Source organism: Argentina silus (genome assembly GCF_951799395.1).
Source record: "Argentina silus genome assembly, chromosome: Y".
NCBI classification, from domain to species: Eukaryota; Metazoa; Chordata; class Actinopteri; order Argentiniformes; family Argentinidae; genus Argentina; species Argentina silus.
This window is the reverse complement of record NC_139654.1, coordinates 10,068,630-10,356,987: the sequence shown is the minus strand read 5'-3', so window position 1 is coordinate 10,356,987 and position 288,358 is coordinate 10,068,630. Positions and strand designations below refer to the sequence as shown.

Here is a 288,358-nt window from a genome sequence, read left to right as displayed (position 1 = left end):
ACAGACGGGATGTGAAAGGGCACGCTTCAACATCCAGGGCCAATGGCTCGAGGTCGTAGAATAAACTTTAAGAGCAGCATTTTTAGATGGTTGTAGGCCAACTGTGTGTGTCGTGAACGTATGGGACCAGGTTGTGTGAATAGGTAAAGCATTGAAGCTGAGGGAGGTGAGAGCGCTTGGAGAGTAATTGTGTTTGAAGGTAAAAGAAAGTGACATACTGATGAAAACATGTTCATTATAAAAATTGTGCGAGCGTTCGCTCTACTGTTGGTTGTTCAGTAAGTGGGAGGCCGGCCCCACCCTGAAAAGTTTTCTTTTTCTCGTTACTTCCTTAAAACAGAGCAACTAGTGTTTTGGCTCCATTTAATGTTTATGTTCAGCAATTACTGATTAGCTCCATATAGTGTTCAAGTTTTGGAACTACTGCTTGACCCCATCTATACAGGCCGCTGATTGACACTAATTTGATTAAAATCAAAATTCATCCACACATGACCAGCATGGTGGAAAACTATGTGACAGAATGTGACACATGCAATGACCACGACTCAAAGATGGTCTACAAGTGTCCCATGGGAAAGTTCCCAGTACCAGACGCACCATTCAAGGATATCAGATATGGGTGCAGACAACAGAGTGAAAGGCTACAGATACCTACTAGTAATGGTGGATAGGCTCACTAAGTGGGTGGAAGCCACTCCCTGTAAAAAAGAGACAGCCAGCACTGAAGTAAAATGGCTAAGGAATGAACTCATTCCCAACCAGTATGCCACGACACCAGATTGACATGGCTAGATGCACTTCCCCTAGCACTGATGTCGATGAGGAACTCACCAAACAGCAAAACACATCTAAAGCCCCATGAGTTGTTGACAGGTCGCTCAATGCCAGGTCCTCCAAGAGATGGAGGCCACCTGCCGTCCTTAGACATTTGGCACATAAATTGCAATGACTACATGAATGCATTGACTAACTTGTCTCGAGTTTTGTCTAACCAGGTACGGCAGGTGGAGGCAGAGCCTGAGACCGCAACACCCAAGACTCCTGTGGTAAAGATTTAGTTCACACCTTAAAAGGTGTGAAAGGAGGGTTTTGTTAGAAATTATTTTTATAAAAACAGTTGCATTATAATGCTCAATAGCAGACAAGTAAATAAAGCTATTCAGTTCTTTATTTAGGGTGATTAAATGTACTAATTGTATTTGATATTCCATATGCAAATCAATTGAATTAATATGTTTTTTAATCATCTGAAATTTACTAATGTGATGGCCTGTTGATAAATGAGAGATGAATCAAGCATTAGTTCCATGGTACATTGGATTAATACATGAAGAGGTAAGGGTCAGGTCATCAAGATAGATGTTGCAACACACAAATAACATAAGAATGATGTAATGGAAAAATACTAGGATAGGAAAGGACAAATCAGAGTAGGTGTATGTTTTCTTCAGCAGGTCAACTCGTTGCCCAGAGGGAACGGACTGGCGATATCTCTACCTGGAACGGATCGTGTGTCAGGGGCTGGGACCAGCCTAAAACACCAACGAGAGCCAAGTCTAAACCGCGGCTCCTCCCCAACCAAATAGCCAATCAGAATAATTTTGTTTACTGTAAAATGCTTTGTTTGTTTAACAGCTTGCTGACTGTGATTTTCTTCTCCAAAGGTGGTCGTTGTACAAGTCTAGAATTTTGACATATAAATAAATAGCTAAAAGTAAGAAGTAGTTTATCTTGTCCTTCAAATAAAGAACACGTTCTCTCACAGTCGTCACAAATAATTGGTTCGAACAAAAACAACTTTAAAGCGATGTACAAAACGAGTGCTATTGCGCGTGGACGGGAAGGTGTAAATGAACGCCGCCAATGCGGATTTGAATAACAGAACACAAAAAACACGGACAATGTCATCACTTGTATGTGCAAGCCAACTCATATGAGGAGGATGGCGGATGAAAATTTGCAATCCACAACCTTCCGCTTGCTCAGTTCCGTTGCGTGAGCCACGTGCCAATGTGTCTCAGCGCAAAATGATTACGCAAAACTGTAATATAAAACGCATAATAGCTTGTCTGTTCCATTGGTAGGCTATTCTCACAAGAGAAGCGACACAGTAGGTATCTTTATTAAATAGATGAACACAACCATACAAACTCATAAACACGGATTACCCCCTCCCCTTTCAACTATCATCCCCCTATCAAAGTTGCCCTACATTTTCTCGTCGTATGATTGAAAGCAGTCCGCATGAACGGCCAACATCGACGAATGTTGGAAAAATTGTCTGATTAATTTAATTCGGATCTTATTAGTGTTGTACGCTCCAAATGTGTCTACAATTACTCATCGACGTGGTAGAATAAAGTCAGTACTTTGCCTGCGGTCGCTGGTGGTTGATAACAACAATTGAACTATGATCATCGCATGGCGGTAAAAGGTTCCATAAGGAAACATTTTCCAAACATTTCAGCACGCGCATACAATTTGACCAGTTAAAATGATGGGAGAACGTGTGAGGCCATGAAAGCTGGATACAACATACATACACTGCAGCATACATTAATATGTAACGATGCTAATCACTCACGTTCGATGGCAAATGACAACACATTTAAATGACACAGGCAATATCTAACGTTAGCTTGTAAGTGCTCGACCACAAAGGTTTGCTACACAGCTAGCTCGACAGCTAAGCACACTAGATATCTAAAATGTATTGACACATACATACACACACACACATATATATGTGTGTGTGTGATACACATATATATGTATCATATATCAAATAGAGGCTTGAGAATTAAAAATGTTCGATGAGCCGAGACTGTCTATTAACATTGAACAATGAAAACCTAAGCACAATCTCAGGGAACAAATGGGGGAAGAAGCTGCTTATGTGCTTGTCCGCTGAGATCTGCCATGCTGCTGTACACTATCTGTCACTGACTAGTTCGATCTTTGACGGAAAACAGACCAAAGCATTGAGAAATATTTTACATAATAATTGTCAATAAAGACACGTTCAAGTACTTACATTCATGCACGCGGTGCCTTAATGCAGTGTGGCAGGGATTATGTTCAGATGTCTGTCTCGCACAGTGTCAGAGATCAGATCAGCAGCTGCTTTCTCCATACACGCAGCGCGCAGATCACGCTGCACAGCAACGCTACCAAACCCTTTGCTGTCGCCAAGGCAACAAACCCTCTTCAGCCAATCATAACTCCTCTCCTTCCATATCCCCTTGGCAACTGCCGCAGCACAGAGATCGCGTAGTCTCGCACGGCACGCCATTTATTTTCATTTTTCACATGAGCGTTCGGTTTAGTTGCGCTTCAAGAACAATTGTACTGTGTGCCCTTGCTGTCTCCAAGGTCTAACATCTCGCGATTGGTTTCAAACTATTTGATAAAAAAAGAAAACTGAACAGCATGTGGTGAAAGTATAGGCGGCAGGGATTAGAAAGCATAACTTTGGCGGAGGACTCAGCCAATAGTCATGATACCCCAGTTTATAAAATGCGGCTTTTATCTAAAAACTGTCAAACTGTTGGTTGGTATATCATTTCAAGAATGCAAAATACATTCTACATTTAGCTCACCACACAGTGTGATACAGTGCATTCGGAAAGTATTCAGACCCCTTCACGTTTCCACATTTTGTTGTGTTACAGCCTTATTCTAAAATTGATTAAATTCATTTTTCCCCTCATCAATCAACACACAATATCCCATAATGACAAAGCGAAAACAGGTTTTTAGAAATGTTTGCTAATTTATTAAAAATAAAAAACTGAAATATTACAGACCCTTTACTCAGTACTTTGTTGAAGCACCTTTGGCAGCGACTACAGCCTCAAGTCTTCTTGGGTATGACGCTACAAGCTTGGCACACCTGTATTTGGGGAGTTTCTCCCATTCTTCTCTGCAGATCCTCTTAAGCTCTGTCAGGTTGGATGGGGAGTGTTACGGTTCCCCCTCCCAACCAAGCCCCTGGCACCACCTCGAGGCCGCAGCGGTCATCACTGGAGCGTCTTCCCAGTCGACAGCGCACCTGCAACCCATCCCCAATCAACAACCTACTTAAACCCGCCTGATCGTACTGTGTCTATGATACCTCGTCCTCCCTGGTTTTCACCTCGTCGACCCTTCCACGGACCTAGCTCCCTTACCTATTACTGGACCTCCCGACCATCTGCCTGTCCGACTACCCGTCTACCTGCCCGACCCCCTGCCTGTTTGACTGCCCACTCTCCTGCCGACCCCTGGACCGAACCTCGACTATTCTCATTTGGATTATCCTTCTCTCCCCTACCCTTTTCCCTTTTATTATTAAATACGCCTTCGGGCTTCATCTACCCTCTCTGTGTGCCGCCGTTTGGTTCCTCAGACCTTCTGTGTAACAGAACGATCTGGCCACCAAAATGTCGGAACCAGACAGCTCAAAGAACCCGGGTCTGGAGGAGGCAGGGGCCGCTGCCATCGACCATCCCTTGCTCGCCATCGTTCACCACCATGGCACCCTCCTTAACCCATTTGTGCCGACTGCCGCGCAACATCTACCGCCGGTTGCTGCGTTGCGCACATTTGAATTTACCGCCATTTTTGATTTGTCGTAATTTTCATGAGTGCAGCATATAAAAAAATAAAAATCAACAAGACCCGCCTCATGTGTATTTGAACCAATGACAGTGCATTATATGCTGCACTCATGAAAATTACGACAAATCAAAAATGCTGCGCTGCGCAGCAACTGGCGGCAAATTCAAATGTGCGTAACGCAGCAACCGGCGGTAGATGCAATGCTGCGTAGCGCAGCATCCGGCACAAATGGGTTAACAGGGTCACAGACCAATTAGACGCTGCTTTTCGGCAAATGGATGAACGGCTCCGTAGGCTCGAGCTCAACCCCTCCAATCAACCCCAGACCATAACACCGGCCCCGTCGTCTCCCGATACGAGTTTAGCCCCTGGACCCAGTACCCAGATTCCTCCCAGTTTCAGAGAGCCTCACCTTGCGCTGCCTTGTCCCTTTGGATGCGAGTTCGATCTCTGCCGTGGCTTCTTGGCCCAATGTGAGCTCACTTTCCTTTACCAGCCCAGCAGGTTTCAATCCGGAGGGGACAATGTGGCTTTCATCATCGCTCTTCTGACCGGACGGGCGCTGAAGTGGGCCATCGCTGCTTTGGGCAGCGATTCTGCCTTGTCGTACGATTATGAGGGTTTCAAGGCGGAGTTTCGGTTTATATTTGATCACCCCCAGGAGGGCGCCGACACAGCTGCGCGCCTCCACGTCATCCGCCAGGGGAATCGATCGGTGGCAGACAACACGGTGGAGTTCCGCACCCTCGCTGCAGAGAGCGGCTGGGGGGAAAAAGCGCTCCTCAGTGCATACAAGCGGGGCCTCGCCAATAACATCAAGGACTGGCTCCTGAAGAACTGCCCCTCGTCCTATCAGGAGCTGGTTACCCTCGCACTGGAGATGGACGACTGCCTGCGGGAGAGGCGTTTTGAACGCGGATAGGAGAGGACTCCATCTCCAGGGTTGACAACCTCCCTCGGCCGTTCTCTCCCCAGTTCCCTTCCCGAGCCCCAATCTCCACGACGCCCAGTCTGACCACCTCCACCCCCAGAGCAGCCATCCCCGGAGCAGAAGAGAAGCCAATGCAGGTGGGCAGGTCCCGTCTGTCCGCAGCAGAACGCGAGCAACGGTTCCGGGACCAGCGTTGTCTCTACTGCAGGCAGACCGGTCACTACATCCGGGCCTGTCCAACCCGCCCTCGACCTCCCGTAGCAAAAGACATGGCTTACCAGAGAGAGAGGTCCTGGTAAGCCATACCACCTTCACCCACTCTGGCACCTCTCAAACTCGGCTCATTCCTACCACCCTCACCTGGAACCAGGAGTCTTACAGCCTGGGCGCCCTCCTGGATTCCGGGGCCGACGACAGCCTCATTGACGCCACCCTGGCTAAAGAGGCCAGGATTCCCCTGCTTCTCCTGGAAACACTAATTCAGGCTCAGGCTCTGGACGGTCGACCCCTGGGCACCATAACCCATAGCACCATCTCCCTCACTCTCGCCCTATCGGGAAACCACTGTGAATCCCTCAGGCTCCTCGTAATCCCTGCATCGACGACCCCCCTTGTGTTGGGTAGACCCTGGCTGGAGAGACACGATCCCCACATATGCTGGACCACTGGGAGGATCCTGGGATGGAGCGTGGGGTGTCATGCCAACTGCCTCCGCTCCACCCGGTCCTCCCAGACCGGTCGCCCCGTCCCCAGACTTGTCCGGTGTGCCTCCTCTCTACCACCACCTAGCCGAGGTCTTCAGCAAGGAACGTGCCCTATCCCTTCCTCCTCACCGCCCCTACGACTGTTCGATTGACCTCGTCCCTGGTGCCGCCCTCCCATCCGGTCGACTGTACAACCTCTCTCTCCCGGAGAAGCAGTCCATGAGGGAGTATACAGTGGGGGAAATAATTATTTGATCCCCTGCTGATTTTGTTAGTTTGCCCGATTACAAAGAAATGAGCGGTCTATAATTTTTATGGTACTTTTATTTTAACAAATAGAGACAGAATATCCAGAAAAAAAGTCCAGAAAAAACACATTATATAAAGTTATAAATTCATTTGCATTTGATCGAAGGAAATAAGTATTTGATCCCCAAGCAAAACATGACTTAGTTCTTGGTGGAGAAACCCTTGTTGGCAAGCACAGAAGTCAGACGTTTCTTGTAGTTGGTCACCAGGTTTGCACACATCTCAGGAGGAATTTTGGTCCACTCCTCTTTACAGATCCTCTCCAAATCCTGAAGGTTTCAAGGCTTTTGCTTGGCAACTCGAAGCTTCAGCTCCCTCCACAAATGTTCTATAGGATTAAGGTCTGGAGACTAGCTAGGCCACTCCATGACCTTAGTGTGCTTCTTCTTGAGCCACTCCTTTGTTGCCTTGGCCGTATGTTTTGGGTCATTGTCATGCTGGAAGACCCATCCACGACCCATCCTCAGTGCTCTGGCTGAGGGAAGGAGGTTCTCGTCCAAGATCTTACGGTACATGGCCCCGTCCATTGGCCCCTCAATGCAGTGAAGTCGTCCTGTACCCTTAGCAGAGAAACAACCCCAAAGCATAATGTTTCCACCTCCGTGTTTGACGGTGGGGATGGTGTTCTTGGGATTGTAGCATTCAGCATTTCTCTCCCTCCAAACACGAAGAGTCGAATTTATGCCAAAGAGTTTTGGTCTCATCTGACCACATCACCTTCTCCTAAGCCTTCTCTGAATCATTTAAGTGTTCATTGGCAAACTTCAGATGGGCCTGTACATGTGCCTTCTTGAGCAGGGGGACCTTGCGGGCACTGCAGGATTTCAATCCGTTACGGTGTAGTGTGTTACCAATGGTTTTCTTGGTGACTGTGGTCCCAGCTGCCTTGAGATCATTACCAAGCTCCTCCTGTGTAGTTCTGGGCTGATCCCTCACCCTTCTCATGATCATCCTTACCCCACGAGGTGAGATCTTGCATGGAGCTCCAGGCCGAGGGCTATTGATGGTTATTTTGTATTTCTTCCATTTTCTAATAATTGCACCAACAGTTGTCTCCTTCTCACCAAGCTTCTTGCTGATGGTCTTGTAGCCCATTCCAGCCTTGTGCAGGTCTACAACTCTTACCCTGATGTCCTTTGAATGTTCTTTGGTCTTGCCCATGGTGGTGGAGAGGATGGAATGGAAGAGATTGATTCTATTGACAGGTGTCTTTTATACCCATAACAAGCAGAGATTAGGAGTACTTTCTTAAAGTGACAGGAGTAATCTGTGTGCCTCATGGGCATATAACCGGTCTGTATGAGCCAGAATTCTTGCTGGTTTGTAGGGGATCAAATACTTATTTCCTTCGATCAAATGCAAATGAATTTATAACTTTATATAATGTGTTTTTTCTGGACTTCTTTGTTGATATTCTGTCTCTATTTGTTAAAATAAAAGTACCATAAAAATTATAGACCGCTCATTTCTTTGTAATCGGGCAAACTAACAAAATCAGCAGGGGATCAAATAATTATTTCCCCCACTGTATCTCTGAGTCTCTAGCCTCAGGCGTCATCCTGTCAACCTCTTCCTCCCCGGTGGCAGTGGGGTTCTTCTTTGTTAAGAAGAAGGGAGGAGACCTCCGGCCCTGTATTGATTATCGGAGTTTGAATAACATCATCGTCAAGAATAAGTACCCGTTACCCCTCATCAGCTCTACCTTCGAGCCTCTCAGTCACGCAGCCGTATTCACCAAGCTAGACCTCCGGAGTGCGTACCATCTGGTGCGCATAAAGGAGGGGGATGAATGGAAGACGGCCTTTAACACTCACGTGGGGCATTTTGCCTTCGGGCTCACTAATGCCCCGGCCTTCTTACAGGCTTTGGTGAATGACGTGCTGCGTGATATGTTGAATGTCTTCGTGGTGGTATACCTCGACGACATCCTGGTGTTCTCCAGGACTGAGGAGGAGCACCACCAGCATGTCTGTCTGGTCCTCCAGCGACTCCTGGAGAACAGACTCTTTGTGAAGGCCGAGAAGTGCCAATTCCACACCGCCTCCGTGGAGTACTTGGGCCACATTGTGGAGAGGGGTCACCTACGGGCGGACGGGAGGAAGATCCAGGCGGTGGTGGAGTGGCCCCAACACCTGAACCCAACACCTGAACTAAGACACTTTCTGGGCTTCGCAGGATTCTACCGCTGGTTCATCACTCCGCCCGTACTCTTGGACCACGGAGGCAGAGGCCGCCTTCTCGACCCTGAAGAGTCTGTTCACGGCGGCCTCGGTGCTCATCCACCCCGACCCTACCCGTCAGTTCTTTGTGGAGGTGGATGCATCTGACACCGGCCTCGGGGCCATCCTGTCCCAGATGCAGAGGACCAGAGACTCCACCCCTGTGCGTACTTCTCCCAGCGGCTGACACCGGCAGAGAGGAATTATGACGTGAGCAACCGGGAGCTGCTGGCAGTGTATGCAGCCTTGGTGGAGTGGAGACACTGGCTCGAGGGGGCCCAGCAGCCTTTTGTGGTCTGGTCTGACCATAAGAACCTGACCTACATCCGGTCGGCCAAGAGGCTCAACTCCCGCCAGGCACACTGGGCCCTCTTCCATCACCTACAAGCCGGGCTCCACTAACACCAAGGCCGACGCACTCTCCCGCCTGGCCCTGGAGGAGGTCGCTCTGTCAACCCCCGGCACCATCCTTCCCCCCTCCCGAGTGGTTGCCGTTGTCACCTGGGCCATCGACTCCGTGGTCCGGGCGGGCCAGCTTACTCACCCTAGCCCTGGAGGCGGACCCCCCAGACGTGTCTTAGTTCCCCCGTCAGCTCCATCCCGAGTCCTGGAGTGGGGGCATGGTAGCAAGTTCGCGTGTCACCCAGGGGTGAGCCGGACGCAAGCATTTATCCGGAGACGATTCTGGTGGCCCGCCATGGAGACGGACACCCGGGAGTACGTGGCCGCATGCACCATCTGCGCCCGGAGTAAGGCGTCCCGGCCGGACTACTACAACCCCTCCCTATCCCCAGCCGCCCTTGGTCTCACATAGCCCTGGACTTCGTAACCGGTCTTCCTCACCATCGTTGACCGGTTTTCGAAGTCGACCCACTTCATCGCCCTTCCCAAACTCCCCTCCTCTGCTGAGACTGCCGACCTCCTGGTGCTCCACGTTGTCCGTCTCCATGGCATTCCCCAGGACATCGTGTCTGACCGTGGTCCCCAATTCACTTCCCGGGTGTGGCAGGCCTTCTGCAAGGGCATTGGGGCCACGGTCAGCCTCTCCTCCGGGTACCACCCCCAGACCAATGGCCAGGCGGAGCGAGCCAATCAGTTCCTGGAGACGGCTCTCCGTTGTGTCTCCTCCCGTCATCCTTCCACCTGGAGCCGACATCTGCCCTGGGTGGAGTACGCACACAATTCTATGACCAGCAACGCCACCGGGATGTCCCCCTTCGAGTGTTCCCTGGGTTAACAACCCCCCATGTTCCCCAGCCAGGAGGTAGAGGTTGGGATCCCGTCCACCAGGGCCCACCTCCGTCTGTCGGCGGATCTGGAGGACCGCTCGATCCGCTTTGGAGAGAGCCACCGAGCGGTCCAGACGCACCGCCAGACGCAGACCCGCCCCCACCTACCGTCCTGGTCAACGGGTTTGGCTACAGGCCAAGGACCTCAACCTCCCCTCCACCTCCCTGAAGCTCGCCCCACGCTATGTGGGCCCCTTCACTATCGACCGGATCATCAACCCTACACTAGTACGTCTCACCCTTCCAACCTCCATGTCCATTCACCCTGTCTTCCACGTATCCCAGCTCAAGCCTACAGTCTCCAGCCCCCTGTCGAAGCCCCCCCTCCACCCAGAGTGCTGGACGACAGCGACCCCGTGTGGACCGTGAAGGAGGTCCTGGCGGTCCGCCACAGGGGTCGCGGGTTCCAGTACCTCATCGACTGGGAGGGCTACGGACCCGAGGACTGGAGCTGGGTTCCGGCCTCCTACTTTGCCGACCCCACCCTGCTGTCCGACTTCTACCGGTCCCACCCAGACGCTCCAGGACGGTTGCCCAGTGTCTCCCGTAGGGAGGGGGGTACTGTTACGGTTCCCCCTCCCAACCAACCCTCTGGCACCACCTCCAGGCCGCGGCGGTCATCACTGGAGCGTATTCCCAGTCGACAGCGCACCTGGACCCGATCCCCAATCAACGCACCTGCAACCCATCCCCAATCAACGACCTACTTAAACCCTGCCTGATCTTCACTCCAGTGCCAGATCGTACTGTGTCTATGATACTTCGTCCTCCCTGGTTTTCCCCTCGTCGACCCTTCCACGGACCTAGCTCCCTTACCTATTACTGGACCTCCCTGCCTCCTGACCATCTGCCTGTCCGACTACCTGTCTACCTGCCCGACCCCCTGCCTGTTTGACTGCCCGCTCTCCTGCCGGCCCCTGGACCGAACCTCGACTACTCTTATTTGGATTATCCTTCTCTCCCCTACCCTTTTCCCTTTTATTATTAAATACGCCTTCGGGGTTCATCTACACTCTCTGTGTGCCGTCGTTTGGTTCCTCAGACCTTCTGTGTAACAGGGAGTGTCGGTGCCCAGCTATTTTCAGGTTTCTCGAGAGATGTTCGATCGGGTTCAAGTCCGGGCTCTGGCTGGGCCACTCAAGGACATTCAGAGACTTGTCCCGAAGCCACTCCTGCGTTGTCTTGGCTGCATGCTTAGGGTCGTTGTCCTGTTGGAAGGTGAACCTTCGCCCCAGTCTGAGGTCCTAACCTGCTCCAGAACCTTTTTCATCAAGGATCTCTCTGTACATCTTTAACTCGATCCTGACTAGTCTTCCAGTTCCTACCGCTGAAAAACATCCCCACAGCATGATGCTGCCACCACCATGCTTCACGGTAGGGATGGTATTGGCCAGGTGATGAGCGGTGCCTGGCTTCCTCCAGACGTGACGCTTGGCATTCAGGCCAAAGAGTTCAATCTTGGTTTCATCAGACCGGAGAATATTGTTTCTCATGGTCTGAGAGTCCTTTAGGTGCCTTTTGGCAAACTCCAAGCAGGCTGTCATGTGCTTTTTACTGAGGAGTGGCTTCCGTCTGGCCACTCCACCATAAAGGCCTGATTGGTGGAGTGCTGCAGAGATGGTTGTCCTTCTGGAAGGTTCTCCCATCTCCACAGAGGAACTCTGGAGCTCTGTCAGAGTGACCATTGGGTTTTTGGTCACCTCCCTGACGATAGCCCTTCTCCCCCTATTGCTTAGTTTGGCCGGGTGGCTAGCTCTAGGAAGAGTCTTGGTGGTTCCAAACTTCTTCCATTTAAGAATGATGGAGGCTACTGTGTTCTTCGGGACCTTCAATACTGCAGAATTTTTTTTGTACCCTTGCCCAGATCTGTGCCTCGACACAATACTGTCTCGGAGGTCTACGGACAATTCCTTTGACCTCACGGCCTGGTTTTTGCTCTGACATGCACTGTCAAGTGTGGGACCTTATATAGACAGGTGTGTGCCGTTCCAAATCTTAATCAAATCATTTAATAAATTAGCAAGCATTTCTAAAAACCTGTTTTCGCTTTGTCATTATGGGGTATTGTGTGTAGATTGATGAGGGAAAAAAAATATTGAATCCATTTTAGAATAAGGCTGTAACATAACATAACAAAATGTGGAAAAAGTGAAGGGGTTTGAATACTTTCCGAATGCACTGTATGTCGCAAAAGCTAGTGGCCACTTGTGGTACCGAGTAAATTTTAATTTGTAGTTCTGCCCAAAAAGACACTTCCAATGGTGGAGTCTGTATTGTTCCTGGCCAAATGAGGTCGATTCCAGGGTGACTGATGTTCTACAATTACTTAAGCACTGAGAATGAGCATGGAAACTTTATGGTCCATGCTAGACTTCAGCGCGTTTCATCCAGAAATGTTGCAACACTAACACTAAAGTACATCACATTTTGTGTTCAGTATAGGCCAGCACATGCATTATTATTTTGTACATGCTCAATAATAGTTGTAACATGTAGCTGCTATACAGCACGATCATGAATGTAAGATGACAATATAGGAGCCCAATAAAAATAAATTTTAATGATGACTATGATGCATAATAAATCGTTTATTATGACAATAAAGACACTGATGTTGAAAATGATGAGACTGTATGTGATATAAATTATGAATTTGAAAAGGGCATCATTTGATCCATTACTTGCCTAAGATGATGGCGAAGTTAAAGGATAATGAAATTTAAATCACTATTATGATTTGGCCTACTAAAGAGTTAAAAAAAAGAGTAGGTGTGTGTTATGCTTCGTAGCCTTGCAGCTGCAAGTATTCTATCAAACAAACCAACAAATCTAAGCTTTATTGGCTATATTTAACTGGTGATTTCTTTGTTGAAAAGTCCACTCTTTTTTGTGTTAGAGGCACGCAAATTGGGCATTTGTGTTTTTTCAGTAGCCCAAAGCTCAGCTTAGTGAGTGCACCTGAGCTCACCTACACCGACAAACATCTCCACCCCCGGGCAGTTCTGTGAGAACTGGCAGCCTATTGACACGGATTTCCGGGGCATCATTCTGTGGATCTACAGGTAGTTTCGCTTCCATTAAGGTTGATTGGACCTGGTGTGTTTCGGTCATCATACCACCAAAAAATGATTGCGATGAGGACTGCGTTTCTTTATTTGTGGTATGTGAATTACTGGAGCAGCAGAAAGTTTTTTTCATGGAATCAATTCAATGACAAGAGAAAAGTTTCCAGGGCTTTGTGCAGATGATCTTTGACTCTTCCAATAAAAGATTGGATATCATTTTACATTTACATTTATGGCAATTAGCAGACGCCTTTATCCAAAGCGACTTACAACAAATACATGTGTTTAAGTAAGTGAATCATCTATCCATCAGTCATCGTAAGATAAAGTAATCAATGCTCAGACCAGGGGCCATAGGCAGTCGCAATGCTAGAAGAAGGACATTTTCTTTCTTTTTTTTATTGACAGGAGAGAAACTTGTACAGGGGGGTAGTGGGGGTGAAGAGGTTTTTAGGAGGGACCGTTAAGATGTAGCCTGAAGAGATGGGTCTTCAATCTACGGCGGAAGACTAGTAGTGACTTTGCAGTCATGACAGCAGTGGGAAGCTCATTCCACCAGCGGGGCGCCAGGACAGTGAAAAGCTGTGACCGAGTAGTGAGGCTCTACTGTGATGGAGAAGTCTTGGAGAGGGCAGGCTTTCCCTGGGAGGAAGAGCAGCTCAGTCTTGTTATGGTTGAGCTTGAGGTGGTGGGCTGACATCCAAGCAGACATGTCTGTAAGACACGCAGAGACACGTGTTGCCACCTGTGAGTCAGAAGGGGGGGAAAGAGAGAAAGAGTTGGGTGTCATCTGCGTAGCTGTGGTAGGAGAAACCATGTGAGGAAATTACCGAGCCAAGAGATTTGGTATAGAGGGAGAACAGTAAGGGTCCTAGGACAAAGCCCAGGGGGACCCCAGTGGTGAGGGCTCGTGGAGAGGACAGCAATCCTCTCCACATCACCTGGTAAAAGCGATCGGCCAGGTAGGATGCAAATCAGGAGAGTGCAGAGCCAGAGATGCCCAATTCTGAGAGGGTGGAGAGAAGGATCGGGTGGTTTATTGTGTCGAATGCAGCGGACAGGTCCAGAAGAATGAGAACAGAGGAGAGGGAGAAAGCAGTCTCAGTAGAGTGCCCAGCCTTAAAGCCGGATTGGTGAGGAGGTTGTTCTGAAGGAGGTAGTGAGACAGTTGGTTAGAGACAGCACGTTCAAGGGTTTTAAATAAGAATAGAGGACAGTGGATAGAAGGGAGAAGGATTCACAGAGGGTAGGGCGGATAAGACAGAGGAAGAGAGAGCAGTGAGTGAGAGGGTACGCAGGTAATCGTATTAGTGGAGGGGGCCCAAAGTTTTTTTTCATGGAAGATGGGACAAATTGAAGTGTTACTGTCATCTGGTTGGGGTTCTTGTTAGGTAACTTTCGTCATACACTTGTGAAAGTACGCAATCGAACTTGGCTGCATGTTTGCCCTATACTTTTGTTTTCTTGCTAACCGGGTGATCATTATTAGGATTGACCATTTGCAAGATTTCTGCTATTAGATAAGTGCCCACGATCCCATCGGTGAACAGGGAAGTTAAACATTTGTCTTCTCTTTGCTCATTGCAGGTTGAGTTTTGCGTGTTTACATGTAACGCAGTGTGTACTGGTTGGGAAGTACGTAGCTGTAACAAGATCCGTGACACAGAGGCGGACTCGAGGTTGCTGGTGTGGGAAAATCCTGTTTATTTTATAAATGTCTGTCAGGACTTTTCAGTCCCCGCTTTCCAGCCGTCCCCTCCAAAGCAGAGGCACACATATCTTAAACCATTTCGTTAACGAGGCTTCATTCGCAACAGGTGCGCAACAAAGCCTCGTTTCCGTAAACCCCGGCCACGGTCCTGTAACACCCTCTACAGGCCGAACGCTGCATGTCCCCCCAACATACCCCCACCGCCCGACACAGGCCGGGGATACGACGGCCGACAGCCTACTCCCCCCCCCCCCTGCACAGGAGAGGAAGTCTGCCATGACCATCTGCACCCCCGGTCTGTGCACGACCGAAAAGTTGAAGGGCTGCAACGCGAGATACCACCGGGTGATCCTCGCGTTCACATCCTTCATGTGGTGGAGCCACTGGAGGGGAGCATGGTCGGAATAGAGGGTGAAAGCGCGACCCAGCAGGTAGTTACGGAGGGCGCTGACCGCCCACTTGATGGCGAGGCACTCTTCAGTCCCCGCTTTCCAGCCGTCCCCTCCAAAGCAGAGGCACACATATCTTAAACCATTTTGTTAACGAGGCTTCATTCGTTTCCGTAAACCCCGGCCATGGTCCTGTAGCACCCTCTACAGGCCGAACGCTGCATGTCCCCCCACAGTAGAGAATAGTTATAAGGGCTTCATTATGTCTGAGCTCATGTGGGTGTGCGGTATTAGGTCAGTGTTTTGGGGTTCTTCGAGTCAGAAGTGCATGTGGCCGGTGTTTTCGCTTCAACAATGTGGGTTTCGGGTTGCTATTCCGGCCGCAGTGGTAGGAGCTCGCTCCATTAACGAGGAGTGTTTCAGCGGATAGCAGCACGTTTTAATATGTTAGCACAGTGTTCAGTGATCATGGTTACCGCGTCATGTTGTTGGCGTGTGGCTCTTTGTGCTTTAACTAAGTCGGCGACATTGCACATCTCATGCTCTTTTCATGTGTGTTGCAGGTTACTAGGATGGCTTAATTTCCTGTACTTGCAGGAACTGTCTGACTCAGTGCCGAGGACTGTATAGGCTATTTACTTTCAGGACTGTGTTTAACACGTTTTGACATTGGGTCTCAGATTCAGTAGATTTAGTTTTTCACTGGTTGGGTTGTTTGTTTTGGTCCCCACCGATGAAATTGGGGAGGGGAATCATATTTGGTCTCTGTTCGTATGTCACAAGCTTTCTCCACTGGGACTATTTTGATGAAACTTGGGTGTATGATGGTTCTTCCTTACAGGCGGGACATTTACGAACTAGTAAAAGAGGTTCAGAGGAGACTGGTGGTGGAGGGGTTTGAAGATGTTTCGATGGATAGATTTGTTGGGTAGATTTTGGGTAGAAGTTCTGGGAGTGTGTTCTGCCGGTCTCCTGTTGTTTTTGGGAGTTGTGAAAGTTCCATGGCGGTGCAGTGGCAGTGGGGCTCTCAGAATGTTGGCCAAAATCAACATTCTACCATGTTAAAAAATAGGAGTTTTTATGGTAAATTTCTATAGCAAATAAAGGGAGAACATAACAAGTAAGACAGGACAAAGAGGCCAAGAGTGAGGTATGGGAAATTGAGAAAAACAATTATAAACATTCCACATCGGACAGGACAAATAGGCCAAAAGTGAATCAGAAGAATCAGAATCAGAATTCTTTTATTTGGCCAAGTATATTTGCACATACAGGAAATTTACTTCGTGTGGTTGGTGCATGGGACATAAAAAACAATCGCAAATATTGACAAGAAATTTACAAAATAGCAAAATATTACCAAAAAGCAATAACAAAAAAAAGAACAGCAATACATTTTGTAGGTTGTGCGAGGCTAAGTGGCAATGAGGCTAGAGGCTGTGAAATGGGTATGGGGCATGTACACTATAAATTAGAATAAATTTAAATAATTATAAATTACACTGTCAGTGCATTGTGTGTGACAGGGTGGGGGGGGGGGGTGGAAGTCCCAGAGTCAGTGAGAGGCAGGGAGCTTGTTTGTGAGCCCCACTGCCATGGGGAAGAAACTGTTCAGGTGGTGTGAGGTTTTGGTCTTGATTGACTGGAACCTTTTGGAAGAGGTGGTGGCCAGGATGGGAAGGATCAGCTATGATCTTTCCTGCTCTCTTACTGGTCCAGGTTCTGGTCCCCAGGGTTGCAGCCGATGACCTTCTCGGCTGACCGAATGGTCCGCTGCAGTCTGCCTTTGTCCTTGGCAGTAGAGGCAGCGAACCAGACTGTGATTGATGAGCTGAGGATGGGCTCAGTGATGGCCGTGTAGAACTCAACCGTCACTTTCTGCGGCATGTTGAATTTCTTCAGCTGCTGGGCCTTCTTGATGGTGGAGGTTCTCCGCCCACCTGAGGTCCTTTGAAATTATTGTCCCCAGGAATCTGAATGTCACATGATGAGGGGGGCAGTTGGGGCTGGGCTTCTCCTAAAGTTTACTGCCATCTCTACAGTTTTTAGGGCATTCAGCTTCAAGTTGTTCTGGCTGCACCAGGAAGCCAGGCTGTCAACTTCCTCTCTGTAGGCGGACTCATCCCTATTGGAGATTAATCCAATGAGGGTTGTGTCATCCGCGAACTTCAGGAGTTTGACAGAAGGGTGGCTAGAGGTGCAGCTGTTGGTGTAGAGGAGAGAGCACACAGCCTTGTGGGGCTCCAGTGCTGATGGTCAGGGGCTCAGAGACAAGCTTGCCCAGCCGCACATGCTGCTTCCTGTCTGTCAGGAAGTCAGTGATCCACCTGCAGGTGGGCTCAGGCACGCTCAGCTGGGATAGCTTGTCCTGGAGGAGAGCTGGGGCGATAGTGTTGAATGCAGAGCTGAAGTCCACAAACAGGATCCTGGCGTAGGTGCCGGGGGAGTCTAGGTGCTGGAGGAAGTGGAGTCCCATGTTGACTGCGTCGTCTACAGACCTGTTGGCTCTGTAGGCAAACTGCAGTGGGTCGAGGAGGGGGTTGGGGATGGCCTTGAGATGGGTGAGCACGAGGCGCTCAAAGGTCTTCATTACTACAGAGGTCAGGGCGACTGGTCTGTAGTCATTAAGGCCTGTGATCCTCTGCTAGGGGGGGTGCGTCGGTGCCCATAGGGAACATGTCCCCGAGTCCTGCCTCCTCTTCTTCCGATGGGGACACTTCCCCTGCTGCGGCCGTGGCGAGGGTCTCCTCCTCTGCCCTTGCGGCGGCAGCGCTGCCCGCGCCGTCCGACAGCGGGACCGTGGAGTCTCCTGACTCCGGCCCTGGGAGCGCGCACAGAGTCGGGGTTTTGGCGGTGGATTTTTTCTTCCCCTTCTTGGGCGGGTTGGCCCGGTCATACCTCCCTCTGGCGTGCCAGAGTTCTAGGAAGAGGGGGTTGTCCCGTCCGATGAAGACCTCTACTGGTAGGTCCGGGACGACGCCGACGGCTCCCTCGAACATGCCCCGTGTGGTCTGTATCCGGAGGTGGGAGGTGGGATAGTGCCTCGTCTCCCCGTGTATACAGGTGACTGGGAGGGAGGCCACGACGTAGGGGATTTGAGCATACTCAGGGCGGGCTAGCGTCACCGCGCTTCTGGAATCTAATAACGCCGTGGCGTCCCGACCATTAATGCTTACGGGGATAATGGGGGGTGGTCCGGCCGGTTGAGCCCAGCAGGCTGCCAGGAGTCCCTCGTGTCCCCGGGAGGTCGACTCGGAGGGGGCGGTTGGCATGGAGGCATCGGGATTTCGGGGGCATGACCACGAGAGGTGGTCTATTCCCCCGCAGGTGTAGCACCTCCGTGGGTCGGCCATCCCCGCCGGCCGGCCCCCTGGGAAGAGGGGAGGGGGTCGTACGGGGTCGAGGGCCTGGGGCGCCGCCCTCTGACCTGTGCTTCCACTTTCACTGGTCGTGGGGGTCTCAATACCCCTTGGGCGGCCTGGTAGCCCTCCACCAGTGTCACCAGCTGCTCTGCATTCTGGGGGTTGCTCTGGCAGGCAAACTTTTTGGCCTCGAATGGCAACGCCCGGATGTATCTGTCCATTACGACTCGCTCGACCGGTCCTAGGGTTTGCGGTTCCGACACCAACCATTTGTTGGCGAGTCGGGTGAGCTCATGCATCTGAGCGCGTGGGGACTCTGAGGGGTCGAAGGACCATTCATACAACTGCTGGACCCGCGAGAGGAGGGTGTGGCCGAGCCTCTTTAATATCTCCTCTTTTAGCTCCCCGTATGGTATGGTGCCGCTGGTGCACATATCCTGGTAGGCACTCTGAGCCACCCCACGCCAGGAACGGTGCCACCATGACCGTCCAAGACTCCAGTGGCCATCCTTTTCTCTGGGCGGTCCGTTCAAAGGTGAGGAGGAACGCCTCCACGTCGTCCGTCTCCGTCTGCTTTACCAGGAAGCGCGTTGGGTTCACCTGGCGTCCCTGATCCTTAGCCATCAGTCCCGCCACTAGCTCCTCATGCCGCTCCTGTTGGGCCTGACTCATGGCTATGAGCTGCGCAATCAGTGCCTGGAAGTCGGGGGCTGTAGCCATGGCGATCTCTGGGCGACTTTCACTGGGTTTGGTTCTAATAGGCAACTGCCTGCATTCTCCACCAACTGTGACACCCTCCGGGGCGTGAGGGAGTGTCACTGAACCAAACACAGTAAAAGACGTGAGTTCCGCACCAGGATCCAAATTAATTAACTTTATTTGGGAGCCGGGGAGGGGAGAAGGAAGGTGATAGGGGAAGGGAGAATCGGGGGTCAATGCATCCGCTGGGCTGTCAATCCGTCGTCGGTGGTCAAGCACAGGATTCGGTACACGGGCTCGGGTAGTCATACGGTCCAGGATGAGGCGGTCGGGAGGGTAGTCGGGCAGGCGAAGTTCGGTACATAGGCGGGCTCTCAGACGGTCAGGGGGTTGGACTTTCCTCGGGGTTCTCCTATACAAATGGGTCATACACAGCGCTTTTAAATCTCTCTTTCTTACTCTTCTTCTCATCACCTACTTCCACCTTCTCTCCTCGCAGTACTTCCTCCCAGTGTTTGTCGGAGTCCCCCTTTTCTCCTGCTTCCACTCGCGCTGATCCGTATCAGCTGCGCTCCGCTGATTGCGTGTTTCCGGCTGCCCTCACGCTGGCCGGCGGAACTCCATATATGGGCATGCCCCATATCTTGCGTGGGGAGAGAGAGATAGGGAGGGAGGCGACAGCAGAGACATAGCGGGGCGGGATATACACCCCATTTATTACTGTCCCACGTTCCCGTGCGACCTCATTCGCACGGCGGGCGTCACACAAGCAAGACTGACTCAATAGTACTACAGGTTCCGGTATATAATATTTGCTTGTGAGTTCTGCATGCAGCTAATTTCTTACCGTACTGGCTATGTCCATACTTGGGTAGCTTTTGCATCTGTAGTTAGATTTTGTGTAAAACATTTTTTTAAATCTGTCTCGTCTAAGCCTCAGGAACACGGCACTCTTTCACAAGTCACAGTATGTCATGTTAAGGTCTGGATAAACATTTTGCTTCATTTACATGTTCTCCTCCTTCGTTATGTTGGATGCAGGGTGTCGTCCGACATGCTCTAGTCCTTCTGTGCAGACGTGCACATCGAGTTCCTCCATTTGTTTTTTGGGGGGTACTTAACTACTTGGTTTAGAGCATGGTGCAAATTATTATCCTGCTCAAGGTGCCTGGATGTGGCCTGCAATGTTTTTCTCCCTTTCAGCTATGGTTAGATTGTAGACTGAAGGAGTTGCGTCCCGTGTGTCCAAGGCTATGTGGTGGAATTCCAAGTTAAAATACTTTGAAATAAAATGCCAAAGACTAGAGCTGATGGTTTATTCAGAGACTTTTATTCACAAGTAACAAAAGCGACCCAGTTCGCGAAGTGGATCCCGTTGTTATTTCAATCCACCATCTTATAGCATTCAAATCTAGGTTACCTCCCTCATATGCAAATCATTCACACTTCCTGTCTGTAGCCACCAATATCATTCGGTTCCTATACCTCGTCACGGCCTGGTTTCCCCTCTCATTCCTAAAGATAGTTCTCGCGTTACTTCACATTGGTGGTGAGCTCATGTATTTTCTAGTGACCTTTTCTTCACCTACCAACTGCACATGATTATTAGAGTCTTCATAAATCCTCTCTCCCTTATCCTGTTTTCTCATGGAATAAGTGTATCTGGTTTCCATAACATACTGTGACGCCCGCCGTGCGAATGAGGGCGCACGGGAACGTGGGACGGTGGGGTGTATATCCCGCCCCGCTATGTCTCTGCTGTCACCTCTCTCCCTATCTCTCTCTCCCCACGCAAGATATGGGGCATGCCCATACATGGAGTTCCGCCGGCCAGCGTGAGGGCAGCCGGAACACGCAATCAGCGGAGCGCAGCTGATATGGATCAGCGTGATTGGAAGCAGGAGAAAAGGGGGACTCTGACAAACACTGGGGAACAGTACTGCGAGGAGAGAAGGGGGAAGTAGGTGAGGAGAAGAAGAGTAAGAAAGAGAGATTTACAAGCGCTGTGTATGACCCATTTGTTTAGGAGAACCCCGACGAAAGTCCGACCCCCTGACCGTCTGAGAGCCCGCCTGTGTACCGAACTTCGCCTGCCCGACTACCCTCCCGACCGCCTCATCCTGGACCGTATGACTACCCTAGCCCGTGTACCGAATCCTGTGCTTGACCACCGACGACGGATTGACAGCCCAGCGGATGCATTGACCCCCGATTCTCCCTTCCCCTATCACCTCCATTCTCCCCTCCCCGGCTCCCAAATAAAGTTAATTAATTTGGATCCTGGTGCGGAACTCATGTCTTTTACTGTGTTTGGTTCAGTGACACTCCCTCTCGCCCCGGAGGGTGTCACAATACTCTTAGCTTCTTTGTCCTGTCCACAACTGGTTATATTTACATCTCCCTTCACTTCTTATTTACTATATCCTGTTTTCTCATGCCCTGGTCATCTGCTTTCTCCAAGCTTTGCTCCCCCCATGTAACCTCTAAGAACCTCTTCACTTCACTCCCCTCACAAATCAACCTCTGGCCATCTTCGTTCTTATTCCCTCTCTACCTCATCCTTTCCTCTGGAATTAGGAATCTTTATTTTCCATAGAAATTCACCATAGCTGCTCTACATGTGAATGGGGCAGCAAAGACTACAGAACTACAGCCTCCTAGGGCTCAGATGGCAGCCTTTTGTCAGCTGCATCTTTAAGTCGCTATGTAGATTCAGTCGCTGAGTAGCTCACGATTGCATGGGCTCTAAGGCGTGATGAATACACTGTTCGTGATTATTCTTCTATCCTTATGATTCTCACACTTTCTGATTTAGAATGGATGACTTTGTTTACTGTGGTGGAAGTCTAGGATTTACCACTTTGTACTTCAGCTCTTTGGAGGTAAGAATCAAGTCCTGAGTAGCCACAATATCTGAGTCCGGTATTTATTGCTTGCAAACAAGAGACAAGAGCGCAACAGCAGCCCAGCGTAGGTCTCTTCAGCGCAAGTCTGAAGAGGCGATTATCAGGGTTGTCTTTTATGCAGTTTAAACATAATGGTAGGCGCCGCCAAGGCTATCGGCTGATGGGCTTGTGCTTACGTGAGAGAGGGCAGGAGAGAATGAACAATGGGGAGACTTTCTTACTGATCAATCGGCGTTCAACATTTCACACCTATCTGCAAGATACGTCCCCCCATTACTGCTCTCCCTCACCACTCCCTCCGAAACCACCGCTGTTCAAATGGTAAATTATACAGTGCTTCTCAGAACAATGACTATAGAACTTTAGAGGTGTGGCAAGAGAAAATGTAATCACAGTATTTACACAAGTTGTATCAGTCATATGAAAGTGTATAACTTGAAAACAGTTCTATCAATGTATTTTCCATAACATTACTCACTCTCATACACTTAGTTGGATAGAGGTAGTAGAGGAATAAGTGCTGGTATCCCTTTCTCTTCCATGTCCTGCTATTTGCAACGCCTACCACGGACGATGCCTACAAACCAACGTTCATCATCAAGGAGGGGAAACCTATGTCCAGTTGCCGGTTCACGCATGTCTCCAGTTCCTCTGGCTCCATGTGGCCTAAATCCGGGAGCATACACACTCACTCACTCACTCCACTTCTGCATCAGCGCTGCAACCTGGCACACACACACACGTACACATCTCTCCACAGCATCATAAGAACGTCAAGTTGGATGGAATCAAAAGACAGTGTCAAGCACAAGTGCTGAGTACATCTAATGTATCACATGGAGATGCGATGGAGTGCAGCAAATAACAGCCTACTTTACAGGGCGATGGGTCGCTGTCCTCAGCAGCATACGAATGTTACATTCGATTGAATTGTGAAGCCCAAAAGGCACTGAGTAATGTATGACAGAGACATGATGGCAATGGTTGCTATAAACAGCGGTATGCTGTTGAATATAAGAGAAAAGTATGTGATGAAACAGTTACTCATAGCAGGTGGCGGCTGGATACTGATTGCGTAGTAAAGAATGACCAGGCAGATCACGATAATCATCCATGGTGGGTCGCAGATGTGCTCTGTGTTCTAGCACAGAACCATGAGGTGGTTTCTTGACATCCCCTGGCCAATCCTGAGACATGTGCAGGATGCGGTGATGGATTCACTGTAAACGCATAGTTCACATAATAGAATATTCCCATTTACCAGATAATATGGTAAATTTCTATAGCAAATAAAGAGAGAACATTCAACATAGGACAGGACAAAGAAGCCAAAAGAGTTATGAAAACCAATTATAAATGTTCCATAAGAAAACAGGTTGATGTAGAAAGGGAGTAAAACCAAGAGATAAATAAACATCTGGTTATGAAGGGAATGATATGAAGAGGCACTTAGAAGTTGCATGAAAGGATGAGAGCCTAGAGGAAGCAGTTAACCAGAGCATAAAAAACAGGAAATAGTAATAAGGAGTACAGGGGGTGATTAATATTAACCAATTATAAACATTCTATATAAGACAGGACAAAGAGGCCAAAAGTGAGTTATGGAAACCAAATGCACATATTCCATGAGAAAAACAGGATAAGGGATAGAGGGAGTGACGATTTATGGAGACACTGATAACAGTGCGGTCGCTATGTGAAAGGAGGTTCATCTGTACCAAAGACGAGAACCACAGTACTAATATTCTTATGATAATTATGATGAACTCACCACCAATATTGTAGCAACCCGAGAACTATCTTTAGAAATGGGAAGGGAAACCAGGCCGTGACGAGGTATAGGAACCGGGTGAATGATATTGTAAATGATTTCCATATGAGGGATGGAACCTAAATTTGAAATGTATAAACATTGTGTTTATTGGTGTATTGGGAGAAAAAAGGGAGATGCTTCCCGAACCACCTCGGCTTTTGTTACTTGTAATAAAAGTCTCTGAATAAACCATCAGCTCTAGTCTTTGACATTTTATTTCAAAGCATTTTAACTTAGAATTCCACCGCAATAACATAGGAAGTTCTGTATATGGGTGCTGGCGAGCTTTGAGATTAGAAGGAAAATGTGTTTCACAAAAGGTTCACAAAGGTTCAGTCAGGCACTTTAAGGAGGACGGCAGTTGGCCGTCAGCTGATCTCACATTATGCAAAACATGTCACACGTTCATGAGACAGGCTTAAAGAGTCGAGTTTGCAGAACTCCAACATAGTTGAGCAGTTGTTCGCCACTGGCTATGCGACTACATTTTGGGCTTCCCACCCACCACCCCAGCTTCCACCTGCAGGTTGCTCTGTGTTACCTACCTACGGGGGGTTAGAAGTTATGGGCTCCACGATGTGTACATTATTTGTATTAAATGTTTATTTAATTTCAAGTGGGGAGCTATATCTTGTATATCGTATACATATATCTTATCATTTTCATTAAACTATTATCATATTAACAACATAAGTGTCCTGACTGAACTTAGCAACATAGCCTATTGATCTATGGCCTGGCTACTTATAATATACAGGTAATTCACCATGTCATTTTCATCTTGATGTTGATGAGCTGTGCTAGCATTTGTCGTCTTACATCTCAAATTGTTGGCATAGGCCTAATTACTAAGTACATTAGCCTCCACATCGTTCAGTACACTGAAGTTAGCAGCATCGTTTCTCTGTGCGGACCATGTTTTCTGTAGGATGGTAATTTACTTCTGTGGGGGGACATGCAGCGTTCGGCCTGTAGAGGGAGCTACAGGACCGTGGCCGGGGTTGTGTCGGCGAGACTTTTGTTGCACACCTGCTGCGAATTAAGTCTCGCCGGCAAATGTTTAAGATGTGTGTGCTTCTGCCATTTCAGAAGGCGAGGTGGGCTGGGAACGACAGGAGTGGCTTCCGGGACAGACGACTGAAAAGTCGCAGGAACTGTGAGACGGGCTGAAAAGCCGCTAGAACTGTGAGACGGGCTGAAAAGCCGCTAGAACTTTGAGACGGGCTGAAAAGCCGATAAAGTGGTTGGTTGTGATAATAAACGGGACAAAATCCCTCACTACGATACTGCGTCTGCCTCTGTGTACAACGGACTTCGTTACATTGGCGCCCAACCTGGGACACAGAGGGAAGGCAGAATGGAGGCGTTAGCAGCGGCAATGTCGAGGATAGCGCTGGTCCTCGAGCAGCAGACGGCCCTGCAGCAGACCCAGCAGACGACGCTGGAGGAACTAACGGCGGCGAGGATCACCGACAGGGCCCTCCTTCAGGACTTCACCAGGGTCGGCGGGCCGGCGCCGGGGACCGGAGCGGCACCAGGTCCCCCCAAGGTCCAGTACCACCGCCCCCAGGACCTCCAGACCGCCGTCGGACAGGCCGAGGACCATCTCTCCCTCCCACCGCGGGGGCCACAACGACCAACCCCGGCCCCGCGGCAAGGGGGGGGGGGCCAACGCCCAGCCGGGGGAGCAGAAGGAGAGAGGCCGGCGCCCGCCCCGAGGACGAGATGGCAGGGGCGCACCCATCCGGAACCGACCCCGGCCCCACAGGGAGCACCTCGAGCGACAGGGGGGGTGTGTTGGCGGTGCGGACGGCCGGGCCACGTGCAGGCCGAGTGTCGGGCGATGGACGTGGGACGGGTCGTCCGCATCGGCGACATACCGGGCCCTCCCCCCGGACCAGGAGCGGCGTATCGTATTCCGGTAAGGATACAACATGATACGCACCAGGCATTCCTGGATTCGGGCTGCATGCAGTCCATGATCCAGGAGCGCCTGGTTCGGCCGGGGGCATTGTTGAAGGCATCGAGGGTGCGGGTGAGGTGTGTGCATGGGGACATTCACGAATATCCGGTGGTCACTATCGAAATTCATATTGAGGGGAAAAACCATAGAGTACAGGCGGCGGTTAGCCCACGCCTCACGCATCCCCTGATTCTAGGTGTGGATTGGGAGGGGTTTCCTCAAGCGGTAAAGAGGGCTACCGGGATGCGTGCACGACAGCTAGGGAGGTGTGTGGCGTGTAATGTGCTCTGTGCCGAGGCGGCGCCTCGCGACACTGCCGGGGAGCCGGAGCCGGCGGGGGCGCCTCACCCCGAGACTTCCTCGCCGAACTATCCGCTGCTAGGCGACTTCCCCCTCGAGCAGTCTCGTGACGAGACCCTCAGATCAGCCTTTGACCAAGTGATAGCAATTGATGGTACTTTGATACGGCCAGACACAGTGCGCGCCCACCCCTATTTTGCGATTATCAGCGACAGGTTATATCGAGTAAGTCGTGACTCACATAGTCAGGAGGAAGTAACCCAGTTGCTGGTTCCCCGCAGCCGCCGCGAAATGGTCTTCCAGGCGGCTCATTTCAACCCCATGGCGGGCCATCTAGGGTATGACAAAACACTGCACCGTATAATGGCTCGATTTTATTGGCCGGGGATTCGGGCAGAGGTGCGTAGGTGGTGCGCTTCCTGTCGGGAATGTCAGTTAGTAAATCCCCCGGCCATTCCCCGGGCCCCCTTGCGGCCCTTACCATTGGTCGAGAACCCGTTCGACCGCATTGCGATGGATATTATCGGGCCATTTGAACGGAGCACACAGGGTTATCGATTTGTGTTGGTCTTGATAGATTACGCCACCCGATACCCCGAGGCAATACCTCTGCGCAATATCTCTGCCAAGAGTGTAGCGCAAGCATTGTTTCAAGTCATCTCCCGCGTGGGAATCCCGAAAGAGATTCTCACCGATCAGGGCACTAATTTTATGTCACGCACCCTCAAGGAACTGTATGGCTTGTTGAATATCAAGGCGATTCGAACCAGTGTTTACCACCCGGCCACTGACGGCCTTTGTGAGCGGTTCAATCGGACCTTGAAGTCAATGATCCGGAAGTTTGTCCACGAGGATAGTCGGAATTGGCATAAATGGCTAGATCCCCTGTTGTTTGCGGTGCGGGAAGTTCCCCAAGCTTCCACCGGGTTTTCCCCGTTTGAATTACTCTACGGGCGTAAGCCCCGGGGTGTCCTAGACCTGTTTAAAGAAAATTGGGAGGAAGGGTCTAGCGACAGTAAGAGTGAGATCCAGTACGTCCTCGACTTGCGCACAAAGCTCCACGCCCTAGGGGCTATCTCACGTGAGCATTTGCTGCAAGCCCAGGAGCGTCAGAAACGCCTGTATGACAGGGGGTCTACCCTACGAGAGTTTACACCGGGAGACAAGGTGCTCGTACTGTTACCCACCTCCAGCACGAAATTACTCGCGAAGTGGCAAGGACCGTTTGTGGTCACACGTCGCATGGGGGACGTGGATTATGAGGTTGTACGCTCGGACCGGGGGGATAGCTTGCAGGTGTATCACGTCAATCTCCTAAAAAAATGGAACGACGTGGTCACGGTTGCTCTGGCTACGGTAATTCCGGAGAGAGAGGAGTTCGGTCCGGAAGTCCCAAAATCGAAAGTTAGCACTCCGGTCGATATTGATAACCATCTCTCTGCTAGCCAGGCCGCGGACGTTGCAGATTTGCAGCTTAAGTTCGCTGACGTGTTCTCTCCCCTGCCCGGTCGGACTACGCTCATCGACCACCATATAGAAACGCAGCCGGGTTTAACGGTGCGCACGCGTCCCTATAGGTTGCCGGTGCACAAACGAAACGTTGTGTGCACGGAGTTGGAAGCCATGCTGGAGCTGGGTGTGGTCGAGGAGTCCCGCAGTGATTGGTGTAGCCCCATCGTGCTTGTCAACAAGCCAGATGGGACTATACGGTTCTGTGTGGATTATAGACGGGTTAATGCGGTCTCCAAGTTCGATGCCTATCCGATGCCCCGGGTCGACGAGCTCTTGGACCGGCTTGGTACGGCCAGGTACTTCACGACATTGGATTGCACGAAGGGATACTGGCAGATTCCACTCTCGCCGGTGTCCCGGGAGAAAACGGCATTCTCCACTCCGCTCGGGTTATTCCAGTTCACCGTGCTCCCTTTCGGGTTGTTCGGAGCCCCAGCCACTTTTCAGCGCCTCATGGACCGTATTCTGCGGCCGCACGCCGCCTATGCTGCGGCCTACCTAGATGACATTGTCATTCACAGTGACACCTGGCCGCAGCATGTGCGGAGTGTGGCTGCTGTTCTGCGGTCCCTGAGGCAGGCGGGGCTGACGGCCAACCCGAAAAAGTGCGTGATCGGGCGGAGGGAGATCCGGTATCTGGGGTACCACTTGGGACGGGGGGAGGTGCGGCCGCAGATTGAAAAGACTGCGGCCATCGCCGCCTCTCCCCGGCCCAAGACAAAGAAGGAGGTGAGGGCCTTCCTGGGGCTGGCGGGATATTACCGCCAGTTCGTACCAGGGTTTTCGGAGCTGGCCAGTCCCTTGACTGACCTCACCCGGAAGGGTGCCCCGGATCCGGTCCAATGGTCGGGCCAGTGCCAGGGGTCGTTCGAGGCCCTTAAGGGGGCTCTTTGTGGAGAAACGGTCCTGTATGCGCCTGATTTTAACCTCCCTTTCTCCCTACAGACGGACGCGTCGGATAGAGGGCTGGGAGCAGTACTGACCCAGCGCGTGGAGGGGGCCGACCGGCCGGTGCTGTACCTGAGCCGCAAGCTGTCGGAGAGGGAGGGCCGGCACAGCACCGTGGAGAAGGAGTGCCTGGCCATCAAGTGGGCGGTCGGCACCCTCGGCTACTACCTGCTGGGTCGCGCCTTCACCCTCTACTCCGACCATGCCCCCCTCCAGTGGCTCCACCGCATGAAGGATGTGAACGCGAGGATCACCCGGTGGTACCTCGCGTTGCAGCCCTTCAACTTTTCCGTCGTGCACAGACCGGGTGCACAGATGGTCGTGGCAGACTTCCTCTCCCGGGCAGGGGGGGGGGAGTAGGTCGTCGGCCGTCGGTTCCCCAGCCTGTGTCGGGCGGTGGGGGTATGTGGGGGGACATGCAGCGTTCGGCCTGTAGAGGGAGCTACAGGACCGTGGCCGGGGTTGTGTCGGCGAGACTTTTGTTGCACACCTGCTGCGAATTAAGTCTCGCCGGCAAATGTTTAAGATGTGTGTGCTTCTGCCATTTCAGAAGGTGAGGTGGGCTGGGAACGACAGGAGTGGCTTCCGGGACAGACGACTGAAAAGTCGCAGGAACTGTGAGACGGGCTGAAAAGCCGATAAAGTGATTGGTTGTGATAATAAACGGGACAAAATCCCTCACTACGATACTGCGTCTGCCTCTGTGTACAACGGACTTCGTTTCAACTTCGGATGATGACATGAAGTGGATAATCACTGTACATGTTGTGGCTGAAGGTAAGGCTTTCTATACTCTATATACTTCTATACACAGTCCTCTCGCGATCGATATGCTTTGGATCAAACAGTTAATTAATTTCTCAGATCATTACCATTTGAGCCAATGCATTCTTGTCTTCTTGTGATTCTTGTCTTGATAACCCAGTGCACATGCACAATCTGCAGAGGCCTGCATGCGGCTGCCCAGGGGTCGCCTTTTGCTTACGCGTTCCTCTCACGTTGTTCTAGACGAGAGTGAATACTGAGCACATTCAGTGGGTGGACAGACCAAAATGGCAACGAGGAAGTACACTGTACGCTGGCAGATTAGCAACACGAGCTATGATTACTGAAATAAATCGGCTGTTGTCAGACTTCAATGTGTCCATTCATGTACAGTCTGTCATGACCACGCCCTTGCTCCAAAGATCCACATCCCTAGCCTACTAATCACCCTCACCTGTCCCTTATTAGTTCCCAATCACCCTTTGTTCTCACTCCCCTGATATTCCCTTCAGTCTCACCTCGGTGTTTCCTGACTTACCTGTTCCCACATGGTCCTGCCCACCTCTGGAGTATGTCATTACACAGTCATTGGATATGTCAGGCTACTTGACCTTGTCAATCATCTAGACCTATAGACCTGATATGACAGGGTACACCTGCAAATGTCTATTACAACATCTCTCATTTCACTGGACCATGGTAACCTGATCGTCAGAGCATTAGTTACACCAAACTGTAACTCTACAACTCTTAGCCTGTGATACATGACTCCTAATGAATCATAGGGTGGGAGGCTGTGCTACTGTTTACCCAGGTGCTGTTAACCCATTTCTTTTTAAAATGTTGATAATGTCTTATTTTGTTGTGAAAAAAACTTTTGCTCTGGTCCTTGATATGTAGGTTCCTCATTCACACTGGGTCCCACTCTCCTTCTTTCTGAGGCTGCTGATTTTTTTACAAGCACTCCTTTTACTGAGTCACATGGCACTTTTCACTAGGAAACGGATGGACATGATGCGGACAGCTGTCTGTCTCTGGTTTGGTGGCTTATGTCTTTTGTGGGAGTGCAACAATTAATTCCATCTTATCAGGGCCTCTATGCCATCCACGCTCAATTACATATTACTGTTAATGTCACAAAGAGATGTTGGTGGTGCCTAATCTAGGGGTTTACAGTATTTAAGTGACACACAGAAGGGGTGCACTGTCTATTGAACATGAATTAGATACGTTGACAGAAATTCACTATTTACTATTTATTTCCAAGTTGTGTTCAGAACCATTCAAACCATTCATGATTTGCGAAGCCCCACGTTGCTCTTAATATATCCTTTGCATTGTACATGGCTTGTGTAGCCAACAATGTTGCTCTCTGAGTGTCACAAGAAGCAGGTTCTTTATCTTTACCAATGCAAATAATGTAGAGATATCTTTAGGTGAGTGTGTGTGTGTGTGTGTGTGTGTGTGTGTGTGTTCTCACACACACAACTACCTGAGATGAAGAGGAAAGAGAAAGATCAGGAATGGTATCCATGGTGTCTTTCATGGCAATCCTGTGCTATTCTTCGCAGATGCCATACAACTACATTTCCATCCCATGGAACCGGTTTAGGTGAGAGTATGAGGAGTGTGCAATGATTTATGACCAGTGTCAGAGAATGCTTGAGTCCATCATAGTCATTCACTTACGTCGCGTTTGCTCAGGTTGCTGTGGCATCATTTCCATGCACCCTGAGCTATTCATAGGGCCAGCCAGCAGCGTAGACTGTGCCCCGTTTTTCCTCCCAGTACCACTCCTAGGGATGATGAAGTTGCAAAGCCAGCAAACAAGAGAGGAGAATGCGATACAGCAATCACCAGGGCAACAGAGCTGTTTGAGGATGCCTTGAGAAGCCATTAGCATGTGTGCCTGCAATGGTGCTAATCTGATTTAAAACCTGTTACTACAATCTACAGCATTATGCCTTAGCGACCACTGACAGTGATGTCCATACCCCTAAATCAAGCAGTATGCCATGGACCAGATAATTGACAGTGCTTAGGTTGCCAAGGATATAGGGAAATGTACAGTTGAGTTGGGGCTGTATCTGTGTTTGCCATCATTTGATAGAGAGTAGTGACATACTGTAAGATAATAGAAGGAAACATACAGTATTTAGATGGGTATAGGTAGGATTCAGAGGTGCAAGAATTGTGGTTATGATTAAAGATAGGCATGAGTGGATGGATTGGTGTGAGATTAAGAATGTAAGGCTATGGTGGAAGAAAGAGAATGTGATGAAGAATGGTTGGATAGATGGATCAGAAGAGTTGAAAATACAGGATGAGTGTTATGAGGAGGTATAGAGAATTGAGGGATGGAGCATGTGAATGGCTATGGTATGGATGGAGAGCGGTGTATGTGAGAGGGTGCAGTGTGTCAGGGGATCAGGCAAGCTGTGTCCAGGAGCCCTGCTGCTTTAATGGTTCATAAATCTGTGTGGCCTGGCTGGCCTGACGCCGCCCCACTGAGACCCTCTCATGATTAAAATTAATCAGTTTTTACAGAGCGCAAGTGTCGAGGCCCCCACCCTCCCCCTCCTGCCAGCTAGCCGATAAGAGCTGCCGCACACGCACAACACTCCATTTCAAGCAGCCCAGAGCTCATAAAACACTGAATGACACTACTCTTCAATCTAGCTCTCTGTTTCCCTAACTCTCCTCCATCCCCTTTCCTCTCATTACACCTTAGTTATCTTTCTTGAGCGTGCACACAGACACACACAAACACATATTTTCTCCACAGTCGCCTATGACCTGTGATTTCCTCACTCACTGTGCTGGAATTATTGAATTAAATAAGCTCATCTTCCATTGACAGGAAGGATGCACCCAAAGAGAGGAGGGATGACATGCAAGATATGTCAGGGGTCGGAATCGAACCAGGAACCTTGCGATTATGTGGTATGCGCATTAGTGTGTTATTATGCCACTAAGTGCCACAGTACAACCCTTTTTATACATCGTCCCCCTATTTCAGGGAACCAGTAGTATTGGAAAATTGGCTTGACAGGTGTTGTTGGTACGTTAGGTGTGTTCTGTCGCATCATTTGTGCATAAGAGAGCTGTCAATGTCTAGTATTGATTTTAGGCTTTGCGTTTGGAGTCTGCTATTGGTGTCTGTCAACATGAAGACCAAAGAGTCAATGAAAGTCAAGGAAGCCATTGTTAGGCTGAAAAATCAACAGTTTGGAACATCATTAAAAAGAAAAATCACTGGTCAGCAATTGCAAACAGGTTGGTAGGCCAAGGAATACTTCTACAGTGGATGACCGAAGAATGCTCACCATAATTATGAAACGCCAAAACAACTGTCCCACAGATCAGGAACACTCTCCGGGAGGTTGGCGTGAATGTGTCAAAGACTACCATCTGCAGAATATGTCATCAGCCAAACTACAGAGGCTTCACTGCAAGGTGCAAACCACTAGTTATCCTCAAAAGGAATGGTCAGGTTACAGTTTGCTAAAAAGTACCTGGAAAAAAGCCTGCCAAGGTCTGGAAAAAGGTATTGTGGACAGATAAGATGGATATTATCATGTACCAGAGTGATTGCAAGTGGATAGTTTGGAGAAAAAAGGATCTGCCCAAGATTTACAGCATACCACCTCATCTGTGAAACATGGTGAAAGGGGGTGTTATGGTTTGGGCATGTATAGCTGCCACTGGAACTGGCTAGCTTGTCTTAATTGATTATGTTACTGCTGATGGCAGCAGCAGAATGTATTCTGAAGTGTACTCAAGCAGACATCTTGTCTGCTTTCGTACAAGCACAAGCAAATGCCTCCAAATTCATTGGATGGCGCTTCATCATACAGTAGGACAATGGTCCAAAACATACTGCCATAGCAACTTGGGAGTTTTTCAGGGCCAAAAAGTGGAAAGTTCTTGACTGGCCAAGTCAATCTTCAGATTTAAATCCAATTGAACATGCATTTCATTTGCTTAAGAGGGAACTTAAGGCAAAAATACCTCAAAACAAACAACTGAAGATGGCTGCAGTACAGGACTGGCAGAGCATCACCAGAGAATATACCCAGCGTCTGGTGGGGTCAACGGGTCGCAGACTTCAGGCAGTTATTGCATGCAAAGGATTGTCAACCTAATACTAAACATGACTGCTTTATTTGGACATAGTATTACTTTTTCCAATACTTTTGGAGCCCTGAAATAGAGGGAGTATGTTGAAAAAATGGTGTACTTTCTAAATGATGAAACCAATCTGAAACATTTAATTAAAGCAGAGAATTTCTACTACATAGTAATTGTTTGATTTCAAATCCAAACTGTTGGAATATAGAGCTAAAACAAGACAGTACTCATGGAGGGCACTGTATATCCCTAGGGGTCTCGCTCCTCCCTGGCCTACAGTGATAGTCTAAACGTCATGGAGTGTGTTTGCTTACAGAAGCTCTGTGTTTGACTGGCCTTTGTGCTAACCAGGCCTTATGAATTGTGTAAACAAGCACTGGTTGTCTCTTATCTGTGAGTTCATCTGTGACCTCCTTCAATGCAGAGGCAATAAAACACTCAACATGCAAGGAAAGGGGAACAAGCTCCAAGAGACAGCCAAACAATTAGCCAGTAATTCTGTATTGTGTGAGAAAACGTATTCTTTATTTGAAGGAGAAGACAAACTACTTCTTACTTTTAGCTATTTATTTATATGTCAGAATTCCAAACTTGTACAAGGACCACTTTTGGCAAAGAAAATCACAGTCAGCAAGCTGTTAATCTGTAACCAACCCTCCAAAAATTGATACATTCAAAATGTCAAACAAAGCATTTACAATATACAAAATGATTGTGATTGGCTATTTGGTTGGGGAGGAGCCGCGGTTTAGACTTGGCTCTCCTCTCGTTGGTGTTTTAGGCTAGTCCTAGCCCCTGACACTCGATCCGTTCCAGGTAGAGATATCGCCGGTTGACCTGCTGAAGAAAACATATACCTACTCTGATTTGTCCTTTCCTAGCCTAGTATTTTTCCATTACATCATTCTTATGTTATGTGTGTGTTGCAGCATCCATCTTGATGACCTGACCCTAACCTCTTCATGTATTAATCCAACGTACCATGGAACTAATGCTTGATTCATCTCTCATTTATCAACAGGCCATCACATTAGTAAATTTAACACACTGCAGTATTGTATTTTTTATAGCAATAATAAACTGTTTCTTATAATAATGATTTCCAACATTTCTCAATCAAGAGTTAATGATTATCAAACAAATGTTCCCTGTATCAGATGATTAAAAACATATTAATTCAATTGATTTGTATATGGAATATCAAATACAATTATTAACAACCTTTCAATCAAAAGTTAATGATTATCAAAGATAAATATTTCCTGAATCAGATGATTAAAAACATATTAAATCAATTGATTTGCACATGAAATATCAAATACAATTATTTTAATCACCTAAATAAAGAACTGAATAGCTTTATTTACTCGTCTGCTATTGAGCATTATAATGCAACTGTTTTCATAAAAATAATTTCTAACAATTGATTCAGCCTATTTATTCAGGTTAGACATGCAAACATTAGTTGGCTTTTATAAGGTGTCGATTTGTTTGAAAGAAGGCTCATAACATGAACAAATGACAATCACACATCGATGTCTTCATAAATAAAAAACTAAAAAAAACTTAACTGTCTTCTAGACAGAAGAGTTAAATCAGGTGCTTTGTAAGTCTGGTTTAAAAACCATGTCCTGCTGCAGTTTGCTTTTACTGGTCGACCTGTTGGAACCAATGACTGTAGATGAATGGACACATTGACAGCTTGTGTCACTAATCCGCCAACGAAATGCGTACTTCCTCGTCGCCATTTTGGTCTGTCCGCCCACTGAACGTGCTCAGTATTCACAACGCGAGAAGAGCGTGTCAGCAAAAGGCGACCCCTGGGCAGTCACCTGCCGATCGAGCACGCACACTGGGTTATGTAGCACTATATTGGATCACTCCAATATGGTATCCTTCCGCGCGGCAGGATACGTTCCGAGTAGAATTTCAGAGAAGTCCCGTGTACCGGGTAGTGCTGCGGCTGCATCACCCCATAAACCGCAGTCCACAGCACTACTTCTTCCTCTTCCTTTTCTCGGCGCGTTCCGTAGAGGTGGATTCTGGAGCAGGTAAGAGCTCTGTGTGCAGAAGTATACTCGCAGCTATTCAATAGCTTGGAGGAGCTAGCTAGCTAGCCTCTCCATTGAGTGCTCTGCTGTCACTTCGCTCGATTTGGCCTGTGCCATCTCGTTCGAAGTTTGTCGTTGTTGTTATTAAGTTAATATTTGTTCGACACCGTGTACCTGGGCGATACACGGTTTGGTCAACCTGTATTGCGGCGCTGAGGGTTTGTCCTTAATTTTAGTTGTCTTGTCTGTCTGTCTGTCTACCGGAACCCTCCCGGTTAGCCTTCGGGCTCAGGGACCGCGCCTACCTCTAGCAAGATCGGGAAAACTGTGTATTGTTGGCTTCACGCCGCCTTGCAGATTTTTCCCCCGAGTTGAAGCAGGGTGACGCGAAGTACTTTGCGCGCTTCTTCTCACAGGGCAGTGCCATCTTGTTTTTACCCTCGTGCGTTCCATGGTGAACGAGCTATGAGATCCCTCTAGCTCAACGAGCGGTGACCACATACGGGACCTCCAGTTACACACATAGTCCTGTTGACCACCACGTATAAAGCTGGGAGCTGATAAACGTGGTGTCAATTTCCCTGCAATATAGGTCTAGTCATTGCTTAAGCAATTCACTAGCCCTATTAACCACCACGTATAAAGCTGAGGATACACTAAGGTTGAGAGCTATCTTGCCTGGTGCACTGTTATCATACACAGTGTCTTCTCCCCTCCACAGTAACCCAAGTATGGTTTTTCACTGTGTGGAGTGCAATGCGCGCATGCACGCTGAGGACGCACACATTACCTGTATGTGCTGTCTTGGGCTGGACCACGCACGCTGGGCAGTGGAAGACCCCCTCAGCTGCATGTCCTGCGAAGTGCTAGGAGAACGGCTGTGTGTGGCTCGCCTAGAGAGAATGAAGGCCTTAACCTCCCAGAGACCTGCGGATGACCGCCTCCCCCCCTGTGGTACGGTGCGTCGTCGGCAGAGTTCCCCTCCAGCCGCTTTGGGCGCCCCCCCTGCCAAGCGGCGCACGGAGGAGGAATTGGACCGCCTCGAACGTAGGGAAACTGACTTGCGCGAGGCAGTGAGCGCTTTGGAAGAGGAAGACGACGACTCTCTCTCTCTTCACGCTCCAGACGACCTGGATGTTGGCGACAGTGCCTCGGTGCTGCTACAGCGCTACAAACGCGCTAGGTTCGCAGCACCATCAACTGGATCTGTAGCGCCCTCAAACGCTGGCAGCGCTGCTTCAGAAGGACCACCGGTGGTTACAGAAGCGACGTGTGCTCTCCTGGCGAAGGTGGCTGTCTCCCTTGGCCTCAAGTGGGAGGAGCCAGCCTCTGACAAGCTGCTCATCCCCACCTGTCCCCAGTTCGCGGTGGCATTCCGTGAATACTGGACCAGGATGCAGGGGCGCTTCCGCCCCTCCAGGGATACCAGGCCATGGACCCTCATTGCGGACCAAGAGCCCTTGGGGATCAACAGATATCCCACAATGGATGACATGGTGGCGGCTATGATCCTCCCTGATAAGGAAATTATCGGCAAGGTGCCGCAGCTTAAGCCAGGACCCGAGAGACTCAGTGACCAGCTCCTGAGTTCTACTTTCAGCGTCCTCTCCTCCATGGCCCGCCTTACGAACGCGGCCATGCTGCTCAGCTCCTACCTGGCCCGCCTAATCCCTACTCTCCCAGGAGGAAGCCAGGGCCTTGTCGACGAGGCAATGGAAGTGTCCAGGTTGCTCGGTCTGCTGCAGACAGACTTGGCGCGAGCTAATGGCCAAGCCATAGCTTCAGTTGTGTCCTCGCGCCGCCACCTTTGGCTGTCTCAGTCCAAGCTGCCGCTGCCGGTCCAGAAGACCTTCATGGGGCTCCCCCTCACACCAGGTGCTACCTTTGGGCCGGGGGTTGATGCTATACTGCAGCAAACGGCGAAGCTACGCAAAGACAGGGAGACTTTGCAGCAGTTCATGACCACGTCGCGCCCCAGACCTGCTCCTCAGACGACCTGGCAGCCGAGGTACACACTCCCGCCTGGGTCCCAGCAGCGCCTCTGGCCTCCTCCCCCGCCGCCAAGCCAGCCTCCGAGGCAGCGGAATGGTAACCAGGGGAATGTAAACCAGCAGCGCCGCCAGCGGCGCGGTGGCCCCCCTCCCGGACGCGGACGACCTGCGGCTAAGAAGGGTGGCCCCCAGCAGTCTTCCTGACATGTTGGCCACCGGCTTCGGCCGCTTCTCCCAGGCCCAAAGGGCAAACTGGGTGGAGCGAGTGGAGTCCCCTTGGGTGCTGAATACAATCCTGAGGGGTTACAAACTCCAATTCCGTCGCCGGCCACCGCCCTACCGGGGCATTCGGATCACTACAGTGTCCAACCGTTCAAAGAAGGAGGTCCTCCGGTTGGAGATAGCCTCACTTCTCAGCAAGAGTGCTGTAAAGAGGTTAGAGCCATCAGAACGGCTCAGTGGATTCTACTCCACGTATTTCATTGTGCCAAAGAAGGATGGCGGCTGCCGTCCTATCCTGGACCTGCGCGCCCTCAATTGTTGCTTGAAAGAGCTGAAGTTCAAAATGCTCTCGCCAGCACGCGTGTTACAGGCCATCTCCAAGGGTCTATGGTTCACCACGCTCGACTTGAAGGATGCATACTTCCATGTTCCCGTTCACCCAATTCACAGGAAGTACCTCCGGTTTGCCTTCGAGGGAGTGGCCTGCGAGTTCCAGGTCCTCCCCTTTGGGCTCTCACTGGCGCCGCGTACCTTCACCAAGTGTATGGACGCAGTTCTGGCGCCTCTGTCGTCCCAGGGACTTCAAGTTCTGAACTACCTGGACAACTGGTTGGTTTGCGCCCCATCGAGAGAGCAAGTTACCAGGGACGCCAGAATCCTGTTGAGCCACATCCAGGATCTGGGTCTCACCTTGAACAGACGGAAAAATCACCTGAACCCCTCTCAGGAGGTGACCTTTGTCGGGATCTCAATGGACTCGTCTCTTATGAGAGCATGCCTCCCTCAAGAGAGGGTCGCAAAAATCCTGTCCTTCCTCGACCGTTTCCAGCTTGGACGAACTGTATCCGTTTTGGAGTGCCAGCGACTGCTCGGCCTACTGACGGCGGCTTCGCTGTTGGTCCCGTTGGGCCTTCTCCGTCTCAGACCACTGCAACGGTGGTTCAACTCCCACAGACTGCATCCAAAGCTACACAAACACCATCGCCAGGTGGTGACAAGGGAATGTTTGTTAGCATTGTCCCGATGGCGCTCCCGTTCCTTCCTGATGGATGGTACGAGGTTGGGCAGAGTGGTACACAGAGAACTAGTGTGCACCGATGCCTCGCTGACGGGCTGGGGTGCAGTGTTCAGGGGCATGGCGGCCAGCGGCCACTGGAGCCCCCCATGGACTGGTCTGCACATCAATGTATTGGAGCTCAGGGCGGTCTGCCTAGCCCTCCAGCAGTTTCTGCCCTATCTGAAAGGACAGCATGTCCTGGTCCGATCAGACAACACTACAGTCGTAGCATATGTCAATCACCAGGGGGGCTTGAGGTCCCGCCGCCTCCACGAGATGACTCGGGAACTCTTGCTATGGGCTCACACCCATCTTGCGTCTCTACGAGCAGCGCATATCCCGGGGATCCTGAACACGGCAGCGGACATGCTCTCGAGGGATGGGCCACGAGAGGGAGACTGGCGTCTGCACCCTCAGGTGGTACACCAGCTCTGGGACAGGTTCGGGAGAGCACAGGTGGACCTGTTTGCCTCTCAGAACAACACTCACTGCCCCAGCTGGTTCTCAATGTCGGACCCCCCGGGGCCTCTAAGTCTGGATGCCCTGGCTCACGATTGGCCGATGACGACGCTCTATGCGTTTCCTCCGTTTCCCCTGATCCCAGCGACGCTGGACAGGGTCGAGATGATGGGCCATCAGGTGCTCCTGATAGCCCCGTATTGGCCGAGACGCCCCTGGTTCAGGCTGTTGCTGTCTCTCCTCTCGGGGACACCATGGAAGCTGCCACAGAGACTCGACTTGCTTTCACAAGCCCAGGGGGCCCTATGGCATCCGGACCCACATCGCCTCCAGTTGTGGGTTTGGCCTCTGAGAGGCGCAAGTGGTCAGACTTAGGCCTCCTGAATGACGTCATGCACACGTTGCAGAGTGCCAGGGCCCCCTCTACCAACGCGGCATATCAGACACGATGGCGTGTATTTTGCTCTTGGTGTGAGAGTCAGAACGCCAATCCAGAGAGCTGCAATGTTCAGACTGTTCTGCAGTTTTTACAGTCTTTGCTCGACGCAGGCCGGGCGGCTTCTACACTGAAGGTGTATCTGGCCGCTATCTCTGCATGCCACGATGACGGGCCAGAGGGACCGATGGGTAGCCACCCTTTACTCTCCCGGTTTCTGAAGGGTGTTCGACGTCTATGTCCGGTAAGGGCCCCTCTGGTGCCCACCTGGGACCTCGACGTGGTGCTGTCAGCGCTTACCCTGCCACCTTTTGAGCCCCTGGGCTCTGTGTCTCTTAAGCACCTTTCCTTGAAAGTGGCGTTCCTGTTGGCCATTACCTCCACAAAGAGGGTTAGTGAACTTCATGCATTTTCTGTGAGTGCTGAGTGTTTCCGGATGGGCCCCGACAAAATGAGCGTCACCCTCCGACCTAACCCCTCTTTTCTACCAAAGGTCCTGTCTACCGGACATGTGAACCGACCTTTGCACCTGTCTGCCTATACCCCTCCCACGAGTGCGAGTGGGATAGGTACTACCTCCAGTGTACTGTGCCCGGTCAGGGCCTTGGACACTTATGTCACGCGGACACGAGCATTCCGAAAGTCTGATCAGCTTTTCGTCTGCTATGGTGAGAGAGTTCTGGGTCAGAGGCTTTCGAAACAGAGACTCTCACATTGGATTGTTGACACCATTACTACCGCATATCAGCTGGCCGGCCGGCCTTTGTCATCTGCTATAGTAGCACATTCTACTAGGGGCGTGGCTGCCTCTTGGGCCCTGCTCAGAGGAGTTCCCCTCGCTGACGTCTGTGCCGCAGCCAGTTGGGCATCGCCTAGCACTTTTGCTAGGTTCTACCAAGTCAATGTGGCCCCCTCTAATGAGGTGGAACGGGCAGTGCTGGGGGTTGCCTCCGCCTCTCTGGGAGCAGACGATGGCCCACTACAATGTTGACTGGCCCAAGCTCAGCCCCGTCTTCTAGGTGAGTGCTGGGCTTCGCTTGTTGACTGGTCATAGATCACCGAGTGATCTGGTATTGTGATACCATATTGGAGTGATCCAATATAGTGCTACATAACGAAGGTTACGTAGGTAACCACGGTTATGTGAGCTAATTGGATCACTCCAATCCTTTTTTCCGGAGATCTATGGCGCCTCGAAAAGGACACGAGGAAGAAGTAGTGCTGTGGACTGCTGTTTATGGGGTGATGCAGCCGCAGCACTACCCGGTACACGGGACTTCTCTGAAATTCTACTCGGAACGTATCCCGCCGCGCGGAAGGATACCATATTGGAGTGATCCAATTAGCTCACATAACCGTGGTTACCTACGTAACCTTCGTTATCAAGACAAGAATCACACGTGAACGCGTAGCCTCTTACAACCGAGCATGCGCACTGTGTTACCAATACGAGAAGCACAAGGGAACGCGCCTCAGCCCTATACCAACGCCGTTACAGCACTATAACTTCTCCGTAACATCAAGCGCAGTTTAACAACTCACAGTGATCAATGAGACATGCTAAACAGCATGTGAAAGCAGCACGTCTGCAAAGTGAGGCTTGCTTGAAGCAGCATAGTTTTATGCTTCGAGTCGTAGAGCCATAGATGCAGAGAAATAAGCACATAATACCAAATAAATTCACAAATAATGTCAATCATCCTAAAACTAAGTAGAAAAATTGCTAAAATCACCCTGCACACATTGAAAGGTTCTTGATGTCATGCAGCAATAGGCTACTTCAAATAATTGAAATTGCAGATTAGTTGTAGAGGTTTCAACAATATAGCCTCCTGTTTTGAAGTGTAGCCACAATTATTTTCATGAAAATATAGCCTATTTTGAGCCTATCAGATCAACGTTTGTGGCAGCGCATCTTGTCTCACTGTTGGTACAGCACCCTGAAAGCTCCGTCAACGTGGTTATGACGGTACGCTCTCGTTTTGGCGTCAGCCAGCAAGCAATGTTGGCAACAAGGGCAATACAGATACAGCACATTATTCATCTGATAACACTGTAGTATCTTGAGTGATGATTCTGGACCACACTATATTTTTCGATGGTATCTTTATTGTCACATTCTTAAAGGTACTAGAACAACGGCACCGGCTAGCTAGGCAGTCTACTTGGCGCACAGTAACACGTTCCACGGCTAGAGCGTGAGTACTAGTACTGACACAATGAAGCAGCGCCCCCTACTGAACTCCCCAGGTAAGTACTAGGTAAGTAGCAATAATAATAGTAAGCTTAGCCAGAAAACCACATTCCCCCCATTTAGGCAAACAACATAACATCCCCTGAAACGTACTGTAGTGGAGTAAGCAGTAGTTATCACGGTAAGTAACAACCTGAAACAGTAACAGTTATAATGTTAAGTACACTGTAACATAACCTGAAGCAACACTATAACAGTTACCATGTTACAATGTTTATTTTTCTTTTAACCTCTTAAACTCTTTTGAAACACAGTCTTTGAGTCTTTTGCCCTTTTTTATTTTTTTTAGGACAGATTCATCTCACAAAGTCCTTGAGATGCTCAGGTGAACGTCTCTCCCTTGTGGAGCGTCGAATGAGTGGTGTAGTTGGTAAGTCCGGTGTAAGTGTGACCTCAGGAATAGTCTCTGGTTCCCATAGTCCATCAGTAGTCAGTTCCGGAGGCTCGGCTGCCTACATGATCCTCTTGTTTATCCATTGCCTGTTCGATGTCTTTCTCAGGCTCCTTTTTCTGAACAGTGTCAGTAAGTCTGGCTCTGATCTGATCCACATGTCTTTTGACTGTTTGTCCACTTCTTACCCAGGCTGTATATAAAACCGGACCTGTGCTGCTCTCAGTGATTGCTGGGATCCACTTAGGACCGTACCTGTAGTTGCGAATAAACACTTCCACTCCTGTTGAGAAAGTTCTCAGCTTCCTGCTTGTCATGGGCCTGTTTCTGTTTCAACTGCTTCTGTTGAACTTTTGCTTTCATATCAGGCATGAGTATTGTGGTGCCCTGGTTGCCTACTGTGACGCCACTGAGCTGGAGAGGCATCAGCTCCATCGTGGTGGGTGGCCATCACAGGCTGGGGTGGAGCGGGGCAGGGTCATCGAGGGACGATACCTGCCCAGCTCCATCCTGGACGGTTTCAGGACCCTGGACAGCGCTGGCCACGGGGCGGTAATCAGCACCCGGGACAGCGCTGCCCTCAAGCAGCTAGGGAAATGCGCACCTGAGGTGCATGAGACTAACAAACTCCCAGGGCTTTATTAGGCAGGAGCAAACGCAGGAAGCGAGAGCCACCCATGCCGTCCAGGAGTGCCAGACCGCGGAAGCTCTCCCCCTACCATACTGACCATCCATGAGAGACGGAACCCCCGGAAGGACCCGGACACCACGACGTCCACCTCCCCCAACCAGAGAAGGGTGGATGGAACCCAGAGAAGCAGCAACCCATGAGCCCCAGCGAGACGAGGGCGGGTGAGACACCCTTAGGGGGGAGTGAGACTGACCTCTGCCTTTTCTGTTTTCTACAGGCCACGAGACCGGGCCAGAGCAAGTGAGATGTTCTTCCCGGATCGGGGTATATGTTATTTTCGCCCCATTCCCCCTGCCCTGTCAAGGATCGACGACAATAAAATCCTTTATTATTTACTGTACCACCGACTCTGTCTGTTCTGTTGCGCTCCGATCTCTGTCAACATAGCCCCTCAGTATGTCGAAGGTTGACCTCAGTCTTCTTGACATGAGCATCACTGATGGTGACACCCCTGTCGTTGCATGAGGAGTGGTGCGATAGCTGAACAAGAGTCTTGACAGCTTGGTTTCGATTGTCTCTCCTTTGATTTTTTTCATTCCCTCCTTGAAGGTCTGGATTGCATGTTCTGCCAACCCTTTGAGGAAGGATGAAAGGGTGCAGACCTGACATGCTGAATGCTGTTCCGTTTCATGAATCTTTCAAAGTCTGCACTTGTGAAACAGGCTCCGTTGTCTGAGACTACCAGACTACCATCCGAATATAATCCACTGAAGCTCTGATGTAGTTTCTCAATTGTAGCTTGTGAAGTGGACAAGTTCATAGGATAAATGTCCATCCACTTAGAGTGGGCATCCATGATTACAAGAAACATCTTCCCAAGGAAGGGCCCCGCATAGTCTGTATGTATCCTGGACACATGGTGCATCTGGCTACTCCCAAGGGTGCAGTGGGTGGTGACTTACGGTGCTTTTGGCAGTCATCACATAGCACCTCCTTTTCCACCTCCTAGTCCATTCCAGGCCACCAGAAGTGTGATCTGGCCAGTCCTTTCATTCTTGACATGCCAGTGTGGGCCCGGGTGTAGTAGCTTGAGCATTGTTTTTCTTCCTTTCTCAGGTATGATTACTCTGGCTCCCCAGAGGACACATCCATTGCGCACACTCAGTGCCAATTTGCGCTGATGATAAGGCCTGAGCTGAGAGTCTTTTTTTTTTTTTTTTTAGGCCAGCCCTTCTGGGACTTGGGACAACGTTACATCTTTGGCTGTCCAACGTTTTATCTGTGCTGTGTCGTCTAGGAGACCTACCTTCAATACTTGTATAATTTATCTGTGTGACCCCAGGGACCGGTAGTCTGATAAGAGTTGGCGTGGCGTTTACCTGGCTTGTAAACAATGTTGTACTCAAAGGCACTCATGGCCACTGCCCATCTATGCACTCTTGGAGAACCCATCTGACGAATGGGTTTCTTCTCATTGAATAGGAAGATCAACGGTTTGTGGTCTGTATATATTGTGAATACTCGTCCATACAAATACTGGAATTTCTGGATTCAAAACATAACTAATCCTTCTTTGTCCAACTGTGAGTCATTTTTCTCAGTGTGCAGGACATGATCCCATCATGGGGATCATCATCCATACGGTGCGACAGCACCGCACCAACCCCATACAGGGAAACATCGCATGAAAGCATCAGTTCTGTCAGCTGAGTAATGCACCAATTATTCAGCTGATTTTGATTTCTGAAAAGCTTCTTCTTGTTTCTTCCATGCCCATTTCTCAAAAGTGGGTGTATGGGTTGGGCAGGAATTTGTTATAATAGTTAAGTAAGCCAAAGTAAGACTTCAGTTCAGTGACATTTGTGGGAGACGGGGCACCACGGCTTTCACTTTATTCTTCTCAGGGTGAAGGCCTTGGGCATCCACCTTGTGCCCCAGGTACTGGACTTCGTCCTGCAGGAATACACACTTTGTTTGTTTTTATCATGTTTCATGTGTTGTAGCTGTATTTCCTCCAGCCAGCCTATGCCAATCAAGCTCGGTCCCTCTCCCATGACTACAATGAGGGGTAATGTTTTTCTTTGCTTTTGGTATTCAATCTTCACATATGCAGCTCCTATTACTTTAACAGAATCACCAGTGTAAGTTTATAGTTTGATTTTGGCTGACTTCACTGTTTGGCTTTCTGCATGTTTTCAAGTCTCTTTGGATGTATTTTCATTCATTACTGTAAAACCACAGCCTGTGTCTCTCAGATGTAAATTTCCATTCAGTTTCATCTTTGCAGTATATTGGTCTATGTAACAGGATCCGTTGTACACAGAGGCAGACGCAGTGTTAGGATAAGGGAATGGTCCCGTTTATTTGTTTGTTCACTCGACTTTCCAGCCTTCCTCCTCGAAAGCAGAGGCACACACATCTTAAACCATTTCGTCAACGAGGCTTCATTCGCAACAGGTGCGCAACGAAGCCTCGCTTTCGTAAACCCCGGCCACGGTCCTGTAGCTCCCTCTACAGGCCGAACGCTGCATGTCCCCCCACATACCCCCACCGCCCGACACAGGCCGGGGACACGCCGGCCGACAGCCTACTCCCCCCCCCCCCCCCTGCACGGGAGAGGAAGTCTGCCACGACCATCTGCGCCCCCGGTCTGTGCACAACCGAAAAGTTGAAGGGCTGCAACGCGAGATACCACCGGGTGATCCTCGCGTTCACATCCTTCATTCGGTGGAGCCACTGGAGGGGAGCATGGTCGGAATAGAGGGTGAAAGCGCGACCCAGCAGGTAGTAGCGGAGGGCGCTGACCGCCCACTTAATGGCGAGGCACTCTGTAACAATGTTCGATGGTCAGAGGCAGACGCAGTGTGTGGGTGAGGGAATAACCCGTTTATTAAAACAATTCTTGTTATTTCAAAACTCGTAATATAACGCTCTGACTTTCCAGTCGTCCTTCTCTGCTGCTTCCTCCTGCTCCGCCGTTCCCAGCCCACCTACTGAACAAACAGAGGCACACACATCTTAAGCCTTTAGTCAACGAGGCTTCATTTGCAACAGGTGTGCAACGGAGCCTCGCCGACATAACCCTGGCATAATCCCCCACACATTCCTTCTCCACCGTGCTGTACCGGCCCTCCCTCTCCGATAGTTTGCGGCTCAGGTACAGCACCGGCCGGTCAGCACTGCTCCCAGGCCTCTATCCGACGCGTCCGTCTGTAGGGAGAAAGGGAGGTTAAAATCAGGCGCATACAGGACCGTTTCTCCAGAAAGACCGCCCTTAAGGGCCTCGAACGACCCCTGGCACTGGCCCGACCATTGGACCGGATCCGGGGCACCCTTCCGGGTGAGGTCCGTCAAGGGACTGGCCAGCTCTGAAAACCCCGGCATGAACTGCCGGTAATAGCCAGCCAGCCCCAGGAACGCCCTCACCTCCTTCTTAGTCCTGGGCCGCGGAGAGGCGGCGATGGCCGCAGTCTTTTCAACCTGCGGCCGCACCTCCCCTCGACCCAAGTGGTACCCCAGATACCGGATCTCCCTCCCCCCGATCACGCACTTTTTTGGGTTGGCCGTCAGCCCCGCCTGCCTCAGGGACCGCAGAACAGCAGCCACACTCTGCACATGCTGCGCCCAGGTGTCACTGTGAATGACAATGTCATCCAGGTAGGCAGCAGCATAGGCAGAGTGCGGCCGCAGAATGCGGTCCATGAGGCGCTGAAAAGTGGCTGGGGCTCTGAACAACCCGAAAGGGAACACCGTGAACTGGTATAGCCCGAGCGGAGTGGAGAATACAGTCTTATCCCGGGATACCAGCGAGAGGGGAATCTGCCAGTATCCCTTCGTGCAATCCAATGTCGTAAAAAACTTGGCCGTGCCAAGCCGGTCCAAGAGCTCGTCAACCCTTCTATAATCCACACAGAACCGTATAGACCCATCCGGCTTGTTGACAAGCACGATGGGGCTACACCAGTCACTGTGGGACTCCTCGACCACACCCAGCTCCAGCATGGCTTCCAATTCCTTGCACACAATGTCTCGTTTGTGTACCGGCAACCTATAGGGACGCGTGCGCACCGTTAAACCTGGCTGCGTTTCTATATGGTGGTCGATAAACGTAGTCCGACCGGGCAGGGGAGAGAACACGTCAGCGAACCTGGCTTGCAAATCTGCAACGTCCGGGGCCTGGCTAGCAGAGAGATGGTTATCAATACCGACCGGAGTGCTAACTTTTGATTTTGGGACTTCCGGTCCAAACTCATCTCTCTCTGGAATTATTGTAGCCAGAGCAACAGTGACCACGTCGTTCCATTTTTTAAGGAGATTTACGTGATACACCTGCAAGCTATCCCCCCGGTCCGAGCGTACTACCTCCTAATCCACGTCCCCCATGCGACGTGTGACCACAAACGGCCCTTGCCACTTTGCGAGTAATTTCGTGGAGTGGCCGGGCAGGAGTGGCCGGGCTCATTGATAATTAGGTTGCTTGGGCTGGGGGAACTCACAGATCAAACAGAGAGTCTATCTGCAGGGCTTTAATTGGAGTTAGTCCTGCCTGGACACGAAGACCTGTGTTAGGAGGAATGGTAGATGACAATTGTCCATTTTAAAGTTGGAAAGCAGCTTCAAATGGCCCCTTGTCCATCTCTCGTTGCATTAATGTAAGGACAGGGAGATGACCAGTAGAATCTCTACTGTGGAATACACAGTTGTCACGCCTGAGGTTGCTGTCTGGTGACTCTGGCGCCGCTAACAGAATCTCCGACCGACATGGACCCAGCGGAGATACTCAGGCTGCGGGAGTAGTCCGCGGCCCAGCGTCAATTTTTGACCCAGCACGAGCAGGGAATGCAGCAGGTGGCCGAGAGCCTCCATCGACTAACAATCATGGTTCGCTCCATGTCGGAGGCTCGGGAGACCGCCGCGGTACCTGTACCGACACCACCTGCTCCAGCTCCCCAGACCCCAGCACGGGAGCCGCGCCTACCACCGCCTGAACGATACGGCGGACGTCCGGAGGGCTGCAGAGAATTTCTCACCCAATGTTCCCTGGTGTTCAGTCTGCAGCCCTCATCCTTTCCCACGGAGCGCTCCAGGGTGGCGTACATCATCACCCTGTTGACGGGCTGGGCTCTGTCTTGGGCTACGGCGAGTGGGAGCGTCAGACGCCGGCATGCTCTGACGTCGCTCTGTTCACCCACGAGATACGCAAGATATTCGACACCTCCGGGGGGCATGAGGCCGGCCGTCGTCTCACAGCCTGTTGGCAGGGTGAGCGCTCCGTGGCGGACTACGCCGTGGAGTTCAGGACCCTGACAAGGGAGGCAGGTTGGGAGGAGAGCGCGCTGGTCGTCCTCTACGCCCAGGGTCTCTCGGAGGTGATGAAGGATGATCTCGCCTTCCGAGAGCTCCCTGAGCAATTGGACGACCTCGTCGACCTCTCTATATGCGTGGACAACCGTCGCCGGAAGAGGTCAAGGGAGCGACGGTTGACACGCGGCGTGCCTCCCCATGTGCCTCCCTATCCAGAACCCTTTCCCCGTTCCCCTATGGAGGTCCCTCAGGAGCAGCCCATGCAGTTGGAGACAGCGCCGCCTGAGCGAGGGGGCGCTGCCTGTACTGCGGCCGGTTGGGTCACCGCTGCGCTGCATGCCCAGAGAAATCGGGAAACGGAGGGCCCCGCTAGTATCTGGGGGGGTGCTGGCGGGACGGGATCCACCCTCCATTCCTGGAGATTCCCCGACCTTTCTCCGGGTCGCAGTGCAGTGGGGCTCCGACCCACAGAGGGTCCTCGCCCTGGTCGACTCTGGAGCAGCGGGGAACCTGATGGACACGAGCCTGGCGGCTGGATGGGGAGTCCCGCTCGTCCAGCTACGGTCGGCCCCTGGGAGCTGGCCTGATTACACAGCGCACTATCCCCGTGCGCCTCCAGGTCGAGGGGGCTCCTTGGGAGGAGGCTAATTTTTTCATCATTGAGGCTCCTGACTGCCCCCTTGTCCTGGGTCACCCCTGACTGGCTTCCAGCAACCCCCAGATTAACTGGGCCACTGGGCAGGTTTTTCTGGGGGTAGGGTCGACCGTCCACGCACGTCCATCCAGTCCCCTTACTCCCATTTCCCGCCCACTGCCACCTACCTCCCCTGTTCCCGACCTGACCGGTGTTCCCCCGGAGTATTGGGACCTGGCGGAGGTCTAAGTTACGGGCCAAGAGCCTGCCACCCCACAGGTCCTACGACTGCGCTATCAACCTCCTGCCAGGTTCCATGCCTCCTAGGGGTCGCTTGTTCTCCCTGTCCCGACCAAAGACATTGGCCATGAAGGAGTACATCGAGGAGGCGCAAAATTGTGAAGTTCATCGATCCCTGGCGAGGGAGGAGCTGCTTTTTGTATTTGAGTCTACATTATTTATAGAAAGCCTAAAAAATGTGTTGGCATCACTAGTTTGTGCACATATTCTTAATAACGTATCTTTTACACCACCTCAGGCACCTCAGGCTTTTTTTTTTCATTCTTTTTTTTTATTACTATTATATTGCACTGCATTGTTGATTGTTTGATTGTTGATTGTTGCATTGAGGAGCTAGCTTGCCCTAAGCATTTCATTGCAATATGAATATCAAAGTGTGCAATATCAATATACAATATCAAAGTGTATTTAATAAATAAACTTTGATTTGATTTTGATCTGATTTGATTTTAAGTATCTGTCTGCTCAGGCATTTTAGTTTTCGTACTTTGTTGAGGGTCCAATCAGAACTCTGGTACTTTACGCCATGGAAAAGGTAGCCAATAGCGTGCCCCAAACCAGAACGAAGAAGTAAACATTTTTCAACGTGGTAGCATGTTATGCTCGTTTGATAAATCTGTTTTTGGGTGCACTTGAATCATGAAATGTCATCGTTGCGATGTAAGTGGCTTTGTGCAAGCCTGTTTATATGTTCAAACATTGTAATTTAAGGAATCTGAATCACAGGAATTGGTGCTGTGAATAGAAGACTGTCTTGACCTCTTATTGAACATCCATTCATACTATTTCTTAAACTTTTTTGTGATTAACAAGGCTCTACTTAATGTGTTATTAAGTAGAGCCCTGTGTGTCGGAAGCCATGTTTTGAGAACATAAGATAGGTGGGGAATGTAGACAACGAAGTTCCATGAAAAACGTATCTGTCCTCTCCATGCACACATTTTAGAAGGTCTTTTCAGTATATGTTAAATGTTAAAGTTTTCGTTAGAGAGCTGTGGCTTCCAGTAAACAACTATTCTATTTTCACCTGGGGTATGTTGTTGCTCTCTTTTTGCAAGTTTTTCTTTCTGTTGGTTATTGATGTTGTATTCTTACTTGAACATTAATTGAGTATTAAATTAATGATAATAAATTATGAATTTGATCCCAATTGGTGTCTGTCTCACGTTCTTTATTTTGTTAAAAGAAGTTTATTCCAACATAATGATCTGAGAAATTGTCTAACGGAGAACCTATGTGCTAAGGGCTGTGGCTATAGTTTCTAAATTATGTGCATAACCTTGACTGTTCAGTGGAATGTTCAACTTCACCTGTTTATTTGTATGTGTCTCGTATCTGTCTTGATTTACTAAACTTTACTTAAACCACACAATGTGCATTCCACTTATATCATTAGGGTTTTCCAACCTATTCAGTCCATGGTGTTCAGGGTTTGACCACCTGTTTTCTTTTTACAACTACATCCCATGATGGGATTATATATCTATTCCAACAGTTTATCCTTTCAAGTACAGCAGCAGTTTATGATAAGAATTAGCCAAGCACCTCAAATCAATCAATTATTGTCCCAGTAGGAAAATGCATTATTCAGCCAGGAGTTGATACAAGACAAGTTGATAGATAACAAGATGCATAATTCAAAGAATATTGAGGCAGCATGTGAGGTGAGGTGTTACCATAGGCTAAGGAACTGGGTTGATTAACTGGTACAGAGGCTTAGGGAGGCAGGGTACAGGCTCAGACATAAGTATTTATTCACATAAGGTTGAATAAAGCATATCATTGATTAATTCAAGCTTTCACAAGCACTTACATCAAACAGTTCAAAATGAAGGCGGCCAAAGAAATAGCCACATGCTAGTGGTAGGAGCAATAACTTTATTATTGTCTAACCAGCCTATTCACCTAAAATGGATGGTCTTGTAGTGTGGGGAGGGTCAGAGGGGGCGATAACCCCTCATGACATCAACATATACATACATTTATACATAGGCCTACACTGACACAGTTCACATTACAAATACACAACTGACAATTGTTTAAATTAGATCTGTACAAGGAGAACATGTATGGCTTGTATTTGTCAGAAAAAAGAGTGAAATTACTGCAGGTTTGTGGTCGGGGTGTTTCCCCTCAGGGTGTTTCCTCTCTGAGACTCCTCTATTCTCTTCTCCCGATGGCGGGGTCCCCCCCCCGTTATTTATTATTGTGAGAACGTCGAGCTCCCCAACCCCCATCGACCAACCATCCTCCTTCTCCGTCGCTGTCTCGACGGAGTGTGATTGGATTAGAGCTGGTTACCCTTTCCCCTCTAACCCCGTGATGTTGGCTGTTTCCTGCTCTCACTGCTCAGGCTTCGGAACGCCGCTCGGATACGGATACAAGACGCTTTAATCAAAGCGAAAGCTATCACATACAACATACAACAATGCGAAGGAAATCGAGGATATTACTATGCTTCGCGGTACTCTGGGTGCTTGGCATTGCATATTACTTCTATTCTGGAACGACGTTGAGTCGAAAGGTAAGAATTTCCTCTGCTCCTTTTCTGGTTATTGATAATTTAGCATATCGGAGCACGCAAGAGAATTCAGTGGGATGCCTTTAAGACAAAGCGAGACTGGATTTGCTGTTATAGGATATAATAAAAATAAGGGAAAATAAAAGGCAGCTATAATATAGCCTGATATAACTGCCGAGAGAGAGAGAGAGAGAGAGAGAGAGAGAGAGAGAGAGAGAGAGAGAGAGAGAGAGAGAGAGAGAGAGAGAGAGAGAGAGAGAGAGAGAGAGAGAGAGAGAGAGAGAGAGAGAGAGAGAGAGAGAGAGAGAGAGAGAGAGAGAGAGAGAGAGAGAGAGAGAGAGAGAGAGAGATGCTTCCAGCGCTACTGTTTCTGCCGTGATTGTCGGTCGGGCTGTTCAGAGCAAACAGCTTCATGTGAAGCCACATGGCTTTTTTTTAGAAATCAAATGCAGAATTGTAGCCTCATGCACCGCGGTGCTCGTTCAATTTATTTAGGAGGACGTCAGCACTCCGCCGCTGCCACAATTAACCCACTCCTTATAGCAAGGACGTCGCCAAGATGTGCATAAATGGATGCAATGTAACACAACATTTTTTTAAAATTTCGCAGAGGGACTTTATGCCCACCTCATGCTTGCTCAAGTGTCGGTCAACCTGCCTTGGATTAAGTCTTTGAACTTTCTTGTAGTAATATGAATCCAATTGAGAAATATGCTATGGGCAAGATACTCTAAACGTACAACTTTCCATCTCTATACACTGTTACCTCCAATGTATTGGAATACAAAGTCAAATAGCCCAACAGCATATTTCTCCTGGCTTAGTTGTAAACTCAGCAGACATCTGAAAACCCCCTTATGATAACACCTGTCCATATTGGGATGGTATTAGCCCTCCACTTGTCATGGTGTGCCCTGTCTTTTAATTTCACATTAGGCTGATTGGTGGCGGTTGAGCCAGTGAGATAAGGGACCCATGGAGGGTTATTTGATTAACAAAGCACTTATCTCCATTAAAGACAGTTATGACTAGAGATTAGTTACCCATTTCCCTGGCGAGCAGCATGCCGCCACACTAGGAGTCCCCAAGGCCAAATCAGAGCACCTCTCTCAGAGAAAATATGCACAGCTGATACGCCAGCTAAGCATTCACACTGGACTAGATGGCCTAAACCCATAGGAGGGATAACAGTAACCTACCGTTGATGTCCCATGCTCAAATAGGCCTTCTGCACTAGTGACCTGACACACTGATGTCCCTTCTGAATATGGGGTCAGAATGTTGTTATGGGGAGGGAAATGGGCCTATAACACAAGATACATTTTATTATCTCTATCCGTATGACTCTGTCAGTCTCTGCTGTAGGCCTACCTGACGGTGTATGTCTGTCTGTCTATCTGTGGTTTGTGAAGGTGTTGTTACGGTGGTGATGCAGGAGACTGCAGTGTTGGTGGGTGACCACTAGCAGGGCTGTGAGAGTGGTAGCACAATGTAATCTGAGTTTATGCATTCTTGACTTTAGCTCAGTGGGCTAACACAGATGAACTGGGTTTGAACTCGGTCGGTCACACAGACATGTTCCTGCTTATGTTATAGCTCCAAATATTGTAGACAGGATACCTTTACGGTTTTTAGAGTTGCTTCTCTGCAGCTCAGCCAGTAACACAGCTACACTTAATCAAGGAATAACAACATCCTTATTACAAATCTAAACATCCACAGTTGAATGAAGCACTCCAATAAGGCCTACATGTTCTCTCTGCCAAAGTCCTCATCCTGGTTTGATAATACCAGCAGGTCAGATAATGAATTGTTTTCCCCAACCTTCTATTGGATTGCTGCTGCAGCCGCTGATTGGACTGGACGAGGTTGCCAGATTGTCATCTTTTATCTTGCTTGAATGTGTGTGATCTGATCTCTCCACTCTGCAACACGATTATTGACAGTTTGATTGTTCCTCTGCAGAGCAGCGCAGTACAGTTCCCAACCAGTGCTGTGACTGTGAAAAGCCATTAGATTAGATTAGATTCAACTTTATTGTCATTGTGCAGAGTACAAGTACAGAGACAACGAAATGCAGTTAGCGTCTAACCAGAAGTGCAAAATAGCAGAAAGTGCAATGAACAGTATTTCCAGGTAGTGCAATATATGAGCAGTAAGTAGTGCAGTATAATATAAGTAGTGCAGTGTAAGCAGTATATGAGTAAGCAGTAGCATTATAGCAGAATAAATAAGTTACAGTATGAACAGTGTAGCAGCATATGAGCTGTGTAGGTAATGCAGTATAGCAGTATATGTGTATTAACAGTAACATAAGGTAGGTAGCAGAATAAATATAAATATGGAATGTCGTATGAACAGTATAAACAGGTATGTGCAGATATGTGCAGTGTATTAACAGTAGTATTAAAGAAAATATAGGGATATGTGCATTATGAACAGTATGGACAGATATGTACAGAAGAGCAGTGGTACTGAGTAAGAGCAGGGGAGGGGAGTAATAGTGCAATTGTCCGGGTGGGGGGGGGGGGGGGGTTGCAGGGGTTGGTAGGTTGTCAGGTAGGTGCAGTGTTCAAGTTCAGTACGGTGACAGCCGCAGGGAAGAAGCTGCCTCTGAACCTGCTGGTTCGGGTGCGGAGAGACCTGTAGCGCCTCCCGGAGGGGAGTGGGGTGAACAGTCTATGGTTGGGGTGAGAAATGTCCTTGACGATGCTGCGTGCCTTACGCAAGCATCGTTTGCCCTGGACAGCCTCAATGGAGGGGAGTGAGGAACCGGTGATGCGTTGGGCAGTTTTCACCACCCTCTGCAGTGCTTTCCGGTCAGATGCCGAGCAGTTGCCATACCATACTGTGACACAGTTGGTGAGGATGCTCTCGATGGTGCAGCGGTAGAAGTTCACCAGGATCTGAGGAGACAGATGGACCTTCTTTAGTCTCCTCAGGAAGAAGAGACGCTGGTGAGCCTTCTTTATCAGGGTGGAGGTGTTGAGGGTCCAGGAGAGGTCCTCAGATATGTGGACACCCAGAAACTTGAAGCTGGTGACTCGCTCCACCTCAGTCCTGTTGATGAGGATGGGGGTGTGTGCGCCAGCTTTAGACTTCCTGAAGTCCACAATGAGCTCTTTGGTCTTCCTGGTGTTGAGAGCCAGGTTATTGTCGTTGCACCACACTGTTAGGTGCTGGACCTCCTCCCTGTAGGCCGACTCATTGTTGTTGCTGATGAGACCAATCACCGTTGTGTCGTCTGCAAACTTAACAATGGTGTTTGAGCCATGTACAGGTGTGCAGTCGTAGGTGAAGAGGGAGTAAAGGAGGGGGCTCAGCACACAGCCTTGTGGAACGCCGGTGTTCAGGGTGAGGGTTGAGGAGGTTTGGTTGTGTAGCCTAACAGACTGCGGCCTGTTGGTTAGGAAGTCCAGAATCCAGTTGCAGAGGGAGGAGTTGATGCCCAGTTGCCTGAGTTTGGAGATCAGTTTGGAGGGGATGATGGTGTTGAATGCTGAACTGAAGTCAATGAACAGCATTCTCACATAAGAGTTAGTCTTGTCGAGGTGGGACAGGGCGGAGTGAAGTGCCGTTGAAATGGCATCCTCTGTACTCCTGTTCTGCCGGTAGGCGAATTGAAAGGGGTCCAGTGTGGGTGGTAGGCAGGTCTTGAGTTGAGCTAAGACCAGCCTCTCGAAGCACTTCATGATGATGGGCGTGAGTGCCACTGGTCTGAAGTCATTTAAGCTTGTTGCAGTGGAGTGTTTTGGCACCGGCACGATGGAGGTGGTTTTGAAGCACGCGGGGACAGCTGCTTAGGCTAGGGACAGGTTGAATATGTCAGTCCAAACCTTAGTCAGCTGCACAGCGCAGGCCCTGAGGACGCGTCCGGGGATCCCATCAGGACCAGCAGCCTTACGTGCATTAGTCCTGCTCAGTGCTGCACACACGTCGGTGGGAGATCCGCAGGGAGCACAGCCTTGATGGCCACCTCCTTGTTGTCCCTGTCAAAGCGGCCATAGAAGTGGTTCAGCTCATCAGGGAGGGAGGCGTCAACGGAGAGGGGTGAGGTGTTAGTTGGTTTGTAGTCTGTGATGGCCTGGATGCCCTGCCACATGCGTCGGGGGTCAGAGTTGTTCCTGAAGTGATCCTCTATCCTCAGCTTGTGGTTGTGCTTGGCCTTTTTGATGCCCCTCTGCAGATTAGCCCTGGATGAGCTATAGGCCCGAGCATCCCCTGATCTGAAGGCAATGTCGCGTGCCTTCAGCAGGAGTCGGACCTCACTGTTCATCCATGGCTTCTGATTAGGGAAAGTGGTGATCCGCTTGAGTGTGGTGACACTGTTGATGTTGGAATTGATGTAGTCCAAAACAGAGGAGGCATATGAATCAATGTCCGTGTGGGAGTCATGGGTGGCCTGTGTGGCAAACACACCCCAGTCAGTGTTTCCAAAACGCTGCTGGAGCGCTGAGTCAGCTCCCTCTGGCCAGACCTTGACTGTCCTCACTGTAGGTTTCACCCGTTTGATGAGTGCTGAGTACTTGGGCAGTAGGAACAATGAGAGGTGGTCTGATTGACCTAGGTGGGGGAGGGGAACGGCTTTGTACGCATCAGCCATGCTGGTGTATACCTGGTCCAATGTCCTGTCTCCTCTGGTGGGACATGAGACATTTCGGTGGAATTTGGGCAGTACAGTCTTTAAATTGGAGTGATTGAAGTCACCCGCGACAATGAAGGCTGCCTCGGGATGCAGAGTCTGTTGTTTGCTAATGGCAGCATGCAGTTCTTTCATAGCAATCTTAGCATTAGCATCCGGGGGGATATAGGCTGCCGTGATAACAGTTGACGTGAACTCTCTGGGCAGATAGAAAGGTCTGTAGTAATGCAACTTACATAATTCACCCTTTGTTATACATGTAAATATGACTGTTCTGGGATCGTGGTCCCTTTAAATAATCTGTGTGTGATGACGTGGTGCCCCGATGCTTGTTTGTTAAAAGGGCAGCGCCATCTTATGTTTCAGTGGTTTTTTGCTAGTCAAATAAACGAGACACGCATTCGTGTGCTCAATTGAGAATTTGTTTCTTGCGATTCCGTGCAATTTCCACACTGGTGACCCCGACGTTTGTTTGCTGGACGTATCCAGAGACACGACACGACCATGACCGCTAACGCTGTTTCCCTCAAACTCCCCGAATTCTGGGAATCGGCAGCGTCGGCGTGGTTTGCCCAGACCGAAGCGCAGTTCGCGTTGCGGGAGATCACCGCGGATACAACACGGTACTACTACGTTGTGTCGGCTCTCGGAAGTTCGACAGCATCCAGAGTGGTGAGCCTCCTTACCAATCCTCCGGCAACTGAGAAGTATGCAACGCTCAAAGCCCACCTGTTGAAAACTTTTGTACTGTCGGACGTTGAGAGGGCCAGCAGGCTTTTCTCCCTTCAAGGGCTAGGCGACAGCAAACCGTCTGAGCTCATGGACCGTATGCTGGATCTCCTGGGCGAGCACAAACCCGATTTTCTTTTCGTTCAGCTTTTTCTGCGTCAGCTGCCTTCCCATGTTAGAGCTGCATTGGCCAACACCACAATCACGGACTGTCGGGGACTGGCTGAAGAGGCTGATAACGTTTTCCTGGCGAGTCAAGGGCACTGTGTCATGGCCGTGCTTTTTCCCGCGCACGTCGCTCCTGCGACACTGGACGACTCCACGCTCATCGCTGCAACCTCTTCTCGTCGGCAGCAGTCTTCAGGCCCCCAGCAGTCTTCAGGCTTGTGTTTTTATCATGCCAAGTTTGGACCGAAGGCTCTTAAATGCCGTTCGCCATGCAGTTTCGGCGGGTTGGGAAACGCCAGGGCCGGCGCTCAGTAGTTGCCATGAGCGTCGGCCGCGTAGGCAGGCTACTTTTCATCCGTGACAGCATCTCCGGACGACATTTCCTGTGTGACACGGGAGCACAGAGGAGCGTCCTGCCTGCATCCCGTTTGGACATGGTGACCGACAGCCACGGCCCCTCTATGGAAGCGGCTAACGGGAGCTCCATCCGCACATATGGAACGAGGTACATCGAGTTGTGTTTCGGAGGGCATCGGTTTGGCTGGGACTTTGTTACAGCAAAAGTTGACGTTCCCCTCCTCGGCGCCGATTTTTTGTGTGCACATGGACTGTTGGTGGATGTTAAGAACCGCCGTTTGATTGACGCCGTCACATTTTGTTCTTATACGTGCACACTTAGCGGGGCTGACTCCATACGACTGTCGAGCATGCTCTCTGCCTCAGATGACTTCCACCGTCTACTTGCTGGTTTCCCAGCCCTCACTCAGCCCACTTTCTCTGCGTCTGCCGTGAAGCATGGTGTGGAGCACCATCTCGCCACTACTGGTCCACCCGTCTACGCCCGTGCTCGGCGCCTCGACCCGACCAAGGCTGAGTTTGCTAACATGGAACGCCTGGGTATAGTCCGCCGATCCGACAGCCCGTGGGCATCACCCCTCCACATTGTCCCCAAACCTGGCGGCGGCTGGCGCCCGTGTGGCGACTACCGGCGGCTTAATGAGGCAACGACACCTGACCGATACCCAGTCCCGAACATACAGGACTTTTCAGCACACCTGGCTGGTATGGTGATTTTTTTCTAAGGTAGACCTCGTCCGGGGATATCATCAGGTGCCTGTACGCTCACTGGACATTCCCAAAACAGCAGTGATCACGCCGTTTGGTCTTTTCGAGTTCTTGAGGATGCCTTTCGGCCTTAAAAACGCTGCCCAATCTTTTCAACGCCTCATGGACTCTGTTTTACGGGACCTGCCTTTTCTTTTTGTGTATTTGGACGACATCCTGGTAGCGAGCACGTCCAAATCTCAGCACCTGGCGCACCTCCGAACACTTTTTGAGCGGCTCAGCCAACACGGGTTAATTGTCAACCCCTCCAAGTGCCAGTTTGGTCTCTCCACCATCGATTTCCTGGGACACAGAGTCACTAGGGACGGTGCAGTCCCTCTCCCATCAAAGGTGGAGGCGGTCGCACAGTTTCCACGCCCGCTCACTGTCAAAGCCCTGCAGGAGTTCCTCGGCATGGTGAATTTTTACCACCGTTTCATCCCTCGAGCCGCCCAGCTCATGCAGCCCTTGCACGAGGCCTTGAAAGGTAAGCCCAAGCACGCTGTGGACTGGACTGAGAGCAGGGACAAGGCCTTTGCTGACACTAAGGCAGCCCTGGCGAACGCCACTATGCTGGCACATCCTTCTGCCACAGCCTCCATCGCCATCACCTCAGACGCCTCGGACTACGCTGTCGGTGCCGTCTACGAGCAGTGGGTAGGCGGGGCCTGGCAGCCGCTTGCCTTCTTCAGCCGTCTGCTGGAAGGTCGACACTTCACTGCTTTTGTCGACCACAAGCCGCTGACTTTCGCCATGGCCAAGGTGGCTGAGCCGTGGTCCGCCCGCCAGCAACGTCATCTGTCCTACATTTCCGAGTTCACCACGGATTTACAGCATGTTGCCGGTAAGGACAACCAGGTGGCGGACTGCCTGTCACGGGCCGTGGCAGGAGCAGTCCATCTTGGTTTGGATTACAGCCGCATGGCAGCGGACCAGACCACAGACCCAGACGTGCAGCTCCTTAGGATCTCGACGACTGGGCTGAAAATAGAAGATGTGGTTTTTGGCGATGCCGGCACCACGCTACTGTGTGACGTCTCCACAGGCAGTCCTCGGCCAATCATTCCTACGGGATGGAGACGACAAGTTTTTGATGCCGTCCATGGTCTCTCCCACCCAGGTTCAAAAGCGTCACAGAGACTGGTTGCAGCTAAATTTGTTTGGCACGGCCTCAAGAAGGACGTTCGGGACTGGGCTAACACCTGTCTTGAGTGCCAACGGGCCAAAGTACACCGCCACACTAAAGCCCCGTTAGAGTTGTTCCCGGTGCCAGAGAGACGGTTTGACCATGTTAACGTGGATCTGGTCGGCCCTCTGCCCTCCTCTCAGGGTTTCACCTACCTGTTGACCATGGTTGACGGGACCACCCGTTGGCCTGAGGCTGTGCCACTGACTACGCTGGCATCTGTCGAGGTGACACGGGCATTTATCGGCACCTGGGTTGCCCGTTTCGGCACTCCTTCGGACATATCCTCTGACCGGGGTGCGCAGTTTACGTCTGAGCTGTGGAACGCTGTCGCCCAGAGCCTCGGAGTGAAACTCCACCGCACGACCGCATATCACCCGCAGGCTAACGGACTCTGTGAGCGATTTCATAGGTCGATGAAGGCTGCTCTTCGTGCCAGCCTCAAAGACAGCAACTGGGTCGACAAGCTCCCGTGGGTAATGCTGGGCATCAGGACTGCACCAAAGGAAGACCTACAGTCCTCATCCGCAGAACTTGTCTACGGCCAGCCGCTGCGGGTTCCAGGGGATTTTGTCCCTAACACCACCGTTCCTTGGTCTGCGACACTCCAGCGGGCCACGCTACTGGACAATGCGAGGCTTTTCGCACCTGTCCCTACTTCCCATCACGGGCTCCCTCAGTCGCACATCCCCGCTGGGCTTCAGACGGCTGACTACGTTTTCATTCGCCACGACGCCCACAAGGGACCGCTACGCCCGCCCTACGAGGGCCCATTCCGCGTGTTGGAGACAGGGGACAAACACTTTGTGGTGGACATGGGCGGCAAACCGGAGCGACTCTCCATTGACCGCCTCAAACCAGCTCATTTGGACGTGGCTAGACCTATTGAATTGGCCCAGCCCCCACGACGCGGGCGACCTCCAGCTCTGCCCCCGCCCCCTGCTCCCCTCCCTCCCAAAACCCCCACACTCCATGCCCCACACCCGTGTCATGGTGGGACACCTGCCGCAGTTGTGTCTCCTCGACCTCCTGTACGATACAGCCGTTATGGCCGGTTAATACGACCACCTCTCCGATGACTGTCTTCTTCTTCTTCTGATGGTGAATTCTGGGGGGACGTGTGTAGTAATGCAACTTACATAATTCACCCTTTGTTATACATGTAAATATGACTGTTCTGGGATCGTGGTCCCTTTAAATAATCTGTGTGTGATGACGTGGTGCCCCGATGCTTGTTTGTTAAAAGGGCAGCGCCATCTTATGTTTCAGTGGTTTTTTGCTAGTCAAATAAACGAGACACGCATTCGTGTGCTCAATTGAGAATTTGTTTCTTGCAATTCCGTGCAATTTCCACAGGTCTACACTTAACCATGAGAAACTCCAGGTTAGCTGAGCAGTGACTCTCGGTGATGGTAGTGTCCGTGCACCACGTCTTGTTCACATAAATGCACAAACCTCCACCTCTGGTCTTACCGGAGTCGCCTGCTGTTCTGTCTGCCCGGAGAACGTACCGCCCTGCAAGCTCGATAGCGTTGTCGGGTACCTCGCTGTTGAGCCAGGTTTCAGTGAAAACCATGATGTTACATTCCTTAATCCATTTGTGGTTGATGATCCGCAGTTCATCCATCTTGTTTGCCAGGGAACGAACATTTGCAAGGAAAAGGCTCGGTAGTGAGAGTCGATGTGGAGTTAGCTTTAGCCTAGCTCTCAGCCCACCTCGGCTCCCTCGCCTGTGTTTTCGTTTCCGAGCCGGTCTGGGGCCTCTTCCGGTCGGTGTAGCGGAGTTAGCTGGTCCCGCTATTTTGGTAATCTCGGGTATATCGTCGATAAAGATGACTGGAGTGCCGGAACCGATGTCCAGAAGTTCTTGTCGGCTGTACGATATGTACGCTAAACTGTTTTTAGCGAGAATACTTAAGATAAACAAGCAAATAACTACTGGTTCGCAAACTCTGGAGAGACACCGAGCGTTGCGATGCATGCGCGCCGCCATCTTGTCAACAATTGGTGTGAACATGCTGTGCTTACTGCTCATCTCTCCTTTTGAATCCCTAATTTGTTAGGGGGGGTGTTATGTAGTGATGGCAGTTTGACACTGAAGCTTCGATACGTGCTTCAAACACTGACCAACAATTTTATCGAAGCACTGCTTCAAAGCTTGCTTTGGTGCGAAAAAAATCACGTGACATATGACTTCCGAAGCAGCAACTGCTTCGTTGCCTGAATGAATCACCTGACTGGTTCGCGGTCCAATCAGGTGATTCACTGGCACTGCCTCGTCTCGATTCTGACAGGTGACAGGTTGCAACAGTTTTGAATATGAGTGCCTCAACACTTTATAACCGCTCTAAACAATGCACAATTTGTGGATTGTCTAGTAGGTGCGTTGTTGCTGTTGAGTTATTGGTATTGCGTTTGTATTCTCTGAGTGTTCTTCTTGTAATCTTTGAGTGTTCCCCATCCCACATAATCACCCCCTGCCATAGTTACACAAACACACCCAACCTATGCCATATTTTCCCCAGCACTCTCTCCTCAATAACACAATACACACATTCATCAATCTTTATTTGTAAATAGAACATGATATTCAGTCTTAGTGTGTGTGTGCATCAAAGAATTTAATCAAAGCAAAGATACTGTATCAACGGCGGGGTAGAGCAGCTTGCCTTAAGCGGGTATCGAACTCGCAATCTTTCGCTTACAAACCGGCCGCGCTAGCCACAACACCAAGAGAGGTAACTCCCTTGGCGGAGTTGCTAACGGGCCTTTCACAGGGTCGTTACAATACTTTAAATCCAAGGGTGATCAATGCAAAGATGCTTCAGAACAAAAGATCTTTTCTACAAAAGTAAAGTAGTTTCTCCAACACTGCTCATTGAGGTGTGTGTGTGTGTGTGTGTGTGTGTGTTCGTGCGTGCGTGCGTGCAATTAAAAGCCTCCTGTCCACCAACTAGCCTGCCTAATTTGACTGCAGCCTTGCACTTCGCCAGGAGAGGTCACTGTAACTGAAGCTTCGAGTAATGAACCCATTTTCGAAACAATTGGCTCAAGTGGTTCAGTGCTTCACAAAAGCTTCATTTGCCCATCACTAGTGTTATGACCTAGCCTGGTACCAGATCTGTATGTGCTTCAGACAACTCCCATGACTATTGTTGTCTTGTGATATAGTCTGGTCCCAGATCGCGTAATTTTAGTGACAGCACGCACTCTCATTGGGAGAGGGGCAGTGCTTTCAGGCCTACCTCCTCCCCTTCCCCACATCTAGCGTGCAAGCTAGTGGGAGCTCCAAAGGGATAGCGCATTTCTTGAGGGAGAGTGAGTGCGCAACCATCTCTTCCTCAAAATACAAAACAGTTTGATAGACAGATTATTGGAGCAAAACTATTGTTAATAATTATAATGTTACACTCATGCTATTAGGTAAAGTATATCTACATGAAAATAAAAATCCACATTTTAAAATTCTAAAACATCTAAAATCAATGTATTTCAACGTTTATGACAGTCATTTTTTTTTCTTGTCCTTGTGGAACCGCCAGTAACCGCCACAGCCCTAGTCTGGGTTGCTTGTGTTCTTTTCGTTAAAACATAATCTGTGCTTCAGATGCCACTCTGATCGACATAAACCATTCAAACAGACCTGGTCTGGTGTAGTGCTGTCTCTCTGTGGTTTTGGACTGTACATGGGGTTGTTGGTCTACACTGTCTTGACATGAGGAACTCTACTGCATTTACATTGACATTTTTGCCATTCAGCAGACGCTTTTATCCAAAGTGACTGATTTGATGTACATATTGGTTTCACCATTCAGAAATTACAGCACAATGCAAAAGTGATGGGACAGTTTTATCAAATGTCCAAATTAAGCACTCATGTTTAATATTTGGAATCCTTTGCATGCAATAACTGCCGGAAGTCTGCGACCCATTGACCCCAACAGACGCTGGGTGTCTTCTGTGGTGATGCTCTCCCAGACCTGTACTGCAGCCATCTTCAGTTGTTTGTTTTAAGATATTTTTGCCTAAAATCTTGTCAGGAAATTAAATGCATGTTAAATTGGATTTAAATCTGAAGATTGACTTGGCCAGTCAAGAACTTTCAACTTTCTTTGGCCATGAAAAACTCCCTAATTCCTATGGCTGTATGTTTTGGGTCATTGTCTTGGTGTATGATGAAGCAGACAAGATGTTTCTGTACACTTCAGAATACATTCTGCTGCTGCCGTCAGCAGTTCCATCATCAATTAAGACAAGTTAGCCAGTTCTAGTGGCAGCTATACATGCCCTAGCATTAACACCCCCTCCACCATGTTTCACAGATGAGGTGGTATGTTGTAAATCTTGTGCAGATCCTTTTTTCTCTAAACTTTCTACTTGCAATCACTCTTGTACATGATGATAGTCATCTTATCTGTCCACAATACCCTTTTCCAGACCCCTGGAGCCTTTTTAGGTACTTTTTAGAAAACTAAGTTATCATCCTTTTTGAGGATAACCAGTGGTTTGCACCTTGCAGTGAAGCCTCTGTAGTTTGGCTAGTGACGTATTACGTGACGTACTACTCTGGTAGTCTCTAGGGTTGGGCGGTATGCATTTTTTCATACCTTTTTATACCGTCCTCAAAGTTTACTGGGGTATATGGTATTACCGCAAAAAAAAAAAAAAACGTTGCGTGGGGCTTCCGGGAGCCGTCTTTGCTCCATAGATTAAATATATGTTGAAAAACTGAATTATTTATGTAGTGACTGTAGAGCATTTAGAATAATATCAGTTTCCACACATACGTTTGGCAGAGACTTTAGGCTAGATTTTGTTAATAGCAAAGCATATCTAATATTGACAATCTGACTCCTATGTAATTATCACTATGTGCAAAGAATTGTTGCGTTTGTGCTGAATTAGTGCAAGAAAGGTCAAATAGAATGAATCAAATGAGGCTTTAATAATACTGTATACTTATACAACTATTAGAAGGCGAATACTTTATATAGAAATGTTACATCCTAATAGAGAGAGAGTAGAGAGAGATGACCACAGGTCATTCAAAACAATGCTACTCACAACATGATGATAACCTCACAACAGGACACAGGAAAGAGAGAGAGCTTTTCCCTGACCTCTGCTTTTTATGTCACTGTGGGGGGACATGCAGCGTTCGACCTGTAGAGGGAGCTACAGGACCGTGGCCGGGGTTTACGGAAGCGAGGCTTCGTTGCGCACCTGTTGCGAATGAAGCCTCGTTGACGAAATGGTTTAAGATATGTGTGCCTCTGCTTTGGGAAGGAGGGCTGGAAAGTCCTAACGAGCATTTATAATAAACACTCTGAATAAACGGGAGATTCCCTATCACCGACATCGAGTCCGCCTCTGTGTTTAGGACCTGTTTACATTGGCGCCCAACCTGGGACACAGAGGAAATGGAGACACTAAGTGCGGCCATTGCCAGGATGACGATGATCCTCGAACAGCAGGCCCACCTGCAGCAGGAGCACCAGGCCGCGGTGGAGGAGATGGCGACGGCGAGGGCTGAGGACCGTACCCTCCTCCGGGAGCTTGTCGGGGCCATCAAGGCGGGGCCGGCAAAAGGTCCCCCCAAGGTCCACCTCCAGAAAATAGGGGACCTGGACGACCTGGAGGCGTTCCTGGCGGTGTTCGAGGGGACGGCGAGGATCTCGGGGTGGCCGGACGGCGAGTGGGCATACCATCTGCTGCTCCTCCTGTCACGGGATTATCCCTCCCTAGCCCGGGCAATTCGAGACCGCCTGGGCCTCACACCGGAGGAACACCGTCGCCGGTTCCGGGCCCTGACGATGGAGGAGCGGAGCCGGCCCTTTGCCCGGAAGGAGCCGTGGGACCGGAAGGAGAGAGGCCAGGGCGTGCATATCGTGAGCCAGCCCTGGCCCCGCAGGAAGCACCCCGAGCGACAGGGGGTGTGTGTTGGCGATGCGGACGGCCGGGCCATGTTCAGGCCGAGTGCCCAGTGATGGAGGTGGGGCAGGTCGTCCGCATCGGCGACATACCGGGCCCTCCCCCCGGACCAGGAGCGGCGTATCGTGTTCTGGTAAGGATACAACACGATACGCACCAGGCGTTCTTGGATTCGGGCTGCATGCAGTCCATGATCCAGGAGCGCCTGGTTCGACCGGGGGCATTGTTAAAGGCATCGAGGGTGTTGGTGAAGTGTGTGCATGGGGACATCCACGAATACCCTGTGGTCGCTATCGAAATTCATTATGAGGGAAAAAAAGATAGTGTACCGGCGGCGGTTAGCCTGCGACTCACGCATCCCCTGATTCTGGGTGTAGATTGGGAGGGGTTTCCTCAAGCGGAAAATCGGGCTACTGGGGTGCGTGCACGACAGAGAGGGAGGTGTGAGGCGTGTAATGTGCTCTGCGCTAAGGCGCTCCCGTGCAGGGGGGGGGGGGGGGGGGGGTGTAGGCTGTCGGCCATCGTATCCCCGGCCTGTGTCGGACGGTGGGCGGACATGCAGCGTTCGGCCTGTAGAGGGTGCTACAGGACCGTGGCCAGGGGGCGGGAGCGAGGCTTTGTCGCACACCTGTTGCGAATGAAGCCTCGTTAACGAATGGCGTAAGATGTGTGTGCCTCTGCTTTTCAGTAGGAGGGGCGGGAGAGAGGAGAAGAGGTTCGGACGGCACGCGGACTGGAAAGTCGGAGAACCAAAAGACCGAACTACACTGAATAAGTAAAGAACAATAAACGGGTTAATTCCAGACCAATACCTCTGTGTGCGGACTCTGTTACATAGATAATGGGCATTTTTTATTTTTTTTGTATGGTAATTTACGTCCATTATGGTATTTGGTATTATTTCTGGTGTACATGCTAAGATATTTTTTATTTTAATTGCTATAGTTCTTGAGATTTATTTTTAATTCCATCCCACCTCTCTCGCTTTACTTCCCTCTCTTGGTTTACTTGTGCCATATATTTTTCAATTGTGCTGTGATGTCTTGCATAGTTCCTGAAGCTTTCAACTCGTAGAGCCTGCACAGATTTTAAGCTAAACATGAATCTTTTTGCTTGGAGTATAATTATATTGATTGCCCGTCAGATGCTAAGTCACCCAATAGTGTTTTCTGCAGGGTTATTTTTAGATGAATATTGTTTTTTGCCAGCCATTCCTGAACCTAGTCAGACACCTGACTGATGATCTATTGCTTCAGTTTCTTACAACGAAATCTGCATAGTGGCGATTGTTCAATGCCCCATATGGTGAGCATTCTTTTGGTTGCAATAATTGTATACAGCAATTCAAATTGAAAAAAGCGAAGTGTTGTGTCGTCGATCATTTCTCCAAGGCAGCCCACGACTGGTTGACGGTCGGCCAGCCTACCAGTGTTTGCTGGATGCTCGTTGGGTCCGTGGGGGTCTTCAATACCTGGTGGACTGGGAGGGTTACGGTCCTGAGGAGCATTCTTGAGTGCCTGTGTGGGATGTCCCGGATTCGGGCCTCATTCGGGACTTCGATCGGCTGCGTGGTGGTCGTCCTGGCTGTGCGGCTGGAGCCGCTCCTTGGGGAGGGGGTACTGTCACGGTTCCATCTGGATACTAGAGGGTGGCAGAGACCTCATGGACTGACAGGCACACAGGTGCATCTTATTATTTAATTATGACCTTTGTATTTAAGTTGTGTGTTTTGTATACTTAGTGTGGTACCTTAACTCTCGTCAGAGGTACAGTCATGAGAAAAAATTAGGACACCCTATGAAAACCTTTGTCTTCTTCAACATATTCAAACATATGGACATTTGATATTCATTTGAACAATATTGAAAAATTGAGGTAATATAACTAAACAAATACAACTGAAACAAATTATTTAAAAAATGATTGGTAAAATGTAATTAATAGAAATGCAATCTTCTTGTGAGGAAAAAGTTAGGACACCCCCACATTTAGTTCCACTTAAAATGCCTAAAATTATAATAAAGAACACCACATCAGGTGCAAATGATTAGAACAGCGTTACAGAGGATTTTGGAGGAGCCTGTCCTATTTAAACCTCAGATATTTAGTTTGGTTTGCTCTTGATTGTTGAAGTGAGTTGCATCACCATGGCGAGATCAAAAGAGCTCTCTGAGGCCTTCAGAAGAAAAATTGTAGATGCATATGAGTCTGGGAAGGGATATAAAAAGATCTCCAAACTATTCGAAATTGGCCATTCCACTGTCCGGAAAATAATTTACAAGTGGAGAACATTTAAAACCACCACCAACATGGCCAGGTCAGGCCGCCCAAGCAAGTTCAGCCTAAGAGCTGACCGAAAGATGCTTAAAGAAGTCTCCAACAATCCCAGAATGTCATCACGAGACCTACAGGTATCTCTTGCCACAATTGATGTCAAAGTACATGCATCCACCATAAGAAAGAGACTGAACAAGTTTGCATTACATGGGAGGTGTGCAAGGAGGAAACCCCTGCTGTCAAAAAAAAACATCAGGGCAAGACTAAAGTTTGCCAGAGAACACCTAGAGAAAGACCAGAACTTCTGGAACAATGTGCTTTGGACAGATGAATCCAAAGTTGAACTATTTGGGCACAGTAAGAGTAGACATGTTTGGCGCAAAACCAAGACAGCATTTGAGAACAAGAACCTCATACCAACTGTGAAGCATGGGGGTGGAAATGTCATGGTTTGGGGCTGCTTTCTGCAGCAGGGCCTGGTCAGCTCACCATCATAGAATCCACTATGAATTTTGTATTGTATCAGAGGGTGCTTGAGGAAAATGTGAGACCATCTGTTCGAAAGTTGAAGCTGAAGCAGATGTGGACCATGCTACATGACAATGACCCAAAACATTCCAGTAAATCTACCAAGGAATGGCTCAAGAAAAATAAATTGAGAGTTCTGGAATGGTCAAGTCAAAGCCCGGATCTTAATCTTATTGAGATGCTGTGGATTGATTTGAAACTGGCTGTGCATGCAAGACACCCCTCGAACATCACACAGCTGAAAGAATTCTGCAAGGAGGAGTGGGAAAAACCTTCTCCCAATTGATGTCAGAGACCTGTAGACAGTTATAAGAAACGTCTAATTGAGGTTATTTCAGCCAAGGGGGGCAATACTAGCTATTAGGGCATAGGGTGTCCTAACTTTTTCCTCAGTAGGAATTGGCATTATTGTTAATTTTTCGTTAAATAAATGATTACAAAGTTACATTTTCATAGTTTTTTGTTCAATTACATCCCCTTTATCTATAGACATTGTTAGAAAGAAGATAACATATTGATATGTCCATATTTTTAAGAGAATAACTTAATATTTTAAGTTTAAGTTAATTTTAAGAAACTTTTTCTCATGACTGTATGTTCTCTAATACGTCCTGGTCTTTTTTTTTGTTGTTGATTTTTTAGATTAGATTCAACTTTATTGTCATTGTGCAGAGTACAAGTACAGAGACAACGAAATGCAGTTAGCGTCTAACCAGAAGTGCAAAAAAGCAGAAAGTGCAATGAACAGTATATACAGGTAGTGCAGTATATGAGCAGTAAGTAGTGCAGTATAGTATAAGTAGTGCAGTGTAAGCAGTATATGAGTAAGCAGTAGCATTATAAGCAGAATAAATAGGTTGCAGTATGAACAGTGTAGCAGCATATGAGCTGTATAGGTAATGCAGTCTAGCAGTATATATGTATTAACAGTAACATTAAGGTAGATAGCAGAATAAATATAAATATGGAATGCCGTATGAACAGTATAAACAGGTATGTACAGTATGTACAGATATGTGCAGTGTATTAACAGTAGTATTAAAGAAAATATAGGGATATGTGCATTATGAACAGTATAGACAGATTATGAACAGTCTAGACAGATACAGTGGGGGAAATAATTATTTGATCCCCTGCTGATTTTGTTAGTTTGCCTGATTACAAATAAATGAGCGGTCTATAATTTTTATGGTACTTTTATTTTAACAAATAGAGACAGAATATCAACAAAGAAGTCCAGAAAAAACACATTATATAAAGTTATAAATTGATTTGCATTTGATCGAAGGAAATAAGTATTTGATCCCCTACAAACCAGCAAGAATTCTGGCTCATACAGACCGGTTATATGCCCATGAGGCACACAGATTACTCCTGTCACTTTAAGAAAGTACTCCTAATCTCTGCTTGTTATGGGTATAAAAGACACCTGTCAATAGAATCAATCTCTTCCATTCCAACCTCTCCACCACCATGGGAAAGACCAAAGAACATTCAAAGGACATCAGGGTAAGAGTTGTAGACCTGCACAAGGCTGGAATGGGCTACAAGACCATCAGCAAGAAGCTTGGTGAGAAGGAGACAACTGTTGGTGCAATTATTAGAAAATGGAAGAAATACAAAATAACCATCAATCGCCCTCGGCCTGGAGCTCCATGCAAGATCTTGCCTCGTGGGGTAAGGATGATCATGAGGGATCAGCCCAGAACTACACGGGAGGAGCTTGGTAATGATCTCAAGGCAGCTGGGACCACAGTCACCAAGAAAACCATTGGTAACACACTACACCGTAACGGATTGAAATCCTGCAGTGCCCGCAAGGTCCGCCTGCTCAAGAAGGCACATGTACAGGCCCATCTGAAGTTTGCCAATGAACACCTAAATGATTCAGAGAAGGCTTGGGAGAAGGTGATGTGGTCAGATGAGACCGAAATTTAACTCTTTGGCATAAATTCGACTCTTCGTGTTTGGAGGGAGAGAAATGCTGAATGCTACAATCCCAAGAACACCAGAGGTGGAAACATTATGCTTTGGGGTTGTTTCTCTGCTAAGGGTACAGGACGACTTCACTGCATTGAGGGGCCAATGGACGGGGCCATGTACCATAAGATCTTCGACGAGAACCTCCTTCCCTCAGCCAGAGCACTGAGGATGGGTCTTCCAGCATGACAATGACCCAAAACATACAGCCAAGGCAACAAAGGAGTGGCTCAAGAAGAAGCACACTAAGGTCATGGAGTGGCCTAGCTAGTCTCCAGACCTTAATCCTATAGAAAATGTGTGGAGGGAGCTGAAGCTTCGAGTTGCCAAGCAAAAGCCTTGAAACCTTCAGGATTTGGAGAGGATCTGTAAAGAGGAGTGGACCAAAATCCCTCCTGAGATGTGTGCAAACCTGGTGACCAACTACAAGAAACGTCTGACTTCTGTGCTTGCCAGCAAGGGTTTCTCCACCAAGTACTAAGTCATGTTTTGCTTGGGGATCAAATACTTATTTCCTTTGACTTTATATAATGTGTTTTTTCTGGACTTCTTTGTTGATATTCTGTCTCTATTTGCTAAACTAAAAGTACCATAAAAATTATAGACCGCTCATTTCTTTGTAATCGGGCAAACTAACAAAATCAGCAGGGGATCAAATAATTATTTCCCCCACTGTATGTACAGAAGAGCAGTGGTATTGAGTAAGAGCAGTGGTACAGTAAGTGTGGATACAGTGTGTACAGTTTATAGGAATACTGTAATAGTGCAATTGTCCGCGCCTCACGCAGAGTTCGAGTTCAGTCGGGTGATAGCCGCAGGGAAGAAGCTACCTCTGAACCTGCTGGTTCGGGTGCGGAGAGACCTGTAGCGCCTCCCGGAGGGGAGTGGAGTGAACAGTCTATGGTTGGGGTGAGAAATGTCCTTGACGATGCTGCGTGCCTTACGCAAGCATCGTTTGCCCTGGACAGCCTCAATGGAGGGGAGTGAGGAACCGGTGATGCGTTGGGCAGTTTTCACCACCCTCTGCAGTGCTTTCCGGTCAGATGCCGAGCAGTTGCCATACCATACTGTGACACAGTTGGTGAGGATGCTCTCGATGGTGCAGCGGTAGAAGTTCACCAGGATCTGAGGAGACAGATGGACCTTCTTTAGTCTCCTCAGGAAGAAGAGACGCTGGTGAGCCTTCTTGATCAGGGTAGAGGTGTTGAGGGTCCAGGAGAGATCCTCAGAGATGTGGACACCCAGAAACTTGAAGCTGGTGACTCGCTCCACCTCAGTCCCGTTGATGAGGATGGGGGTGTGTGTGCCAGCTTTTGACTTCCTGAAGTCCACAATGAGCTCTTTGGTCTTCCTGGTGTTGAGAGCCAGGTTGTTGTCGTTGCACCACATTGTTAGGTGCTGGACCTCCTCCCTGTAGGCCGACTCATCGTTGTTGCTGATGACACCAATCACCGTTGTGTCGTTTGCAAACTTAACAATGGTGTTTGAGCCATGTTCAGGTGTGCAGTCGTAGGTGAAGAGGGAGTAAAGGAGGGGGCTCAGCACACAGCCTTGTGGAACGCCGGTGTTCAGGGTGAGGGTTGAAGAGGTGTGGTTGAGACCTATTGTATATTGTTTTCTGAAGGTCATTGCTGTCTGCCCTGTAGATTATTAAGTAAAGTGGCTTTTTCCTTTCAACTGCATTCTCTCGTCTGGTCTCCTCTCTGCGCCTGGGTCCTACACCACACATTTTAAAATAGAGGATGAGCTTCTCTTACACCCAAACTGGTTCTCCAGCAGATTACAAAAGTATAGTTTTGGAATTATTGAAGCTTTTAGTGAGAGGTTCAATGCTTTGATATTTGATATGTCAGCCCCCATATTCATTATTATATATTATATAGATAGGCACGTTTAAGTTTGTCTGGTTTACCATTCCAAATAAACAAAAAAACAAACAAATCATATTATTTGAAGAACGAATCATCTGGAATTGGTTGTGCCATAACTTGTGCCAAGTAAATATGTGACCTGAGATGGGACTAAGTTAACCGGTGTGATTTTTGCATAAATGGATGGGTTTACCTCTCCAAGGTTGCTTGTCTGTTTTAGTTAACCTTTTATTGAAATGGTAGTAAGTTAATTTATGTCTTTGGGGATATGAATACCAAGTATGTCTACTGCTCCGTCAGCCCATTTTATCGGTAAACTGCATGGTAATGAAAATGTATCTTTCAGCGATCCAATACATAGTATAGTACATTTTTCATAATTAGGTTTTAATCCAGAGAGACTTGTCGCTGAGGGCGAGATTAGTATGGCCTTTTCCCGGCCTAAACACCATTCCCAACGTTACCCAGTTAAGCACAGCAGGAATGGCCTATGGAGGAGAAGTGTCCTTCCTTGATTTGATCTATGAAATGACCCAGTTTGATGTGTAACTGATTAATGATAAGTTGATTCAAAGTAGTGTAACTGATTAATGATAAGTTGAGTCAAATATATATAATTGGTTAATGATAAATGAGTTCAAATATGTGCAAAAGGCAAAACTTAACAAAAGAAATTATAAAGGTAGTGTATGACTCCGGGTCAACATATCTGGTTGGACCTTGTAGTGATAACGGGTTAACTGATACTGAAGTAGGCAACCAAATGCATTAATGTTTGACTGTATAATTCTTACTCAGAAATGATTTCTGAGGTAGGCCATCATATTAATGTTTGACTGTATAATTCCTACACAGAGATGATTGCTGAAGTAGGCCATCATACTAATGTTTTACTGTATAATTCATGTGAGCTAATGATAATTGTATACCATATGTACTAGATGTTAACTTTGAGAAAGGCCTAGATTATTATGTTACGAAAATAGAATAGAATTGCAGAAGTCCACAATAAGAAGTGGCCTTGAGTCCAGTTTGAGCAGGAGAGTGATAAGTATGTCTAGTAGACATAACAACAGGTGCCCTTAGGCCCATGACTAAGCATGAATGCGAATTCAGGATCATGTAATGAATTAGATAGAATTCTATGCTTGACTGAGAACTAGATCGAATTCAATGCCTGACGTAATGAATTAGATAAGAAAGGGTGGGGGTAAAGGAAAGCCCCATTGCAAACTATAAAAAGAGCTCCCTGGAGCAGTACAACGGTCATTCCCCGCTGCAGAGCGTAACACCTGAAGGACCGGAGCAGGACTGAGTGTGTTGAAAACCACCCCGAAGTGAAAACTGGAGCCTTCATACTCTAGCAGATTCTCCTCGTCCGGAGCTCACACTCTGATTGAATTCTGACTGTCGGCCTCGCCACACTAGTACAACGGAGGACCTTGGCGGACCTTTGTTTGTATAACAACAGCTCTGGCGGATAGAAGAACCCTGGGGCACTGGGGCTCCTCTAAATTTCACAGGCAGAGTAGGGACAGACTGACTGGTTTTATTATTTTCTAATTTTTATCATTTTTGAATACTAGCATTTGACCATTTAATCACTCTGCCTGTAATGTTTTAAGCCATCATTAAAGAATTTAACCTGCATTTAAAGGAACAGTTTTCTCAATTTTAATTTTTTTTTTATTTTTTTTTTTTATAATTATTATTTTTTATTTTTTTAATATTTTTAGTCATTCCATCCCTCATAAGCCTTTTACCTCCTCCTGGTAACATAAAATATTATAGATTGCTGTGCATAATACATCTTAGGATCTGAAGGGTTATATCTGACCTCTTATTACCTCCTTTGGGTAAATTATCCTTACCGATAAACCCTTTATCCGCAACCACACCAACTGGCACTCATATCAGATTAGAGCGGTCGTTAACCATAGAGACTACCCACTTCGGTGTACAGTTTTTAGGTTTGTGGAGATTTTTCAGTTCAGCTGAGGTGGGTAGAGGAAGATATGGGAGGAACTATGGGATGTAGACCGTTAACAGCGGAGTGAATCTAATCGACACCAACCTACATAGGACCAGTCAGCATCTGACAGGGTAAGACCCCTCAGGCTGAGGATCCATAACCAGTTATCTGATGGTTGGTCGGGGGTTCTGTATAGAGCCTAAATTCCCGGGAGACAGACTAGAGAAGTTGTCCAAGTCCTTCGTGTGTAATTAAATCCTATGCAAACCAGAGACTATAAAAACAAAAGAGATTCATTCCAAAATCACATGAACTATTATCCTTGCACTCAGATGTACTCAATTCAACTTGTTGAGTGACTTGTTGAAGACATTTCTGCATTTGAGCAAATGTTAAGAGTGCATAGCAAAGGGTCTGAATACTTATGTACATCAGGTATTTCTGTATTTCAATTTTAATAAAATTGCAAAAGAAATCTAAAAATGTGTTTTTGCTTTGTCATTATGGGGTATTGTGTGTGTTGATTGATGGCAAAACAATCCATTTAATCCATTTTAAATCTCTTAACACAACAAATGTGGACAAAGTGAAGGGGTCTGAATACTTTCCAAAGCCACTGTATAACTTTAACCCATTTTATAAGAGGTTTTCCAAAATTAACGAAGTCAAGGCATTTATGAATAAATTCTAAATGCACCATCAAAAGCCTTTTCGAAATCCGCTATGAAGACAGCACCTGGTTTCTCTGATGTTTCATAATGTTCTATTATTTCAAGTAATTGTCGTATATTATCTCCATGCTGAAATTCTGTCTGATCATGATGAATAATATCTGGTAAGACCTTCTTAATTCTGTGCGCTATACACTCACCGGCCACTTTATTAGGTACACCTGTTCAACTGCTCGTTAATGCAAATATCTAATCAGCCAATCACATGGCAGCAACTCAATGCATTTAGGCATGTAGACATGGTCAAGACGACCTGCTGAAGTTCAAACCGAGCATCAGAATGGGGAAGAAAGGTGATTTAAGTGACTTTGAACGTGGCATGGTTGTTGGTGCCAGACGGGCTGGTCTGAGTATTTCAGAAACTGCTGATCTACTGGGATTTTCACGCACAACCATCTCTAGGGTTTACAGAGAATGGTCCGAAAAAGAGAAAATATCCAGTGAGCGGCAGTTCTCTGGGCGAAAATGCCATGTTGATGCCAGAGGTCAGAGGAGAATGGCCAGACTGGTTTGAGATGATAGAAAGGCAACAGTAACTCAAATAACCACTCGTTACAACCAAGGTATGCAGAAGACCATCTCTGAATGCACAACATGTCGAACCTTGAAGCAGATGGGCTACAGCAGCAGAAGACCATACCGGGTGCCACTCCTATCAGCTAAGAACAGGAAACTGAGGCTACAATTCGCATGGGCTCACGAAGATTGGAAAAACGTTGCCTGGTCTGATGAGTTTCAATTTCTGTTGCGACATTCAGATGGTTAGGTCAGAATTTGGCAACAACATGAAAGTATGGATCCATCCTGCCTTGTATCAACGGTTCAGGCTGGTGGTGGTAGTGTAATGGTGTGGGGGATATTTTCTTGGCACACTTTGGGCCCCTTAGTACCAATTGAGCATCGTTTAAACGCCACAGCCTACCTGAGTATTGTTATTGACCATGTCCATCCCTTTATGACCACAGTGTACCCATCTTTTGATGGCTACTTCCAGCAGGATAACGCACCATGTCACAAAGCTCAAATCATCTCAAACTGGTTTCTTGAACATAACAATGAGTTCACTGTACTCCAATGGGCCTCCACAGTCACCAGATCTCAATCCAATAGAGCACCTTTGGGATGTGGTGGAACGGGAGATTCGCATCATGGATGTGCAGCCGACAAATCTGCAGCAACTGCGTGATGCTATCATGTCAATATGGACCAAAATCTCTGAGGAATGTTTCCAGCACCTTGTTGAATCTATGCCACAAAGAATTAAGGCAGTTCTGAAGGCAAAAGGGGGTCCAACCCGGTACTAGCAAGGTGTACCTAATAAAGTGGCCTGTGTGTGTATATATATATACAGTGGGGGAAATAATTATTTGATCCCCTGCTGATTTTGTTAGTTTGCCCGATTACAAAGAAATGAGCGGTCTATAATTTTTATGGTACTTTTATTTTAACAAATAGACACAGAATATCAACAAAGAAAGTCCAGAAAAACATATTATATAAAGTTATAAATTAATTTGCATTTGATCGAAGGAAATAAGTATTTGATCCCCAAGCAAAACATGACTTAGTACTTGGTGGAGAAACCCTTGTTGGCAAGCACAGAAGTCAGACGTTTCTTGTAGTTGGTCACCAGGTTTGCACATATCTCAGGAGGGATTTTGGTCCACTCCTCTTTACAGATCCTCTCCAAATCCTGAAGGTTTCAAGGCTTTTGCTTGGCAACTCGAAGCTTCAGCTCCCTCCACAAATGTTCTATAGGATTAAGATCTGGAGACTAGCTAGGCCACTCCATGACCTTAGTGTGCTTCTTCTTGAGCCATACCTTTGTTGCCTTGGCCGTATGTTTTGGGTCATTGTCATGCTGGAAGACCCATCCACGACCCATCCTCAGTGCTCTGGCTGAGGGAAGGAGGTTCTCGTCCAAGATCTTACGGTACATGGCCCCGTCCATTGGCCCCTCAATGCAGTGAAGTCGTCCTGTACCCTTAGCAGAGAAACAACCCCAAAGCATAATGTTTCCACCTCTGTGTTTGACGGTGGGGATGGTGTTCTTGGGATTGTAGCATTCAGCATTTCTCTCCCTCCAAACACGAAGAGTCGAATTTATGCCAAGTTAAATTTTGGTCTCATCTGACCACATCACCTTCTCCCAAACTCTGAATCATTTAAGTGTTCATTGGCAAACTTCAGATGGGCCTGTAACCCTAACCCTAACCCTTCTTGAGTAGGGGTACCTTGCGGGCACTGCAGGATTTCAATCCGTTACGGTGTAGTGTGTTACCAATGGTTTTCTTGGTGACTGGTCCCAGCTGCCTTGATCATTACCAAGCTCCTCCCGTGTAGTTCTGGGCTGATCCCTCACCCTTCTCATGATCATCCTTACCCCACGAGGCGAGATCTTGCATGGAGCTCCAGGCCGAGGGCGATTGATGGTTATTTTGTATTTCTTCCATTTTCTAATAATTGCACCAACAGTTGTCTCCTTCTCACCAAGCTTCTTGCTGATGGTCTTGTAGCCCATTCCAGCCTTGTGCAGGTCTACAACTCTTACCCTGATGTCCTTTGAATGTTCTTTGGTCTTGCCCATGGTGGTGGAGAGGTTGGAATGGAAGAGATTGATTCTATTGACAGGTGTCTTTTATACCCATAACAAGCAGAGATTAGGAGTACTTTCTTAAAGTGACAGGAGTAATCTGTGTGCCTCATGGGCATATAACCGGTCTGTATGAGCCAGAATTCTTGCTGGTTTGTAGGGGATCAAATACTTATTTCCTTCGATCAAATGCAAATGAATTTATAACTTTATATAATGTGTTTTTCTGGACTTCTTTGTTGATATTCTGTCTCTATTTGTTAAAATAAAAGTACCATAAAAATTATAGATCGCTCATTTCTTTGTAATCGGGCAAACTAACAATCAGCAGGGGATCAAATAATTATTTCCCCCACTGTGTGTGTGTGTGTATATATATATATATATATACACACACACTCACTTAACACTTCATTAGGAACACCTGTACACCTTCTCATGGTGGAGGTGGTGTAATGGTGTGGGGAATGTTTTCTTGGCACACTTTGGGCCCGTTAATGCCAATGTGGGGGGACATGCAGCGTTCGGCCTGTAGAGGGTGCTACAGGACCGTGGCCAAGGTGCGGAAGCGAGGCTTTGTCGCACACCTGTTGGGAATGAAGCCTCGTTAACGAATGGTTTAAGATGTGTGTGCCTCTGCTTTCAGAGAAAGGCTGGAGAGCGTCGACTGAAAAGTCGACGAGGGTGTGGACGGCTGAAAAGTCGAACAGAAACGAATGACAATAAGTGCTAATAAACGGGAATTACCCCTAAACGATCTACTGAGTCTGCCCTTGTGTCAAGGAACCTGTTACAGCCAATCAATCATCGCTTGAATGCCACAGCCTATTTGAGTATTGTTGCTGACCATTGTGCATCCTGGCCACACTTTACCCATCTTCTATTGTCTACTTCCAGCATGATAATGCACCATGTCACAAAGGAAAAGTCGTCTCAAACTGGTTTCATGAACATGACAATGAGTTCCGTGTTCTTCAGTGGCCTTCTCAGTCAACAGATCTGAATCCAATAGAACACCTTTGGGATGTGGTAGAGTAGGAGATTCACAGCTTGAAAGTGCACCTGAAAAATCTGCAGGAATTGCATGATGCAATCATATCATCATGGACCAGAATCTCAAAGGAATGTTTCCAACATCTTGTGGAATCAATGCCACTAAGAATTGAGGCTGTTTCGAGAGCATATATACTAATACCAGTTAGGGATGGGCATGATTAATCGACGATCGATTAATTGATCATTAGAATTTCGTCGATGACATTATTTTTTTAGTCGATGAAACTAGGCTTCGCGTCGTGCCAAACAACTCCCCTTACCTGTTGTAAAATCAGCGAAACCCGCGGCCTCTTGGGGCTTATTGCTTAATTTTACCACACGGGGCAATATTTGAAAAAAACGCCACAGGCCTACTCAGTTACCTGCGAGTTTCCGTGTATTTCAAAAGTAATCATGAAGAGGTCACGGCGAAGTGTGGTGTGGGACCATTTTGTTTTAAAAAATTACTTAGTTAACTGCAAACACTGCGAAGCTGTGTATAAGTATAACTCGGCCACGACTCAAATGATGTACCACTTGAACAACGCGCATCCGACCCTGGTTAGTGGCGGTGCATCCTCCTCTCAGTCTCAACCTAGCATCAACTCGGTGTTAGCACGGAGGAGCTGCGATGCACAACGAGCAGAGAAAATGACCCAAGGGATCTGCAAGTTCATTGAGATGGATATGCTGCCCTTAAGTATTGTTGAGGGAGAAGGTTTTCGAAAACTGATAAACTTATTGGAACCAGCATATCACATTCCGTCACGACGTACTATCACCAGACTGATAGAAACTCACTACGAAGAACGGAAGCAAGAGCAAAACCTGTCTGACCTAAGTATTATATATTTTGGGTTAAGTTATTGTTTAACATGATTGTTTTTTTTTTATATTATTATTATTTTGGAAAAAAAACGAGGGTCAGTTGTGTTTATAAGCACTGGCTTAGCTGCAGGCTCCGCTGCTAGAGCACAGCAGCGCGTATCTTCAATTGAACGGATCCGGTTTAACTGCCACAAGAGTTGTTCATCTTGTAATAAAGATCTCAATGAGGAAAACACGCTGTGTTTTTGTATTTTCATTGCATTTTGAATATAGCCTATAAATAGTGAATTTTAATATAAAAATATTAATGATTAATCGAAAATCGATCGTTAATTCTCCCGACGATCGACTAAGACAATTTAGTCGAATGCCCATCCCTAATACCAGTATAGTGTTCCTAATAAAGTGCTCAGTGAGTGTATATATCTGTCCCATTACGTTTGGTGCCCTGAAATAGGTGGACTATGTATAAACTGTCTGAATGGTGAAGCCAAGATGTACAGAAATATCCTTAAATAGAAGCTAACAATCTATACTTTAACCTCATAGTAATTGTTTGATTTAAAATCCAAACTTTAAGTATAGAACCACAAGAAGAAAAAATGCTTCACTCTCCCATTACTTGTGCAGGGCACTGTATATAGTCAGACACACAATCAACTCCCCCAACTTTGAACTCCTCTCGGTTTCCTTAAGACCCACATACTTGCCATGGGAGTTTGGTCAGATCTATTTGATTTTAGCTGATATTCCCCCTGATGCAAGTTACAACTCGTCCGCCAACGTTATTTACTACCAGCAGTATCTTAAGTGTTTCACCCATGGATTAAAAACGATCTATCTGTTTTATGGGAATATTAAGAATCGTTACAAAGCAATCAATAAACCACCGATAGGCAGATCTGATCACGATGCAGTCCTTCTGTTACCATCCTATCGCCAGAAACTGAAATCTGAGAAACCCAAATCACAATCATTCAGGTTTTAAAGACCACTCGGGTTGTGTGAAGAGAGACTGATATCTAGCTATAGTGCTTTTCTGAGGACCTCTATAACTGACATAGTGTGTAACCTGACCAACTTTCACTTTTTTAGCCAGTGTAAACAAAGGGACAAGTGAGAACTGCGTGTCTGTTTAGGCTAGGTTTAATAACCGCCACAGAGGAAACTAATCAAGCGGAGGCAATAATGATGGGACAAGATCCTCAGCTAATGAATTATTGAACGTTCCGTTGTGCTTTTGTCAGGGTCCTTTGATGTCTTCGATTTATGGCTTCTGTAGGAAATGTCTTTTGTCCTACTCAAAAACTTGTACTTATTTAATTAATACATTGGTGTAAAATTGATAGATTCTGAGTCGCCTGGTTGTCTGGAACAAAGGAACACTGAATACACCGGAATGCAGCAGAGATGATAAGTTTATTGCAAACTCCTCAGAGTACAACAAACTGAGTTAGTTCATGAACAACTGAAAAGGAAAGCAAAGATATATAGTCTTAGGATGTACGCCTTCTTTGTGCATCACAAAACTTGTTTATGGAAATTATTGATAACATAATGCTGAGTCTTTAATCCAAAAAATGGGTCTTTATTACCCACCCTCCATTCAGGGTCTTAGGTCATCCCAATCAAACTGTCACACAGCTGGTGAGTGTGCCTCATGAATTCACTCAACAGTCGTTTGTCTGGATGTAGCTGTCAGCAAAGTTTTCTTTAGCTGAGAAGAGTGTTCTTTTTAGACTGACACTCTAACCAAAACAATTTGCATCAGCCTATCCCAGAGGCGTTCTGGTGGAGACACAGCTTGCTTCGACAGGCCTGCCAGGTGACCTCGGGTGACCCTTCCTGAAACATCCACTCATGATATCTCTCAGCTTTCTGCTGAAAGCATCCTTTCATTACCATCACCAGGCCCGGACCCGTGGAATGAGTGGGCCCCTTTTTTAATGATGTTGGTCTTTTGAACACTTAGGCTTAATTAGCCATATTAGCCAAATTATCAGTAATTATCCTAATTAAGTAATGTTGCTTCTGCGGTCCATTATCTAATTTTACAGTTCAATGAGTCCATTCGGGGTAACTTGAGAATGCTGAAGGGTAGCCATATGGTGCTTATTCATAATTATGTTGTCCCTTAAGGGGATACTGCATTTAATGAGTTTGCGACGGCCGCAAAGTTTACTTCCAACAGTGTGATAAGTTTTAATTACTCACAGCTTGCAGAGGGGTGAGGCACCTCCCCACTACCCTCTGGTCCCAACTTAGCTTCTTCTAACAGTTTATACATGATCAGAAAAGACATGATTAGCATATGACCCCATATAACCCAGCAGTGGAAGAACATCAGGAGGATACAGGTGGTGCAGGACACTAAAGGATGCGGGGATACAGGTGTTGTATTCAACTAGTTGGGACATAAAACTGTGAGCCATGGTTACACAACAACAGTTTCTGCTTACATCAGTATTCAGTACACATATGCTTCCCACACCCTAACTTGAGCTTCCTGGGTTCTACCGGTGTTGTGAGATATGAGGTGTGTTTTAGTATAGGAAAATATCAGGTGACTGTGTATTAATATCAGTGACAGTTTTAGCTGTAACAGTGATGTGTTTGGGTGAGTTGGCCTAAGTTGAACTGAGGTGTATACAGTCATGAGAAAAAGTTAGGACACCCCCCAAAATATTAAGTTATTCTCTTAAAAATATGGACATATCAATATGTTATCTTCTTTCTAACAATGTCTATAGATAAAGGGGATGTAATTGAACAAAAAACTATGAAAATGTAACTTTGTAATCATTTATTTAACGAAAAATTAACAATAATGCCAATTCCTACTGAGGAAAAAGTTAGGACACCCTATGCCCTAATAGCTAGTATTGCCCCCCTTGGCTGAAATAACCTCAATTAGACGTTTCTTATAACTGTCTACAGGTCTCTGACATCAATTGGGAGAAAGTTTTTCCCACTCCTCCTTGCAGAATTCTTTCAGCTGTGTGATGTTCGAGGGGTGTCTTGCATGCACAGCCAGTTTCAAATCAATCCACAGCATCTCAATAAGATTAAGATCCGGGCTTTGACTTGACCATTCCAGAACTCTCAATTTATTTTTCTTGAGCCATTCCTTGGTAGATTTACTGAAATGTTTTGGGTCATTGTCATGTTGCATGGTCCACATCTGCTTCAGCTTCAACTTTCGAACAGATGGTCTCACATTTTCCTCAAGCACCCTCTGATACAATACAAAATTCATAGTGGATTCTATGATGGTGAGCTGACCAGGCCCTGCTGCAGAAAAGCAGCCCCAAACCATGACATTTCCACCCCCATGCTTCACAGTTGGTATGAGGTTCTTGTTCTCAAATGCTGTCTTGGTTTTGCGCCAAACATGTCTACTCTTACTGTGCCCAAATAGTTCAACTTTGGATTCATCTGTCCAAAGCACATTGTTCCAGAAGTTCTGGTCTTTCTCTAGGTGTTCTCTGGCAAACTTTAGTCTTGCCCTGATGTTTTTTTTTGACAGCAGGGGTTTCCTCCTTGCACACCTCCCATGTAATGCAAACTTGTTCAGTCTCTTTCTTATGGTGGATGCATGTACTTTGACATCAATTGTGGCAAGAGATACCTGTAGGTCTCGTGATGACATTCTGGGATTGTTGGAGACTTCTTTAAGCATCTTTCGGTCAGCTCTTAGGCTGAACTTGCTTGGGCGGCCTGACCTGGCCATGTTGGTGGTGGTTTTAAATGTTCTCCACTTGTAAATTATTTTCCGGACAGTGGAATGGCCAATTTCGAATAGTTTGGAGATCTTTTTATATCCCTTCCCAGACTCATATGCATCTACAATTTTTCTTCTGAAGGCCTCAGAGAGCTCTTTTGATCTCGCCATGGTGATGCAACTCACTTCAACAATCAAGAGCAAACCAAACTAAATATCTGAGGCTTAAATAGGACAGGCTCCTCCAAAATCTTCTGTAACGATGTTCTAATCATTTGCACCTGATGTGGTGCTCTTTATTATAATTTTAGGCATTTTAAGTGGAACTAAATGTGGGGGTGTCCTAACTTTTTCCTCACAAGAAGATTGCATTTCTATTAATTACATTTTACCAATCATTTTTTAAATAATTTGTTTAGTTATATTACCTCAATTTTTCAATATTGTTCAAATGAATATCAAATGTCCATATGTTTGAATATGTTGAAGAAGACAAAGGTTTTCATAGGGTGTCCTAATTTTTTCTCATGACTGTATATGGTATGTAATAGTGTCATGTGCGCTGTGTGCCGCTGCACGTGACATCCAACATGTGTGCTCTGCACGTGATACTAAGGCCTAGTAGACTCAATGGTAAGGGATCATCCTTTGTGTCCCTGAATCTAAAACCTCCCATTAAGTGCCTTATTCTCCCAACTTCATTATACAGTATATGGTTATACAGTGTGACCTTACAACACACATGCACACAGTTTCTCAGATGAAGGGATTATTTGTGATTGCTAGTGAAAAGGTTGCAAAACTGTTAGTCTGATCAAATGTTAATTTCCCAATCTGATCCTGTTCATTCAGAGAACCAAACAGATCACAATGAAAAATGCTTACGCAGGGTTTTGTCTTTTACCAAGAAGACTGTACTTGGGCGTGTCCCACCCAATATTGGTCAACATCATTGGTCGTTGGACTCATAGCTTATCTAACCTACTGGTTGGCCTTATTGGAAACAACCTCTTGTATAGTCTCTCAGCATAAGGGCCAGTCATACATTCCACAAAGTCTGTGTCGTACCTAACTACGATATGTAGCCTTCTCTGATTGGTTGATACAGAAACCTGAGAGATACATACACTGTAACTTCCCAAATCTTTTCAAATGTTCAATTCTTTCAAGTTGGAAAGTCAATTGAGGTGTTGTAATAGGGAAGGCTGACACAAAGAACAGGTATAAGAAGGCCTGTAACCTCGTTGAGACCAGGCTTTCTTAGTTCGGAAAGCCTGGGGAAATCCTTTGCAGAAAGTAGCTACAAAAGGTAGGAAACTCATTTCAAATGAGTGAAGCCTCACAACATGTCAAACCAATCAAATACTTTGCTTGGGCAGAATTTGTTGTTTTCCTTCAGGTTTTCTTCCATTTTCTTCAATATTGAAACCTAGCATAGACATCAACTCCATGCAAGAGTCCTACCCAGTCAGAAGACAACGCACATATCAACAAGCAACCATTCTATGGGCATTTCGGGGAGGGCTCTTGAATGTAACATCCAATGAAATTACTCTCCTATTGCTCCGTCCAGTTCAATCCAAGCCAGATCAGCTAATCTAAAATTATCCAGACCTCCAAAGGAGGCGTAAGAACAACGTGATTCGAGCTGCCATGGCTTACCCAGGTCAATATCCAGCAAAGCCACAGATACCTGAAGAAAAAACCCACACCAGCTTGAAATAAGCAGTTTAGTCAACAGTATAGGATATTCAACACTGAATTCCTCCAGACTGACAATCATCACAGATCACACAATATACAGTGCCTTCGGAAAGTATTCAGACCCCTTCACTTTTTCCACATTTTGTTGTGTTATAGACTCAATTTAAAATGGATTAAATTAAAATAATTTGCCATCAATCCACACACAATACCCCAGAATGACAAAGCGAAAACACGTTTTTAGAAATTTCTGTAAATTTATTAAAATTGAAATACAAAAATACCTCATACATAATTATTCAGACCCTTTGCTATGACAACTCTTCAAATTAGCTAAAATGCAAAGATGTCATCAACGAATCACTCAATCAGTTGAATTGAGTCCATCTTAATGCAAGGATAATAGTTCATGTAATTTTGGAATTAATGTCTTTGTTTTTATAGGGTCTCTGATTTGCATAGGAATCAATGTACTCCTCCTCGCGGAGTGCATCAACAATGTTGTCCGTCGTGTTGTTTTCTGGAAAAAAGCTAGTCTGTAGGCGTTTTGAATGTAGTTTCCAGTCAGGTGTGATAAAGTGGACGGTTAACGACATGTACAGTCATGAGAAAAAGTTAGGACACCCCCCAAAATATTAAGTTATTCTCTTAAAAATATGGACATATCAATATGTTATCTTCTTTCTAACAATGTCTATAGATAAAGGGGATGTAATTGAACAAAAAACTATGAAAATGTAACTTTGTAATCATTTATTTAACGAAAAATTAACAATAATGCCAATTCCTACTGAGGAAAAAGTTAGGACACCCTATGCCCTAATAGCTAGTATTGCCCCCCTTGGCTGAAATAACCTCAATTAGACGTTTCTTATAACTGTCTACAGGTCTCTGACATCAATTGGGAGAAAGTTTTTCCCACTCCTCCTTGCAGAATTCTTTCAGCTGTGTGATGTTCGAGGGGTGTCTTGCATGCACAGCCAGTTTCAAATCAATCCACAGCATCTCAATAAGATTAAGATCCGGGCTTTGACTTGACCATTCCAGAACTCTCAATTTATTTTTCTTGAGTCATTCCTTGGTAGATTTACTGGAATGTTTTGGGTCATTGTCATGTTGCATGGTCCACATCTGCTTCAGCTTCAACTTTCGAACAGATGGTCTCACATTTTCCTCAAGCACCCTCTGATACAATACAAAATTCATAGTGGATTCTATGATGGTGAGCTGACCAGGCCCTGCTGCAGAAAAGCAGCCCCAAACCATGACATTTCCACCCCCATGCTTCACAGTTGGTATGAGGTTCTTGTTCTCAAATGCTGTCTTGGTTTTGCGCCAAACATGTCTACTCTTACTGTGCCCAAATAGTTCAACTTTGGATTCATCTGTCCAAAGCACATTGTTCCAGAAGTTCTGGTCTTTCTCTAGGTGTTCTCTGGCAAACTTTAGTCTTGCCCTGATGTTTTTTTTTGACAGCAGGGGTTTCCTCCTTGCACACCTCCCATGTAATGCAAACTTGTTCAGTCTCTTTCTTATGGTGGATGCATGTACTTTGACATCAATTGTGGCAAGAGATGACATTCTGGGATTGTTGGAGACTTCTTTAAGCATCTTTCGGTCAGCTCTTAGGCTGAACTTGCTTGGGCGGCCTGACCTGGCCATGTTGGTGGTGGTTTTAAATGTTCTCCACTTGTAAATTATTTTCCGGACAGTGGAATGGCCAATTTCGAATAGTTTGGAGATCTTTTTATATCCCTTCCCAGACTCATATGCATCTAAAATTTTTCTCCTGAAGGCCTCAGAGAGCTCTTTTGATCTCGCCATGGTGATGCAACTCACTTCAACAATCAAGAGCAAACCAAACTAAATATCTGAGGTTTAAATAGGACAGGCTCCTCCAAAATCCTCTGTAACGATGTTCTAATCATTTGCACCTGATGTGGTGCTCTTTATTATAATTTTAGGCATTTTAAGTGGAACTAAATGTAGGGGTGTCCTAACTTTTTCCTCACAAGAAGATTGCATTTCTATTAATTACATTTTACCAATAATTTTTTAAATAATTTGTTTCAGTTGTATTTGTTTAGTTATATTACCTCAATTTTTCAATATTGTTCAAATGAATATCAAATGTCCATATGTTTGAATATGTTGAAGAAGACAAAGGTTTTCATAGGGTGTCCTAATTTTTTCTCATGACTGTATGGCGTCATGTTAACTGATGACCACATATCCGTTGTCAGGGAATAGCTGTTTGAACCCGACAACGAGCACTTGATACAGATAGATAATCCCATCCGTGCAGCTGTTAATGGGTGTGAGTGTGGATTAGTTCCCGTAAGTGTTCCCATCTCTGGCCGTCTTCTTTTTCATGGAAATCTTGCAAATAACCTCGTCCAAATCTGCAGGCTCTCCTTTATCGTCAGGTCGGAACCCGAAATGCTGCCATATAGCAGCAATGGCATTTTTGGGGGGGACCAAGCCATTAGCGCTAGTCATCTCCCCCCCTCCCCCTCCTTCTCTAACCTACCCCAAAAATTACACTCCTGAAATTATTGTAATACTTTCTCAGACCACGCTGACACCGGCACTGTTACACATTGTGAATTGACAAACAGCGCTTAATTTGGCAGTCTGATAATGGAGCAGAAATTTTATGACGGTATTGAAAAGCATACTGTGGGCATTTTCAAATCCCACGGGATACCGTATTTGCATTATACCGCCCAACCCTAGTTTTGATCACACATTTCTATCTTGAACTTGCCTCCATACTATTCCTGTTAAAGCTCCGTCTTTCTACTGGCTTCTACTACCCAGATAGCAAGCATGCGTGTTGGCGTCCGTCAGAGAGCGGCAGTGAAAAGCCATCGTTTTGCCAACGTTGGTCAGACGTCGTCATCCGTTGTCATCGGAGGCGTGGGCGGCAGCGGAAAGCTATCGTTTTACCAGCGTCGGTAAGATGTTGGCATCAGTTGCATGGACGACAGCGCAAAGCCAAAGTAAAACGTCTCCTTAAGGTGGCATAATCAATGTCAATTGTTGATTTTTATTGTTGATTTATTGTTGATTTTATTTGAAATATTCAATTGAATTTCTCAATAAATGCTATGAATGTGAGCACATGTGAGTTCCCCACGCGTTGTCACTGTCTGCATTCTATTACGACCGTTAGTTTGAAACATTTCCAGTGTCCACCCACTTCCGAAAAACTCAAATGAATTATGACAAATAACAAAAACTATGCAAAGGTTCTCCAGTAAAAACTGTTTATATGATATACATATACTTTTGTGTAATTTCGTCATTGAGAAACCGTTGTTGGATGGGAACAGAAGAACTGGACATGCTAGCTAACAGACGTTAGCTCTGGCTAATCTATGCAGAAAATGGTAAGTAGCTAAATATCAAATATAAATAAGTTTTAAATTCTCACGTGTTAACCAGCTTGCTAACCAACTTATTTAACTGTAAGCTAGAGAGAGAGGCACAACTACAAATTTAATTCACATTGGAAAGTCAACTAAATATGATGCCGGACCACATTTGGACAGGTATGTAGTCCACAAGAACCACACTGATTTCAAGTCTAACATACCAATCTGGTCCAGTAATCCTGGCACGTCCTAGGTTTGCAAATCAGTTTTGGGTGGTGCCCAGTCTGCTTGAGAACAGGAGATCATGTACTGTATGTCATCCTTGCCCTTTGATCAGAAACTGATGAAGACCTAATAATTGCAATCTGTGTCATAAGGTTTCCTTGATGATCCTGGTGATTGGGGACTGAGAGGAGACCCCGGCTTGCCTGTCCCAAAGGTGGGGGTGTGTCCTCATTGTTCTAAGTGATGCAATTTTGTTGATATTGAATCTGTCTGTCCTACTTTAGGGCAACCAAGAAAGACCTGCGTTCCGTTATCCAAGACCAAGGAGACCAATGGTACAAACCATGCACACACAACCTAGATTCAGTTTGACCACTGGTTATTAAAGTTACATGTTTTATCACCCAGATCTATTCCTTTCATGTTTTTTTTTTCCATGAAATTCTTGTTATTTATGATTCATATACAACATTATCTAAGCTTATTGTTCCATTAGAACCATATCGAGCTATAAAATCTGCAATGATTTCATAATGACTATGGTTCATGCAAATCCATGTTTGTCTTTCACATGTTTGAGGAGCTGAAAGAAGAACCAAGATCAAGGTTCATCATCACAGGCATTTTTTCCATGTCGATGTGATGTGATGTCTTGATCAATTGCAAGCAGGTGAAATTATTGAGCTGAGCTATTTTTTATTTTATTTTTTATTTGTGAAGACAGACTTCTTCTGACATGAATGCTCATGCTGTTTATAGTTGAGAGATGCTCATGTGCTCTGTAGAATTGCTATTTTGCATTGTTTTGCATTGTTCAACCTTTTAAAAAAGTGAATGCATATGGGAAACTTCAATTGTTGGTCACCTCACCAGTATTGAACAAGCTGGCATTGTTAGAGTAGATTTTGGCAACAGTCTTGATGCTTTCTAGATGAATATTGTAGCCTATATAACACAGCAGTCATCTTTTTTTTTTTTTAAAGTCTCGGACTATAACAAAGTATAACAAATGACAGAAAATGAATAAAATGATACCAGTTTCCGCTGGCAAAATGCATAAAAGACGATTTCACTAACAGGCTGCAGATCTTGAAATTCGACGGGGATCAGACATATTTGTAGTCATACGAAATACACAGAAGGGGGCTGCAAATAATGTGTGTGAAACTCTGTGTTTGAGGGGATCGATCCCCTTGAACACAGAGAAATGTTTATGTTTGCTGGGGGACTCTTGGAAGGTTCGAGTGCAATGCGTTCAAGGTAAATAAACTTACCCTAAAATGAAATGTTTTTTCATTGTATTGACTGATCACTGACTGCTGTAGCCTATTAAGGAAAACAAAATCCAGACGTTGGCAATCGGTATAAGCCAGCGTCTAGCCAATGGTATTGGTTGTCAGGGTATCCTAATGCCAAGCTGTGCCCACCTCAAATCCGCCATGAACCAACGCACCACCAGCGGCCAAAGATGCGTTGGCCCGGCAGTGTTTGCCATCGTCTTGCCAACTCGTGCGTTGGCTAGATGTACGTATGCTTGCTATCTGGGTAGATTCTCGTCAAACTCTCCATGGCTATCTATAGGATACTAACAGACCTTTGGGGAGTGCAGTCTTTCAAACACATTATTGTTCCAAACATGTTATTTGGCTATGATAAAACGTGAGAACATTTTGACAAGGAGGTGACAGAAAGGGAAGTCTAACATGAGTCTCTACAGGGTGGTGTCTCTAGTCTCTCTACTCAGAGTCCTCCCCTGACCCAGAGTCAACGTGTTCTGGCCTCCAGGCATTAACAGTGCTCTTACTGTCCTGGCTACAGCATGACCATCTCTGGCCAGCTAGGCCACTGTCAGTGCTCTAAGTCAGCGTTTCCCAACTGCTGTGCCGCGGCACACTAGTGTGCCGTGAGAGATCGTTGGGTGTGCCGTGAGAAATTATCCAATTTCACTTTTTTTTAAATTAACATTTATTAATTATTATCTGCAAATAAAATGCCATTGTCGAGTGTCTGTGCTGTAATATAGTGACTAGCAGAGTAATGTAATATTCGTCCGGGTGGCAGCAGGTACCTAATTGCCTCGTTCCTTCTTAGAGACAAGAGAATTAGTGACGCATACGACAGGTTGTGGTGACAGTGATGGAGAAGTTTTTAAAAAGGAAAAATGTAAACTCCGAACTGGGCCCTGGACAAGATTCTGACCCAGGTGAAGGCCCTAGTATGAGTGGTGGTAAAAAGAAAGCAAAGACGGTGAGCTCGAGGCAATACAGCGAAAGTTATCTTCCAACAGCGCCATGGTGCCAAGCAAGCTTAAACGCCATCTCCAAACGAAACACCCGTCGCTTCAAAACAAGCCGATGGACTATTTTGTTTGCCTGCGTGAAAACACAGAGAAACAGGCAACTTTTATGAGAAAAACCACAAAGGTAAATGAGAAAGCCCTCAAAGCTAGTTACCTAGTTGCTGAACTCGTAGCTAAATCAAAAAAGTCCCACTCTGTGGCAGAGACATTAATACTACCTGCCTGCAAAGCCATTGTCAACGAGATGCTCGGCCCTGACGCGGTTAAAGACATAGCTAAAGTCCAGCTCTCAGATAACACAATTGCCAGGCGTATTGATGACATGTCTACAGACATCGAAAGTCATGTTTTGGGAAAGATACGCATCAGTAGGAAATTTGCGTTGCAACTTGATGAGTCTACGGATATTAGTGGACATTCTCAGCTCTTGGCCAATGTGCGTTTTGTGGATGGAGATGCCATTAGAGAAAACTTCCTATTTTGCAAGGCACTGCCAGAAAAAACAACAGGAGAGGAAATTTATATAATATTGTAATTATATATACTGTATCAGGCTACAGAGTGTCATTTTGTAACATTTTTGGTTGGTGGTGTGCCGCAAGATTCTTCCAATGTAAAAAATGTGCCGTGGCTCAAAAAAGGTTGAAAAACACTGCTCTAAGTGTTAGGCCTAGCTGCTGTCCTGTCCTGGCTACAGCCTGGCCAGTAGCTATACTGTAGCATGACCATCTCTGGCCAGCTTGCCCCCTGACAGTGCTGTAACAGTTAGCTACTGTCCAGAAGACTGTCCGTTCATGCCTATACGAACACACCTGCAAAGGCAAGACGTAATACTGTGAGTCTGGTCTCTGGCCAGCTAGCCCACGAACAGCTGAAAGCTCTAATTGTTAGTGTACTGACGGCTGTCTGTCCATGAACACATCTGCCAAGGCAAGACGTAATACTCAGGGGAGGCTGGTGGGGATAGAAATCAGAGGATGGGCTTATTGTCATGCATGGAATGGAATAAGGAATGGTACACTGCTGTAACCAGTGATGTATTGGAGGGTAAACTCAGATTACCCAACCTTTACTTTTGCGAAAAGAGTTGAGCCACCTATTATGCTAGGTAAGATTTAGTTGCATTAGGGATTACCCACCTAGTTGTTTTGCCACAACATCCCTGACTATATCTGAGCACTTTCCTGTAGGCCTCTCCGTCTGACCAGTAGTTGGAGCATGAACACAATAAAACACTGTATTGTATGTCAACAATACTGTTTATCATCATCATGTCTTCATACAACTCAACACCCATTGGCTGCTACAGTACGTAACTCACCACAACCTGAGTGTGTCCTACTCTGTGATGAATGCTTTAGTACGAAGGCCAACTCAAACTCTCCCATGACATGACCACGCTACAGTATATCTATAGACCTGTAGATACATGGGGCTGCTAACCGGAGAAAGAAGACTTTGTGTAGCATGTAGAGCTGGGTAGACCAGTGTTTTTTAACCTAGCAAATAGTTCTACTCTGCAGCTTCTCAGACAGAGATGAGGGGTGCAGATGTCTTGTGAATGGCATCAACGTTCGACTGCAGAGGGGCAATACCCCTGGCCAAGAGACCAAAACCCACAAAGTCGATGGCCGGCGCCGCAAAGCAGCATTTCTCCCCATTCAGTGTCAGGTTGTTCTCCAGGAGGGCCTGGGCCACCGCCTGGAGGCGCTTGTTGTGTGTCTCGAGGTCCAGAGCGTGGACAACAATGTCGTCGAGGAACACTGCCACCCCAGGGATGCCTGCCAGGATGGTGCTCATCACCTTCTGAAAGCAGCTAGGGGCGGAGCTTAAGCCAAACGGCATCCGTGTGTATCGAAACACACCGGCGTGAGTCACGAAGGCTGTGAGGTCCCTGCTGGCTGGGTGAAGTGACACCTGTAGATAGCTCTGGCGCAGGTCGAGCTTGGTGAACACTGTCGAGCCATAGAAGAGCGCGGTGAGCTCCTCGGAGGTAGGTAACGGGTACCTGTCCGGAATCACTGCCTTATTCGCCAGGCGGAGGTCAACGCAGATCCGTGTCCCCCCTGATTTCTTCTTCGCGATGACCAAGTTCGAGATCCAGGGGGCGGCATTGACCTGCTCGATAATCCCCATTTCCAGGAAAGAGCCGAGCTCACAGGTGACATCATCCCTCAAGGCCAGGGGAATCCGGCGCAGGGGCTGGATGACGGGTGACACATCTGGATTCACCAGAGGTCTGTGTGTAAAGGCCATGAAACAGCCCAGGCCGTCAAACAGAGCCGGCCGGGTGGAGTCGACGCTGCCAGGTGGAGTCGACGTGGTGAATAGCAGAGCCGATGCCGTCCCTGAGCGTGAACCCCAGGCCCGTAAACAGGTCCAGACCCATAAGGTTGGCCCCCTTCCTGGCAATGTGAAAAGGGAATGACAGCAGGTGCTTGGAACCGTAGTGGACAGGGACATGGAGCACACCCAGGATATCTATCCTGGAGCTGTCATAGCCACATAGGGGAGTAGCAGGCTGTTCCAATGGCAGGTGGGAGAAGAACCTGTAGTAAGTGCTGGAGTTGAGGAGAGATCCATCACCTGTACATACATCACCTCTATCCATTAATAGAGGAAGAGTCACCTCAGCTAGCTGCACAGTGCATGTTTTGTAAGCCACCTGCCCAGCAGTCACATTCCTGATCTCTGTGTGATTATTGTGAGCAGGTGGGTGTCCCATGGTCTGGGGTAGAGCTGCCGGGGAAGAACGGCACATTTTGGCAAAATGATTTTGTCTCAAACTATTTCTGCATTTTTGTCCCCTGGCAGGGCAATGTTGGGCTCTAGTATGGTGTGATTTTGAACCGCAGACCTCGGAGGTGCGCCTGTTGCTCTGCCTCTGTGCGACCTGCACTGGGAAACTCGCCTCCGAGCAGCACTGGCTGTCGTCTGTGGAGTGAGCGCCGTAGTGCGCGTGATAGGTGGGCTGGAGCTGCTGAGTAGGCGCGCCCGCGAGCACAGTGGTACACTCAACAGCTGTCTCAACTTGCAGCGCTACCGCTACAGTTATACCCAAAGTCAAATTGTCTGATTCAAGCAACAGTCTCTCTCTCGTTTTCTCACACAGTATTCCCTCGATGAACTGGTCTCGAATTATCTGTTCCTGCAGTGCCCCATAGTCACACAGGCGGGCCATGTCTCTCAGGTTAGCCACATAGTTACGAACGGACTCACCAGGTCTTTGTAGCCGCCTTCTGAGCTTGTAGCATCGGAGTAAAATCCTCTGTTGACCGGTGAAGTGATTCGTTAAAAGAGCGACTGTCTCCTCATAAGTGTCAGGCAGACCCAGGGTGCGAAAGATCCTTTGTCCCTCCACGCCGAGACAATGGCGAAGGAGTGCCATCTTCCTCTTGTCGGGTATATCATCATAGCCCAAAGCATCCAGGTACACCGTGAAATTTTCAACCCAATTCCCACGGAGTTGGGGGGTCTCCGGGCACGGCAAGGAAAGGAGCGGGCGGGGGTAAACTAAAGTCAGCCGTCCTCGTCGCCAATATTGTGTTTGAGATAGATGGCAGGAATAATGCAGTTCGAGACGAGAGTAACGTTCAACTTCTTTAGTTAACTGTGCCACTCACACTGACAACACATTCTCACCCCGCCAAAACCCCCAACGGTCCTTACGCTGTCATCTGCAATACCTAGTAGCGTCAGTACTGCGCACTGAGTGCGCATAACATCAAATGCACATATATGACAAGCTTGTCTTGTCTCTGGATAGTAGTAATAGTAGTAACAACCAGCAGTCCTCAGCCTCAGGACTCTCCTATTTCAGCTTGGAATGCCAGCCCAGCATCTCTGACCCTGCTAGCAGTTAGCTTGCTAGTTAGCCTGGGACCAGACTTTCTATGCAGGGAAGTGAAACAAAGTAAATTCTCGTTCTGCTTCCAGTCTTTGGGCGTAACTCCTGTCATACACACTGACAGACAGACCACTCACAAATAGAAAGACAGGCAGGCAGGCAGGTCATTCACAGCCACTCACAGCCACAGATCTGCTCTGTGAACTGCAAACAATGTATTTGGTGGTGTGTAAATAAGCTAGGAAGTGGAGAGAGGCAACAATGAGTGAACGCAAGCCCAGAACCCAAGACTGGAAGATTAATGAAATATTTGGTAATTTAGGACGTTTCTTCTTTGCTCCTAAGACACTACCTGTTGGATAAGCATTACATTAGTACACACACTAAAAGGACAGTGTTCATTTGATCTTGCAAAGGTGAAGCTCTAGCGAACACATGGTTGTTTTATGCCACGCAGACAGATCCCTACTCAAGCTTGCCAGCCAGTCAGCGGGGGGGCACGGATGGCAGGGGCTTGAGTTTAAGCAGGCCGTTATGGAGTGCTGCTACTGTGGGCTCCACACCTGGGCTACATATCAATACTCTAGAGTGGCGTCCTCTATTTGTGTCTTCTTATTCATCTATACCAGGGGAAGCTGGTAGAGGATGGGCTCATTGTAATGCATGGAATGGAATGTGAGGACACGTGAGGAATACTGTCAAACACACGTGTTTGATTTCTGCCTCCACCAGCCTCCCCTGATCTACACCTATCTGAAAACACAAGGATAACACAATATGATGTGTGCCTGCTGGTCTACTTTCACCTGTCCAGTTACAGTGCCTATAGAAAGTCATCATACCCCTTTGAAATAGTTACTATATTTGTCGTACAGCCTGAAATCAAAACCCATTAAAAAAAACTTTTTCCAGCTTTATGTACAAATTTAGCCATACAACATCAAACTAATGAAAAAATTAGTTCTGAAAATTTATAAAAAATTAAAAACAAGAATAACAGGGTTGGAAAAGTCATTAGTCCCCTGATTTAATACTTTGTAGAGCCACCTTTTGCTGCAATTACAGCCATCAATCTGTTTGGATATGTCTCTACTAGCTTTGCACACCTAGATTGGAGAATATTTGCCCATTCTTCCTTGCAGAATTGTTCAACTTCAGTCAAATTCCGTGGTGAGCGGCAATGGACTGCTCTCTTCCATCCACAGACTTTTTATCGGATTTAAGTCAGGGCTCTGACTTGGCCACTCAAGGACATTCACCTTTCTATCCTTAAGCCACTGCGTTGTTCTTTTGCCGGTATGTTTAGGATCGTTGTCGTGTTGGAAGGTGAATGACCTGCCCATCTTCAGCTGTCTAGCAGAGGGACGCAGGTTGTCCTCAAGAATTTGGGTGTACTTGGCAGCATCCATTTTCCCTTCAATCCTGACCAATTGCCCAGTCCCCGCTGAAGAGAAGCATCCCCACAACATAATGTTGCCACCACCATGCTTCACAGTAGGTATGGTGTGTTTTGGGTGATGTGCTGTGTGGTTTTCGCCAAACATAGCGCTTGGAGTTCAGTCCAAAAAGTTCAATCTTAGTCTCGTCTGACCATAAAACCTTTTTCCACATGGCAACAGAATCTTCCAGGTGTGTTTTTGCATAGCACAAACGAGACTGAGTGTGGCACTTTTTCAGAAAAGGCTTCTTTCTTGCTACCCTGCCATACAGGCCAGCTTTGTGTAAAGCTTGTGAGATTGTTGTCACATGCACAGACAGACCAGTCCCAGCCATAAAGACTTGTAAGTCCTTCAAAGTTGCCTTTGGCCTCTTGGTAGCTTCTCTAATGAATGTCCTCCTGGCTCGGTCATCCAGTTTGGACGGGCGGCCTGATCTAGGCAAGGTGTTGGTGGTGCCATACGCCTTCCACTTCTTGATGATGCTCTGAACGGTACTCAGAGGGATAGCTAAAGCCTTCACCTAACTTGTGCCTTCCTACAACTTTATCCCGGAGGCCTTTTGAAAGTACTTTTCCAACCATGGTGAATTCTTTGCAGAACCATGCACTTCTAGTTGTGTAATCCTCAAGAAACAGCTGGTTTTATTCTGAAGTAATCAAAACCACTACAATTGATGTCAGGTGGGGGGCAATTAGCCTGGTGTTTGATCTGGAAGTTGATTGGTTTCACCTGAGCAAGTTTATAATGGTATACTCTAAGGGGCTGATCACTTAAGCAAACCAGGTATTTCACTAATTAATTTTTAATAATTGTCCAGAATTTTACATTTTTTTATTTTCACTTTGATGATGAGGGTTATAATGTGTCCATACAGCTCAAAAAAGTTAGATTTGATTTATTTTAATTTCCAGGGTGTAATGTGACAAAAGGTAAAGATTTCACAGGGTATGATGACTTTCTATAGGCACTGTATATCATATTTGTGCGGATGAAAGAAAGGACTGGAGACGAGGAGAGGAAGCTGCTTTAGAGTATTAAGGTGCACCCCTAGAGAGGGAAGGGCTGTAGTAGTGATGTTTTATGACCCTTCACTGGTTGGTTTACTTTGAAGTAAGCAATTTGAAACACAGTAATAAAAGCTTCCTCCTCCCTAAAATCATGGTGCTCCCTGGACTGCTCGGGAACGTCAAGGCAGGTAGAGCTGTTGTGCTCTTATTGACATTTTTATATTAATGCCATGCCTAATTTAACATTGTATTGGTGCTATCTTGTATCCTAAGCACTTACCATTTTGCTGAATGATGTGTAACTGTTGTGCAACAAGACGCTTGCAGTGTCATCAAGGTGAATAAGCATAGGCCTGGTTTACATTTGAATGCAATGAGATGGTTTGGCATTTTATACGGATGGGGTGACTGTAATACAGTGCCCTCTATAAATATTGGAAAGAAGAAGCGTTTTGTCTTTTAGCTCTATAACAGTTTCGATTTGAAATCCAACAATTACTATGGGGTCAAAGTAGAGATTCTCAGCTTTAATTCAATGTTTTTTTCTTTCAGATTGGTTTCACCGTTTAGAAAGGTCAATTTTTTTTAAACATAGCCTACTTCCCCAATATTTCAGGGCTCCAAAAGTATTGGAAAAAAGCAGATAATGTAATATAAACATAAAGCACTCATGTTTCGGATTTGGTCGACAATCCTTTGTATGCAATAACTGCCTGAAGTCTGCGACCCATTGAACCCACCAGACACTGGGCATATTCTCTGGTGATGCTCTGCAGCCAACTTCAGTTGTTGTTTGTTTTGAGGTCTTTTTACCTCATGCTCCCTCTTCATCAAATGAAATGCATGTTTAATTAGATTTAAATCTGAAGCTTGCCAGTCAAGAACCTTCGACTTTTTGGCCCTGAAAAACTCCCTAGTTGCTATGGTAGTATGTTTTTGGTCATTGTCTTACTATTAATATTCATCTTATCTGTCCACAAGACCTTTTTCCAGACCTCTGCAGGCTTTTTGGGTACGTTTTTAGCAAACTGGAACTTGACCATCCTTTTTGAGGATATCTAGTGGTTTGCACCTTGCAGTGAAGCCTCTGTAGTTCAGCTGGTGATTTTAAATGGTCGTCTCTGACACATTCACCTTCTGAAGAGTGTTCCTGATCTGTGGGACAGTTGTTTTGGGGGTTTTCCTAATTATGGTGAGCATTCTTTGGTCATCCACTGTAGACGTCTTCCTTGGCCTACCAGCCTGTTTGCGATTGCTGAGCTCACCAGTGCTTTTTTTGTCTTTTTTAATGATGTTCCATTGATTTTTGGCAATCCTAAGGTAGTGGCTATGTTTCTGACTTTCATTTACACCTCGTTGGTCCTCATGTTCACAGACACCGATAACAGACTCAAAAGGCAAATGCAAAGCCTAGAATCAATGCTCGACATTGACAGCTCTCTTATGCCTGTACAAATTATGTGACAGAACACACCTGACTTACCAGAAACACCTGTCAAGCCAACTGTCCCATTGTTTTGGTGCCCTGAAATAGGGGACTATGTATAAAAAGTGTTGTCATTTCTGAATGGTGAAACCAACACGTACAAAAATAACAGCTTTAAATAACAGCTGACAATCTGTACTTTAACCTCATAGTAATTGTTTGATTTAAAATCTCGTTTACACAATGTAATAATAATAACGATGCATTTATTTTGTATACTGTCGCGCTTTTTGAGGGATAGTTTGAATGAGGGAGAGCGTGCTGGATAAATTGTCACGCCTTTGTTTGTTAAACGATCAAGAAAAAGATTACCCTCCCCCATCAGTATCCTAAGATTAAACGTTCAACTACTGGCGAGAGAGGCAGAGTCGGATATTGTTGGGGACGAATAGGACACTATTGAGAGGCCGTGTTGGTAATAACAATCTAATAATAATGTAATCTTGTTTTGTGCACCCTTTTTTTTTTTTTTTTTTTTTTATCATAATGCCATTGCCTACTTGGGAGGTGCCGTTCAAGATTAGGGAGGACAATTATTTTTGTTATGCATGGCGTTATTTCTATTACAGCATATTGGATGACTGTCGTTTTCCAGGTATTATGATGCTACAGTAGCCAGGGCTCTCTTGTAAAAGAGATTTCCATCTTAAGGATAATTGATTTGCTTGGTTAAATAAAGGAGAACATTAATTCTTTATCGACATGTCATTGTGGGGGGACATGCAGCGTTCGGCCTGTAGAGGGAGCTACAGGACCGTGGCCGGGGTTGTGTCGGCGAGACTTTTGTTGCACACCTGCTGCGAATTAAGTCTCGTCGGCGAATGTTTAAGATGTGTGTGCTTCTGCCATTTCAGTAGGGGAGCTAAGCTGGAGAAGGCGAGGCGACGAGAGCAGAGCCGAGAACCGAGACAAGAGAGAGAGAGACTTTGAACGAGGCTGGAAAGCCAAACCGTGCCAGCGGAACCCTTTATGAATAAACGGGACCAATTCCCTTATCGATATACTGCGTCTGCCTCTGTGTATAAACGGACTTTGTTACAGTCATACACAATGTACAATAAACTCACAAATAAAAAAACTTTGGTTTACTTACGACACATTTAGCCACGTTACTTGTAGGCCTACTACTGTAGCACACGTCACGAATATCAAATACAAATATTTAATCACCATTTATGTTACGTACCCTGGCCCAGGTCTAGGGAATGGGTGAGGCATGTAACATAGGACACACGCAAACCGTCACAATGGAGCGAGAACAATGACACAGAGGCAAGGAAAATTTATTTGAACAAAGGCTAAGGAGAGGAGGGGGGGGGAATTGTGCCCAAAGAAACAAATATAAATTGAAGTCCCTAATGTAAGGCTAACCTAGGTCTAAGAAGGCCGCTAGACACAGTCTAGCGCCCCCACTCTAAACTGACCAACAACTACAGCAGATGGCACCTGCCCCCAACTAACTAGTGTGTATAGACAAAAGTAACCTATGTGCAGGAATGTATACCCATGAGCTGCTCTCACCTATGCCACTTCTCTCCTGTATCCTGAAGGGAAAACACAACTTAACACACTTAAGGCTGAACAGAGCACTGTAACACCAACACAGGCTCTGAACAGGCGGACAAACAAATGGAAGAAGAGGGAGAGGGGAGGAAGTGCAGGGTTTAAGTATGACCGGGCCGTCCTCTGATTGGCTCTGGAGGTGATTGGGGAATGAGGTGCAGCTGAAACCAATTGATTGCCAGCATACCTGTGGGGAAACACAAGAGAACACAAGACAACCAAAACATACGTAACAGTGTATTTCAACAATCTAGATGAAATACATGTGTTTACGGTTAAAAGATTTATTTTAGAATAATATCTTTTGCCTACTGGTTATTAGGAGATACACATAAAACTATTGTCTTTTAAACATATCTTGAACATTCAATATATCAGAAATATCAGTTGCTCCGCCTGAATAGCAGGCCTAACACTTTGATTTGTGTTAATGTTTGGAATGCTGCACGCAGCTGTACCCACATATTCAAATGTATTGAGCGGAGTGTGCATGCTTAACACTTTGTAGTGTCTGTATTTCAAATGTGTTTAATACAGTACGTGTTAATATTTGGAATGTCACACTTGGCCCAACCTACTGATTTACAAAGCACAATTGTAGATATGAAGACATGATTTATTCTAAATTAAGGTTTATCAGGTTGTGATTGATTCATGAAAGCTGTCATTTCAATCAACATAAATCAACTGAGAGACATTATTTCACGATGAGTTAGTTTAATACTTTGCAATTTCGCGGACACGTATTCCATGAAGACATAATTTGTTCTCAATTATGATTTATCCAAGGATATAATTTCGAATTTCTCCGACCAGACAATAATTTGTCCTTTTCCGAATGTGAGGTGTTCAAATAACTCAAATAAAATGTACTCTGCAAATAAGTCATCTCAACTGTCCTTCTCCAAATGCAAGGTGGTCAAACATATCCATCATGCTCAACAATACCTCTTGGTGGTTGTTTTGACGAGGTGAATGACCTGAAAAAAAAAAACTCACCAGTGGCGTCACAAGCCGTCGCGACATCGTCACACCGGCGGCTCGGCTCTAAAGTTCTGTATCTGCGATGTTGTCAATCAGTTAATCAAATTTATTTGTATAGCACTTTTTACATAGACAAATGTCACAAAGTGCTTCACAACAAAAACAATATAAATAATATGATCTAACACCAAACCATATCAGTGTTTCACCTCACTGAATACGCCCCAGGTTTTTAAAAAAAAAAATGTTCAGGTCATTCACCTCGTCAAAACAACCACCAGGAGGTGTCATTTGAGTGTTTTTCTAGCTGAATATACACTCACCAGCCACTTTATTAGATACACCTGTTCAACTGCTCAGTAACGCAAATATCTAATCAGCATGGCAGCAACTCAATGCATTTAGGCATGTAGACATGGTCAAGACGACCTGCTGAAGTTCAAACCGAGCATCAGAATGGGGATGAAAGGTGATTTAAGTGACTTTGAACGTGGCATAGTTGTTGGTGCCAGACGGGCTGGTCTGAGTATTTCAGAAACTGCTGATCTTTCACACACAACCATCTCTAGGGTTTACAGAGAATGGTCCGAAAAAGAGAAAATATCCAGTGAGAGGCAGTTCTCTGGGCGAAAATGCCTTGTTGATGTCAGAGGAGAATGGCCAGACTGGTTCGAGATGATAGAAAGGCAACAGTAACTCAAATAACCACTCGTTACAACCAAGGTATGCAGAAGACCATCTCTGAATGCACAACACGTCGAACCTTGAAGCAGATGGGCTACAGCAGCAGAAGACCACACCGGGTGCCACTCCTATCAGCTAAGAACAGGAAACTGAGGCTACAATTCGCACGGGCTCATGAAGATTGGACAATAGAAGATTGGAAAAACGTTGCCTGGTCTGATGAGTCTCGATTTCTGTTGCGACATTCAGATGGTAGGGTCAGAATTTGGCGTAAACAACATGAAAGCATGGATCCATCCTGCCTTGTATCAACGGTTCAGGCAGGTGGTGGTGGTGTAATGGTGTGGGGGATATTTTCTTGGCACACTTTGGGCCTCTTAGTACCAATTGAGCATTGTTTCAACGCCACAGCCTACCTGAGTATTGTTGCTGACCATTTCATCCCTTTATGACCACAGTGTATCCATCTTCTGATGGCTACTTCCAGCAGGATAACGTGCCATGTCACAAAGCTCACATCATCTCAAACTGGTTTCTTAAACATGACGATGAAACCAAAATCTCTGAGGAATGTTTCCAGCACCTTGTTGAATCTATGCCACAAAGAATTAAGGCAGGTTCTGAAGGCAAAAGGGGGTCCAACCCAGTACTAGCAAGGTGTACCTAATAAAATGGCCGGTAAGGGAGGGAGGGTGTGGCCTAAAGTGATTAACAACTTAGATTAAGGTGTGCATAATTATTAGGCAGCTTCATTACCTCTGGTAAAATGGGCCAAAAAAGAGATTTAATTGACACTGAAAAGTCCCAAATTGTAAAATGCCTTTCAGACGGATGCAACACTCTTGAAATAGCTAAACTATTGAGGTGTGACCACCGGACTATCAAACATTTTGTTGCGAATAGTCAACAGGGTCGCAAAAAACGCATGGAGAAGAAAAGGCACAAATTAACTGCGAAAGACTTGAGAAGAATTAAACGTGAAGCTACCAGGAACCCATTATCCTCCAGTGCCACCATATTCCAGAACTGCAACCTACCTGGAGTGTCCAGAAGTACAAGGTGTCAAGTGCTCAGAGATATGGCCAAGTTAAAGAAGGCTGAAACACGACCACCACTGAATGAGATTCACAAGTTGAAGCGTCAAGATTGGGCCAAGAAATACCTGAAGACAGATTTTTCAAAGGTTTTATGGACAGATGAAATGAGAGTGACTCTTGATGGACCAGATGGATGGGCCTGGGGCTGGAACACTCATGGACACAGGGCACCACTTCGGGTCAAGCGCCAGCAAGGTGGAGGGAGGGGTACTGGTATGGGCTGTTATCATTAAGGATGAGCTAGTAGACCTTTTTCGGGTTGAAGATACACTGAAAATCAACTCCCAAACCTACTGCCAGTTTCTGGAAGATACTTTCTTCAAGCAGTGGTACAGGAAGAAGTCTGCAGCATTCAAGAAGGTCATGATCTTTATGCAGGACAATGCTCCATCACATGCATCCAAGTACTCCACTGCTTGGCTAGCCAGCAAAGGCCTCAAAGATGACAGAATAATGACCTGGCCCCCTTCCTCACCTGACTTAAATCCTATTGAGAACTTGTGGGCCCTTCTCAAAAGTCAGATTTACAGTGAGGGAAGACAGTACATCTCTTTGAACAGCATTTGGGAGGCTGTGGTTGCTGCTTCAGCAAAAGTTGATCATGAACAGATCAAGAAACTGACAGACTCCATGGATGGAAGGCTCATGGCAGTTATTGAAAAGAAGGGTGGCTATATTGGTCACTGAATATTTTCGAAAGGCCAAAAATGTTATTTAATTGTCATTTTGTGTTTTGTCACGCCTGAGGGTTCTGTTTGGTGACTCTGGCGCCCCCCTCCGGCCACACGGGTCAGTGCCTCCCAATCTGCCGGGATCACCCTCATCCGCTGCACCTGTGTGTTCTGTCCCCAGTGCTATTTAGCCTGTCTGTTCCCTCATGTCCCCGTCCGAGATTCTCTCCGTGTCCTCTCCGTTTGTCTGCAAGTACCAGTCTGTCTGTTCGTTAGCCTTGTCAGTATCGCCTATCCCTGTATTCCCCGTTTAGATTATCTACCGCTTGTTAAGTGTGTACTTTTGTTACGGAGCTTGTTTTCTCCGCCTTTATTTTATCATTGGTCCCAGTGTTTGTTTGTTCCCGTGTCCCTACCCGTTCTTATTAAATATACCTGTTCTCATACTCTTCGCGCTGTGGTCTGAGTATCTCTCCGCGTTTGGGTCCACCACACCACCTCTCAGCCCTAACAGTGTTTAGTTATTTGGTACACTTACTGTAAACATTTAGAATAAACAAGTGAGTTGGAAAAAAATATTTTTGTAATTTAGTTGCCAAATAATTCTGCACACTTATACACTCACCGAGCACTTTTTGGAAAACTATACTAATACTGAGTAGGGCCTCCCTTTGCTCTCAAAACAGCCTCAATTCTTCGTGGCATTGATTCCACAAGTTGGAAACATTTATTTTGGTCCATGATGACATAATTGCATCACACAATTCTTGCTGATTTTTCAGGTGCACTTCCAAGCTGTGAATCTCCCGTTCTACCACATGTTGAAGGTGTTCTATTGGATTCAGATCCGGTGACTGGGAAGGTTCATGAAATCAGTTTGAGACGACTTTTGCTTTGTGACATGGTGCATTATCATGCTGGAAGTAGCCATTAGAAGATGGGTAAATTGTGGCCATGAAGGGATGCACATGGTCAGCAACAATACTCAAATAGGCTGTGGCATTCAAGCGGTGATTGATTGGTATTAACAGGCCCAAAGTCTGCCAAGAAAACATTCCCCACACCATTACACCACCTCTACCATGAGAAGGTGTACAGGTGTTCCTAATAAAGTGTTCAGTGAGTGTATATTCCCCTGAGAAAGACGAAACTCACTTTTCCTTTGTTAAACATTCAGGTTTGAGGTTCAATAACATTTTGGATTGACTGAGAGCATTGTATTTGTTCAATCAAATTAATCCTGAGGAAGACAATTTGCCTAATAATTGTGCACGCAGTGTATGTCATTGTTAGTTTGTTGGCTGACAGGAGATGGATGCTTACAAGAATCTTACAAGATTCTTACAAGATAAAAGTTAGCCTTTTACCAAATAAAGAGTCCAAAACCCTGACTGAAGTTCCAATTGTTTAATCCCAAGATGCATCAGCTGAATACACATAGAATGAGAGTCGCAGCTCTCCTAATGTACTCCCATGAAAACCCCACCCGCCCCAAGCGATAAGACCCTTGAAGGAAAGGTACAATATAGTGAACAGAACACAGTCTCTTTGTCTGATCCAAGCTTTTGGAGTGTAGAGCCAAAAGAAGAAAAATGCTTCACTATCCCATTACTTACGAAGGGCACTGTATAACAAGAAGTAGCAGGTCCATGTTGCAGGTTGTCATAAACAGGCTCAGTGTGAATCCATTCTGTGTTTGACTGACATTTCATTAGCATAGTTACTGTCGCGGGATGACAGGTAATTTTCAGCTGTAGTTCTTAACAGCGTCTCACTGTGGATTCACGCTTCGATGATCTCATTGGCTGAGAGGGATAAAATAGACGAGAAGAGTGGAGGGGACGGGAGGAGACTAACACACAAATAGAAACGGATAGCTTCATTACTCCTTTAAAGTACTTTTTAAATATTAACGTGGAGTGTACTGTTGAGAGATTGCTATCCCTCTTGGAATATTGATATATCTTTAAAAGGATAACAACCACTCAAACAGGATACTATGCATTTTTGTGTTACATTCAACAGTAAATGCAGAGAAGAAGTCACACCAATCTAACTGTGAGAGGGGCTGAATAGTGTGCATTGGAACTCCAGGGAGAGGGGTAGAGGTGGTTTGTTGAAAATGCTAATAAAAATGTAAAAATACATCTGTTGTAAGAAAACGTGTTCTTTATTTGAAGGAGAAGACAAACTACTTCTTACTTTTAGCTATTTATTTATATGTCAAAATTCTAGACTTGTACAAGGACCACTTTTGGCGAAGAAAATCACAGTCAGCAAGCTGTTAATCTGTAACCAACCTTCCAAAAATGGATACATTCAAAATGTCAAACAAAGCATTTTACAGTAAACAAAATGATTGTGATTGGCTATTTGGTTGGGGAGGAGCCGCGGTTTAGACTTGGCTCTCCTCTCGTTGGTGTTTTAGGCTGGTCCCAGCCCCTGACACACGATCCGTTCCAGGTAGAGATATCGCCGGTCCGTTCCCTCTGGGGAACGAGTTGACCTGCTGAAGAAAACATACACCTACTCTGATTTGTCCTTTCCTAGCCTAATATTTTCCATTACATCATTCTTAAGTTATGTGTGTGTTGCAGCATCTATCTTGATGACCTGACCCTTACCTCTTCATGTATTAATCCAAGTACCATGGAACTAATGGTTGATTCATCTCATTTAATGCTTGATTCATCTCAACAGGCCATCACATTAGTAAATTTCAGATGATTAAAAAACATATTAATTCAATTGATTTGCATATGGAATATCAAATACAATTAGTAAATTTAATCACCCTAAATAAAGAACTGAATAGCTTTATTTACTTGTCTGCTACTGAGCATTATAATGCAACTGTTTTTATAAAAAATAATTTCTAACAAAACCCTCCTTTCACACCTTTTAAGGTGTGAACCAAAAATAAACTGTTTTTTATGAAGAAATTCTCAACAAAACCCTCCTTTCACACCCCTTAAGGTGTGAACTAAACCTTTACCACAGGAGTCTTGGGTGTTGCGGTCTCAGGCTCTGCCTCCACCTGCCGTACCTGGTTAGACAAAACTCGAGACAAGTTAGTCAATGCATTCATGTAGTCATTGCAATTTATGTGCCAAATGTCTAAGGACGGCAAGTGGCCTCCATGTCTTGGAGGACCTGGCATTGAGCGACCTGTCAACAACTCATGGGGCGTTAGATGTGTTTTGCTGTGCATCTAGCCATGTCAATCTGGTGTCGTGGCATACTGGTTGGGAATGAGTTCATTCCTTAGCCATTTTACTTCAGTGCTGGCTGTCTCTTTTTACAGGGAGTGGCTTCCACCCACTTAGTGAGCCTATCCACCATTACTAGTAGGTATCTGTAGCCTTTCACTCTGTTGTCTGCACCCATATCTGATATCCTTGAATGGTGCGTCTGGTACTGGGAACTTTCCCATGGGACACTTGTAGACCATCTTTGAGTCGTGGTCATTGCATGTGTCACATTCTGTCACGTAGTTTTCCACCATGCTGGTCATGTGTGGATGAATTTTGATTTTAATCAAATTAGTGTCAATCAGCGGCCTGTATAGATGGGGTCAAGCAGTAGTTCCAAAACTTGAACACTATATGGAGCTAATCAGTAATTTCTGAACATAAACATTAAATGGAGCTTAATCATTAATTACTGAACATGAACACTAGTTGGAGCTAATCAATAATTGCTAAACATGAACATTAAATGGAGCTAGTCAATAAAGCTCGCCAATAGTTGCTTAAATTTGAACACTAGATGGAGCCAATCAGTAGCTTAGCCAATAGATGCTAAATATGAAAACAAGATGGAGCCAAAACAGTAGCTTAGCCAATAGATGCTAAATATGAAAACAAGATGGAGCCAAACAGTAAAGCTAGCCAATAATTGCTTAAATTTGAACACTAGATGGAGCCAAACAGTAAAGCTGTTTGATATGAAAACAAAATGGAGCCAAACAGTAAAGCTATTTGATATGAAAACAAAATGGAGCCAAACAGTAAAGCTAATCAATAGTTACTAAATTTGAACACTAGATGGAGCCAATCAGTAATTTCTGAGCTTGAACATTAAATGGATCCAACCACTAGTTGCTCTATTTTATGGAAGTAACGGGACAAAGAAAACTTTTCAGGGTGGGGCCGGCCTCCCACTTACTGAACAACCACAACAACAGTAGAGTCAACAACTACTAGAGACAACAACAACTCTCGCACAATTTCTATAACAGTTTACACCAATATGTTTTCATCAGTATGTCACTTTCTTTTACTTTCAAACACAATTACTCTCCAAACGCTCTCACCTCCCTCAGCTTCAATGCTTTACCTATTCACACAACCTGGATATACGCTCTCCACTCATAACAAGATTCTAACACACAACAAAAGTTACAGGACTTTAACCTGAGGGATTTTAACCCAAACAAAATAATTTACGGGCCTCTCACCCGAGGGATTTTAACCCATATAAAAGAAAACAATTTAGGGGCCTCTCACCAGAGGGATTTTAACCCAAATAAAAGAAAACAATTTACGGGCCTTTCACCCGAGGGATTTTAACCCAAATAAAAGAAAACAATTTACAGGCCTCTCACCCGAGGGATTTTAACCCAAATAAAAGAGAATTTTGACATATATTGCTTTGATTATTACATTTTCATTAACGGTTTCATTACGTATACATAGATTTGTAAATTTGGTAGTTGGTTTACTCTTACCTCCTCCACACTCACAGTCTACAGTATTCAAAGTTAACTATGCAGAATTAGGTTTATAACAACAGGTTTCTGCTTACCTTTTTGTTTTTGGCGCCTCTGTGAGTGGTGAGGGGTTACAAGAAAACAACTCCGTCTGGCTTCCGTCTCCCGGACTTCGCCGTCGGTTCAATTCGGTCCAATTTCTTCTCTTCAAATCACGTCGGGGTCACCAAATTTGTAAGAAAACGTGTTCTTTATTTAGAAAAGGATAAGCAACAATACAAATATTGTTATCATGGGTGTTACAGTACATTAGTGAACTTGAACAAGTTAATCTTTTCAATACTGCTGTAACATTAATGCCTCTTTGTTAGAATCAGAACAGCAGGAATTGGCATCACATTTGCATCAGTGGAGCGTAAATCTACTAATGAGTACAGCACCTGAGGCTGGTGGAGGTAGAAATCGGAGCACGGGCTCATTGTAATGCATGGAATGGAATGAGAAATGGTATCAAACACGTGTAAGCCAGCACCAGGCATGTCTCTCTGAATCCGAGATCAATCCCTAGCCTAGACAGTTGTGTAGATCTAAGAGGATGGTGTAAGTAATATGGCTACAATTCTACCTGGCATATCCGATTGCAATATGGAGCTACGACTATATTTCATACACCCATCCACTCCTCACAGATCTACAGGGGTGCCTAGGGGTAGGAGCTAGAGGCTGATTTGGGATTCAGGGTTAGGCAGCGATGCTCTGGTCACTGCTCTGTGTGCGCATACGTGCGTGCCAGGTGCTATTCATTAGTCCCTTCTCTTACAGTTCCAGAGGCTAAGGCAACTCTCTCTCCTCCATTCCAATGCCTTATTACTCTGCCAAAACATGAGGTCATGCTAACTAGGCCCACTGTTGGGTACTGCTAGCTGCTGGTCTTGTGACGCATGTAAAACCAGGATGAGATGGAAATGCAATGCCTAGTTGCGTATAAATACCTGTAGGATAGGTTGAGAGTTGGAAAAATGGATAATGTGTCAAGGGACTTCCATGTTGAATGAAAGGAGATTGCTGCTTCTTTCCTCAAATCTGATGACGACCCAGTGTCTTATCTGTTTATATGCAACATTGTTAGCTCCTTTTGTTGTGAGGAAAAGAGAGGTTACTCATTGCCATTGACAGGACATCTATTATTGATACTCTTAGAGTGGAGCTTTGATGATGATGATGATATCATAAGGGTTAACACTCCCTCTCTTCCTTCAAGAATACCAGCTAATTGTAGACGCTCCAAATGGACGGCCAAGAGGCTTGTGGGTACAGTATGAACGGACCAATAGAGACATATTTGTGTTGCACAATGATGGCTGAACCTGTGAATACTGTAGGGGAGTGGCCATGTGGTCATCTGTCTCTCTCTCTCTATCTACCATTTATAATTGAGGGTACAATGTAACATTTTTCTATGAAGTATTTGCCTTGTAATAATTGTATAAGTTTACAGTATTTTTGAAGCTTAATTTGTTTCATTCTATTTGACCAATCTTGCACTAATTCAGCACAAACTCAACAATTCTTTGCACATAGTGTTACTTAAATTGCTTGGAGTCAGATTATTGATTTATTAAGTTATGCTTTGCTATTAACAATGTATAGCTAAATTCCCTTGCCAAACCTTTGCATTGTAACTGCCATCCTATTAGGCTCTACACCCATGGCTCCATATTGTAATAGAGATACATTGACAGATAGAAAGTTAAAGAGATGGATAGAGTGATTGAAATAGATACATTATTAACCCCTGGTCGTGGGTTCAGGGTGAACATGAGTCCAAGGATTCCTGAGCAAACATCAAGGCATAGGCTCATGCAAACAGTGACGTCTGATTGGGTAGGAAGCAGGACAGTATCTTCATCTTCCTGACAGTCCTTCAGCACATTACTCCACCATCTGTTCGAGAGACCAGGCCCCCAGCCCATAACTTGTGTCTCTCTGTCTAAAACCTAAACACTTGGCTCTATTACGGTTGGTCGGTTGGTTAATCGGTTCGTTGGTTGTTAGGCTACTTCAGACATTCAAAGTGGTTGACCTCTGTTGGTATTTCCTTCCATCAACATCTCCTATCTTGTTAGCATGTTGAACTGAACTTTTACTAATCACTCCACAGCTGTCTGAGGGCAAGTCAAATACCGTTCACCGTAGGTTGGCTGGCATGTTCAGGAGATGGACTGCTAGAGAGTATGTGCCTGTTTCAGTGGATGCTGAAGAAGGGAGAAATTGGAAGACGGGCTCATTGTAAAGGATGGAACGGAATAGAGAATGGTATCAAACACGTTTTGAACACGTTTGATACCATTCCTTATTCCGTTCCATGCATTACAATGAGCTCGTCCCCTGATTTCTCCCTTCACCAGCCTCCCCTGGCATGGAGATGGACAGTTAGACAGTTAGGTACTGTAGTTATGGCTGTATGTAAGTATGAGCACATGAATGTCTCTCCATGTCTTTGTTGAAGGATAGGCAAATGTAGCAGAGGTGATTTGGAATCCCGCTCTTGTGATGAGTATTTAATGGTAGACGCTTGGCCCCCTATATTGTAGACTGTGTATTAGGAAGTAATGTAATTGGCTGTGAAACCCAACCTAGGATGTAGTCCTGTAAGGTTTTGTTCCTATCACTGTGTGAGCAAGGTTCTGTCTCACTCTGATGAACAGAGTAATGAAGGGACAGAGTAATCGCTCTAACAACAGCAGTAGACTTCTAATGAACATGGATAGAGTCCTCACTTTAGAGTCCTCACTAGAGCTCCAGTTCTAATGGAAACATACTCCACTGTTAGGATGACAAGGCCATTTCAGACGTGCTGGGATCATCCTTTTCTGTTCAGTTTGTAGTACACCTGAATATTTCAATAGCTTTTAGTGTTAAAGTGGCAGACATACACTACTCTCCAGTTCTATACTCCAGGCGTAGATCTGGGAGACTACAGGAAATTGTGTGATGAGACTGACTGGGTTTAAACTAGGTTGTGTGCACACCTACAAGACTGTGTTAGCCTGCAGAGCTAAAGCCTGGGTATCTGCTCTGTGCCAACACTCTCAGGCAGAACCACAGATCAGTGGGCCCAGCTAGGAAGAACAGTTGCCGTTGGGGTCACTCCATGCCAACAGAGATGGATGCTTCTCTGGGGCTACACACACACACACATTCTCCCCCTGAGCCACTCAAGTCACCTCATAGTAGACCCTTGAGAACTGCACTACTGCTGAGTGGAGCACTGTAGATACCAGAGTTGTAACATCACAGTTCATAGCGGGCCATAGTGTTGTTTTGCATGGATGGATAGAGACCTCGTCCCACTCTGTAACACAGAATGACATACTGTACTAGTAATGGGCCCCTTGAGACACTGCTCTGGGTGAGAAGACAATAACAATATAATGAGAATCCTTGTCTCGTTTTATAAACCACATAAACACTGGTTGTTTGATTTGTCTAATTTCACTAGTACTAGTGTCATCATACACATCATACACAAGCAAAACACAGCAGTGTCTCCGATAATAAATATCCTCTCGTAACGTTTGATTGTTCTGCTCAGGTGACCTTTTCATTCGAAACAGTGTTTCGTATTGTGATGGAAGAGAGCAGAGCAGACATGATAGAGGGGAATGTCAACATCATTAGAGAGAAACATATGTTTATCGATTCACACCTAAGTCAGCTGTAGCCCATCACCATGCACGACTCACCCCTGCACACAGAGAGAGAGAGTGTGTCAGGATGCATTTATTAACAGTCGGGATGAGGCTCAGACAGAAATGCTTGCATCCTGTTTTTAGCACAGTTTTTGGTGGTGGCAGAAGGCTCCGTCTGTCTGCCTGTGCGTCTCTGTCTCTTGGTCCGTACGTCCCACCCCGGGTGGTTGGTTGTTTACGTCTTGCTAAACCTGCCAGCAGGCCTCATGCTGTCCTGTCTGAGTTATGACCACTAGACCTTGTTGTTGTGCTGCTGTCTCTCTTCTGCTGTGTATGTCAGTGTTTGGTTTGGCAACTGGTACCACTGTCAACACCGCCATTATTTGCATAGAGCTTCCTATTGGCTTGATTCTGATACTTTTTCAAGAGCCTCATCTTTGTTCAATGAGTTTCAAAGTCGAAAATGTCTGAGTTTCCTAGTTCCGAGTGAACGGCACAGTAGGCACTACCATCATAATTCCGAGGTCCAGGGTCCATTCTAGAAGGAGGCCAGAGGAACACACCTGTGTTCCAATATTCACACTGGCATACCTTTTATAGAATGCATGGCAGATACATTGATTCATTCTAAAGTGATATGCTAGTGTGCACAATGGAATGAAACACACCCATGGGCTCTATACTGTTGCCAAGGCCTGGTGCAGTATGGATAATCTTCCATTTCATGACCTTGGGTGACCTGAAAGGCGCCTCCAAATAAAATGCATTATTATTATTTCCATTTCCATTTATGGCATTTAGCAGACGACTTACAACAAATACATTTGTTTAAGTAAGTGAATCATCTATCCATCAGTCACCATAAGATAAAGTAATCAATCCACAGACCAGGGGCCATAGGCAGTCACAATGCTAGAAGAAGGAAACTTTTTTTTTTTTTTTCTTCCCTGGCTGTGTTAGGTCTGGATCGTCTGTGTGCGCTTCTCATGGTTATATCCACAGCATACCACCTCATCTGTGAAATATGGTGGAGAGGGTGTTATGGCTTTGGCATGTATGGCTTCCACTGGAACTGGCTCACCTGTCTTCATTGATGATGTAACTGCAGCAGCAGGATGAATTCTGAAGTGTACAGAAACATCTTGTCTGCCCAAGTACAAGCAAATGCCTCCAAACTAATCATACAGCAGGACAATGACCTAAAACATACTAACATAGCAATTAGGGAGTTTTTCAGGGCCAAAAAGTGGAAAGGTGTTGACTGGCCAAGTCAATCTCCAGATTTAAATCCTATTGAATATGCATTTAATTTGCTGAAGAGGAGACTTGAGAAAATGTCCTCAAAACAAACTGAAGATGGCTGCTGTACAGTACAGGCCTGGCAGAGCAGACCAGAGAAGATACCCAGCATTTGGTGGGGTGAATGGGTGACATGAGTGCTTAATTTGGACATTAAAATAGGGGGACAATGTCTAAAAAGTGTTGATCAAATCCAAACTTTTGAATCAAAACATTTTCAAAGTTTTGAGTGTAGAGCCAGAAGAAGAAAAAATGCTTCACTGTCCCATTACTTACACAGGGCACTATATCTATATTCAAGTGCCTGTATATAAACCTGGCACTTCTGTCTCTGTCAGAATGAATGGAACCTGTACGGTATTGTGGGGGGACATGCAGCGTTCGGCCTGTAGAGGGAGCTACAGGACCGTGGCCAGGGTTATGTCGGCGAGGCTCCGTTGCACACCTGTTGCAAATGAAGCCTCGTTGACTAAATGGTTTAAGATGTGTGTGCCTCTGTTTGGCAGGAGGACGGCGACTGGAAAGTCGCCGAGTGTTTTGAGGAGGCTGGAAAGCCAAACGGACAACTTATTACTGACTTTATGAATAAACGGGACATTCCCTCACCGACACGCTGCGTCTGCCTCTCTGTGTACACGGACATTGTTACATTGGTGCCCAACCTGGGACACAGAGATGGAGGCGTTAAGCACGGCCATCGGAAAGATGGCCCTCATATTGGAACAGCAGGCCCACCTCCAGCACGAGCAGGAGTCCGCGATGGGAGAGATGGCGACGGCGAGGGCTGAGGACCGTGCCCTCCTCCGGGAGCTCGTCTGGGCCATCAAAGCGGGACAGGCGCCCGGCTCGCCACAAGGTCCCCCCAAGGTACACCTCCAGAAGATGGGGGACCTGGACGACCCGGAGGCGTTCCTGGCGGTGTTCGAGGGGACAGCGAGGATCTCGGGGTGGCCGGACGGCGAGTGGGCGTACCATCTGCTGCCCCTCCTGTTGGGCGAGGCGCAGCTCGCTGCCCACAGTCTGCCAACGGCCGCCAAGCGGGACCGCCTGGGCCTCACCCCGGAGGAACACCGTCGCCGGTTCCGGGCCCTGACGATGGAGGAGGGGAGCCGGCCCTTTGCCTACGCCCAGCGGCTGCGGGACAGCGCGCGGCGGTGGCTGGACCCAGAGAACAGCTCGGCGGAGGAGGTCGGGGACCGGGTGGTGTTGGAGCACTTCCTCACGGGGCTCCCGGCCCGGACCGCTGCCTGGGTCCAGTATCACCGGCCCCAGGATCTCGCGGCCGCCGTTACCTTGGCGGAGGACCATCTCTCCCTCCCGCCGCAGGAGCCCCGACGACCAACCCCGGCCCTGCGCCAGGGGGCGGGGGGCCGGCGCCCGGAAGTTGCCATGCTGCCGGAGGAGGAGAGGCCGGTGCCCGCCCCGAGGACGAGATGGCAGGGGCAGGCATGTCGAGAACCAGCCCTGGCCCCACAGGAAGCACCCCGAGCGACAGGGGGGGTGTGTTGGCGATGCGGACGGCCGGGCCATGTACGGGCGGAGTGCCCAGTGAGGGAGGTGGGGCAGGTAGTCCGCATCGGCGACATACCGGGCCCTCCCCCTGGACCAGGAGCAGCGTATCGTGTTCCGGAAAGGATACAACATGATACGCACCAGGCGTTCTTGGATTCGGGCTGCATGCAGTCCATGATCCAGGAGCGCCTGGTTCGACCGGGGGCATTGTTAAAGGCATCGAGGGTGTTGGTGAAGTGTGTGCATGGGGACATTCACGAATATCCTGTGGTCGCGATCGAAATTCATTTTGAAGGGAAAAAGCATAGTGTACAGGCGGCGGTTAGCCCGCGCCTCACGCATCCCCTTATTCTGGGTGTAGATTGGGAGGGGTTTCCTCAAGCGGTAAAGCGGGCTACCGGGGTGCGTGCACGACAGAGAGGGAGGTGTGAGGCGTGTAATGTGCTCTGTGCTGAGGCGGCGCCTCGCGACACTGCCGAGGAGCCGGAGCCGGCGGGGGGGTCTCAACCCGAGATTTCCCCGCCGAACTATCAGCTGCTAGGTGACTTCCCCCTCGAGCAGTCTCGTGACGAGACCCTACGATCGGCCGATGACCAAGTGATAGCGATTGATGGTACTTTGGTACGGCCAGACACAGTACGCGCCCACCCCTATTTCGCGATTATCAGCGACAGGTTGTACCGAGTAAGTCGTGACTCACATAGCCAGGAGGAAGTAACCCAGTTGTTGGTTCCTCGTAGCCGCCGGGAAATGGTCTTCCAGGTGGCTCATTTCAACCCCATGGCGGGCCATTTAGGGTACGATAAGACACTAAACCGTATAATGGCTCGATTTTATTGGCCGGGAATTCGGGCAGAGGTGCGTAGGTGGTGCGCTTCTTGTCGCGAATGTCAGTTGGTAAATCCCCCAGCCATTCCACGGGCCCCCTTGCGGCCCTTACCATTGGTCGAGAACCCATTCGACCGCATAGCCATGGATATTATCGGGCCATTTGATCGGTGTACACAGGGATATCGATTTGTGTTGGTCTTGATAGATTACGCAACCCGATACCCCGAGGCAATACCGCTGCGCAATATCTCTGCCAGGAGTGTAGCGCAGGCATTGTTTCAAGTAATCTCCCGCATGGGAATCCCGAAAGAGATTCTCACCGATCAGGGCACTAATTTTATGTCACGCACCCTCAAAGAACTGTATGGCTTGTTGAACATCAAGGCGGTTCGAACCAGTGTCTACCACCCGGCCACTGATGGCCTTTGTGAGAGGTTCAATCGGACCTTGAAGTCAATGATCCGGAAGTTTGTACACGAGGATAGTCGGAATTGGCATAAATGGCTAGATCCCCTGCTGTTTGCGGTACGGGAAGTCCCCCAAGCTTCCACCGGGTTTTCCCCGTTTGAATTACTCTACGGGCGTAAGCCCCGGGGTGTCCTAGACCTTCTTAAAGAAAATTGGGAGGAAGGGTCTAGCGACAGTAAAAGTGAGATTCAATACGTCCTGGACTTGCGCACAAAGCTCCACGCCCTACGGGTTATCTCACGCGAGCATTTGCTGCAAGCCCAGGAGCGTCAAAAGCGACTGTACGACAGGGGAACTAACCTGCGAGAATTTACACCGGGAGATAAGGTGCTCGTACTGTTACCCACCTCCAGCACGAAATTACTCGCGAAGTGGCAAGGGCCGTTTGTGGTCACACGTCGCATGGGGGACGTGGATTACGAGGTAGTACGCTCGGACCGGGGGGATAGCTTGCAGGTGTATCACGTAAATCTCCTAAAAAAATGGAACGACGTGGTCACTGTTGCTCTGGCTACAATAATTCCAGAGAGAGATGAGTTCGGTCCGGAAGTCCCAAAATCAAAAGTTAGCACTCCGGTCGGTATTGATAACCACCTCTCTGCTAGCCAGGCCACGGACGTTGCAGATTTGCAAGTTAAGTTCGCCGACGTGTTCTCTCCCCTGCCCGGTCGGACTACGCTTATCGACCACCATATAGAAACGCAGCCGGGTTTAACGGTGCGCACGCGTCCCTATAGGTTGCCGGTACACAAACGAGACATTGTGTGCAGGGAATTGGAAGCCATGCTGGAGCTGGGTGTGGTCGAGGAGTCCCGCAGTGACTGGTGTAGCCCCATCATGCTTGTCAACAAGCCGGATGGGGCTATACGGTTCTGTGTGGATTATAGACGGGTTAATGCGGTCTCCAAGTTCGATGCCTACCCGATGCCCCAGGTTGACGAGCTCTTGGACCGGCTTGGCACGGCCAAATATTTCACGACGTTGGATTGCACGAAGGGATACTGGCAGATTCCCCTCTCGCCGGTATCCCGGGAGAAAACTGCATTCTCCACTCCGCTCGGGCTATTCCAGTTCACGGTGCCACTTTTCAGCCCCTCATGGACCGCATTCTGCGGCCGCACTCTGCCTATGCTGCGGCCTACCTGGATGACATTGTCATTCACAGTGACACCTGGGCGTAGCATGTGCAGAGTGTGGCTGCTGTTCTGCGGTCCCTGAGGCAGGCGGGGCTGACGGCCAACCCGAAGAAGTGCGTCATCGGGCGGAGGGAGATCCGGCATCTGGGGTACCACTTGGGTCGGGGGGAGGTGCGGCCGCAGATTGAAAAGACTGCGGCCATCGCCGCCTCTCCGCGGCCCAAGACGAAGAAGGAGGTGAGGGCCTTCCTGGGGCTGGCTGGCTATTACCGGCAGTTCGTGCCGGGATTTTCAGAGCTGGCCAGTCCCTTGACGGACCTCACCCGGAAGGGTGCCCCGGATCCGGTCCAATGGTCGGGCCAGTGCCAGGGGTCGTTCGAGGCCCTTAAGGGAGCTCTTTGTGGAGAAACGGTCCTGTATGCGCCTGATTTTAACCTCCCTTTCTCCCTACAGACGGACGCGTCGGATAGAGGCCTGGGAGCAGTGCTGACCCAGCGGGTGGAGGGGGCTGACCGGCCGGTGCTGTACCTGCAAACTATCGGAGAGGGAGGGCCGGTACAGCACGGTGGAGAAGGAGTGCCTGGCCATCAAGTGGGCGGTCGGCGCCCTCCGCTACTACCTGCTGGGTCGCACTTTCACCCTCTACTCCGACCATGCTCCCCTCCAGTGGCTCCACCGCATGAAGGATGTGAACGCGAGGATGACCCGGTGGTATCTCGCGTTGCAGCCCTTCAACTTTTCGGTCGTGCACAGACCGGGGGCGCAGATGGTCGTGGCAGACTTCCTCTCCCGTGCAGGGGGGGGGGGAGTAGGTTGTCGGTCGTCGTGTCCCCGGCCTGTGTCGGGCGGTGGGGGTATGTGGGGGGACATGCAGCGTTCGGCCTGTAGAGGGAGCTACAGGACCGTGGCCATGTCGGCGAGGCTCCGTTGCACACCTGTTGCAAATGAAGCCTCGTTGACTAAGTGGTTTAAGTCTTAATTGCCGCTGTTTGGCAGGAGGACGGCGACTGGAAAGTCGCCGAGTGTTTTGAGGAGGCTGGAAAGCCAAACGGACAACTTTTTACTGACTTTATGAATAAACGGGACATTCCCTCACCGACACGCTGCGTCTGTCTCTCTGTGTACACGGACATTGTTACAGGTATATTGAAACGTTTTTATTTGTTTATATTTGTTTTTATATTTCAGGAGGACTGGAATGCGGTGGACTCATCCAGCAGGAACCAGGCCCACAGTAACGTAGATGACAGAGCTCACAGCCTGGAGACACTCCCCCCTGGTGAGACGCTTTCCACAATGTCATGCAGGCTGATTAACCCCTTCAATCCAGACACACAGCAAGATCTATGGATAGGCTAGGACAACACTAATCTCATTCCCAGACACTTCCACCCAAATGCTCGGAAGGTCTGGTGGACCAACGCATCAAACTTAGACTTTGTTGAAAATACAAGGTTTGGGAGAATCTGCTGGTCGCATAACCATTGGCTAATTGGCTTAATCTACCAACCAGTCAACTCCCCTAACACCTCCCCCAAGTGCTTGCACACCACATGTTTCTGATGCAGATCCAGAACTCGCAGTCGTGTGATTACCTGAAATAAAATCATGACAAATACTTAAGGTTTGAGTCGTTATTCCAGGTTTATATGCGCTGTGCCCAATAGCCTGGGGACGAGGCGCGGTCAACACAGGACGTGACACATGGGTGGAATTCTGATTACTCCTTTACTCTGGAGTGTGAAACTTGTTCACTCCATAGAACACAGAGTAGAACGGACATGATCCCTTCAGAGGCAAATTGGCTAACACACCAAAGATGGCTCAGCTGACTAATTCTATGGTTCACTCCCACTCATGGATATAATTTCAGAGTTGGGGTCCACTCTGTTGAATTGGACATGGAATTTGTTCAAAGGGATGAAATTCGATTCCTGAATTGAAGAATTGGAGTGTAAATCAGCCTATTTTGCAAACCTCCATTCTATTTAAAGTCATGAGAGGGACGAGTGCACACTTTGTGGGGTAAATGGGTAGAGAATGGTACCGTCGTAGTGATGTTCACCCTGATGTATCAAGCCGGGTCTCAGCTGTGTCTGTTTGAACACCTGTGGCAGTGTACTCTACTGTTCACACTACTGTGTATAGAATTTTAAAATTATATTCATAACTTCTGTATCTGACAGGCGATGAAATATTGAACTCAACTTAAATACAAGGAGATTTAGTAAAGGACTATTTATTTTCCTGGTTTGAGGGCTGCTCAGTATTTTCACCAAAGAGAAGCCTCTGGCTGTGTTTCAATATCCACACTAGCATAACAATTAGAATGCATGGCCAATACATTGCTTCATTCTATGTAGTATGCTCGTGTGGATATGGAGACAGGGGCCCTTTCTAAATGTTTAGAAACTTGATTTTTCGTGTCCTCTCTTCCGTCCTCCACTCGCTTCCTTCTTGTATTGGAGGAGAATATCTACGTCAGAATCAGAATTCCTTTATTTGGCCAAGTATATTTTATTTGCACATACAGGAAATTGACTTGGTGAGGTTGGTGCATGGGACATAAAAAACAATAGCAAATATTGACAATTTACAAAATAGCAAAATATTAACAAAATAGCAATAACAAATGTACAAAATAGATATAAATATATATATTTATATATATATATATAAAATATATATAAAACAATACATTTTGTAGGCTATGCGAGGCTAAGTGGCAATGAGGCTAGAGGCTGTGAAATGGGTATGGGGCATGTACACTATAAATTATAAATTACACTGTCAGTGCATTGTGTGTGTGTGTGTGTGACAGTGGGGGGGGGGGGGGGTGGGGGAAGTCCCAGAGTCAGTGAGAGGCAGGGAGCTTGTTTGTGAGCCCCACTGCCATGGGGAAGAAACTTTTCAGGTGGCGCGAGGTTTTGGTCTTGATTGACCGGAACCTTTTGCCGGATGGAAATCTATGGAAGAGGTGGTGACCAGGATGGGAAGGATCAGCTATGATCTTTCCTGCTCTCTTACTGGTCCTGGAGTGGAACAGGTCCATGAGAGATGGCAGGTTGCAGCCGACCTTCTCAGCTTACCGAATGGTCCGCTGCAGTCTGCCTTTGTCCTTGGCGGTGGAGGCAGCGAACCAGACGGCGATTGATGAGCTAAGGATGGACTAAATGATGGCCGTGTAGAACTCGACCATCACTTTCTGCGGCATGTTAAATTTCTTCAGCTGCCGCAGTAAGATCATCCTCTGCTGGGCCTTCTTGATGGTGGAGGTGATGTTCTCCGCCCACCTGAGGTCCTGTGAAATTATTGTCCCCAGGAATCTGAATGACTCCACAGTGTTAACTGGGGAATCACACATGATGTGGGGGGCGGTTGGGGCTGGGCTTCTCCTGAAGTCTACCACCATCTCTACAGTTTTTAGGGCGTTCAGCTCCAAGTTGTTCTGGCTGCACCAGGAAGCCAGGCTGTCAACTTCCTCTCATCCCATTAATCATGGAGATTAATCCAATGAGGGTTATGTCATCTGCGAACTTCAGGAGTTTGACAGAAGGGTGGCTAGAGGTGCAGCTGTTGGTGTAGAGGGAGAAGAGTAGAGGAGAGAGCACACAGCCTTGTGGGGCTCCAGTGCTGATGGTCCGGTGCTCTGAAACAAGCTTGCCCAGCCGCACATGCTGCCTCCTGTCATTACTAAGCAAGTGGAAGACGGGGGAGAGGACTCAAGGAATCAAGTTTCTAACAATTGACAGAGGGCCATAGCCTCTTTGTCATCAGGAAGGGCAGAAGGTGTGAACAATGTAATTTCTTAGCTAATTGACACATGACCTCATTACTCAGGGAGGGTTATGTGTAGATAGATAGGTAGGTACTTTATTGATCCCCGAGGAGAAATTAAGGTGTTACAGCAGCTCACATCACAAACAACAACAAAATAAAGTGACAATAGAAAAATAGAATAAAAAATAAAATAGACATCTGAAACATTATATAAAGAACAGTCCAGTATGATTGTGGGGGGACATGCAGCGTTCGGCCTGTAGAGGGAGCTACAGGACCGTGGCCAGGGTTACGGAAGCGAGGCTTGGTTGCGCACCTGTTGCAAATGAAGCCTCGTTAACGAAATGGTTTAAGATGTGTGTGCCTCTGCTTTTGGAGGAGGCTGAAAAGCGGAGACTGAAAAGTCAAGTAACAGTCTGAATAAACGGGGCTTTCCCTTATCACAACCACTGAGTCCGCCTCTGTGTCCAAGGACCTCGTTACAGTGGCGCCCAACGAGGGGCACAGAGTGAAGGTGGATAAAAAAAATAAAAGAATAAATGGATGCGTTAAGCGCGGCCATCGCAAGGATGGCCCTCATCCTGGAGCAGCAGGCCCACCTACAGCAGGAGCAGCAGTCCACGATGGGAGAGATGGCGACGGCGAGGGCTGAGGACCGTGTCCTCCTCTGGGAGCTCGTCGGGGCCATCAAAGTGGGACCGGCGCCCGGGTTGGCACAATGGGTCCCCCCAAGGTCCACCTCCAGAAGATGGGGGACCTGGACGACCCGGAGGCGTTCCTGGCGGTGATCTCGGGGTGGCCGGACGGCGAGTGGGCGTACCATCTGCTGCCCCTCCTGTCAGGCGAGGCGCAGCTCGCTGCCCACAGCCTGCCAGCGGCCGCCCAGCGAGGTTATCCCTCCCTAACCCGGGCGATTCAAGACCGCCTGGGTCTCACCCCGGAGGAACACCATCGCCGGTTCCGGGCCCTGACGATGGAGGAGGGGAGCCGGCCCTTTGCCTACGCCCAGCGGCTGCGGGACAGCGCGTGGCGGTGGCTGGACCCAGGGAACAACTCGGCGGAGGAGGTCGGGGACCGGGTGGTGTTGGAGCAGTTCCTCAAGACCAAAACCTCGCCTGGGTCCAGTACCACTGGCCCCAGGATCTCGCGGCCGCCGTTACCTTGGCGGAGAACCATCTTTCCCTCCCGCCGCGGGAGCCCCGGCGACCAACCCCGGCCCCGCGCCCGCCCTCTCCTCGTCCGGCGCCCGCCCCGAGGACGAGATGTCAGGGGCAGACACGTCGAGAACCAGCCCTGGCCCCACAAGAAGCACCCCGAGCGGCAGGGGGGGTGTGTTGGCGCTGCGGGCGGCCAGGCCACGTCCAGGCGGATTGCCCAGTGATGGAGGTGGGGCAGGTCGTCCGCATCGGCAACATACCGGGCCCTCCCCCCGGACCAGGAGCGGCGTATCGTGTTCCGGTAAGGATACAGCATGATACGCACCAGGCGTTCTTGGATTCGGGCTGCATGCAGTCCATGATCCAGGAGCGCCTGGTTCGGCCGGGGGCATTGTTGAAGGCATCGAGGGTGCGGGTGAGGTGTGTGCATGGGGACATTCACGAATATCCGGTGGCTGTAAATGGCTAGATCCCCTGTTGTTTGCGGTGCGGGAAGTCCCCCAAGCTTCCACCGGGTTTTCCCCGTTTGAATTACTCTACGGGCGTAAGCCCCGGGGTGTCCTAGACCTTCTTAAAGAAAATTGGGAGGAAGGGTAAAAGTGAGATCCAATACGTCCTGGACTTGCACACAAAGCTCCACGCCCTAGGGGCTATCTCACGCGAGCATTTGCTGCAAGCCCAGGAGCGTCAAAAACGCCTGTACGACAGGGGAACTACCCTACGAGAGTTTACACCGGGAGACAAGGTGCTCGTACTGTTACCCACCTCCAGCACGAAATTACTCGCGAAGTGGCAAGGGCCGTTTGTGGTCACACGTCGCATGGGGGACGTGGATTATGAGGTTGTACGCTCGGACCGGGGGGATAGCTTGCAGGTGTATCACGTCAATCTCCTAAAAAAATGGAACGACGTGGTCACTGTTGCTCTGGCTACAGTAATTCCAGAGAGAGAGGAGTTCGGTCCGGAAGTCCCAAAATCGAAAGTTAGCACTCCGGTCGATATTGATAACCATCTCTCTGCTAGCCAGGCCACGGACGTTGCAGATTTGCAGGCTAAGTTCGCCGACGTGTTCTCTCCCCTGCCCGGTCGGACTACGCTCATCGACCACCATATAGAAACGCAGCCGGGTTTAACGGTGCGCACGCGTCCCTATAGGTTGCCGGTGCACAAACGAGACATTGTGTGCAGGGAGTTGGAAGCCATGCTGGAGCTGGGTGTGGTCGAGGAGTCCCGCAGTGATTGGTGTAGCCCCATCGTGCTTGTCAACAAGCCAGATGGGGCTATACGGTTCTGTGTGGATTATAGACGGGTTAATGCGGTCTCCAAGTTCGATGCGTATCCGATGCCCCGGGTTGACGAGCTCTTGGACCGGCTTGGTACGGCCAGGTACTTCACGACATTGGATTGCACGAAGGGATACTGGCAGATTCCACTCTCGCCGGTGTCCCGGGAGAAAACGGCATTCTCCACTCCGCTCGGGCTGTTCCAGTTCACCGTGCTCCCTTTCGGGTTGTTCGGAGCCCCAGCCACTTTTCAGCGCCTCATGGACCGTATTCTGCGGCCGCACTCTGCCTATGCTGCGGCCTACCGAGATGACATTGTCATTCACAGTGACACCTGGCCGCAGCATGTGCGGAGTGTGGCTGCTGTTCTGCGGTCCCTGAGGCAGGCGGGGCTGACGGCCAACCCGAAAAAGTGCGTGATCGGGCGGAGGGAGATCCGGTATCTGGGGTACCACTTGGGTCGGGGGGAGGTGCGACCGCAGATTGAAAAGACTGCGGCCATCGCCGCCTCTCCTCGACCCAAGACGAAGAAGGAGGTGAGGGCCTTCCTGGGGCTGGCTGGCTATTACCGGCAGTTCGTGCCAGGGTTTTCAGAGCTGGCCAGTCCCTTGACGGACCTCACCCGGAAGGGTGCCCCGGATCCGGTCCAATGGTCGGGCCAGTGCCAGGGGTCGTTCGAGGCCCTTAAGGGAGCTCTTTGTGGAGAAACGGTCCTGTATGCGCCTGATTTTAACCTCCCTTTCTCCCTACAGACGGACGCGTCGGATAGAGGGCTGGGAGCAGTGCTGACCCAGCGCGTGGAGGGGGCCGACCGACCGGAGACCGTGGAGAAGGAGTGCCTGGCCATCAAGTGGGCGGTCGGCACCCTCCGCTACTACCTGCTGGGTCGCGCTTTCACCCTCTACTCCGACCATGCCCCCCTCCAGTGGCTCCACCGCATGAAGGATATGAACGCGAGGATCACCCGGTGGTATCTCGCGTTGCAGCCCTTCAACTTTTCGGTCGGGCGCAGATGGTCGTGGCAGACTTCCTCTCCCGTGCAGGCGGGGGGGAGTAGGTCGTCGGCCGTCGGGTCCCCGGCCTGTGTCGGGCGGTGGGGGTATGTGGGGGGACATGCAGCGTTCGGCCTGTAGAGGGAGTTACAGGACCGTGGCCGGGGTTGTGTCGGCGAGGCTTCGTTGCACACCTGTTGCAAATGAAGTCTCGTTGGCGAGTGCTTAAGATATGTGTGCTTCTGCCATTTCAGTAGGTGAGCTGGGAACGGCGAGAGAGAGAGAGAGAGAAAGAAGGAACGAATGAACGAACCAACGAACGAACCTTTTGACGAGGCTGGAAAGCCGACTAAGGGTTTTACGAGAGACTTTATGAATAAACGGGAGCAATCCCTAATCCCTATACTGCGTCTGCCTCTGTGTACTAACGGACCTTGTTACAAAGGGTTAATGCGGTCTCCAAATTCGATGCCTACCCGATGCCCTGGGTTGACGAGCTCTTGGACCGGCTTGGCACGGCCAGGTTTTTTACAACATTGGATTGCACGAAGGGATACTGGCAGATTCCCTTCTCGCCGGTATCCCGGGAGAAGACAGCATTCTCCACTCCGCTCGGGTTGTATCAGTTCACGGTGCTCCCTTTCGGGTTGTTCGGAGCCCCAGCCACTTTCCAGCGCCTCATGGACCGCATTCTGCGGCCACACTCTGCCTCTGCTGCTGCCTGTCACACCTGAGGTTGCTGTCTGGTGACTCTGGCGCCCTCCTCTGGTGGTACGGGGCCAGTGCCCTCCTAATCTACCAGTATTGGTTTCACCTGTGTGGTTCTGTCCCCTGTTTGCTATTCATAGCCTGTGTGTTTCCCCATGTCCTTGTCAGAGATTCTCCCTGTCTGTCCGTCTGTTCCGCATATTCTAGTTGTTTACCCGTTGTTCGCGTTTAGTGTTTCTTTAGTTATAGTTATTCCACTTATTAAGTGTGTACTTTTGTTAATAGGAGCTGGTTTTCTCCACCTTTGTTTGACCCTTTTTTTCCAGTGTTTGTTTGTATGCCCGTTCCCCAGTTTTATGATTAAAACCCCCTTTGAATTATACTTTATGCTGTCGTCTGAGTATCTCTCCGCACTTGGGTCCACCGCACTATCACCCCTTAACAGCTGCCTATCTTGATGACATTTACAGTGACACCTGGGCGCAGCATGTGCAGCGTGTGGCTGCTGTTCTGCGGTCCCTGAGGCAGGCGGGGCTGACGGCCAACCCGAAAAAGTGCGTGATCGGGTGGAGGGAGATCCGGTATCTGGGGTACCACTTGGGTCGAGGGGAGGTGCGGCCGCAGGTTGAAAAGACTGCGGCCATCGCCGCCTCTCCGCGGCCCAAGACGAAGAAGGAGGTGAGGGCGTTCCTGGGGCTGGCTGGCTATTACCGGCAGTTCGTGCTGGGCTTCTCAGAGCTGACCAGTCCCTTGACGGACCTTATCCGGTCCAATGGTCGGGCCAGTGTCAGGGGTCGTTCGAGGCCCTTAAGGGCGCTCTTTGTGGAGAAACGGTCCTGTATGCGCCTGATTTTAACCTCCCTTTCTCCCTACAGACAGACGCGTCGGATAGAGGCCTGGGAGCAGTGCTGACCCAGCGGGTGGAGGGGGCTGTCCGGCTGGTGCTGTACCTGAGCCTGAGCCGCAAACTGTCGGAGAAGGAGTGCCTCGCCATCAAGTGGGCGGTCGGCGCCCTCCGCTACTACCTGCTGGGTCGCGCTTTCACCCTTTATTCCGACCATGCTCCACTCCAGTGGCTCCACCGCATGAAGGATGTGAACACGAGGATCACCCGGTGGTATCTTGCGTTGCAGCCCTTCAACTTTTCAGTCGTGCACAGACCGGGGGCGCAGATGGTCGTGGCAGACTTCCTCTCCTGTGCAGGGGGGGGGGGGGGGGGGGGGGGAGGACATGCAGCGTTCGGGCTGTAGAGGGAGCTACAGGACCGTGGCCAGGGTTACGGAAGCGAGGCTTGGTTGCGCACCTGTTGCGAATGAAGCCTCGTTAACGAAATGGTTTAAGATGTGTGTGCCTCTGCTTTTGGAGGAGGCTGAAAAGCGGAGACTGAAAAGTCGACGAGGACCTGAGTACGAAGTAACAGTCTGAATAAACGGGGCTTTCCCTTATCACAACCACTGAGTCCGCCTCTGTGTCCAAGGACCTCGTTACAATGATTTAACATCCCCCAGCCTGACTCTAAACCCCCCTATCGAGCCAGCCGGAGGAGGAGTTGTACAGTCTTATTGCGGCAGGCAGAAAAGATCTCCTCAAGCGCTCCTTAGTGCAACGTGGTTGTTATAATTTGTTGCAAAAGGAGCTTCTCTGCTCTGCCACAGTGTCATGTAGGGGATTGTCCATGATGGCCAGGAGTTTGGTCCTCATCCTCCTGGCCACCTCCTCCACAGTGTCCAAGGTGACACCGAGGACACAACCAGCTTTCCTAATAAGCTTGTTCAGCCTCTTGGTGTCACCTTCCTTGATACTGCCCCCCCCCAGCATACCACCATGTACAGCACTGCACTGGCCACCACTGACTAGCAGAACATGTTCAGCAGAGTCCTGCACACACCAAAGGACCTGAGCCTCTTCGGGAAATAAAGCCGGCTCTGACCCCTCTTGTACAGGACATCTGTGTTGCAAGTCCAGTCCAGTTTTTTGTCCAGGTGCACCCCCAGGTACTTGTAGCTCTGGACCACCTCCACGTCCTCTCCCTGGATGGAAACAGGAGACAGGGGGACCCTAGTCCTCCAAAAGTCCACCACCATCTCCTTTGTCTTGCTGATGTTGAGTAGCAGGTGGTTCTGCTCACACCAGTCAACAAAACTGTCCACCAGTCCTCTGTACTCGGTCTCCTGGCCTCCACTGACACATCGCACAATAGCAGAATCGTCCGAGAACTTCTGCAGATGGCAAGTATCTGTGTTGTGCCTGAAGTCCGAGGTATAGAGGGTGAAGAGGAAGGGAGCCAGAACTGTCCCCTGGGGGGCGCCAATGCTGCTCACCACCCAGTCCGACACACATCCCTGCAGCCGTACAAACTGTGTGGCCTGTTGGTCAGGTAGTTCGTAATCCGGGAAACAATGGGGGAGTCCACCCACATCCTCAGCAGCTAATCCGCAAGTAGTAAGGGTTGTATGGTGTTAAATGCATTGGAAAAGTCAAAGAACATGACCCTCACAGTGCTGCCAGCCTTATCTAAATGGGAGTGAGCTCTGTGTAGCAGGTAGATGATGGCATCATCCACACCAATGTCTGCCCGGTAGGCAAACTGCAGGGGGTCCAAGAATGTCTTCACCAGGAGCCTGATATGTGCTAGCACCAGTCTTTCCATGGTCTTCATGATGTGGGATTGTGGGGCTGGAGGAGGAGGGGAATGGAAGGGAGTTGTGAAAGGAGTCAGAGGAGCTGGAGAGGGTACTGGATGGGACAAAGGAGTAGATGAGAGGTGTGAATGGACTTCACAAACTGGGAGAACGATACCAGTGTTTTTGTCAGGGTGACATTCTTAAAATCCCAGGAGACTGCAATGAATGCACTGGGGTGCTGGGTCTGTAGTCTCGCAATAACAGCGTGCATAATCTCACACGCTGCTTCCGCGTCGGCAGAGGGGGGGGATATATGCGACCACAACAATAACATGTGAGAACTCACGTGGCAAATAATATGGGGAAAGTCCTACGGCCAAAAGTTCGATGTCCGGGCTACAGACGCTTTCCTTCACATGAATATGGTCAGGATTGCACCATCTGTTGTTAACAAATACAGCAACTCCTCCGCTTTGCTTTTTGCCGCACTGACGCAGTGTTGCCAACTTGGCGACTTTCTCGCTAAATCTGGCGACTTTCCAAATCCTCTGAGGGACTTTTCTGGTGTTTTGGAGACTCTGACGTGAAAGCACGTATCGCTCTGCAGTTACTGTCCTCAACGAGCAGCGGGTGCTGCCGTGAGCCCCTCCCCCGTCCCAAAGCACTCACAGGCGGTCAGTCTCACAGTAGCCTCGCGCAGCAGTCCCAGCTGCAGTCAGAGCAGAGAGGAGACCCACACCACTCCGCGTCCAGACTGCAAATGAATCACGCGTGCGCAAAGCCGCTGCTGATCCCGCCCTGGCTTACAGAGCGGGATGTAAATGTAAATGTTTCTTCACTGTCACACTAAAATAAATTACTGCATTTGACTCACACAGCCTCAGTCACTTACTCACCTCGTCCACTGTGTGTGTGCCTCTCTGTGACATAAGCTAAACATATAGCTAGCTAGCTCATCATGTCTAAACTGTACATAAACTGTACACTCAAAAATACAGAAAGGAGTGGGGATCAAACCCTGAATTCAAAGGCTGGTTGAAGTCGTTTATTGGAGATGATACACGGGCACACATAAGATGGCGGCGCGCATGCATCGCGACGCCCGGTGTCTCTCCAGAGTTTGCGAATTAGTAGTTATTTGCTTGTTTATCTCAAGCATTTTCGCTAAAAACAGTTTAGCGTACATATCGTACAACCGACAAGAACTTCTGGACATCGGTTCCGGCATTCCAGACAGCTTTATCGACGCTATACCCGAGATTACCAAAACAGCGGGACCAGCCAACTCCGCTACACCGACCGGAAGAGGCCCCAGACCGGCTCGGAAACGAAAACACAGGCGAGGGAGCCGAGGTGGGCTGAGAGCTAGGCTAAAGCTAACTCCACACCGACTCTCACTACCTAGCCTTTTCCTCGCTAATGTTCGTTCCCTGGCTAACAAGATGGATGAACTGCGGCTGCGGATCACCACATACAAATGGATTATGGACTGTAATATCATGGTTTTCCTGGCTCAACAGCGAGGTACCCGACAACGCTATCGAGCTAGCAGGGCGCTACGTTCTCCGAGCAGACAGAACAGCGGGTGACTCCGGTAAGACCAGAGGTGGAGGTTTGTGCATCTATGTGAACAAGACGTGGTGCACGGACACTACCATCACCGAGAGTCACTGCTCAGCTGACCTGGAGTTTCTCATGGTTAAGTGTAGACCTTTCTATCTGCCCAGAGAATTCACGTCAACTGTTATCACGGCAGCCTATATCCCCCCGGATGCTAATGCTAAGATTGCTATGAAAGAACTGCATACTGCCATTAGCAAACAACAGACTCTGCACCCCGAGGCAGCCTTCATTGTCGCGGGTGACTTCAATCACTCCAATTTAAAGACTGTACTGCCCAAATTCCACCGAAATGTCTCATGCCCCACCAGAGGAGACAGGACATTGGACCAGGTATATACTAGCATGGCTGATGCCTACAAAGCCGTTCCCCTCCCCCACCTAGGTCAATCTGACCACCTCTCATTGTTCCTACTGCCCAAGTACTCAGCACTCATCAAACGGGTGAAACCTACAGTAAGGACAGTCAAGGTCTGGCCAAAGGGAGCTGACTCAGCGCTCCAGCAACGTTTTGGAAACACTGACTGGGGTGTGTTCGCCACACAGGCCACCCATGACTCCCACACGGACATTGATTCATATGCCTCCTGTTTTGGACTACATCAACTCCAACATCAATAGTGTCACCACACTCAAAAGGATCACCACTTTCCCTAATCAGAAGCCATGGATGAACGGTGAGGTCCGACTCCTGCTGAAGGCACGCGACATTGCCTTCAGATCAGGGGATACTCGGGCCTACAGCTCATCCAGGGCTAACCTGCAGAGGGGCATCAAAAAGGCCAAGCACAACCACAAGCTGAGGATCGAAGATCACTTCAAGAACAACTCCGACCCCCGACGCATGTGGCAAGGCATCCAGGCCATCACTGACTATAAACCCACTAACACCTCACCCCTCTCCATCGACGCCTCCCTGCCTGATGAGCTGAACCACTTCTATGGCCGCTTTGACAGGGACAACAAGGAGGTGGCAATCAAGGCTGTGCTCCCTGCTGATCACCAGCCCCTCACTCTATCTCCCACCGACGTGTGTGCGGCACTGAGCAGGACTAACGCACGCAAGGCCGCTGGTCCTGATGGGATCCCCGGACGCGTCCTCAGGGCCTGTGCTGTGCAGCTGACTGAGGTTTGGACTGATATATTCAACCTGTCCCTAGCCCAAGCAGCTGTCCCCGCGTGCTTCAAAACCACCTCCATCGTGCCGGTGCCAAAATGCTCCACTGCAACGAGCTTAAATGACTTCCACCCAGTTGCACTCATGCCCATCATCATGAAGTGCTTCGAGAGGCTGGTCTTAGCTCAACTCAAGACCTGTTTACCACCCACACTGGACCCCTTCCAATTCGCCTACCGGCAGAACAGGAGTACAGAGGATGCCATCTCAACGGCACTTCACTCCGCCCTGTCCCACCTCGACAATACCAACTCTTATGTGAGAATGCTGTTCATTGACTTCAGTTCAGCATTCAACACCATCATCCCCTCCAAACTGATCTCCAAACTCAGTCAACTGGGCATTAACCCCTCCCTCTGCAACTGGATTCTGGACTTTCTAACCAACAGGCCGCAGTCTGTTAGGTTACACAACCACACCTCCTCAACCCTCACGGCGTTCCACAAGGCTGTGTGCTGAGCCCCCTCCTTTACTCCCTCTTCACCTACGACTGCACACCTGTAAATGGCTCAAACACCATTGTTAAGTTTGCAGACGACACAATGGTGATTGGTCTCATCAGCAACAACGATGAGAAGGCCGACAGGGAGGAGGTCCAGCACCTGACAGTGTGGTGCAACGATAACAACCTGGCTCTCAACACCAGGAAGACCAAAGAGCTCATTGTGGACTTCAGGAAGTCAAAAGCTGGCACACACACCCCCATCCTCATCAACGAGACTGAGGTGGAGCGAGTCACCAGCTTCAAGTTCCTGGGTGTCCACATCTCTGAGGATCTCTCCTGGACCCTCAACACCTCTACCTTGATCAAGAAGGCTCACCAGCGTCTCTTCTTCCTGAGGAGACTAAAGAAGGTCCATCTGTCTCCACAGATCCTGGTAAATTTCTACCGCTGCACCATCGAGAGCATCCTCACCAACTGTGTCACAGTATGGTATGGCAACTGCTCGGCATCTGACCGGAAAGCACTGCAGAGGGTGGTGAAAACTGCCCAACGCATCACCGGTTCCTCACTCCCCTCCATTGAGGCTGTCCAGGGCAAGCGATGATTGCGTAAGGCACGCAACATCGTCAAGGACATTTCTCAACCCAACCATAGACTGTTCACCCCACTCCCCTCCGGGAGGCGCTACAGGTCTCTCCGCACTTGAACCAGCAGGTTCAGAGGTAGCTTCTTCCCTGCGGCTGTCACCCTACTGAACGCGAACCCTGCACCTAGGTGACAACCTACTACCCCTGCACCCCCCCCCCCCCCGGACAATTGCACTACTCTTACAGTATTCACACTTGTACAACCTGCTCTTACTCCATACCACCACTCTTCTGTACATATACTGTTCTATACTGTTAATAATCTGTCTATACTGTTCATAATGTACATATTCCTATATTTTCTTTAATACTACTGTTAATACACCGCACATTTCTGTACATACTGTACATACCTGTTTATACTGTTCATACGGCATTCATATTATATTTATTCTGCTATCTACCCTAATGCTACTGTTAATACATATATACTGCTAGATTGCATTGCCTATACAGCTCATATGCTGCTACACTGTTCATACTGCAACCTATTTATCTGCCTATAATGCCACTGCTAATTCATATACTGCTTACACTGCACTACTTGTACTATACTGCACTACTTACTGCTCATATACTGCACTACCTGTATATACTGTTCATTGCACTTTCTGCTTTTTTGCACTTCTGGTTAGACGCTAACTGCATTTCGTTGTCTCTGTACTTGTACTCTGCACAATGACAATAAAGTTGAATCTAATCTAATCATACTGCATGTATTGTAAGGCTGATTTCTACACCAAACTTTGTGATATAAAAAAACACATGACAACTCAAAAACATACTCAAAAGGCAAAGCCTTATAACAGTTCCACCCAAAGCAAGCTGCCAATTCATGAGTAAAACAATTTACTCTGCAAAAAAGGCTGAAGCCACCATGGCATTAGCTATTGCTGAACACTGTTCCATGCTAGCATGTGATCACATTGGGGAAGCATGTAAAGCTGCTTTCTCAGACTCCACTGCTGCTACTCACTTCAAAATGCACAGGACAAAGTGCACGGAAATGATTAATGGTGTTCTAGCACCATACTTTCTAAAAAAGTTGGTCGCAGATGTGGGTGACCAGAGTTTCAGCCTCCTCCTCGATGAGTCCACAGATATAAGTGTTTCTAAGTACCTGGGGGTTGTGATAAGGTACTTTAGTGACACCAAACACACAATTGTCTCAACATTTCTGGGGCTTGTTGAGTTGGAGGGAGGAGATGCCAGATCTATAGCCCGAGCTGTTGTGGCTTTCCTGGAGAAGTGTTGTCTTAACAAAGAGAAACTCCTGGGGATAGGGACTGACAATGCCCTCAAAGATCTGGTTCTTATTCGCTGTGTGTGTCACTCTCTGCAGCTTGCTGTAAGTCATGCTTCCAATGACACCATCCCCCGTAGTGTGGAGTACTTGGTACAGGAGACTTATAACTGGTTTTCAGTGTCTCCAAAGCACAGGGAGGCCTACAAGGCCATATATGAGACCATCAACTGTGGGGAGAAACCCTTACAAATAACCAAGGTGTGTGCCACACGTTGGCTCTCCATTGAACCAGCGGTTTCACGCATTTTGGACCAGTGGGAGGCGCTTAAACTGCATTTCGCATTCACCAAGTCCAGTGAACACTGCTACATGGCTGAGGTTTTATACTCCATGTACAGTGATCCTCAAAACGTCTTGTATCTGACTTTTTTGAAGTCAGTGCTGGGTGAGGTACAGTTGGCCATCAAGGCTTTTGAGGGAGAGCAGGTAGATCCTGTTAAACTTCTTGACAGCTTGGTTAGCCTGATAAAGTCTGTGAGTAGCAGGGTGCTGAATCCACTGGTAAATATTGATGTACTCAAAGAGCCAATTGATGGATACATCAGTCCCAAACCATACCTTGGTTACCTTTTTGAGTCAAAGGCAGCTGAGCTCCACCTTGCGCCTGAGGACAAGAACAATGTCCAAAAGCGGTGTGTAGCCTTCACCATCTCCCTCACTAACGAGTTGAGGGTGAGACTGCCGGACAACATTGAAGCATTGCAGTACATGTCAGTTTTCAATGTAGAGGAAACTCTAAAGCACAACAAGAGCCTGGGAGAAATAGAAAAAATAGCCAAGCTCCTTGGCTACTCTCCTGCAGAGATAGACAAGATTGTCCAGCAATGGCGTACCATCCATCTTAATAAGTGGAATGAAACAAAAAACACAGTGGGCTTCTGGAATGCATCAGGGATGCAGCTGATATCGACCCGTTTCAGGAACTTGCCATGGCTGCTGTGTCTGTGTTGTCCTTGCCACACTCGAATGCTGAAGTCGAGAGATTATTCAGCCAGATGAGTGTGGTAAAAAGCAAACTTAGAAATCGAATGTCCTTGCAGACCCTTAACTCCATCCTGTATGTCCGATATGGTCTAAAGTTGTCTGGTGAGGCTTGCTATGAGCACAAGCTGCCTGATAATGTTTTGCAGCTTTTTGGCACATCAGCTGCTTACTCATTTAAGTCAGCTCCCTCAGTTGCTGAACCTGCCATAGAAAGCCTTGACCAAAATTAAGATGACCTACTCTTTCTGTGAGCCAGCACAGCGTGTGTGTGTGGAGGGGGGTCTGAAAAAAACAAACAATGAACCTGAATTAGGGCCAGACTAGTTACCATCATTTTCTCACATTGCTATTGACAGTTTTTTTTCTATTGTCTCTAACATTACCATTTAGATTGGTAATGTTGTCAAGTTAAAACCGTCTATACAAAAAAAAATAAAAAAAATAATGTTATAGTTATGGAATTTTTTTTTCATGTTTTTACTGTGACTTGTTGTAGGCTCCTAAGTGGAGCATAAGGTTGGAAACTAAACCAAACTTAAGAAAACTAAAAAAAAAAAAAACCTAAGTAAGTCTGCCAGAGTGTCTCTTTTGGGTCACTTTGCCGGTCCCAAGCCCGGATAAAGGAGGAGGGTTGGACGTAGAGCTAGCAATTCCACCCCACATAACAGTATTTTGATTAAATTTGATATTCTAACATTTAACAATACAGGACAAAATTGTTTTATGTAATGTGGGTCAAGACAAAGCATTAAAGTCATGAAGTTATTTTGAGAAGTGATTTCAATGGCAAAATTAAAAAAAAAAAAACAAGAATCAACAGAAGAAAGTTCATTTGTCTAAAGATATTTAGGGTGTTTTTTACTCACTTTTTGTCTCTCCCACAACGTTATTCCTCTCTCCTACAGCGTCCATTACAATTACATGCAAATTAGATATTATGCAAATTAGGCGATGACGTCATTTAGCGACTTCTAGCGACTTTTCGGACAGCCAATAGCTACTTTCCTTACTGAGGAGTTGGCAACACTGCACTGACGGTGAATCTTGTCCGCCCGCACTGTCTGAAAGCCCTCAATGGTGGTGTTTGTGTAGGGAATAATCTCAATAAAGAGATAAAGTTATATTCTATTCTATTCCATCCCCTTTTTGTGTTTTTGAGGCAAAATGATTGATTACCTGTTTGTTTGTTGTGGTACAGTATCTTGTATCTCTACGTCATCCTCTGTGTCTCGGTGTATGTGTTCCAGGTAAGGTGCGGTGGCAGGACTTTGACCAGGACCTGTATGTTGGTGCCACCGTGGTGCAGCCAGGGCAGGACCCCTATGCCAGGAACAAGTTCAACCAGGTGGAGAGTGACAAACTGAGGATGGACCGCAGCATCCCCGACACCCGATATGACCAGTAGGTGTCAACCACTATGCCTAGGCACTTGCCCCAACCTCCTAGCCCCTAATGTACATCCTAGACCTTGACACCAAACATGACCAGTAGGTGGCAACCCCTACACAAGATCCCTTAGGCCCTACCTCTTATTTACTAGCCCCTAACTACCATCTTATACTTCCTACCCCCTACCTTCTAGCCCCTACCTCCTAGACCCTAACACCAGACATGACCAGTAGGTGTCCCCTCCACATTAGCCCCTACACCCTAGGCACTATCCCTTAGATCCTACCTCCTAGACCCCAACACCAGACATGACCAGTAGGTGTCCCCTCCACATTAGCCCCTACTCCCTAGGCACTATATACTACCCCTAACTCTGTCTGCACGTTTTTTTTCCAGCACCTACGTAAAAAATAGCTTTCCAGCTAACTTTGCCTTTTTGCGAGCGAAAATGGGCAATGGCGAAGACGTTAGCAGTCACCACATAAATAATTGAGCTTTGCAATGTATATAAAATATATGGAGCAAAGATGGCTCCCGCCAGCCCTTTGCATTTGAAATGCAGGTTAAATTCTGAATGTCAGGCTACTAAAATAGGCTATACATAACACTTTTGGGAAAGGGGATTATTTACTTCAGAAACACAGCTCTTAAATGCACCATGAAAGGGCAAAGTAACTCATCACCGAACCACCTCCATTACACAAGTAGCTCACTCCTTCCTCCTCCAGCCCAGCGCTCTTTCTCTCTCTTACTCACACACACACACAGCCAAGTCTAGCCGCCCCCCAGGCTGGGTATAGATCCCTCTGACAGCTCTGTCCACACAGTGTCAGGATCAGCAGGTCAGCTAGTGATGGGGGAGGAGAGCCTCTGTCTGTGGTCAGTATGGAGCAGGTCAGGTCAGTGATGGGGGAGGAGAGCTTCTGTCTGTGGTCAGTACTGCTGCAGGAAACTGTTTCACAGTACAGCACTATTGCCCCCCCCCCCTGTCTCTCTCTCCCTCACTCACTCACTCTTCTCCTTCTCTCAATGGAGGAATTCTACTTTCATATACTTGTTTCTGCCACACTCCCCACATACTGATGTAATTTCCCCCCCATCTGTTAGGTGTAGCACAAAGCTATCCCGTCCTGGAGCTACACCCAGCATAGACTTGTGATGTGCTGCAGTTGTTGACTAGCCTAGCTAGAAGATGTGGAGGAGGTGGTGCCATGCTGTATTCAGGGTACCAGTGCCAGCCTACAGTAGCTCCCAAGTAGGTGGTATGGTGGAGGTAGTGCCCAGTAAGTGACTAGATTAGATTTTCATTAAATTATTTTTAATTTTATTTTCATTAACATTTTTGTTCTGACAAACTTGCATATTTTAGACTAGCCAAAAATAACTATGTTTTGTTAAATGGTATTATCAATAATATTGTTATAAATTTCAATTTATTTTTTTCTTATTATGTTATTACTTTTTAGGGGAGGCTTCTCGGCAAGCCCGACCGGGTTTCTTAACCTCCCCCAGACAATTTGCCTTTTCTTTTTGTTTTGTCTTTCATTTGTTATTGTGTGTGTGCAAATCATAAATAAATAAATTGCTACTGTTGCTACTATTTGATGTGGAGGAGGTGGTGCCATGCTGAGTGCCCTGCCACAGGGGTGCCATATTGATTGCTTTGGCTGCCTCACCAGCTCTCTCCCTGTGTGGGTTGAAAGGTGCAGAGTTACTGTAGACCAGTGAACCATCACCATCCATTATCCAAGCCAGTGAAGCAGTGTTTCAGCTACAGCAGATGGGACTCTATGGTACGAGTTCACTCCTCCACAACAAGTTAACTCCCCCACTGTTTTTCCAAACATTCTTCTTCTTAGCATTGCCACATCTCTAAATGAGGAGGGACAGTAAAAGGCTGAAGCTTTATGATAGATAGGTACCTGTGGCGTACTAGTAGAGAGCCAGACATTGAGATTCATTTATATAGCACCAAATAACAGCTGAAAGGAAGGACTCTTTAGAAAATGACTGAACGTTGGTTAATTCTATTATATTCTATTGTATTCTATTCACAGCTCACTCTCTATCAGAGGATGACATTCCTCCTCTCATTCCCATCAGAGCAGCAACACTCCTGTTGCTGTTTAAAGCACATCCAGATGTCTGACTTATATTCTGGTGCCCTGTCCTTGTTTACTCCTCAGACATTCGGGCTCTCTTCAGATACTTTAGAAATGCATTCTTCCTTCCTCGCTTCCTTGAAGTAATCACTGATCTAACATGAGTGGATTGCAATGTCAATCACAGCCTCAACAAGACTTCAAGAGTGTGTGCCTGTGCGCACAGAGAGTAGGATCTATTCTTGTGTATGGAACACAGGATTCTCCCCAGGATTTTGAACAGCGTGGCGCTGGATTGCATTATCAAAACCTGACTTGTGTTTATTTATGTAAAAATGCACAAAAAATACAGCTAAAACGCTGAATTCACTGAAGAACATCATAATGTTTTTGATTTAGTTTTTAACAATAATGTCGTTGACGGTCGATGTGGGATCGCCGAAAGATGGCAGCACTCTAGTTTGTAATACCCACGTCTATATTTTGTGAAATTCGACAGCATACCTTTTAATTTAATCTTCAAATATATAGTTTTTTTTGTATAATTTAATATATGGAACATTTATACATCAAAATAATCAACTGCAGTAACATATTTGGAATGCCAAACGCCAAAAGCTTTTTCAAACCCAATACTCGCGTATTCACAGAAGGCTGCCATGGCTAGCAGCAGCAGAGAAGCTAGCAACACGTCCACCTCAGAACTCTCGAGCCAGGCAGACAAAAGCCCGGAAAAGTCCATGAATATGAACGATTTATTCCAACAGAAGGGGAACATGAATAAAACGCTGCTGGGGTTTGGATCAGATGTCTCCGCGATAAAAGCTACTACTACGGAAATGAAGGGAAAAATGGTGGCGGTAGAATCGAGAATCGAGGACCCAGAGGGTCGGATCTTGACAGTGGAGGACACCACACATAATCCGGCGAATGACGACACGGCAATGCTGGAAACACTGTGGAATCGTATCGAGGACCTCGAGAACAGAAGTAGAAGAAACACAGTGAGACTGGTCAATCTGAAGGAAAAGAGCGAGGCGGGAGTGGGACTACGGTCGTGTGTGGGGAAAGTTATTGTTGATGGACTTGGATTTGATGACAGCCCAGAATTCGAAATCGAGCGGACCCACCACAGATTGGTACCCTTACCTGATGACAACCAACCCCCAAGAATGGTGTTAATCCGGTTCCTATGACCTATAGCCCGTGACAAAATACTTCAAGTGGCGAAAGAGAAGGGTGGAATACAGTGGGAGGGCCGCCGGCTGTCATTTTTTTCCGGACTATTCTGACGACCGAGCAAAGAAGAGGAAGTTTACAGTGGGAAAGAAACAACTCCACGACATGAATATCAGACACACGCTGTCGTATCCTGCTATGCTGATCTTCACCTGGAAAGGGCAGAAAATGACTTTCAAGGACAACATGAGTGCAGAGGAGTTTATGCGGGCGCAGAAGTAGACGATGAGGAGACGGACAATGATGCACAATTTGATTCTATGCTGAGTATAATCCGTTCAGGTATGTGGGTGCGGGACTCATAGGAATGCTGCTAATTTAGCCTAGGTTAGCTTTCAGCGCCGCACGGACCAAAGATAATTTAAATTGGGCTACAGCAGTGGTTCTCAACCGGTGGGGCGCGCGAGTAGGCTACAGGATGGGAGGGGAAAAAAAAAAAAAAAAAAAACTCGAAAAATCACGGACTTACTGGCTATTAGTAGACCTACAAAGGAGATGCAACAGATTCCCCCCATGTCGAAATGCAAGTGGTTGGACTATTATAACACACAAACAAATCAACCACACAGTTTCATTTCAAATCTACCAATACAGGGGGTAGTATTTTGAGCCTGTGACGCGACGTCACGTAAGTGCTACTATATAAGCGTCCGCACGCGTCGTAGCTCCATTCACTCTAGTCTAGTCTCTTGCCAAGTTCGCTTGTGCCAGCTCTCGCTAGTCTATCTGTTATCAATCTCGATATCGATTTACTTAGGCCTATACTTAAAAACCCAAACAGTCTTTTTAAAGACTAACCCCACAAACAGTCTTTTTAAAGATTATCCCCATCTCAGCCCTAGCCAAACATGTTTAACTGCTAGGCGTGCACTTAGCTAACTAGCTAGCAACTTTTTCACCGTGTTGCAACACAACTATACGACCCACGCGACTAAGACACACACACACACACACACACACACACTCACCCACTCACTCACTCACAAAGGACTACAATTGTTAAGTCTTAAAATAAAATCTGCATTGCCTGCAAAATCGTTATTGTGTACTGTTGTATTAAGTTAAGTCCCGACTGATTAGCCCCCGATACTAGTCTCTCAACATAGCCACACACACACGCACACATCGTTACATCATAGCATAAACTTTATTGAAAACACAACTAATCCACATCCAAATAATTTCAAAACCAAACAAAAATGGAGAGATTTCTTGTGAGGACCAACAAGGCAACCGACGCACCACCAGCTGCAAAAAAGCTTTGAAGGTACGATGAAGCATACCTGCAGTTTGGGTTTACAGTCACGGCTGATCTGAGACCTCAGTGTGTCGTGTGTGCCGAGGTGCTGGCAAACGACAGCATGAAGCCCTGCAAACTAAAAAGGCACCTCGAAACAAAGCATGCTGGCATTAAGGATAAACCGGCTGAATATTTTAAAAGAAAGCTTGATGGCCTCCATCAGCAACAGGCAACTATTTCAATGCACAGCACTGTGTCTAAACAGTGTTTGGAGGCATCGTATGTGCAGTGGCCAAAAGAATAGGTAAACTGGGTAAACCGCATACAATTGCCGAGACTCTCATTTTGCCGGCCGCGCAAGACATGTGCAGAATAAGGATAGGAGATAGTGCAGCAGCCAAACTCGGTACAGTACCACTGTCCAATGACACAGTCGCTAGGAGAATTTCAGACATGTCTAATGATATCAGAGAGCAACTGATAGAGTTCATAAAAAAGAGTCCTTACTACGCGCTGCAGCTGGACGAATCCACTGATATTGCTGGGTGCAGTCGCACACTACAGGAGAAGCCATCTTCAATGTCCTCGATATATTTATCAATGAAAATGGTTTGGCTTGGGACCGATGCGTTGGCCTATGCACGGATGGTGCGCGGGCAATGACGGGCCGTGAGCGTGGCCTAGCTGCTCGCGTTCAGCAAGTAGCTCCACTTGTGAAATGGACACATTGCATGGTCCATCGCGAAGCACTAGCTGCTAAAAAAATGCCGGTTCTCTTTGACTCTGTGCTGAACCAATCCGTGAAAATGATAAATCTCATCAAATCACGGCCGCTAAACTCTCGCTTGTTTGGGGTCCTCTGCCAGGAGATGGGGTCAGGGCACGAACAGCTGCTTCTGCACACTGAAGTTCGCTGGCTCTCCAGGGGGCGGGTGTTACAGCGGTTGTATGAGCTGCGAGAGGAGGTGAAGTGGTTTTTGACAGAAATCAAATCAGGCGAAGCATCTGGATGACACTATGTGGCTTGCGTCTCTGTCCTATTTGGTCGATATATTTGACTGCTTGAATGGCCTCAACCTGTCTTTGCAAGGCCGCAAAACTCATATTTTGCTCCTCGCAGACAGAGTGGACGCCTTCACACAAAAATTTGACCTCTGGCATGGCCGCATCACATAATTAAAAATAACAAAGTACATTGGGTCACAGAGAGGTCAATACATTTCATATATGACTTAAGCAAAATAGTACAAATATGTTTTGCCATTACAATCCCCCCTTAGATCCTTTAAGGATCTCAAAGTATATTACATAATTTATTCATTTGCATCCATAATTACCTTTCTGGAAAACAGTTTTCGGCAATCACTTCATAGTCGAACAAACAGAAAAACTTATCTCAGCGTTGGCTGTTTTTGTGAGTTGAAGGAACTCTATGTTGTAGCAAGCATTTTATACTGGGGTTGGCAAAAGGGATCACATTTTATACTGTTCATTTATACTGTATCAGTGTCATCATAGTAATCATCATTGTCATGGTAGGGAGGAATCCACTCAGGAGTGGAATACAGATCTGGATAAAGGTCAGGTGATGCGGTCATTTGTTCATATTGCTGGGGTATCTGGATGTATTGTCCCATCATGGATTTTATCATCGAGCTCATCACCTTTAAACAGGGAACAACACAACAGAACACCAGGAACACTATGCATAACACAGATAATATGGGAGTACATATTTTCCCAGAGCGGCTTCCCACCCTCCCCCTGTTAGCCAGGCCCATAAGTTCCCTCCTTGGGTCTCATCGTTATCTCTACTGCGCTCCTCGTGAAGAAGGTCATTTAGGTGGTCAACGACATGGGTCATGTTGTCAGTGGCATCGGGGACGTAAGTACAACAACTGGTGCCCACTGTATGACAGACAGATGATGAGTTAGATTTAATTTTCCAAGATACGGGACTCCTACGTTATTCTTACAATTGGTGGTGGAACCGTTGTCTGCTTTTATCCCACATGTTACCTGTATTGTTAAATTACACTTTGACTGTCCCAAAAGTTTGCTGGTCTTATCACAACTTCGTTCAAAACATATGCCTGGAGGCATTATGCCTGGTGGTGTGGTAAACACTGGCCTGTATACGTCCTCATTGGTTAGGTCCTCGGACACGTTGACTAGTCTAGCAGTGCTGTGGGAAAAATTAGGTACAGACTCATTAAGCCTGTTCAATTGGTTAGTCAATTTTTTTACTGTGTGGTTCTGGGTAAATGTCAGGGCTATCATTGCCCGCATTACCTCTGAGGCATTCAATGGATATGGAAAAAGGGGCATTGAAGAGGCAGTGCTATGTGGTAGTTGGGTACAAACGTAACAACTTGTGTTGGTTAGTCGTCTCATTGATATGTATATGGTTTGATACCACAGATTCTGAGTCTGATCGGACATGTATTTAAAACACTTTGCCGAGATCTAATTGTTTTGTGGGCTTCTGGACCTGCTGTTGGGCTGACCGTGGAGGGGAGTGTCGAGCGGTTTTGTTCATCATTAGCATCACTACCATTTACGTCAGTTCTATGCTCTAGGAGGCACAATATAGGTCCCACTATCACACGTCATTAATAGTAGGAAAAGAATGGTGCCCCTGGCACCACAAAAACCTGGCTGTCTGAATGGATGCCATGGTCTTTGTTGTTGTCGCTTCATGTTGGTATTCAGGGTTTTTGATGATCTAGACTGTCCTTTGTTGCTGCAGGGAGTTCCCTACGGTTGGTGGATTGGCACTCCACTTGTTGGGACCAGGGCACGACCGATTGTCTCCCTGTCCTGTTGGCTTGAGTTATTCTGGTCTGGTGTCGTCTTGATTCGTCTGCAGTGGTTGCAATGGATCCACGTAGCTCTCTCTGCAACTTTTACTGCGGTGTGGGTGGTCAGGAGCACTTGGAATGGTCCTTGCCAACGACGTGTAGCCCAATTCTTTCGTCTGAAGTCTTTCACCATCACGTGATCACCTGGCTTGAGGTCATGGAGTGGACCCTCAGCTGATCTGGGTAGGTCGTCTCCTACCTGCTTGTGAATGTCTCTAAGGGTAGAAGAGAGGTTAGCACAGTATCTTAACATTTCATCTTCACATTGGTCTGTGGATGGGAGCTGTCTCTGGCGTGGGTCCAATGCCTGTTTCTATTGGTCTCCCAAATAGAATTTCAAATGGGCTTAGCCCATATTTTGGTCTGACTCGTGCTCTCATTTGGAGGAGCACAATTGGGAGTGCCTTCATCCAGGTTAATCCTGTCTCAGCACAACATTTTGCCAATTTGTTTTTCAAGATTCCGTTCTGTCTTTCAAGTGTTCCGCCACTGGCAGGGTGATACGCACAGTGTTGTCTCATATCAATGCCAAAGTATGTTCCTATCTCCCTTAATGTTGCATTCACGAAATGTGAGCTGTTATCACGAGACATTTTTGTTGGAATACCCCATCTTGGTATGACCTCTTTTATCAGAGCCTTGGCAACTGCTGCTGCATCAGCTTTACTTGTTGGGAAGGCCTCTGTCCATTTTGAGAACATGTCACACATTACCAAACAATACTTTTTACTTTCGCTTGGGGTGAGTTCAATGAAGTCCATTTGGAGATGGTCAAATGGTCTGTCTGGAGGAGAGTGTGCTGCTTGCGGGGTGGAAACCCCTCTGCCAGGATTGTGAGCTGCACAAATTATACATGCTTCACATCATTTTTGTGAGAATATTGCAAACCCTTTTGTGTACCAGTGTTGATTAATGGATGCTAACATCCCCCCTTTTGACACGTGGTCTTGACCATGTGTCAATTTAGCAAACTGGGGAAACATATACTTAGGCAGACATGGTTTGTTGTCAGGACCATACCAGACACCCTCTGTTACCACACAGCCATTCTTCCTCCAGGTGGACTTTTCGTCTGGTAGAGCCTTCCTCTGGATTTCCTGTAAGTCAAGGAAGGGTGTGGCAGGTGTGCTGTCATTTAGGAGAGAGAAAGAAGAGTCATCATATGGTTTTTGGGCTGCAGCCTTTGCTTGTTTGTCAGCATGAGCGTTACCCAATGACACTTCATCAGTGTTCCATGTGTGAGCTTCACATTTGACCACAGCAATTGATAAGGGAAGCAGAACAGCATCGAGGAGAGCAGACACAAGTTTGTGATGAGCTATGGGTTTCCCTGTGGAAGGTAAGAACTGTCTATGTTTCCACAGGGCGCCAAAATCGTGTACTACGCCAAATGCGTATCTACTGTCTGTATAGATGTTGACAGTTTTGTTTTCAGCCAATTTACATGCTTCTGTGAGCGCAATTAGTTCTGCAGCTTGCGCTGAGAGGTTTGATGGTAAGGAGTCAGATTTTAATGTGTCATCTGATGTTACCACAGCATACCCAACTCTATTGATGCCTGTGTCTGGGTCACGTGATGCAGATCCGTCCACAAACAGGTCTAGATGGGCGTTTCCCTAAGGTCTGTCCTTGGGGAACAGATCTGTGAAATGGAAGCAACACAGTTATGTGGTTCGCCGTCGTCTTCTGTTGGGAGAAGAGTAGCAGGGTTAAGAACAGTACACCTTTTCACTGAAATGTTAGGCATGTCTAGTAAGGTCGTTGTGTATCTCAGCCAACGTGCTGCCGAGAGATGGGATGTTTTCTGTTCAAGCAAGATCATAGACACAGCATGTGGGACAAAAAGGGTTAGATCAGAATATATCCCTTGAAGCCATCACAGCTTTTTCTGCAGCTGCCACTGCCCTTAAGCATGCAGGGAGTCCAGCTGCCACGGGGTCAAGTTTGGCTGAGAAATAAGCCACTGGCCTAAGTCTCCCACCATGTTCCTGTAGGAGCACAGATGTCATACAACCTCTCCTTTCGTCCACAGTCTGTGTGAATGGTCTGTCAGAATTAGGTAGTCCCAGTGTGGGAGTCGTCTGTAAGGTCAGTTTCAAGTCGTTAAATGATTGCTCAGCTTCAGAAGTCCAAACAATTCTGCTACTAGCTGTTAGGCCTTTACCGTGGATCATAGCATTGAGTGGTGCCTCGATAACAGAATAGTGGGGAATGAATGCTCTGCAATAAGAGCACATATGTAAGAACGACAACCTGTTTCTTAGTTTGTGGTTTCGGAATGTCTTGGATTGCTTGAACTCTTTTAGGGGAGAGGGATTTGCCCTCTGCTGTGATCACATGACCTCGGAAAACAACCATTTCTTTGACAAACTGTAATTTTGATATGCTAGCCTTATGACCTTCCGCTGCGAAGTGTTTTAATAGTTTAACAGTGTCAGCCTCACATTGTTCCTGTGTTGGACTACAAATCATCAGGTCATCAACGTATTGTAGGAGTGCACTTCCTGGCGATAGAGTGAGTGTTGACAAGCTGTCTTTTAAACATTCATTGTAGATTGTTGGAGACTCACAATAGCCTTGGCACAAACGTGTGAATGTGTAAGTTTGTTCATTAAATGTAAAAGCAAACCAAAACTGGCTGTCCGGATGGACGGGTATGCTGAAAAATGCATTTGCCAAATCTACCACGGAGAACCATTTACTCTTAGGAGGTACCTGTGAGAGGATGGTATAAGGGTTTGGCACATTTGGTGCCCTCTGCTGGACAGCTTCATTTACTGCTTGTAGGTCTTGTACAAATCTCCATTCATCAGGTTGACCCTGTTTTCTTTACAGGAAAGATTGGAGTTCTGACTGGTGAGGCTTTGCAGGGAACAATCAACAAAGAGTCAACAAAGAGTTGAAGACAGGTGTAATACCGTCAATTGCGTCTTTCCTAAGCGGATATTGTTTCTGACATGGTCTGTAGTCTGATTTGGGAATAATCACTACTGGTTCTGCATTTTTTATTAGGCCTTCAATGCCCCCTTTTTCCATTTATCATGTTTGCCCTGTGCCCATAGGGAATTTGGAACTTCCTTGAGGGCCGGCAAGTTTGATGGGTTTAGATCTGGTTTGGTTGTGACGTCACTTTTTACCTGTTGAAACACATCTGAGCTCTCTGGTACCAGTTCTACAGTTCTATTTGCATGCACTATAGAACAAACACTTTGTTTGAAAACCTTCAAGTCATGGTTCCATTTGACTTTTGCATTTGCTGTATTTTTCCACTTACATGAGTCCTGAACACATTGTCTTACTCATGGACCCAGATCCTCCCAGTCATCCTTTTCGTGTTTGGCAAGTGACACATGTGGGTGAGAGCCAGGTACATGGAACGGTGCAGGATACTCCGGGTAGTGTGCATGAGAGAGAGATGGTGATGTTGAATTCACATTACCCTGTTTCTTTTCTGGGAGCTTGACAGAAATTGCACATCTATGGTTATTCCAATACATACAACTTAACAGTTGCAGTTTAAGTCTTCTGGTTGCATGTACTGTGTGTCCTTCTCTTGTGTAAATGTTTTTGCTTGCTGCACTCGCGTGTCATTTCCTGTCCTACCAAGCTTCCATTCATACACATACAGCAGTGAGTCGTGGCTGTGTTGTACGAAAGTGTGGCAGTCTAGTGTGTGGTTACCGTTTGTTCTGGTCACAACTACCCCTTCAGGTGTGGAAACAAGGGTGATCCCTAATCTACACATCAGCTCTCTTCCCATAAGATGAATGGGACAACAGTGTGATAGTAGAAATGAGTGTTTAAAGTGACCCTGAGCTGTGTCCTGACATGTCAGTGGAGTTGTGTAATGTTCTTTTACAGAGTGTGCATATCTACCACTGAGTTTGGGTGGAGTGGGGAATGCACTTAATTTGATCACTGAGTTTGTTGCTCCTGAATCGACTAAAAATGTGATGTATGTATCATTTACCATTCATGTAAGTGTTGGCATTTTTAAGAAGGCCTTTGAGTTATACTTGATATACACTCACCGGCCACTTTATTAGGTACACCTGTTCAACTGCTCGGTAACGCAAATATCTAATCAGCCAATCACATGGCAGCAACTCAATGCATTTAGGCATGTAGACATGGTCAAGACGACCTGCTGAAGTTCAAACCGAGCATCAGAATGGGGAAGAAAGGTTATTTAAGTGACTTTGAACGTGGCACGGTTGTTGACGCCAGACGGGCTGGTCTGAGTATTTTAGAAACTGCTGATCTACTGGCATTTTCACGCACAACCATCGCTAGGGTTTACAGAGAAAAGAGAAAATATCCAGTGAGCGGCAGTTCTCTGGGCGAAAATGCCTTGTTGATGCCAGAGGTCAGAGGAGAATGGCCAGACTGGTTTGAGATGATAAAAAGGCCAAATAAAGGCTCAAATAACCACTCGTTACAACCAAGGTATGCAGAAGACCATCTCTGAACACACAACACGTCGAACCTTGAAGCAGATGGGCTACAGCAGCAGAAGACCACACTGGGTGCCACTCCTAGGCGGCGATGGTAGTAACGGGTGATTTCAACAGGGCTAACCTTAAAAAAGTTATGCCTAACTTCCGCCAACACATCACGTGTGCCACCAGGGGAGATAGAACTTTGGACCACTGTTATACTCAGTTTAAGAATGGGTACAAAGCTGTTTCCGGCCCTCCCTTTGGGAAATCAGACCACTCCGCCACTTTGTTGATGCCTGTTTTCAAACAGAGGATCCAACAGGTAGCGGTCGTGAAGAGAGAGGGAAAGCGGTGGTCCGACCAATCAGAGGCCGTGTTACAAGACGCGCTGAGTGACGTCGACTGGGATATGTTTCAATCAAGTTCCAGCGATGTCAGCGAGTTTACAGTGACTGTCTTGGACTTCATCTCAACATTAGCCGATAACATTGTACCAACAAGAACAGGAAAGATCTACCCCAACCAGAAACCCTGGGTCGACAGTTCCATCCGCACCGCTCTGAGAGCCCGCACCGCTGCTTACAACTCCGGCCTGGCATCCGGCAGCATGGAGGAGTATAAAGCGGAGTCCTACAAACTGCGGAGGGCGGTGAAAGCCGCCAAGAGGAGATATGCAGACAGAATGCAGGCGCAGATGGAGAACAACGACACCAGGGGCCTATGGCGAGGACTACAGTTTATTACGGACTACCGGAACACACCCCCCTCAACCGGAAGTGCAGATGCCTCCCTAGCCGAAGACCTGAACTCTTTTTATGCACGGTTTGAGGCTGGCAACACCACCGCTCGCGCGCCGGCTAACAACAACAACAACGTCAGAGTGCTGGCTAGCGCGGCTGATGGGAGGTCACACGCTGGGGCAGAGCAAGCACTCTCCGTGACGGAACACGACGTGAGGAGGGCTCTGCTGAAGGTGAATACAAGGAAAGCTGCTGGCCCGGATGGCATACCTGGGAGAGTACTTAAGACCTGTGCTAACCAGCTAGCTCCTGTGTTCACTACCATATTCAACCTCTCACTGGCTAATTCAGTAGTTCCCACCTGTTTTAAAAGATCCTCCATCGTCCCTGTGCCCAAGATCACCTCCCCAGCCTGCTTGAATAACTACAGACCCGTGGCTCTAACCTCAGTGGTCATGAAGTGCTTTGAGAGGCTGATTAAGGAATACATCTGCTCCTCCCTCCCTCCGACCTTGGACCCACTGCAGTTCGCAAACAGACCAAACAGATCCACGGACGATGCAGTCTCCCAGGTCCTCCACACCACTCTCTCTCACCTTGACAGTCAGAAGGGGGGCTATGTGAGAATGCTGTTTATAGACTACAGCTCAGCGTTCAATACCATAGTCCCCACCAGACTGGCTGAAAATATGATTGGTTTAGGACTGAACATTCCCCTGTGTGCCTGGATCCTGGACTTCCTGACGGCCAGGCCACAGGTGGTCAGGGTGGGTAGACACACCTCCAGCATACTCATCCTGAGCACAGGGTCCCCCCAGGGCTGCATCCTTAGCCCCCTCCTCTACTCTCTACACCCACGACTGTGTGGCTAAGTCCAGCGACAACTCCATCATCAAGTTTGCGGACGACACAGTTGTGGTGGGGCTGATCTCAGATAACAATGAGGAAGCCTACCTTGACGAGGTGGCGGACCTGTCACTCTGGTGTCAGGAGAATAGCCTCATCCTGAATGTCTCCAAGACAAAGGATAAGGATAATGAAGGACCCTCACCACCCGAAAAACGGACTGTTCCAGCTGCTGCAGTCAGGCAAACGCCTTCGCTGTCATGCAGCAAGAACGGAGAGACTAAGACTGAGTTTCTTCCCCCATGCCATCAGGATCATCAACGATGACCCCACCAGTGCCCCCCTCAAGTCACTCACACACTCATTGACATCATAACACATATGCACACACAATCATCCATTGCAGACTCATCCTCCACTGTAATTATCTGTACTGTCAACCTGTCATTGCCATTGTATATTGCCATTCCGTTGCGAACATTGCTTCATCGCTGTTTATACTGCTTATACTGTTTATATTGTTTATACTGTTTATATTTTTTCGTACTTCTATTTTATTTTATTCTATTTTAAAACTTATTGTTGCACTACTCTGTGGCACTGTCACTTTTGCATTTCACTGTATACTTGTATGCACGTGACAAATAAAGAATCTTGAATTAGATTGCAGCTCCCTGCCTCTCGCTGGAATCTATCTAATACCTTCGAATTCTATGCTGTTTCTGTCACCTCCCCTGTCAAACTTCTATCATCCACCAAGTCAGCTTGGCCACTTCTTAGATGAGATGGATGTCCTCATCCTTCTCAGCTTCTTCCCTGAGGACGGCACACTACTGGGTGACTTCAACATCCAGTTGGAGAAGCTTCACTCGTCTGGAGCACTTGACCGTCTCTCCTCCTTCGGCCTTACCCTGTCCCACTCTCCTCCGACTCATAAGGCGGGCAATCAGCTCGACCTTGTCTTCACCAGATCCTTCCATACCTCCAACCTTACTGTTACCCCTCTTCCGGTTTCTGATCATCATTTTGTGTCCTTCTCCCTTCCTCTCAAATCCTCCCCCTCCCAATTAGTCTCGACCCACACTGTATCCTCTCATCGCAACCTGCGCACCCTCTCACTCACCACTCTCTCTTCCTCTGTCTTATCTGCCCTACCCTCTGTTGAATCCTTCTCCCTTCTATCCACTGATGCAGCCTCCTCCACCCTCCTGTCCTCTCTTTCCTTTGACTCTCTCTGTCCACAGACCTCAAGGCCAGCACAATCGTCTCCACACGCTCCCTGGCTGTCTGAAACCCTGCAAGCTTGTGGAATAGGGCTTCGGGCAGCTGAGAGGACATGGAGAGAAACTGGCCTCTGTGATGACCTGGACCCTTATCTCTCTCTCCTCCTCAACTACACCTCACCTGCATCAGCTGCTAAAGCTTCTTACTACCATTCCAAAATTCAATCCTCTGCCTCTGACCCAAGGAAACTGTTCTCCACATTTTTCTCAGTCCTCAACCCACCTCCTCCCTCCTCCCTGTCTGCGGATGACTGTCACCTATTTTGAAAAGAAGGTTGATGACATTAGCAGCTCTTTCCCTCTACCTCTCACCAACACTGCTACCTCTCCTCCCAAACCCACTGCACTACACCCGGTCTCTGGTTTATCAGATTCCCCCCCCCCCCCCTTCTTCCCTGATGATGTTCTAAAACTGGTCACATCCAAGCGGGCAACCACTTGCCCCCTCGATCCTATCCCCTCCCCCTTTCTCCAATCACCTCCTTCCATTCCTTACCACCTTAATCAATTCCTCTCTATCCACAGGATCTGTCCCAGCTGCCTTCAAGACAGCCAGAGTCTAGCCTCTTCTCAAGAAACCAACTCTTGACCCGTCTGCTGTCCATAACTACAGACCGGTATCCCTTCTCTCCTTCCTATCTAAAACCCTTGAACGTGCTGTCTAACTACCTCCTTCAGAACAACCTCCTTGACCCTCACCAATCCGGCTTTAAGGCTGGGCACTCTACTGAGACTGCTCTCCTTGCTGTCACGGAGGCCCTCCACTCTGCTCGAGCTTCCTCCCTCTCCTCTTTTCTCATTCTTCTGGACCTGTCCGCTCCATTTGATACAGTAAACCACCCGATCCTTCTCTCCACCCTTTCAGAATTGGGCATCTCTGGCTCTGCACCCTCCTGGTTTACATCCTACCTGGCTGATCACTCTTACCAGGTGACGTGGAGAGGATCGCTGTCCTCTACACGAGCCCTCACCACTGGGGTCCCCCAGGGCTCTGTCCTAGGGCCCTTAGTGTTCTCTCTCTATACCAAATCTCTTGGCTCGGTAATTTCCTCACATGGTTTCTCCTACCACAGCTACACAGATGACACTCAACTCTTTTTCTCTTTCCTCCCACCTGACTCACAGGTGGCATCACGTGTCTCTGCGTGCCTTGCAGACTGCTTGGATGTCAGCCCACCACTTCAAGCTCAACCTTAACAAGACTGAACTGCTCTTCCTCCCGGGGAAAGCCTGCCCTCTCCAAGACTTTTCCATCACAGTAGAGAACTCTACTGTGACCTCCTCCCATACAGCCAAGAACCTTGGGGTGATCCTTGACAACCACTTATCCTGTGTGGCGAACATCACAGCGACAGCACGCTCCTGTAGATTCTTCCTCTCCAACATCAGAAGGATACGTCCATTCCTCACCAGAGAAGCAGCACAACATTTGGTCCAAACACTTGTGATCTCTCGCCTTGACGACTGCAACGCACTCTTGGCCGGTCTCCCCGCCTCCACCCTCAGGCCTCTGCAGCTCATCCAGAACGCTGTTCAATCTCCCCAAATTCTCCCATGTCACTCCCCTCCTCCGCACCCTTCACTGGCTCCCGGTAGCAGCTCGCATCAGATTCAAGACCCTGGTGCTCGCCAACCGGGCGGCAAAGGGAACAGCCCCTCCCTACTTGCAACCCTTGGATTACCCGCTCTCTTTAATCTCATACGGCCCGGTGAAGCGTTCGCCTGCTTTCCCCCCTGCTTGTCTGCCAGCCTGCTCTCCAATTCCTTCCCTCTAAAATACTTTTCTCCCTGGCCTTCACTGGTAATTCAGCCTTCACTGTGTTGCACTCCGCTCTTTCATTGCTGTTTGCTCTGCTGACGAGAATTGTGTTTTGAAAGTGTTTTCTGACTGTGGGTCAGAGTGCTGGCTGGTTTCAAGTCTGTAGTCGGGCTCTGGCTTGCTGCGTATACGTGGCTTGGAAACAAGTTTGTACCATGCCTCTGCTCACCTCTCCACCCGGATGCAACAGCTGCCTCCACCTGAGTCAGAGGATCGCTGAACTGGAGGGGTGAATTTCAACCCTGCACCAGATCAAGGAAGATGAGCAGCACATTGACTCAATGGTTGCCTTAGCAACATCCAGGCTGGTTGAAAATGACATCACTCTCCCCTGGGTTGACGCAACCACCATCGGAAAGACAGAAATAGTGAAAGCTCCACCAGTCCCCCTGGAAGATCCCTGGCCTGGGGGCTAAACCAAAGAACCTGCTCAATCCCAAATGTATTAGTCCTGGTCCAGGGTGAGCAGGAGTTATAAATACCTGGCAGGATAGGTGTTTAGGCCCTCCCACTGGAGATTGACAGCACTTCACAGCTATTGACAGATGGCTTTCAATAAAAACTACTTATCAGAGCTTAAGGCAGGATAGCCACAACAACTCAACAGCACTTTGACTAGAACAAGATTCAGCTAACTTCCTCAGACTGGAGAACAGGCTTCACCACTCACTCAATCCGAAATGTATTAGCCCAGCCTCACTACTACAGCCCCTGTTGTTCCTGCTCCTGCCCCGGTGTCTACTGTCCCTGTGTCTGTTGCTCCAGCTGCGTCTACATCCAGCCCATGCACAACCAGATCCCGGCATCCTCAGTCCAGCAGGTCCTACAGATCTCGCAATCCACCTGGTTCATCTCAGCCAGACCACCCTCCCCCATCGACCATTTACCTTGGGAGTTCCATCGTGAGGGATATTAGGGTGAGGGGGGGGCCACACCTACTGTTTTCCTGGAACCTGTGTGTCAGACATCCTGGTACAGCTACCCACAGCGCTACAACACCACCCGGAGTGCACCAGGCTCATTACGCACGTTGGGTCAAATGACAGCAGGAAACAGCAGTCTGAGATGTTAAAGAGGGATTTCAGACATCTCCTGGCTACACTCCCGTCCACAGGTAAAAGGATCCTGATTTCTGGTCCAATTCCAACTCTTCGACGTGGCTACGGCCGCTTCACCAGGCTTCTCTCTCTCCACAACTGTCTCAAGGCAGAGTGCGCAACCCTTGGAATCCACTTCATTGACAATTTCGACCTCTTATGGAACCGTAGTGAATACTATAAGAAAGATGGACTCCATCCCAACTGCACTGGTGTACATTTTCTCTCTGCAAACATGGACTTTGCCATCCTACACACTGTCATAGTTGACTGAGAAAGTCCATGCCCCCACAAGGTAATCACATCACCCATGCCAATAGAACAAAGTCAATGGTGATCAGTTACCTTGTATGGTTACTGCAGTCTGTCATGGTCACTACAATGGGCCTGGACTACTAAACAAATACTCCCTAAATTCTGCCAGTCAGGCAGTCTGTTTTCAATCGAATTTCATCCCAGTTAACAATCACAACTGGCAACATGTGAGATCCACTAAACATCAGTTAAACTGTGCTACTCATGGTATAACTGCAAGTATTCTGATCTCCATCCCATTTAATGTTCCACATCCTGCACTAAGAAAGACTGGACAGGGAAAAATGGATATGGCACTTCTCAATGTTCGATCACAAACCAATAAGACTTTTGTTATTAACAAACTCATATCTGAACATGAAATTGACTGCATGTTTTTAACAGAAACCTGGTTAAATAGCGATGGACCTGCTGTTCTTATTGAGACGTCCCCTCCATGCTATAGTTTTGAGCATTCTACAAGGCATGGTAAAAAAGGTGGTGGGACTGCCTATATATTTGCTGACGCCCTAAACTGTGTTAGTCCAAGATGGCGCCGAGTATGGCTGCCGTGCTTCGGGCTCCTGAACGACAATGCAGCTTTTTGCTTATTTTATTGTTATTTTGTGTTCTACTGCGTCTTTGTATTATTTGTATTCTGTATGCTGCACTGTCAAGGAACCGAGCCCAAGAATTTTACTCCCTGCACTCGTGTATGAGACGTAACAAATAAACTTGAAACTTGTAGAAATATCCATATTGGTGATTTTATTGTATTATACTGTTAAAATCGCAACCCCTTGTGCTTGTTATAACAATATATAGACCCCCCAAACAGTGTCCTATCTTTTCAGATGACTTCACTGAAATGTTGTCTATTGTCAGTACCAATTATGACAACATTATGGTCATAGGTGACAGAGGTGCGGCCGTCTCTAAAGCCGCTAAAGAGTTCCTGAATGTGTTGAGCTCTATGGATTTTATTCAACATGTTAATGGGCCGACTCACAGCTGCAGTCATACGTTGGATCTAATTATGGTCTCAGGATTGATGTATCCTCTGTAATTGACTTGGCAATCTCAGACCACTACTGTATTTTTTTTCTCTGCATTCATATCATCACTTAGCTTTGTTACTGAGCAGGTTGTTAGGAAACGTTATCTTACCTCTGAAGTTGCTGAAAATGTCTTTATTAAATCATATTAATAACATTAATTTAGTCAACAATTTTAATAATAAGCTAAAGACTACCATTGACACTATAGCACCAGTGTAACAAGGTCCGTTGTACACAGAGGCAGACGCAGTGTTCGCTGAAGGGAATAGAAGCGCACCACCTACGCACCTCTGCCCGAATTCCCGGCCAATAAAATCGAGCCATTATACGGTTTAGTGTCTTATCATACCCTAAATGGCCCGCCATGGGGTTGAAATGAGCCGCCTGGAAGACCATTTCCCGGCGGCTACGGGGAACCAATGTGAGTCACGACTTACTCTGTATAACCTGTCGCTGATAATCGCAAAATAGGGGTGGGCGTGCACTGTGTCTGGCCGTACCAAAGTACTATCAATTGCTATCACTTGGTCATAGGCCAATCGTAGGGTCTCGTCACGAGACTGCTCGAGGGGGAAGTCGCCTAGCAGCGGATAGTTCGGTGGGGAAATCTCGGGTTGAGGGCTCCCCGGCAGTGTCACGAGGCGCCGCCTCAGCACAGAGCACATTACACGCCTCACACCTCCCTCTCTGTCGTGCACGCACCCCGGTAGCCCTCTTTACCGCTTGAGGAAACCCCTCCCAATCTACACCTAGAATCAGGGGATGCGTGAGGCGTGGGCTAACCGCCGCCTGTACACTATGTTTTTTTCCCTCATAATGAATTTCGATAGCGACCACAGGATATTCGTGAATGTCCCCATGCACACACTTCACCAACACCCTCGACGCCTTCAACAATGCCCCCGGTCGAACCAGGCGCTCCTGGATCATGGACTGCATGCAGCCCGAATCCAAGAACGCCTGGTGCGTATCATGCTGTATCCTTACCGGAACACGATACGCCGCTCCTGGTCCGGGGGGAGGGCCCGGTATGTCGCCGATGCGGACGACCTGCCCCACCTCCATCTCCGGGCACTCGGCCTGCACATGGCCCGGCCGTCCGCATCGCCAACACACCCCCCCTGTCGCTCAGGGTGCTGCCTGTGGGGTCAGGGCTGGCTCCGGATGTGTGCGCCCCTGCCATCTCGTCCTCGGGGCGGGCGTCGTAGATCCCGCGGTGGGAGGGAGAGATGGTCCTCTGCTAGTCCTACGGCGGCCGCGAGATCCTGGGGTCGGTGGTACTGGACCCAGGCGGCGGTTCGGGCCGGGAGCCCCCTGAGAAATTGTTCCAATACTACCCGGTCCCCGACCTGCTCCGCCGAGCTGTGACTTGGGTCCAGCCGCCGCCATGCGCTGTCCCGCAGCCGCTGGGCGTAGGCGAAGGGCCGGCTCCCCTCCTCCATCGTCGGTGTTCCTCTGGTGTGAGGCCCGGGCCAGGGACGGGTAGTCTCGCTGGGCGGCCGCTGGTAGGCTGTGGGCCGCGAGCTGCGCCTCCCCTGACAGGAGGGGCAGCAGATGGTATGCCCACTCGCCGTCCGGCCACCCCGAGATCCTCGCCGTCCCCTCAAACACCGCCAGGAACGCCTCCGGGTCGTCCAGGTCCCCCATTTTCTGGAGATGGATCTTGGGGGGACCTCGTGCCGCCCCGGTCGCCGGCGCCGCCCCGATGGCCCCGGCGAGGTCCCGGAGGAGGGCACGGCCCTCAGCCCTCGCCGCTGTCATCTCTCCCACCGCGGTCTGCTGGTTCTGCTGTAGGATGGCCTGCTGTTCCAGTATCAGCGCCATCCTTGAAATCGTCGTAGCTAGCGTCTCCATGCCTCTGGTCCTAAGTTGGGCGCCAATGTAACAAGGTCCGTTGTACACAGAGGCAGACGCAGTGTTCGCTGAAGGGAATAGTCCCGTTTATTCATAAATTCAATCACGTTCAAAGTTCGTGTTCAGGCTTTCCAGCCTCTCCCAAAACCACTCGGCAACTTTCCAGTTTCCGTATCTCCCTCTCGACGTTCCCAGCCCACCTACTGAAAAAGCAGAGGCACACACATCTTAAGCATCTAGTCAACGAGGCTTCATTTGCAACAGGTGTGCAACGGAGCCTCGCCGACATAACCCTGGCCACGGTCCTGTAGCTCCCTTTTCCTGTTAAAAACACTTGGAAAATGTGGTTTTGGACCTAGCTTTTTGTAGACTAATACTAACAAGTCTAGTACTAACAAATGGAATTATGTCCCCGTTCTTCAGGCTCTTTAGAGGAACTAGACTGGGTTGTTCGCTTTCACCGCTCCTCTTCACCATAGTCCTAGAGCCTCTTGCAACAGTAATTAGAGCAGAGTCAGGAATTGCGAGTGTTCAGGGAGGGGGGAAAGAGCACAAGTTGCTTATGTTTGCAGATGATATACTCCTCCTGGTTACCGATCCTCTTCAATCTCTACCACAATTACTTACCTGCATTGAATCATACTCTACTCTGTCAGGTTCTAAAATGAATTGTAGTATGTCAAAAGCAATGCCATATGCCACTCCAGTAATGTCACACCATTTAACTTCAAATGGATCCCTACTGGGATGAAATATCTTGGTGTTAAACTGAGCCCAAATTTGGAAGAGGTGATGGGACTACATTTGGATCCATTACTACTTAAGATTAAGACCAATTTAGAAAAATAGGAGAAAATAAAATGTTCTCTCTGGGGAGATTAAAATGGTGGTGGTCCTACAATTCAATTATATCTCTGCGATGTGACCTGTGAATATTCCAGACCAGTGCAATATCACGGGTTATCTAAAGAATTTCTATGGGATGAGAAAAAAAACAGAATTAATATAAAGAAGATGTATCATCGAGGGATAGAGGAGGCTTAGCTCCACCAGATGTAAAGTTATATACACTGCTCAAAAAAAATAAAAAATTAATCGTCACAGTGTAACACCAAGTCAGTTAAACTTCAGGGATATCAATCTGCCCATTTAGGAAGCACAAGTGATTGTGAATCAATTTCACCTGCTTTGGTGCAAATGAAAGTGACAACAGGTGCACTGGAGAGGCAAAAGCAAGACAACCCCCAAAAAGGTAATGGTTTTGCATGTGGTGGCCACAGACAATTGCTCTCTCCTTAACCTTCCTGACTGATTCTTCTCTAGTTTTGTGTTCTGCTAGTGTCCTTGTCACTACTGGTAGCATGAGGCGGTACCTGCAGCCCACTCAGGTTGCACAGGTAGTCCAGCTCCTCCAGGATGGGCACATCCATACGTGCGGTCGCAAGAAGGTTTGCTGTGTCTCCCAGCACAGTCTCAAGAGCATGGAGGAGATACCAGGAGACCGGCCGTTACACGAGGAGAGCTGGACAGGGTCGTAGAAGGGCATCAACACAACAGCAGGACCGGTATCTGCTCCTTTGTGCGAGAAGGAACAGGAGGAGCACTGCCAGAGCCCTACAAAATGACCTCCAGCAAGCTACTGGTGTGCATGTGTCTGACCAAACTGTCAGAAACAGAATCCATGAGGGTGGCATGAGGGCCCGACGTCCTCTAGTGGGACCTGTGCTCACTACCCAGCACCGTGCAGCTCGATTGGCATTCGCGAGAGAACACCAGAATTGGCAGGTCCGCCATTGGCATCCTGTTTTCTTCACAGATGAGAGCAGGTTCACACTGAGCACATGTGACAGGCGTGAAAGAGTCTGGAGACGCCGTGGTGAATGTAATGCAACATCATCCAGCATGACCGGTTTGGCGGTGGGTCAGTGATGGTCTGGGGAGGCATATCCTTGGAGGGTCGCACAGACCTCCATGTCATAGCCAACGGTACCCTGACTGCTGTTAGGTACCGGGATGAGATCCTCAGACCCATTGTCAGACCTTACGCTGGTGCAGTGGGCCCTGGGTTCCTCCTAGTGCAGGACAATGCCCGGCCTCATGTGGCCAGAGTGTGTAGGCAGTTCCTGGATGAAGAAGGCATTGATACCATTGAATGGCCCTCTCGTTCCCCTGACCTAAATCCAATTGAGCACCTATGGGACGTTATGTATCGGTGCATCCGACGCCACCAAGTACCGCCACAGACTGTCCAGGAGCTCACTGATGCCCTAATCCAGGTCTGGGAGGAGATCCCCCAGGACACCATCCGCCGACTCATCAGGAGCATGCCCAGATGTTGTCGGGAGTGCGTACAGGCACCGGGGGGCCATACACACGACTGAATCAGATCATGAGTTGTGATAAAATTCACACAAGTTGGATCAGCCTGTGATTTGAATGTTTTACTTTGATTTTCGGTGTGATTTTGAATCCAGCCCTCAATGGATTGATGATTTTGCTTTCCATTGACCGTTATTACGTCATTTTGTTCTCAACAAATTATACAATGTACATTGTAAAGATTTTCAACTTGAATAATTCGTTCATCAAGATCTGATGTGTCCCTTAAGTGTTCCCTTCATTTTTTTGAGCAGTGTAGCTTATCATTTGAAATGGCTAAATTGGCAAAGCACTGGAGTAAGGATGTTGTAGGTCTGGACTGGATCATGATAGAACAGGAGTAACCATATCCTTTTAACCCTATTGATACTCAGTCACATAATGCTTCTGGGGAGAGGCCTACCGACACCCCTAATCCTATTCTGATGGCAAACCAAGGTAGCAATAAAGTAATAAAAGTAAATAAAAGGAGTAAAGAAGTTAACAAAATTAAAGTAAATAAAAGGAATAAAAGATATTAAAGTAATGAAACGAAATAAAAGGAATAAAATAAATTAAAGTAAATAAAAGGAATAAAAGAAATTAAATCTTACCCTATCTGTCCCTAATCTGTCTAATTTAGTATAAATTTAGAGGGGCTCCATCCAGCATCGACAGCGGCCACAGCCGAAATACTCTCGATTCCTCTATCAGCCCAGCTGATTTCTCCGGAGTAGCACCGTGCCCTCAGCAGAGGGACTTCGACGACCCACACTTCCCAGTACAAGTGAAGCCATCACTCAACCTCCAGCAATCCTTTCAACTGAATCCAGGCAGCGAAAAGGGAGCCTACTCCGATACCAACAGCAATCCAGGCTGGGGGCTTCCAAGTCTAAATTCTCTCCAGAGAGGACTTCGTGGATACCCTGATCGTGGATAGAGGATTGGTCGTGGATACCGCGATCGGGCTAGACCCCCTGGTCTCTTTTGGATCCGTCCTCTTTGGAGTCTTTTGGAAAATGCCCGTTGAGATGCACCTGACATCCCATTTTATACTCTGCCCCCCCCATTTGAGCTCCTCCTGGAGCCATCCTCTGAGCATCACTTCCCCTATTTGGAAAGTTTCCCACAGTACATATTGGACCCATCCTAAGCCATCTTGACGTTGTCAAATTCCCCTTTCTCTCTTTCCCTTATCAAACCATTACATTTCAACTTTACTCGTTACACATGGTTAAACAGATTAGTTTCATCAGTTAAATCATGAAGCAGGTTAAACACATTTCAACATAAATCAACCATAAGTCATTTGGTTAGTTACATTGGGTGTCATTTCGTTAGTTTACACTTGAATAGTTATATTTGCCATTACATCATTAGTCATTCAGTATATCTTTATTGGATTCATTAGTCGTACATAGTATGTTTTGCTGGTTATATTTGATGTTATATCTTTTGTTACTGAAATCATCAAGACATATTAAACCATTATAACTCCTTAGACATGGTCATACACATTAGTACTTCTAGTTCAACTTATCAAACCTCTTTATCCCATTTCAACATGAATCAATCGTAAATCGTTCTGTTACTTTTTACTCTGACATCAAACTGTTAGTTACATTGTAAATAGATATATGCTTTCATGTTACTTTATTAGTTATCTCCATCTGGTATATGGCAGTGCTCACATTTACAGAATTATTTTATTTGGCCAAGTATATTTGCACATACAGGAAATTGACTTGTTGAGGTTGGTGCATGGGGCAAATATTGACAAAAAAATTACAAAGTAGCAAAATATTAATAAAATAGCAATAACAAATTTACAAAATAGAACAATAAAACAATACATTTTGTAGGCTATGCAAGGGTAAGTGGCAATGAGGCTAGAGGCTGCGAAATGGGTATGGGGCATGTACACTATAAATTAGAATAATTGAAAATAATTATAAATTACACTGTCAGTGCATTGTGTGTGTGTGTGAGACAGGGTGGGGGTCCCAGAGTCAGTGAGAGGCAGGGAGACTGGTCCTGGAGTGGAACAGGTCCAAGAGAGATGGCAGGTTGCAGCCGATGACCTTCTCGGCTGACCGAATGGTCTGCTGCAGTCTGCCTTTGTCCTTGGCAGTGGAGGCAGCGAACCAGATGGTGATTGATGAGCTGAGAATGGACTCAATGATGGCCATGTAGAACTCAATCACATTGCTTTATTTTAGACCCTTATTACAACATATAGAGAAGAACTAATATCGCCTCCAACTCCTCCGTTCCCAGCTGTGGTACACGACTCGGTTCATCAAAGTCCAGCTACGGATAATCCATGTCACTGAGGAGATCCATGACATATTCCACCGTAGGTATCCCCCCTTCTGGATTGAGAACAGGCATTACCACCTCTGATCTCACCTGCCTCTCCGCAGGGATTGTTACCTCTGGAGCAGAAACCGACATAGTGAAACCCTCAGGAGAATGGTCGATAACCCCATCATCTTCGGGGGGGCGGTCTGTTTGTAGGTACAGAAGATTGCCTGTGCTGAATCCACTATGAATCTCTGTTCATAGCAGGGGTGGCACCACAGATCTTGACCAACGACCCACAGGTTGCCGGCCATCGCCAAGGGTTGTTCACAAGTATCACACCCCGCGTTGGTCTGTTGAAAGCATAAATGCATAACCAACATAAGCCATATCCTTCAACTCGCTGGGCTTCGTTTTTTTTTTTGTTGATATATATATATATATATATTATTATCCATACATTCAAATAAAACATACACTCACCGGCCACTTTATTAGGTACACCTTGCTAGTACCGGGTTGGACCCCCTTTTGCCTTCAGAACTGCCTTAATTCTCTGTGGCATAGATTCAACAAGGTGCAGGAAACATTCCTCAGAGATTTTGGTCCATATTGACATGATAGCATCATTGCGGCAGATTTGTCGGCTGCACATCCATAATGCGAATCTCCCGTTCCACCACATCCCAAAGGTGCTCTATTGGATTGAGATCTGGTGACTGTGGAGGCCATTGGAGTACAGTGAACTCATTGTCATGTTCAAGAAACCAGTTTGAGATGATGTGAGCTTTGTGACATGGCACGTTATCCTGCTGGAAGTAGCCATCATAAAATGGGTACACTGTAGTCATAAAAGAATGAACATGGTCAGCAACAATACTCAGGTAGGCTGTGGCGTTTAAACGATGCTCAGTTGTTACTAAGTATCCCTAAGTATCCCTAAATCACTAAAATATCCCCCACACCATTAGATATTTGCGTTAACAAATAAAGTGGCCGGTGAGTGTGTATCATAAGTAGGTACCATTCTTAAATCAAAAGTATCATAAAAATACATACCACCAAGTAGCATACCAGGTAAAAGAAAAACAGCTTGGTGAGGACAATACAAACGAGGCGGTGTCCTTCTCGGAGAACCCATTCCCATGACCCGTCTTGAAATAAGAGCTTCATATAACATCACCCATATAACTGCAACCAAGGGTACCAGAGTATCGATCACTCCGGTTCAGTTTAATACACTCAAAATTCCCCAGCCAATTATTATTATATTAAGGTTCACTTGACCCAAGATACATGACCCACAAGAGCATAAGCTCTGGTTTGTTCAGCACATGCATCTTAATTCTATTTTTCAAAAAACCCTTGACCAAGGTTAGTGTCCTGAATGGCTGAGCCAGAGCCCCTGCTCCTATACAGCAATAGGTAAGCCAAGTGAACTTTTTCTTTATCGGAAAGAGGTTTGTACTCACCCTATAGATTGGCAGGGATTCATTGGCAACATGCCTTTCAATAGCTGCTTAAATTTTTTAACTATTATTAGACATGTTTGATATCCCTTTTGGTTTTTAACAAGGTCTATATGTACGAGTCTAAATCAAATCCGACAACTTGTTCAATTATTATTGAATACAAAGTGCTCTAATCCTCCAAACCGTCTAGGGATGTGGAAATCCGTTGTGAACACCAGAGCCCCCCCAACCTGCTAGTTTCACACTTGTGTGAGCTCCTTCCCATCATTAGTACGTCCCTGGCATGACCTCAGAGCCGCCCTGGCACCGCCTTGCATCATTACAAATGTGCAGATTTGGTGAGAAACTTTCCAACCCAGCCTGTCACCACTTTGATTCCTTCTTCCATCTTTCCCACCACCTCCTGTACAGCTTCAGCACCAACTCCACCTATCGTTAGCCCCCCCTATTGATCTACAATGCAGCCAATACTCCGATGGGGAGTCACATGTTCTGTTGTTGTTCATAAGGTTAGACCCCAGCCACTCGTAGCCCTTGATTTCCTTTCCTTCACACAAGTTTTTACGGAAAGCATACTCTTCGACCAGGCCATAGAGTGGGTGGCTTACATATGGGGCTGTTTCCCCATTACGGAGAGGCCTATCTGCCATGAGGTCCAGTAAGCCCTTTGCGCATCCCACTTTCCGAGATAGGAAGAGAGAGCGGATCCACTGACCCTTATCTCTTTTCCAGATCGCTCCTTGTCGGTAGGTCTCATATCTCTCCTCATAGTGCTTTTCACATGTCTCTCTCCAGCCTGGTACCTCGGCGCAGTTTCCCCCTGCCAGCTCTATAGTGCATGTTGTATTTGCCTTATCACAGACCATTTTCCATGGTCTCGGTGTCACAGCGATCTCCGGTCCAGAGCTGAGTAATGACTCGGGTTGGATTGCCCATGACCTGGAGAATACTGTTGCCAAATATTGATATTTTACCCAATAGTTATCGGTCTGGCTTAGACATGGCAGCACCCAGGCTTTCACCTCTTTTTCCTGGAAACCCCACCAAGTTTTAGTGATCTCTCGAGTGTAGCCTTCACCGTTCTGTTATTTTTAACATTAGTGCAATCATTCTTCCATTGGCCCCATTTGTCCTTGAAGACCTGCCACAGTTCACATCTTGGCATAGCCCCATTGCTCACATACTCCATTCAATTCACTTCTGTGAATGTCTTATTTGTCACACATTCATCCACCTTTTGGAATTCCCCGAGGGAACATACATTTTTTGCCCTATGGGGCCCGCCAGGCTGCTCCCTGATACTATGTACTCCTCCTGGTACGCCGTTTCTAGGTGTTTTACCTTGGTAATCCACACCCAGGGAAGGGTCTTGTTTAACCATCGATCAAATGATACCCACATCTGGCTCCAAAAGGTGTATGTTCCAGGAGAAGATCTTTTTGTTAACTGGGCCTAGCACCAGCCAGTGCTGTCCCTCAGTTCCAAAAGCAACTCTGCTTCATCAACGGCATCAGTTTTTCCTGGAGACATTCCTGATACATCCAGAATGCCACAGGTCTGGTCCAGCATGTTTACGACACTGCTGCCGTTAGCTTTACGTACTGCTTTCACAACTATATACCCCGACATAGAGTCCACAATTACCAATATTTCTCTCCTTCCTTCCCATTCACCCCCATGGGCCCTGTCACGTCCATGCAGATAGACCCCCAAGGAATGGTACTTTTGATGGTTTGTCCATCCACCCGCTGTCCTCGCCGGCCTGTGTTGTCAGATTCAGCTTAAGACCTGCTGCGGTCAGTCTCTCCAGCACCTGTTGCAGCCACTCCAGGTACTCCTCCTCTGTGTCATCTGCGATAAATATGTCATCTATATACACAGTGGCTTCCAGGCCCTCTAGGATGTTCATCACCGCAGATTGGAAGACATTTGGGGAGTTTTTATACCCCTGTAGAAGTCTCTGCCACACACAGGACTTTCCTTTGTGTGTGAATGCCTTTTTGACTTGTGAGGCCCGTGCCAGTGGCAGGCTGAAAAATCCATTGGTCAGATCAATACACGATTTGTATTTCTTGACCCCCAGTGTCCTCATCGTGCTTTGTGGGTTAATCAGACTGGCCGTGTTGGCTATGGTTCGGCAGTTTAGGACTTTGAAGTTGATCACTGGCCTCCAACCCCCTCCAGCAATTTCAGGCTTTTTCACAGCCTGAATCGGACTGTTAGTAATTGGATTCAAAACCTCCCGGAGGATCTCCAAGGATAGTAATCTTTAACTGGGTTTAGAGGATACTGTCGCACCTCCAGGTGTACTCCACCTTCGATGGTATGGGTGTACTCTGGTCCCAACTTACCACAGTCGTTCTTAAAATAGGCTACTGTCAGCATTCGGCCCAGGTTCTCCTTCCTTGCTCAGAGAGGTCACTCTCCTCGACTTTCTGCCTCATGACCTCTGGAACATTCACTGGCTTGTACCAGTCCTGTTGTATAGGCCCAATCTCGCGTGTAGTTGTTCCAGCTTTTTCCATACTGGAGTCTGTTTTTTTCCCGCTCTGTGTATATCTGCCAAATCTTTAACTGTTATTAGATTATTTAGTCCTAGTAACCATACAATACCTTTCCAGGTACTATATGGTACTTTCCTTATCGTCTCATCAGCCAGCATCACTTTTAGATACCCTTCTTTTCAAAGCTTATTGCGAGTCATGGATACCTCAGCCCCGGAGTCCACTGGGTAGGGGACACCAAAGATGTCAGTATAGATGTCCTCTCCTACCCAGTAGGCATTTTCCAGGGTGACCCACGGCTTGGCAGCCATTACTTTTTGCCCCGTTCCAGCTCCTGCGCCTTTCGGGACTGGAATAGGGCCTCCTTCTGTTCCGGTGTCATCTTATTGAATTCTTATGCTGGTACATAATCCTTACGGGGAGCCTGATTTCCACTTGCTATGGCAGCTGGGACATACACTCACCGGCCACTTTATTAGGTACACCTTGCTAGTACTGGGTTGGACCCCCTTTTGTAGCCCATCTGCTTCAAGGTTCGACGTGTTGTGCCCTCAGAGATGGTCTTCTGCATATCTTGGTTGTAACGAGTGGTTATTTGAGTTACTGTTGCCTTTTTATCATCTTAAACCAGTCTGGCCATTCTCCTCTGACCTCAGGCATCAACAAGGCATTTTCGCTCAGAGAACAGCCGCTCACTGGATATTTTCTCTTTTTCGGACCATTCTCTGTAAACCCTAGAGATGGTTGTGCGTGAAAATCCCAGTAGATCAGCAGTTTCTGAAATACTCAGACCAGCCCGTCTGGCACAAACAACCATGCCATGTTCAAAGTCACTTAAATCACCTTTCTTCCCCATTCTGATGCTCGGTTTGAACTTCAGCAGGTCGTCTTGACCATGTCTACATGCCTAAATGCATTGAGTTGCTGCCATGTGATTGGCTGATTAGATATTTGTGTTACCGAGCAGTTGAACAGGTGTACCTAATAAAGTGGCCGGTGAGTGTAGCCCCTTCGGGTTGAGGTCGCCGCTGCGCCTGGGACAAGGCCCCCACGTGTCCGGCTTGTTGCTCCATCAGTGAAACTTTCATTGACCGGTCTCCTCTGTGTTTCTGGAGCCTTACCAGGCTGGTTCCACTGAGGCCATGGTGTCGTCGGAGCTGATCTCGCTCCAGCCCCTGCACCCTGCTTCCTTTTTTGTTCATAGTGCTCCCGGAGCAGGTCCCACTTTGAGAGAGTGTGATCGATCGTCTCCTCCGTCTCACGTTGGGGGCTCAGACCCACAAACTCAACCTCTCCCGGAAAACCCTGAGTCATCGCTCTCAGCACTCTCACCTGTCGCCTTAGAGGGATTTATCCCTTGACACTCACCAGACAGTTGTCAATGGATGGTTTTCCCCCAGTTGTTTCCTTGCGACTTGAACCAGAGTTTCCCCCTCTCCACCTTCTTCTCTGGTGTACTCCTCGAATATCTGCCCAGCAGTTCTTTGGCTTCCCAGCAGCCCCTTAAGTAATCTTGCCAGCCAAAGCTTTTTGGGCCCTTCACAGCTGCTACAGTCGGCCACTCTAAGGAAGTGTTCCATTAAGTAATCCTTTAACACCTCAGTCGCTTTCTTAGCAGGCACCATTAGCTCTGTCCTCTTCAGTTCTTTGACCTCATCTACGGCTGGCCGCACCAAGTAAGTGCTGTACCCTCCTGGTGTCTGACCCCCTTGGGTCAGGTTACCTGGCCCCCGGTGTGGTTGGCCTGCATAAGTATGCTCACCTGATGGGAGGGGAATCAGCGGAGTCTGCAACGGCAGATCATCCAGCGCTGAATAGCCCAAAGCCCTTCTCACCGTCTGTTGACCCACGATCCTCGGGTTCTCCCCGTTAACCCCCTCCTGTGTCGGTGCGAAGATTGTCACCATAGACCTCATCCAACTCCCCCTCCCACCCACTCTCTCTCGGTTCTGTCAACATCCCTTTATCCACCGTGATGTTGGACCGCTGCCCACTGCGACCCATCCCTGGCCCGCCGCTGGCTGGCTGTCCCTGAGATGTATCGGGACAGCTCCCTGCTTCTCCTAGGTGACCCAGGGGATAATCCAGCCCCCTGGGCCATTCCCCCCTTCACGGGCCAGTCTTCCCTTGGCTCCGAGGGGGTGTCCCGCACTTTTGGTCTAGCCCCAAGGGGTTTTGTCGATGGCTTTTGTGGGGGATTCTCTACTGCACCATTTCCCCACGGGGTAATGAGTTGTTGGGTTCTGCCTTCACACTCCCTCCCCTGAGTTCTCATGAGGCCTCGCAGCGGGTCCCCCTGCACATCCATTCCCAATGAGTCTCTTGCCGTCCGTCCCAAGTGGTCTATCATTCTGCTGATTTCCCCAGCGGGGTCTGGGAATGGGTGGACAGGAAGGGGAGGAAGGGACAGGCGCCAAGAACGAGGTCTCCAGGCTTAATCCTCCTGATCCTTCCCGCTGCTGCTCTCACTGTCCCCTTCCCACTGAATTGGTTGAGCTAACAGACCTCTGGGGGCTGGCGGGCGGCTCACTCACCGCCTCTACCTCCCTCCCCTTGAGTCTCTTGATCTCGTTCAGGAGGTGGACGACACCAGCATCTCTCCTTGCCACCCTTGTGTCGGCTCCTCTCAGCAGAGGCTTTACTCGACAGGAATTCGCCACCATTTTCACCAGGGGGTCCCATCTTTTGTGGGGACTGGCTATCACATCCATCCGATATGACTCATCAATGCTCCCCTTAAGGACCATTATCCACCATTCCAGCCATTCTACTACAGCCGATGCCCCCGTCTCCGTTACTGGGCTTGGGATCAAAAGCAGGATCTCGGTTCTGTTGTCACTATTAGTATATTTAATCTTGTAAGTCCTTTTCTCTTTTGCGTTCTCCTTCACTCAGCGCATCCCCAACTATTCGTTTCATCCCCTCAGGGGTTTCCTTGGCAGCTGTACGGATCCAGTCTCTCACGGCCGGATCCCAGTCTTTCCATCCTGTTACCAAAGGGAGCACTACTGCAGGCTCTCAACCTCTGTATCGCGTCCCTCCTCCTTCGGGCTCCAACTCTGAGTCAATTTGTAGTCGTATTATTATTGTCACAGGCAACGATTCCCTTTCTGAATTCAACTGATCTGGATCCAAGCCCCAGGACCTCGGGCCAACTCATTCCAGATCCAGTCTGTAAGGTTTTTAGGTCACTTATAATAGGGTTAGAGCAAATGCCGGTACCGAGCAGCTCTTTCACCCCCCACACACACACACAACTAGACCGATTCTCTATCAGTCTAATCTCTTCTCCCAATCAGCTCCTGTACTGATCCGCATGTTGTAGGCTCACAACCAGGTTTTGTCCAGCCTGGGTTTTTCCTCTATTGATCTGGATCTCCTAAGCCTCGGACGGCTGTCTGGATTTCATAAGCCCCAGCGGCTATCTTCCTCCGGGTCACACTCGATCAGTACTCCAGTACTGAGAGTCGAGCCCCACGTTGGGCGCCAAAAATGTCTCCCGGTAATTGACCCTATACAGAAGCCCCGGACCAGCCCTCCGTCCAACGGGTAAGATCCTCAGCCTAAAGGGTCTTACCCGAATAGGTTTCCAAAGATATACTTAGGCTGGTGTCGAATAGATTTACCCTGCTGTTAACCATCCACTTCCCACAGTTTCCCCTGCTTCAGCTTACTGCTATGCTCTGTAAGTGACCTAAAAATCAGAACACAGCATATGAAATAATTTCTAGATATCTGTACCTCATTGGACCAAGGACTTGCAAAGTCCCTGTCTTTGTTTGGCAGTTGAATGTGCTTTCACTCTAGTGAATAGCTGTACAGCATCTGTTTCTCTATCTCCTTTTGATCCTTTAGGTATACCGGTGGCCATTGTCTCTATTTGCCAATTGTGTTTAACCCATTTGTGCCGACTGCCGCGCGACATCTACCGCCGGTTGCTGCGTTGCGCACATTTGAATTTACCGCCATTTTTGATTTGTCGTAATTTTCATGAGTGCAGCATATAATGCACTGTCATTGGTTCAAATACACATGAGGTGGGTCTTGTTGATTTTTTAAAACCACGTGAGCACCCGAATGTCATGTCGTGTCGCGGAAAATCAATCAGACATACAAGTGCGTTCGGCGAACCACAAGACATTTGGGTGCTCACGTGGTTTTAAAAAATCAACAAGACCCACCTCATGTGTATTTGAACCAATGACAGTGCATTATATGCTGCACTCATGAAAATTACGACAAATCAAAAATGCTGCGCTGCGCAGCAACTGGCGGCAAATTCAAATGTGCGTAACGCAGCAACCGGCGGTAGATGCAATGCTGCGTAGCGCAGCATCCGGCACAAATGGGTTAACCCTGATGATGGCATTTTAAAAAGCCCTGATTCTAAAAATAATTAGGTTTTTTTGTCCTTCCAAGAGTAGTCTATTGTCTTCAACCCAGTTGAAGGCTGTTCTACAAACAACTTGGTTTTAACAATAAAGAGGCTTTTTCCAAGAATAGCTGACTACATCTCTGACCTGTCTTGTTTCACTCTCTGTTTCTCTCTCAGCTGCAGACATAAACAGTGGAAGACAGAGCTACCAGAATCCAGCGTGGTCATCACCTTCCACAACGAGGCTCGCTCCGCTCTGCTGCGCACTGTCATCAGGTGAGGCTACACACCATCCTCTTCCTCCTCCCACACCGGCTGCGCCCTGCTGCACACCGTGGTCAGTTGAGGCTACACACCCTCTGCCCCTCAAATCATTTGTCTTTTGGACCAATCGTCTTCAACTGTGCCCTTCAGTAAGCATTCACCCCCCTGGACATTTTCCAAATGTTGTTGTGTTACAAGCTGACTTTAAAATAGATGTAATTGATGTGTTTACTAATAAATTAAAAGCTGAAATGTCTTGTATTCACCCCCTTTGCTATTACACTCCTAAAATTAGCTAAATTTAAAAATTTCTTCAACAGTCACTGAATGAGTTGAATCGAGTCCATCTGAGTGCAAGGATAGTGTCGTAGAATTATATCCGATACACTTCCTCAACACGAACACAAAGTTTATTCACTGAACTTCAGTCAATATAACCAGCTTCTCATTAATACACTTCCTCAACATAATCAGAGCTAATTATATCATAACTACACACCTCTACACAACGATGAAACACTGTATTTGATACACTTCCTCAACACAAATACAGAATTTAGTCACTTAGCTTCGGCCTATACTATCAACTTTCTCCCAATACACTTCCTCAACATGACAGTTAAACTTATTTACAGTTATTAACAGTTAGGGCATGCACATTTTCTGAAATCCCCAACAGCTCTAGTTCAAATCCTAAATTTGGTTTCTTTATTGGTAAGACTCATGCAAGTTTCCTACCGTGGAGGCCGGAGATCCAGAGCGATTTACACAAATTTTCTATACTAAAAGCAGGAATTCTGCTTACCTTATTTTGAGCTAATTAATTTGTATAAATCGCCTGGTTCCTTCCTCAACGATAGTTCACGATGCGAGCCTTATTTATCCAATCCTGTTCGTGACGCCAATTATGTTGTAGAATTTAAATAATAGTATTTTGAAATAAAATACCGTTAACCGGAGCTGTTGATTCATTCAAAGACTTTATTCACAGAGAATAGGAAGCCGTTCAAGTTTGCAAAATTGACCCTGAGTTTTCGTCTGTCACCTGTCTTTATAGACTTCACACAGGTCAACGCCCTCTCGTCAACGTACCTCTGTTCCTGTCTACTTACAGGAATAACATTCAAGAATTACATTTCGTCATCAAGGTGGGCTACTCCCACCTGCCCTGGCGCCAATTCATCTGGTCAAATCTTGATTAGCCCCAGGCTGTTTTCAAAAGCCTTTTGTCCTGGCTGTTTACAACTTTGTTTATCCTGTCTTTTGATCACTCTATCCTGTTTCTGCAGCTTTGATCCTTTGTTTTCTTCCCCTCTAGTCAACCCCTCACTCTGACCTCACCAAATGTTCTAGGACCATCTGTTGTCCTGTGATCTCTTCGCTAGGTGTGGGATTGCTAACCCTGATATTGTCTTTAAATTTACCACAATAGTAGTTCATGTGATTTCAGAATTAACATCTTTGTTTTTATAGGGTCTCTGAATTGCATAGGAATCAATTACGCACTGTGTGGATTAGGCCACCACTGCCAACTCAGCAAATTTCATGATTTTCTCTTGATCCTGACAAACTACCCAGTCCTTGCCGGTGCAAGCATACCCATAACATGATGCAGCTACCATTATTCTTCACAAGAGGGATGGTGCGAAAACTGCATGTGCTGAATTTTCACTAAACTTAATGCTTTGTAGTAAAACCAAATAAACAAATTTCCAGCCACTTTCTTTGCTGTATCACTTGAATTCATTGTTGCAAACACAATTATGGTTCAGTCAGGACACTCACGTCAGTTCAACCATACAAATACCAATATAGCAGGGAGCCCAAGACTCATCAAAACCCCCTGTAGGTAGGCTAAATACAGAGCGACCAAGCGGGTGGACGCTGGGGGCGGTGGGTGGGACGACCAACAAATATTACTCTCATAGCCAGTGATCCTGTTACACTGTTTAACCATGGTGGAGTGTTACAACTCGACTGCTTTTAAGCCTTGTCCCTGAACATGTGATGGATGTTTTTGCATACGTGTGAATCCCCAACAAAACATAACCATCGCTGCCAATGCAACTATAAGTGACCTATGTGTCTCAAGAAGACCCTCCTGGTGCCCCCCTGCACCTTCTTCAGTGCAGGGACGAATTAACCTTTGCATCCTGGATCAGACATTCTAGCATTATGTGAATCTAAGACTATGTGTCTGCGGTATTACCCTGGTCCCTGCTTCACACAGGGTGACCCTCCCAGTGTCCACCTGCACCTTCTTCAGTGATGTCAACAAAGGAGTCTATGGCGGCCTCTGGTGGCCAGTAGAGGAAGCAGCAGGATGAGGAGGATTCCTCACACGACACCAACTGAAAATGCAGACGAGAAGTGTTATAAGACCAAGCAGAGTCGTACACTTTTACTGTTGACTTTGCCACCCCATTCATATGTATAGACCAGCCTTGGACACATAGGAACGCAACGCATTTAGTCTAGAATCATTAGCTGAAAGGGGGGCGAGGCATGTTGCCAGGCCAGGCATCCAGGCAACTCTGAACCAAAGTTGTTAAGGCCGCCAAAACTAATAAGGAGCTATTAGGGAGCTAAACAAATTTTCCGCTCTGGCACCACAAGTTCACGTTGAACGTATTTCACATGATTGAAATGAGAGCTTTCATGAATCAATCAAAAATGTTTACATTCCATGTCAATGAGGAGAATAAAACAAATTATATTTTTACTGTTTTACTGCCCGTATCCAACAAGTCATTTATAGTTGCCGACTGTCTGTATTTGACTGTTCTTTTTCACCCCTGTCCGTCATATCATGCATCATAGTTGGCTACAAATGAAGTACTTTCATATTGGTGTCATAATTGCTGTAGCCTTGGACAGTTGATAAAATATTTTCGAGAACTGTTATCAATTCCATTTTACATCATGAAAATAATAAAATGGTTGTGTTCATTTATGCAGGGACGTAGGGAGTATATTTCGCGAGGGGGTGCTGCCTAAAATGTTGTGAGGGGTGTTATGGAAAATACATTCATAGAACTATTTTCAGGTTATACATTTTCATATGACTGATACAACTTGTGTAACTACTGTGATGACATTTTCTCTTGCCACTCCTCTAAAGTTCGATAGCCATTGTTCTGAGAAGCACTGTATGATTTACCATATGAACAGCGGTGATCTCTGAGGGAGTGGTAGGAGAGAGCAATAGTGGGGGGACAGGCGCATCCTGTCGATAGGTGTGAAATGTTGAACGGCGATTAATCAATAAGAAAGTCTCCCCATTGTTCATTCTCTCCCGCCCTTTCTCACGTAAGCACAGGCCCATCAGCCGATAGCCTTGGCGGCGCCTGTATTATGTTTAAACTGTATAAAAGACGAACCTGATCATTGACTCTTTAGACTTGTGCTGAACGGATCCCCGGTTCTACGCTGGGCTGCTGTTACGCTCTTGTCTCTTGTTTGCAAGCAATAAATACCGGACTCAGATATTGTGGCTACTCAGGACTTGTTTCTTGATTCTTATCTCCGAAGAGCTAAAGTACAGAGTGGTAAATCCTAGACTTCCACCACAGGGGGGAGGGGGCTGGGACCATATACTGTATCCTGAAAAATGTATGCACTCACTGCAATGTAAGTCGCTTTGGATAAAAGCATTAGCAAAATGGCATATATTATATATTATTAGAGAAGAGGGGCTGTGCCTGATCACGAGAGCCTTGCATACAGTTAGGTCCGGAAATATTTGGACAGTGACACAATTTTCTTTTCTAATCTGGCCTTTATATTCTTGAGGCTTATGAATGGTTTGCACCTTTTGGTGAACCCTCTGTATTTGCTCTCGTGAAGTCTTCTCTTTATGGTAGACTTGGATAATGATATGCCTACCTCCTGGAGAGTGTTCTTCACTTGGCTGGATGTTGTGAAGGCGTTTTTCTTTACCATGTGAAGGATCCTGCGATCATCCACCACTGTTGTCTTCCATGGACGTCCAGGCCTTTTTGTGTTGCCGAGCTCACCAATGGGTTCTTTTTTTCTCCGAATGTACCAAACTGTTGATTTGGCAACTCCTAATGTTGCCGCTATGTCTCAGGCTATGGCCTGTTTCACTTGCATTGAGAGCTCCTTTGACCGCATGTTGTGCGTTCACAGCAACAGCTTCCAAATGCAAATGCCACACTTGGAATCAACTCAGACCTTTTAGCTGCTTAATTGATAAACAAAGGAATAGCCCACACCTGTCCATGAAACAGCTTTTGAGTCAATTGTCCAATTACTTTTGGTCCCTTGAAAAAGAGGGGGCTACATATAAAAGAGCTGTAATTCCTAAACCCTTCCTCCAATTAGGATGTGAATACCCTCAAATTAAAGCTGAGAGACTGCACTTTAAGCCCATATTCATTATGTAACTTGAATATGTTTTGGTAACCAGCTAAAATAACAATAATTGTGTCAGAGTCCAAATATATATGGACCTAACTGTATATTTGTCAGCAAGTTGCTATCAGTTTATTAAGGAGTGAGTTAAGACAGAGAGACTTGTAAATACTTACAGTATGTTCTCTATGACAACTGCATCGTAACATGGCAACATACGTAGGCTAACATTACACAGATCACAGAACCATGACGAACACCTCTGTGAATTACAATATATAGTGGGGGAAGGTAAGTGAATTTGTCAGCAGAAGTCATCTTCTGCTGTCCTATATAGGTTGTCATCATTGAGTGTCACAATAGGCTCTGCCAAATCCATGCACACTTTATCGCTATGAGTTAATTAATATGCAATTTCGCGGACACACTGCTACATAAAATCCATGTCTGACATCATTTTATGAAGTGTCCATGAAGACATGATTTGTTCTACATTAAGGTTTAACCAAGGACACCATCAGCCCCCTCACATTTTAGGCAGCACCCCCTCGTAAAATATACTTCCTACCTCCCTGATAACACCTGTAGGCTACTATTCTATCCAGTCTAAATCCCACTGAAACCCAAAATTCTGACTCCTTCATTCTGTAATCAATACATTGCACTATTAAAGCTGACTCGCGCTTATTCATATCAGATTGCGCTAAAACATTTCCCCCGCTTCTCTGTGCTGAGAGAATGCGTGACGACGGTATGAGAGTAGATAGGAGTTGGTCCCATTGCTTGGTCCTCATAAAATAACCTGATATTTAAACCATTTCCGCTCTTCATCTCTGTAATTCACAATAATCAACAGCATTTTGCCAGAGATTTGTTGACACGGGTGTTACGACTCTAGATGAAAACTCGTCTACGTCTAGGGGCTGTAGAGGAGTCGCAACAAAAGGGAGTACACCAAACTTATTGTAGGAATTAAACAGGCCACAATCCAACTAATATTCTGGTATTTATATTTGCTCAGGACAAACACAAGACACACGCCAAGGGGAAAAGAGAACTACGAGCGGTGCCAAAGCAAAGAAATCATAAATAAAAGTGATCTCCTAAACTAGTGCAAGAGTAGGCTATACTATCAAGGCTATGCTACACTAGACTAATACATACGGAGGGAGGCACCCACTCCTAATATGGTGAATTGTAACAGAGGTAAGCCTACGTGGTGGAAATGTAAACCCATGAGTCTCTTACCTATTCACCTTACCCCTATGGCGTACAAATAACAGAGACAAACTACGAGAAAACAAGATGAGGACGAAAAATAAAATAAATAAACAATGACGTAAACAATCACTGACTACAGCCTAACAAAAGAAAAGACAATGTAAACTATAATACGTAGGGGATTCGAACACACAATGGAAAAGCGAGTCTACGGCTAACAGAAGACGACAATGAAACGGGTCAACTCCCGAAGGGAAGACAGACAGAGCTTATGAAGGAAACGGACAGCCCTCTGATTGGACAGGAACAGATGAGTGATGACGGGGACGAATGGCCAATTGCTGACGGACACCTGAATGTAGAATGACAGGGTAAGGGAGAAACAAAAGGAAACACAAAACACAACAAGGACACACGCACATGCAGGAGTGGGAACGTAACGTCTGTTTGTTATAGTTGCCATAGTCGGTTGAAATGTATATTTTTCGTTAAAACATGGAACAAATATAAATTTTTAAGTGTAATCTATTTTTTGCGCACACTTTTTTTTTTTTTTTTTTTTCATAATGCCATTGCCAACCTCTGCCGGACCTGGCCATTATTAACAAATGGGTGGGGGAAGGTGAAGGGGGAATTAAATGTCTGTGTGTGCTTGTTTGAGCTCCACTTATCGTGTGTCAAAGTGTGACAATTTATCTAGCCACTACGCAGTCTTTTAGAGATACAATTCGAATGCTATTTATTTAACAAATTCTGTTAGTTCATAGAAGATTGAAATGCAAACATCGACTGTACTGTAGCCAAAATGTTGCATATTTTAGAGAACTGTTATCAATTGCATTTTACATCGTTAGATAGTTACAGATAGGCCTACTGCTAATTTGTCAGTTATCATTGGCTGGTACACTGTTATTTAATATTCCCCAAACATTAAATCAGTTATGATAGAAAGATATTTTATTCAGCAGTGTTTTAGTGGGGGGGACCGGGCTTTCTTCACTGCAGCCTCCACTCACTTTGAGACACTCCCAAACCACATCAAAGAATCCAGCACGCTCTCCTTCAAACAATCCCTCAAAAAGCACTATACAAAATAAATGTATTATTATTACATTGTGTGAACGAGAGATGGCTGCCCTTCTTGAAAATGTGGAAGTTAGCACCCTATTATGACGGATTTAATGATAACAACTGTAGGCTACCTTTCAATCCCACTGAAACCCCAAATCCTTACTCCTGTCTCACATGAACTTAACTTCATTTTGTAATCAGTATATTGCGTTATTAAAACCGACTCATGCTGCTTATTCATGTCAGAATGCGCTAAAACATTTCCCCCTGTTTCTCTGCGCTGTGAGAGAATGCGTGATGACGGTATGACAGTAGATAGGAATTGGTCCCATTGCTTGGTCCTCGTTAAAATAACCTGATATTTAAACCATTTCCGCTCTTCATCTCTGTAATTCATGAGCGAACTGCCGGTAATAGCCAGCCAGCCCCAGGAAAGCCCTCACCTCCTTCTTAGTCTTGGGCCGCGGAGAGGCAGCGATGGTCGCAGTCTTTTCAACCTGCGGCCGCACCTCCCCTCGACCCAAGTGGTACCCCAGATACCGGATCTCCCTCCGCCCGATCACGCACTTTTTCGGGTTGGCCGTCAGCCTCAGGGACCGCAGAACAGCAGCCACACTCTGCACATGCTACGCCCAGGTGTCACTGTGAATGACAATGTCATCCAGGTAGGCAGCAGCATAGGCAGAGTGCGGCCGCAGAATGCGGTCCATGAGGCGCTGAAAAGTGGCTGGGGCTCCGAACAACCCGAAAGGGAGCACCGTGAACTGGTATAACCCGAGCGGAGTGGAGAATGCAGTCTTCTCCCGGGATACCGGCGAGAGAGGAATCTGCCAGTATCCCTTCGTGCAATCCAATGTCGTAAAAAATGTGGCCGTGCCAAGCCGGTCCGAGAGCTCGTCAACCCGGGGCATCGGGTAGGCATCGAATTTGGAGAACGCATTAACCCTTCTATAATCCACACAGAACCGTATAGACCCATCCGGCTTGTTGACAAGCACGATGGGGCTACACCAGTCACTGTGGGACTCCTCGACCACACCCAGCTCCAGCATGGCTTCCAATTCCTTGCACACAATGTCTCGTTTGTGTACCGGCAACCTATAGGGACGCGTGCGCACCATTAAACCCGGCTGCGATTCTATATGGTGGTCGATAAGCGTAGTCCGACCGGGCAGGGGAAAGAACACGTCAGCGAACCTGGCTTGCAAATCTGCAACGTCCGTGGCCTGGCGAGCAGAGAGATGGTTATCAATACCGAAAGGAGTGCTAATTTTTGATTTTGGGACTTCCGGTCCGAACTCATCTCTCTCTGGAATTACAGCCCAGAGCACATTACACGCCTCACACCTCCCTCTCTGTCGTGCACGCACCCTGGTAGCCCGCTTTACTGCTTGAGGAAACCCCTCCCAATCTACACCCAGAATCAGGGGATGCGTGAGGCGCGGGCTAACCGCCGCCTGTACACTATGTTTTTTTCCCTCATAATGAATTTCGATAGCGACCACAGGGTATTCGTGGATGTCCCCATGCACACACTTCACCAACACCCTCGATGCCTTTAACAATGCCCCCAGTCGAACCAGGCGCTCCTGGATCATGGACTGCATGCAGCCCGAATCTAAGAACGCCTGGTGCGTATCATGTTGTATCCTTACCGGAACACGATACGCCTCTCCTGGTCCGGGGGGAGGGCCCGGTATGTCACCGATGCGGACGACCTGCCCCACCTCCATCACTGGGCAATCCGCCTGAATATGGCCCGGCCGTCCGCATCGCCAACACACCCCCCCTGCCGCTCGGGGTGGTTACTGTGGGGCCAGGGCTGGTTCTCGATATGCCCGCCCCTGCCATCTCGTCCTCGGTGCGGGCGCCGGCCTCTCTCTTTCCGGCACCCCTGCTCTTTCCGGGCGCCGCCCCCCCGCCCCCTGGCGTGGAGCCGGGGTTGGTCGCCGGGGCTCCCGCGGTGGTAGGGAGAGATGGTCCTCCGCCAAGCTCACGGCGGACGCGAGATCCTGGGGCTGGTGGTACTGGACCCAGGTGGCGGTCCGGGCCGGGAGCCCCGTGAGGAACTGCTCCAACACCACCCGGTCCCCGACCTCCTCCGCCGAGCTGTTCCCTGGGTCCAGCCACTGCCACGCACTGTCCCGCAGCCACTGGGCGTAGGCAAAGGGCCGGCTCCCCTCCTCCATCGTCAGGGCCCGGAACCGGCGAATCGTCTCGAATCGCCCGGGCTAGGGAGGGATAATCCCGCTGGGCGGCCGTTGGCAGGGTGTGGGCAGCGAGCTGCGCCTCGCCTGACAGGAGGGGTAGTAGATGGTAAGCCCACTCGCCGTCCGGCCACCCCGAGATCCTCGCCGTCCCCTCGAACACCGCCAGGAACGCCTCCGGGTCATCCAGGTCCCCCATCTTCTGGAGGTGGACCTTTGGCAGATCTTGCGCAGACCCGAGCTCCCGGAGGAGGGCACGGTCCTCCGCCGTCGCCATCTCTCCCATCGCGGACTGCTGCTCCTGCTGGAGGTGGGCCTGCTGCTCCAGTATAAGGGCCATCCTTCCGATGGCCGCGCTTAACACCTCCATCTCTGTGTCCCAGGTTGGGCGCCAATGTAACAAGATCCTTGACACACAGAGGCGGACGCAGTAGTTTATTTCGGCTGTTTTGTTGACTTTCCAGCGCTCGGCTTTCCAGCCCTCCCCTTCCAAAGCAGAGGCACACATATCTCAAACCATTTCGTCAACGAGGCTTCATTCGCAACAGGTGCGCAACGAAGCCTCGTTTTCGTAAACCCCGGCCACGGTCCTGTAGCTCCCTCTACAGGCTGAACGCTGCATGTCCCCCCACAACCATATTTAGGACAGATAGAGAAGGGAGAGGGGGAGGTGTGGCTATTTTTGTGTGTCACCCACCATCTGCTCATCATAGTGCTCTTGATAACTTAGCTTCTATGTACATTCCTATGTATATTCTGAAGTAGTAATAATAGATGATTTTAACCTAGACTGGTTGTCTCAAACCTCAGATAAAATAAAACACCTATGCGATGGTTCACAACTATCACAGTTAATCTCAAAACCAACAAGGCCTAATTTGAAGAATCCAGATAAATCCACCCTGCTTGACATCATCCTAAAAAATAGGACTTAGAAATATACACTCACCGGCCACTTTATTAGGTACACCTGTTCAACTGCTCGGTAACGCAAATATCTAATCAGCCAATCACCTGGCAGCAACTCAATGCATTTAGGCATGTAGTCATGGTCAAGACGACCTGCTGAAGTTCAAACCGAGCATCAGAATGGGGAAGAAAGGTGATTTAAGTGACTTTGAATGTGGCATGGTTGTTGACGCCAGACGGGCTGGTCTGAGTATTTCAGAAACTGCTGATCTACTGGGATTTTCACGCACAACCATCTCTAGAGTTTACAGAGAATGGTCCGAAAAAGAGAAAATATCCAGTGAGAGGCAGTTCTCTGGGCGAAAATGCCTTGTTGATGTCAGAGGAGAATGGCCAGACTGGTTCGAGATGATAGAAAGGCAACAGTCACTCAAATAACCACTCGTTACAACCAAGGAAGACCATCTCTGAACGCACAACACGTCGAACCTTGAAGCAGATGGGCTACAGCAGCAAAAGACCACACCAGGTGCCACTCCTGTCAGCTAAGAACAGGAAACTGAGGCTACAATTCGCATGGGGACAATAGAAGATTGAAAAAACGTTGCCTGGTCTGATGAGTCTCGATTTCTGCTGCAACATTCAAATGGTAGGGTCAGAGACGGATCCATCCTGCCTTGTATCAACGGTTCAGGCTGGTGGTGGTGGTGTAATGGTGTGGGGGATATTTTCTTGGCACGCTTTGGGCCCCTTAGTACCAATTGAGCATCGTTTAAACACCACAGCCTACCTGAGTATTGTTGCTGACCATGTCCATCCCTTTATGCCCACAGTGTACCCATCTTCTGATGGCTACTTCCAGCAGGATAATGCGCCATGTCACAAAGCTCACATCATCTCAAACTGGTTTTTTGAACATGACAATGAGTTTACTGTACTCCAGAGAATATAGTATACACTTTGTGACAAAAAGTGATGACGTCACATAAATTTAATCATCGAAAATAATACTTGAAAATTATAAGTCCCGCCCCTTTGGGAGCGGATGTGGTGGGCTGTTGATGCTTGCCCAATGAGACGTGTGTGAGAGGCTATGGTGTTCTGGTGTTTGTCGGAACTTGACATTTTTATGAGGCTGTGGTCACCCCCATAGGATATAGAACCGTGAGAATGGATTGGATGGATTAGGGGGTTTCCCTGGGGCCCTGAACTGTCTGAAGACCCACCGGGGTTCAGCTAAAGTTTGTCACTGATAAGGGCTGTGTGATGTGTGGTGATGACTTTATGCTGCATACAGGCATCTATGTCAAAATTGCATATGAGGCTTAAAATAAAAGTTCAATACTGAGGGTTAAAATGTGCAATTAAAAAAAGGCAATTAAAAAATGGTTAGGCTGCTACTCTAGTGGTAGTAATGTGTTCAATAATGAAGGGTTAGGGTTAATAAAATGGGGGATTAAAAAATGGTTAAATTTTTAAAAATGTTTAGTTTCAAACGTGGGTCTGACCCATGTCGCGGACGTGTCACTGATAAGATCACGTGTTTCCCGGGCAAAAAGGTGTATATATATGACCCTGTGTGAGATCTGTAGTAGTTGTTGCTATATGACAGTGTCTAAAATGGCGTCTACAAGGATGGTGTGAGAATTGGACGGGTGTTTATTGCCCCATGAGACGTGGGTGAGAGGCCAAGGTGTTCTGGTGTTTGTAAAATTAGTTGTAGCATCTTGACATTTTTATGAGGATGTGGTCACCCCCATAGGCTATAGAACCGTGAGAATGGATTGGATGGATTAGGGGAATCCCAGGGCCCTGAACTGTCTGAAGACCAAATTGTTAGGAAAGTATTTGTTGGTCGTACAAAGCTTTTGGCTTTTTCCTTTTTTTCTACATGCCAATGGAACAGCATTTTCAGCACCTTTTTTATATTTGAGATGGATATGGGAAGTTTAGAAACCAATGCTGGATAACAATACAATCTGACTTAAAGAAGCGTATTGCATATCTTTGAATATAGACATGTTGCATATGTAGGTATGTTCGTAAGTAACATGTCAGTAAAGAAAAGGGTAATGAAAGTCATAGCAGCTCACCACCAAAATTCTGAATTTGACTATGGGTATTGTCTCTTATTTTAACCCTTGGCTTGACATTTTAAATGTACAACATGTACCGCTATATTCCCATAGACACATATAGAGTTCATGAAAAGTATCACTAATTTGGATCGTTATCTCACAATTTGTTATTTAGGTCGATTTTTAGGATAGAACTTGAGTTGATGGTATTATTGTGGGAACTCAAATCAGTCACTCAGCTTTTTCTATTGGCTACCCTCATCAATGCAGAATATGTGCGTGTCCAATGAAATGTGAATGTTCTCGTTTCAGTACGCTGAACGCTTCATCTTTCACTCCACCGTTTCCTAAATCATTTTACCTCATATCCTTTGTGCATCCTAAATTTTTTTGTAATACTGCTTATTCATGTTTTAAGTTACCTATTTATACCAGCACCTTAGATTACCAGACCTGTACAACATTTGATAACAATGTTATTTTTGCACTAAAATAAAATGACTAGTGTGTTTCAGATGGTTGGACGTTCAGATTGTTCTGTTTTAGAGAGGAGAGGTGATGAGGGCAGGTGGATGTTCATCATGAAGCTTACTTTGTTTAATACCAGGCTAGTTTGTCTGGTGAGACCACACCAACTCATTGCATAGCTTGTTAACCAACTGGTCCCGGATACACGTAATGTACGTGCACTACTAATTCAGAAATTCATTTTTACACCCATTGGTCGAGAGGGATACTAACTAGCCAACTAGCATGCAGTGGGTGATATTACAGAGAATAATGCCTTTAATGTTTTATTACAGAAATAACTGCCAATAGGTTGTCATTGAATCTCCCCCCATAAAATGTTGCTGTTCATTAGTTATGATCTCAGTTTTGAGCTATGGTGAAGCGTAACAGTGCATATGCAAAACATTGTGAAACTGACATTTATTTTGACTTTTGTTGGACATTCAATATGTAGGCTAGGCTATATCTTACTGGTTGTTTGTAGTCTGTCTGTCTATCTCTAGTGTGTGGAAAGTATCCAGCAAATTGGTTCTTCGATGAATATGTGTAGGCCTAGTACTTGTTTCTGTGGTCACCGAAACTACAGCATTTATAGAGAAGTCAAGCTGCAAAAATGCATCATGGAATGTTGCCACTGGCCATGCAGGTAGAACTAGTTACATATCAGGATGTAGTTGAATTATCTGTCAACCTGTACATTTTTCATCGTTGGGGGACACAGTTTATCTGAAGCTAATCTATTTCCAGTGAATGGATATGTTCATGGGTGTGTGTGTTGTCATTCCAATGAGGGATAAGTGCTTAATTTGAGAGTGACCTGAACAATAGCAAGCCCAGGATGTAAATAATGAAATCACATTTAAATCATACATGCACCATTTCTAGTCTAGTACTTGCATAAAAACTAGGCTTAAGGGTGCCCTCTGATCAGATCTTGACAGTTTTTAGGGAAAAGGCACATTTAATTGCGAAAGAGTATGGTTATGAGGGGTCTGTTTTGTTTAACTAAATGGCATATCATCATGGATATCATAGACCAATTCAGCTCACCAGTAGGCACATTTCACGTGCCTCTGTTGCTTGAATGCAACAATTGAATTGGATTCAATTGGATTGTCTGTTGATCTTTTTTCATCATGCTTAATCGAGTTGTTGGGAGTGTTTTAGAGATTGTTTAACGTCGTCATTGCTCGGCTTTACCCTTTGTTGGTTTGTATGACTTCTTCAACTGGTCCCTACATGGATGTCTCAGTTCAGTTGTCAATCTCCATTCAAAATGGGCTAAGAATAGTATAGATGGATGCCTTTTCCATATGACCCATATTTCTCTGTGTTGCAGAAGGACATTCAAGCAAACAATGTTAATAACAAAATGAAACGTGAATCTGGGTTTGCACTATTGTAGGCCTATAGCCTACTGCTGACCATCTAAACATCTCCTAAAAGTATAATGTCAGATATATAGGCACAGTAATGCCTCTCTTTGCCTTTCTCCTATCTTCCCCTGAAGAGCTAACCTCCCCTTATAGTAGAGTATAACTTATTTTCTTAATTCAAAGGTAACAATAGGGAACACTGAATGTACTGAAAGCCAGAGTGTTGATATACTTTCAGAAATGACGTATCCACCTGTAATATGCGTATTATGCATGTTCATTAACTTGAACTTATTGACCCCTCAAATTGGGATAGTAAGAAGTCGAAGTTGTCTTTGTTTTCTGATGTCTGTTCTCTGGCAAAAATTGACCCTAAGAATGAGACTGATGGAACATTAGTCATGTTAGTCGTTGAATTGGCATCTACTAGAAAGATAGAATTTGAGCTGGTGCGAAGATTGGTCCTACTTTGTATTGCCTGTTGAGGTGCTGTAATAGAGGAGCTGTTACCATAGTTGCGGTGTCGTGTGATCTTATTGGATGTTTAATTTTGGCTTCAGCTTTTACTATTCATATTCCCATCAGACGACAGTTTTTTCCTCAAGTAACCAACAGAAACAATTAATGTTTGTCACCTTTTGCGGAATGCCTGAAAATGTTATGGTTATCGTGTAGTAAATATACTTAGATGAAGAAAGGAAGCTGCAGAGGTCCGGATGAGTCAGTTTAATCGTCTTTAATTAATCGTAACTTCATCATTACATACCACGGCCAGATGTGGGGGGCTCCTGTCCAGTCAATAATGTCCCCCCTCTATCTAGTCCAGCCGTTTAGTCTTTTATACAAAACAGCCTGCTTTGTCTTCCAGATTTGGGCATGGAATTCCCAGGTCCACGTTGCCCTAAACATTTTCAACCTATACGATGGTGATGTTTACGGTTTTCACCAAATAAGGCTATACCTTTTGGTGCTGTTCACAGCCTTAACTAATTAAGACTACCCCCACCACTATCCCTCCTTTACCATCCCCCCAATCTACAGAGGTCAACTGCATGCAGCAACATTCCAAGGGCCTGACCCACCAGGCCTTCTTCTGGTCAGAGCAAAATATACTACATATTCCCCCCTTTGGGACTTATTAAAGTCCCAACACAGAGAAATTGTATAACGCGTACTCTAACCATACTGCATGTAGTTGTGTGTAACATGGTTCAAAGGGATATAAAAATAACAAGTAAACCACAAAAATTATTGTGAACTTAAGCCGTGGAAATTATCAACTAACAGTTTCTAAACAATAGACAGTCTATTCAATGTCCTATTAAAAGCCTACGCGTACATTAAGTCAAGCCTTGCTTATATGATTAAAATAAATTGCTACGGACATAAACATACATAAGTATAGACTATTCTATGATACATACATGGTCCCATATACGTTCAACAAAGAATAATAAAGAGTGATAACAATACTTCAAAGAATAACAAAGAATGATAAAAATACTTCAGAGTAATAAATGAATGACGAAAATACTTCTCTTCAGGTCTTCGTTGCTTGATTTACCTTTACCTGGGGGTCAGAGGTTACTAGCACATAACCCCCCATATGAGGACAGTCTTTACCACTGCCTCGTTTGTGTAACAGACAGAGAATAGAAGGATAGAGAAAGACAGAGATTTGCTGAACACGAAGCCTCTAACTTCGAACTTCACCTCATCCAAAATGAGGATTTGCCTTCGGATCGTTCAACTTAATCTTCAGAATCCCTTCCATCTTCCTCATCGCTGTCATCGTCATCCAGATACCCAGGTTTTGGATATAATTCAGGACTATCATAGTCATCAGGCATTCCTGAATCTTTACGGTCTTCTCTTCTTCCCTTCATAACTGCCATTTGAAGTGCCTGAGTATTCATTGCCTTGTCAATTCCTCGTGTTATTAGTCCTCTTTGTATTCCCTCCGAGATCTCGTAGATTTAGATTGTTCTTGGACTTCCAAGTCCTTTGTTGGGATGACAATGATAGGCTGGATCGCCTGCACCCGAGCACATCTCCCATTCCATCCTATCTGCAGGGTGTTCAGTAGATGTTCTCCATCACAGAGCCAATATTGATCTGAGTATTCTCTGGATCCAAGGAACTGCAAGCACTCTGCTTCGCAGAGTGGGGCAAAGGCAATTGCTTGAAATGGCTTTATCCCCAAAGTTGTTCCTGCAATATCAGAGCCCTTCATTCTCTTCAGCCAGTCTGCTTTTAGCTCCCCACAGTTTTTCCAATTGAATTTGGTATTCATGATTATTAACGAACTTTCTTTTGCTTTGGAGCATATATAACAGTCTTTTTTGCTATGAGTCTCTCCAGTGTATTTCATCCATTGATACCAGAGGTTCCTTCTTGCTTGTATCATCAGTGGATCTTGAATTGAGTCCTGTGCTAACCTTATTTTATTCTCATTTATTTCCTCTCCATCTCTTCGACTTTCTTCATCGCCTCCAACTCCTTTCTCATCCATTCAAAATCCTTTTCTTTCTCCTTCTCACTCCTCTGCCCATTTCATCACCTCCATCCTCTCTTTCACTTGTTTCACGTCGCATTCTTTCTCCTCCAGAACTTTCTCCTTCTCTCTCCTCTTTTCCATATCCTCCCTCGTTATCTGTTCATCAATTGTGAGGTTTTTCTCAATAGTGAGTTCTTGTGTTACATCTGACTCCATTGTGGTAGTTTCCATCATCTTCTGAGTTTTAATCTCCATTATCTGAGTTGGTCCAATTTCATGTCCAACCATAAACATTGTAGGCTCATTCATGGTGGAAATAATTTCTTCTTGAACTAATGGGGTCACTATCTCAGCTTTGTCGACAGGCTCTGGCTCTGTGGTATATTCTTGTTCTATCACTGTGGGTTCAAACTCTAAAGTTGTTTGCACTTGTCTGTTAGTTATATACGCGGTTACAGATTCTGGCTCTGGCTTAGGACTCGTCAACTCTTCCTGATATTTTTCTGATCGTGTTTTATACGTTGTTAGCTCCATTGACATTTCCACTTCCGGTTAGCTTTGTTGTTGTCTCCAATTCCTCTATTTCCTCAGTAACTGTATCTGTGAGGAATTCTAGTACTGACTACCAAAGCGTTGTTTAATCCCTAACTTTTGTATGATAAGTTTCACCGTCTTATCTACAAATTCTTTGCCATTGTCTGATGAAATTCGATCAGGAATTCCCCAGCGTGAAACCACCTCACGGCATAAAAATTTAGCAACTGACTGGGCATCTTTTCTTTTGGTTGGGCATGCTTCTACCCATCTGCTAAATCTATCGACAACAACAATATCTTTTGCCTCCTACCGGGCGCGTCATATCCACGTAGTCGAGGACTAGGTCTTTCATTGGCCCACTTGGTGTTGGGATGTGTCCTGGAGGAGTTAATACTCCTCTTCTAATATTGTTTTTCAAACAGATTGTGCATCTACCTATGACATGGTCAATTTGTTCTAGTAGGTATGGTGCCCAAAATCCGTATTCTTTTGTAATTTTCCTTCTCACTTCCCCCCTCGCTACATGGGCAAGCCCATGAGCGTCATATATCAACAGTCCTAGCTAGTTAGGAGGTGCTACTATCAAACCCTCATTGTTCCTCCAGAGGCCTGTAGCATCCTGACTCGCTCCTCTGACAAGCCACAAGTTCTTATCTAGTGCACTTGCTTCCTCTTGCATCAAGTCTCGGTTCTGCCATCCTGGTAGGTTGGTGATGGGCTGTTACCTTACCACATCTCAGTTGTGCTCCTGAGCGGATTCAGCTAAAAGTGAATCAAAATATGTTTAGCTAAGTTTCGCAAAGTATCCTCCTTCTATGTCTCAAGATGAGCAACATATAGCTTACTTAAAAAAGGTTAGATTTAACTTTGAAACATTAACTATCACTAAACTTAAAGTCAAAGTTCTGAATGGCAACACTTGTTACTCCTCAAATGATTCGTCAGAGCTATTGTAGCTAACTATCGTAAACTATTTCAGTGCTGCTAGCAATCGTCGTCTTTTCCAAGTTGGAACTTCGTCGCCACAACAGTGTCCAGTGTGCTATGGATTGTCCAAAATAAACTACACATTCCTGGCAATATTGCAACTTCTTCTGAGAGGCTTTGTGTCCTTTTTCATCATCTTGTTCTGCTTGTGGAAGAACTCCACATTGATGTCTCCACAGACAGGCAGTGGCTGGGGGAACTCAAAGTACATATGTTTGTCCCCTCGCCTTGTGTGCACTGTGTTGGACGTATGGATCTTGATTTTTAGTTGATAAACCACAAACTGCGGATCCCAATGCCAGCTCCCTTTCTTGAAGCCCTGAGGAATCGGGTCACTCCTGTTTTTAACGGTACTGTCCCTGCAGGTGCCTCCACTAAGCATGGGGAGCGTCTCAAACACCATTTTGTGGAAGAGCAGAGCGATGGGCTTGTATTCTAGCTGGTTCTTCAGAAAGTAGCTGTAGTAGTAGACATAGCGTCGCTGGCTTGGGATTGTGACTCCCTTCTTGTCTCTTGTCCGCACTTCCCCGTAGAAGTCGAATGCTTCCTATGCCTCCAGGAACTTCCCTCGGTGGAGGAGATAAGTGCAGATCATGACGCCGGTGCGGCCCTTCCCTGCCTTGCGGTGGATGGCCACCACATGATGGTCATCCTCGCTTAGCCACTGGTCCAGGTCTTCACAGAATGGCTTGATTAGCTCCAGCTGAGGCTGGTTGTGGTCTTCAAAGGGGTACTGTGCAATTCTGCAGTTAAACTTTGCGGTGTCGTAATGTCGCTTGGCGCAAAGATTATATATCTTATAATGATTTTTGTGTTTTGAGTCCAGAAACCGTACTACATCGTCTATGTTGTTTCTGTAGACACTCTCAAGTCTTTCTGCAGGAAAGCCCATAGCAATTATATTCGGATAAATATAGGTCCAAGTCAAACCCATCTTCCTGGTATCTCCTTTTGTTTCGGCTGACAATTTCCTTTATTATTGCAGCCATATCTGTGACAGGAGTCCTTAAGGTATTGAGCTTAAGAGAGAGTATTGTTGTCTTTGTACGAAACGCTGCCAATATGTTTCTCCCTCGCAATCCCGTTGGTGTCACCACTAGCTAATGCTAGCTAGCTCTCTTTGTGGTTGTCTGGGATCTCAGGGTCAGACGACTGGGTGATGGAGGTCATGATAGGTGTCGTCTTAACTTTATTGGAGTGTATAGCGTCTCTATGTCTTCAAAATATACTTAGTATAAAATCTGTGTAAAAGTTTTGTTTCTATCTAGCTATGTGTTTTTTCTTTGGCTGGTTTGCCTGTTACAGCTGAGAACTCAATCTACAGTTGAAATAAGATTGCAGGTTTAAGAGGCACAAGGTGATTAGTTGATGTGATGTATGGTTGTGTCTGTGTGCATGAGAGCTAGGGGAGAGATGAAGGAATGAAATGTTGCTGGTTTTGGTACATTCAGTCTCTTCCTTTCTCGGTTGCAGACTTCTCTGTAGTTGTAACTTTATTTTTTGGATCCTTCTTTGTCTGCTTAGACACTACCAGCTGACACCCCCCTTTCAGATTCTCTGGGCACCCCTAAAACCCCCGTTCCGGGCCCCTGTTCGGGTTCACCGGTCCCTGTGATTGTTGTTGCTGTGGCCATTGCATTCGTCCCTGGGATGTATTCATTGGAGTTGGATAACGTCCCTTGTAGGCTTCTCCGCCGCATTCGCGGGCTCTTTTGTAACATTCCCGGACCATATGTCCATTTTTTCCGCAATAGTAACATGGTTTTGCGCCTCGCTGCGGTCCTGGATTATAACCTCCTTGTCTAGTATATCCTTGACCCCCCTTTCTCCATTTCTGAGGTTGTGGGTATTGAGGCTGAGGAGCAACCTGTATTACTGCTGTCGATTGAGGTTGTGTCTGTGGTTGAGGCAGGTTTTGCAGAACCACAGCCTGTGTTTTTATGACAATCGTGATTTTAGCTTCTCCTGTCTCGAGTATTTGTTTATCTTCATCTTCCATGAGGTATCTTCCTTCTGTGTTGAGGATTGGTAGTTGTGGATAGCTTCTGGTGGGCGTAGCCCTTTCCTCATATGGTGGTGGAGCCACAGTTGGGGTTTTGTGTGAGAAAGGAGTATTCGTCTCCTTCACTAATCTCCTGGTTTCCTCTTCCAGGCTCTTATCCACTGCTTTATCTCTTATTCCTTTTACCAATGGGTTGCCCTTTTCAACCATTTGCACTGGAGTAGACGTCTTAGCCGAAGCCGCACCCATAATTGTTGTTCCTTCAACCGTTGACTTAGCTGAAGACACTTTTCCAGTAGGCACTTCCTTTGTTTACAGTTCAACTTCTTGGCTGAATGGTTGGTTACTTATTTTGTTGATTCTATATTAATGTCTTTAATCAACACATTCAGTCACCATACCAGTGTGAAACGTTCTTGCTCTGGCTATCTTCCTATCCAGAAGCTTACTTTCTAATCTCAACCCTAGTCTTCAGCATTTTGGCGGCGGGACAATTAAGCACTCCCTTGAGGGGACTCCACTGACCCAAGTAACTCAGGTTTGTGGAGGTGCGCCCGAGACAACTGCTCTAACCACCTCCGTGCCAAAAATAACAAATTAAAATAAAAAAGGTTCAGCAAAGACACCGAGATGCCTTTGCTGCTATGCCTGTCAGCAAGTCAGTTCCACACCCCACAATCATACACCTTTCAGACTCAGACGTCCCTCACAAGGATGTTTGTCCTGTTAATGCTAGCCAAATCAATCCTCCTGTATATACTAAACAAATCACCAACCACGCTATAATTAGAATATTCAGTTTAAATTGTGATATGATTATATCGCAGTCATGCAAAAGCTTTATATCATTTCACAAGTGATGCACACATAGTATTGTTCAAGTCGGAGCACGCAAAAATTAGAAACAGATTAGATTGCCTGTATTATACATGTTCCATCAATGTCAGCATGATTATTCTGTGCACTATAATTCACTACCATTATCTGTTAGTGGAAGTGACCGATCAATGAGAGAGAGAACGAGAGGATCGCCTTATCTTAATTAAGCAACTAGCCAAACAATCACTCAATGGTTAATTATATTATTTTCACAATCAATGAATTTATTTATTGATTCTTTACAAATCAATCACAAATAATCAATCACTAATTCAATTCAATTAATTAATCCTTGATCACAATTGACAATTGTCAGTTATCTCCAATGGAGCAGCCAATTAACCAATTCAACCAATTAACCATATAATCAAACAACTGATTGACCAATTAACCAATTACCCGATTACCCAATTAACAAATCGACCACTCAATCAAATCAATCATCCAATCAAATCATCAATCAACCAATTAATCAAATCAGTAATTAATCAACCAATCAATTAATAATCAAATCAGTAATCAATCAACCAATCAATTAATAATCAAATTAATCAAATCAGTAATCAATCAACCAATCAATTAACCTTTTAACAGATCACCAAATTAACCAACTAATCACCTAACCAATTAACCAAGAATCAATCGATCAATTAATCAGACAATCAAATGGTCAATCAACAAGTCCATATAGCGAACTTCAAACATCAACCAAATAATAGCAGTCTTACTTTGACGTAGGCTATATGAGACGAGCTGTTCTGATGTCTCTCACAAATCTGTCTTTTTACTGCTATCTGGCGCTCTCTCTCTCGGAACCTCTGTCCCTCTCCTGTTTTGCTCGGATACAAAACATTAATTTGATTAGTTCTCTTAAAATAATTATACATTCAACACAAAACATACAGAAGATACTATACTAAAATAAGATCAGAGATATGAAAAATAAACTTCATAAAATGGAACGTTACTTTTTCCCAATGTTTAAACAGTTTCCAACATCTCAACGTGCACTTGAAATGTTGGCAACAGGCCCATAAAAGCACATCGTAAATTTCATTGACATGCACCGCCTAGCACCAAGATCCACGTAAGCATGTCCATATAGGGCGTATAGTATCGGCTATACTCTACAGCATTAAGACCGCACCCAACCGACCAATAAATTTACACTTATTTTTAACGAACAATAAATTTACACTTATTTTCAATGAACAATAAATTTACACTATTTTCAATGAACAATAAATTTACACTTTTTACAATGAGCATATTCTATAGAGAAAGAACAGAGAGAGAGAGGGAATCTCAGAGAGGCACTATATGGTTTATGCTTCGTTTTCTGGCTTGAAGCCGCTCAACCCCAAATCAGTCAGACGGACAGAGGCTGTCGAGTGTCCGCGCACCCGAGGTCCCTCACCCGCCGGAGACAAGAGGCCGAACTGCAGCACCCAGATCCCCGCATTCACGGAATAGAAATCCCCAATGATAAAGAGAGAGAGAGAGAAAGAAAGAACAGAGAGGGAAGGTCTTTTAGATGAGATATTTACAGCTTGCACTGTGCACACCCAATCATATTGTTCAATTCAAATTTCTCTCTCTGAAATTTAAGAACAAGGGTAAGATACTAATTTTATTTTATACTTCTCTGGAAGAAATTAGCTCAAATAGCCCAGAACAGGGGACCCGCCCCTGTCAGGGATCTGTAACTTTTCAAGCAGGCAACTATTCTATTTTTAGAACGAGAGAGCAGCTTTGCGCCTCTGTTCCAGGATGCATCTTCTGTTATCAGGAATTTAACCTGCATACATATATTTTATCAGGCCTCTGTTATCAGGAATTTAACCTGCATATGTACTATTTTTGTTGTTTTATCAGGACTTGAACCTGAATGGGGCTTTAACCCAAAACAATGTAGCCTGACTTTAGACGAAATCACTGCACGGCGTCCCCCACAGTATCTATCCAGTCTCTACATCATTTAGTGTCTTCCTAAATTTAAGTGCACGACAACCAGCTGATCAGACCAGTTCACGACAACCAGTTGATCAGACCAGTTCCGTAATGTTAAGTGACGTAACTCCAAATAATTCAAACTAATTACCGAGTTTTTTAGGGTTACATTGAAGGATCGTATCTCCAACAGTTAGGTCAACATAACATTTCACAGACACTTTGTTGTTTGTTTAAATTTAGCAGACATGCAACCACCTTCAATTCATCTACCTGGTTCTTTTAAATTTTGGTCGATAGCCCACAGTCAACTTGATACTTATCTTTTTGAGGCACACACCCAGCTGGTGGCCTGTTCTTCTGCACGGCTATCGGTTGGCCAAATCCTGTTCGTGACGCCAATTTGTAGTAAATATACTTAGATGAAGAAAGGAAGCTGCAGAGGTCCGGATGAGTCAGTTTAATCGTCTTTAATTAATCGTAACTTCATCATTACATACCACGGCCAGATGTGGGGGGCTCCTGTCCAGTCAATAATGTCCCCCCTCTATCTAGTCCAGCCGTTTAGTCTTTTATACAAAACAGCCTGCTTTGTCTTCCAGATTTGGGCATGGAATTCCCAGGTCCACGTTGCCCTAAACATTTTCAACCTATACGATGGTGATGTTTACGGTTTTCACCAAATAAGGCTATACCTTTTGGTGCTGTTCACAGCCTTAACTAATTAAGACTACCCCCACCACTATCCCTCCTTTACCATCCCCCCAATCTACAGAGGTCAACTGCATGCAGCAACATTCCAAGGGCCTGACCCACCAGGCCTTCTTCTGGTCAGAGCAAAATATACTACAATCGTTAAACCCCCCTACAACCTTTAATACGCGTAATGGCACCATAACAATGATGCTTCTCGTACCGTTGTCCGTTATGGTTTATGAGTTGACTTCTCTTGTATTTTTGTTTGTTTAGCTTATGTCTAGATGTTGCTCTTTTATTCCCCAAAAATATGTATGATGGCTTCTGCAGGCCCTGCTACAGTATGATGATCTCATATCTCACTCTGTTTTGAGTAGTCAACATTTTAGTTTATTTTATCGGGTCTTTTTTGGTTGCGTTCATTTGGAGAACTATGATCGTCGTCACGCAGAGCTTGGCTCCATCCATCCATCGACTCGCAGCGACTCTATCCTGAGAAAGTACGGTTGCAAAAGAAATCGGAGAACTTTCGTAGAGCTTCCCTAAACCGAACCAATGCCATATAGCTGAATTACATGCAACATGCAAGACATCATAACTAATAATGCAAGGTATTTTGCATATATATATAGATATATCTTTTACCTTTTTAGAAAAGCTCTTCAAAGTCATATTATTCCTTATAATTTCTATCGATAGCTTAAAATACCTCGTCTTTTATTGTTGTTTTTTTGTCAGTTTGCCCAACCTTAAGTGGGGCAATTTTGAAACTGCTTTGAAAGTGCAAAACACAAATACTGATCGTTCTATGCAGCGTCTTCACTTTTAAGGTTGCATGATAATTAATGTAGAAATTATTTTATGTGGCGCTGTAAATGAAATAGGGATGGCAACCCCAGTATATGGGAGGTGGAAAGGAAATCTCTGAAAAGACACACATAAAACAATAACATGCGGGATGTTTTCAGCTCAGACAACAAGAATGACATAAGAACTTTAATTTAATTTCCATACAACCTTCTCTGTACAGTGCCTTTCAATCGATTGATCTCTTGAATGACCGATATATGCCACTACATCAGTATATCATGTCACAAATACATTGAGAAAAGTAATTTCAAATGTGTATTCCCTTTGTAAAATGTAGCATGCAAAAATACATCTATCGTCATATCAAAAACTGTATCAAATTTGGATAATGAATAGCGTGCTACTGTTCTTGTCGTTTTCTGGTTGCAACAAACAGCTTTAAATGGCAAAGGGCAAGAAAAGCCTCGCTGGTTTTATTGCGGCACTGGATAACATCACTTCAAGATGCAGATGCTAGATCCTTGATGATCACTCAGTGACGTCTATAAGCCAACTACGAACCACTAAAAACACTACTTATAGGTTTGCAAAGTTACAGGTAACCTATATTCAATTAATTAGATGACCTCCTACCAATGCTTAAATGTTAAATGAAAGTTGCCACAAGACGTGCTGGAGACCCCAGTCCAGGGTACAGCTCAGAGTGATACCTGCCATGCATCTTACCTAATGTTGGCCCATCTACACTGCTCAGCAAATCATAACTCCAACTCAGACTTTAGTCATTATTGCACTGCCTACAACATCCCAACAACATGCCTCTTTCTTTCAATCCGCAGCCCACTATTTATACTACCAAAACATATTGCAGGAATATTGATAGTGATTCATTGCAAATCTAAATATCCATTTCATTGGTACATCAATATATCATCCAGTCATGACTACATCTTATATTGCCACACAAATGAGTCCCAACTCAGTGTCTGCTGAGCGTTCATTGGTTGTTTTAGTTACAGTATTACTACATTTTAAAAAGGGAGGATTTGCATGCGTACATAACAACATTGAGACTTGAACTCCCAATTACAAAATTTGGGTCCCATGAACTTTAATGTACATACTAAAACGTTCAAAGTTCATCCATAATTACAAATTTTGCTTAACTAAAGGTTAAAGGAAGTAAAATGATAAAGTTTGTACACAGTATTGGCTTGTGTCATTTGGTCACTAAAATTGATCTTTGTCATCATAAATTAGGGATATACAACACTAGCACCCGAGACCGTTCTGAGGTGGTTTTCCAAGTTGGTATATAAAAAGCCAAGTTGCTCTGAAGCCCTCAATGCTTTCAGAAAGATACAAAATACCTTGCATTATTAGTTATGATGTCTTGCATGTTGCATGTAATTCAGCTATATGGCATTGGTTCGGTTTAGGGAAGCTCTACGAAAGTTCTCCGATTTCTTTTGCAACCGTACTTTCTCAGGATAGAGTCGCTGCGAGTCGATGGATGGATGGAGCCAAGCTCTGCGTGACGACGATCATAGTTCTCCAAATGAACGCAACCAAAAAAGACCCGATAAAATAAACTAAAATGTTGACTACTCAAAACAGAGTGAGATATGAGATCATCATACTGTAGCAGGGCCTGCAGAAGCCATCATACATATTTTTGGGGAATAAAAGAGCAACATCTAGACATAAGCTAAACAAACAAAAATACAAGAGAAGTCAACTCATAAACCATAACGGACAACGGTACGAGAAGCATCATTGTTATGGTGCCATTACGCATATTAAAGGTTGTAGGGGGGTTTAACGATAACCATAACATTTTCAGGCATTCCGCAAAAGGTGACAAACATTAATTGTTTCTGTTGGTTACTTGAGGAAAAAACTGTCGTCTGATGGGAATATGAATAGTAAAAGCTGAAGCCAAAATTAAACATCCAATAAGATCACACGACACCGCAACTATGGTAACAGCTCCTCTATTACAGCACCTCAACAGGCAATACAAAGTAGGACCAATCTTCGCACCAGCTCAAATTCTATCTTTCTAGTAGATGCCAATTCAACGACTAACATGACTAATGTTCCATCAGTCTCATTCTTAGGGTCAATTTTTGCCAGAGAACAGACATCAGAAAACAAAGACAACTTCGACTTCTTACTATCCCAATTTGAGGGGTCAATAAGTTCAAGTTAATGAACATGCATAATACGCATATTACAGGTGGATACGTCATTTCTGAAAGTATATCAACACTCTGGCTTTCAGTACATTCAGTGTTACCTATTGTTACCTTTGAATTAAGAAAATAAGTTATACTCTACTATAAGGGGAGGTTAGCTCTTCAGGGGAAGATAGGAGAAAGGCAAAGAGAGGCATTACTGTGCCTATATATCTGACATTATACTTTTAGGAGATGTTTAGATGGTCAGCAGTAGGCTATAGGCCTACAATAGTGCAAACCCAGATTCACGTTTCATTTTGTTATTAACATTGTTTGCTTGAATGTCCTTCTGCAACACAGAGAAATATGGGTCATATGGAAAAGGCATCCATCTATACTATTCTTAGCCCATTTTGAATGGAGATTGACAACTGAACTGAGACATCCATGTAGGGACCAGTTGAAGAAGTCATACAAACCAACAAAGGGTAAAGCCGAGCAATGACGATGTTAAACAATCTCTAAAACACTCCCAACAACTCGATTAAGCATGATGAAAAAAGATCAACAGACAATCCAATTGAATCCAATTCAATTGTTGCATTCAAGCAACAGAGGCACGTGAAATGTGCCTACTGGTGAGCTGAATTGGTCTATGATATCCATGATGATATGCCATTTAGTTAAACAAAACAGACCCCTCATAACCATACTCTTTCGCAATTAAATGTGCCTTTTCCCTAAAAACTGTCAAGATCTGATCAGAGGGCACCCTTAAGCCTAGTTTTTATGCAAGTACTAGACTAGAAATGGTGCATGTATGATTTAAATGTGATTTCATTATTTACATCCTGGGCTTGCTATTGTTCAGGTCACTCTCAAATTAAGCACTTATCCCTCATTGGAATGACAACACACACACCCATGAACATATCCATTCACTGGAAATAGATTAGCTTCAGATAAACTGTGTCCCCCAACGATGAAAAATGTACAGGTTGACAGATAATTCAACTACATCCTGATATGTAACTAGTTCTACCTGCATGGCCAGTGGCAACATTCCATGATGCATTTTTGCAGCTTGACTTCTCTATAAATGCTGTAGTTTCGGTGACCACAGAAACAAGTACTAGGCCTACACATATTCATCGAAGAACCAATTTGCTGGATACTTTCCACACACTAGAGATAGACAGACAGACTACAAACAACCAGTAAGATATAGCCTAGCCTACATATTGAATGTCCAACAAAAGTCAAAATAAATGTCAGTTTCACAATGTTTTGCATATGCACTGTTACGCTTAACCATAGCTCAAAACTGAGATCATAACTAATGAACAGCAACATTTTATGGGGGGAGATTCAATGACAACCTATTGGCAGTTATTTCTGTAATAAAACATTAAAGGCATTATTCTCTGTAATATCACCCACTGCATGCTAGTTGGCTAGTTAGTATCCCTCTCGACCAATGGGTGTAAAAATGAATTTCTGAATTAGTAGTGCACGTACATTACGTGTATCCGGGACCAGTTGGTTAACAAGCTATGCAATGAGTTGGTGTGGTCTCACCAGACAAACTAGCCTGGTATTAAACAAAGTAAGCTTCATGATGAACATCCACCTGCCCTCATCACCTCTCCTCTCTAAAACAGAACAATCTGAACGTCCAACCATCTGAAACACACTAGTCATTTTATTTTAGTGCAAAAATAACATTGTTATCAAATGTTGTACAGGTCTGGTAATCTAAGGTGCTGGTATAAATAGGTAACTTAAAACATGAATAAGCAGTATTACAAAAAAATTTAGGATGCACAAAGGATATGAGGTAAAATGATTTAGGAAACGGTGGAGTGAAAGATGAAGCGTTCAGCGTACTGAAACGAGAACATTCACATTTCATTGGACACGCACATATTCTGCATTGATGAGGGTAGCCAATAGAAAAAGCTGAGTGACTGATTTGAGTTCCCACAATAATACCATCAACTCAAGTTCTATCCTAAAAATCGACCTAAATAACAAATTGTGAGATAACGATCCAAATTAGTGATACTTTTCATGAACTCTATATGTGTCTATGGGAATATAGCGGTACATGTTGTACATTTAAAATGTCAAGCCAAGGGTTAAAATAAGAGACAATACCCATAGTCAAATTCAGAATTTTGGTGGTGAGCTGCTATGACTTTCATTACCCTTTTCTTTACTGACATGTTACTTACGAACATACCTACATATGCAACATGTCTATATTCAAAGATATGCAATACGCTTCTTTAAGTCAGATTGTATTGTTATCCAGCATTGGTTTCTAAACTTCCCATATCCATCTCAAATATAAAAAAGGTGCTGAAAATGCTGTTCCATTGGCATGTAGAAAAAAAGGAAAAAGCCAAAAGCTTTGTACGACCGACAAATACTTTCCTAACAATTTGGTCTTCAGACAGTTCAGGGCCCTGGGATTCCCCTAATCCATCCAATCCATTCTCACGGTTCTATAGCCTATGGGGGTGACCACATCCTCATAAAAATGTCAAGATGCTACAACTAATTTTACAAACACCAGAACACCTTGGCCTCTCACCCACGTCTCATGGGGCAATAAACACCCGTCCAATTCTCACACCATCCTTGTAGACGCCATTTTAGACACTGTCATATAGCAACAACTACTACAGATCTCACACAGGGTCATATATATACACCTTTTTGCCCGGGAAACACGTGATCTTATCAGTGACACGTCCGCGACATGGGTCAGACCCACGTTTGAAACTAAACATTTTTAAAAATTTAACCATTTTTTAATCCCCCATTTTATTAACCCTAACCCTTCATTATTGAACACATTACTACCACTAGAGTAGCAGCCTAACCATTTTTTAATTGCCTTTTTTTAATTGCACATTTTAACCCTCAGTATACTTTTATTTTAAGCCTCATATGCAATTTTGACATAGATGCCTGTATGCAGCATAAAGTCATCACCACACAGCCCTTATCAGTGACAAACTTTAGCTGAACCCCGGTGGGTCTTCAAACAGTTCAGGGCCCCAGGGAAACCCCCTAATCCATCCAATCCATTCTCACGGTTCTATATCCTATGGGGGTGACCACAGCCTCATAAAAATGTCAAGTTCCGACAAACACCAGAACACCATAGCCTCTCACACACGTCTCATTGGGCAAGCATCAACAGCCCACCACATCCGCTCCCAAAGGGGCGGGACTTATAATTTTCAAGTATTATTTTCGATGATTAAATTTATGTGACGTCATCACTTTTTGTCACAAAGTGTATACTATATTCTCTTACTCCAATGGCCTCCACAGTCACCAGATCTCGATCCAGTAGAGCACCTTTGGGATGTGGTGGAACGGGAGATTCGCATCATGGATGTGCAGCCAACAAATCTGCAGCAAGTGCGTGATGCTATCATGTCAATATGGACCAAAATCTCTGAGGAATGTTTCCAGCACCTTGTTGAATCTATGCCACAAAGAATTAAGGCAGTTCTGAAGGCAAAAGGGGGTCCAACCCGGTACTAGCAAGGTGTACCTAATAAAGTGGCCGGTGAGTGTATATATGCTACGCGCAATGCATTGTGGTTGTTGAGATGTACAGCATGGCTACTAAAGTACCTGTTACCCTGTTCTTCTGCTTCTGTGTCTGATTGCTAATACTTTCTAAACAGATCATACTGTGACTCATGGTAACTTTCCACGGGAACCGCAGACGCTTCAGCCGAGAGGAAAAGAGCCCTGCTAATTCACTGCCTCGGAACAGAAGGAAGTCAAATCTACAGCACATTGCCAGAGTGGGTATCCTCAATCGTAATCACTCAGAAGAAGACTGGTGGCATACGCACCGTCGATTTGAGAGAACCTAACAAAGCTATGGTCATTGATTGCCATCCCTTACCACTGATTGAGGACATACTGTCTGAGCTGCGAGGGTCTGTCCTTTTCCCGACCCTTGACCTCAAATCCGCCAATCATCAAGTAAACCTGCATGAAGAAAGTAGAGGGCTCACCGCTTTCATTACTGCAGAGTTCCTTACGGACTGAGCTCCGCCCCTGCTGCATTTCAGAAGATGATGACGACAATCGTCAGTGGCCTCAAAAGGGTGCAATGTTACCTTGATGATGTAATCACATATGGATCCTCCGTGCTGTGCTGCAGAAAATCAACAAAGCTGCATTGAAACTCAATATTGACATGTAATTTCCGTCAAACTACTCTGAGCTGGCTACAAGATCTGTCCTGATGGTCTACAGCCAGATGACTCACACGCAACTGCAATCCTGTGCTTCTGCTCCTGCAACCCTGCACTCATTTCTTGGACTGTGTATGGTGCATGGTATAGCAACTTTGTGTCCAACTGTGCTACTGTTGTGGAGCCTATGAGAGCTCTGCTGCAACCGAACAGTACATTTCAATGGAATGATGAAGCACAAGCAGGCTTTGACCAAGTGTGCGTGAAAGACTGAAACAAGTAAAGACAAAAGAATACACAGATGCTCACAGACATGCCAAAGCAACTGACTTCCAGTCCAGTGACCAAGTACGGATTCAGAAGCTATGGAAAGTAAGGAAAGGAGAACTCAAGTTCACAAAACCAAGGACTGTTGTGACAAAGAAAAGTTCAAACACTTACCTGCTGGATGATGGAAGGAGCTGGAATGCCTCACGCCTATCTGCACTGCCAGAGTTGACCCCGGATACTGACTCTGACAGAGCACTGGACAATACCGAGCCAGAGACTGATAAACCGCCTGACTCTGACAACCGACCGACTCTGACAACCGACCCAGACCTAGTTTCAGTTTCAGTCTTCGGTCAGAGGAACCCCCAGCGTCTCCTTGGTTGCACAGGCGCGTTATCTGACCGGCTGAAGTAGTCAAGGTTCTTTTGCGTCGAGTCAGAGGATTCACAATCAAGGTCTATCTATCTATTTATCCCTTGATCAACTTCATCTACATTGAAATGTGGTCTAACGTTCCCACGTTTATGTAAGGCTTGGGCATTGGAATGTTGCGACGTGCACGTACATGAGATTGAATTGTGTTGTTGATGCATACTGTTAGATCTAATGGACGACGGGTTAGAGGAATATCTGAGTTATCCTTCCTGAATTTATTTATCTGTCTATTCATGCCGTTAATCATTGTACTATGCTCATGCTTCAAAGTGTTGTCATTGTTCTTAGTTTCTCTTGAGTCAGTCCTGTTAGTCATCATTTTCTCTGTTTGGTTCTATTTGTCATGCAACATCAATGAGAGAACAGTTGTCAGGGTTCACAGCCCTATGACATATGATGCTGTTCTGAGACCGTGTCTTATCCTTCCTAGGATTCTGATTCTCCTCCTTACGTTCTCTATTCCTCTCTCAGGGGGGGGTGGGGAATTGTCTCTCCAATGGTTTCTCCTGCTCTTTCATATAATAAAGAAAAGAAAGAATAAATGATCATAGCTATGAGATTAATACAGTACAATAATATAATAAAAGTTACCCTCTCTTTCCCAACCACTCAATGTCCAATTAATCCCTAACAATGCTGCTAATTGTTTAGTTATCCTAGAGGTAAAAGGTGTTCCATTATCTGCCTCAATTCCCATTGGAATTCCGAAACGCGGGATTACATGTTCCATTGGACACTTCACTACTGTCTAAGCATTTTCTTTTCTTGTTGCAAAAGCCTCTGTCCATTTTGAAAATCTATCAATAATTACCAAAAGATATAAATAACCTTTGCATTTTGGCATGTGTGTAAAATCAATTTGCAACTGTTGAAATGGTCCCTCGGGTTTTGGCAAGTGTTCATGCTAAGGCGGATTAACGTTTGGATTACATTGCGCACACGTTAAACATCTCTGGATACATTTTCTAACTTGCTTTTCCAATCCTATTGTAAAGAACAATTTTGAAATGTACTCTGTCACTCCTTTAAAACCAACATGTGTAGCCCCATGTATATATGCGATAAAAAGGTCATAAGCTAATTTTGGCAAAGCTATTCTTTCATCTCTGAATTTTCCACAAACCTTGATCATCTTTTCTGCACCCTTTCTTTTCCCATAATGTCACTTCAGATTCTTCTGTCTGATTTTGAAAAGTTATTAGATTATCAACAGTGAAGCGAGGGTCTATTTGTTGTACTGCGATCAGTGCGTTATCACTCATCCATGGTGGGAAGGACGCATTCAATGCTGCATCTTCAGTGTGTTTGTCTGCTAAATTATTTCCTCTTGCAATGTCTGAATAAATTCTCAAATGCCCTTTACACTCAACAATAGCAATATGAGATGGCAACATCATTGCTTCTAATAAGCCTTTGACTAATTCAGCATGTTGAATTTGTTTTCCTGCTGTGGTTAGAAAACCTCGATTTTCCCATATTTTTCAGTGCTACTGAAAAAGGCATATTTTGAATCGGTGTAAATACTCACTGCTTTATCCTTAGCATAAATGCACGCTATTGTTAATGGTATCAATTCAGTAGCTTGCGCTGATGAGACTGGGATTTCTATACTTCTTGATGCATCTTCCTTCATTATCAACAAATGCATATGCTGAGAGTGTAGTTCTATCATTTGGTTGCATGGAAGAGCCATCACAATACAAAATACGGTCATTTTCTTCCAAGGCAGTCTGTTGTAAGTCTGTTCGCACGCTGGATGTGGAGTTAATTACCTCCATGCGTAATCTCTTTACTATCTTGTTCATGTTCAACCCTATGCAATAATGTTTTTAACTGTAGTGCAGGGTTGGTGTGTGCTGCAGTAGAGAGTCAAGTTTTGAGTGCCTGTCAAAATATGCTCATAATTACTACGTCTCTGGCTTGTCATGTGTTGTGTAGTAATATTTAGCAAAATTATATTTACCGTATGTAATATCATGGGATGTGCCAAGACAATGGTTTGTGATTTTTCAACCATTATTGCTGCAGCCGCAACAGCTCGTAAACAAGGCGCTATTCCCTTTACAATGAGTGGTAACATTTTGCCAAAATATGCAACTGGTCTCATACCACCCCCATGTGTCTGAGCTAATACAGCTGAAGAGACATCCCCATTATCAGCCACATATAGATGTAATATCAGTTTGTAATCCGGCCAGGCCAGTGTGGTACTAACACACAATGGATGTTTGATGTGACGAAAGGCATGTTTCATTTCCTCAGTCCACCGGATCAATTCAGGAGCCTCCTTCAGCGTTGTTTTGCGCAGGATTGTGTCATATATTGCATGTTCAGCTAGCCAGCTTCTGCAATAATTTACTTATCCCAGAAACGCTAACATCTCAGTCTTAGTTTGTGGTCTTTCAATGGCTTTGATTGCTTTCATTCCGTCAGGGGATAAAAATTGACAGTCATTGTTCAGAATATATCCCAGATAATTGACAGATTCCATGCAAAATTGCTGTTTAGCCAGTGATGCTCTGTGTCCCCATTCTGTTAGGTGTTTGAGCAATGCAATAGAGTCTTTGATGCATTCTTCTTTGCTTGTTGAGGCTGGATATTTGTTTGGATTTATTTTGGCCTCATATAGCGGTACATTCAATAAGCCCACATGATTTGCATGGAGGGCCCACAGTGTTGATGGAACCTCACTCAATACGCATGAAGGATACAAAGATGTTTCCCTTTCCTCATCTGTACAACTCTGTGGTTTCAAAATATTTTGTAAACCATACAACCAGATAATAAAACTCTTATGTCGCTCTTCATTGCTTGGCGGCAAGGTTAGATACTGATTGAAAGAATTGACCAGAGCGTTCATATCATTGAAGTCATTTCTCACTGCACACACAAAAGGTTCAATACCATTAGAAATACTTTTCCATAATAGCAAAAGTCTGTGTGGTGATATGAAAAAACGGTGGGATTTATTGCATATGTTCAATTACCTTATCAGAAAAATGTCTTTATTGTTGATAGGATATTTTGATGCTGTGTTTCAATATTGATGTTTTGATTGATATTTTTCGCACAAATTTTTTTTATTCAGACCTCCACTTTTATATCCATATTCCAGGACTTTAACCCAAATACCAGCTTTTCAATCAGGACTCGAACCTGATTTTCTTAATATTACGTGCTTATATTACTTGCTGCATGACAACTTAATCCTATTCTGCATCCTTGCACCTTACAACAAATAAAACTTTTTTATTTGTAAACCTGCCGCATTACAACTTAAACTTTGTCTTTTTTGCGCCCATGCGCGTTATAACGAATAATCTTTTTTACTCGTAATCTTGCATTACAGCTTAAACCTTGTCTATCTTGCGCACCTGTACGTTACGAATAAATCTGTTTGATTGATTGTTATTAACAGGCCCAAAGTGTGCCAAGAAAACATTCCCCACACCATTACACCACCTCCACCATGAGAAGGTGTACAGGTGTTCCTAATAAAGTGTTTGGTGAGTGTATATCAAACCTGTGATATCTCTACCAGATGAATTAATATCAACAATAGAGTCTAGGAGTGAATCCGGGGGCTGTGAGGGGAACAGGCTCGAATTGGAGGATATAAAACAGCAAATGTGTAAGTATTTAAAAAAAATTGATCTCAGGATATTGAATTTCTGCACAATCTGATCAAAAGAGGCAAAGGTACGATCAATATACAGTTGGCAGGGGTTTAATAGGTGCACACGACATTTCAGCGGGGTACGCCTAAGTCCCGCCACCGGGCAATTTCACGGTGTGAAGTGCTGCAGAAAGCCACCACAAGGTGGTGAGAAGAGCTGTGAAGGATGGCATATGTGTTTTGCACTTGCAAAAATCCATGTTTCTTTACATTTGTCAGCTCGCATTTGACAGCGCGCGCAAACAATAACCACCATAAATGTTCATCAATTATTTTAACGTAATGTGATACATTGTGAATTGTAATTGCTACATCGCAAACTGAGGGTGATCTCACATTATTAATAATAATAATAATAATGCATTTATTTTGTATAGCACTTTTTCATGGATCATTTGAAGGGGGATAGCATGCTGGGTAAATTGTCACACCTTTATTTGTTAATCGGAAACGATCAAGAAAAAGATTACCCTCCCCCAGACAGTATATCCTAAGATTAAACTCCTGGCTTGCTCGGGAACATCTCGCTCCAGTCACACTGGATTTTAGGTTTTAGTCTGTGAATAGAGACGCGCCAAAAGTGAGATTTGTTGACACAGGTCTGTTTGCTACAGTTGTCATAGAGAACAACTATCACCAGTCGGCTAAATCTTGATTTTCGTTAAAACATGGAACAAATAATGTAATGTAATCTTGTTTTGTGCACACATTATTTATCATAATGCCATTGCCTATTTGGGAGGAGTGCAGCAGCATACAAAAAATGCACCCCTGGTTTTGGACACGCTCTGCTGTATCCCCCTCCCGTTCTCTCTCCCGTTCTCTTGCTTGATCGTGACAGTGTGAGCAAGTCCTCTCTCCCTCCCCCTCCCCTTGTAACTGTACCTCAACTGCTCCGTTTTGATTGCGAATTTCGGCATCAACTATCTTATTATGATGAGTACAACCTTCAAAAAATCCCATCACGTGTCCAGTACAATGTATGCACCAATCGGAAAAAATTATTTGTCAGCAGTATTTGGAAACATGTGAATAAGACTGTAAATAAAACAATTCTCACCACACAAACCTGTCAGTGATTTTTTTATTGATACAAGTGCCGACTGCCGGTCTTTTGGGCTGAATAAATTCGTCGGATATCCAAGACAGGCAAAAGTGAAGTTAAGCTATACAAGCTAGACCAACCTTTTTTAGCCTAACGAGGCTATGTGGGCCTCAAAACGCAGCGCACAGTGCAGACGCATATGACACAACAACCATTCTCTTTTCCAACATCCTTCACAGCTCTTATCACACCACCTTAAAGTTAAGCTACTCTATTCAAGCTAGATCAACCTTTAGCCTAACGAGATTATGATACTGGACAAAACGCAGAGTGTTTAAAACAACTCATACAGCAAGCTACAGTACAGTACTCTTGCAATGTAAACATATCCATCATGCTCAACGATGCCACCTAGTGGTTGTTTTGCAGAGGTGAATGACCTGAAATGAAACTCACTGGTGCCGTCGCAGAACTCCCGCAACATTGTCACACCAGTGGGGACTTTCTAAACTTCTGCCTACTGTACATATTGTGGTGGAAGTCTAGGATTTACTCTGTACTTCAGCTCTTCGGAGGTAAGAATCAAGAAACAAGTCCTGAGTAGCCACAATATCTGAGTCCGGTATTTATTGCTTGCAAACAAGAGACAAGAGCGTAACAGCAGCCCAGCGTAGATCCGGGGGTCTGTTCAGCACAAGTCTCAAGAGACGATTATCAGGGTTGTCTTTTATACAGTTTAAACATAATGGTAGGCGCCGCCAAGGCTATTGGCTAATGGGCTTGTGTTTACGTGAGAGAGGGCGGGAGAGAATGAACAATGGGGAGACTTTCTTACTGATCAATCGGCGTTCAACATTTCACACCTATTGGCAAGATATGTCTGTTCCCCCATTACTGCGCTCCCTCACCACTCCCTCCGAAATCACAGCTGTTATGGTAAATCATACAGTGCTTCTCAGAACAATGCCTCTAGAACTTCAGAGGTGTGGCAAGAGAAAATGTAATCACAGTATTTACACAAGTTGTATCAGTCATATGAAAGTGTCTAACCTGAAAATAGTTCTGTCAATGTATTTTCCATAACAATATCCTTAAGTGAACACACCCCATTCCTATGCCAAGTACCAAATGCTCCATCCAGCAGTGATGAAGGGAACATACAGTAGGCAGGGGTTTAATCCCTGCACATCGCCGCTGCACTTCAATCGTAGCAACTCCTATCTACTCTCATACCATCATCACGCATTCTCTCACAGCGCAGAGAAGCGGGGGAATGTTTTAGCACAGTCTGACATGAATAAGCGCGAGTCGGCTTCAATAATCCAACGTATTGATTATAGAATGAAGTTAGGGATTTTCATGCGAGACAGGAGTAAGGATTTTGGGTTTCAGTGGTATTGAGACAGGATAGAAAAGTAGCCTACAATTGTTATCATTAAAACCGTCATAATAGGGTGCAAACTTCCACATTTTCAGCAAGGGCAGCCTTCTCTCGTTCACACAATATAATAATAATAATGATGCATTTATTTTGTATACTGTAGCTCTTTTTGAGGGATCATTTGAAGGGGGAGAGTAAATTGTCATGCCTTTGTTTGTTAATCGGAAACGATCAAGAAAAAGATTACCCTCCCCCATCAGTATATCCGAAGATCTTCGGGAACTTGTATTTACATACCCACTAAATCCTGTCTGATCGGGTGAAATAATGGAGGGAAGAACTGTCTCAAGGCCACAGGCAAGCAATTTGGCAAGGATTTTACTGTCCACGTTAAGTAAAGAAATTGGGCGATAAGAGCTGCATTCTAGTGGTACTTTACCTTTTTTAATATGAGTGAAATGATGGCCTGGCAAAGTGTTTGGGGTAGTGAGCTAGCTGCCATTGATTCTTCGAGTACTGAGAGTAACAATGGGGATAGGCGGTCTGAGAACTTCTTATAAAACTCCAAGGTCCAGGGGATTTCCCTCTCTACATACTTCTGATTGCCATCGCGATCTCTTCCACTGAGAATGATTCTTCCAATTCAGCTGCTGTCCCAGGGTCCACTTTAAGAACCTCAAAATTGTGATCAATCAAGGTATCATCCCTTAATAACTCAGATGTGTATAGATTGGAGTAGAATCGGAGAAAGCAGGAATTTGATCAATGATCAATACATTTTGTGCCAGACTCGTCCAGAACCTCACATATTGCCTGACTTACAGCTTTTTGGCGTAGCTGGTGTTCTAGAATCTCCATGCTCATAGGATATATGACGGGATTTAATAAGAAGGTTCTCAGTTTGTTGAGTTGAGTCAACTGGCGATTGTCAAATCATTGAGGCGTCTAGTTTTGGATTTTCTCACCTGTGCATTATAAGAGATTATCTGACCTCTTACAAATGATTCCCAAACAGTTGATGAGAACGTCCCAGGGGTCTGGTTGACATCTAAAAATAGATACATTTGAGTTGATAAAAAGGCGACATTATGTTAATCTGAGAGGAGCAATGAGTTGAGCCACCAAGGTCGGTAGTTGGGTTGGGCACACGGAAGGTTGAGTTTCACGGCTAATGGTGCATGGTCAGAGATAACAATGGCTTTGTATTTACAATCCTGAGCCAATGGGAGAAGTTTGTTGATGTCTTGTGGACGGCTGAGAAGAAGGAGTACCCCCCCCCATTCATTGTCATTCCACAAAGACATTGCACATTTGCACTCACGCACTTACTCATTGTTGAGTGTTGTTGCTGCTATCCTGTGACACTTCATGCGATTGCTAATAATTCTATTATTGTTTTCTTCTTTTTTGTTATTATGACATTGCACTGCAAATCGATATTGTTGGATTGTTGCGTTGTTGAGGAGTTGCTTACCCTAAAGCATTTCATTACATTGTATCCTGTATATTGTGTATGGCCATTAAAATTTCATTTGATTTTGAGTTGATTTGATTATTATATAATCTGCCAGTGATAATGATAAAGTGGCCCATCGGGTCAGAGTCAACCCGGGACTCAGTAAAAGGTACATTCTTACAAATTAGAACTGCTGCCCCCCTTGTTTTGGACTGAAAATGTGAATGGTAAGACTGACCTACCCATCCACCCCTTAGGCGGGGTGGTTGGGGACACAAATATGTAGACTTCCGGGTCGAAATGTCGCGCGCTCACCGACCCCATTGCCCTCACATTCTGTACACTTCCAGGTTGAAAGGTTGCGTGCTCACCAAACACTCAATCAATTTGCGTATCTCGGGCCGTGTGCAAGTGCACAGCCTTTTCAGATATATTTGTTACACCTACATTTCCTTGTCAAAAAAAAGTCGCATGCTCACTAAACGCTCAATTGGCACATTTCGGACAGTATGCAAGTGCACAGCCTTTGCAGATATATCTGTTACACCTACAGCACATAGTCTGTGTTTTGCAGTCCTTCTTCAAGGGGCAGATCTGACACCTCTTCCTCTTAGTTGTTGAAGCAGCTGGTGCTGCGACCGAGTCAGCTGCGGCAGTCACATCGCCGGATTGGTCACGTGATCTTGCCATCTGAACAGCTTTCACAACTGCTACCGAGGCATCTGTGCGGGGGAGATGCTCCCGCCTTTCGATGAACGGGGTTACAAGGCTCTTGCCCAGCTGCTCTAGGAAAAACCTCCTGTTGTTGCGCTTACACTGCATCCAGATGGGGTTGATCTCTCTCCATATCACAAATGCATTGTATGCGGAAACATCAATGATGTTGTGGAAAATAACCAAAGGCCAGCGCGCAGTCATCCTTCTGCAGCTGTACGTTCCAATCACCTTATCTAGATTGTCTACACCTCCTTTGTTGCAGTTGTAGTCTAGTATGATGACCGGCTTCCTGTCATGTCTATCGCTGATTTCCGCCTCCTGGTGCAGTGTGCTCAGAAGTACAACATTCTTGTTCTTCTTTGGGAGGTAGGAAACTACAGCTGTGGTGGGGGTGAATGCGAACTTTGAAGAGAAGACCTCTCGTCCCTTTGACGCGAGAAGTGGAGGGGGGAGCTCGGGTTTGTTCTTTCGAACTGTGCCAACCATGGTGATGTTCCTCTTCAAGAGCTGTTGTCCGAGTTCATAGGATGTGAAGAAATTGTCACGTCACATTGTGACCCATCAGCCCTTCTGTCACATCAAGGACAACCCGCATTCCCTGGTTCTTCTCCGGGCCTCCACTTGTCGACTTCCCAGTGTAGACTTGCATTTTCCAAGCGTAACTCGATCTCGCGTCGCAGGCCACCCATGACTTGATGCCATATTTTGCTGGCTTGCTGGGCATATACTGCCGGAAGGGACAGCGACCTGTTTGACAGAACAGATAAGGGTTATATGTAATTGTTATTGTCGATGTCACAACATTGAGTAGTGGAGATGGCTTTATTGTAGATGTGTGTATGTATTTTTATATACACTACCTCTAAATGGGACGAGTTGCTCATCCACTGTCACGTCAGGGCCTGGGTTGTAGAGGCGTGGCAGTCTCTCCACCCACTTGTCCCAGACGTCTCTTATGGCTGCCAGTTTGTCTGTCGCACGTCTCGCGGGTCTCGATTCACGGTCGTCGAATCTTAGCAATCTTGAGTATGTGTGTGTAATATGTTCCGTGACACAGAGGTGGATTCGAGGTTCCTGGTGTGGGAAAATCCTGTTTATTTTTTATAAATGTTTGGTAGGACTTTCCAGTCCCCGCTTTCCAGCCGTTCCCCCCCAAAGCAGAGGCACACACATCTTAAACCATTTCGTCAACGAGGCTTCATTCGCAACAGGTGCGCAACGAAGCCTCGTTTTCGTAAACCCCGGCCACGGTCCTGTAGCTCCCTCTATAGGCCGAACGCTGCATGTCCCCCCACAGTGTGAAAGAGTTTGAGTGGCATCGTGGCGCGGAAAATAGCCCTTCCGCTCTCTCCGTCCCATAGACTAACTGTGGCCTCGCCTCGTGACCTGTATACACCTGCTAATATTAGGAGACCTATGTAGGCCTGCAAGTCAGTCGCATTCATCCCCTTCCATCCGTCTCCGTATTTTCTAACCCCCTCCAAATTTGTCATCTCTAGAATTATTTTTTCAATTGCTGGTGTGATGAACAGGTGGAATGTCGAGGCGATATCGTGTACATGGGAAACAGCATATGCTGTAGGCCCTGGGGTGATCTCTATGACATTATCTTCTGCTATTCTACCACGTTTGTCATATGACACTGAGGACCATTTGACTTTGCGGTTTTTTGACATCAAAGTCTTTCTTTGGACTTGAGGCATCTCTTCTTCTTGCTCATCTTCCTCTTCTTCAGAGGATGTATCATGCTCTGGGTTGTATTCTTCTAGATCTTCTTCTTCTGACGCTTCCTCTTCTGAATCAGAGTAGTCGTGCTGGGCATTTGAGAGGCTCTGTGCAGCAGTGAAATGCTGCGCACTCATACTCATGGCTTCGCTTCCTCTGACAAGACCAACGCGAGGTGGCATGTCAAGAAGACACTATTACTGCCAACATGTCCGGACATGTACAGAATAAGATATTACTTTTCTTACAGCTTTGATGGGTAATTGAATAAAGGCAACGTTTCAATTCTGTAATATTCGACTCCGGGGAAAATCTCATCAACTTTCAAGTAGAGTAATATGATAGAGGCAATTATTAGAGGGGATTATTTTCACTGCTGTCAAAGGAAACTCTCACCCTCGCCATCAATGTAGGAAATCTCATCAACCTTCAAACATTCCGTAACACCATAGGGGTGTGAAATTGCCCCACTTTCGGTTTGGCCCAGAATACTGTGAGTGCCTCTAAAAAATAGAAACTCCATTTCACCACAGTGTGGGTAATTCTGACACGTTTACAGGCCGTGAGATCTACCAATAAAACCCAGCCAACACGGTGATGGACATCATGACTGGAAGACAGTGGGAGGGGTAAAAGCCCATCCAACACGGTGGGGGTCAGAATGACCCGAAGACAGCGGGAGGGTTAAGAGAAAAATAAGAAAACATTGGTTTTCAATGGGAACTGTGGGGGGACATGCAGCGTTCGGCCTGTAGAGGGTGCTACAGGACCGTGGCCAAGGTGCGGAAGCGAGGCTTTGTTGCACACCTGTTGCGAATGAAGCCTCGTTAACGAAATGGTTTAAGATGTGTGTGCCTCTGCTTTCAGGAGGACGGCTGGAAAGCGGCCAAAGTCAACCAGGTCCTGACATACAATCATAAAATAAACGGGGTTTTCCCTCACCAGAGATTTCGAGTCTGCCTCTGTGTCCAAGAACATTGTTACATTGGCGCCCAACGTGGGACACAGAGGAAAGGCATACATTAAGAAAAAATGGAGTAATTAAGTGCGGCCATCGCAAGGATGGCCCTCATCCTGGAACAGCAGGCCCACCTACAGCAGGAGCAGCAGTCCGTGGTGGGAGAGATGGCGAGGGCTGAGGACCGTGCCCTCCTCCGGGAGCTCGTCGGGGCCATCAAAGCGGGACCGGTGCCCGGGTTGGCACAAGGTCCCCCCAAGGTCCACCTCCAGAAGATGGGGGACCTGGACGACCCAGAGGCGTTCCTGGCGGTGTTCGAGGGGACGGCGAAGATCTCGGGGTGGCCGGACGGCGAGTGGGCGTACCATCTGCTGCCCCTCCTGTCAGGCAAGGCGCAGCTCGCTGCCCACAGCCTGCCAGCGGCCGCCCAGCGGGATTACCCCTCCCTAGCCCGGGCGATTCGAGACCGCCTGGGCCTCACCCCGGAGGAACACCGTCGCCGGTTCCGGGCCCTGACGATGGAGGAGGGGAGCCGGCCCTTTGCCTACGCCCAGCGGCTGCGGGACAGCGCGTGGCGGTGGCTGGACCCAGGGAACAGCTCGGTGGAGGAGGTCGGGGACCGGGTGGTGATGGAGCAGTTCCTCACGAGGCTCCCGACCCGGACCGCCGCCTGGGTCCAGTACCACCGGCCCCAGGATCTGGTCGGACTACGCTTATCGACCACCATATAGAAACGCAGCCGGGTTTAACGGTGCGCACGCGTCCCTATAGGTTGCCGGTGCACAAACGAGACATTGTGTGCAAGGAATTGGAAGCCATGCTGGAGCTGGGTGTGGTCGAGGAGTCCCACAGTGACTGGTGTAGCCCCATCGTGCTTGTCAACAAGCCGGATGGGTCTATACGGTTCTGTGTGGATTATAGAAGGGTTAATGCGGTCTCCAAATTCGATTCCTACCCTATGCCCCGGGTTGACGAGCTCTTGGACCGGCTTGGCACGGCCAAGTTTTTTACAACATTGGATTGCACGAAGGGACACTGGCAGATTCCCCTCTCGCCGGTATCCCGGGAGAAGACTGCATTCTCCACTCCGCTCGGGTTGTATCAGTTCACGGTGCTCCCTTTCGGGTTGTTCAGAGCCCCAGCCACTTTCCAGTGCCTCATGGACCGCATTCTGTGGCCACACTCTGCCTATGCTGCTGCCTACCTGGATGACATTGTCATTTACAGTGACACCTGGGCGCAGCATGTGCAGCATGTGGCTGCTGTTCTGCGGTCCCTGAGGCAGGCGGGGCTGACGGCCAACCCGAAAAAGTGCGTGATCGGGCGGAGGGAGATCCGGTATCTGGGGTACCACTTGGGTCGAGGGGAGGTGCGGCCGCAGGTTGAAAAGACTGCGGCCATCGCCGCCTCCCCGCGGCCCAAGACTAAGAAGGAGGTGAGGGCGTTCCTGGGGCTGGCTGGCTATTACCGGCAGTTCGTGCCGGGGTTTTCAGAGCTGGCCAGTCCCTTGACGGACCTCACCCGGAAGGGTGCCCCAGATCCGGTCCAATGGTCGGGCCAGTGCCAGGGGTCGTTCGAGGCCGTTAAGGGCGCTCTTTGTGGAGAAACGTTCCTGTATGCGCCTGATTTTAACCTCCCTTTCTCCCTACAGACGGACGCGTCGGATAGAGGCCTGGGAGCAGTGCTGACCCAGCGGGTGGAGGGGGCTGACCGGCCAGTGCTGTACCTGAGCCGCAAACTTTCTGAGAGGGAGGGCCGGTACAGCACGGTGGAGAAGGAGTGCCTCGCCATCAAGTGGGCGGTCGGCGCTCTCCGCTACTACCTGCTGGGTCGCGCTTTCACCCTCTATTCCAACCATGCTCCCCTCCAGTGGCTCCACCGCATGAAGGATGTGAACGCGAGGATCACCCGGTGGTATCTTGCGTTGCAGCCCTTCAACTTTTCGGTCGTGCACAGACCGGGGGTGCAGATGGTCATGGCAGACTTCCTCTCCCGTGCAGGGGGGGGGGAGTAGGCTGTCGGCCGTCGTGTCCCCGGCCTGTGTCGGGCGGTGGGGGTATGTGGGGGGACATGCAGCGTTCGGCCTGTCAAGGGTGCTACAGGACCGTGGCCAAGGTGCGGAAGCGAGGCTTTGTCGCACACCTGTTGCGAATGAAGCCTCGTTAACGAAATGGTTTAAGATGTGTGTGCCTCTGCTTTCAGGAGGACTGCTGGAAAGCGGCGACTGGAAAGTCAACCAGGTCCTGACATACAATCATAAAATAAATGGGGTTTTCCCTCACCAGAGATATCGAGTCCGCCTCTGTGTCCAAGAACATTGTTCCAGGAACAAAGTAAGAACAAATCGTGGATACAAACAAAAATAAGAGGAAATTTGTTCGTATATCGCTTCCTGCATGAGGCCCAATGGCACATTTTTTATCTAACTGTTATCTCAGATGTTATCCCCAAGGTTTGGAAGGCAGCCCATGTGGTCCCTCTCCATAAAAGTGGTGACCCCTCTGACCTAGATAACTGCCACCCAATATCCAAGCTATCTTGCCTTTCCAAAGTATTAGAGTCCCTGGTAAACTCCCAGCAAAGAACCTTTTTATCTTCTCATTCTATTGTAAATGTGCACCAATCTGGCTTTAGACCTGGTCATAGCACAGTCTCAGCTGCGACGCTTGTCTTAGATGATGTGTTCAATTCCCGAGATCAGAAAAAACATTGTGCTGCCTTATTTATAGATCTCTCCAAGGCATTCAATACTGTCGAACCATTACCTACTCATTCAGAGGTTGTCTGAAATAGGCCTGGATCAAGCTTTATGTAGCTGGTTTGAAAATTATTTAACGGACAGAACGCAGTGTGTCTTAACTTATGGTGTTAAATTAGGTTTTCTGGACATAACAAAGGGTGTTCCACAAGGATCAATTATTGGTCCGGTTCTTTTTACTATTTACATTAACAATATTGGATAATTAGTAATAGTAATTTTGCAATTTATGTAATTCTGCATTTATGTGCTGATGACACTGTTATATATGCTATTGCCCCCACGATTGACCAAGCTCTTTCTGAGCTATGGTGTTACACAGGAACGTCTGAGGAACCAAATGACGGCACAGAGAAAGTGGTGGGGTTTAGCCCGAAGGCGTATTTAATAATAAAAGGGAAAAGGGTAGGGGAGAGAAGGATAATCCAAGTGAGAGTAGTCCAGGGTTGGTCCAGGGTTCGGCAGGCAGGCGGGTAGTCAGACGAGCAGGGATTCGACAGGCAGGCGGTAGTCAGACGAGCAGGGGTCGGGCAGGCAAGCGGGTAGTCAGACGAGCAGGGGTCGGCAGGCAGGCGGGTAGTCAACACAGGAATGGGCTAGGTCCGTGGAAGGTAGACAAGGGGGAATCCGAGGAAGACGAGGGTTCTAGGGGATCACAGGAGAAGGCGGTGAAACACAAAACAAACACTGGAAACACAGGAGGATATGAAAAGGCTGGAAGCGTATGTGTTACGAACCCCCCCCAGATACTACGTCTAGGGATATAAAGGGGGGGGGAGAAACGTAACATACTGTATCTGTGTATGCGGCTGAGACCCGCTGGTGCGGTGGTAGTGCAACACACACAACGACTGAGTATAAAATGAAAATAGGACAGATTTATTAGAAATACAAACAACAAACAACCAGACAACACGGGGGAAACATAGAGAAGGAACTAAGGGGAGGACACCAGACGGCGGCAAATAAATGAAAACAAAAATAACCCCAAAGCTAATTTCTAGTCCTATCTGTTCTAACTACGAAACATCGGCTAACTAACTAACTAAATCTTGCCCGCCTATCCTAGACCCAAAATACAAGAGGTGGTGCCCGCCTGGGGAAACTACCCTGATGTATATAACAAAAACAACCTGCGTGATGGAGGTGTAAGCCCATGGGCGTCTTACCTGCCTAACTCGCCCTCCCCTGGGGCTAACTACAGGTGTGGCAGCGGACACAATGGTAGGACAGACACTGTCTCCCGGGAATTTAGGCTCTGTACAGAACCCCCGACCAACCCTCTGAAAACAGGTTATGGATCCTCAGCCTGAGGGGTCTTATCCTGTCAGATGCTGACTGGTCCTATGTAGGTTGGTGTCGATTAGATTCACTCCGCTGTTAACGGTCTACATCCCATAGTCCCATATTTTCCTCTACCCACCTCAGCTGCACTGAAAAATCACCCCAAACCTAAAAACTCTACCCAGAAGTGGGCAGTCTCTATGGTTAACGACCGCTCTAATCTGATATGAGTGCCAGTTGGTGTGGTTGCGGATAAAGGGTTTATCGGTAAGGATAATTTACCCAAAGGAGGTAATAAGGGGCCAGATATAACCCTTCAGATCCTAAGATGTATTATGCACAGTAGTCTATAATATTTTATGTTACCAGGAGGAGGTAAAAAGGCTTATGAGGGATGGAATGACTAAAAATATAAAAATAAAAAATAATAAAAAAATAATAATAAAAATAAAAAAATAAAAATTAAGAATTAAAATTGAGAAAACTGTTCCTTTAAATGCAGGTTAAATTCTTTAATGATGGCTTAAAACATTGCAGCATTACAGGCAGAGTGATTAAATGGTAAAATGCTAGTATTCAAAAAATTAGAAAAATTAGAAAAAAAATAAAACCTATCAGTCTGTCCCTACTCTGCCTGAGAAATTTAGAGAAGCCCCAGTGTCACTTGATCAGAGCAAAGCCGGTTCTTCTATCCGCCAGAGCTGTTGTTATACAAACAAAGGTCCGCCAAGGTCCTCCGTTGTGCTAGTGTGGCGAGGCCGACAGTCAGAATTCAATCAGAGTGTGAGCTCCGGACAAGGAGATCCTGCTCGGGTGCTAGAGTATGAAAAACTCCAGTTTCCACTCCGGGGTATTCTTTAACACACTCAGTCCTGCTCCGGGCCTTCTGGTGTTACGCTCCGCAGCGGGGAAAGTCCGTTGTACTGCTCCAGGGAGCTCTTTTTATAATTTGCAATGGGGCTTTCCTTTACCCCCACCCTTTCTTATCTAGTTCATTTCGTCAGGCATTGAATTCGATCTAATTCATTACATCACCCTGAGTTCGCACCTATGCTTAGTCATGGGCATAAGGGCACCTGTTGTTATGTCTACTAGACATACTTATCACTCTCCTGCTCAAACATGGACTCAAGGCCACTTCTTTTTGTGGACTTCTGCAATCCTACTCTATTTTTGTGACATACTAATCTAGGCCTTTCTCAAAGTTAACATTTAGTACATATGGTATACAATTAACATTAGCACACATGATTAGCCTACTTCAGTAATCATCCCTGAGTAAGAACTATACAGTCAAACATTAGTATGGTGGCCTACTTCAGCAATCATTTCTGAGTAAGAATTATACAGTCAAACATTCATGCATTTGGTTGCCTACTTCAGTATCAGTTAAACCGTTATCACTTCGAGGTCCAACCAGATATGTTGACCCGGAGTCATACACTACCTTTATAATTTATTTGATTAAGTTTTGCCTTTTGCACATATTTGAACTCATTTATCATTAACCAATTATATATATTTGACTCAACTTATCATTAATCAGTTTCACACATTTGAATCAACTTATCATTTCAGTTACACACATTTGAATCAACTTATCAGTTACACACATTTGAATCAACTTATCATTAATCAGTTACACACATTCGAATCAAGTTATCATTTATCAGTTACACACATCAAACAGGGTCATTCCATAGATGAAATCAAGGAAGGACACTTCTCCTCCATAGGCCATTCCTGGTGGGGAATCTAACTGAAAATCCTCTGTGTCTAGAGTAAGAATCGGCAACAGGTCATACCTCTGTATCTCTATGTCATGGGCTAAATCGAAGCTGAAGACTGTTTCAGGAGCCTCCTCGGGGGTCCACAGTCCCATCAGGTTTGGCAGGACAGGATCTTCAGGAACCTCAGCCATTGGCTCCAGTATGATCAATTCTGTTTTGGTGAGCGGCGAATATGGGAACTGAGGTGAGCAGGGAGAGCTGAGGGCCTCGTCCAATACCACCCAGTCAGGTGGTATATCTATCTCTGGTAACTCCGGTGAGGAGATATCCCCTGGCTCCGATGGGCCCTGTGATACTTTTGGTGGTGGTGACATGACCTCCTTCCTCTCATGCACCCTTCTGCCCCCTGTGGGCCTCTGCACACTGTACTTTGCCATTTTGCTAGGGGTTTGTATAGTGTCAGGCCTAGGTCTGTTGGCCTCAGTCGTGGTGTCTTCAGAGGCCTTCTGTCCACAGGGGGTATAGATTAACCCCGTTGTCGCCTCAGACGTGTCCTCTTCCTCCTTTATTAATGCTCTCTTGGTCTTTGAAGTCCCCTTTGTTACTTTTTTAGTTGTCATTTTTGTAGTTGATGCTCTGTCAGAAGTGGTCCTGGTAGCTGAAGCTTTCTCCTTTGTGGTTTTCTTAGCTGATGCTCTGTCAGAAGTGGTCCTGTTAGTTGATGGATTGTCAGTTGTGACTTGGTAACCTTGGGTGTGGTGTTTAGGCCGGGAAAAGGCCATACTAATCTCGCCCTCGGCGACAACACTACCAGAACAGTCGGATACAAGGGTTACAATATTGACAGAGAAAAACGATGCTACCACACCCCTCCCACTTCCTGAAGAGTGCGCGGGACTTTTAAACAGAGACGGACGATGGTCTGATACGTTGATGGAGGCCGCCAGGTGAACCCATTGGTCGAAAGGCAACAGGAGGAGTGACAGACGAAACGATGATTGACAGGGGGATGAACCAATACCTGGGAGAGAGACAGAGGGAAAAACAAACAGACAAACGACACCACACGCACACAAATGTGGGGACGTAACACTCCCACCCATAAAGAGCAAACCTGTAGGTATTGCGATACAAAAAAAAGGTACAAACAAAAAAAAATTATTTTTCTCTCAACAAAACAAAAGTTGTACAATGAAACTAAAACAAAACTACGCGCGAGAAAGCGCATCAGCCAAAACATTCTCAGAACCTTTCTTGTGCTTAATAACTAAATTATAACTTTGTACCATCAATGCCCACCGCATGAGGCGGTGGTTGTGGTTGTACATCCTATCTAAAAAAACTAAAGGATTGTGGTCTGTATATACCACGATAGGGAGAATGCTAGAACCAACATAAACATCAAAAAATTGTAGGGCGAGCAATAAAGCGAGAGTCTCCTGTTCAATGGTGGAGTACCGAGACTGACAGTCGTTAAATTTGCCTGAAAAGTAACAGACGGGGTGATCAATACTATCTGCATCTTCCTGCAGCAAGACAGCACCAGCACCAACCATACTTGCATCCACCTCTAATTTAAATGGTTTACGGAAATCAGGAGCAGTTAGAACAGGAGAACTACAAAGCAGCGCTTTTAAGGCGTCAAATGCACTCTGACACTCAGCTAACCAACAAAAAGATACAGACGGGCTGAGTGAACTGGTCAGAGGTGCAGCAACACTGGAAAGGTTTCGACAGAAACTGCGGTAATACCCAGCCATGCCTAGAAACCTACGCAATTCACGTCGGGTGGTGGGTGGAGGAAAAGATGTTATAGCGGAGACCTTGGCAGTAAGTGTACGGACTTCACCGCGCCCCACCTGTTTACCAAGATATGTGACTGTAGCTTTCCCAAACTCACACTTGGCGAGGTTCAAGGTCAATGACCCCTTAGCCAAACGCTCAAACACAGTTCCCAAAGAACTCAGATGTTCAGACCAGGTGGCAGAGTAGACAACTAGATCATCCAGCTAAGCGGTACAATTCGAAACACCGGCCAGTACAATATTTACCAGGCGCTGGAACGTAGCAGGTGCATTGCGCATTCCAAATGCCATAACAGTATACTGCAGGAAACTGTCAGGGGTGACAAAAGCAGAAATCTCAGAAGCATGCGGAGATACAGTATGTTACGTTTCTCCCCCCCCTTTATATCCCTAGACGTAGTATCTGGGGGGGGTTCGTAACATAAATGGGGTTACCGTGGGACACAGTACGTTCTGGCACTGGAGTGGAGTTCAGGCAGGGTTCTTATAGGGCGGTGATTGCAGATGGTCCGCAGGTGTGCGGAGTGGAGACAGGGAACAGGTGTGCCGTCGACTGGGAGGTGGATGCTCTAGCGATGATCGCCGGGACCTCAAGGTGGTGCCAGAGGGCTGGTTAGGAGTGGGAACCGTAACATATGGTCTGCGTTCACTATCTCACAGAAAGCATTTGTTGGGCTGAAATTGGTACTTAATGCTGGAAAAACGAAGTATATGTTATTTACCAAATCACAGAACAATTTATCAGATTTATGCATATGTACTTTGGGTGGTGCCCCCATTGAGAGTGTCCCCGCTCATAAATACCTCTGCATTTGGTTTGACAAAGACTTAGCGTTCAGAAAACATACGGAGGAGCTTGTTAAAAAGCCAAGATTTAAGGTGGGAATTTATAGGAATCAAGATCTTGCCTTTCCCTGAACAGCAGAAAGCAATCAACCTTCATGCCAGTGCTTGATTATGGTGATATCATCGACCAAAATGCAGCAGCCACTACTCTTAAACCTTTGGATGCCATCTACCATAGCGCCCTTCGCTTTAACACAGGTGATAGTTTTAATATTTATCATTGCATACTTTATCAAAAGGTTGGCTGGACCTCGTTAAAGTCCCGTAGATCTCTTCATTACTCCCTTTCTGTGTAGAAAGCCCTACTGCATAAACTCCCGCCTTACCTAACCTCATTATTGAAATTCAAGAACATCAAGAACATCAATTACCTAACTCACTCTCAGAGTCTCACCTACGACTGCACACCTGTACATGGCTCAAACACCATTGTTAAGTTTGCAGACGACACAACGGTGATCGGTCTCATCAGCAACAACGATGAGTCGGCCTACAGGGAGGAGGTCCAGCACCTAACAGTGTGGTGCAACGAAAATAACCTGGCTCTCAACACCAGGAAGACCAAAGAGCTCATTGTGGACTTCAGGAAGTCTAAAGCTGGCGCACACACCCCCATCCTCATCAACGGGACTGAGGTGGAGCGAGTCACCAGTTTCAAGTTTCTGGGTGTCCACATCTCTGAGGACCTCTCCTGGACCCTCAACACCTCCACCCTGATAAAGAAGGCTCACCAGCGTCTCTTCTTCCTGAGGAGACTAAAGAAGGTACATCTGTCTCCTCAGATCCTGGTGAACTTCTACCGCTGCACCATTGAGAGTATCCTTACCAACTGTGTCACAGTGTGGTATGGCAACTGCTCGGCATCTGACCGGAAAGCACTGCAGAGGGTGGTGAAAACTGCCCAACGCATCACCGGTTCCTCACTCCCCTCCATCGAAGCTGTCCAGGGCAAACGATGCTTGCGTAAGGCACGCAGCATCGTCAAGGACATTTCTCACCCCAACCACAGACTTTTCACCCCACTCCCCTCCGGGAGGCGCTACAGGTCTCTCCGCACCCGAACCAGCAGGTTCAGAGGCAGCTTCTTCCCTGCGGCTGTCACCCTGCTGAACTCGAACACTGCACCTACCTGACAACCTACTACCCCTGCAACCCCTGCTACCCCCCCCCCCCCCACCCGGACAATTGCACTGTCACTCCCCTCCCCTGCTCTACTCAATACCACTGCTCTTCTGTACATATCTGTCCATACTGTTCATATTGTTCATAATGCACATATCTTTATATTTTTCTTAATACTACTGTTAATACTCTGCACATACTGTACATACCTGTTTATACTGTTCATACGGCATTCCATATTTATATTTATTCTGCTATCTACCTCATGTACTGTTAATACATATATACTGCTAGACTGCATTACTATGCAGTTCATATGCTGCTACACTGTTCATACTGTAACTTATTTACTCTGCTATAATGCTAATGCTTACTCATATACTGCTCACAGTGCACTACTTATATTATACTGCACTACTTACTGCTCATATATTGCACTACCTGTAAATACTGTTCATTGCACTTTCTGCTATTTTGCACTTCTGGTTAGACGCTAACTGCATTTCGTTGTCTCTGTACTTGTACTCTGCACAATGACAATAAAGTTGAATCTAATCTAATCTAATCTAAAAGAGAACCACTGAATTGGGTAAATCCGCGTTTCGTTATGGTGCACCTCACTGCTGGAACAATCTACAAAAAAACATAACAGTTGTTCTGGTGCCGCTCGAGCAATTCAGGGTGTTGATCGAGGACCTCTTTGGTGATGGATTTGATTGTTTCTCTTGATATATTGTGGCTTTATATGATGTATTGATTTCTGTATTTAATTGTGTTGTATTTTTTATGTGTTGCTTTGTAATGTAAAGATATTGTGGACAGGGTGCACCTGCAAAAGAGGCCTTGAAGATGGAGGCCCCGTGTCTCACCAGATTATGCAATTTAGTCATTATTTCAAGTCTGTTCACTCAGTACAGCCTTGCGTACACTTCATACAGCCAGCAAGCACGACTGGATATTGAATCACAATGCACAAACTGTGTATTCGACAACCTTCAGCTTCCCCAAGAGATCGCTAAAACACTGCGGTCCAGCAATCTAATTGCCCCAGAGGGAGTTGCCCGTCGCCAGCGGCGTGATGGTAAACATCAACAAGGACAGCGCAGGGGGTCTCCGGGCTAGGCTGCAGCGAAATCCCCATCTGCTATCGCTGCCTAGCATCTTTCTCGCCAATGTACGCTCCCGAGCAAACAAAATGGATGAGCTACGACTTCGGATCACCTCACAGATAAGGTTTATGGGCTGCAGCATCATGATTTTCACAGAAACATGGCTCAACAACAGTATCCCCGATACTGTGTGATTGAGCTTGAGGGACGCAGTGTCTTCAGGGTGGACAGGACGGCAGAGGCCTCAGGTAAAACGAGAGGCCGGGAACTGTGCATTTATGACAACAAAACTTGGTGTACAGACACTGCTATTACTGAGAGTCACTGCTCTGCCAATCTGGAGTACCTGATGATCAAGTGCAGGCCATTTTACCTGCCTAGAGAGTTTACAGCTATTGTTGTTACTGCAGCCTTTATCCCTCCGGATGGTAATGCTAAGCTAGCAATGAAAGAACTCCATGCTGCAATTAGCAAACAACAAACTGCACACCCGGATTGAGCCTTTATTGTTGGAGGGGATTTCAACCACTCCAACCTGAGAACTGTACTCCCCAAATTCCACCAACATGTCTCCTGCCCCACTAGAGGAGACAACACTGTAGATCATGTAGACACAAACATTGCTGAGGCTTACAAAGCCATTCCCCTCCCCCACCTGGGACAGTCTGATCACCTTTTTTTGTTCCTACTCCCCAAATACACACCACTCATGAAACGTGTGAAACCAACAGTGAGGACAGCCAAAGTCTGGCCAGAGGGAGCGGACTCTACACTACAGCACCAGTTTCAACACACGGACTGGAGTATGTTCGCCACTCGGGCCACCCTGGACTCCCACACAGACATTGATTCATATGCTTCTTCCATTCTGGATTACATCAATACACGTGTCAACAGTGTCACCACCCACAAACAGATGAGAACTTTCCCCAAGGTCCGCTTACTGCTGAAGGCACGCAACGCTGCTTTTAGATCTGGCAATGCAGAGGCCTACAGCTCATTCAGGGCTAACCTGAAGAGGGGCATCAGGAAGGCCAAACACAACCACAAACTGCAAATTGAGGAGCACTTTCAGAACAACTCTGATCCCCGACGCATGTGGCAAGGCATCCAGGCCATCACGGACTACAAGCCCAAAAATACAGCCTTCCCTACCAGCACTGCCTCCCTACCCGACAAGCTCAACCACTTCTATGCTCGCTTCGACCGGGACAACAAGGACCCTGCCATCTAGTCAGATGAGCAGGGGTTCAGCAGGCAGGCGGGTAGTCAGACGAGCAGATGGTCGGGAAGCCAGGAGGTCCAGTAGTCGGGGAGGGGGCTAGGTCCGTGGAAGGGTCGACGAGGGGAAACACCAGGGAGGACGGGGTATCTGGATGTGGACACAAGGGAACGCGGTGACAACACAAACAAACACAGGAGAGGTAATCTAGGGCTAGAAGCGTAAGGAATACTCGAAGGGTTACTGTGGGACGCAGTACGATCTGGCACTGGAGAGAAGATCAGGCAGGGTTTATGTAGGGTGCTGATTGGGGATGTGTCGCAGGTGTGATGATAGGGGATCGGGTCCAGGTGCGCTGTCGACTGGGAAGACGCTCCAGTGATGATCGCCGCGGCCTCAAGGTGGTGCCAGAGGGTTGGTTAGGAGGGAGAACCGTAACACCACCAAGACGACCAGCCCCTCACACTCTCCACCACTGATGTGTGCTGCGCCCAAAGCAAGGTGAATGCACGCAAGGCTGCTGGCCCTGACGGCATCCCTGGCCGTGTGCTCAGGGCGTGCGCTGGGCAGCTGGCCAAGGTCTTCACTGACATTTTTAACCTGTCACTGGTCCAGGCAGTTGTCCCCACGTGCCTCAAGCCAGCAACCATTGTGCCGGTGCCGAAGCATTCTGCTGCAGAGGGCCTGAATGACTTCCGCCCCGTTGCACTCACCCCATCATCATGAAGTGCTTTGAGAGGTTGGTCCTGGCTCACCTTAAAGACCACCAACCCCCCACACTGGATCCCCATCAGTTTGCCTACCACCCAAAAAGGTCAACAGAGGATGCCATCTCCACGGCACTACACTCCGCCCTGACCCACCTGGATAAAACAGATTCAGCTCAGCATTCAACACCATCATCGCTTCCAAGCTGGTCACCAAACTTGGTGACCTTGGCATCAGCATCTCCCTCTGCAACTGGACCCTGGACTTCCTGACCAACAGAGCCCAGTTTGTTAGATTAGACAACTATACCTCCTCCATCCTAACCCTGAACACCAGTATCCCACAGGGCTGTGTGCTGAGCCCTCTCCTCTACTCCCTCTTCACCCACGACTGTGCATGGCACCATCATCAAGTTCGCAGACGACACCATGGTGTTAGGCCTGATCAGTAACAACGACGAGTCGGCCTACAGGGAGGAGGTCCAGCACCTGGCGGCGTGGTGTACCGACAACAACCTGGCCCTCAATACCAAGAAGACCAAGGAGCTCATTGTGGACTACAGGAAAGCTGGGGACTGCAGACACACCCCATCTACAGTGGGGGAAATAATTATTTGATCCCCTGCTGATTTTGTTAGTTTGCCCGATAACAAAGAAATGAGCGGTCTATAATTTTTATGGTACTTTTATTTTAACAAATAGACACAGAATATCAACAAAGAAGTCCAGAAAAAACACATTATATAAAGTTATAAATTAATTTGCATTTGATCGAAGGAAATAAGTATTTGATCCCCTACAAACCAGCAAGAATTCTGGCTCATACAGACCGGTTATATGCCCATGAGGCACACAGATTAGTCCTGTCACTTTAGGAAAAGTACTCCTAATCTCTGCTTGTTATGGGTATAAAAGACACCTGTCAATAGAATCAATCTCTTCCATTCCAACCTCTCCACCACCATGGGCAAGACCAAAGAACATTCAAAGGACATCAGGGTAAGAGTTGTAGACCTGCACAAGGCTGGAATGGGCTACAAGACCATCAGCAAGAAGCTTGGTGAGGAGGAGACAACTGTTGGTGCAATTATTAGAAAATGGAAGAAATACAAAATAACCATCAATCGCCCTCGGCCTGGAGCTCCATGCAAGATCTTGCCTCATGGGGTAAGGATGATCATGAGAAGGGTGAGGGATCAGCCCAGAACTACACGGGAGGAGCTTGGTAATGATCTCAAGGCAGCTGGGACCACAGTCACCAAGAAAACCATTGGTAACACACTACACCGTAACGGATTGAAATCCTGCAGTGCCCGCAAGGTCCCCCTGCTCAAGAAGGCACATGTACAGGCCCATCTGAAGTTTGCCAATGAACACCTAAATGATTCAGAGAAGGCTTGGGAGAAGGTGATGTGGTCAGATGAGACCAAAATTGAACTCTTTGGCATAAATTCGACTCTTCGTGTTTGGAGGGAGAGAAATGCTGAATGCTACAATCCCAAGAACACCATCCCCACCGTCAAACACGGAGGTGGAAACATTATGCTTTGGGGTTGTTTCTCTGCTAAGGGTACAGGACGACTTCACTGCATTGAGGGGCCAATGGACGGGGCCATGTACCATAAGATCTTGGACGAGAACCTCCTTCCCTCAGCCAGAGCACTGAGGATGGGTCGTGGATGGGTCTTCCAGCATGACAATGACCCAAAACATACGACTAAGGCAACAAAGGAGTGGCTCAAGAAGAAGCACACTAAGGTCATGGAGTGGCCTAGCTAGTCTCCAGACCTTAATCCTATAGAACATTTGTGGAGGGAGCTGAAGCTTCGAGTTGCCAAGCAAAAGCCTTGAAACCTTCAGGATTTGGAGAGGATCTGTAAAGAGGAGTGGACCAAAATCCCTCCTGAGATGTGTGCAAACCTGGTGACCAACTATAAGAAACGTCTGACTTCTGTGCTTGCCACCAAGGGTTTCTCCACCAAGTACTAAGTCATGTTTTGCTTGGGGATCAAATACTTATTTCCTTCGATCAAATGCAAGTGAATTTATAACTTTATATAATGTGTTTTTTCTGGACTTCTTTGTTGATATTCTGTCTCTATTTGTTAAAATAAAAGTACCATAAAAATTATAGACCGCTCATTTCTTTGTAATCGGGCAAACTAACAAAATCAGCAGGGGATCAAATAATTATTTCCCCCACTGTACATCAATGGGATAGAGGTGGAGTGTGTCTCCAGCTTCAAGTTCCTGGGTGTCCACATTTCCAAGGACCTCTCTTGGACCCTCAACTCCTCCACCCTGGTCAAAATGGCGCAACAGTGTCTATACTTCTTGAGGAGACTGAAGAAAGCCCACCTGTCTCCTAGGATCCTGATCAACTTCCATCGGTGCACCATCGAGAGCATTCTGACAAACTGCATCACAGTGTGGTATGGCAGCAGCCCTGTTTCCGACCGGAAGGTCCTGCAACAGGTAGTGAAAACCGCCCAGTACATCACCGATGCCCAACTCCCTGCCATCAAAGTCCTCCAGCGCAGGCGGTGTCTGCGGAGGGCGCGAGGCATCAGTAGGGACACCTCTCACCCCAGCCACGGACTGTTTGCCCTCCTCCCATCCGGGAGGCGGTACAGGAGTCTTCGTTCCCGCACCAGCAGTCTCAGGAACAGCTTCTTCCCTGCAGCTGTTACTCTGCTGAACTCAGAATCCCGGCAGTCAGAGCAAAAACCAGGCCATGAAGTTGAAGGAATTGTCCGTAGACTTCCGAGACAGGATTGTGTCCAGGCACAGATCTGGGGAAGGGTACAAAAAAATGTCTGCAGTATTGAAGGTCCCCAAGAACACAGTAGCCTCCATCATTCTTAAATGGAAGAAGTTTGGAACCACCAAGACTCTTCCTAGAGTTGGCCGCCCAGCCAAACTGAGCAATTGGAGGAGAAGGGCCATTGTCAGGGAGGTGACCAAGAACCCAATGGTCACTCTGACAGAGCTCCAGAGTTCCTCTGTGGAGATGGGAGAACCTTCCAGAAGGACAACCGTCTCTGCAGCACTCCACCAATCAGGCCTTTATGGTAGAGTGGCCAGACGGAAGCCACCCCTCAATAAAAAGCACATGACAGCCCGCTTGGAGTTTGCCAAAAGGCACCCAAAGGACTCTCAGACCATGAGAAACAAGATTCTCTGGTCTGATGAAACCAAGATTGAACTCTTTGGCCTGAATGCCAAGCGTCACATCTGGAGGAAAACACTGCTCATCACCTGGCCAATACCATCCCTATGGTGAAGCATGGTGGTGGCAGCATCATGCTGTGGGGATGTTTTTCAGCGGCAGGGACTGGGAGACTAGTCAGGATCGAGGGAAAGATGAACGGAGCAAAGTACAGAGAGATCCTTGATGAAAACCTGTTCCAGAGTGCTCAGGACCTCAGACTGGGGCGAAGGTTCACTATCCAACAGGACAACGACCCAAAGCACACAGCCAAGGTGGCCTAGCCAGAGCCCGGACTTGAACCCGAACATCTCTGGAGAGACCTGAAAATAGCTGTGCACCAATGTTCCCCATCCTACCTGACAGAGGTTGAGAAGATCTGCAGAGAAAAATGGGAGAAACTCCCCAAATACAGGTGTGCCAAGCTTGTAGTGTCATACCCAAGAAGAGGATGTAATCGCTGCCAAAGGTGCTTCAACAAAGCACTGAGTAAAGTGTCTGAATACTTATGTAAATGTGATATTTAAGTTTTTTATTTTTGAATAAATTAGCAAACATTTCTAAAAACCTGTTTTGGTTTTGTCATTATGGGGTATTGTGCGTAGATTGATGAGGTAAAAAAATAATTGTATCCATTTTAGAATAAGGCTGTAACATAACAAAATGTGGAAAAAGTGAAGGGGTCTGAAACATGTAACATACCTCCTAAGACCTATTGCCCTTGTTCAACTGTACATATCATATTGATATTCATCTCATGTATATTCACTTATTATATTCATTTTTTTATACTCGCTGTAATTCCTTATACTGTAATACTTATCTTATCTTCTACTATCTTATCTAATCTTAGTCTCAGTGTATTTTCCCCTGTATAAATAAAGGTTAAATAAACATAAAAATGTACTCTGATATCACATGAACTCTTATCCTTGCACTCAGATGGACTCAATTCAAGTTATTGAGTGACTTGTTGACATGTTTGAATTTGAGCTAATTTTAGGAGTGTCATAGCAATGATGGTGAATACTTATACTTACGTATTTTGTGTAGATCAGTGACAAAACAAATAAAGTCAGGTTGTAACACAACAACATGTGGAAAAAGTCCTTCCTGAAGGCACTGTATCTCTATCTTTCGATCTACAGTGCCCTGCATAAGTAATGGGACAGTGAAGCATTTTTTCTTGTTTTGCCTTGATACTCCAAAAGTTTGGATTTGAAATCAAACAATTACTATGAGGTTAAAATATAGATTCTCAGCTTTTATTTGATAGTATTTGTGTACATATTGGTTTCACCATTTTGAAATGACAACACTTTTTATACATAGTGGTATTTGTGGTATTTTAGGGCACTAAAGGTAATTGGACAGATTCATATCAGGTTCAAATCAAGCACTCATGTTTTGTATTTGGTTGACAATCCTTTGCATGCAATAAATGCCTGAAGTCTGCGACCCATTGACCCCACCAAGTTGCTATGGCAGTATGTTTTCGGTCATTGCTATGGCAGTATGCGGTCATTGTCTTGCTGTATGATGAAGGGCCATCCAATGGATTTGGAGGCATTTGCTTGTACTCAAGCAGACAAGATGTTTTTGTACACTTTAGAATACATTCTGCTGCTGCAGTCAGCAGTTCCATCATCAATTAAGACAACTTAGTCAGTTTTAGTGGCAGCTATACATGCCCTCACATTAACAGCCCCTCCACCATGTTTACATTTACATTTATGGCATTTAGCAGACACCTTTCTCCAAAGCGACTGACAACAATACATTTGTTTAAGTAAGTGAATCATCTATCCAACAGTCATCATAAGACAAAGTAATGAATGCTCACACCAGGGGCCATTGGCAGTCGTAATGCCAGTAGGCTATTTATTTATTTTTAAAATATATTTTATTAGCAGGAGAGAACTTGTACAGGGGGGTAGCAGGGGAGAGGAGGGGTTGGGGTTAGGCTTAGTATAGGGGGGGGTAGTGAGGGTGAAGCGGTCTTTAGGAGGGACTGTTAAGATGTAGCTTGAAGAGATGGGTTTTCAATCTACGGCAGAAGATCGGAAGTGACTATGCAGTCCTGACAGTAGTGGTAAGCTCATTCCACCAGCGGGGTGCCAGGACAGTGAAAAGCCGTGACCGAGTAGTGCGGCCACTGCATCCACGTAGAGGCGGCGGTGCCAGCCGGGCAGCCGAGGTGGATGAGCGGAGTGATCTTGCAGGGGTTTGGGGGCTAACCATTGCTTGGAAATAGGGAGGGGCTGTTCCCTTTGCCACCCGGTAGGCAAGCACCAGGGTCTTGAATTTGGTGCGAGCTGCTACCGGGAGCCAGTGGAGGGTGCGGAGGAGGGGCGTGACATGGGAGAATATGGGGAGATTGAATACCAGACGAGCGGCAGCGTTCTGGATGAGCTGCAGAGGCCTGATGGAGGAGGCGGGGAGTCCGGCCAAGAGTGCATTGCAGTAGTCAAGGCGAGAGATTATAAGTGTTTGGACCAAAAGTTGCGCTGCTTCTCTGGTGAGGAATGGACGTATCCTTCTGATATTGTAGAGGAAGAATCTACAGGAGCATGCTGTCGCTGTGATGTTCACCACACAGGATAAGTGGTTGTCAAGGATCACCCCAAGGTTCTTGGCTGTATGGGAGGAGGTCACAGTAGAGTTTTCTACTGTGATGGAGAAGTCTCGGAGAGGGCAGGCTTTCCCTGGGAGGAAGAGCAGCTCAGTCTTGTCAAGGTTGAGCTTTAAGTGGTGGGCTGACATCCAAGCAGAAATGTCTGCAAGACATGCCGAGACACGTGTTGCCACCTGTGAGTCAGAAGGGGGGAAAGAGAGAAAAAGTTGAGTGTCATCTGCCTAGGTGTGGTAGGAGAAACCATGAGAAGAAATTACAGAGCCGAGAGATTTGGTATAGAGAGAGAACAGTAAAGGCCCAAGGACAGAGCCCTGGGGGACACCAGTGGTGAGGGGTCGTGGAGAGGACAGCGATCCTCTCCACGTCACCTGGTAGGAGCGACCGGCCAGGTAGGATGCAAACCAGGAGAGTGCAGAGCCAGAGATGCCCAATTCTGAGAGGGTGGGGAGAAGGATTGGGTGGTTTACTGTGTCAAATGCAGCAGACAGGTCCAGAAGAATGAGAACAGAGGAGAGGGAGGAAGCTTGAGCGGAGTGGAGAGCCTCCGTGACAGCGAGGAGAGCAGTTTCAGTAGAGTGCCCAGCTTTAAAGCTGGATTGGTGAGGGTCAAGGAAGTGTTTTGAAGGAGGTAGTTAGACAGTTGGTTAGAGAAGAGCACGTTCAAGGGTTTTAGATAAGAAGGAGAGAAGGGATACCGGTCTGTAGTTATGGACAACAGACGGGTCAAGAGTTGGTTTCTTGAGAAGAGGCTTGACTCTGGCTGTCTTGAAGGCAGCTGGGACAGATCCTGTGGATAGAGAGGAATTGATTAAGGTGGTAAGGAACAGAAGGAGGTCTTTGGAGATGGATTGGAGAAAGGGGGAGGGTATAGGATCGAGGGGGCAGGTGGTTGCCCGCTTGGATGTGACCAGCTTTAGAACATCCTCAGGGGAGAGGGGGGAGAAATCTGATAAACCAGAGACTGGGTGTTGCACAGTGGGTTTGGGAGGAGAGGTAGTATTGTTGGTGAGAGGTAGAAGGAAGGATCTGCTAATGTCATCAACCTTCTTTTTTAAAATATGTTTCACAGATGAGGTGGTACGCTGTAAATCAGATCCTTTCTTCTGCAAACTTTCCACTTGCAATCACTCTGGGACATTCATCTTATCTGAGAGACCTTAATCCAGACCTATGCAGGCTTTTTAGGTACTTTTCTTTTTTCGCAAACTGTAGCCTGACCATCCTTTTGGAGAGTGTTCCTGATCTGTGTGTGTTTTTTATTTGTTTTATTTTTTAATGGTGAGAATTCTTCGGTCATCCACTGTAGAAGTATTCTTTGGCCTAATAGCTTTGTGATTGATGAGCTCACCAGTGCTTTTTATTTTTATTTAAGTTGTTCCAAACTGTTGATTTTGGCAAGCCAAAGGTTTTGGCTATGTTTCAGATTTTTCATCCTAATAAAGGCTTCTTTGACTTTCATTGACACCTCTTTGGTCCTCACGTTAACAGACACCAATAGCAGACTCCAAAGGCAAATGCAAAGCCTAGAATCAATGCTAGACATTGACAGCTCTCTTATGCCTGCACAAATGATGTGACAGATGTGGTGGAAGTCTCGGATTTACCACTCTGTACTTTTGCTCTTCGGAGGTAAGAATCAAGAAACAAGTCCTGAGTAGCCACAATATATGAGTCCAGTATTTATTGCTTGCAAACAAGAGACAAGAGCGTAACAGCAGCCCAGCGTAGATCCGGGGGTCCGTTCAGCGCAAGTCTAAAGAGACAATGATCAGGTTTGTCTTTTATACAGTTTGAACATAATGGGAGTCGCCGCCAAATCTATCGGCTGATGGGCTTGTGCTTACGTGAGAAAGGGCGGGAGAGAATGAACAATGGGGAGACTCTCTCACTGATCAGTCAGCGCTTTCTTACTGATTAATCGGCGTTCAACATTTCACACCTTTCGGCAGGATGCGCCTGTCCCCCCATTATTGCTCTCTCTCACCACTCCGTCCGAAACTACCGCTGTTCACATGGTAATTATACAGTGCTTCTTAGAACAATGGCTATAGAACTTTAGGGGTGTGGCAAGAGAAAATGTAATCACAGTAGTTACACAAGTTGTATCAGTCATATGAAAGTGTATAACCTGAAAATAGTTCTATGAATGTATTTTCCATAACACAGAACACATATTACTTACCAGACACACCTGTCAAGCCAATTGTCCCATTACCTTTGGTACCCTGAAATTGGGGGACAATGTATACAAAGTGTAGTCATTTCTAAATGGTGATACCAATATTCTAAAATAAAAGCTGAGAATCTCTGTTATGTATGCAATTGATAATGTTAATTGAAATGCCTTATGTTTAGTGTTAGTTCCTTGTTTTGTGTAATCATATCATTGTGCTCATAAAGCAGAGTTAAAATGGATCCAATGCCTCGACCTGCATCCGTGTGTCACTCTCATGATAGCAAAGTGTATTACTATATTATGGTTGAAACATAATAATCTCTACTTTAACCTCATTGTAATTGTTTGATTTAAAATCCAAACTTTTGGAGTATCGAGCCAAAAGAAGAAAAAATGTTTCACTGTGCCATTAGATTACTATCTATCTGTCTATCTATGTCACTATCCCTCACACTGGCATGGACAATCTAACCCAGAGAAATAGCTCTATTGTCTAACCCAGAGTCATGTATGACTGGTCTTACTCATTTACATTTACATTTATGACATTTAGCAGACGCCTTTATCCAAAGCGACTTACAACAATACATTTGTTTAAGTAAATGAATCATCTATCCAACAGTCATACCCATGTCCTCTCTCCTGTGTCCCAGTGTTCTGAAGAAGAGCCCTCCACACCTGGTCAAGGAGATCATCCTGGTGGACGACTACAGTGACAATGGTAAGTGATTTGTCAGTGCTCACACACACACACACACACACCACCCCCCAACAAAGTACTAAGCCCTGAACCATGAGCCAAGCCTCCCTTTCACTCCTGGTTGACCCTTCCAGGACACACATGCCTGCTGCTGGACAAGCCCTCTGACACTCTGTGTGTGTGTGCGTGTGCATGAGCGTGTGACACACATCAGTCTTGTCATGTTTCTCTGTCTGTCATCTTGAGGGTTTCCATGGCCTCCACACATGCCTGTTTGTGTAGCTGTCAGCAGTGTGAGGTGAATCTAAGCCCCTCTAATCCCTGTTTAAGGATGGTATGAGGCAGAGTTTGCACCTTAAGGATTACGCTGGTCAAGCTAAATCCAGCACACCACAAGTATTTGAAAGAAAACCGTATTTCAACCCATGTCGGATTTGGACTGGATGGCAACTTGCTGTTGTCAAACTAGTTATCATTTTCATTCCATAACTAAAGTTGTTTGGGTTTTCAGTTGAGGATGGAGCCTTGTTGGGGAAGATCGAGAAGATTAGAGTTCTACGTAATGATCGCAGAGAAGGTGAGATGAGATAATCTACAGTATTATCACCAGATTATAATATCATGTCTATGTATAAATAATACTCTTAAATACTATAGAAATTAATGGCCAGACTTTGTCAATGTTGTTATTACTGTCATACTGTATTTCATTGACCTTGTCCAAAACAGCAGTAAGGCCAGAATTCAGTCAATTCCAGGTAACAGATTTTTGGGATATTTTCTTATTGTGCAGCTAGAAAGCATGTTTTATATATTAGGTATTGTAGAAAACCTAGAAGGATCATTATGGGTAAAGAACGGACATAGACCCCTGACTGAAATCATAATGTCTCATAAAACCGCTGTCATAAAAATCGGGAGGCAATGGGGAGAGAATATACTCTCCTAACAAGGTGGGGTTTATTACAAGCAGAGTGTATTTTAGGAAAGTGCTTTGAGCTGTCCAGTAGAGAGGTGACTGAGCCAGAAACACCTGGCTAGCTATCCTTATTAGTGCTGCTATCTCTGTTTATAGCTGATGATCTTAGTAACTATTCTGCACTCACTGGCCCGCTCAACCAATGGCCCTTTCAAGCAACCAGTAACTATTTTAATTATCTTACCCAGGTTCAAATAAAGTTAATGAGTCAGCCGTCTGTCAGACTTCAAACTAAGGCATTCTATTCGATTATTTTAATTTCCTTTTAGTCTAACTGATGACGGAGATAAGAGCAGCTCATTGTTTCCCCCTTGCCTGCCCTGTCTCTCACCCCCCCCCCCCCCACCACCAGGGCTGATGAGGTCGAGGGTGAGAGGGGCGGACGCTGCTACTGCTGATGTCCTCACCTTCCTGGACAGCCACTGTGAATGCAACGAACACTGGCTGGAGCCCCTGCTGGAGAGGGTGGCAGAGGTACACACACACACACACACACACACACACACACAGGAGGAACAGTCAAGATGTAGCCTGAAGAGATGGGTCTTCAGTCTACGGCGGAAGATAGGTAGTGACCTCGCAGTCCTGACAGCAGTGGGAAGATCCATTCCACCACTGGGGCACCAAGACAGTGAGAAGCCATGACTGAACAGCACGACCGCTGCATCCTTGTAGAGGCGGTGGTGCCAGGTGGCCAGCCAAGGTTGAAAAACTGAGTGATCGGGCTGGGGGCTGCAAGTAGGGAGGGGCTGTTCCCTGTTCCCAGGGTCTTGAATCTGATGCGAGCTGCTACCAGGAGCCAGTGAAGGGTGCGGAGGAGAGGGGTGACATGGGAGAATTTGGGGAGAACAGAGGTCTGATAGCGGAAGCGGGGAGCCCGGCCGAGAGTGCGTTGCGGTAGTCAAGGCGGGAGATGACAAGTGCCTGGACCAAGAGTTGTGCTGCTTCACGAGTTATGGACGTATCCTTCGGATGTTGTACAGGAAGAATCTACAGGAGCGCGCTGCCACTGTGATGTTCGCCGCACAGGACAAGTGGTCATCAAGGGTCACCCCAACACATGCTCACACACATGCTCACTCACATTTACATTTACATTTATGGCATTTAGCAGGCGCCTTCATCCAAAGCGACTTACAACAAATACATTTGTTTAAGTAAGTGAATGGGATGGATGGGAGGAGGGCAAACAGTCCGTGGCTGGGGTGAGAGGTGTCCCTACTGTTGCCTCACACCCTCCACAGACACCACCTGCGCTGGAGGACCTCGATGGCAGGGAGTTGGGCACCGGTGATGTACTGGGCGGTTTTCACTGCCCGTTGCAAGGCCTTCCGGTCAGAGACAGAGCAGCTGCCATACCACACTGTGATGTTTGTCAGAATGCTCTCGATGGTGCACCGATAGAAGTTGACCAGGATCCTAGGAGACAGGTGGGCTTTCTTCAGTCTCCTCAGGAAGTATAGATGCTGCTGCGCCTTTTTGACCAGGGTGGAGGATGGTCCAAGAGAGGTCCTCGGAGATGTGGACACCCAGGAACTTGAAGCTGGAGACACACTCCACCTCTATCCCATTGATGTACAGTGGGGGAAATAATTATTTGATCCCCTGCTGATTTTGTTAGTTTGCCCGATTACAAAGAAATGAGCGGTCTATAATTTTTATGGTACTTTTATTTTAACAAATAGAGACAGAATATCAACAAAGAAGTCCAGAAAAAACACATTATATAAAGTTATAAATTCATTTGCATTTGATCGAAGGAAATAAGTATTTGATCCCCAAGCAAAACATGACTTAGTACTTGGTGGAGAAACCCTTGGTGGCAAGCACAGAAGTCAGACGTTTCTTATAGTTGGTCACCAGGTTTGCACACATCTCAGGAGGGATTTTGGTCCACTCCTCTTTACAGATCCTCTCCAAATCCTGAAGGTTTCAAGGCTTTTGCTTGGCAACTCGAAGCTTCAGCTCCCTCCACAAATTTTCTATAGGATTAAGGTCTGGAGACTAGCTAGGCCACTCCATGACCTTAGTGTGCTTCTTCTTGAGCCACTCCTTTGTTGCCTTAGTCGTATGTTTTGGGTCATTGTCATGCTGGAAGACCCATCCACGACCCATCCTCAGTGCTCTGGCTGAGGGAAGGAGGTTCTCGTCCAAGATCTTATGGTACATGGCCCCGTCCATTGGCCCCTCAATGCAGTGAAGTCGTCCTGTACCCTTAGCAGAGAAACAACCCCAAAGCATAATGTTTCCACCTCCGTGTTTGACGGTGGGGATGGTGTTCTTGGGATTGTAGCATTCAGCATTTCTCTCAAACACGAAGAGTCGAATTTATGCCAAAGAGTTCAATTTTGGTCTCATCTGACCACATCACCTTCTCCCAAGCCTTCTCTGAATCATTTAGGTGTTCATTGGCAAACTTCAGATGGGCCTGTACATGTGCCTTCTTGAGCAGGGGGACCTTGCGGGTAGTGTGTTACCAATGGTTTTCTTGGTGACTGTGGTCCCAGCTGCCTTGAGATCATTACCAAGCTCCTCCTGTGTAGTTCTGGGCTGATCCCTCACCCTTCTCATGATCATCCTTACCCCACGAGGCGAGATCTTGCATGGAGCGCAAGGCCGAAGGCGATTGATGGTTATTTTGTATTTCTTCCATTTTCTAATAATTGCACCAACAGTTGTCTCCTTCTCACCAAGCTTCTTGCTGATGGTCTTGCAGCCCATTCCAGCCTTGTGCAGGTCTACAACTCTTACCCTGATGTCCTTTGAATGTTCTTTGGTCTTGCCCATGGTGGTGGAGAGGTTGGAATGGAAGAGATTGATTCTATTGACAGGTGTCTTTTATACCCATAACAAGCAGAGATTAGGAGTACTTTTCCTAAAGTGACAGGACTAATCTGTGTGCCTCATGGGCATATAACCGGTCTGTATGAGCCAGAATTCTTGCTGGTTTGTAGGGGATCAAATACTTATTTCCTTCGATCAAATGCAAATTAATTTATAACTTTATATTATGTGTTTTTTCTGCACTTCTTTGTTGATATTCTGTCTCTATTTGTTAAACTAAAAGTACCATAAAAATTATAGACCGCTCATTTCTTTGTAATCGGGCAAACTAACAAAATCAGCAGGGGATCAAATAATTATTTCCCCCACTGTAGGTGTTGTTGTTATCTAGGTGGGTCAGGGCGGAGTGTAGTGCCGTGGAGATGGCATCCTCCATTGACCCATTTGGGTGGTAGGCAAACTGGTGTGGATCCAGTGTGGGGGGTAGGTGGTCTTTAAGGTGAGCCAGGACAAACCTCTCGAAGCACTTCATGATGATGGGGGTGAGTGCAACGGGCGGAAGTCATTCAGGCCCGCTACAGCAGAATGCTTCAGCACCGGCACGAACTGCCTGGGCCAGTGACAGGTTAGAAATGTCAGTGAAGACCTCGGCCAGCTGCCCAGCACACGCCCTGAGCACACGGCCAGGGATGCCGTCAGGGCCAGCAGACGTATCCTGGTTGGCTACTGCTCAGCAGGGAGTAGAGGGCAGTTGGCTTGGTTGAGTTGGCTTCACAAACATATAATTCCCCTCTTCCCAGCATCCATTCATTCTAACTTCCAACAGTCATTTTATCCTCAATAAATAAGACAAACCACAAAGACAGAGTAAAGGAACAGTTCTCCTAAGATCGTTGATCTCTGGTTTTTGTCTTGCGTCTATCTCCCTCCTCATGTCTCCCCTACAGGACAAGACACGGGTTGTCTCCCCCATCATAGACGTCATAAACATGGATAACTTCCAGTATGTCGGCGCCTCGGCAGACCTCAAAGGAGGTAGGTCCCACTAGTCTCTGCCAGCGTCTTTCCTTTCCTTTCCACCCTCTCCAGGGCAGGCTGTGCTTCTGGTAAATCAGACTGCATTTTTCCACTGAGTGCCCAATGTCACCTTCTGTCAAAGGTGTTAGGATTAGTGTGTGTGTGAGTGAGAGAGAGAAAAACTGAAAGAACAAGCGGTTGATTAATTGTAAAAGTGGGGGAATTCCATTGGAATAGAAACTATTTGATTGATTGGTCTGGGGTTGTTAGTGGAGGTGATTTGGAGTCACGCTCTTGTGATGAAAATTCAATTGTCGCCCACAGACCTTGAGGACTTTTGGAAGACCCAGGTTCAAATCCTGCCTGTCACATTGATATGTATGGGATCATACACGGGTTCCAATATCTTTCACCTGCTCTGAGATTTAACCAGTACCTGTGTGTTTCCCTATCCAGGATTTGATTGGAACCTGGTCTTCAAGTGGGACTACATGACTCTGGAGCAGAGGAGGGCACGACAGAGTAACCCCATCGCTCCCATCAAGTAAGCCCATACACACACACACACACACCACACTCACACTCACTCACTGACCATCCCGCCACACACACACACACACACACCACTGGCGTTCTTCCAATTACCCTCTCCTGACTCCCCTCTAGTCTATTAATCGCAGTGCTGCGGCTGGGCTGAAGGGGAGAGAGGTGAGAAGGGAGAGGGAGAGGCAGCATTAGATGTCAGTCAATGTGCTTTCTGTTGCTCTGAGGGCTCAGGGGAGCATGGCAGAATGTTCCAGAAGGTCCTTGGTCCACACACACACACACACACACAGTCCCCTGGGGTGACACAGGTCCTTGGTCCTCACTCACACACACACACACACACACACACACACACACACACACACACACAGTCCTCTGGGGGGGGGACAGGTCCTTGGTCCACACACACACACACACACACACACACACACACACACACACACACACACACAAAGACACACACAGTCCTTTGGGGTGACACAGGTCCTTGGTCCACACACACACACACTCCTCTGGGGGGGGGGGGGGGGGGGGACCAGTCCTTGGTCCACACACACACACACGCACACACACACACACACACACACACACACACAGTCCTCTGGGGGGGAAACAGGTCCTTGGTTCACACACACACACACACACACACACACACAGTCCTCTGGGTGGGAAACAGGTCCTTGGTCCACACACACACACAGTCCTCTGGGGTGACACAGGACCGTGGTCCACACATACACACACATACACACACATACACACACACACACAGTCCTCTGGGGTGACACAGGTCCTTGGTCCACACACACACACACACACACACACACACACACACACACACACACAGTCCTCAGGGGGTGACAGAGGTCCTTGGTGCACACTCATAGTCCCCCCCCCCAGTGTGAGTGAGAGAGAGAAAAACTGAAAGAACAAGCGGTTGATTAATTGTAAAAGTGGGGGACACACACAGTCCTCTGGGGGGTGACAGAGGTCCTTGGTGCACTCTCTCTCTCTCTCTCTCTCTCTTTCCGTTGTCATCTCTGGTATCTCAACTCAGACACAACAGACACAACAACAGGTTTTTCTTGAAGAAGACTGTGTTGTGATTCTCTCTCTCTCTCCTGCTCTCGCTCTCTTACTCCCTCTCCCCCCATCTCCCCCTCTCTCGAGGACTCCTATGATAGCTGGCGGTCTCTTCGTCATGGACAAGGCCTACTTTGAACTACTGGGGAAGTATGACATGATGATGGACGTGTGGGGTGGAGAGAACCTTGGTGAGAGAACACATTAGAACACACTAAGAACTCTCACTGAAGCACATTACAACACCAGATTAATCTCGAACATATTAGAACAGTAGCACATTTCCAAACATGTATTTCCCTGTTCATATGTTGAGATCAGATGGTCATTCGTACATTTCAATATGGTATAATTTTGTCATGTTGTCATTGTGAAGAGATCTCAGTGTGTGTGTGTGTGTGTGTGACTGTGTGTGTGCGATTCTGACTTGTGTGTCGTGTTGTGTGTGCTGCAGAGATCTCGTTCCGTGTGTGGCAGTGTGGGGGCAGTCTAGAGATCATCCCCTGCAGCAGAGTGGGTCATGTCTTCAGGAAGCAACATCCTTATACTTTCCCTGGAGGCAGCGGAACTGTGTTTGCTAGGTGACCACACACACACACACACACACACACACACATTTGTCTCCTCTTTGATGTAGAAGCACGCCCATGTCTGCCCTCTGGTGGTCACCAATATGCAGCACCAACAACATAATCTTTAATCATTATTTTAACACATACTCTGTCAGAAGGTTTCAGTTCCACACGTTCTACTGTATGCTTTATAGCACCAACTTCATGGTAGATGATGAATGAGAGGTGATTCTAAGTGCTTTGTGGAAACTCAGCATGACTTCGAGGCTTCATCCCTGCAGTGTTGCGACATCGGGCTCATCACTGCAACAAGAGTTACAGCTCCTTACTGCCAGTCAGCAGAGAAACCACACACACACATTGCAAAGTCTGAAGATGTGTGCTCACGTGTTAAAATAGCTTCAGAGTATAGAGCTTGACTGTCACTCACCCCTGAGTTTACTGAGGTCTATAACCCTTTTATCTTTTTCTCTCGCACTCTCTCTCTCTCTCTCTCTCACTGTTATTCCTTGCTCTCTCTCCATCCTCCCGCCTCTCTCCCCCCCCCTCTTCCTCTCTCTGCCCCCCCTCCTCCTCTCTCATCCCTCCATCCCCAGGAACACAAGGAGAGCAGCAGAAGTATGGATGGATGAGTTTAAGAACTTCTACTATGCTGCCGTGCCCTCTGCCAGAAACGTGCCCTACGGGAAGTAAGTGTCCTTTCAGCTGCCCTAAGTTAATTAACATATTACTGTACATACACAGCAGTGGAGGCTGGTGGAGGTAGAAATAGCTCATTGTAATGAATGGAATGAGGAATGGTATCAAACGCGTGTGTACCTCCACCAGCCTCCACTGAAACACAGTAGGCATTTCCATTGACACCATGATATAGATGTATAAGAATGTTCTTGTACTACATTGATTGTGTGTGTTGTTTGTATGTGTCAGTATTCAGAGCAGGCTGGAGATGAAGAAGACACTGGGCTGTAAACCCTTCAAGTGGTACCTGGAGCATGTCTACCCTGAACTCAGGTAAGGAGAGAGAGAGAGAGGGAAAGAGTGAGATGGATGAATTGATGGATAGATAGATAGATAGACAGACGCACACTCTTGGTGTTTTCTGACATCTCTTTTCCCTGTGTGTGTGTGTGTGTGCCCCCTCCAGGGTCCCGGACCACCAGGATATAGCCTTCGGAGCCCTGCAGCAAGGGGGCAACTGCCTAGACACGCTGGGTCACTTTGCAGACGGGGTGGTGGGCGTTTACGAGTGCCACAACGCAGGGGGCAATCAGGTAGAGTTCTGGAGAGAGGTACAGATCAGATCTACACTCATAGAACACTTTATTAGGAACACCTGTACACCTTCTCATGGTGGAGGTGGTGTAATGGTGTGGGGAATGTTTTCTTGGCACACTTTTGGCCCGTTAATACCGATCAATCATCGCTTGAATGCCACAGCCTATTTGAGTATTGTTGCTGACAATGTGCATCCCTTCATGGCCACAATTTACCCATCTTCTAGTGGCTACTTCCAGCATGATAATGCACCATGTCACAAAGCAAAAGTCGTCTCAAACTGGTTTCATGAACATAACAATGAGTTCAGTGTTCTTCAGTGGCCTTCCCAGTCACCGGATCTGAATCCAATAGAACACCTTTGAGATGTGGTAGAACGGGAGATTCACAGCTTGATAGTGCACCTGAAAAATCTGCAGGAATTGCGTGATGCAATCATGTCATCATGGACCAGAATCTCAAAGGAATGTTCCCAACATCTTGTGGAATCAATGCCATGAAGAATTGAGGCTGTTTTGAGAGCGAAGGGAGGCCCTACCCAGTATTAGTATAGTGTTCCTAATAAAGTGTTCATGAGTGTATGTTAGATGTTTCCAAGCTGGATGGGCACTGGGTGGTACAGCAGCAGCAGTCATTGTAACACATACAGTATTTGATTGATTCTGGGAAAGGCAAACGTTGTGTCGGTTTGTTTATGTCTGTGTACATATGCGTGTGTGTGTGTGTGTGTGTGTGTGTGTGTGTTTCTGTGTCTGATACACTGTGTGTTGTTCCTCAGGAATGGGCCCTGACCAAGGACAAGTCGGTCAAACACATGGACCTATGTCTAACGGTGGTGGACCGCACGGCAGGATCGCTAATCAAACTACAGGGCTGCAGAGAGAACGACAGCAGACAGGTCAGCAAGCTGAGCACAGTCATCGAGGATCTCGATCTCAGACCAATACCTCACATCAATGACTGCAGTCTGGCTGCTAGATTGCCAAAAGAGTACATTTTTGGTTGGTAAAAAATGTTGACAACAGTATGATGCATGTTGGTATAGTATCATGACCTTGGATATACTGTACAGATAGATATACAACATTCACTCACTATCAACACATAATTGCATACGTCCTAGTCAGGGGAGGCTGGTGGAGGCAGAAATCGGAGGACGGGCTGTGCATTTACCTAATAAATCAGGGGAGGTTGGTGGAGATACAAATCGGAGGCCTCCCGTGATCTGATAAATGCACAGTATACAGTATATAAATACCCATGACTGATTTGTCTCTCTCATTCCCCCCAACCCCACCATGATGGTACGTTCCAGAAATGGGAGCAGATTGAGAGCAACTCCAAGCTTCGGCACGTTGGCAGTAACCTGTGCCTGGACAGTCGCAGTGTGCGGGCAGGGGGGCTCACTGTGGAGGTGTGCAGCCCCAACCTCAACCAGCAGTGGAAGTTCACTCTCAACCTCCAACCCGAGAGATAGACAGGCAGAGACAAAGAGAGATAGAGAGATAAAGAGCCCCCACTTCCACTGGCACCAGCTCTTCCTCCACCTCTCCCCCCTTCCTCCCCCCCAGGGGGTTCACCAGAGTCACCACCCAGCAGCGACCACAGGGGGGCGATACAACACACACAGCGAAGCAGGGTATGAAACAAACAACAGTGGGGATGATGGTGATGGTGATGGTGATGTTTTCCATCCAACTATATACCTCAGTGTTTCATCTTTCGGTCCAGCTCTTGGAAAGTGAATGAGTTTCTTTTTTCTGAATGCAGGTGAAATGGAATTACTTTATTTTGGATGTTTTTTCTTGTTTTTTCTCTTTTTATTTCCTCCTTCCACTGAATTTCACTGCATTTCTGAAATGGACATGACTATAATTTCTTTGTTGTTGTTTATTTTGTCTCCAGTAATCTATCTATCTATCTGTGTTCGAGAGGTTCCCTAAGATAAACAGAGACTGCAGAGACTGCTCAGGACACTGGAGGATGATTTTGGTTTGGTTGGAGTTTGGTTTGGTTTTGGTTGGAGTTATGCCCAGCAGTCCTGCTGGTGGAAGGGAATAGACTCTACACTGTGCCGAGCACTCATTTCCTTCGTTCACTGACACGCTGCTCTCTCTGCCACAACTGGCCAGGCAACGGAGAGAATGAAAAAGAAAAGAGACTGTGAGAGAAACAAGAAAAACCCTTTGTTTTGTTTCCTACTATTTCTATTGAGTGTGATTGATGATTGAGCTCCTGTCCCAAGTGTTATCAAGTGTGGATGCTGTGAACAGTGTTTGAGGTTGAATGAAAAAAAGCTGCAGAATCCAATATTCACTATAGGATCCCTGGTATGAATGTTTCCCTGGTATCTTCTGTGTATTAATCACATCCAAACTAATATTGGTCAGACGAGGAGGTAAAGTTGGAATCTAAATTTCCATTCTACAAGTGTTGTTGATATGTTGCCTGTTGCCTGTATACACACATTGGAAGTCCTTATTGTGATTTGCCATTACATTTTTTATTATGTGAAAAAAGACATTACACTGGGAGATGGTCCCTGTGTGCCATGTTGTACCTATACTTGAGCGTCGTCTGCTCGTCTTTCTTTCTTCTTATTTTATTGTTATTGTTGTTGACATGTTTCAACAGTGTTGTGACTGATGTCTTTTGCTTTTTCTGATATCCACCACATTGTAAAGGAGAGTGTCTCTGTGTGTCTCTGTGTGCATGTCAACAGCTTTCAACATGACTAGCAGACCTGGATCAGATATGTCATGTCAGGTGTGCTTGATTTAGATTGGAGTTTGCACTTTTGGGACACTTCCATTGGTTTTCATTGTACCAGGCAAACTAAATCAAGTGCAGATGAAGTATTGAACATCTGTATTTCACCCAGGTCTGGTCTGTAGAAGGATGGAAGACGGGCTGTTCTGCCTGTTGACTCGACTCACAAGGGAGAGAAGCAGTAAGATTTCCTATTTTCCTATTTCATTGTCTGCATTTAGCTCTCATCCATTTCCAGAGTCTTCAGAGTTCGGTCAAACTGTTTCAGATGTTTGATTGGGCGCCATGTTGGCACCATAAGTTGCATAACAAATTATTAGAATGCATATTCGATTGTTATTGTCACGGAATGTTTGGTGACAAGATGTAAGATAGTTTTGCAAAACTCTGTATAAAGTATCTTATGGCTCTGTTTCTACAGGTAGTTTGTGATATTACATGGTACTTCAAACGTTACGGATAAACAGAATCCATACATGTAATCATTTAATGTAATGGGCAAAGGAGCAGTATCATTCATTCATCCATCCGTTGTCATAATTGTTTTTGTCTCAGTCGGGATGCCCCCAATATCATAGAGATTAATTTATTCTAGAACAGTAAATGACTGACATTCGCTGACTGTTTTTTAACCTTCCCTGATCCTAACCTTAATCATTCAGGAGAGCAACATTAAACTGACCCAAGACCAGTGTCGAGAGCCAAACTCACCCTACTCCATAAAGACCCTCATTATAACGACAGATGGAGCCATGCCCATCTCTCTCTAGTGTGGAGGAAAAGCCAGCCAATCAATCAGTTCTATGAGGTAGCCACTAATCAGAGATTAGGATAAGGGGTTTAAGCATCCCCCATTTTACCTGCAGAATCTGCAGGCCAATAGGAGTGAGCTGAACATGAGGGCGGGCCGGGGCTTTAGGGTCCGAGGGAGAATATGGGATGTATTCCAGAGGATGAAACATTCACCATGTTGCAGATAGAAATGCAATGTATAGATTGTACACCTCATATTGTACTCATACTCTTCAATATGATATATTTCTATCTGGACGTTCTGTGATGTAACACCCTCCTAACGTGACCCAGGTGTCATGTCAAAGCCAATGACATGTGAGCGATACACACAGGAGAAGTTGATTGGATGATGACAGAGGTCACATGGCAAAAACGTTGAAAACGTCCTGTCTGCCATTCCATCACTGTGGACATGTAAGTGTGTAGAGAAGCCTACTAAACAAGATTAATCATGTGATCTACATGCTGGTAACAATGGTTCAAGCATTGAAAAAATATATTTCTTTTTTTAAAAGAATTGAGAATTATGTTTGCTGTGTCATGGAGAAGACAGAGCGAGATGAAATCATCCAAGAATAACAGCCACTCTTTAATTGAGATGAGATTACATGATGGCACAATGTGCCAAAGTTCTGATTTACATCGTCAATGCATTTGTAATGGAGTCTATGGGAGAGGGAAGTAAATACATACATAGTCAATATGAGGATGTGTGATCCTATTGACATGATGAAAATAATAATTTAAAAAAAAGGGGATATTATTGTCTAATATTGGTTTGTTCCTCTGAGAAAAACTTGCTTTAGGAACATTTCTGGGAATGAATTAGGATTTAAAGGTGACTGAGTGGAGAGGGAGGCAGCAACAAATGTAAAAGTCTCCATGTACAGTACGTTTGTCTCTTGTACAGTATGTACATATATACATTACACATTAAGCAGCAGTGGTTACTAGTGCATTCAGTCTAATGTACAGCTCTTCTAATTGTTCATTGTTTTACAGATATGGCTGAAAATTCTAACTTTGAATGAGGGAAAATGATTAACTTAATAAATAAATGCATTTATATATACACTCACCGAACACTTCATTAGGAACACCTTCTCATGGTGGAGGTGGTGTATTGGTATGGGGAATGTTTTCTTGGAACACTTTGGGCCTGTTAATACCAATCACCGCTTGAATGCCACAGCCTATTTGAGTATTGTTGCTGACCATGTGCATCCCTTCATGGCCACAATTTACCCATCTTCTAATGGCTACTTCCAGCATGATAATGCACCATGTCACAAAGCCGTCTCAAACTGGTTTCATGAACATGACAATGAGTTCAGTGTTCTTCAGTGGCCAACACCTTTGGGATGTGGTAGAACACGAGAAAAGTGCACCTGAACAATCTAACTAACCACCTCCTTACTGCTCTGAGCATCAATGGCAAAATACAACTTCTCCAACAAATATATCATGGCTATAAAGCAAGATTCTGTCCAGTTTGTCTATGAGTTATGATGATGATGATAATAGCTTGAAAGTGCACCTGAAAAATCTGCAGGAATTGCGTGATGCAATCATGTCATCATGGACCAAAATCTCAAAGGAATGTTTCCAACATCTTGTGGAATCAATACCACGAAGAATTGAGGCTGTTTTGAGAGCAAAGGGAGGCCCTACCCAGTATTAGTATAGTGTTCCTAATAAAGTGTTCAGTGAGTGTAAGTGTGTGGCTTTCTTTGTGTCCCTTTCACTGACTCTTCTCTGGGCCATAGACTCTGGGTCTATGAAAACATGAAAACAATAAGAAACAGATTATAGAAAATACAGTAAGGCACACACGTGAGATGTGTTTATGGTGATGTTTAGCATTTTGATGGCAGCTGTAACTGAACAATGACAAAAAGGGCTTTTACACACCTGTATTGTTTTCAACAGGAGTAGAAAAAAAGAGGCTCTCGCACACTGTCTCTGCTTGCAAGTGAAATAAGTTTTAATAGGTGCGAGACCTGCCATGGTCTCTGACCAAAACGTTGCACCTATCAAAACTTATTTCACTTGCAAGCAGAGACAGCTGTATTCATCAAAGAGGGAAACACTGACTCAAGATCAGTACCAAGGGGCAACTTAAGCCTGCATTGTGTACTAATGAAGCCTACCAAATATGTAATTGCTTCTTGAATGTCTTGCAGTTTTAAATGACAATGTCCTTCTACAGTTTTTGCTGTGAGCTTCTACATATGTGTGGGGGGACATGCAGCGTTCGGCCTGTAGAGGGAGCAACAGGACCGTGGCCAGGGTTACGGAAGTGAGGCTTTGTTGCGCACCTGTTGCGAATGAAGCCTCGTTAACGAAATGGTTTAAGATGTGTGTGCCTCTGCTTTCGAGGAGGGAGGGCTGGAAAGCCAAAGACTGGAAAGTCGACAAACAGCTGAATAAACGACCATTCCCTCATCACAACACTGCGTCCGCCTCTGTGTGTCAAGGATCTTGTTACAATATGTTTTTCGATTAATTCTGACACACAGAGTTAGGACAAACACTCACGAGACGTGGTGTATACAATCATGAATATTTATAAATAAATGATGGTGTAAAGTCTCTAACATAATGTGGGATACATACGATTCACAACGTCAGTCATTGGGGTAGTAATGCACTGTTAAAACATAAGCGACAACTGCTATAATACACACAGAGATGAGGAGAGAGAACACACACGATACAGCAATCACTTTTCCTTCACAGACGGACGGACGGAACAGACAGACACAAAGCAGTTTCTACAACCACATCATTGCAGTTTATGTTACAGTTTTGTTGTCATTAAATTATGTATAGAACTGGTCATCTGAGATGTTAGGAAGTTTGGTCCAGCTTACGGTACATTATTACACATTGGTGTATTTGACGTTGTAATACTATTCTGTTTCAAACAGAAACTACACATCATTTAACCAACATCCTTTCATCCTAACTACTACTGACCATTGCTTGAGCACATAATGAAAATAAATATTTCTATTTCGACTATTATTCTTTTTCAGTGTTTTGATAGCACCTCATTAGGTTATTATAATTCATTATTCACTAATAATTATGAAGCCCTGAGGTCAGCACAGTTCGTTTCCTCTTAATGACATTATCAGTGACATCATTATCTTGCCATGTGAATCATATCGTTGCATCCTAACAGATAGCCTACCAACTTTACTCACTCACTTAGCCACAGTGCACACACAGACAGAAAGATCTCTCGTACAGAGCACTGTTCACGCACAGGCAGCTAAAAAAAACGCTGTACAGTGACACAAGCAAACATTTTCACATCCTGCAATCTCAAATTGCATATTATTAGTATGACAATTACCACCAGTTATTGTCCAGAGTTAATACAATTACTCAATGCATGTACTGTATGAAAACGTAGTTGATTATTTTCTCATCATTAAATTGCTGAATTGCATGAGCAACATTGACAACAGAGAGAATGTAAACAATAACATTACAGACATTAGGCCTCACAAATCTGGTGACAAATCTCAGAATATGAATGACCATGTGCATGCGGAGCAATGCTATTGGAGCAGCACTCTCTGTCAAACAGGAATGCTTTATGGTTCAGAACGCAGCAGTAAATTCAATGGAGTGATGGCGTATGGTAATAGGCTGAGAGCCTGTCAATCATATGACCTCATATAACTGAGAGATGGTGGATTACTGATTACTGCTGCCTTTCAGATGCTATAGGGAATTACACTGGGCATAGAAACAGAATTCATAGAAAGGACATATCCCCTCTGACCATGGCAATTTGGTACTTTACACTAAACATGGCTGATATGGTGTTGTTAGTTATAATTCTATACCACTAACATCAGAATGGCACACAGGCATTCAAGCTAATTAAAGATATAGCCAGTAGGATGATATATTAGAGGCAAGTTCTCTTATCAGTCTTTATAAGATATGGCTTGGCTTCAATGGAGGCTGGTGGAGGCAGAAATCGGAGGACCATTCCATGCATTACAATGAGCCCGTCCTCCGATTTCTACCTCCACCAGCCTCCCTCGGTATCTAATAGGCTTCTTTAGTTTACAGGAGTAAGTATTGGATGGGTAGGAACTGTCTAAATCGGTATCAAACATTTGTAGTAAGAAAATCTAAAATAATTGTAGATGAACACATACTGTACACAAATTAATGTGATAAATTGTCATTAAATATATCTTAAATAAATAAATGATATTCTTTTATTGTAGATATTGTATGCAGGAGACAGTCAGAGTTGCATATCTTCTCCTAGACAGAGACATTATGATAATGGAATTAATGCATAATGCAGATCCTACTGTTGTAGCTCTCTGGGGTATTCTCCAGACTCTCTTTGACAAATACAGTAAACACCTTCCCTCCATCTGTCCTCTCTACATTGCGGAAGGGAGAGCCTTATGTAAAAGGCACTGAGAAAACATCTAGGACATGGCTGACTGACCAATAAAACAAAATCAAATTCTGAATAGAAAGTTTAAATGAGATCATATAACATCTAAACCTGAGAATTCAAACCTAAAACATGTTTTGGATTATAAATGATGAACATGGGCATGAACCAGTGGAGGCTGGTGGAGGTATAATGGTGTTTGATACCATTGCTCATTCATTATAATGAATTGGTCCATGCATTACAATGAGCCTGTCCTCTGATTTCTAGCTCCACCAGCCTCCCGTGGCATGAACCCCCTCTTAACTCTTTCCCCACAGCTGAAATAGGCTACACAGCACATCCTTCAGTTTTGACAGCAACGTTGTACTTACAGTGGGGGAAATAATTATTTGATCCCCTGCTGATTTTGTTAGTTTGCCCGATTACAAAGAAATGAGCGGTCTATAATTGTTATGGTACTTTTATTTTAACAAATAGAGACAGAATATCAACAAAGAAGTCCAGAAAAAACACATTAATATAAAGTTATAAATTCATTTGCATTCAAAAGCAGATTTACCTGGATAAATAAAGGTTGAATAAAAAAATATGGCAGACAAGGAGGCTTTCAGAAAGTGTTACTGTGAATAGAACTAACAGTGCACAGAACAAGTGGCTCACACAAACATGCAGCACAACAACAACAACAATATTAGTGGTGGAAAAATCACAATCACCGTGTCTTTTATCTAGGTGGTGTCTCTGATAGAGTCACAATCATACTATTGTTATGGAAAATACATTCATAGAACTATTTTCAGGTTAGGGTTAGGGTTAGACGACATTACACTTTCATATGACTGATACAACTTGTGTAACTACTGTGATTACATTTTCTCTTGCCACACCTCTAAAGTTCTATAGCCATTGTTCTAAGAAGCACTGTATAATTACCATGTGAACAGCGGGAGTTTCGGACGGAGTGGTGAGAGAGAGCAATAATGGGGGGACAGGCACATCCTGCCGATAGGTGTGAAATGTTGAACGCCGATTAATCAGTAAGAAAGCGCTGACTGATCAGTGAGAGAGTCTCCCCCATTGTTCATTCTCTCCCGCCCTTTCTCACGTCAGCACAAGCCCATCAGCCGATAGATTTGGCGGCGACTCCCATTATGTTCAAACTGTATAAAAGACAAACCTGATCATTGTCTCTTTAGACTTGCACTGAACTGACCCCCGGCTCTACGCTGGGCTGCTGTTACGCTCTTGTCTCTTGTTTGCAAGCAATAAATACCGGACTCAGATATTGTGGCTACTCAGGATTTGTTTCTTGATTCTTACCTCTGAAGAGCTAAAGTACAGAGTGGTAAATCCTAGACTTCCACCACACTATACACAAACACAAACATACCACCTCACCTGTCTTCTACAGCATATGCAAATCGTCTTTATTTTGGTAATATACATAATATTATTTTTTCTTATTATTAATATTAATTTCAATATTAATTTCAGATTTGATTTGACTTTTACACTGATGATACAGTACAAGTACATTCTCCACTGGTCAAGAAGACACTTGGATCCACGGTGACATTCACTGAACTGATTTAACAGAGCCGTGTTCGTGTGACGAGTAACCTAACCTTGCCTGAGACCACAAGACTCTGGGTACTAACACTGTGTACTAGCACAAGACTGGGTACTAACCACAAGTTACTCAGCCATGGCACTGTTTACATGTGGTCACCTGCAGTGACAGATCCTAGTGTCTATGATTGTAAAGACCCAGTGTGTTAGTACTGTATGTTAGTGTGTGTGTGTGTGTGAGTGTGTGTTGTTGGGACATAGAACGGTGTGACAGGGTGCAGCTGCGTATGTGTATATACAAAATGTACTACAGTGCCTATAGAAAGTCATCATACCCTGTGAAATCTTTACCTTTTGTCACATTACACCCTGGAAATTAAAATAAATCAAATCTAACTTTTTTGAACTGAATTATAAGCCTCATCATCAAAGTGAAAATAAAAATGGTAGCAATTCTGGACAATTATTAAAAATTAATTTGTGAAATACCTGGTTTGGTTAAGTGATCAGCCCCTTAGAGTATACCATTATAAACTTGCTCAGGTGCAACCAATCAACTTCCAGATCAAACACCAGGCTAATTGCCCCCCACCTGACATCAATTGGAGTGGTTTTGATTACTTCAGAATAAAACCAGCTGTTTCTTGAGGATTCCACTACTAGAAGTGCATGGTTCTGCAAAGAATTCACCATGGTTGGAAAAGTACCTTCAAAAGGCCTCCGGGATAAAGCTGTAGGAAGGCACAAGTTAGGTGAAGGCTACAAAAAGATTTCGAAGGCTTTAGCTATCCCTCTGAGTACCGTTCAGAGCATCATTAAGAAGTGGAAGGCGTATGGCACCACCAACACCTTGCCTAGATCAGGCCGTCCGTCCAAACTGGATGACCGAGCCAGGAGGACATTGATCAGAGAAGCTACCAAGAGGCCAAAGGCAACTTTGAAGGACTTACAAGTCTTTATGGCTGGGACTGGTCTGTCTGTGCATGTGACAATCTCACAAGTTTTACACAAAGCTGGCCTGTATGGCAGGGTAGCAAGAAAGAAGCCTTTTCTGAAAAAGTGCCACACTCAGTCTCGTTTGTGCTATGCAAAAACACACCTGGAAGATTCTGTTGCCATGTGGAAAAAGGTTTTATGGTCAGACGAGACTAAGATTTAACTTTTTGGACTGAACTCCAAGCGCTATGTTTGGCGAAAACCAAACACAGCACACCACCCAAAACACACCATACCTACTGTGAAGCATGGTGGTGGCAACATTATGTTGTGGGGATGTTTCTCTTCAGTGGGGACTGGGCAATTGGTCAGGATTGAAGGGAAAATGGATGCTGCCAAGTACACCCAAATTCTTGAGGACAACCTGCGTCCCTCTGCTAGACAGCTGAAGATGGGCAGGTCATTCACCTTCCAACACGACAACGATCCTAAACATACCGCCAAAAGAACAATGCAGTGGCTTAAGGATAGAAAGGTGAATGTCCTTGAGTGGCCAAGTCAGAGCCCTGACTTAAATCTGACAGAAAATCTGTGGATGGACTTGAAGAGAGCAGTCCATCGCCACTCACCACGGAATTTGACTGAACTCGAACAATTCTGCAAGGAAGAATGGGCAAATATTTTCCAATCTAGGTGTGCAAAGCTAGTAGAGACGTATCCAAACAGATTGATGGCTGTAATTGCAGCAAAAGGTGGCTCTACAAAGTATTAAATCAGGGGACTGATGACTTTTCCAACCCTGTTATTCTTGTTTTTAATTGTGTATACATTTTCAGAACTGTCGCCTTTTTTTTCATGAGTTTGATGTTGTATGGCTAAATTTGTACATAAAGCTGGAAAAAGTTATTTTTTTTAATGGGTTTTGATTTCAGGCTGTACGACAAATATAGTAACTATTTCAAAGGGGTATGATGACTTTCTATAGGCACTGTATATGTGTGTATGTATAGTAGGTATGTGTGTGTGTGTGTGTGTGATGGTGTGTGTATATTACAGACTGTATGGCCATATCACTGCGTAGGAGAGCAGTCGTCCAGGTCGAGTAGCTCCTTGACCAGACTCTCTCCGAACTGCGCGCGGCTGTAGCGTTTGACGTGGTAGGCGTCGGACATCTTGTACAGGATGTAGGCGTTGTTCATGGCGATGGAGATGGTGAGCCAGAACACCTGCTGCCATGTCTTATTGGGCTTGTAGAAGATGAAGTATCTGAGGGGGAGGGGAGACATGTGATTGACTATATCTACAGTAAATACCTAGGAGGGAAAAGTTAGACAGACATGATTGGCTACAGTATATTAAATACTTGGGAGGTAAAAGGCAAACCTGTCTATTCATTTACACAGTAAAAGAATGGCCGAGACCGAACGACCATACAGTAACCTATTTAATAGGGATTTTCAGAATGCACGGTTAGAAACGGGGTGTAGCGAAATTTAACCAATTCCTATGAACAAACATTTCTGAGCTACAGATGAGATGTAGTACCGTATGTTGAAATGTGTCACTTAATGCATACATTTTTACTAAACAGTATGGCCTATATATGGACAGTTAGGTCCGGAAATATTTGGACAGTGACACAATTTTCATAATTTTGGCTCTGTACGCCACCACAATGGATTTGAAATGAAACAAGCGAGATGCAATTGAAGTGCAGACTTTCAGCTTTAATTCAAGGGGTTGAACAAAAATATCGTATGAAACGTTTAGGCATTTTTATACACAGTCCCCTATTTTCAGTGGCTCAAATGTAATTGGACAAATTAACAATCATAAATAAAATGTTCATTTTTAATACTTTGTCGAGAATCCTTTGCAGGCAATGACTGCCTGAAATCTGGAACCCATGGACATCACCAAATGCTGGGTTTCCTCCTTTGTGATGCTTTGCCAGGCCTTTACTACAGCTGTCTTCAGTTGTTGTTTGTTCGTGGGTCTTTCTGCCTTTAGTTTTGTCTTCAGCAAGTGAAATGCATGCTCGATCAGGTTGAGATCAGGTGACTGACTCAGCCATTGCAGAATATTCCACTTCTTTGCCTTAAATAACTCCTGGGTTGCTTTCGCAGTATGATGGGTATATGGGTGTAACAATGTCCGATGGTACACAGAGGCAGACGCAGTATATCGGTAAGGGATTTGTTCCCGTTTATTAGCACAGTCATTAATTCTCTGGCTTTTCAGCCCGTCTCCAGTTTTGGCGAGTTTCCAGTCACTCTCCACTCTCTCTCTCCCGTGTCGCCGTTCCCAGCTCACCTCGCCTACCGAAATGGCAGAAGCACACACATCTTAAACATTTGCCGGCGAGACTTAATTCGCAGCAGGTGTGCAACAAAAGTCTCGCCGACACAACCCCGGCCACGGTCCTGTAGCTCCCTCTACAGGCCGAACGCTGCATGTCCCCCCACATACCCCCACCGCCCGACACAGGCCGGGGACCCGACGGCCGACGACCTACTCCCCCCCCCCTGCACGGGAGAGGAAGTCTGCCACGACCATCTGCGCCCCCGGTCTGTGCACGACGGAAAAGTTGAAGGGCTGCAACGCGAGGTACCACCAGGTGATCCTCGCGTTTACATCCTTCATGCGGTGGAGCCACTGGAGGGGGGCATGGTCGGAGTAGAGGGTGAAGGCGCGACCCAGCAGGTAGTAGCGGAGGGTGCCGACCGCCCACTTGATGGCCAGGCACTCCTTCTCCACGGTGCTGTACCGGCCCTCCCTCTCCGACAGCTTACGGCTCAGGTACAGCACCGGCCGGTCGGCCCCCTCCACGCGCTGGGTCAGCACTGCTCCCAGCCCTCTATCCGACGCGTCCGTCTGTAGGGAGAAAGGGAAGTTAAAATCAGGCGCATACAGGACCGTTTCTCCACAAAGAGCCCCCTTAAGGGCCTCGAACGACCCCTGGCACTGGCCCGACCATTGGACCGGATCCGGGGCACCCTTCCGGGTGAGGTCCGTCAAGGGACTGGCCAGCTCTGAAAACCCAGGTACGAACTGGCGGTAATATCCCGCCAGCCCCAGGAAGGCCCTCACCTCCTTCTTTGTCTTGGGCCGGGGAGAGGCGGCGATGGCCGCAGTCTTTTCAATCTGCGGTCGCACCTCCCCCCGTCCCAAGTGGTACCCCAGATACCGGATCTCCCTCCGCCCGATCACGCACTTTTTCGGGTTGGCCGTTAGCCCCGCCTGCCTCAGGGACCGCAGAACAGCAGCCACCCTCCGCACATGCTGCGGCCAGGTGTCACTGTGGACGACAATGTCGTCTAGGTAGGCCGCAGCATAGGCGGCGTGCGGCCGCAGAATACGGTCCATGAGGCGCTGAAAAGTGGCTGGGGCTCCGAACAACCCGAAAGGGAGCACGGTGAACTGGAATAACCCAAGCGGAGTGGAGAATGCCGTTTTCTCCCGGGACACCGGCGAGAGTGGAATCTGCCAGTATCCCTTCGTGCAATCCAATGTCGTGAAGTACCTGGCCGTACCAAGCCGGTCCAAGAGCTCGTCGACCCGGGGCATCGGATATGCATCGAACTTGGAGACCGCATTAACCCGTCTATAATCCACACAGAACCGTATAGTCCCATCTGGCTTGTTGACAAGCACGATGGGGCTACACCAATCACTGCGGGACTCCTCGACCACACCCAGCTCCAGCATGGCTTCCAACTCCCGGCACACAACGTCTCGTTTGTGCACCGGCAACCTATAGGGACGCGTGCGCACCGTTAAACCCGGCTGCGTTTCTATATGGTGGTCGATGAGCGTAGTCCGACCGGGCAGGGGAGAGAACACGTCGGCGAACTTAAGCTGCAAATCTGCAACGTCCGCGGCCTGGCTAGCAGAGAGATGGTTATCAATATCGACCGGAGTGCTACCTTTCGATTTTGGGACTTCCGGACCGAACTCCTCTCTCTCTGGAACTATCGTAGCCAGAGCAACAGTGACCACGTCGTTCCATTTTTTTAGGAGATTGACGTGATACACCTGCAAGCTATCCCCCCGGTCCGAGCGTATAACCTCATAATCCACATCCCCCATGCGACGTGTGACCACAAACGGCCCTTGCCACTTCGCGAGTAATTTCGTGCTGGAGGTGGGTAACAGTACGAGCACCTTGTCTCCCGGTGTAAACTCTCGTAGGGTAGCCCCCCTGTCATACAGGCGTTTCTGACGCTCCTGGGCTTGCAGCAAATGCTCACGTGAGATAGCCCCTAGGGCGTGGAGCTTTGTGCGCAAGTCGAGGACGTACTGGATCTCACTCTTACTGTCGCTAGACCCTTCCTCCCAATTTTCTTTAAACAGGTCTAGGACACCCCGGGGCTTACGCCCGTAGAGTAATTCAAACGGGGAAAACCCGGTGGAAGCTTGGGGAACTTCCCGCACCGCCAACACACCCCCCCTGTCGCTCGAGGTGCTCTCTGCGGGGCCGGGGCTGGTTCCGGATCGGCGTGCTCCTGCCATCTCGTTCTCGGGGCGGGCGCCGGCCTCCCTCCTTCTGCTCCCCCGGCTCCTCCTGGGCGTTGGCCCCCCCCCCCTTGCCGCGGGGCCGGGGTTGGTCGTTGTGGCCCCCGCGGTGGGAGGGAGAGATGGTCCTCGGCCAGACCCACGGCGGTCTTTAGGTCCTGGGGGCGGTGGTACTGGACCCAGGCGGCGGTGCGGGCCGGGAGCCCCGCGAGGAACTGCTCCAATACCACCCGGTTCCCGACCTCCACCGCCGAGTTGTTCTCGGGGTCCAGCCACCGCCATGCGCTGTCCCCCAGCCGCTGGGCGAAGGCGAAGGGCCGGCACCCCTCCTCCATGGTCATGGCCCGGAACCGGCGTCGGTGTTCCTCCGGTGTCAGGCCCAGGCGGTCCCGAATCGCCCGGGCCAGGGACTGGTAATCCCGTTGGGCGGCCGCCGGCAAACTGTGGGCCGCGAGCTGCGCCTCCCCTGACAGGAGGGGCAGCAGATGGTAGGCCCACTCTCGGTCCGGCCACCCCGAGATCCTCGCCGTCCCCTCGAACACCGCGAGGAACGCCTCTGGGTCGTCCAGGTCCCCCATCTTCTGCAGCTGGACCTTGGGGGGACCTGGTGCCACTCCGGTCCCCGGCGCCGGCCCGCCGGCCCTGTCCGCGACCCTCGCCGCCGTCAGCTCCTCTAGTGTCGCCTGCTGGGTCTGCTGCAGGGCCGTCTGTTGCTCGAGAACGAGCGTTATCCTTGCTATCGCCGCTGTTAGCGCGTCCATCTTGCCTTTTTCCTGTGTCCCAGGTTGGGCGCCAATGTAACAATGTCCGATGGTACACAGAGGCAGACGCAGTATATCGGTAAGGGATTTGTTCCCGTTTATTAGCACAGTCATTAATTCTCTGGCTTTTCAGCCCGTCTCCAGTTTTGGCGAGTTTCCAGTCACTCTCCACTCTCTCTCTCCCGTGTCGCCGTTCCCAGCTCACCTCGCCTACCGAAATGGCAGAAGCACACACATCTTAAACATTCGCCGGCGAGACTTAATTCGCAGCAGGTGTGCAACAAAAGTCTCGCCGACACAACCCCGGCCACGGTCCTGTAGCTCCCTCTACAGGCCGAACGCTGCATGTCCCCCCACAATGGGTCATTGTCCATCTGTACTGTGAAGCGCCGTCCAATCAACAGCTGAATTTGGCTGAATCTGAGCAGACAGTATATCCCTAAACACTTCAGAATTAATCTGGCTGCTTTTGTCTTCTGTCATATCATCAATAAACACTAGTGACCCAGTGCCATTGGAAGCCATGCATGCCCATGCCATCACACTGCCTCCACCGTGTTTTATAGATTATGTGGTATGCTTCGGACCATGAGCAGTTCCAAGCCTTCTCCATACTTTTTTCTTCCCATCATGCTGGTACAGGTTGATCTTAGTTTCATCTGTCCAAAGAATGCTGTTCCAGAAGTCGGCTGGCTTTTTTAGATGTTTTTTGGCAAAGTCTAATCTGGCCTTTCTATTCTTGAGACAAATGCCACACTTGGAATCAACTCAGACCTTTTACCTGCTTAATTGATAAAGAAATAACAAAGGAGTAGCCCATACCTGTCCATGAAACTGCTTTTGAGTCAATTGTCCAATTACTTTTGGTCCCTTGAAAAAGAGGGGGCTACATATTAAAGAGCTGTAATTCCTAAACCCTTTTTTTCCAATTTGGATGTGAATACCCTCAAATTAAAGCTGGGAGTCTGCACTTTAAGCCCATATTCATTATATAACTGTAACCTGAATATGTTTTGGTAAACAGCTAAAATAACAAAAAGCCCTCGAGACATTGTCACAGCGTAAACTGCTCTAAACTTCAGCCTATTGTATAAGCTGTATAAACTATTACTTGAGAATTACAATGGAGTTCCTCTGCTACTTCTATCCAACTAAGTGTTTGAGTGACGGAAACAAAAGCTCATCCATTTCCAAATCAGAGAGTGTGAGAATCATAAAGATAGAAGAACTGTCACGAACAGTGTATTCACCACGCCTTAGAAGCCCATGCAACCGTGAGAAAACCAAGAAAGCTACTCAACGACTGAATCTACAGTGACTTAAACGCCCTTTTCTAGAGGACACCAGCTGTTCACTTAGAGGAAGAGTCAAAGACTTTTTTATTGCTAAATTGCATTTCCTTAATCCCTTGAGAGACTAATAGAGGACTCCTGAACAATCTATACTGCAGGATCATACTCGCAGCTGTCAGAAGCCTGCCATCTGAGCCTTAGGAGGGTGTAGTTCTGTCGTCTTTGCCGCCCCATTCACATGTAAAGAGCAGCTTTGGACAAACAGGACGCAACGCCTTTAATCTAGAATCTAACCAGTCTAACCATATCTAAAAGGGGGGGAAAGGCACCACAGGCCAGCATCCAGGCACCTTGAACGGGATAAATTCGCACCATGCTCTGAACCAAGGTTGTTAGGACCCCTAAAACAAATAGAAGAGCTGCATCGCAACTAAACGCGCACATCAACACAGCAGGACTTGTGCATGTCGGACGACACCTCTGCATCCAGCATGAAGTACAATGACAGCGAGTGCAATAAACATGTCTTACCTCACAAAGATGTAGCACCCCTATAAAAAAAGAAAGTGAAGGAGAACATGTAAATGAAGCAAAACGTTTATCCAGAACCTTTAACATGACATTCTGTTGTCTTTGTGGCCCCATTGTGAACAGGAAGGCTTCTCTCTTAGTGCTATCACCTCTATGACCCCAAAGAGAAGGTCATAGAGGTGATAGAACACCGATAGCTACTAACGTACTAACTCCGTATTGAATAAAACGCCTTAATTTTTACCAATAGCTAGACAAAATAAGTGCAAGCCAATATTCATCAGTCTTGTAATGGTTGTAGTACGCAGGCAGAGGACTCAAATGCACGACTCTGTTACGGTCCCTCTCCCTGACCTGCCCTCTGGCACCGGCGATCATCGCTGGAGCGTCAACCTCCCAGTCGACAGCGCACCTGTTCCCAGTCTCCACTCAGCACACCTGCGACCCATTCCCAATCACCCGCCTATAAGAACCCTGCCCAGCCTGCACTCCGGCGCCAGAACGTACTGTGTATATGGTAACCTTCCCAGTAACCCGCTTTACGCTTCCAGCCTTTTCATATCCTCCCGTGTTTCTAGTGTTTGTTTTTTTGTTTCACCGCGTTCTCCTGTGCTCCTCTTGAACCCTTGTCTTCCTCGGATTCCGCCTCGTCTACCTTCCACAGACCTAGCCCATTCCTGTTTTGATTACCCGTCTGCCTGCTCGACCCCTGGACCGACCCTCGACTACTCTCACCCCTACCCCTCTCCCCATATGCCTTCGGGCTGAAACCTACCCTCTCTGTGTGCCGTCAGTCTGGTTCTTCAGACGTTCACGGGTAACAGACTCGGAGACAAAAACTTAAATCCAATAGAATAGTCTTTACTTTCAAAAAGGTTCAGTACACAGGTAGGCAGTCAATGGGTAGGCAGATAATCCAGGAAGGGGGTAGGCAAAGCCGGGTTTGGTACACAGGTAGGCAGTTCAAAAAGGCAGGCAGATAATCCAAAAAGGGGTAGGCAAAAAGGCAAAGTCAGAAACGCACTCGAAGATCAAAAAACAGCAATACTTATCACTAGGAAATGCTGGGACGTATGACACAAAGGTACAGAGACAGGGGAACACACAGACTAAATACACAGGGAAGGATGATGAGGAACAGGTAAAACCAATTACGGCGGGGTAGACACACATGGGCAGGAAGTGAAGTATCTGAAACGAGAAATGAGGTGAGTATAACAACATAAAACATGAAACAATGAATGACTGACATGAAACAAAGACAAACATAAACTAAAGAGCAGGGCGAGTCTTGCTCTAGGGCTTGCGTTGATTTCTCAATATATACCCACCGTTAGATGAGCTAAGATTTTTAAACGCAAATTATCTGATTAGAGATGCAACTGCTACCCAAGGTTACACAACGCTGTTCCATATTGGTATAGCCAGTTTGGTAAGAATAAGCTGCATACAGAACTTCACACGCAAACATTTTTTTCAATTCGTCAGACTAAGGCCTACTGCTGCAGTCGTAGCCATACATGAAGTTACCGGACCTGTAGTGCTACTGAGTCATTATCAGTCTTGCTTTATAAAAAAGCAGGATTTCCAACTCTTTGAAAACTGAACTGATACCGCACACCCACATGAGCTAATGAACACACATGAAGAGCTCTTATAACTATTCGCTACGCATTTCCCACCCGGTACACACTGCTGTGCCTACCGTTACATGTAAAAAAGCAGAACTCAACAGCGAGAATACAATGCAAAAACAAATGTTTAACTTCCCTGTTTACAGATGGGATCGCAGGCACATGCCTGGAATGGGCAGAGGCGATCTTCTTGTTGGGCCTTGCCAAGGTGAGTGCTTCAGCGAGCCATACGAGATTCAAGAGAGGGTAATCCAAGGGGTTCTCACGTTTGGTAGTAAAAACACAACAGATAGAGGGAGAGCAGATGTAGGGAGACAAGACGGGAGCAAAATCTTGGGCAAAGTTTAGAGACGAAAAGCTGCAGCCAAAGTTCGGATAAGTACTCTCACAAAGTGTAAGATAAAATCGGGTACTTGTGTACTGCAAGTGTGCATTTAGATGACTAAAAGAGGCCTGCTCTATCAACAACCTACATTTCATGACCTGTGCTTTACTGCGAGTCATTGTGAACAAACACCCATGGGGGACACGATCTCCGGTTAAAACAAAACATTGAGAAAGCGGTCCGTGGGCCCAATCAAAACATCCAACTAGGCCATCCAATCTAGTGAGTAGCACCGAACCTTACTAGCTGACAAGAAACTCGAAAACCACAGTAAACAATGTTGCACATAGTGATAATTACATTACTTCAGATTATTAATATTAGATATGCTTAGCTATTAACAAAATATAGCCACATTTCTTTTCCCAAACCTTCACATGGAACTGCCATCTTATATATGGTCTACAGTAACAATGTAGTAACGTAGTGAGTGTGTGTGTGTATGTGTACATGCATGCGTGCGTGTGTGTGTACAGGTTGCAGGTGTTCTACATCTCCATAATAACCCCAGGATATGACACGTCACCAGTTTACTGTATGGTACAAGTTACAGTGAGGCTGTTGGTGGGTGGCAGGCAACAAGGCACAACGAGAGAGAGAAGGAGAGAGAGAAAGAGAACGAGGGGGGAGGACAGTCAAATAGAGGGAGAGTAGAGGTTGAGAGAGAGAGGGAGAAAGAGAGCAAAGAAATGTGTATTGAATGATGAAAGATGCTATCTAGTAGGTGGTGCAGAAGCAGGTTCTGTCAAGGTTAACTTCTATTGACTGTTCCTCCTTTTCTTTGCTGTCCTGAGGAGGGCACAGTAGCACATGGTAATTAAAAATTGCAGGAGTCTAGGTGCGGCTGATGAAGAATGAGATTAGATACTGTATAGTGAGGAGAGAGAGAGTGGGGAGAGGAGGCAAGAGTGAGTGAGAAGAAAGAGAGCGGATAGAGAGAGAGAGAGAGAGATGAAGAAGAAAGAGGGACACAGAGGGGGATAGAGAGAGAGAGAAGGTAGAGGACAGAGAGAGGAGAGATAGAGCAACACAGTTGAGAAAGAGAGCGATATCAATCTATACCCTGTTTCTCAAACTCCTGGAAGAGGTTGAGGCTGGTGATGCTGGGTCCGCTGAAGATGACAGCGTTGTGTCGTGATAGGTTGTGACAGAGCTGTTTTGCCACCATGCTGTGGAGCTGAGGTTTGTTCTTCAATGTCCCCAGACCATCTGGACCCTCACCTGAAATCTTAGATCTGGACTGGGGTAGAGGAGGGAGTAATGTCACATGTGACTGACAGGCTTTCGAAAAAATGCGCGTTTGAACCCTATGTAATCATCCCAAGAATTAGCTAAATGTCTTGATGATACAGTATAAACGGAACAAGTATGGCTCACTGGCTTAGCTCCAATGGATAACAATTGAAAATTACAAAACAAAACAATTATGTAGTTTTGAATTTATTATAAATAAAAAGAAACAAAGCTGGTTGTTGAGCTCAAGACAGTCCTACTGTCATGACCTACAAACAAAAATGACATGATGGATTTGATTACAGCACAGGTTTGGATGAGTTGGGATTGATATAGTGACAAATATATGCAACACTCTCGTGATCAAAGCTGTTTATCGGGTCCAGACGAATGCACTCGGGTAAATCAGCTGTAGGCCTAGTGTCATTTACCTGAGACCCGATAATTTCAAGCTTTTCACTCGCACTAACCACTGTGTTTTTTTCCCATCAAAAGTCATGACAATTAATTGTTTAACCGGTGACATGCAAAATGCCACAACCCCCCTTTCACCTCCCTCACAACACTTTAGGCAGCACCTCCTCGCAAAATATACTGCCTACGTCCCTGATACAATACACATTCCATACAGGTCAACATTCTGAGGGAATCGGGAATCCAAATGACTGACTGACTTGAGTGAGTCGAGTCGAGTCGAGTCGAGGTCTGCCCGTCTATGTAAAAGTCTTTCTTACAATGAATTATCAAAAACATGACGCAACCCCAGCCTCTTGGTCTTGAAAGGACAGCAGGAGGTGGTCAATAATGAAGAAATCTCAGACGGTGAATTTGCCGAATATAGTTGATGTTTATTGGTCATACAGGCCTAGGAGAAAGTCTTGAAAACAAGTATGCAAGTATTGAAACTATTTCTCAAAGAGCATTTCTCCTGTGCAATTACTCTTTATACTTAGATTTACTTCAGAATGTCCCTTGCAATAATTGGTTCTCCTTATAAAATTTTAAGCATATTATAACATGGTGTAAGATTTCAGGTGACCGGTACATACATACTTGGCCATACTTCCAGGTGACGACCTCAATAATGACATCAGTTTTGTTTATACATTTCATACAACAACAGATAAAAACCATCTTGTTAGTGCCAGGTTGGGGAACCCTCTCGCTCTGGTCTTTGAAGGCCTTCATTCCCAGGAGATATTTGGGAGTGAGACTCTCCTCATCAGACTTCCAAAGGAAGGAGGCCCAATTAATTCAAAAATCCACCAGAAAGATTACTTTGTTTCTAAATAAAGTACTCCTGTTTAGTATTTGGTCAACAATCCTTTGATCGCCTGAAGTCTGCGACCCATTGACCCCACCAGACACTGGGTATATTCTCTCGTGACGTTCTGCCAGGCCTGTACTGCAGCCATCTTCAGTTGTTATTTGTTTTGAGGTCCTTATGTTCTCTCTTCAGCAAATGAAATGCATGTTCAAATGAAATGCATAGAAACTGTGTAACAGCCATAAGCCTAGTTTCAAGTATGATGTGCTTTAATATTGCAGCTCAAGTTTTCTCAAGGCTGGGGCGTTCAGTGGCGTAGCACACTAAGGCGCATACCATATCATCGCAAGGTCCCTGGTTTGATTCCGGCCATTGACATATCCTGCATGTCATCCCTCCTCTCTCTCACCCATCCTTCCTGTCAATCTCTACTATCTCTATTCCAATGAATCAGAAATGCCCTAAAACATATATTAAAAAAATTAAAAAAAAGTTTTCTCAAGGCTCTATAGAACACTCTCCCACGAGATAACATTGGGGAGGCTATTGTGGTTTATTGTTGTTACAAATCATTATTATTATTATTAGGTAGGATGTTGGAACTTCAAACTGAATTTTGCCTTGGTGGCCAGAGGTGGCAGATTCCCAACAAACTTTAATGTGAGTACAGTGCATATGCTGTACATGCTTTGGATGCAAAGTTGTGTGTGTGTGTCATGCCTGAGGTTGCTGTCTGGTGACTCTGGCGCCCTCCTCTGGCGGTACGGGGCCAGTGCCCTCCTAATCTACCAGTATTCGTTTCACCTGTGTGTTCTGTCCCCTGTTTGTTATTTATAGCCTGTGTGTTTCCCCATGTCTTTGTCAGAGATACTCCCCGTCTGTTCGTGTTTACCCTGTCTGCCAGTCGGTCCGTGTTACTATCCTCTAAGTCTTTGTTTTGCCACTTGTGAAGTGAGTACCTATGTTTATTTGTTTGTGCATCCTGCCCCGATCTTAATTAAAAGAAACGTTTGTGTATTTACGCCTTCGTCTGAGTATTTCTCCGCACTTGGGTCCACCGCATCCGCATTGGTAACGTGTGTGTGTGCGTTGTGGTGGATGTCTAGGATTTACCACTCTGTACTTCAGCTCTTCGGAGGTGAGATTCAAGAAGAAACAAAGTCCTAAGTAGCCACAATATTTGAGTCCGGTATTTATTATACAAGAGACAAGAGCCTAACAGCAGCTCAGCGTAAATTCGGGGGTCTGTCTAGCGCAAGTCTGAAGAGGTGATTATCAGGGTTGTCTTTTATACAGATGAAACATCATGGTAGGTGCCGCCAAGGCTATCACCAGCGAGCTTGTGCTTACGTGAGAGGGGGCGGGAGAGAAAGAACAATGGGGAGACTTTCTTACTGATCAATCGGCGTTCAACATTTCACACTTATCCACCTTCCTGTCGGCAAGATGGGTCTGTTCCCTTGTTCTCGCTCTCCTCCACCACTCCCTCCGAAACCACCGCTATCCATATGGTAATCATCTGCCGTTTCTCAAAACAATGGCTATAGAACTTTAGAGGTGTGGCAAGAGAAAATGTAATCACAGTATTTACACAAGTTGTATCAGTCATACGAAAGTGTATATCCTTCAAACAGTTCTGTCAATACATTTTCCATAACAGTGTGTGTGTGTTTGTTTGAAGTGAATACACAGTTCAAATGTTGAGCTAGCATGGCAGTTCATGTGCAGAACATGACTTTGTTCTGTACAGTTTGAGGACTATTAGTTAAACACAATGTTTTAGTCTTATGTAAATCACTCGCTACATTTTAATTTACATTAGAAACAATTGCTGAGACCATGACAGCTTTTCACAATATTGAGATTTTTGGTTTTTATTCAAGCAATCACAAATCATAACAAAACAAAAATAAACTCTTATACTATATACAAATTCAAGAATAGCCATATAATAATAGCCATATCTACCTATATTATAGCATAGCCTACAATACACTGCTACCACAAAGAACAGACAAATACAGTATGTGCTTTATGAAGTCATTTTAACTGTGATAAAATGTGATACAATATGTATACATTAGCTCTTAACTCCTGATTTAGTTTGCCTGGAGCAAAGGAACCAATGGAATTGACACAGAAGAGAAGTGCAGACTTCAATATTGTAGCCTATGTAATTGACCCAGGTTTGCAGCAGACTGATAACACAGTCTGTTCACCCCTGACCTCTCAGATGCTAGCCTAAGCCTGCCCCAGTTAGATAGCTCAATATTGATTGACTTGTTGTCAAATCGTTGTAGAGCAGGGTGTGATGTGTGATTAAAAGATGTTTACAGAGGAATGGTTTTTCACTCCAGAACAGTGGTTACATTGGTTCCAGTGTAAACTCATTTGTCACAGCGCAGAATGTAGTCAAACACTGGTAATCAAAGCTTCTAATGCAGTAGGGCTCTTCTGTGTTCATATTGACATGTTGACGCATTCAGATTAATTGATATTCTAAAACATTTTGATATTAGATATTCTAGGACTCACCCTTCCTTGAGGTGCTGGTACCAGCTAGAGATGATCTCTGTGTGTATCTGTGCTTCCAGGTCGTGGAGGCTGGAGCCTTCGTTCGGCAGGACCAGCAGCATGTAGGCACGTTTACTGAGTGGCAGTTTGACCACGGTGCAGCGCCTGCCCTTGTCATTCAGGTACCGGTACACACCTGTGTGGGTCATCAGCGGCACAGTGATGGACGTTGTGGCGTCCACCTGGAACTCCTGCATTGAGGTCTTCTCTGGCTGGAAGGCTGTCCTCCAGTTGCCTGAGAGAAAAGGAAAATCGAAATCAAAATGGCAAATGGCATTATGTCTATGATATACAGTGCCTCCTTCACTTTTTCCACATTTTGTTGTGTTATAGACTCAATTTAAAATGGATTAAATTAAAAGAATTTGCCATCAATCCACACACAATACCCTAGAATGATAAAGCGAAAACACATTTTTAGAAATCTTTAGAAATTTTAGAAATTTCAGAAAACACATTTTTAGTAAATTTCAGACACTCTTACAATTAGCTAAAATGCAAAAATGTCATCAACAAATCACTCAATAAGTTGAATTGAGTCCATCTTAATGCACAGATAATAGCTCATGTAATTTTGGAATTAATATCTTTGTTTTTATAGGGTCTCTGATTTGCATAGGAATCAATTACACACTGTGTAGATTAGGATGGCACTACCAACTCAGCAAATTTAATAATTTTCTCTTGATCCTGACAAATTCCCCAGTCCCTGCCACTACCCATAACTTGATGCAGCTAACACTACACAAGAGATGCGAAAACTGCATTGCATATGCTGTATTTGCACCAAACTTAATGCTTTGTAGTAAAACCAAATAAATACATTTCCAGCCACTTTCTTTGCTGTATCACTTGAATTCATTGTTGCAAACACAATTATGGATATGAAATAGATCCATAGATAGATGAGATTTTCCATTAAGGGATTATTTTTGGCCACTTGGTTATCGACCAATTTTGTGACTGAGATGATATTGTCCCATCGACTGTGCTTTTTCCTCTCCACCATTCAACTTTGTAGATTTTTGTAAGTCTCCCCAGGCCTCAGGGTCGCATTCCTGAGCAGTTTTGTTCCTCTCCATTTGCTCAGTTTATATTGACAACCTGATCCACACAGTGTAATTGATTGATTAAGATGGACTCAATTCAACTTATTGAGTGATTTGTTGATGACTGTGGGGGGACATGCAGCGTTCGGCCTGTAGAGGGTGCTACAGGACCGTGGCCAGGGTGCGTAAGCGAGGCTTTGTCGCACACCTGTTGCGAATGAAGCCTCGTTAGCGAATGGTTTAAGATGTGTGTGCCTCTGCTTTCAGAGAGAACCGAGAGAGCTGGAGAACGTCAACTGAAAAGTCGACGAGGGTTTTGGGAGGGCTGGAAAGCCAGAGACTCATTATAAGAATTAAAAATCTGAATAAACGGGACCATTCCCTCATCACAACACTGCGTCCGCCTCTGTGTACAAAGGATCTCGTTACAATGACATTTTTGCATTTTACCTAATTTTAAGAGTGTCATAGCAAAGGGTCTGAATACTTATGTACATGAGGTATTTCTGTATTTCAATTTTAATACATTTACTGAAATTTCTAAAAATGTGTTTTCACTTTGTCTTTCTGGGGTATTGTGTGTGGTGTGACGGCCGCCGGGGTGTGCGGGCGCGTCACGGACCCAAACACAGTGTAAGCAGAGAGGTCCACACCAGAATTACAGTCAAAAATATTTATTCAATTAGCGGGGAGAGGGAAATGATAGAGGGTGGGGGTGAGAAGGCGTCGTGTCGTGCAAGGGCCTCGCAGGAGATCCGTCGTCGGGAAGATAGCAGGGGATTTCGGTACACGGTGGGTGGTCCTCTTATGTTCCAGGTCGGGGCGGCAGCGGGGTAGTCAGACAGGCGAAGGTTGGCAACGTAGCGGGGTCTCGGGCTTCAAAGGGGGGGGGTCTCTCTCTCTCTCTCTCTCTCTCTCTCTCTCTCTCTCTCTCTCTCTCTCTCTCTCTCTCTCTCTCTCTCTCTCTCTCTCTCTCTTCACCTGTGCCTTGATGGGCAGGAACTCCATGTATGGGCATACGGTGATTATCTCCACGGGTTGCAGCTGTGGCCCCTTGGGGCACAGGAACTCCATACATGGTCCTGCCAAAGACAACACGGGGCAAGAGAGGGACAGCAGAGACAAAGCGAGGCGAGATATACACTCCACTTACCACCGTCCCACACTCGCGCATGGGCTTAGGCACGGGGCGGGCGCCACAGTGGATTGATGGCAAATTCTTTTAATTTAATCCATTTTAAATTGAGTCTATAACACAACAAAATGTGGAAAAACTGAAGGGGTCTGAATACTTTCCGAAGCCACTGTATAGTTATTGTATAAAGCAGCTGCAGTATTTTGACACCACAGCATGTGTATCTCATTTAAGGCTAGTGGAGGTAGAAATTGGACCATCAAACATTCCTCATTCAATTCCTCCGATTTCTACCTCCACCAGCCTCCCCTGGGGCCGATATATAAAGTGTGTCTGATTCTTATGGATCACATAGAATACAGGGCTCTCTCCAAAGAATGTAAGAGTGGTGTTGCGCCATGCTGTGAACTTGCCAGCGCCACTATGTAAACATTTCAAGGCAAATTAAACTATATATTTAGTAATGATAGAGTAACTATCTTTGATTGCCAACAACATTGTTGTTAAAAACGAAAGCGCAAATGAAAGTGTTATGATGTTCCTCAGTGAATTCAGCGTTTTAGCAATATTTTTTTGCGCATTTTGACATGAATAAACATGAGTCTGGTTTTGATAATGCAATCCTGGGGAGAACCCTGGAATAAGTGTGTGAGTAATAGATATGAAGCGCTGCAGAGTTCTGTGTTGTGAGTCCTGTGTGAGGCGGATTCTCACCTTTGAAGTGTACAGAGCTGACAAACAGCATGTCTGTGTTTGGGATGAGGTCCTTAAACACACTTTTGACCTTCCCGTTGGAGGTGTTCTGGATGAAGGTGTTGACCTGCTTCTCTGCCTCCTGCGGCTGCGAGAAGTCCACCGCTCTGATAAAAGAGGCATCCGAGAAATCCTGGGTGCCTCGGACAAAGTCCTCTGATAGGTTAGTGTCGCGGCGGGTGAAGGCCCACACCCGGGTGTCGATCTCGTCCTTCTGTCCGTCCACCAAGGAGTTGATACTCTGGAGGGTCGGCAAGACCTTATGTCTGTCCACTAGAGACACACAGTCTTTCTTGTCTGTGTCTCTGTTCAGACCCAGTACCATCTACATAGAATAGAATAGAACTTTATAAGTCCATCTGTTACACAACGGAAATGTGTCCTGTCCCCCCCCTCCACCAGTCAGCACATGTACACACACACACACACACACTGGGTACATTGCATCCAGGAGTGCCTACCTGGTATGGGATGGCAGTCTTCTTGGAGGCTCCCAGATAGAACGTAACCAGCGATCCGAAGCTGTTGATGGGTGAGAGGAGGGTGTTTGCATCCCTCTGCTTGCTGAGAGCCTGGTACATCCTGAGACCCAGGGAGTTCAGGAGCTTCGCCAGGACTGCTGTCCGCTGGGTGATGTTCTGTCTCAGCCCATCTGCGTCCGTCTGGTCGGCGCCAAGCTGTCATTGTCTATGGGCAACAGGGAGACCGTCTCCAGGGGCTTGCTGACCTGCGTTTCAGTGGTCTCACAGCTGACGTTGTCAGAGGCGAAGAGGTAGAAGGACGTGGCCACTACCCATAACTACGTGGACGTAGACACGGTTACCCTGGCCCATAGAGAGGCAGGAGAGCAAGAGGAGGAGGACGGGAGTGAATAGGCGGCACATTTGATTCTCTTTGGTTCTGAAATCTCCTTAGATTATGTCTGTGGAGAGAGACAAAGTTAATGGGTTGATTCAGTCAGTGTCTGTGACTATTCCGAGCCAAAGTCTTTGTTATCAATGTTCTCTGTCTCCGATCATGATTGGCTTGGAACATTCTCCTATCATGATTGGCTGTTGAGGACATTGAGTAGACGTCTGTCATTGATTGATTCATGTGTCTTTGTCTCGCTGCTCTCCTATTTGACTATGAATTGGAGCCTGGTGTGTGTGTGTGTGTGTGTGTGCGCGTGTGTGTCTGTCTGTGTGTGTGTCATTTGTGCAAGCAAGGATGACACAGAGAGAACTGACCACAAGGAAAAGCAACTGCACCACAAATCAAGCAACAAGTCTGACCATTGTGGGTGCCTGGTCGATAGGCGCAACAGTGGGTCAACCAATGAGAATAAGAACAGGCAGAAACAGGGGTTGCGGTGAAATCAACTTAGGGTTTTTATTCATAAGGTGCGGGAAAAATGGGGAGGCGAAAGGCAACTCAAATCTTCACTGGGTTGGCGGTTGGCGTTACAGCGCTCTGCCTGGTTCTTCCTGTGATGAGAGAGAGAGACAGGCCAGAGTTAGTCGGATATCGGGTCCCTGCCACTGACCTCTTCGCCCCAGCTCGGTTTCGTCTTCCTCCGGTTGGTTGGGGGTTCCTCTCCAGCTTCCAGGCTTTCTCTCACGTTTCGGTATGAGACTGGCTAAACGGGTATCTGGTCTCAGCTTGTCCTGGGGAGTATAAAAGGCCTCAGGATCGCAGAGCTAACTCAGCACACCTGTGAGCGGTAAGCTGAGTCATCTGATTGGGGCGGAGTCTCCAGGACATAGAACTGGGATAGTACCTCCCATCCACCACTACACCCCCTGGCTGCCTTTGCCTGCCCTGGTGGCCACCAGGTGTCTCTGTGGGGCACTGCTCACCGGCTGGGCCATCACACCATATATTGGTCCTCTGTGGCTCAATTGGTAGAGCATGGCGTTAACAACACTAAGGTTGTGGGTTTGATTCCCGCTGGGACCATATATTCTGAAAAATGTATGCACTCACTGTGTTACACAGAAGGTCTGAGGAACCAAACGACGACACACAGAGAGGGTAGATAAAGCCCGAAGGCGTATTTAATAATGGTAATAGTGAACGGGGACAAGTGGATAATCCAAAGAGAGCAGTCGAAGTTCGGTCCAGGGGTCGGCAGTCAGACAGGCAGGAGGTCGGGCAGACGGATAGTCGGACAGGCAGATGGTTGGGCAGGCAGACGGGTAGTCGGACAGGCAGATGGTCGGGAGGCAGGGAGGTCCAGTAGTCGGTAAGGGGGCTAGGTCCGTGGAAGGGTCGACGAGGGAAAAACCAGGGAGGACGAGGTATCTGGATGGGCACAAGGGAACGCGGTGAAACACAAACAAACACAAGGAACACAAGAGGAAATCAAAGGCTCGAAACGTAATGTGGGTAACTGCGAAGGTTACCATGGACACAGTACGATCTGGCACTGGAGTGGAGTTCAGGCAGGGTTCTTATAGGGCGGTGATTGCAGATGGTTTGCAGGTGTGCTGAGGGGAGACAGGGAACAGGTGCGCTGTCGACTGGGAGCTGGACGCTCCAGCGATGATCGCCTGGGCCTCAAGGTGGCGCCAGAGGGATGGTTAGGAGGGGGAACCGTAACAGTACCCCCCTCCCTACGGGAGACACCGGGCGACCGTCCTGGAGCGTCCGGGTGGGCCCGATAGAATTCGACCAACAAGGAGGGGTCCGCGAAGTAGGAAGCCGGGACGCAGTCTCGATCCTCAGGCCCATAACCCTCCCAGTCGACGAGGTACTGGAAACCGCAACCCCTACGGCGGACCGCCAAGACCCCCTTCACGGTCCACACGGGGTCGCTGTTGTCCAGCACTCGGGGCGGAGGAGGGGCTTTGACAGGGGGAGACAGAGGGCTGGAGACTGTGGGCTTGATCTGTGAGACGTGAAACACCGGGTTAACGGACATAGAGGCAGGGAGGAGGAGACGTACTGCGGTAGGGTTGACGACCCTGCCGACTGAGAAAGGACCCACGTAGCGGGGGTTTCTGGGAGGTGGAGGGAAGGTGAAGGTCCTTGGCTCTCAACCAAACCTGTTGTCCGGGACGGTAGGTGGGGGCGGGTCTGCGTGGACTCCCGGGCTCAGGAGGAGGGATGACGGGAGGAGACACAGTGGAGGGCAGCCTCTAAGCACTGGTTGGCCCGTTCCGCCTGGCCGTTGGATTGGGGGTGGTACCCTGATGTGAGGCTGACCGTGGCCCCAATCCCCTTACAGAAGGCCTGCCACACCCAGGAAGTAAACTGGGGACCATGGTCAGACACAATGTCCAGGGGGATACCATGGAGTCGCACCACGTGTACCACCAGGAGGTCGGCGGTCTCGGCAGAGGAGGGGAGTTTGGGAAGGGCGACGAAGTGGACGGACTTCGAAAATCGGAGCAAAGAGAAAATCGGAAAAAGGACCACGGTGTTACCCTGGGAGATGGGGAGACCGGGAACGAAGTCCAGGGCAATGTGGGACCAAGGGCAGCTGGGGATAGGAAGGGGTTGTAGTAGCCTGGCTGGGGGTTGATGAGAGGCCTTGCTCCGTGTGCAGATGGTACACGCGGCGACATACTCCCGGGTATCCTACTCCATGGCGGGCCACCAGAACCGTTGGCGGATGAAAGACAACGTCCGGCCCACCCCCGGGTGACAGGCGAATTTACTAGCGTGCCCCCACTCTAGGACTCAGGATCGGGCTGCCGGGGGAACGAAGACACGTCCGGGGGGTCCGCCTCGTTGGGCATTCCTGACCACGGAGTCGATGGCCCAGGTGACGACGCCAACCACTCGAGATGGGGGAAGGATGGTGTCGGGGGTTGGTGGCGCCACCTCCTCCGGGGTCAGACGGGAGAGTGCGTCGGCCTTGGTGTTGTTGGAGCCTGGCTTGTACGTGATCATAAACTCGAACTGAGTAAAGAAGAGGGCCCAAAGCGCCTGGCGGGAGTTGAGCCTCTTGGCCGACCGGATGTATGTCAAATTCTTGTGGTCGGACCAAACCACAAACGGCTGTTGGCCCCCCTCCTGCCAGTGTCTCCACTCCACCAAGGCCGCGTACGCTGCCAGCAGCTCACGGTTGCCCACATCATAATTCCTCTCGGCCGGTGTCAGGCGTTGTGAGAAGAATGCACAGGGATGGACACTCTGGTCCTCTGCAGACACCTGGGAGAGGACGGCCCCGAGGCCGGTGTCAGAAGCATCCACCTCCACGAGGAACTGACGGGATGGGTCGGGGTGGATGAGCACCGGAGCTGTCGTGAACAGACTCTTCAGGGTCGAGAAGGCGGCCTCCGCCTCCGGGGTCCAGGAGTATGGGCGGAGCGTGGAGGTGAGGGTGGTTAGGGGGGCGGCCACCTGGCTGAACCCCCAGATGAACCGCCGGTAGAACCCTGCGAAGCCCAGGAAACGTCTCAGCTGCTGGGGTTCAGGGGCTGGGGCCACTCCACCACCGCCTGGATCTTCCTCCCGTCCGCCCGTAGGTGACCCCTCTCCACAATGTGGCCCAAGTATTCCACGGAGGCGGTGTGGAATTGGCACTTCTCGGCCTTCACGAAGAGTCTGTTCTCCAGGAGTCGCTGGAGGACCAGACAGACATGCTGGTAGTGCTCCTCCTCAGTCCTGGAGAACACCAGGATGTCGTCGAGGTGCACCACCACGAAGACATTCAACATATCACGCAGCACGTCGTTCACCAAAGCCTGGAAGACGGCCGGGGCATTAGTGAGCCCGAAGGGCATCACTAGATACTCAAAATGGCCCAGGTGAGTGTTAAAGGCCGTCTTCCATTCATCCCCCTCCTCTATGCGCACCAGATGGTACGCACTCCGGAAGTCTAGCTTGGTGAAGATGGCCACGTGACTGAGAGGCTCCAAGGTAGAGCTGATGAGGGGTAACAGGTACTTATTGTTGATGGTGATGTTGTTCAGACTTCGAAAATCAATACAGGGCCGGAGGTCTCCTCCCTTCTTCTTAACGAAGAAGAACCCCGCTGCCACCGGGGAGGAAGAGGGCCGGATGATGCCTGAGGCTAGGGACTCAGAGATATACTCCCTCATGGACTGCTTCTCCGGGAGAGAGAGGTTGTACAGTCGACCGGACGGAAGGGCGGCACCAGGGACGAGGTCAATCGAACAGTCGTAGGGGCCGTGAGGAGGAAGGGATAGGGCACGTTTCTTGCTGAAGACCTCGGCTAGGTGGTGGTAGAGTGGGGGCACACCGGACAAGTCTGGGGACGGTGCGACCGGTCTGGGAGGACCGGGCGGAGAGGAGGCGGAGCGGAGGCAGTTGACATGACACCCCACGCTTCATCCCAGGATCCTCCCAGTGGTCCAGCATATGTGGGGATTGTGTCTCTCCAGCCAGGGTCTACCCAACACAAGGGGGGTCGTCGATGCGGGGATGACGAGGAGCCTGAGGGATTCGCAGTGGTTTCCCGATAGGGTGAGAGTGAGGGAGATGGTGCTATGGGTAATGGTGCCCAGGGGTCGACCGTCCAGAGCCTGAGCCTGAATTGGGGTATTCAGGAGAAGCAGCGGAATCTCAGCCTCTTTAGCCAGGGTGGCGTCAATGAGGCTGTCGTCGGCCCCGGAATTCAGGAGGGCGCCCAGGCTGTAAGACTCCTGGTTCCAGGTGAGGGTGGTAGGAATGAGCCGAGTTTGAGAGGTACCAGAGTGGGTGAAGGTGGTATGGCTTACCAGGACCCCTCTCTCTGGTAAGCCATGTCTTTTGCCACAGGAGGTCAAGGGCGGGTTGGACAGGCCCGGATGTAGTGACCTGTCTGCCCGCAGTAGAGACAACGCTGGTCCCGGAACCGCTGCTCGCGTTGCCCACCTGCATAGGCTCCTCTTCTGCTCCGGGGCCGGCTGCTCTGGGGGCGGAGGTGGTCAGGGTGGGCGTCGTGGAGATTGGGGCGCGGGGAGGACCGGGAAGGGAACTGGGGAGAGAACGCCCGAGGGAGGTTGTTAACCCTGGAGATGAAGTCCTCTCCTGTCCGCGTTCAAAACGCCTCTCCCGCAGGCAGTCGTCCATCTCCAGGGTGAGGATAACCAGCTCCTGATAGGACGAGAGGCGGTTCTTCAGGAGCCAGTCCTTGATGTTATCGGCGAGGCCCCGCTTGTATGCGCTGAGGAGTGCTTTCTCCCCCCAGCCGCTCTCTGCAGCGAGGGTGCGGACCTCCACCGTGTAATCTGCCACCGATCGATTCCCCTGGCGGATGACGTGGAGGCGCGCAGCTGCGTCAGCGCCCTCCTGGGGGTGATCAAATATAAATCAAAATTCCGCCTTGAAACCCTCAAAATCGGAGAGCAGCAATGGCCCACTTCAGCGCCCGTCCGGTCAGAAGGGCGATGATGAAAGCCACCTTGTCCCCTCCGGATCGAAACCTGCTGGGCTGGTACAGGAAAGCGAGCTCACATTGGGACAAGGCGGCGCGAGGTGAGGCTCTCTGAAACCGGGGGGAATCTGGGTACTGGGTTCGGGGGCTAAACTCAGATCGGGAGACGACGATGCCGGTGTTGTGGTCTGGGATTGATTGGAGGGGTTGAGCTCGAGCCTACGGAGCCGTTCGTCCATTTGCCGAAAAGCGGCGTCCAATTGGTCGGTAACCCGGTTAAGGAGGGTGCCGTGGTGGTGAACGATGGCGAGCAAGGGATGGTCGATGGCAGCGGCCCCTGCCTCCTCCATACCCGGGTTTCTTCTGTTACACAGAAGGTCTGAGGAACCAAACGACGGCACACAGAGAGGGTAGATAAAGCCCGAAGGCTTATTTAATAATGGTAATAGTGAACGGGGACAAGTGGATAATCCAAAGAGAGTAGTCGAAGTTCGGTCCAGGGGTCGGCAGGTAGACGGGTAGTCGAACAGGCAGGCGGTTGGGCAGGCAGACGGGTAGTCGGACAGGCAGATGGTCGGGAGGCAGGGAGGTCCAGTAGTCGGTAAGGGGGCTAGGTCCGTGGAAGGGTCGACGAGGGGAAAACCAGGGAGGACGAGGTATCTGGATGGGCACAAGGGAACGCGGTGAAACACAAACAAACACAAGGAACACGAGAGGAAATCAAAGGCTCGAAACGTAATGCGGGTTACTGGGAAGGTTACCATGGACACAGTACGATCTGGCACTGGAGTAGAGTTCAGGCAGGGTTCTTATAGGGCGGTGATTGCAGATGGTTTGCAGGTGTGCTGAGGGGAGACAGGGAACAGATGCGCTGTCGACTGGGAGCTGGACGCTCCAGCGATGATCGCCTGGGCCTCAAGGTGGCGCCAGAGGGATGGTTAGGAGGGGGAACCGTAACACACTGCAATGGAAGTCAATTGATCATGATAAGACACACACAGGTCAGGCAGAGAAAGTCTAGCCCTGATTTTCCAAGGATTACATTTTTCCCTAGCAATTGTGACTGTCCCCAAGTTACATTTTGTAAATCACAGCACAATATTTTATCCAAACAAGTATTGAGTAAAATCTGAATCAAAGCTATGTTCTCTATTGATCTCCAATGGATTTTTAAGCTGCCCCTCTAATTAACCCACTGACCACTGAGTCACTGAGGTTTCTGTGATGATCTGGTCAGAGTGCTGCTGATAAATAGATGGGTCAGAGAAGAGAAGACCACCCTTGTGTCCTTGTGCCTGGTGTGTTTACTCAAAACATGATGCAAGAACAGTAGCAGGGGCTATGGGGGAATGAGATACAGAGAGAGAAAGAGAGGGATGACAGGGTTGACTTTCACAAGAGGAAACTGAGAAAAGTTGCTCTTCTCTCTTGGGGTCTGAGTCACAAAGTGTGTATCTATTCATGTACACTGTGTTTATGTTCACTTGTTGGAAGGGTGGGTTTACTGATCAATTATTACACCAGTTATTGGTTATAGCAAGGTTCGATGGTCAGAGGCAGACGCAGTGTGTGGGTGAGGGAATAACCCGTTTATTAAGACAGTTCTTGTTATTTCACAATTCGTAATATATCGCTCCGACTTTCCAGTCGTCCTCTACTCTGCTGCTTCCTCCTGCTCCGCCGTTCCCAGCCCCTCTACTGAAATGACAAAGGCACACACATGTTAAGCACTAGCCAACGAGGCTTCATTTGCAACAGGTGTGCAACGAAGCCTCGCCGACACAACCCTGGCCACGGTCCTGTAGCTCCCTCTACAGGCCGAACGCTGCATGTCCCCCCACATACCCCCACCGCCTGACACAGGCCGGGGACACGACGGCCGACAACCTACTCCCCCCCCTGCACGGGAGAGGAAGTCTGCCACGACCATCTGCGCCCCCGGTCTGTGCACGACCGAAAAGTTGAAGGGCTGCAACGCGAGATACCACCGGGTGATCCTCGCGTTCACATCCTTCATGCGGTGGAGCCACTGGAGGGGAGCATGGTCGGAGTAGAGGGTGAAAGCGCGACCCAGCAGGTAGTAGCGGAGGGCGCCGACCACCCACTTGATGGCCAGGCACTCCTTCTCCACCGTGCTATACCGGCCCTCCCTCTCCGAAAGCTTGCGGCTCAGGTACAGCACCGGCCGGTCAGCCCCCTCCACGCGCTGCGTCAGCACTGCTCCCAGCCCTCTATCCGACGCGTCCGTCTGTAGGGAGAAAGGGAGGTTAAAATCAGGCGCATACAGGACCGTTTCTCCACAAAGAGCTCCCTTAAGGGCCTCGAACGACCCCTGGCACTGGCCCGACCATTGGACCGGATCCGGGGCACCCTTCCGGTTGAGGTCCGTCAAGGGACTGGCCAGCATTGAAAATCCCGGCACGAACTGCCGGTAATAGCCAGCCAGCCCCAGGAAGGCCCTCACCTCCTTCTTCGTCTTGGGCCGTGGAGAGGCGGCCGCACCTCCCCCCGACCCAAGTGGTACCCCAGATACCGGATCTCCCTCCGCCCGATCACGCACTTTTTCGGGTTGGCAGTCAGCCCCGCCTGCCTCAGGGACCGCAGAACAGCAGCCACACTCTGCACATGCTGCGCCCAGGTGTCACTGTGAATGACAATGTCATCCAGGTAGGCCGCAGCATAGGCAGAGTGCGGCCGCAGAATACGGTCCATGAGGCGCTGAAAAGTGGCTGGGGCTCCGAACAACCCGAAAGGGAGCACTGTGAACTGGAATAGCCCGAGCGGAGTGGAGAATGCCGTTTTCTCCCGCGATACCGGCGAGAGTGGAATCTGCCAGTATCCCTTCGTGCAATCCAATGTCGTGAAATACTTGGCCGTACCAAGCCGGTCCAAGAGCTCGTCAACCCGGGGCATCGGATAAGCATCGAACTTGGAGACCGCATTAACCCGTCTATAATCCACACAGAACCGGCTTGTTGACAAGCACGATGGGGCTACACCAGTCACTGCGGGACTCCTCGACCACACCCAGCTCCAGCATGGCTTCCAATTCCCTGCACACAATGTCTCGTTTGTGTACCGGCAAACTATAGGGACGCGTGCGCACCGTTAAACCCGGCTGCGTTTCTATGTGGTGGTCGATAAGCGTAGTCCGACCGGGCAGGGGAGAGAACACGTCCGCAAACTTAGCTTGCAAATCTGCAACGTCCGTGGCCTGGCTAGCAGAGAGATGGTTATCAATACCGACCGGAGTGCTAACTTTTGATTTTGGGACTTCCGGACCGAACTCATCTCTCTCTGGAATTATTGTAGCCAGAGCAACAGTGACCACGTCGTTCCATTTTTTTAGGAGATTTACGTGATACACCTGCAAGCTATCCCCCCGGTCCGAGCGTACTACCTCGTAATCCACGTCCCCCATGCGACGTGTGACCACAAACGGCCCTTGCCACTTCGCTAGTAATTTCGTGCTGGAGGTGGGTAACAGTACGAGCACCTTATCTCCCGGTGTAAATTCTCGCAGGTTAGTTCCCCTGTCGTACAGTCGCTTTTGACGCTCCTGGGCTTGCAGCAAATGCTCGCGTGAGATAACCCCTAGGGCGTGGAGCTTTGTGCGCAAGTCCAGGACGTATTGAATCTCATTTTTACTGTCGCTAGACCCTTCCTCCCAATTTTCTTTAAGAAGGTCTAGGACACCCTGGGGCTTACGCCCGTAGAGTAATTCAAACGGGGAAAACCCGGTGGAAGCTTGGGGGACTTCCCGTACCGCAAACAACAGGGGATCTAGCCATTTATGCCAATTCCGACTATCCTCGTGTACAAACTTCCGGATCATTGACTTCAAGGTCCGATTGAACCGCTCACAAAGGCCATCAGTGGCCGGGTGGTAAACACTGGTTCGAATCGCCTTGATGTTCAACAAGCCATACAGTTCCTTGAGGGTGCGTGACATAAAATTAGTTCCCTGATCGATGAGAATCTCTTTCGGGATTCCCACGCGGGAGATTACTTGAAACAATGCCTGCGTTACACTCCTGGCAGAGATATTGCGCAGCGGTATTGCCTCGGGGTATCGGGTTGCGTAATCTATCAAGACCAACACAAATCGATATCCCTGTGTACACCGATCAAATGGCCCGATAATATCCATCGCAATGCGGTCGAATGGGTTCTCGACCATTGGTAAGGGCCGCAAGGGGGCCCGTGGAATGACCGGGGGATTTACCAACTGACATTCGCGACAAGAAGCGCACCACCTACGCACCTCTGCCCGAATTCCCGGCCAATAAAATCGAGCCATTATACGGTTTAGTGTCTTATCATAACCTAAATGGCCCACCATGGTGTTGAAATGAGCCGCCTGGAAGACCATTTCGCAGCGGCTGCGGGGAACCAACAACTGGGTTACTTCCTCCTGACTATGTGAGTCACGACTTACTCTATATAACCTGTCGCTGATAATCGCAAAATAGGGGTGGGCGCGCACTGTGTCTGGCCGTACCAAAGTACCATCAATTGCTATCACTTGGTCAAAGGCCGATCTTAGGGTCTCGTCACGAGACTGCTCGAAGGGGAAGTCGCCTAGCAACGGATAGTTCGGCGGGCAAATCTCGGGGTGAGACACCCCCGCCGGCTCCGGCTCCCCGGCAGTGTCGCGAGGCGCCGCCTCAGCACAGAGCACATTACACGCCTCACACCTCCCTCGCTGTCGTGCACGCATCCCGGTAGCCCTCTTTACCGTTTGAGGAAACCCCTCCCAATCTACACCTAGAATCAGGGGATGCGTGAGGCGTGGGCTAACCGCCGCCTGTACACTATGTTTTTTTCCCTCATAATAAATTTCTATAGCGACCACAGGATATTCGTGAACGTCCCCATGCACACACTTCACCAACACCCTCGACGCCTTCAACAATGCCCCCGGTCGAACCAGGCGCTCCTGGATCATGGACTGCATGCAGCCCGAATCCAAGAACGCCTGGTGCGTATCATGCTGTATCCTTACCGGAACACGATACGCCGCTCCTGGTCCGGGGGGAGGGCCCGGTATGTCGCCGATGCGGACGACCTACCCCACCTCCATCACCGGGCACTCGGCCTGCACATGGCCCGGCCGTCCGCATCGCCAACACACCCCCCCTGTCGCTCGGGGTGCTACCTGTGGGGCCAGGGCTGGCTCCGGATGGGTGCGCCCCTGCCATCTCGTCCTCGGGGCGGGCGCCGGCCTTTCCCCTTCCGGTCCCTCGGCTCCTCCTGGGCGTTGGTCGTTGGTCGTTGCAGCTCCCGCGGTGGGAGGGAGAGATGGTCCTCCACTAGTCCCACGGCGGTCTCGAGATCTTGGGGGCGGTGGTACTGGACCCAGGCGGTGGTTCGGGCCGGGAGCCCCGTGAGGAATTGTTCCAGAACTACCCGGTACCCGACCTCCTCCGCCGAGCTGTTCCTTGGGTCCAGCCACCGCCACGTGCTGTCCCGCAGCCGCTGGGCGTAGGCGAAGGGCCGGCTCCCCTCCTCCATAGTCAGGGCCCGGAACCGGCGCCGGTGCTCCTCCGGTGTGAGGCCCAGGCGGTCCCGAATTGCCCGGGCCAGGGACGGGTAGTCCCGTTGGGCGGCCGCTGGTAGGCTGTGGGCCACGAGCTGCGCCTCCCCTGACAGGAGGGGCAGCAGATGGTAGGCCCACTCTCCGTCCGGCCACCCCGAGATCCTCGCCGTCCCCTCAAACACCGCGAGGAACGCCTCCGGGTCGTCCAGGTCCCCCATTTTCTGTAGATGGATCTTGGGGGGACCTTGTGCCGACCCGGTCTCCGGCTTGATGGCCCTGGCGAGGTCCTGGAGGAGGGCACGGTCCTCAGCCCTCGCCACTGTCATCTCTCCCACCGCGGCCTGCTGGCTCTGTTGCAGGATGGTCTGCTGCTCTAGGATCAGCGATATCCTTGATATCGCCGCTGCTAGCGTCTCCATGCCTCTGGCCTCAGGTTGGGCGCCAATGTAGCAAGGTTCGATGGTCAGAGGCAGACGCAGTGTGTGGGTGAGGGAATAACCCGTTTATTAAGACAGTTCTTGTTATTTCACAATTCGTAATATATCGCTCCGACTTTCCAGTCGTCCTCTACTCTGCTGCTTCCTCCTGCTCCGCCGTTCCCAGTCCCTCTACTGAAATGACAAAGGCACACACATGTTAAGCACTAGCCAACGAGGCTTCATTTGCAACAGGTGTGCAACGAAGCCTCGCCGACACAACCCTGGCCACGGTCCTGTAGCTCCCTCTACAGGCCGAACGCTGCATGTCCCCCCACATTGGTTCATTGTCGAACATCGTCATAACACCCTAACATGGTTAAAGTAAGTGTTCAACATTGACACTTTTTGGATTGAACTCTTGAGCACCTATGTGACTCTGACTAATTATACCACAATTTCATTAATATAATTCTAAAAGCCACTATCATTTGTTATTTTATAATCATTTTCATTAGATTAATCTTAAAAACACACTTTCTGTCAGATCGGGAACTGACATGACATACTGACATGACACCGGCAACTACTGCTACCAGCCAAATCTATTAAATAGTACAACTAAAGTTACTATCAGTGGAGCTTGAAAAAATAACTTTTTTCAGTTATGTATGCTGTCAAAGACGTACTTGTCAGTTACTGTATAATTAGTCTATCAACAGCCAAGCAACTTTGCAAGAAGAACATTCATAATTGTCACAGTAAAGGTCCTGTTCCGTCCTGCGTCATATAGTGGAAATAGACATACAGTCATGAGAAAAAATTAGGACACCCTATGAAAACCTTTGTCTTCTTCAACATATTCAAACATATGGACATTTGATATTCATTTGAACAATATTGAAAAATTGAGGTAATATAACTAAACAAATACAACTGAACCAAATTATTTAAAAAATTATTGGTAAAATGTAATTAATAGAAATGCAATCTTCTTGTGAGGAAAAAGTTAGGACACCCCTACATTTAGTTCCACTTAAAATGCCTAAAATTATAATAAAGAGCACCACATCAGGTGCAAATGATTAGAACATCGTTACAGAGGATTTTGGAGGAGCCTGTCCTATTTAAACCTCAGATATTTAGTTTGGTTTGCTCTTGATTGTTGAAGTGAGTTGCATCACCATGGCGAGATCAAAAGAGCTCTCTGAGGCCTTCAGAAGAAAAATTGTAGATGCATATGAGTCTGGGAAGGGATATAAAAAGATCTCCAAACTATTCGAAATTGGCCATTCCACTGTCCGGAAAATAATTTACAATTTAGTGGAGAACATTTAAAACCACCACCAACATGGCCAGGTCAGGCCGCCCAAGCAAGTTCAGCCTAAGAGCTGACCGAAAGATGCTTAAAGAAGTCTCCAACAATCCCAGAATGTCATCACGAGACCTACAGGTATCTCTTGCCACAATTGATGTCAAAGTACATGCATCCACCATAAGAAAGAGACTGAACCAGTTTGCATTACATGGGAGGTGTGCAAGGAGGAAACCCCTGCTGTCAAAAAAAAACATCAGGGCAAGACTAAAGTTTGCCAGAGAACACCTAGAGAAAGACCAGAACTTCTGGAACAATGTGCTTTGGACAGATGAATCCAAAGTTGAACTATTTGGGCACAGTAAGAGTAGACATGTTTGGCACAAAACCAAGACAGCATTTGAGAACAAGAACCTCATACCAACTGTGAAGCATGGGGGTGGAAATGTCATGGTTTGGGGCTGCTTTTCTGCAGCAGGGCCTGGTCAGCTCACCATCATAGAATCCACTATGAATTTTGTATTGTATCAGAGGGTGCTTGAGGAAAATGTGAGACCATCTGTTCGAAAGTTGAAGCTGAAGCAGATGTGGACCATGCAACATGACAATGACCCAAAACATTCCAGTAAATCTACCAAGGAATGACTCAAGAAAAATAAATTGAGAGTTCTGGAATGGTCAAGTCAAAGCCCGGATCTTAATCTTATTGAGATGCTGTGGATTGATTTGAAACTGGCTGTGCATGCAAGACACCCCTCGAACATCACACAGCTGAAAGAATTCTGCAAGGAGGAGTGGGAAAAACTTTCTCCCAATTGATGTCAGAGACCTGTAGACAGTTATAAGAAACGTCTAATTGAGGTTATTTCAGCCAAGGGGGGCAATACTAGCTATTAGGGCATAGGGTGTCCTAACTTTTTCCTCAGTAGGAATTGGCATTATTGTTAATTTTTCGTTAAATAAATGATTACAAAGTTACATTTTCATAGTTTTTTGTTCAATTACATCCCCTTTATCTATAGACATTGTTAGAAAGAAGATAACATATTGATATGTCCATATTTTTAAGAGAATAACTTAATATTTTGGGGGGTGTCCTAACTTTTTCTCATGACTGTACATGCATCTCTATATATGGTCCTATTCCTCCACCAAACACGGAACAAGTATGCATTAGTGGTCCTAGATGGGTGAGAAGAGAAGGACTCTGTTTATGTTAGGGAGATATTCCATGAATCAATATGTCATATCAAAACAGGCAGTAGTCTCTGGAGTTCATTATGTGACCTCTTGATCAAATGTCAAATGTTATCTCTGCTGACAGTTTAAACCACTTACTTTTAACCTTGTTTCTCTATTTTGGTCGAGCGCTCTCTAGCTCCCCTTTCAAATCTATGTCAATCTCTCTATCTTCCCTTTCAACCCTACAGCTTGTCATTCTCTGTATCTGCCCTCTCAAACCACGCTCATACAGTGAACATCATGCTGCGGTGCAGTTGGCCTATACCATCTTCTTTCACACCCTTCTCATCCAGTGAGTCACACACTATTCATGCTACAGTACCATATCATAGTCTGTATAATCAGGCAGAAGTCTATAGTTTAGTGTCAGTTATAATTACTTCCCCACTACATAGGGTTGATGAATGAGCATGTTTAGCAGTAGGAACACAATTTTTCTTCATAGAAGTCATACAGTATGCTCATCTTTTGAGCTACATGTATAGGCTTTCTTCTTTGAGTTGTTTCTTGCCAGCATGTTTCATTGCATGTCATTGCAACAGGAAGTGTTTGTGATTATAGGGTTTAATGACAGGAAATGATGGGTGTTGTCTGAGAGATGTGCCGAATCTCAAAAGTCAGTCCAAGGGACCTCATATCTTATCCTTGAAAAGGAGGCAAGGATAGAGGACGCGAGGAATCAAGGAATCAAGGAATTATTTTTGAGATTTGCTGTGAGAGAATCCCCACAGTTTAAATGTGCTTCTGAAGAATTGGTATAAAAACACTGAATGATAGAGAAAGGACTGGTAGGGTTAAGAATAAAGACATTCACCAGTACAACATCAGATGGTTATGGACATGACCAACCAACACAAGTTAGCGTTACATTATATCTGTCTCCAAAATATATTTTATGGTTAATAATTGGTAGAGCATTGTGCTAACAATGCTTAGGTTGTGGGTTCAATTCCCACTGGGACCATACAGTGGGGGAAATAATTATTTGATCCCCTGATGATTTTGTGAGTTTGCCCGATTACAAAGAAATGGGTGGTCTATAATTTTTATGGTACTTTTATTTGAACAAATAGAGACAGAATATCAACAAAAAAGTCCAGAAAAAACACATTATATAAAGTTATAAATTCATTTGCATTTGATCGAAGGAAATAAGTATTTGATCCCCTACAAACCAACCAGAATTCTGGCTCATACAGACCGGTTATATGCCCATGAGGCACACAGATTAGTCCTGTCACTTTAGGAAAAGTACTCCTAATCTCTGCTTGTTATGGGTATAAAAGACACCTGTCAATAGAATCAATCTCTTCCATTCCAACCTCTCCACCACCATGGGCAAGACCAAAGAACATTCAAAGGACATCAGGGTAAGAGTTGTAGACCTGCACAAGGCTGGAATGGGCTACAAGACCATCAGCAAGAAGCTTGGTGAGAAGGAGACAACTGTTGGTGCAATTATTAGAAAATGGAAGAAATACAAAATAACCATCAATCGCCCTCGGCCTGGAGCTCCATGCAAGATCTTGCCTCGTGGGGTAAGGATGATCATGAGAAGGGTGAGGGACCAGCCCAGAACTACACGGGAGGAGCTTGGTAATGATCTCAAGGCAGCTGGGACCACAGTCACCAAGAAAACCATTGGTAACACACTACACCGTAACGGATTGAAATCCTGCAGTGCCCGCAAGGTCCCCCTGCTCAAGAAGGCACATGTACAGGCCCATCTGAAGTTTGCCAATGAACACCTAAATGATTCAGAGAAGGCTTGGGAGAAGGTGATGTGGTCAGATGAGACCAAAATTGAACTCTTTGGCATAAATTCGACTCTTCATGTTTGGAGGGAGAGAAATGCTGAATGCTACAATCCCAAGAACACCATCCCCACCGTCAAACACGGAGGTGGAAACATTATGCTTTGGGGTTGTTTCTCTGCTAAGGGTACAGGACGACTTCACTGCATTGAGGGGCCAATGGACGGGGCCATGTACCATAAGATCTTGGACGAGAACCTCCTTCCCTCAGCCAGAGCACTGAGGATGGGTCGTGGATGGGTCTTCCAGCATGACAATGACCCAAAACATACAGCCAAGGCAACAAAGGAGTGGCTCAAGAAGAAGCACACTAAGGTCATGGAGTGGCCAAGCTAGTCTCCAGACCTTAATCCTATAGAAAATTTGTGGAGGGAGCTGAAGCTTCGAGTTGCCAAGCAAAAGCCTTGAAACCTTCAGGATTTGGAGAGGATCTGTAAAGAGGAGTGGATCAAAATCCCTCCTGAGATGTGTGCAAACCTGGTGACCAACTATAAGAAACGTCTGACTTCTGTGCTTGCCAGCAAGGGTTTCTCCACCAAGTACTAAGTCATGTTTTGCTTGGGGATCAAATACTTATTTCGTTCGATCAAATCCAAATTCATTTATAACTTTATATAATATGTTTTTCTGGACTTTTTTTGTTAATATTCTGTGTCTATTTGTTAAAATAAAAGTACCATAAAAATTATAGACCGCTCATTTCTTTGTAATCGGGCAAACTAACAAAATCAGCAGGGGATCAAATAATTATTTCCCCCACTGTATATACTGAAAAATGTATGCACTCACTGCAATGTAAGTCAGAGAATATAGTATACACTTTGTGACAAAAAGTGATGACGTCACATAAATTTAATCATCGAAAATAATACTTGAAAATTATGTCCCCGCCCCCTTTGGGGGCGGATGTGGTGGGCTGTTGATGCTGGTCCAATGAGACGTGGGGGGAGAGGCTAAAGGTGTTCTGGTGTTTGTCGGAATTTGACATTTTTATGAGGATGTGGTCACCCCCGTAGGATGTAGAACCGTGAGAATGGAATGTATGGGTTAGGGGGGAGGGGAGGGGAGGGGGGGGGAGGGGGCCCCATGGGGGCCCTGAACTGTCTGAAGAACCATCGGGGGTTCAGCTAAAGTTTGTCACTGATAAGGGGTGTTGGGAGGGGTGGTGATGACTTTATGGGGCATACAGGCATCTATGTCAAAATTGCATATGAGGCTTAAAATAAAACTTCAATACAGGGGGTTAAAATGTGCAATTAAAAAATGGTTAGGCTGCTACTCTAGTGCTAGTATTGTGTTCAATAATGAAGGGTTAGGGTTAATAAAAGGGGGCTTAAAAAAAAAGGTTCATTTTTTAAAAATGTTTAGTTTCAAACGATGGGTCTGCCCCAGTGGCACGGACGTGACGTTGATAAGATCATGTGTTTCCAGGGCAAAAGGTGTATATATATATATATATATATATGATCCTGTGTGAGATCTGTAGTAGTAGTTGTGGCTATATGACAGTGTCTAAAATGGCTTCTACAAGGATGGAGGGGGAATTGGAAGGGTGTTTATTGCCCTATGAGACGTGGGTGAGAGTCTAAGGTGTTCTGGGGTTTGTCGGAACATGACATTTTTATGAGGATATGGTCACCCTCGTGCGCTCTTGAACCGTGAGAATGGATTGGATGGATTAGGGGGGAGGGGGGGCCCCAGGGGTCCCTGAACTGTCTGAAGAACCATCGGGGGTTCAGCTAAAGTTTGTCACTGATAAGGGCTGTTGGGATGTGATGGTGATGACTTTATGCTGCATACAGGCAGCTATGTCAAAATTGCATATGAGGCTTAAAATAAAACTTCAATACTGGGGGTTAAAATGTGCAATTAAAAAATGGCTAGGCTGCTACTCTAGTGCTAGTATTGTGTTCAATAATGAAGGGTTAGGGTTGGTAAAAGGGGGGCTTAAAAAAAAAAAAAAAAAAAAAAGGTTCAATTTTTTAAAATGTTTAGTTTCAAACGTGGGTCTGACCCGTGCCACGGACGTGACGTTGATAAGATCACGTGTTTCCCGGGCAAAAAAGGTGTATATATATGACCCATGTGTGAGATCTGTAGTAGTAGTAGTTGTGGCTGTATGACATTGTCTAAAATGGCGTCTACATGGAGGGTGGGGGAAATGGAAGGGTGTTTATTGATCCATGAGACGTGGGTGTGAGGCTAAGGTGTTCTGTTGTTTGTAAAATTAGTTGTAGCATCTTGACATTTTTATGAGGAAGGGGTCACCCCCGTAGGATGTAGAACCGTGAGAATGGATTGGTTGGATTATGGGGAATCACAGGGCCCTGAACTGTCTGAAGACCGACCGAGGTCCTGCTAAAGTTTGCCTCTGATAAGAGCATGTGTTTCCCGGACAAAAAGATGTATATATATGGGACCCTGAGAGCTGGTCACAAAGGGCCGAAGACTTGGGACTGCTGAATCTGACCAATCTCTCACTCTCTCAGACATGGAAGATGTACGTAAGTTTTTCCTATGGGATTTCCCATCCAGAGGGTGTAAGGGAGGGTTTCTGTAAGAGAGGTAATCTTTAATCTTTCCAGATCAAACAATTGACTCTTCAAGTCTTCAATCGTCACCTCATCGTGAACGTCAAATAGCACGTGTTTCTCCATATCGTCCCTGGAGGGATGCTGCAGGTATGTTAAATAAATAAATAAATCAACAAATTATTAAATACATAATTGAATAAAAACTATCTGTAACCTGCTTCTCTTCTTTTTACAATGGAACCAGAGGGTTACAACGTTGAAGATTCTGGACCACGTGATACATTCAGGCTGTTCCAATCGGCTGAGAGCGACAGTGAGGCGTATTTGCCGACGTCACCACAAGCTTCTCTCCACAGCGAGGAT

At 46.9% G+C, this 288,358-nt stretch overlaps 1 protein-coding gene and 1 pseudogene across 2 annotated transcripts; one reads left to right on the top strand and one right to left on the bottom strand.

The window, feature by feature from the left end:
• Positions 1–51,776: 51,776 nt before the first annotated feature.
• On the top strand, positions 51,777–242,669 carry LOC310823983 (polypeptide N-acetylgalactosaminyltransferase 2-like; the record flags this gene model as incomplete). The annotated part of the gene is made up of 16 exons (XM_083696901.1): positions 51,777–51,872; positions 118,386–118,476; positions 135,168–135,321; positions 169,369–169,467; positions 232,887–232,954; positions 233,445–233,510; positions 234,265–234,386; positions 237,644–237,731; positions 238,170–238,257; positions 239,430–239,533; positions 239,797–239,923; positions 240,511–240,603; positions 240,845–240,928; positions 241,062–241,188; positions 241,971–242,090; positions 242,508–242,669. 16 exons carry the CDS (start codon positions 51,777–51,779, stop codon positions 242,667–242,669), a joined length of 1,689 nt encoding a protein of 562 aa, XP_083553027.1.
• LOC310823650 (phosphatidylinositol 3,4,5-trisphosphate 3-phosphatase and dual-specificity protein phosphatase PTEN-like) lies at positions 187,299–188,211 on the bottom strand (annotated as a pseudogene). Its single transcript has one exon. The product of its transcript is annotated as a phosphatidylinositol 3,4,5-trisphosphate 3-phosphatase and dual-specificity protein phosphatase PTEN-like (transcript).
• Positions 242,670–288,358: the final 45,689 nt, after the last annotated feature.